This window comes from Podarcis vaucheri, assembly GCF_965113315.1.
Source record: "Podarcis vaucheri genome assembly, chromosome: 1".
NCBI lineage: Eukaryota > Metazoa > Chordata > Lepidosauria > Squamata > Lacertidae > Podarcis > Podarcis vaucheri.
This window is the reverse complement of record NC_138759.1, coordinates 123,927,173-124,215,530: the sequence shown is the minus strand read 5'-3', so window position 1 is coordinate 124,215,530 and position 288,358 is coordinate 123,927,173. Positions and strand designations below refer to the sequence as shown.

At 45.5% G+C, this 288,358-nt stretch overlaps 2 protein-coding genes and 1 long non-coding RNA gene across 5 annotated transcripts; 2 read left to right on the top strand and 1 right to left on the bottom strand.

The window, feature by feature from the left end:
* The first annotated feature begins 92,294 nt into the window (after nt 1-92,294).
* On the top strand, nt 92,295-107,801 carry LOC309525361. Of its 2 annotated transcripts, none has more exons than XR_014216170.1 (3): nt 92,295-92,713; nt 94,385-94,451; nt 107,284-107,801. It is a non-coding gene; the product is annotated as an uncharacterized lncRNA (long non-coding RNA). The 2 variants fall into 2 exon arrangements; XR_014216171.1 differs by lacking the exon at nt 107,284-107,801 and adding an exon at nt 96,796-96,910.
* A 26,845-nt stretch (nt 107,802-134,646) lies between these two features.
* On the bottom strand, nt 134,647-185,864 carry NAB1 (NGFI-A binding protein 1). Its single transcript, XM_082196571.1, has 8 exons — nt 185,703-185,864; nt 171,709-172,542; nt 157,109-157,242; nt 156,185-156,236; nt 146,383-146,499; nt 141,055-141,196; nt 139,439-139,588; nt 134,647-138,393 (listed from the first exon to the last, which is right to left on the bottom strand). The coding sequence occupies exons 2-8, from the start codon at nt 172,525-172,527 to the stop codon at nt 138,302-138,304; spliced, it is 1,506 nt and encodes a 501-aa protein (XP_082052697.1). The 5' UTR covers nt 172,528-172,542; nt 185,703-185,864; the 3' UTR covers nt 134,647-138,301.
* A 1,089-nt stretch (nt 185,865-186,953) lies between these two features.
* NEMP2 (nuclear envelope integral membrane protein 2) lies at nt 186,954-287,232 on the top strand (the record flags this gene model as incomplete). Of its 2 annotated transcripts, XM_082199390.1 has the most annotated exons (10): nt 186,954-187,175; nt 187,368-187,429; nt 271,590-271,705; nt 275,290-275,518; nt 275,651-275,723; nt 276,636-276,729; nt 279,308-279,422; nt 281,518-281,743; nt 283,161-283,337; nt 287,016-287,232. In XM_082199390.1, exons 1-10 carry the CDS (start codon nt 187,156-187,158, stop codon nt 287,230-287,232), a joined length of 1,329 nt encoding a protein of 442 aa, XP_082055516.1. In that variant the 5' UTR covers nt 186,954-187,155. The 2 variants fall into 2 exon arrangements, with proteins under 2 accessions (XP_082055516.1, XP_082055515.1); XM_082199389.1 differs by lacking the exons at nt 186,954-187,175; nt 187,368-187,429 and adding an exon at nt 267,583-267,965.
* Nucleotides 287,233-288,358: the final 1,126 nt, after the last annotated feature.

Here is a 288,358-nt window from a genome sequence, read left to right as displayed (position 1 = left end):
GCCTGTTTTGCCTGCTGTCTCTTATCAGTGCTTCCACAGCCATGGCAACAGTTCAGCTAACAACCATTGACTGAGCTATGGGCATTTGCTTCCTGCAAAGGAAGCGAATAGTGATTATACTACCCGACCATTTCCACCTGCTGATAGTGGTAGCTGCAACTAACCAGTGTTTATTGCCCTTGAGGAAACTAGGGTTGTTTGTCTAGAGAATAAAAGTAAAGTAGCAGCAGTGTGGCAAAGCTTCTGCTGTAACCTCAGACCCTCCAAGTGTCTCTGTTTTCCAGGGAGAATCCCGGATTTACAGAAGCTGTCCAGATTTCTGTTTTGATCCTGGAATGTCCCGTTTTTCCTTGGGACGTCCCTCTTTTCATTGGAGAAAGGTTGGAGGGTATGGAGTTATGCAACCCCCGAGCCAAGGAGATGAATAAATATACAACCTTTAGAAGGCATCTGAAGGCAGCCATGTATAGGGAAGTTTTTCAATGTTTAAAGTTTTATTATGTTTTTATATATGCTGGAAGCGGCCCAGAGTAGCTGGGGCAACCCAGACAGATAGGTGAGGTATAAATATTACTATTATTATTATTGACTAGGATGTTTTCACCGGAGAAATGTTGGCGGGTATAAATAAAATGAATAAAATATTGAATAAATTTTATTCAATAAATAAAATATTATTTGAATAATATTGAATAAAATATTAGGGAGTCCAGGCAAGCCCTGCCTTCATAATTGATCACAGATGTGGCACATGCACACCATTTGAATAGCAATATTTCAGGGGTGACCCCCTTGACTATGTTATTGGGGGGGATGATTTTTAAATGTTTAATGTTTTGTTATGTTTCTATATATGTTGGAAGCTGCCTAGAGTGGCTGGGACAACGCAATCAGATGAGTGGGGTATAAATATTATTATTATTATTATTATTATTATTATTATTATTATTATTATTATAGTCGTCCCTAGGAAGTCAAACAGAATCCGTTCCGGAAGTCCGTTCGACTTCTAAAATGTTCAGGAACCAAGGCACAGCCTGCAGCCAATCGAAGTTTGGGTTCCAAATAACGTTCGCAAACTGGAACAATCACTTCCCGATTTGCTGTGTTCAGGAGCCAAAATGTTCATCTCACAAGGCGTTCGACTTCCGAGGTACGACTGTATTATTATTATTATTATTATTATTATTATTATTATTATTAAACAGGATGTCCCTATTTTCATCGGAGAAATGTCGGAGGGTATATAACATTCAAATCTGAGTCATCCATTTCATTAAAAACCCAGTTAGAGTCTTACTGAAGGAGTCAAAGGACTGCATAGTGCCCAAAAGGCAATTAATTAATGCATCTTGGGGAAGGAGAAGGAAGGGGACGAGGCTAAAGTCTCAAAAGGGGTGGGGTATCAGTCATCTTTTACTTTGATGAGAGCTACATATACTACGTTCGTTAAATATTACTCACAAGACTCACACAAGAGTGATAGAGAGGTCTTGTGTGATACCTCTATGTTATTGTTTTTCATTTTTCACAAGCTGAAATTACAGGGTGGTATCCAGCCACCCTTCTCTAAGCAGACTTATTGAAAGACATGAATTTAAGTTATTTAAGTACGTGCTGTGTGGTGGTGTTGAGAGAACCTTTCCTCCACGCTGGGCTGTTGAAATTTGGACGCCGCCAAAAACAAAATGGCTAGTTTCTGCTCCGGCGAGGAACAAACTGAAGTAGGGGCATGGCAATGGAGACCACCCACCAAAATATCACCACATATGTGACAAACTACTCCAAAAATCATAGAGCTGGAAGGGACTCCAGGGGTCATCTAGTCCAACCCCCTGCAATGCAGGGATCTCAGCTAAAGTATCCAATACAGTGGTACCTCAGGTTACATACGCTTCAGGTTACAGACGCTTCAGGTTACAGACTCCGCTAACTCAGAAATAGTACCTCGGGTTAAGAACTTTGCTTCAGGATGAGAACAGACATCGTGCTCTGGCGGCAGCAGGAGGCCCCATTAACTAAAGTGGTGCTTCAGGTTAAGAACAGTTTCAGGTTAAGAACGGACCTCCGGAACGAATTAAGTACTTAATCCGAGGTAACACTGTAAAGATGGCCACCCAACCTCTGCTAATGGGTGTGTGTCTGTGTTTTGAGAGAGAGAGAGAGAGAGAGAGAGAGAGAGAGAGAGACTGGCGTCGTTTTGGTGATGTGGTTTCTGTAAAACCCTGTGTCCATGAATCGCCTCACCTTTTTCAATTTATGTTTTGCAGACATAAGATAAAGGCAATGGGAAATCAACGTGTTGCTCTCCAGAAACTGGAACTACAACTCCTATCATCCTTGAACATTGGCCATTCTGGTCAGGACTGAGAATGGCTGCTTGTTAGAGCAGACTGTTTTAGCTTTAATGGGCCAGTAGTTTGACAGGGATGCGGGTGGAGCTGTGGGTTAAACCACAGAGCCTAGGACTTGCCGATCAGAAGGTCAGCAGTTCAAATCCCTTCCTGCCAACCAGCAGTTCGAAAGCACCTCAAAGTGCAAGTAGATAGTAAATAGGTGCCGCTCTGACGGGAAGGTAAACGGCATTTCCGTGCGCTGCTCTGGTTCGCCAGAAGCGGCTTAGTCATGCTGGCCACATGACCCGGAAGCTGTACGCCGGCTCCCTCAGCCAATAAAGCGAGATGAGCGCTACAACCCTAGAGTCAGTCACGACTGGACCTAATGGTCAGGGGTCCCTTTACCTTTTAGTCTGACAGTATATGACAGTTCCTAATATCTAGCAGCAAGAGCTCTGTGGTATAAGGCTGGCAGGGAGCGGGTGCTTGTGAGCTTGATCTTTTGTTCTTGAATTTCTCGTTTCATCTGTTCAACAGAAGTCTTACAATTCCAGAATGCTGAGCTTTTAGAAATGTGTCGGGCATCAAGAGACGTGCAGCAAAATTGCTTGCACTGGCACTGCAGGAAAACATCTATGAAAATCAACAAAAATAATCCCTTTAACAAAAGCCATGTAACTTGGCTTTTCTTCTGGTATCCATTTTTGTTTGGAAAGCTCCCCCCCCCCCCAATACGTGAACCTCGTGTCTAATAAAGGATTTTGTTTCTTCTGTATAGGGGAAATTTTATCTCATGTTTCTAGTTTTTGACAGCATGCTTACCTGAAACATCACACAATGTTCCCTTGCAGTATAAGGTCATTCACCTGTGTTTGAACAAGATTCTAATCTTCCAAACCGTTCCTAAGCATGAAAATTCCGGTGATGACTGAAGGTTTATGACATTGACTGAGTTATAGGAAGGAGAAATAGTCAGGCCTGTCCCGATTAATAATTGACAATGCCACATAATTATTTTATTACAAAGGTACTACACACGCTCCATGCCGTGAGAGGGCATATGCTATAACAACAAGCAGAGGTAGAGATGCATGCTTTAACACTGATGGAAATAGTTTTCCTGCTGTAAAAGTAACTGCCCATCCTATAACAGATTCCCACCCCCCACCCCCATAATAACTTTGCTTTCTACAGAAATCAGCCAGTTTGAGCTTACTGATCATAAGGTCAGTGGTTCGAATCCCTGCAACGGGGTGAGCTCCTGTTGTTCTGTCCTAGCTCCTGCCAACCTAGCAGTTCAAAAGTACGCCAGTGCAAGTAGATAAATAGGTACTGCTGTGACGGGAAGGTAAACGGCGTTTCAGTGCACCCTGGTTTCTGTCACAGTGTCCCATTGTGCCAGAAGCGGTTTAGTCATGCTGGCCACATGACCCAGAAAGCTGTCTGTGGACAAATGCCGGCTCCCTTGGTCTTGAAAGCACCACACCCCATAGTCAAATTCAACTCGACTTAACCATCCAGGGGTCCTTTACGTTTACCCCATCTACAGAAATGAACAGGCAATGGGGACCTGTGGAAATCCTCACTGCTCCCTATAGGTAAAGGTTTAATAATTTTTCTTGTGTATTTGAATTAAGAAAAGCAATCACCTTGGAATGCTTCAAATGTGCCCAGGCCATTTGGTCTCAAATGTCACATGTCTCTCACTGTTTCCCTGGCAAGCAGACTTTTGTCAGGCTGTTGACATTCCTTCCTTTATCTCACTTCCCTTGCTTCTTCTTTCTTCCAGGATAGATGGTTTTACACTCTGGTCCTAACTCATGATGAACTTAGAATAACATCCTGGAGGGTCATTTGTGCCACACATGATCTATGCTACAAAGAGCATAATGGGTGTAGACATATAATAGACAGAGGTGTTGTTGTTTAGTCATTTAGTCGTGTCTGACTCTTCGTGACCCTATGGACCAGAGCACGCCAGGCACTTCTGTCCTCCACTGCCTCCCACAGTTTGGCCAAACTCATGCTGGTCGCTTCGAGAACACTGTCCAACCATCTCGTCCTCTGTCATCCCCTTCTTCTTGTGCCCTCAATCTTTCCCAACATCAGGGTCTTTTCCAGGGAGTCTTCTCTTCTCATGAGGTGGCCAAAGTACTGGAGCCTCAGCTTCAGGATCTGTCCTTCCAGTGAGCACTCAGGGCTGATTTCCTGATAAAAGACAGAGGTAGATGCATGCTATTTTCCTAAGGAAAAGCAGGACATTCTGGGATCAAATCAGAAACCGGGACGGCTCCTGTAAATCTGGGACTGTCCCTGGAAAATAGGGACACTTGGAGAGTCAGCATAAGTAATAATAATAATAATAATTTATTATTTGTACCCCGCCCATCTGGCTGGGTTTCCCCAGCCACTCTGGGCGGCTTCCATAGAAACCAAAAAACACTAAAATATCATACATTAAAAACTTCCCTTAAGATGTCTTCTGAATGTCAGGTAGTTGTTTATCGTTTTGACATCTGATGGGAGGGTGTTCCACAGGGCGGGCGCCACTACCCTAGAACTACCCTAAAAGCTGAAGATGGAGGGCAGTACAGTTGTACCTTGGATCCCGAACACCTTGCGAGTCAAACATTTTCGCTCCCGAACGCCTCAAACCCGGAAGTGTGTGTTCTGGTTTGCGAACGTTCTTTGGAACCCGAACATCCTCTTCGGCTTCCAATTGGCTGCAGGAGCTTCCTGCAGCCAATCAGCAGTCATGACTTGGTTTCCAAACATTTTGGAAGTCAAACAGACTTCCAGAACTGATTCCATTCGACTTCTGAGGCACCACTGTATATTAATTTCAACAACAACAACATAGACCATCTTGACTTGTAGCCATTCATAGCCCTATCCTCTCATAGAACAAGCCTATGCATATTTACTCTGAAGTAAGCCCTACTGAGTTCAATGAGATTTTACTCTTATGGTAAGTGGATTTTGGATTGCAGCCTTGTGTAAAGATAGATCAATATTATGGGGCCTGTGTAAAACAGCTCAGAGTGAATTACAAGCTCACTGGATTTTAAGTAGCAAATTGTCACCTTGAATTTTATACTACAGGGAAGTGGTCAAATATTAACAGTATCTGTTTGAGCTCCCTGGAACTTGAATTTAACAAGATGAAACTATTTCTCCAAATGTTCTTCGCCTTCCACCCAACCAAGCAGTTACGACGGATAACCTTTGTGTGCAGACTTCATTTATGAAACCAGCCTGCTTATTCCAGTTAGGATCAGCAGCTACTTAACCTTCAGGTCTTATCTCCAACTGAAGAGCAACGGCTCATAAATTTTTCAAAAAGGAAGATATAAGAACATTAAAACAAACTTCCTAGAAGGCTTGGTCAAAAGAAAATGTCACAAATCTAAATCTAAAAGAGATGTGGAGACCAGTGCCAAACAGTATATTGTGGGTGAACATGACTTAGCGATCATAAAATCTAATTTGGGCAGAGTTCACGAGCTGCTTACCATTAACATGTTGAGGAACATGTTCGTTTTCCTACGCAACTTTTAGAAGACATCCGAAGGCAGCCCCGTATCAGGAAGTTTTTAATGTTTGCCATTTTATTAGGTTTTTATATTTTACTGGAGTAGCTGGGGAAAGCCAGCCAGATTGGTGGGGTTTAAAGAATAACATCATATCATCATCAATTAGTTTTTGATGTATTTGGCATATTCCTGTTGATCTTGGTACACAATTTATTAATATAACTTTTAAAAAAATTAAAAAACAAACCTTTCATGTCCCGTACCCCCCCCCCGCAAAATGGAAGTGATTTGGCAACCGATTTAAATGACAGCTCAGGGGAGGGACATTTAAAAAAACTGTCAGCTAATCAGAACTTCTCTGATAGCAGTTTGGTATAGATCTGGTCCCCCCGAATCTATAACAATATCCACATACACAAGCACCTACTCCATAGTTTGAACCACAGCTGCTGAAAGGTTTGGTTTTACTTTCATTTTAATTGTTTATTTATAACTTGCCCTGGGGGAAAACCCGCAGTTTTCTTTTCTCCCAAGTCACTGAAGTGTAGTTTACTGTTGCTAGCCGCTCCGAGCCCGGCTTTGGCTGGGGAGGGCGGGATATAAATAAAATTTTATTTTATTATTATTATTATTATTATTATTATTAGTAGTAGTAGTAGTAGTAGTAGTAGTAGTAAAAGCTTGAGATTTCTCCTTTGTAGATGGAACTGCTGTCAGTGAACTGAATGACCTTAAGTGATATATTGGCTACATCAGGTGTAACCCATAAATGGAACACAAGATACAGAAAAGTCATGCATCGCGATGCCCAGAGATTGGCTCCAAGCGACAGCTCCATAGGTCATATAGCTCACATATCGTCCCGTGACTGTGCCTTGCAAGCTCTCCACATAACTCTGGCCAGTCCTGTCCTGGACAATAGACGGTCTTCCCCAGTGCCCTTTTATATTCAAGTTCACACTTTGAAACTATTGATGCAGTCACGTGCCCAAACATGCCTGCTTGATAAATGGCATAGTGATAGCTTTATGAGAGCAATATGGGTCAAAGCCCAAAATATGTTTGCTTTGCAAGAGATATGTAGCAGAGAGAGGAAGTCCCAGCAAGAGGGCAGCCAGCAGCTGTTTACCACTGAACCATAAAGGTCATGTGAGGAGAACAAAATTAATACTCTGACTAGCTGTGACCTAACTGGCGTTTGTGTGACACAGAGAGAAAGAAACTAGCTCACAAGTGCATGCACAGAGACCCACACAGGGAGAGAGAGCCTTGCTAACTCTCTCTCACAAAGGTCTAATGTTATGTCATATTGTTCTTTGTTGTTGTTGTTTAGTCGTTTAGTTGTGTCCGACTATTTGTGACCCCATGGACCAGAGCACGTCAGGCACTCCTGTCTTCCACTGCCTCCCGCAGTTTCGTCAAACTCATGCTGGTAGCTTCCTCAGTAGCATGTTGGATGCCTTCCAACCTGAGGGGCTCATCTTCCAGCGTCATAACTTTTATATGCCTGTTGTCTTTGTCCATGGAGTTTTCTTGGGAGGGATACTGGAGTGGCTTTCCGGTTCCTGCTCCAGGTGGATCACGTTTGGTCAAAACTCTCCACTATGACCTGTCCATCTTGGGTGCCCTGCACGGCATAGTTCATTGCTTCACTGAGTTATTCAAGCCCCTTCGCCACGGCAAGGCAGTGATCCATGAAGGGGCATATTGTTCTTACCCTAACGGAAAACTATAAGGGGGAGGAGTCCACTGCCATTAGCTGTGACAGGAAAGGCTGAAATGTGTCATAGGTGGAATGTAGACACATATATAGAAAATGCTGTGAAAATGCTTAATTTATTTATTTTTTGGAAAATATGTTGAATTTGCCATAAGCTCCCTTTGCCATCTAGTGCCACATTTGTATAATGTACTTAAAACATTATATTTGCATATGTGGTGGGAATGTGGTAGAGAAGTTAAAAAATTTGGGGAAATGATATATAATTAATTGGGAAAAAATATTTAAAATGACATTTGAAAAAAAAACCCCAGAAGCATATTTGTTAGGGATTGTAGGACAAGACCTGCCAAGAAAAGCAAAGAATTTATTTATGTATGCGATAACGGGCATGCGTATTTGTGGTATGACAAGGTAAAAACACATAAAATGTTCAAAAATCATATTGTCAGAAAAGCAATATTTATAGTCTGGACAAAATATAAAGACTTATTAGAAAGTAAGACCCCGAGATGGTTATCACCAGTGGAGGCCAAGGCTCGGAAAAAACCCAATATGGAGGCCGGCTGGCCGACATATGGGGAAATAATAGAAAAAATTGGAGACAATTGGAGGTTACAGAGTTATGAAAGACTAAAGGACAAGGTGCAAGATTGGTTTCATTATGCCCAAATTCATGAGGTGTTTAAGATGGATAAAAAAACAGGCTTCCAGGTGGAAAAATCGAAACTAGAGACAGAATTGTTAGAACCAAAGACTAAGTTGTTATCAAGAATGTATAACTTGCTGCTTAAATGGAATACTCAGGACGAGACAGTTAAATCAGCCATGATAAAATGGGCACAAGACATTGGGCACAACATTATGTTTGAAGACTGGGAAAAGTTATGGACCACCGGTATGAAATTTACGGCATGTAATGCCTTGAAAGAAAACATTATGAAAATGATATACAGGTGGTACATGACCCCAGTCAAGCTGGCAAAAATATATCACTTGACTGACAATAGATGTTGGAAATGTAAGGTGGTTGAAGGGACATTCTTTCACCTATGGTGGACTTGTCCTAAAGTGAAGGCCTTCTGGGAAATGATTTATAATGAGCTAAAAAAGGTGTTTAAGTACACCTTCCCTAAGAAACCAGAGGCCTTCCTTTTGGGCATAGTCGGCCAAAAGGTGCTAAAGAAGGATAGAACGTTTTTTATGTACGCAACTACAGCAGCAAGAATTCTCATCGCAAAACAAAGGGACTTCCGGGTTAGCGCCATCGCCGAATGGCGGACTCCCTCCGAGCTCCGGAGGGAGTCTGCTCGGCAGGGGCTGGGTCCTACCGCGCCGGCGACGCGGGGACCCTTAGAAACCACGGGAACGGATCCCGTGGACATGGTGACTCGGCTGGCACCGTTATCGCTCTCCCGGCTCGTGAAGGAGCCTTTTTAAAGGCTACGGATCGGGCGCCGGGGAGCAGCGTGGTGCTTTGAGTCCTCCGCTTCCCCTGCCGGGCGCAGCCGCATGCCATCCGGCGGAGAGCGCTGGCTTCTTCCAAAGGAAATTCGGACAATTGATCAACAACCCGTGAGTAATTGGGCAACCGGGTATAAAAGGAGGAAAAAAGAAATTTTTTTTCCGGATTTGGCACGAGCGGGAGGGGATCCAAAAAAGGAAGTCAGTCCCCTCCCTGATTGTAAACATGCTAAAACAAGGACTGAGAAACCAAGATCGATTCAGAAGCTTATTGATGACAAAAATTACCAACTCCACGATGTGAATTATAAGAACTGTGCTGGAGGAGAGGAGTCGAGGGTGAGGAGAAAAAAGCAACCCCCCCCCCGGGAACCGGGGCGATTCGGATAGCCTGGCGAAGAGAGATGGAGATTTTGACAGCTGTCAAAGGAGCTGTCAAAACTGGAAAATATAAAGAGGACTTTGCTACAAGTTCTTTGCTGGTTAATTTTGTTACAATTTGATATAAATATGGATATAAACTGTCGGGGAAAAGAAACAACAAATTGACTTTTGGATTGGAGGATACAAAGTTACTGTAATCCCTCTAGAGGGGATTTGGGACATTACAAGTGTCGTATGTGGAAAACTACTCTGGGATGTGCAAAGGTCTTATCTCCTGGGAAAGCTGCAGAACTGAAATATTATTTTGTCTACAGAGGTGACCATAATACAATAGAATCTTCTATTGAAGCAAGAAAGGAACTGGACGTAAGTCTGTGTCCCTGAATAACAAACCTCTGTAGAGACTTTAAATTTTGGAACAAGAAATGTTTTGACAGCTGAACAAGACAGAAACCTGAGAAACCAAGAAATAAAAGAGTAAATGACTGAATACGACACGGAACGAACAATGGGAGGAGCAACAAAAGATTAAAGAAAATTAAAGGCCTCTATTAGATTGGATTTTTGAAGTTAAACATCATTAAAACAACCAAATCCGAAGAAACCAGCAAGATGGACTGAGACAAATTTGGCTGTGGACTTAAGATCTCCAGGCCGACAACATATAGACAAATGGACATGGGGAATCAAAACCGGGGAAGGGAGGGGGAACCTTAGAATCCAAAGGCTTTGTAACCAACTTTTTGAAATTCTCTATACTTTCTATCTTATATTTTCTATAACTTTGATATTATATGTTTTTGTTTTTTCTTTTTTTTTAGAAAGGGGGAACTCGTGGAAGGAATGAGAGCTGATCTTAGGGGGAAAATTTTGTTCTATTATAAGACGAGGAGTGACGTTAAGATTGTGTAAATTTAAATTGGCTTATGAGTAAAATATATTAGGTTTAATGAGAACTTGTGGAACCAACTTAGAGAAAGGGGAATACAATCGGGAGGGGAAGGAGGAAGTCCCAGAAAGAAGGTTATGAAAAGAAGGGTCTAAATTAGTTTCTCTTTTTCTTTCTTTACTTTATCTTTCTTATTTTTCTATTCTGTTATTATTGGAAATTTTAATAAATATGATTATAAAAAAAAAAAGAATTCTCATCGCAAAACATTGGAAGACTCAAGATTTGCCCACATTGGAAGAGTGGCAAACGCAGTTGATGGACTATATGGAATTGGCCGAGATGACTGCCAGGATCCGAGATTTGGGAGAAGAAGCAATGGAGGAGGACTGGAAAAAATTTAAGGACTATTTGCAAAAGCTTTATAAATTATATGAATTATAAGAATTCGCACGACTCGGAAGGATTAGCTCCAGCAATGAGAGTAGAGGACATTGAAACTAAATATTAAATTAATGAAAGGATTAAGGTTTAAATGTTTGAAATGTTATTATATTGGCTTTTTAGAGTAAATTGGCAATAAGTAATTTAAACTAAAACGTAAGTTTTGAAAGTAGAAAAGAAACGCATGAAACAAGGTTATAATTTGCTGATATTTTTATTGTTAAGAATGCATTGTGAGGGAGATGTGGGGAAGTCCGATAGTAGACTGAAACAAGCTTTGAAATGATCAATTCTTTTTTCTTTTTTTTTTCTTTATAGCTGATGTTTCTTTGTGTAATTGATTGAATATTTCTATCTGGAAAAAAAGCAATAAAAATATTAAAAAAAAATAAAAAATATGTATGCGATAACAGCGGCAAGAGTCTTGATAGCACAAGGATGGAAGAATGAGGAAATCCCAAAGAAAGAACAGTAGCAAGAAAAATTGATGAGCTATGCAGAGTTGGCTAAATTGACATACAAACTGCGTGATAACGACAACTGTGACTTTAAGGAAGAATGGGAACTTTTTACAATTTACCTAAAAAAGAATAAAATGAACTGGACTCCTTGGCAGGTTTTGAATAAACATACACAAATTTAGATAAGGTAAGGATATGTATAATGTTATAAAATGCAGAGAATAATATGTGTAGAGAAATCAGAGAGAGGAGCTGAGGGAAGTCCTTGGTGGGGGGGATTGAAGGGGGAACGGGGAAGGGGGGGAATAACGTATCTGATTATATGGTTTGATAATTTGTTATGTTGAAATTGCTTAATAATATATTTTTTTTAAAAAACACCATTATATTTGCAGCTGTATAGCGGAGTATAGGGATGTGGGTGGCGCTGTGGTCTAAACCACGGAGCCTCTTGGGCTTGATGATCGGAAGGTCGGTGGTTTGAATCCCCATGATGGAGTGAGCTCCTGTTGCTCTGTCCCAGCTCCTGCCAACCTAGCAGTTCAAAAGCACACCAGTGCAAGTAGATAAGTAGGTACTTCTTCTTCTCCTCTGGCTGACAGATTGCTCTGGGCCAAAGTGCACATGACGATGGAGATCTCTCTCTCTCTTCTTTTTCTCCAAGCAGAAACCACCGGACGGTTAGGAGAATCTGGATCAGGACCACTGGGGTTTAAGACCATCCATTCAAACACTTGGGGACAAGTGTTTGTTATGTTGAAATTGCTTAATAAAAATATTTTTTTTAAAAAAATTATATTTGCAGCTTTATAGTGGAGTATAGGGATGCGGGTGGTGCTGTGGTCTAAACCACAGAGCCTCTTGGGCTTGATGATTGGAAGGTCGCTAGTTTGAATCCCCACGATGGAGTGAGCTCCTGTTGCTCTGTCCCAGCTCCTGCCAACCTAGCAGTTCGAAAGCACACCAGTGCCAGTAGATAAATAGGTACTGCTGCGGCGGGAACGTAAACAGCGTTTCCATGCACTCTGGCTTCTGTCACAGTGTCCCGTTGTGCCAGAAGCGGTCCTTAACGTTGTGCCAGAAACGGTCCTTAATGTTCACGTCAGCCTATTGCCAAGTGAATTGTTTGGGGCACAAAACACCTAGAGAGGTGGGAGTGAAAGGGGGGGAGGTAGGACGAAAACTCACGGGAGAAGAGAGTTTCATACCTCCGCAGTATAAGGCCTTCAGGGACGTGTTCTGCGAGAAGAAGGCAGATAGGTTACTCCCACACCGACCTTATGACTGCAAAATAGACCTGGTTCCAGGGGCCCAAATACCCACCAGTCGTCTCTACTTCATGTTGGAGGCGGAGTTAGCCGAGCTGAGGGAGTGCTTGTGGAAGAATTTGGCAAGGGGTTTTATCCGGCCAACGAAGGTGCCAGGAGGAGCCCCAGTCGTTTGGGTAAATAAGAAGGACACCCCTGTAGTCATCATGGACTCCAGAAAGACCAACCAACTCATGATTCTCAGTGGGTATCCCTTGCCACATATTGGGGATCTGCTAGAGAGGTTGAGATCAGTGAAAATTTTCATTAAGCTGGACCTGAGTGGGGCCTACAATCCGATACATGTGAGGCAAGGCGATGAGTGGAAGACGGCCTTTAATACCAGATATGTGACTTTTGAGTGTCTAGTGATGCTGCTTGGGTTGCAGTCGGGCACTGCCACCTTCCAGGCCTTCATAAACCATGTCTTGGCAGGCTTGCTGGACAGGAATGTGCTAGCTTACCTCGACGATACTTTGATCAACTTGGAGAGCCTTGATGAGCACATGCAAGATGTAAAGGAGGTGTTGCGACGACTGCGGGTGCACAGGCTCCACACCAAGTTGGGGAAGTGCCAGTTGCAAGTGAGAGAAGTGGATTTTTTGGGATAGTGTGGCCTGACGGCGTATACATGGATCCTGCGAAGGTGAAGGCGGTGTTGGGAGTGGCAGAAGCCCAAGATGAAGAAGGATCTGCAGAGGTTCTTGGTCTTCGCTAACTATTACCGGAAGTTCATGCCCAGCTACTCCAACTCACTGCACCCCTCACGGACTGCTTCAAGGGCAAGAAGCTGTTTGCCTGGACAGAGGAGGCACAGCGCACATTCGGCAAGCTCAAGGGGATGTTCACAGCAGAGGAGCACCTGCACCACGCAGATCCATCTCGACCGGTGGTGGTGGAGACGGATGCTTCTGAAAGGGCAGTAGGAGCAGTGCTGCTTCAGGAAGACAGCCACGGCGACTTGAAGCCATGCGCATCCCACTCTCAGAAGCTGAACGCATCAGAACAGAACTACACCATTTGGGAGAGAGAACTGCTGGCTATAAAGGAAGCCTTTGGAACATGGAGGCACTTCCTAGAAGGAGCACAACACCAAGTGGAGGTGAGTATGGATCACAAGAACTTGGAATATTGGTAGACCGTGAGACAACTAAACTAGAGACAAATCAGATGGGCACAGTTTTTTGCCCATTTCAATTTTCACATACGATATGTGCGGGGCATTTGAACCAGAGGGCAGATGCCTTGTCCAGGAAACCAGAATACATGCAGGGAGAACAGAAACAAGAGTTGAAACACATTCTGAAGCCAGAACAGTTGCGATTGGCAGCGGCGACTGTAGTCGGAGTAGAGGAGTTTAAGCAGCAAACAGAAGGAGATGCATTCATGCAGAAGAAACTGGCGGTGATACGGAGTGTTGAGAACAACGTTGAAGGATTTGCTGAAAGGGAAGGCCTCCTGTTTAAGGCAGAGGTGCTCTATGTGCCAGAAGGGGACTTGCAGGCACAAGTAATGCGGCAGTGTCATTACAACCCAACAGCAGGTCACTTTGGGCAGTATAAGACTGTGGATCAACTAAGGAGGCCGTTTTGATGGCCCAGGGTGACAGAAGAGGCTAACGAGTATGTCAGGGCATTTGTCAACGAGCACAAACGCCTAGGGCAGTGCCGGCAGGACTGCTGCAGCCACTTCAAACTCCACAAGGACCTTGGGAGTTGGTCACGATAGACTTTATCACGGACTTGCCACCCCCTCGGAAACAGACAGTGGTCTGGGTGGTGGTGGACTTGTTTATGAAAATGTCACACTTTGTGCCATGTCCAAAGCTGCCGTTAGCACAGGAAAGGGCGCAGTTGTTTGTCAACCACATGTTCAAACTGCATGAGTTGCCATTGCGAGTGATTTCGGACAGAGGAATACAATTTACCTCACAATTCTGGAGGAAGCTGATTCAGCTGTTGGAAGTGGAAGTGTGTCTGACCTCAGCGAGGCACCCTCAAACCAACAGGGAATCAGAGAGGACCAACGTGACGCTGCAACAATACCTGCATTCCTACATGAACTACCAACAAGAAGAATGGGTGGACAAATTGGGTCTAGGAGAGCTTGCAAATAACAATGCGGTGCATGCATCTACCCAACAAACACTGTTCCTAGCCAACAACGGAAGACATCCAAGAGTGTTTCCGGAACCGTGGAGCACCTTGTTGGTGCCTGCCGCAGAGCAGCTCGTGGGGGAGATGCAAACCTTGCAAGAACTACTGAGGGGAAAACCGAACAAGAAATGCGTGGATGAACGCAGATGACAGGGGGAGGGGATCACAGTGGGGGATAAGGTGTGGTTGTCAACAAAGGACCTGCCGATGAAAGGAAGGTGCAGGAAGTTGGAGGCAAGGTGGATGGGCCCCTTTGAGGTGGCAGAACAGATAAATCCAGTGTCGTTCAAAGTTAGCTGACAACCTCAATGAAGTTATACCTGGTATTCCACAAGGCTCTCTTCTCACTCTACATTCCTGCACACCAGTACTAGGAACCTAAGCAGGCACCTCCTCCCCCAGTTATGGTAGGAGATCAGGAGAAATTTGATGTCTAAAATATTTTAGAATTCAGGTGGTGTAGAAGACAGTTGCAGTATTTAGTGTCCTGGAAAGGTTATGGAACAGAAGAAAACTCTGGGGTACGCAGCCAGGATTTGCACGCCTCAGACTTACAGAGGCAGATCCAATATAGGTACCCCCACATGCCCAAGCGCAGAGGGTGGGGGTGGGGAGATGAGGACCTTAGTGAGGAATGAGATGAGGAGAGTGATAATGGGTGGGCGCCAGAACCGAGAGAACCCTCCGTAGCAGGCAGCGAGGCTGAGGAGGAGGAGGAAGAGGAAGGGGGGCTTGGAGGAGGGGGTGATGTCAGCTGCATCCCATTGCTGACATAGGGTTTTTATCATAGGCCAAGAAATCAGCCGTCGACTACTTCACCTGCGGAAGAAAATTTTTGTGAAGAAATCCCTAACCCAGCCGTTTTCCACTTCACTAAAAAATGGTACCAAACTGTTGAAAATGCTTCCCTGAAAGGTTTGGCAGTGGAAATGGAAGGGTTTTGATCAATGGCCAAGAAATGAGCCCTCGACAACTTCACCTGCGGAGAAATATTTTTCTAAAAAAATCCCTAAGGCGCGCGGTCACAATTTCATCAAAAATTGGTCCTTTTCCACTTCACTGAAAAATGGTGCCAAACTGACCCACGGGGTCAGAATATCACAAAAAATCTGATGTTCTGCAATTCACTCAAAAATGGTGCCAAACTGTTGCAAATGCTCCCCTGAAAGGTTTGGCGGTGAAAACAGAAGGCTTTTTATCCTAGGCTAAGAAATCAGGCCTCAACGCCGTACGCTGCGGAAAATCTTTTTTTTGAAAAAATCCCTAACACGCGGGGTCAGAATTTCACAAAAAATCTGATGTTCTGCAATTCAATGAAAAATGGTGCCAAACTGCTGTAAATGCTCCCCTGAAAGGTTTGATGGTGAAAACTTTTTATCCTAGGATAGGCTTTTTATCCTAGGCTAAGAAATCAGGCCTCAATGCCGTAAGCTGCGGAATTATTTTTTTTTTGGAAAAAATCCCTAACCCGCAGGGTCAGAATTTCACAAAAAATCTGATGTTATGCAACTCAATGAAAAATGGTACCAAACTGTGGCAAATGCTCCCCTGAAAGGTTTGGCGGTGAAAACAGAAGGCTTTTTATCCTAGGCTAAGAAATCCCAGCAGCCTCGACGCCATAAGCTGCGGAAAATATTTTTTTTAAAAAAAATCCCTAACCCGTGGGGTCAGAATTTCACAAAAAATCTGACGTTATGCGATTCAATGAAAAATGGTGCCAAACTGCTGTAAATGCTCCCCTGAAAGGTTTGGCGGTGAAAACAGAAGGCTTTTTATCCTAGGCTAAGAAATCAGGCCTCGACGCCATAAGCTGCGGAAAATCTTTTTTTGAAAAAATCCCTAACCCTGAGCGCAGGCCAGGCCATGCTGTTTTATACCTGCTGCTGAGATTGACAAAGCTGCCTCTGATTGGTTGACAAGGCTGCTGGGATTGACAAAGCTGCCTCTGGTTGGTTGACAAGGCATTCTTTGATTGACAAGGCATCTGACCCTCCCCTTCACCTCATAGCTCACCAATTAACCCATTAACTAACGCATAGCCAAACCAATCAACCCACTTGAAGGATTACTGTTAATCTCTTTTCCTTAGGGTGTCCCTATTTTCAATGGAGAAATGTTGGGGGGTATGGAGTTCTCCGACTCCCGAGCCGTCTGAAGGCAATCCTGTACAGTGAAGGGTTTTGTTTAAAACGTCTAGTGTTTTATTATGTTTTCATACATGATGGATGCCGCCCAGAGTGGCTGGGGCAACCCAGTCCGTTGTGTGGGGTATAAAGAATAAAATTATCATTATGGAATGGGGTGTCCCTGTGTGTGTGTGTGTGTGTGTGTGTGATGCACTTGGAGGGAAGAGCTGGCTGGAACTCTAAACAGAAGCAGCAGAACACACTGCAACATTTGGTTGCAGGTCCCATTTGTGACATACCACAGATGAAGTCCCTACTTTGAAGAATTTACCATATAGAAATCCTCCTCCTCCTTTTGGGCTGACCAGTGTAAAAGCATGAGACAAAAGGAGCTGGAATGAAAGAGGAAACTTTGCACAATCTGGAAGAGAGTGAAAGAAGGAAAGAGTGGTAAAGGAAATAAAGAAAACAAAAAACCTTAGATTAGGTGGGGGGGGAGAGAAGAAGAAAAGTCAAATCCAGAGGGAAAAGAGAGAGAGAAATTGGGCGGCCAGAGAAGAAAAGTCAAATCCAGAGGGAAAAGAGAGAGAGAAATTGGGGAGCCTGAGCGCAGGCCAATCGCCTGAGCGCAGGCCAGGCCAGGCTGTTTTATACCTACTGCTGGGAGTGACAAAGCTGCCTCCGATTGGTTGACAAGGCTGCTGGGATTGACAAACGGCCTCTGGTTGGTTGACAAGGCTGCTGGGATTTACAAAGCTGCCTCTGGTTGGTTGACAAGGCATTCTTTGATTGACAAGGCATCTGACCCTCCCCTTCACCTCATAGCTCACCAATTAACCCATTAAAGCAGGAGTAAAGCAGGAGTAAAGTAGGAGGGACTAAGAGGGACTAGGTGGAGGAACTAGGAGGGACTAGGTGGAGGAAATAGGAGGGAGGAGGGAGTAAGGTAGGAGTAAGGTAGGAGTAAGGTAGGAGTAAGGTATGCGTAAAGTGGAGTAAAGCAGGAGTAAGGAAGGAGCAAAGTAGGAGCAAAGTAGGGGTAAAGTAGGAGTAAGGTAGGAGTAAAGTGGGAGTGAAGTGGGGGTAAGGTGGGAGTAAGGTTGGAGTAAAGTGGGAGTAAGGTAGGACTAGGAGGGACTAGGTGGAGGAACTAGGAGGAACTAGGAGGGACTAGGTGGAGGAACTAGGAGTGACTAGGAGGGACTAGGTGGAGGAAATAGGTGGAGGAACTAGGAGGAACTAGATGGAGGAACTAGGAGGGACTAGGTGGAGGAACTAGGTGGAGGAACTAGGAGGGACTAGGTGGAGGAACTATGAGGAAGAACTAGGTGGAGGAACTAGGATGAACTAGGAGGGACAAGGTGGAGGAACTAGGAGGGACTAGGTGGAGGAACTAGGAGGGACTAGGTGGGACTAGGTGGAGGAACTAGGAGGGACTAGGTGGAGGAACTAGGAGGAGGAACTAGGAGGAGGAACTAGGAGGAACTAGATGGAGGAACTAGGAGGGAATAGGTGGAGGAACTAGGAGGGACTAGGTGGAGGAACTAGTAGGGACTAGGAGGAACTAGGTGGAGGAACTAGGAGGAGGAAGTAGGAGGAACTAGGGGGGAGTAGGTGGAGGAACTAGGAGGGACAAGGTGGAGGAACAAGTAGGGACTAGAAGGGACTAGGTGGAGGAACTAGGAGGGACTAGGAGGGACTAGGTGGAGGAACTATATGGAGGAACTAGGTGGAGGAACTAGGATGAACTAGGAGGGACAAGGTGGAGGAACTAGGAGGGACTAGGAGGGACTAGGTGGAGGAACTAGGAGGGACTAGGTGGGACTAGGTGAAGGAACTAGGTGGGACTGGCTGGAGGAACTAGGAGGAGGAACTAGGAGGAACTAGATGGAGGAACTAGGAGTGTGGAGGAACTAGGTGGAGGAACTAGAGGGACTAGGTGGAGGAACTAGGAGGGACGAGGTGGAGGAACTAGGAGGGACTAGGTGGAGGGACGAGGAGGAACTAGGTGGAGGAACTAGGAGGGACTAGGTGGAGGAACTAGGAGGGACTAGGTGGAGGAACTAGGAGGAGGAACTAGGTGAAGGAACTACGAGGAACTAGGAGGGACTAAGTAGAGGAACTAGGAGGAACTAGAAGGAACTAGGTGGAGGAACTAGGAGGGACTAGGAGGGACTAGGTGGAGGAACTAGGAGGGACTAGGAGGGAATAGGTGGAGGAACTAGGTGGAGGAACTAGGAGGGACTAGGTGGGACTAGGTGGAGGAACTAGGAGGGACTAGGTGGAGGGACTAGGAGGGACTAGGAGGGACTAGGTGGAGGAACTAGGAGGAGGAACTTGGAGGAACCAGATGGAGGAACTAGGAGGGACTAGGTGGAGGGACTAGTTGGCGGAACTAGGAGCGACTAGGTGGAGGAACTAGGAGGACCTAGGAAGGACTAGGTGGAGGAACTAGGAGGAACTAGGTGGTGGAACTAGGACGAACTTGGTGGAGGAACTAGCAGGAACTAGGAGTGACTAGGTGGAGGAACTAGGAGGGACTAGGTCGTGGAACTAGGAGGAGGAACTAGGTGCTGGAACTAGGAGGGACTAGGAGGGACAAGGTGCAGGAACTAGGAGGGACTAGGTGGAGGGACTAGGAGGGACTAGGAGGGAGTAGGTGGAGGAAATAGGAGGGAGTAGGGAGTAAGGTAGGAGTAAAGTAAGAGTAAAGCAGGAGCAAAGTAGGAGTAAAGTAGGGGTAAAGTAGGAGTAAGGAAGGAGTAAAGTAGGAGTGAAGTGGTGGTAAGGTGGGAGTAAGATAGGACTAGGAGGAACTAGGAGGGACTAGGTGGAGGGACTAGGTGGAGGAACTATGAGGAGGAACTAGGTGGAGGAACTAGCAGGAACTAGGAGGGACTAGGTGGAGGAACTAGCAGAAACTAGGAGGGACTAGGTGGTGGAACTAGGACGAACTAGATGGAGGAATTAGCAGGAACTAGGAGTGACTAGGTGGTGGAACTAGCAGGAACTAGGAGGGACTAGGTGGGGGAACTAGGAGAAGGAACTAGGTGCTGGAACTAGGAGGGACTAGGAGGGACTAGGTGGAGGAACTAGGAGGGACTAGGTGGGACTAGGTGGAGGAACTAGGAGGGACTAGGTGGAGGGACTAGGAGGGACTAGGTGGAGGAACTAGGAGGAGGAACTTGGAGGAACTAGATGGAGGAACTAGGAGGGACTAGGTGGAGGGACTAGTTGGCGGAACTAGGAGCGACTAGGTGGAGGAACTATGAGGACCTAGGAGGGATTAGGTGGAGGAACTAGCAGGAACTAGGAGGAACTAGGTGGTGGAACTAGGAAGAACTACGTGGAGGAACTAGCAGGAACTAGGAGTGACTAGGTGGAGGAACTAGGAGGGACTAGGTGGTGGAACTAGGAGGAGGGACTAGGTGCTGGAACTAAGAGGGACTAGGAGGGACTAGGTGGAGGAACTAGGAGGAGGAACTTGGAGGAACTAGATGGAGGAACTAGGAGGGACTAGGTGGAGGGACTAGTTGGCGGAACTAGGAGCGACTAGGTGGAGGAACTAGGAGGACCTAGGAGGGATTAGGTGGAGGAACTAGGGGTAAGTAGGGGTAAAGTAGGAGTAAGGTAGGAGTAAAGTAGGAGTGAAGTGGTGGTAAGGTGGGAGTAAGATAGGACTAGGAGGAACTAGGAGGCACTATGTGGAGGGACTAGGTGGAGGAACTATGAGGAGGAACTAGGTGGAGGAACTAGCAGGAACTAGGAGGGACTAGTTGGAGGAACTAGCAGGAACTAGGAGGAACTAGGTGGTGCAACTAGGACGAACTAGGTGGAGGAACTAACAGGAACTAGGAGTGACTAGGTGGTGGAAGTAGCAGGAACTAGGAGGGATTAGGTGGGGGAACTAGGAGGAGGAACTAGGTGCTGGAACTAGGAGGGACTAGGAGGGACTAGGTGGAGGAACTAGGTGGGACTAGGTGGAGGAACTAGGAGGGACTAGGTGGAGGAACTAGGAGGGACTAGGTCGGACTAGTTGGAGGAACTAGGAGGGACTAGGTGGAGGAACTAGGAGGAGGAACTTGGAGGAACTAGATGGAGGAAGTAGGAGGGACTAGTTGGAGGAACTAGGAGGGACTAGGTGGAGGAACTAGGAGGAGGAACTTGGAGGAACTAGATGGAGGAAGTAGGAGGGACTAGGTGGAGGGACTAGTTGGAGGAACTAGGAGCGACTAGGTGGAGGAACTAGGAGGACCTAGGAGGGACTAGGTGGAGGAACTAGCAGGAACTAGGAGGATCTAGGTGGTGGAACTAGGACGAACTAGGTGCAGGAACTAGCAGGAACTAGGAGTGACTAGGTGGAGGAACTAGTAGGGACTAGGAGGGACTAGGTGGTGGAACTAGGAGGAGGAACTAGGTGCTGGAACTAGGAGGGACTAGGAGGGACTAGGTGCAGGAACTAGGAGGGACTAGGTGGAGGGACTAGGAGGGACTAGGAGGGACTAGGTGGAGGAAATAGGAGGGAGTACTGAGTAAGGTAGGAGTAAAGTAAGAGTAAAGTAGGAGTAAAGTAGATGTAAAGTGGGAGTAAGGTATGAGTAAGGTAGGAGTAAAATAGGAGTAAGGTATGCATAAAGTGGAGTAAAGCAGGAGCAAAGTCGGAGTAAAGTAGGGGTAAAGTAGGAGTAAGGTAGGAGTAAAGTAGGAGTGAAGTAGTGGTAAGGTGGGAGTAAGATAGGTCTAGGAGGAACTAGGAGGCACTATGCGGAGGGACTAGGTGGAGGAACTATGAGGAGGAACCAGCAGGAACTAGGAGGGACTAGGTGGAGGAACTAGCAGGAACTAGGAGGAACTAGGTGGTGGTACTAGGATGAACTAGGTGGAGGAACTAGCAGGAACTAGGAGTGACTAGGTGGGGGAACTAGCAGGAACTAGGAGGGACTAGGTGGGGGAACTAGGTGCTGGAACTAGGAGGGACTAGGAGGGACTAGGTGGAGGAACTAGGCGGGACTAGGGACTAACTCCCAGGTGCAGCCGCACCTCTGCCATGGCGATCTTTGTTAGAGATGACCTGTGAGCAGAGAAAGCAAGGGCACCTGATTCCTTTCCTTCTTTGTCATTTCTGAGTCCCAATCTGGCACTGCGCTACGCAAGCGTCCAGTAGGGAACTCTCAGGTTAGATTGTAAGAGGCAGGAGGTTGCTGTGGGCTCCCTGGCTGAGTAATGACCAAAGGGGGGGTTTGAGATCGCTGTCCGCACTGTTAGCTTAGTAGCCAGGAAAGGCCAACAGCTGTACCAGCCTAGTAAGTCAGGCCAGACGAACGGTGGTGTGTCACAGTACTAATTCTCGGAGTTGTCCAAATTGAGTGTACTGTGGGTTATTTATTGTGTTTCCTGAAAAGTGGGGATAAAACCCCGACTGCAGTATAAAAGTAAAAGCTAGCGCTATTAAAAATTCTTAAAATGGGTGCACCTCAATCAAAAGAAATGAACCCACAGACTCCTGATGGGAAAGAAGCCCAGTTGGTGCTTACTTCCCACCTGGACTCTGACAGTCCCCTTCAATTTGTGTTTAAGAAACGTTTTTCCAGTGTTTAAATTGTACTTAGGTAACATCCAGCAGCTGCTTATCTTAAATGTGCCATCTAAAATAAAAATGCAAGCTTGCTCCAAGTTCTAAATCTAAGGAAACCATGTTGAACCTTAACAATTTTAAACAAGACAAAATGGAGAATGAAGTGTGCAAATGTTTGTTATTTGAGAGAGGCTCTAAAAGAGTTTTTCTCCCAAGTGGTAAAATCCTGTATACCTGCTACTTGTGTTCTGAAAGGAGGATTACCCCACCTCCTTCCTCTAGTTTAAGTGAGGAGGGTGATTTTAAGTCTAATGGTAAATGATGTTGTGTTGTAACTTTTGAGTTTGTGAGTACACCTGTGTTCCAGTCTATTTTGGAATGTGAAATTAACCTAATGTTTTTGCTGCAAAAGCCTAGTTGAGCCAACTGCTCTCTCAAGCTAAAATGCAGTGTATGTATTTCATTAAGCATATGCCTATGGAAGTATGGTGTTCCTTCTAAGAAAAATATGTGAGTCCAGTTTTAACTTTGATTTGGTTGGACAGAAGAATTATTGTAAGGCTCCTGATATCAGTCTCTATAAGACATCCTGGCCTCTTTTCTTAGAAAATGCCCCCCCCTTGTTTCATTCTGTCTCTTTCAGGTTTTTTTTTCCTTCTTCTTATTCTGTGCCAGGTAAATTTACTCCCGAGTAAGCTTCCTTTAAAGGAAACTGCAAAGGGGGGGCGGGGGCATAGATTAGGCTTACTATTCTTCTGCAAGTTCAGGAAAAATTGTTCACTTTTGTATTCCTTTAAAATCAAATCTATGGCTTTTTTAATTATTTGTGAGTGGTTATATCAATTGAATTAACTTTGCTTTATAAAAGATCCGCTCCCTATCTTAGGAAAAATGTTCACTTCAATCTTCCTTTAAAGATCATTTCTATAGGAACTTGCACTCTCTAGTCTAAGGAAGTAAACTCTCACTCAAACTAGCTTCAAGATCTGCTAAAAGGGTTCTGTGTAAAGTTGGGTACCTTTATTTTCCTATTCCTTAGTACATGTGCATGCTTGCATGATAGGAGCATAGATGTTTCCTTTCCCAGTTGTGCATCTGTACTTAAATGTGTGTGTCTCTTTGGTAGTACTAATCTTGCTGTGAAATCTTGCTGTGAACCCTATATTTTGGAGGGTTGGACTAGATGACCCCAGGGTCCCTTTCAACTCTCCCAATTTGTGGCTGTGTGGAAGGCCATGTGTCTGCAAGCATTGGAGGGTACCGTATTTTTTGCACCATAACACTCACTTTTTTCCTCCTAAAAAGTAAGGGGAAATGTCTGTGCGTGTTATGGAAGGAATGCCTACGGGTGGCATGCCTACGGATTTTCCTCCTCTAAAAACTACGTGTGTGTTATGGTCGGGTGCGTGTTATAGAGCGAAAAATACGGTAATTCTTAAATTCTGGTGAGGTGATGAGTTGAAATTCAGCCTAGCTTTGCTCTTTGGTTTTAAGAGGAGAGAGGTGAAAGCCATGATGTTTTTGAAGCACAACTGGTAATATCAAGCATTTGAGTGATTACAGTATTTATCATTTTGTCTACTATTTAAAAAAAATCAAACTTAAAAGTCTATTAAAAGTTTAAGTACATAAAAATTCATATAGTCAAGTAGAATGAGCCTTGACCATCCATCCTGTAAATAAAGGGCAGTAAAATTTGTCTGCAAATGGTAAGGCTGAAATGACTGAGAATGTTTAAAAAAAGCCTATGAATTCTGAGACTCTGGCCATTTTTACTCATAAATAAGAGAGCGGTTGATTGTTCCGTGAATGACCAGATAAAATGACCAATAATATGACCAATAATGATAGCCCTTTCCTGTACATAAAGGAAGCACTCCTTTGCTTGGGCTGCAATTGCTAGCTTTGGTGAATACTTGAATTGCTGAGTTTCTTTTTTTTGTTTTAAAATATAACCCTATTTTTAAAATCTACTCCTTACCTTTCCCTTCCTTATTCTAATTGAGCCAAAAGATGCAACATTTTCAATAGTACAGTGGTACCCCGCAAGACGAACGCCTCGCGAGACGAAAAACTCGCAAAACGAAAGGTTTTTTCGTTTTCGAGTTGCCTCACAAGACGAATTTCCCTATGGGCTTGCTTCGCAAAACGAAGCTTGCCCCGGGGACAGCGGGTCTTCTCTTTTGAAGCAAGGGGCGGCGGGGAGAAGCGATCTTCTCCCCGTAGCCCCAGGTCCGGGGACAGCGGGAAGCGCTTCCCGCTGCCCCCGGACCTCTTTTGAAGCAAGGGGCTGCGGGGAGATCGCTTCTCCCCATCGCCCCTTGCTTCAAAAGAGGTCCAGGGGCAGCGCGAAGCGCAGCGCTTCTTCCCCGCTGCCCCCGGACCTCTTTTGAAGCAAGGGGCTGCGGGGAGATCGCTTCTCCCGGTGCTCCGAAGCGGGGCGGGGGGGGCGGGAACACCTTCCCCCACCGCCCCGCTTCGGAACGCTGCTCTGAAGTGGGGTGGGGGGTGGGAACACCTTCCCCCACCGCCCCGCTTCGGAACGGTGCTCCGAAGCGGGGTGGGGGGGTGGGAACACCTTCCCCCACCGCCCCGCTTCGGAACGGTGCTCCGAAGCAGGGCGGGGGTGGGAACACCTTCCCCCACCGCCCCGCTTCGGAACGGTGCTCCGAAGCGGGGCGGGGGGTGGGAACACCTTCCCCCACCGCCCCACTTCGGAACGGTGCTCCGAAGCGGGGCGGGGGGGCAGGAACACCTTCTGAAGGCTGGCGGGGGGCAAAAGTCTTTGTCCCCCCTGCCTGCCTTCCCAGGGGCGATTTTAAAATGCCGTCCGCCAGCATTTTAAGATTGCCCGGACAGCGGAGAAGTCCTCCGCTGTCCCGGGGTTTTTTAAAATGCTGGGGGTGGGAAGAAAAGCCCTTATCCCCCCCCCCAGCCTTCAGAAGAGGTCCGGGGACAGACTGTCCCCGGACCTGGTCTGAAAGCGGCTTCCCTAGGAACGCATTAATTGATTTTCAATGCATTCCTATGGGAAACCGTGCATCGCAAGACGAAAAACCCGCAAGACGAAGAGACTTGCGGAACGAATTAATTTCGTCTTGTGAGGCACCACTGTATAAAAGGTTTGCTGAGACATGAACTCTGCACATGCACAGAGGCTAGATCAGCTTACAAAAAAGAGAGAGAGAGAAAGGAGGGGGGGAAGAGAAGGTTTGGAGAGCGTGGACTGCAGGGAGAAACCCATCCAAATTTCCTTATGTAAAACTTGGAACCATTGAGGTAAATCACCCTTAATGTGTCTTTTGCTCCAGGGGCTACATAAGACAAAAGGGTTCGCCTCCCCAATGGAATTTAAATTTTATAAGTTGTTTTGTGGTTTTTTTGGTGTGTGTGTGTATATGCCTATACAATTTAGGAACAGCATTTTCTGACAGACCTCTCACATGAAATAATTTTCCCTTTTAACAGAGTGTCCTTTCTTTTCTCCCACAGCACAAATGATAATGAGAGGATGCAAACAGTGATTTAAATGCTCTATAAAAAGTAAATTGCATTTGTTTTTCTTTTTGTCTTTCTTCCCTTAAAGCCAAACAGTCACTTTCTTTCTGTTCAGCAAAACAAGTCTGAATCCCTGCTATATCAGTTGATTTCCCTCTATCTCTTTGTGGCTTTGACATTTTTTTTAGGTTACAAATAATCTGTTTTCGTTTATTAAAAATCAGTTCTTCTGTTATATATATGAAATTAATCGAAGCACAACCAAACACTGTTTGTGGAATGGTATTTGTTTACCCTTTTGCCTGAACATTTCTTATTAATTCTGTCATTTTGGCTGGTGCAAGGTACTTGCACAACTTTAAATTGCCATTCATTTTTTCTTGGTATTAACTTATTTCCCAGTATTCCGCTATTAACATTACAGCCGATGTTGTCACATCAAGAAACACTCTTTTATTTTAATTTGGGATGTTAGAATGCCAAAACAGATTACTTCAGGTTTCTTATTAATTGTGTGTCTTAGCATTTATTTATTTTTGGTTCCTCATAGGTCATTTTGTGTGTGTGTGTTTTACTTTGGGGACATGTTCATCACATGCTGAAAGTCAGTTTCATGAAGTCCTTTTATCAGATAGCACATGGTGAATTTTAAGCTTTCCCCCCATTGTTTTCCCATTTTTTTCAGTCCAGTAGTAATCTGTGTGGTTTTGATAATATCTTTGTATTATTTAATAATAATTCTTTTCTAAATCTGATGTCTTTGTGTCAAGTTTGTTTTCATCTGACTGGTAATCTAATTTTTTGCTTTCTTTTGTATTTTTAACCTTTGTATTTTTTACAGTTCTCTTTCTATACATGTGGAGTAATTTTTTATTTTATAATATGAAAAACAACAACAACAACAAAAACTAAGTGAAGGAAAGCAAACAAACTTAGCAGATAATAACAGTAATTATGTGGAAATGTGATAATAATATTGAAATGAATAAAATGCTTAATGTGCTAAGATTTTTAATTATCTGCAGCTTCCCACAGAAAACTCAAGGACATCCTTTTTGCCTTTTGCCCCTTCCTTGTCTAACTGGGTGTTTAAGTCCCCAAACCCTGCCCCCTTACAGGATATCACTTATACAGATGTGCAATGATGAAAAGCAGCAACAACCCCTCAACTCAGTTCTTCGCCATCACAAGACCTGCAACAACAGACACCAGAGTTTTCAAAGTGCCCACAGCTATCTCTTTCAAAGGATATAGACTGACGGGGGAGTGGGGCTGACAAAGGGGGGAGGAGTTGAATTGCAAGGACATTTTTTCACTTGAACCTCAAGCCTCTGTGCTCCAGGATTCAAAAGATACATGCGTAAAAGATCACAATTGTGTCAAGATATGCAACTGATATTTAATTAGTTTGTTTTGTATTATGTGTTATTATGTAAGAATGTTGAAATGTGTCTGACAGTGTGATTTCCACAAAGGGGGGCAATTTTTTGTGTGTAATTGTTTTTATGTTTAATGTCTTATTGCTTACACACCAATGGAGAATTCTCATGCATTTTATACTTTCTAATAGCTCACACTATTGTGTAGTCCAATGTTTAGATAATCACATTTCGTTGTCCCACCTGGCACTCTGCCAACCTTCCCTACCCATTTTAAAATGTGCTAAAACTCGCTTTACCAAGGAGAAACTTCTAAGATACATGAAGGTGGATATGTTTTGGTTTAGCAGGAATGATCCCTTATAGACTTAAATTGACTTATTTGGACAACTGCCCTTGTTAAGAATGGTTTTCTTTTAACAGATTGGTTTGAAGAGTTGAGAACCATGGGGCAAGATAAATTCAAATTGGACTCAGTTTGAATTGGGCAAGTGTATCCAGGCTGCAATTAGCTTTTTGGTCCTTTAAGTGCAAGTGAGCAACTTCCCATGAGTGCAAGACCACAGCCTATAATAAAATCCCATAGCTAAAGGCCAAGGCAAAGGCATCTCCCTCACGAGATGTCCAAACCTGTGCCAGCTATGGTGAATGCCAGGCGACATGGTTAAATGAAAGCCCCGAGGGGATTCAACAGGATGTGTTGCTGTAGCACTATGTTGGTGTGAGACCACAGAAGAGCTAGCTTGACACCTGAGAAACGCACAAAAATGGTGAAGGACAAAACACCAACTGCATTTTTCAGTCATTAGTGGACCTTCCTGCTAGGTGTAAAGCATAGAACACTATTGAGTAAATGGTCTCTCCCAAAGCATTAGAATGCCACAAGTAATTTAGTAGCAAAACGCAACATGTGTTATTTTTATATGATATATTTATACAAAGACATCCATTTACAACATACGACGTTATTATTTGTGGGGCAAAATTTTTTAAGAAAAATTCTAGCCCCAAAGGGGGGATAATGTGATAGGAATTTTAGGGTCTTAGATATATGGTAATGTTCATAACTGCACATACATAGATCAACACAGGAAGACCAACCTGGAACCATTTTGATTCCTAAACCAGTGTTTCCCAACCGGTGTTCCACGGCACACTAGTGTGCCGCGAGACGTTGCCTGGTGTGCCGTGGGAGGGAGTCGGGCGAGTCGGGCGGCGAGAGGCGGGGCGGCGGCGGCGAGGAGAGGCTGCCCAGCGTGGGGCTCTCGCCGTCTGCCTGCCTGGCTGCCTGCGTGGCGCTGACGTCACGGGGCTGTAACGTGCCCCACATAGGCACACGCGGGGCGGCGAGCGAGCGAGCTCCCACATCCCATCGCCGCTCGCTTCGGCCGGCCTACTGGGCTGTTGCAGGCGGAAGGCCTGCGCATGCGCAAGGTTTTCGCGCCTTCGGGATTCCCTTCACGCCTTCCTCCTCCCGGGTCCTTGAGAGCGCGGGAAGCGGCAGCGCGAGACCGGCGTTGAGCCTGGTAGGTATTGCGCTTGCCAAGGCAGTCATTTGGGAAATGAAAACTTGCAAAGCAAGCAACCAGTTCAATCTGAAGTACGTGTATGCTTAATATCCTGTATCTGAAACCTGTTCTGCCCCCTCCCCCACACTTGGTGCCATTTTCATCTACACATGCAGCAGAGTAAGTTGACCCAGAATAGTACCAATTCAGATGGCAGATGGGAGAATGACAGTGCTGAATGCTTTCCCATGTAGAACAGTCCCTGCAAATAAAAACCTAGCATATTTGGAAGAGGGATGCTAGCCTAACCATTACCTTCTATGCTGTTACTATTTTTTTATTTTTTTTTACATAAGTAAAAAGTGACCTTTCCCCATCTGGCATGGTGGTGTGCCTCGAGATTTTTTTCATGAAACAAGTGTGCCTTTGCCCAAAAAAGGTTGGGAAACACTGCCCTAAAAAATCAACCTCCAAGTCTGCAAGCAGGATGTGAGCACTACAGCACTCATCCTCACATGCGATCTCCAGCAACTGGCATTCAGCCGTAAAACAGTAAGGTATAAGGTATGAGTAAAGTAGTAGTAAAGTATGAGTAACATAGTAGTAAAGTACAAGTAAAGTATGTGTAAAATGTGAGCAAAGTATGTGTAAAGTGTGAGTAAAGTAGTAGTAAAGTAGTAGTAAAGTATGAGTAAAACGATAGTAACGTAGTAGTACAATATGAGTTAAGTGGTAGTAAAGTATGATTAAAGTAGTAGTAAGGTAGGAGAAAAGTATGAGCAAAAAAGGAGTAAAGTATGAGTAAGGTAGGAGTAAAGCAGGTGCAAGGTAGGAGTAAAGTAGCGTAAAGTAGGAGCAAAGGAACTAGGAGGGACTCGGTTTAGGAACTAGGAGGAAGAACTAGCTGGAGGAACTAGGAGGGAATAGGAGGGACTAGGAGGGACTAGGTGGAGGAACTAGCAGGAATTAGGAGGGACTAGGTGGTGGAACTAGGAGGGACTAGGTGGAGGAACTAGGAGGAGGCACTTGGAGGAACTAGATGGAGGAACTAGGAGGGACTATGTGGAGGGACTACTTGGAGGAACTAGGAGCGACTAGGTGGAGGAAGTAGGAGGACCTAGGAGGGACTAGGTGGAGGAACTAGCAGGAACTAGGAGGAACTAGGTAGTGGAACTAGGACAAACTAGGTGGAGGAACTAGGAGGGACTAGGTGGTGGAACTAGGAGGAGGAACTAGGTGCTGGAACTAGGACGGACTAGGAGGGACTAGGTGCAGGAACTAGGAGGGACTAGGTGGGGGAACTAGGAGGAGGAACTAGGTGCTGGAACTAGGAGGGACTAGGAGGCACTAGGTGCAGGAACTAGGAGGGACTAGGTGGAGGAACTAGGTGGAGGAACTAGATGGAGGAACTAGGAGGGACTAGGTGCAGGAACTAGGAGGGACTAGTTGGAGGGACTAGGAGGGACTAGGAGGGACTAGGTGGAGGAACTAGATGGAGGAACTAGGAGGCACTAGGAGGGACTAGGTGGAGGGAGTAGGAGGGACTAGGAGGGACTGGGTGGTGGAACTAGGAGGCACTAGGAGGGACTAGGTGGAGGAACTAGGAGGCACTAGGAGGGAATAGGTGGAGGGAGTAGGAGGGACTGGGTGGAGGAACTACGAGGGAGTAGGAGGGACTGGGTGGAGGAACTACGAGGAACTAGGAGGGACTAGGTGGAGGAACTACGAGGGACTAGGAGGGACTAGGTGGAGGAACTAGGAGGACCTAGGAGGGACTAGGTGGAGGAATTAGCAGGAACTAGGAGGAACTAGGTAGTGGAACTAGGACGAACTAGGTGGAGGAACTAGCAGGAACTAGGAGGGACTAGGAGGGACTAGGTGGTGGAATTAGGAGGAGGAACTAGGTGCTGGAACTAGGACGGACTAGGAGGGACTAGGTGCAGGAACTAGGAGGGACTAGGAGGGACTAGGTGGGGGAACTAGGAGGAGGAACTAGGTGCTGGAACTAGGAGGGACTAGGAGGGACTAGGTGCAGGAACTAGGAGGGACTAGGAGGGACTAGGAGGGACTAGGTGGAGGAACTAAGTGGAGGAACTAGGAGGGACTAGGTGGAGGGACTACTTGGAGGAACTAGGAGCGACTAGGTGGAGGAAGTAGGAGGATCTAGGAGGGACTAGGTGGAGGAACTAGCAGGAACTAGGAGGAACTAGGTAGTGGAACTAGGACAAACTAGGTGGAGGAACTAGGAGGGACTAGGAGGGACTAGGTGGTGGAACTAGGAGGAGGAACTAGGTGCAGGAACTAGGACGGACTAGGAGGGACTAGGTGCAGGAACTAGGAGGGACTAGGAGGGACTAGGTAGGGGAACTAGGAGGAGGAACTAGGTGCTGGAACTAGGAGGGACTAGGAGGGACTAGGTGCAGGAACTAGGAGGGACTAGTTGGAGGGACTAGGAGGGACTAGGAGGGACTAGGTGCAGGAACTAGGAGGGACTAGTTGGAGGGACTAGGAGGGACTAGGAGGGACTAGGTGGAGGAACTAGGTGGAGGAACTAGGAGGCACTAGGAGGGACTAGATGGAGGGAGTAGGAGGGACTAGGAGGGACTGGGTGGAGGAACTAGGAGGCACTAGGAGGGACTAGGTGGAGGAACTAGGAGGCACTAGGAGGGAATAGGTGGAGGGAGTAGGAGGGACTGGGTGGAGGAACTACGAGGGAGTAGGAGGGACTGGGTGGAGGAACTACGAGGAACAAGGAGGGACTAGGTGGAGGAACTAGGAGGGACTAGGAGGGACTAGGTGGAGGAACTAGGAGGACCTAGGAGGGACTAGGTGGCGGAACTAGCAGGAACTAGGAGGAACTAGGTAGTGGAACTAGGACGAACTAGGTGGAGGAACTAGAGGGAACTAGGAGGGACTAGGAGGGACTAGGTGGTGGAACTAGGTGGAGGAACTAGGTGCTGGAACTAGGACGGACTAGGAGGGACTAGGTGCAGGAACTAGGAGGGACTAGGAGGGACTAGGTGGGGGAACTAGGAGGAGGAACTAGGTGCTGGAACTAGGAGGGACTAGGAGGGACTAGGTGCAGGAACTAGGAGGGACTAGGTGGAGGAACTAGGTGGAGGAACTAGATGGAGGAACTAGGAGGGACAAGGTGCAGGAACTAGGAGGGACTAGTTGGAGGGACTAGGAGGGACTAGGTGGAGGAACTAGATGGAGGAACTAGGAGGCACTAGGAGGGACTAGGTGGAGGGAGTAGGAGGGACTAGGAGGGACTGGGTGGAGGAACTAGGAGGCACTAGGAGGGACTAGATGGAGGAACTAGGAGGCACTAGGAGGGAATAGGTGGAGGGAGTAGGAGGGACTGGGTGGAGGAACTACGAGGGAGTAGGAGGGACTGGGTGGAGGAACTACGAGGAACTAGGAGGGACTAGGTGGAGGAACTAGGAGGGACTAGGTGGAGGAACTAGGAGGACCTAGGAGGGACTAGGTGGAGGAACTAGCAGGAACTAGGAGGAACTAGGTAGTGGAACTAGGACGAACTAGGTGGAGGAACTAGCAGGAACTAGGAGGGACTAGGAGGGACTAGGTGGTGGAATTAGGAGGAGGAACTAGGTGCTGGAACTAGGACGGACTAGGAGGGACTAGGTGCAGGAACTAGGAGGGACTAGGAGGGACTAGGTGGGGGAACTAGGAGGAGGAACTAGGTGCTTGAACTAGGAGGGACTAGGAGGGACTCGGTTTAGGAACTAGGAGGAAGAACTAGCTGGAGGAACTAGGAGGGAATAGGAGGGACTAGGAGGGACTAGGTGGAGGAACTAGCAGGAATTAGGAGGGACTAGGTGGTGGAACTAGGAGGGACTAGGTGGAGGAACTAGGAGGAGGCACTTGGAGGAACTAGATGGAGGAACTAGGAGGGACTATGTGGAGGGACTACTTGGAGGAACTAGGAGCGACTAGGTGGAGGAAGTAGGAGGACCTAGGAGGGACTAGGTGGCTAGGAACTAGGAGGAACTAGGTAGTGGAACTAGGACGAACTAGGTGGAGGAACTAGCAGGAACTAGGAGGGACTAGGAGGGACTAGGTGGTGGAATTAGGAGGAGGAACTAGGTGCTGGAACTAGGACGGACTAGGAGGGACTAGGTGCAGCAACTAGGAGGGACTAGGAGGGACTAGGTGGGGGAACTAGGAGGAGGAACTAGGTGCTTGAACTAGGAGGGACTAGGAGGGACTAGGTGCAGGAACTAGGAGGGACTAGGAGGGACTAGGAGGGACTAGGTGGAGGAACTAAGTGGAGGAACTAGGAGGCACTAGGAGGAGGCACTTGGAGGAACTAGATGGAGGAACTAGGAGGGACTAGGTGGAGGGACTACTTGGAGGAACTAGGAGCGACTAGGTGGAGGAACTAGGAGGACCTAGGAGGGACTAGGTGGAGGAACTAGCAGGAACTAGGAGGAACTAGGTAGTGGAACTAGGACGAACTAGGTGGAGGAACTAGCAGGAACTAGGAGGGACTAGGAGGGACTAGGTGGTGGAACTAGGAGGAGGAACTAGGTGCTGGAACTAGGACGGACTAGGAGGGACTAGGTGCAGGAACTAGGAGGGACTAGGTGGAGGGACTAGGAGGGACTAGGTGGAGGAAATAGGAGGGAGTAGGGAGTAAGGTAGGAGTAAAGTAAGAGTAAAGCAGGAGTAAAGTAGATGTAATGTGGGAGTAAGGTATGAGTAAGGTAGGAGTAAAATAAGAGTAAGGTATGCGTAAAGGGTAAGATAGGACTAGGAGGAACTAGGAGGTACTAGGTGGAGGGACTAGGAGGAACTAGGAGCGACTAGGTGGAGGAACTAGGAGGACCTAGGAGGGACTAGGTGGAGGAACTAGCAGGAACTAGGAGGAACTAGTTGCTGGAACTAGGACGGACTAGGAGGGACGAGGTGTAGGAATTAGGAGGGACTAGGAGGGACTAGGTGGAGGAAATAGGAGTGAGTTGGGAGTAAGGTAGGAGTAAAGTAAGAGTAAAGCAGGAGTAAAGTAGATGTAAAGTGGGAGTAAGGTATGAGTAAGGTAGGAGTAAAATAGGAGTAAGGTATGCATAAAGTGGAGTAAAGCAGGAGAAAAGTAGGATTAAAGTAGGGGTAAAAGGTGGATTAAAGTAGGGGTAAAAGGAGTAAGGTAGGAGTAAAGTAGGAGTGAAGTGGTGGTAAGGTGGGAGTAAGATAGGACTAGGAGGAACTAGGTTGGACTAGGTGGAGGAACTAGGAGGAACTAGGATGGACTAGATGGAGGAACTAGGTGGAGGAACTAGGAGGCACTAGGAGGGACTAGGTGGAGGGAGTAGGAGGAACTAGGAGGCACTAGGAGGGACTAGGTGGAGGGAGTAGGAGGGACTAGGAAGGACTGAGGGAGGAACTAGGAGGAACTAGGAGGGACTGGGTGGAGGAACAAGGAGTAGGAACTAGGTGGAGGAATTACGAGGGACTAGGAGGGACTAGGTGGAGGAACTAGGGGGGACTAGGAGGGATTAGGTGGAGGAACTAGGAGGGACTAGATGGAGGATCTAGCAGGAACTAGGAGGAACTAGGTGGTGGAACTAGGACGAACTAGGTGGAGGAAATAGCAGGAACTAGGAGTGACTAGGTGGAGGAACTAGGAGGGACTAGGAGGGACTAGGTGGTGGAACTAGGAGGAGGAACTAGGTGCTGGAACTAGGAGGGACTAGGAGGGACTAGGAGCAGGAACTAGGAGGGACTAGTTGGAGGGACTAGGAGGGACTAGGAGGGACTAGGTGGAGGAACTAGGTGGAGGAACTAGGAGGCACTAGGAGGGACTAGGTGGAGGAACGTGGAGGAACTAGGATGGACTAGGTAGAGGGACTAGGAGGGACTAGGTGCAGGAACTAAGAGGAGGAACATGGAGGTACTAGATGGAGGAACTAGGAGCGATTAGGTGGAGGGGTTAGTTGGAGGAAATAGGAGGAACTAGGAGGGACTAGGTGGAGGGACTAGTTGGAGGAACTAGGAGGGACTAGTTGGAGGAACTAGGAGGACCTAGGAGGGACTAGGTGGAGGAACTAGCAGGAACTAGGAGGAACTAGTTGCTGGAACTAGGACGGACTAGGAGGGACGAGGTGCAGGAACTAGGAGGCACTAGGTGGAGGAAATAGGAGTGAGTAGGGAGTAAGGTAGGAGTAAAGTAAGAGTAAAGCAGGAGTAAAGTAGATGTAAAGTGGGAGTAAGGTATGAGTAAGGTAGGAGTAAAATAGGAGTAAGGTATGCATAAAGTGGAGTAAAGCAGGAGAAAAGTAGGATTAAAGTAGGGGTAAAATAGGAGTAAGGTAGGAGTAAAGTAGGAGTGAAGTGGTGGAGGAACTAGGAGGCACTAGGAGGGACTAGGTGGAGGAACTAGGAGGCACTAGGAGGGAATAGGTGGAGGGAGTAGGAGGGACTGGGTGGAGGAACTACGAGGGAGTAGGACGAACTAGGTGGAGGAACTAGCAGGAACTAGGAGGGACTAGGTGGTGGAATTAGGAGGAGGAACTAGGTGCTGGAACTAGGACGGACTAGGAGGGACTAGGTGCAGGAACTAGGAGGGACTAGGAGGGACTAGGTGGGGGAACTAGGAGGAGGAACTAGGTGCTTGAACTAGGAGGGACTAGGAGGGACTCGGTTTAGGAACTAGGAGGAAGAACTAGCTGGAGGAACTAGGAGGGAATAGGAGGGACTAGGAGGGACTAGGTGGAGGAACTAGCAGGAATTAGGAGGGACTAGGTGGTGGAACTAGGAGGGACTAGGTGGAGGAACTAGGAGGAGGCACTTGGAGGAACTAGATGGAGGAACTAGGAGGGACTATGTGGAGGGACTACTTGGAGGAACTAGGAGCGACTAGGTGGAGGAAGTAGGAGGACCTAGGAGGGACTAGGTGGAGGAACTAGCAGGAACTAGGAGGAACTAGGTAGTGGAACTAGGACAAACTAGGTGGAGGAACTAGGAGGGACTAGGTGGTGGAACTAGGAGGAGGAACTAGGTGCTGGAACTAGGACGGACTAGGAGGGACTAGGTGCAGGAACTAGGAGGGACTAGGAGGGACTAGGTGGGGGAACTAGGAGGAGGAACTAGGTGCTGGAACTAGGAGGGACTAGGAGGGACTAGGTGCAGGAACTAGGAGGGACTAGGTGGAGGAACTAGGTGGAGGAACTAGATGGAGGAACTAGGAGGGACTAGGTGCAGGAACTAGGAGGGACTAGTTGGAGGGACTAGGAGGGACTAGGAGGTACTAGGTGGAGGAACTAGATGGAGGAACTAGGAGGCACTAGGAGGGACTAGGTGGAGGGAGTAGGAGGGACTAGGAGGGACTGGGTGGAGGAACTAGGAGGCACTAGGAGGGACTAGGTGGAGGAACTAGGAGGCACTAGGAGGGAATAGGTGGAGGGAGTAGGAGGGACTGGGTGGAGGAACTACGAGGGAGTAGGAGGGACTGGGTGGAGGAACTACGAGGAACTAGGAGGGACTAGGTGGAGGAACTACGAGGGACTAGGAGGGACTAGGTGGAGGAACTAGGAGGACCTAGGAGGGACTAGGTGGAGGAACTAGCAGGAACTAGGAGGAACTAGGTAGTGGAACTAGGACGAACTAGGTGGAGGAACTAGCAGGAACTAGGAGGGACTAGGAGGGACTAGGTGGTGGAATTAGGAGGAGGAACTAGGTGCTGGAACTAGGACGGACTAGGAGGGACTAGGTGCAGGAACTAGGAGGGACTAGGAGGGACTAGGTGGGGGAACTAGGAGGAGGAACTAGGTGCTGGAACTAGGAGGGACTAGGAGGGACTAGGTGCAGGAACTAGGAGGGACTAGGAGGGACTAGGAGGGACTAGGTGGAGGAACTAAGTGGAGGAACTAGGAGGCACTAGGAGGAGGCACTTGGAGGAACTAGATGGAGGAACTAGGAGGGACTAGGTGGAGGGACTACTTGGAGGAACTAGGAGCGACTAGGTGGAGGAAGTAGGAGGATCTAGGAGGGACTAGGTGGAGGAACTAGCAGGAACTAGGAGGAACTAGGTAGTGGAACTAGGACAAACTAGGTGGAGGAACTAGGAGGGACTAGGAGGGACTAGGTGGTGGAACTAGGAGGAGGAACTAGGTGCAGGAACTAGGACGGACTAGGAGGGACTAGGTGCAGGAACTAGGAGGGACTAGGAGGGACTAGGTAGGGGAACTAGGAGGAGGAACTAGGTGCTGGAACTAGGAGGGACTAGGAGGGACTAGGTGCAGGAACTAGGAGGGACTAGTTGGAGGGACTAGGAGGGACTAGGAGGGACTAGGTGCAGGAACTAGGAGGGACTAGTTGGAGGGACTAGGAGGGACTAGGAGGGACTAGGTGGAGGAACTAGGTGGAGGAACTAGGAGGCACTAGGAGGGACTAGATGGAGGGAGTAGGAGGGACTAGGAGGGACTGGGTGGAGGAACTAGGATGCACTAGGAGGGACTAGGTGGAGGAACTAGGAGGCACTAGGAGGGAATAGGTGGAGGGAGTAGGAGGGACTGGGTGGAGGAACTACGAGGGAGTAGGAGGGACTGGGTGGAGGAACTACGAGGAACAAGGAGGGACTAGGTGGAGGAACTAGGAGGGACTAGGAGGGACTAGGTGGAGGAACTAGGAGGACCTAGGAGGGACTAGGTGGCAGAACTAGCAGGAACTAGGAGGAACTAGGTAGTGGAACTAGGACGAACTAGGTGGAGGAACTAGAGGGAACTAGGAGGGACTAGGAGGGACTAGGTGGTGGAACTAGGTGGAGGAACTAGGTGCTGGAACTAGGACGGACTAGGAGGGACTAGGTGCAGGAACTAGGAGGGACTAGGAGGGACTAGGTGGGGGAACTAGGAGGAGGAACTAGGTGCTGGAACTAGGAGGGACTAGGAGGGACTAGGTGCAGGAACTAGGAGGGACTAGGTGGAGGAACTAGGTGGAGGAACTAGATGGAGGAACTAGGAGGGACTAGGTGCAGGAACTAGGAGGGACTAGTTGGAGGGACTAGGAGGGACTAGGTGGAGGAACTAGATGGAGGAACTAGGAGGCACTAGGAGGGACTAGGTGGAGGGAGTAGGAGGGACTAGGAGGGACTGGGTGGAGGAACTAGGAGGCACTAGGAGGGACTAGGTGGAGGAACTAGGAGGCACTAGGAGGGAATAGGTGGAGGGAGTAGGAGGGACTGGGTGGAGGAACTACGAGGGAGTAGGAGGGACTGGGTGGAGGAACTACGAGGAACTAGGAGGGACTAGGTGGAGGAACTACGAGGGACTAGGAGGGACTAGGTGGAGGAACTAGGAGGACCTAGGAGGGACTAGGTGGAGGAACTAGCAGGAACTAGGAGGAACTAGGTAGTGGAACTAGGACGAACTAGGTGGAGGAACTAGCAGGAACTAGGAGGGACTAGGAGGGACTAGGTGGTGGAACTAGGTGGAGGAACTAGGTGCTGGAACTAGGACGGACTAGGAGGGACTAGGTGCAGGAACTAGGAGGGACTAGGTGGGGGAACTAGGAGGAGGAACTAGGTGCTGGAACTAGGAGGGACTAGGAGGGACTAGGTGCAGGAACTAGGAGGGACTAGGTGGAGGAACTAAGTGGAGGAACTAGGAGGCACTAGGAGGAGGCACTTGGAGGAACTAGATGGAGGAACTAGGAGGGACTAGGTGGAGGGACTACTTGGAGGAACTAGGAGCGACTAGGTGGAGGAAGTAGGAGGATCTAGGAGGGACTAGGTGGAGGAACTAGCAGGAACTAGGAGGAACTAGGTAGTGGAACTAGGACAAACTAGGTGGAGGAACTAGGAGGGACTAGGAGGGACTAGGTGGTGGAACTAGGAGGAGGAACTAGGTGCAGGAACTAGGACGGACTAGGAGGGACTAGGTGCAGGAACTAGGAGGGACTAGGAGGGACTAGGTAGGGGAACTAGGAGGAGGAACTAGGTGCTGGAACTAGGAGGGACTAGGAGGGACTAGGTGCAGGAACTAGGAGGGACTAGTTGGAGGGACTAGGAGGGACTAGGAGGGATTAGGTGCAGGAACTAGGAGGGACTAGTTGGAGGGATTAGGAGGGACTAGGAGGGACTAGGTGGAGGAACTAGGTGGAGGAACTAGGAGGCACTAGGAGGGACTAGATGGAGGGAGTAGGAGGGACTAGGAGGGACTGGGTGGAGGAACTAGGAGGCACTAGGAGGGACTAGGTGGAGGAACTAGGAGGCACTAGGAGGGAATAGGTGGAGGGAGTAGGAGGGACTGGGTGGAGGAACTACGAGGGAGTAGGAGGGACTGGGTGGAGGAACTACGAGGAACAAGGAGGGACTAGGTGGAGGAACTAGGAGGGACTAGGAGGGACTAGGTGGAGGACCTAGGAGGACCTAGGAGGGACTAGGTGGCGGAACTAGCAGGAACTAGGAGGAACTAGGTAGTGGAACTAGGACGAACTAGGTGGAGGAACTAGAGGGAACTAGGAGGGACTAGGAGGGACTAGGTGGTGGAACTAGGTGGAGGAACTAGGTGCTGGAACTAGGACGGACTAGGAGGGACTAGGTGCAGGAACTAGGAGGGACTAGGAGGGACTAGGTGGGGGAACTAGGAGGAGGAACTAGGTGCTGGAACTAGGAGGGACTAGGAGGGACTAGGTGCAGGAACTAGGAGGGACTAGGTGGAGGAACTAGGTGGAGGAACTAGATGGAGGAACTAGGAGGGACAAGGTGCAGGAACTAGGAGGGACTAGTTGGAGGGACTAGGAGGGACTAGGTGGAGGAACTAGATGGAGGAACTAGGAGGCACTAGGAGGGACTAGGTGGAGGGAGTAGGAGGGACTTGGAGGGACTGGGTGGAGGACCTAGGAGGCACTAGGAGGGACTAGGTGGAGGAACTAGGAGGCACTAGGAGGGAATAGGTGGAGGGAGTAGGAGGGACTGGGTGGAGGAACTACGAGGGAGTAGGAGGGACTGGGTGGAGGAACTACGAGGAACTAGGAGGGACTAGGTGGAGGAACTAGGAGGGACTAGGAGGGACTAGGTGGAGGAACTAGGAGGACCTAGGAGGGACTAGGTGGAGGAACTAGCAGGAACTAGGAGGAACTAGGTAGTGGAACTAGGACGAACTAGGTGGAGGAACTAGCAGGAACTAGGAGGGACTAGGAGGGACTAGGTGGTGGAATTAGGAGGAGGAACTAGGTGCTGGAACTAGGACGGACTAGGAGGGACTAGGTGCAGGAACTAGGAGGGACTAGGAGGGACTAGGTGGGGGAACTAGGAGGAGGAACTAGGTGCTTGAACTAGGAGGGACTAGGAGGGACTCGGTTTAGGAACTAGGAGGAAGAACTAGCTGGAGGAACTAGGAGGGAATAGGAGGGACTAGGAGGGACTAGGTGGAGGAACTAGCAGGAATTAGGAGGGACTAGGTGGTGGAACTAGGAGGGACTAGGTGGAGGAACTAGGAGGAGGCACTTGGAGGAACTAGATGGAGGAACTAGGAGGGACTATGTGGAGGGACTACTTGGAGGAACTAGGAGCGACTAGGTGGAGGAAGTAGGAGGACCTAGGAGGGACTAGGTGGAGGAACTAGCAGGAACTAGGAGGAACTAGGTAGTGGAACTAGGACAAACTAGGTGGAGGAACTAGGAGGGACTAGGTGGTGGAACTAGGAGGAGGAACTAGGTGCTGGAACTAGGACGGACTAGGAGGGACTAGGTGCAGGAACTAGGAGGGACTAGGTGGGGGAACTAGGAGGAGGAACTAGGTGCTGGAACTAGGAGGGACTAGGAGGGACTAGGTGCAGGAACTAGGAGGGACTAGGTGGAGGAACTAGGTGGAGGAACTAGATGGAGGAACTAGGAGGGACTAGGTGCAGGAACTAGGAGGGACTAGTTGGAGGGACTAGGAGGGACTAGGAGGGACTAGGTGGAGGAACTAGATGGAGGAACTAGGAGGCACTAGGAGGGACTAGGTGGAGGGAGTAGGAGGGACTAGGAGGGACTGGGTGGAGGAACTAGGAGGCACTAGGAGGGACTAGGTGGAGGAACTAGGAGGCACTAGGAGGGAATAGGTGGAGGGAGTAAGAGGGACTGGGTGGAGGAACTACGAGGGAGTAGGAGGGACTGGGTGGAGGAACTACGAGGAACTAGGAGGGACTAGGTGGAGGAACTACGAGGGACTAGGAGGGACTAGGTGGAGGAACTAGGAGGACCTAGGAGGGACTAGGTGGAGGAACTAGCAGGAACTAGGAGGAACTAGGTAGTGGAACTAGGACGAACTAGGTTGAGGAACTAGCAGGAACTAGGAGGGACTAGGAGGGACTAGGTGGTGGAATTAGGAGGAGGAACTAGGTGCTGGAACTAGGACGGACTAGGAGGGACTAGGTGCAGGAACTAGGAGGGACTAGGAGGGACTAGGTGGGGGAACTAGGAGGAGGAACTAGGTGCTGGAACTAGGAGGGACTAGGAGGGACTAGGTGCAGGAACTAGGAGGGACTAGGAGGGACTAGGAGGGACTAGGTGGAGGAACTAAGTGGAGGAACTAGGAGGCACTAGGAGGAGGCACTTGGAGGAACTAGATGGAGGAACTAGGAGGGACTAGGTGGAGGGACTACTTGGAGGAACTAGGAGCGACTAGGTGGAGGAAGTAGGAGGATCTAGGAGGGACTAGGTGGAGGAACTAGCAGGAACTAGGAGGAACTAGGTAGTGGAACTAGGACAAACTAGGTGGAGGAACTAGGAGGGACTAGGAGGGACTAGGTGGTGGAACTAGGAGGAGGAACTAGGTGCTGGAACTAGGACGGACTAGGAGGGACTAGGTGCAGGAACTAGGAGGGACTAGGAGGGACTAGGTAGGGGAACTAGGAGGAGGAACTAGGTGCTGGAACTAGGAGGGACTAGGAGGGACTAGGTGCAGGAACTAGGAGGGACTAGTTGGAGGGACTAGGAGGGACTAGGAGGGACTAGGTGCAGGAACTAGGAGGGACTAGTTGGAGGGACTAGGAGGGACTAGGAGGGACTAGGTGGAGGAACTAGGTGGAGGAACTAGGAGGCACTAGGAGGGACTAGATGGAGGGAGTAGGAGGGACTAGGAGGGACTGGGTGGAGGAACTAGGAGGCACTAGGAGGGACTAGGTGGAGGAACTAGGAGGCACTAGGAGGGAATAGGTGGAGGGAGTAGGAGGGACTGGGTGGAGGAACTACGAGGGAGTAGGAGGGACTGGGTGGAGGAACTACGAGGAACTAGGAGGGACTAGGTGGAGGAACTAGGAGGGACTAGGAGGGACTAGGTGGAGGAACTAGGAGGACCTAGGAGGGACTAGGTGGAGGAACTAGCAGGAACTAGGAGGAACTAGGTAGTGGAACTAGGACGAACTAGGTGGAGGAACTAGCAGGAACTAGGAGGGACTAGGAGGGACTAGGTGGTGGAATTAGGAGGAGGAACTAGGTGCTGGAACTAGGACGGACTAGGAGGGACTAGGTGCAGGAACTAGGAGGGACTAGGAGGGACTAGGTGGGGGAACTAGGAGGAGGAACTAGGTGCTTGAACTAGGAGGGACTAGGAGGGACTAGGTGCAGGAACTAGGAGGGACTAGGAGGGACTAGGAGGGACTAGGTGGAGGAACTAAGTGGAGGAACTAGGAGGCACTAGGAGGAGGCACTTGGAGGAACTAGATGGAGGAACTAGGAGGGACTAGGTGGAGGGACTACTTGGAGGAACTAGGAGCGACTAGGTGGAGGAACTAGGAGGACCTAGGAGGGACTAGGTGGAGGAACTAGCAGGAACTAGGAGGAACTAGGTAGTGGAACTAGGACGAACTAGGTGGAGGAACTAGCAGGAACTAGGAGGGACTAGGAGGGACTAGGTGGTGGAACTAGGAGGAGGAACTAGGTGCTGGAACTAGGACGGACTAGGAGGGACTAGGTGCAGGAACTAGGAGGAACTAGGATGGACTAGGTAGAGGAACTAGGATGGACTAGGTAGAGGAACTAGGAGGAGGAACTTGGAGGAACTAGATGGAGGAACTAGGAGGGACTAGGTGGAGGGACTAGTTGGAGGAACTAGGAGCGATTAGGTGGAGGGGTTAGTTGGAGGAACTAGGAGGAACTAGGAGGGACTAGGTGGAGGGACTAGTTGGAGGAACTAGGAGCGACTAGGAGGAGGAACTAGGAGGACCTAGGAGGGACTACATGGAGGAACTAGCAGGAACAAGGAGGAACTAGCAGGAACTAGGAGGGACTAGGAGGGACTAGGTGGTGGAACTAGGAGGAGGAACTAGGTGCTGGAACTAGGACGGACTAGGAGGGACTAGGTGGAGGGACTAGGAGGGACTAGGAGGGACTAGGTGGAGGAAATAGGAGGGAGTAGGGAGTAAGGTAGGAGTAAAGTAAGAGTAAAGCAGGAGTAAAGTAGATGTAATGTGGGAGTAAGGTATGAGTAAGGTAGGAGTAAAATAAGAGTAAGGTATGCGTAAAGGGTAAGATAGGACTAGGAGGAACTAGGAGGTACTAGGTGGAGGAACTAGGAGGAACTAGGATGGACTAGGTAGAGGAACTAGGATGGACTAGGTAGAGGAACTAGGAGGAGGAACTTGGAGGAACTAGATGGAGGAACTAGGAGGGACTAGGTGGAGGGACTAGTTGGAGGAACTAGGAGCGATTAGGTGGAGGGGTTAGTTGGAGGAAATAGGAGGAACTAGGAGGGACTAGGTGGAGGGACTAGTTGGAGGAACTAGGAGCGACTAGGAGGAGGAACTAGGAGGACCTAGGAGGGACTACATGGAGGAACTAGCAGGAACAAGGAGGAACTAGCAGGAACTAGGAGGGACTAGGAGGGACTAGGTGGTGGAACTAGGAGGAGGAACTAGGTGCTGGAACTAGGACGGACTAGGAGGGACTAGGTGGAGGGACTAGGAGGGACTAGGAGGGACTAGGTGGAGGAAATAGGAGGGAGTAGGGAGTAAGGTAGGAGTAAAGTAAGACTAAAGCAGGAGTAAAGTAGATGTAATGTGGGAGTAAGGTATGAGTAAGGTAGGAGTAAAATAAGAGTAAGGTATGCGTAAAGTGGAGTAAAGCAGGATCAAAGTAGGAGTAAAGTAGGGGTAAAGTAGGAGTAAGGTAGGAGTAAAGTAGGAGTGAAGTGGTGGTAAGGTGGGAGTAAGATAGGACTAGGAGGAACTAGGTTGGACTAGGTGGAGGAACTAGGAGGAACTAGGATGGACTAGATGGAGGAACTAGGTGGAGGAACTAGGAGGCACTAGGAGGGACTAGGAGGGACTAGGAGGGACTAGGTGGTGGAACTAGGAGGAGGAACTAGGTGCTGGAACTAGGACGGACTAGGAGGGACTAGGTGGAGGGACTAGGAGGGACTAGGAGGGACTAGGTGGAGGAAATAGGAGGGAGTAGGGAGTAAGGTAGGAGTAAAGTAAGAGTAAAGCAGGAGTAAAGTAGATGTAATGTGGGAGTAAGGTATGAGTAAGGTAGGAGTAAAATAAGAGTAAGGTATGCGTAAAGGGTAAGATAGGACTAGGAGGAACTAGGAGGTACTAGGTGGAGGAACTAGGAGGAACTAGGATGGACTAGGTAGAGGAACTAGGATGGACTAGGTAGAGGAACTAGGAGGAGGAACTTGGAGGAACTAGATGGAGGAACTAGGAGGGACTAGGTGGAGGGACTAGTTGGAGGAACTAGGAGCGATTAGGTGGAGGGGTTAGTTGGAGGAAATAGGAGGAACTAGGAGGGACTAGGTGGAGGGACTAGTTGGAGGAACTAGGAGCGACTAGGAGGAGGAACTAGGAGGACCTAGGAGGGACTACATGGAGGAACTAGCAGGAACAAGGAGGAACTAGCAGGAACTAGGAGGGACTAGGAGGGACTAGGTGGTGGAACTAGGAGGAGGAACTAGGTGCTGGAACTAGGACGGACTAGGAGGGACTAGGTGGAGGGACTAGGAGGGACTAGGAGGGACTAGGTGGAGGAAATAGGAGGGAGTAGGGAGTAAGGTAGGAGTAAAGTAAGACTAAAGCAGGAGTAAAGTAGATGTAATGTGGGAGTAAGGTATGAGTAAGGTAGGAGTAAAATAAGAGTAAGGTATGCGTAAAGTGGAGTAAAGCAGGATCAAAGTAGGAGTAAAGTAGGGGTAAAGTAGGAGTAAGGTAGGAGTAAAGTAGGAGTGAAGTGGTGGTAAGGTGGGAGTAAGATAGGACTAGGAGGAACTAGGAGGTACTAGGTGGGGGAACTAGGAGGAACTAGGATGGACTAGGTAGAGGAACTAGGATGGACTAGGTAGAGGAACTAGGAGGAGGAACTTGGAGGAACTAGATGGAGGAACTAGGAGGGACTAGGTGGAGGGACTAGTTGGAGGAACTAGGAGCGATTAGGTGGAGGGGTTAGTTGGAGGAAATAGGAGGAACTAGGAGGGACTAGGTGGAGGGACTAGGAGGAACTAGGAGCGACTAGGTGGAGGAACTAGGAGGACCTAGGAGGGACTAGGTGGAGGAACTAGCAGGAACTAGGAGGAACTAGTTGCTGGAACTAGGACGGACTAGGAGGGACGAGGTGTAGGAACTAGGAGGGACTAGGAGGGACTAGGTGGAGGAAATAGGAGTGAGTTGGGAGTAAGGTAGGAGTAAAGTAAGAGTAAAGCAGGAGTAAAGTAGATGTAAAGTGGGAGTAAGGTATGAGTAAGGTAGGAGTAAAATAGGAGTAAGGTATGCATAAAGTGGAGTAAAGCAGGAGAAAAGTAGGATTAAAGTAGGGGTAAAATAGGAGTAAGGTAGGAGTAAAGTAGGAGTGAAGTGGTGGTAAGGTGGGAGTAAGATAGGACTAGGAGGAACTAGGTTGGACTAGGTGGAGGAACTAGGAGGAACTAGGATGGACTAGATGGAGGAACTAGGTGGAGGAACTAGGAGGCACTAGGAGGGACTAGGTGGAGGGAGTAGGAGGGACTAGGAAGGACTGAGGGAGGAACTAGGAGGAACTAGGAGGGACTGGGTGGAGGAACAAGGAGTAGGAACTAGGTGGAGGAATTACGAGGGACTAGGAGGGACTAGGTGGAGGAACTAGGGGGGACTAGGAGGGATTAGGTGGAGGAACTAGGAGGGACTAGATGGAGGATCTAGCAGGAACTAGGAGGAACTAGGTGGTGGAACTAGGACGAACTAGGTGGAGGAACTAGCAGGAACTAGGAGTGACTAGGTGGAGGAACTAGGAGGGACTAGGAGGGACTAGGTGGTGGAACTAGGAGGAGGAACTAGGTGCTGGAACTAGGAGGGACTAGGAGGGACTAGGAGCAGGAACTAGGAGGGACTAGTTGGAGGGACTAGGAGGGACTAGGAGGGACTAGGTGGAGGAACTAGGTGGAGGAACTAGGAGGCACTAGGAGGGACTAGGTGGAGGAACTAGGAGGAACTAGGATGGACTAGGTAGAGGGACTAGGAGGGACTAGGTGCAGGAACTAAGAGGAGGAACATGGAGGTACTAGATGGAGGAACTAGGAGCGATTAGGTGGAGGGGTTAGTTGGAGGAAATAGGAGGAACTAGGAGGGACTAGGTGGAGGGACTAGTTGGAGGAACTAGGAGCGACTAGTTGGAGGAACTAGGAGGACCTAGGAGGGACTAGGTGGAGGAACTAGCAGGAACTAGGAGGAACTAGTTGCTGGAACTAGGACGGACTAGGAGGGACGAGGTGCAGGAACTAGGAGGCATTAGGTGGAGGGACTAGGAGGGACTAGGTGGAGGAAATAGGAGTGAGTAGGGAGTAAGGTAGGAGTAAAGTAAGAGTAAAGCAGGAGTAAAGTAGATGTAAAGTGGGTGTAAGGTATGAGTAAGGTAGGAGTAAAATAGGAGTAAGGTATGCGTAAAGTGGAGTAAAGCAGGAGAAAAGTAGGATTAAAGTAGGGGTAAAATAGGAGTAAGGTAGGAGTAAAGTAGGAGTGAAGTGGTGGTAAGGTGGGAGTAAGATAGGACTAGGAGGAACTAGGAGGGACTAGGTGGAGGGACTAGGTGGAGGGACTAGGAGGGACTAGGAGGGACTAGGTGGAGGCAGTAGGAGGGACTAGGAGGGACTGGGTGGCGGAACAAGGAGGGACTAGGAGGGTCTAGGTGGAGGGAGTAGGAGGGACTAGGAAAGACTGAGGGAGGAACTAGGAGGAACTAGGAGGGACTGGGTGGAGGAACAAGGAGGAGGAACTAGGTGGAGGAATTACGAGGGACTAGGAGGGACTAGGTGGAGGAACTCGGGGGGACTAGGTGGGACTAGGTGGAGGAACTAGGAGGGGCTAGGTGGAGGAACTAGGAGGAGGAACTTGGAGGAACTAGATGGAGGATCTAGGAGGGACTAGGTGGAGGGGCTAATTGGAGGAAAGAGAAGGAACTAGGATGGACTGGGTGGAGGGACTAGGAGGGACTAGGAGGGACTAGGTGGAGGGAGTAGGAGGGAGTAGGAGGGACTTGGTGGAGGAACTAGGAGGGACTAGGGGGGACTAGGTGGAGGAACAAGGAGGAGGAACTAGTCATGTAAAAAGACATTGATTCCTGGACCATCCGTTGGCTGGATTGAGAAGGCTATTGGGCCACATCTAGGCCCTGGGCCCTAGGTTGCCAGCCCTTCCCCTAAAAAATCAACCTCCAAGTCTGCAAGCAGGATGTGAGCACCACAGCACTCATCCTCACATGCAATCTCCAGCAACTGGCATTCAGCCGCAAAATAGTAAGGAATGAGTAAAGTAGTAGTAAAGTAGTAGTAAAGTAGTAGTAAAGTATGAGTAAAGTAGTAGTAAAGTAGTAGTAAAGTATGTGCAATGTATGTGTAAAGTGGTAGCAAAGTAGTAGTAAAATATAAGTACAGTGGTAGTAAAGTATGAGTAAAGTAGTAGTAAAGTAGGAGAAAAGTATGAGCAACAAAGGAGTAAAGTATGAGTACGGTAGCAGTAAAGCAGGCGCAAGGTAGGAGTAAAGTAGCGTAAAGTAGGAGCAAAGGAACTAGGAGGGACTCAGTTTAGGAACTAGGAGGGACTAGGAGGGATTAGGTGGAGGAACTAGGTGGAGGAACTAGGTGGAAGAACTAGGAGTAGGAACTAGGAGGAACTAGGTGGAGGAACTAGGAGGGAGTAGGTGGAGCGCAAGCCAGGCCAGGCTGTTTTATACCTACTGCTGGGAGTGACAAAGCTGCCTCTGATTGGTTGACAAGGCTGCTGGGATTGACAAACAGCCTCTGGTTGGTTGACAAGGCTGCTGGGTTTGCAAAGCTGCCTCTGGTTGGTTGACAAGGCTGCTGGGATTTCCAAAGCTGCCTCTGGTTGGTTGACAAGGCATTCTTTGATTGACAAGGCATCTGACGCTCCCCTTCACCTCATAGCTCACCAATTAACCCATTAAGCAACGCATAGCCAAACCAATCAACCCACTTGAAGGATTACTGTTAATCTCTTTTCCTTAGGGTGTCCCTATTTTCAATGGAGAAATGTTGGGGGGTATGGAGTTCTCCGACTCCCGAGCCGTCTGAAGGCAATCCTGTACAGTGAAGGGTTTTTCTAAGAACGTCTAGTGTTTTATTATGTTTTTATACATGATGGATGCCGCCCAGAGTAGCTGGGGCAACCCAGTCAGTTGTGCAGGGTATAAAGAATAAAATTATCATTATGGAATGGGGCGTCCCTGTGTGTGTGTGTGTGTGTGTGTGTGTGTGTGTGTAATGCACTTGGAGGGAAGAGCTGGCTGGAACTCTAAACAGAAGCAGCAGAACGCACTGCAACATTTGGTTGCAGGTCCCATTTGTGACATACCACAGATGAAGTCCCTACTTTGAAGCATTTACCATATAAAAATCCTCCTCCTCCTTTTGGGCTGACCAGTGTAAAAGCATGAGACCAAAGGAGCTGGAAGGAAAGAGGAAACTTTGCACAATCTGGAAGAGAGTGAAAGAAGGAAAGAGTGGTAAAGGAAATAAAGAAAACAAAAAACCTGAGATTAGGTGGGGGGGAGAAGAAGAAAAGTCAAATCAAGAGGGAAAAGAAAGAGAGAAATTGGGTGGCCTGAGCGCAGGCCAATGGCCATGCTGTTTTATACCTGCTGCTGGGAGTGACAAAGCTGCCTCTGATTGGTTGACAAGGCTGCTGGGATTGAAAAAGCTGCCTCTGGTTGGTTGGCAAGGCTGCTGGGATTGACAAAGCTGCCTCTGGTTGGTTGACAAGGCTGCTGGGATTGACAAAGCTGCCTCTGGTTGGTTGACAAGTCATTCTTTGATTGACAAGGCATCTGACCCTCCCCTTCACCTCATAGCTCACCAATTAACCCATTAACCAACCCATAGCCAAACCAATCAACACACTTGAAGGATTACTGTTAATCTCTTTTCCTACTGGAACTAGCTCCCATGTTTTGTTCCTCTCTAAGGAATCAAGCTCAGCCTTCATAGCATTTAACCATGGCTCAGCATCCTTTGAATCCAAATCCTGGATTTCTTGGAAACTTGAAGGTTCAAATACCTTCTTGGAGCTTTTAACAGCTGCCACTGCTGTTGTAGCAAATTCATCAGCAAATCTCTTTGGAGGTCTACCCTTTGTGGCTCTCAGAGACCTGCGAATTAGCCTTAGGTCTTCAACACTCTCCTCTTCCTTCTTAGGAGAAAAGTGACCTATGGTGAACAAAGGTTCCTCCAATTCTTGATCAGAGCCTTCAGAGGGTCGCACAGAGACTTTTGCACTCTTGAAATCCTATGAATCATCTGATTCAGTCTCAGACTCAGGATCAGGACCTTCATCAGTGGGTTTGGGTTGTTGCGGCAGCTGTGCCTGTTGTTGTTGCTGCTGCTGCTGCTGTGGCTGTTGCCTATCCTCAGTCTCATCACTGTCATCAGGATAACATTGCGAAATTCCCACATTCTCCCCCCACTTGGCATTGTACTCAACACTTCTTGTGAGCCTAATTGTCTTAGAGTCAGTCATCATTATTCTGTAAGAATTTTTCTGATAACCAAGAAAGATTCCATGCAAACCACGCTTGCCTAACTTGGAGCTTTGTGGTGTGTGAACCCATATGTCAGAACCAAAAATTCTCATGTGTTTGATGTATGGTTTCTTGCTAAACATCTTCTCATAGGGGGTACAACCAATTGCTGATGATAATCTTTGATTGTAACTGTAAACAAAATATGAGAGAGTTTCGGCCCAGTAACTCTCTGGAAGATTGGCATCATGCAGCAAGGTTTTTAACCCTTCAAGCAATGTTTGATTTGCCCTCTCACAAAGTCCATTCTGCCATGGCGAGCGAGGATCAGACAAATCTAACGTTCTGCAATTCACTCAAAAATGGTGCCAAATTGTGGCCAATGCTCCCATGAAAGGTTTGGCAGTGAAAACAGACCGGTTTTTTCCCCTAGGCTAAGAAATCAGGCCTCGACGCCGTAAGCTGCGGAAAATCTTTTTTTGAAAAAAATCCCTAACCCGCGGGGTCAAAAATCTGACGTCCTGCAATTCTGCAAGCAGGTTGGAACTGGTTCAGACGGGTAGTAACCGGTCCAAGCCAGTTGGAACTGATGGAAACCAGTTGGAACTGGTCCAGATGGGCTTGAACCGGTCGAAGCTGGTTGGAACCAGTCGAAGCTGGTTAGAACTGGTTTAGACTGGTAGGGACTGGACCAAGCCCGTTTGAACAGGTCCAGGCTGGACAGAACTGGTCCAGACCAGTTGGTACTGGTCATAGACAGTTTGGACCAGTCCAAGCAGGTTGGAACAGGTTCAGACTGGTAGAAACTGGTCTAAGCCGGATGCAACAGGTCCAGACCACTACGAACCAGTCAAATATGGTTTGAACTGTTCCAAGCTGCTCGGAACTGGTTCAGACTGGTAGTAACCGGTCCAAGCTGGTCAGAACTGGTGCAGACCAGTTGGAACCGGTCGAAGCCAGTTTAAACTGGTTTGAGCCGGTCAGATCTGGTCAAGACCGGTTTGAACCAATCCAAGCCGGTTTGAACCAGTCCAAGCCAGTCGGATCGGGTCTAGACCAGTTTGAACCGGTCGAAGCCGCTTGGAACCGCTCGAAGCCGGTTGGAACTGGTTCAGACTTATCGTTATCATTATCGTTATAGATATCCATAACCATAACAATAGTGATAGCGATAGCGATATGCATAACGATATCGATAACGATAAGTTAGCTATAAGTTCACTATTGATATTGATATTGATTTCGATATCATTATCGTTATCGTTTTTTATATCGTTATCATTATCTTTATCTTTAAACGGTCAAAGCCGGTTGGAACCAGTCGAAGTATGTTAGAACTGGTTCAGACTGGTAGGAACCGAACCAAGCCGGTTTGAACCTCTCCAAGCTGGTTCAGACTTATCGCTATCGATTTCAGTATTGATATCGTTATCGATAAAGTTATCGATATTCATAACGATCTCAATATCCATAACGATAACGATATCAATATCGATATCGATAATGATAAGTTAGGTATAAGTTCATTATCAATGTCAATGTCAATATCATTATCGTTCTCGATTATCGTTATTGATAATGATAACGATAACTGGTCCAGACCAGCTTGGACCAGTCGAAGCCGATTGGAACCAGCCAAAGCCAGTTAGAACTGGTTCAGACTGGTAGGAACCGGTCCAAGCCGGTTTGAAGCCAGTTGAAACCGGCCAAAGCTGGTTGGAACTGGTTCAGACGGGTAGGAATCGGACCAAGCCGGTTGGAACCGATCCAAGCTGGTCAGAACTGGTGAAGACCAGTTGGAACTTGACGAAGCTAGTTGGAACCAGTCCAAGCCGGTTGGAACTGGTTCAGACTTATCGTTATCACTATCATTATTGATATCGATATTGATAACGTTATCTATATTATTACCGTATTTTTCGCTCCATAGGGCGCACCTAGTTTTAAAAAAGGGAAACATTGACAGCTATGGGTGTAATGTGTCCAGAGCCCTTACCACATTCTAAAAATCCATCAATATATGGCAATGACAATATTGTAGAAACTATAATGCTGCGGCTAAAGAATGCATTACACACAAAACTGCAGCCAAGCTGATGCATTAGAAAACACCATTAAAATATGGACTATCTCCATGTTTCACAATCTGAAAACATTCCAGTGTGGTGTAGTGGTTAAGAGCGGTAGTCACGTAATCTGGGTAACCGGGTTCGAGTCTCCGCTCCTCCACATGCAGCTGCTGGGTGACCTTGGGCCAGTCACACTTCTGTGAAGTCTCTCAGCCCCACTCACCTCACAGAGTGTTTGTTGTGGGGGAGGAAGGGAAAGGAGAATGTTAGCCGCTTTGAGACTCATGAAGGGGAGTGAAAGGCGGGGTATCAAATCCAAACTCTTCTTCTTCTTCTTCTTCTTCTTCTTCTTCTTCTTCTTCTTCTTCTTCTTCTTTCCTGTATTATTATTATTATTATGCCTAAGCACTCACAGGATACTAAAAACTGAGAACAATGATCACTTTAAACAACAGAACAAAGGAGGAGCTGTTTAGGTTTCAACTACACTGATCCACAAAGAAAACTTTTTTTAAAAAAGATATTTATTAAAGTTTCCAAAGTATTACAAAAAGAAAAAAAGAAAAAGAGAAAATACAAAATAAAAACAGTTAAAAACAATTCAATATTTCCGTATCTTATCTTTCATTTGCTTGTTTCCCAGACCTCCTCACACCTCCCTTTTTTGTATTCCAGTTCAATTTATTGGTTCAGCAAATCCTTTCCCTCTTTGTTTTTATCCTGATCTTTAATCTTAATATATTATAACTTTAGAATATCACCTGTTAACAATCCATTTTTACATATTCCTAACATTACTGCTAAAAACCACTTAACTTCAATCCAACATCATTCTAACATTCATTAATTTTGCAATATTTCTGTAAATAGTCTTTAAATTTCTTCCAATCTTCTTCCACCGACTCTTCTCCCTGGTCTCGGATTCTGCTGGTAATTTCCGCCAGTTCCATATAGTCCATCACCTTCATCTGCCATTCTTCCAGGGTGGGTAAATCTTGTGTCTTCCAATACTTTGCAATAAGTATTCTTGCTGCTGTTGTGGCATACATAAAGAAAGTTCTATCCTTCTTTGGCACCAATTGGCCGACCATGCCCAGGAGAAAGGCCTCTGGTTTCTTCAGGAAGGTATATTTAAATACCTTTTTCATTTCATTATATATCATCTCCCAGAAAGCCTTAATCCTTGGGCACGTCCACCAAAGGTGAAAGAATGTACCTTCAGTTTCTTTACATTTCCAACATTTGTTATCGGGCAAATGATAGATTTTTGCAAGCTTGACTGGTGTCATGTACCACCTGTAGATCATTTTCATAATATTCTCTCTTAAGGCATTACATGCCGTAAACTTCATACCTGTGGTCCATAACTGTTCCCAGTCAGCCATCATAAGGTTATGTCCAACGTCTTGTGCCCATTTAATCATAGCAGATTTCACCATTTCATCCTGAGTATTCCATTTCAGCAGCAAAGTCTTAGTTTTGGGATCTAACAGTTCTATTTCCAATTTTGATTTTTCCACCTGGAATCCAATTTTTTTGTCCAAATTGTATGCCTCCATTATTTGATAATAATGAAGTCAGTCTTGCACTTTGTTTTTTAATTTTTCAAAACTCTGCAATTTCAATTTATCTCCCTCTTGTTCCAAAATTTCCCAATATTTCGGCCATTTGGCCTCCATATTGAGTTTTTTCTGAGCCTTCGCTTCCATCGGTGACAACCACCTTGGGGTTTTATTTTCAAGTAGGTCCTTATATCTTATCCAGACATTAAACAATGCTTTCCTGACAATATGGTTTCTAAATGCTTTATGTGCTTTGACCTTATCATACCATAAATATGCATGCCATCCAAATACATTATTAAAACCTTCTAAATCCAAGATGTCTGTGTTTTCAAGAAGCAGCCATTCTTTCAACCAGCAAAAAGTTGCTGATTCATAATAAAGTTTAAGGTCTGGCAGGGCAAATCCACCTCTTTCCTTTGCATCCGTTAGTATTTTAAATTTTATTCTAGGCTTCTTGCCCTGCCAGACAAATCTAGAAATGTCTCTCTGCCACTTCTTGAAACAATCCATTTTATCCAAAATTTGCAATGTTTGAAACAAAAATAACATTCTAGGCAATACATTCATTTTTATCGCAGCAATACGGCCTAGCAGTGAAAGCTTCAAATTTGACCAAATTTCTAAATCTTTTTTCCCTTCCGTCCAGCATTTTTCATAATTGTCTTTAAACAAGTTCCCATTTTTAGCTGTCATGTTAATCCCCAGGTATTTCACTTTCTTAACCACTGTTAAGCCTGTCTCGTTCTGAAACCTCTCTCTCTCAATCGCTGTTAAATTTTTCTCTAAAACCTTTGTTTTTGACTTATTCAGTTTAAATCCTGCAACCTGACCAAATTCTTGAATCAGTTCCAAAACTCTTTTAGTACTAGATTCTGGCTCCTGTAATGTCAATACTAAGTTATCTGCAAATGCTCTCAGTTTGTACTGTTTAGCTCCGACTTGTATACCTTTAACCAACTGGTTCCTTCTAATCATATTCAACAGGACCTCCAGGACCGATATAAAAAGCAATGGGGAAATTGGGCAACCTTGTCGTGTCCCTTTTTCTATCTTAAATTCCTCCGCCACCACATTGTTAACAATTAATTTGGCCTTTTGTTCAGAATAAATTGCACTTATACCATTTCCAAAACCTTCACCTACCCCCATCCCCTGTAAGTTCTTCTTCATAAAACTCCAAGAAATATTGTCAAAAGCTTTCTCCGCATCCACAAATATCAAAACTGCCTTGGTATTAATATTCACTTGTAGTTTTTCTAAAATATTAATTATGTTTCTCAAATTGTCAGACAAGTGTCTACCCGGGAGAAAGCCTGCTTGGTCTTTATGAATCTCCTCCACCAGCACTTTTTTCAATCTTTTGGCCAAAATATCTGCAAAAATTTTATAATCCACATTAAGCAGTGATATGGGGTGTTAGTTCTTAAGCTGAGTCTTTTCAGTCTCTGTTTTCGGTATAAGTGTGATATACGCTTCCTTCAACGACTCTGGTGCCCTTTTCCCTTCCAATATTTCATTACAGACTTCCTTTAAAGGTTGTACTAACCATTCTTTTAAGGATCTGTAATATCTAGAAGTCAGTTCATCTGGTCCTGGAGATTTGCCTAATTGCATATTCTGAATGGCACCTTCTACCTCCTGTTCAGTTATTTTATAATTCAACGTTAATTTACTTTCTTGGGAGATTTTTTGTAATGCATTTATCTTCAAAAATCGATCTATATCAATTTCTTTCTGTGGCCCTTGTGCATATAATTGTTTAAAGTACCTCTGGAAACAGTTTCTAATCTCGGCTGGGTTCTGTATGTTCTTTCCTTCCACTTCTAAATTTATAATAGTGTTTAATTTTTGTCTTTTTTTCATTTGCCAGGCCAACAATTTCCCACATTTGTTAGCTGACTCAAATGTTTTTTGTCTCATTTGTTTAATTTTCCATTCTATTTCCTGATTCATCATTTTCATATATTGTACTTGATATAACTTTATTTCTCTCAAGATCTCTTGCGATTTTGGTTTTGCTCTCAATTTCTTCTCACTTTCCTTTATTTTCTCCAAAATTTTGTCTTTCTTCTCATTTTGGCTTCTCTTCTTTATTGCATTCTGTTGTATCAAGAACCCTCTCATAACCGCTTTGCTTGCGTCCCAGATTACTCTTTTTTCAACATTAGTATTCATGTTTATCTCGAAATAATCTCTCAGGGTTTTTTGGGCCTTCTTAGTCACTTCTTCATCTCTAAATAAGGTGTCATTCATCCTCCATCTGAAAGAGCCAGTTGGTGTTATTTTCATCTCCATCTTCACAGCATTATGGTTGGAGCAGGTTCTTGGACAAATTTCCACTTTCCTTGTCTTTGGTGCCATTCCTCTAGTTACCCATATTTGGTCAATTCTTGCCCATGTCATTTTGGCTTCAGAAAAGAAGGTTCCCTCTCTTCCCAAGGGATTCTTTGTTCTCCAGATATCAACTAAGTCCAAGTTGTCTGTCATCTCAAAGAATGTTTTCGGTAATCTACCATCCTTGGTGACTACCTGTATTTGTGCCTTGTCCATATTTGTAGATACCACTCCGTTCATATCCCCCATCAAAATCAGATTATAATCCAAATAGTCCATCAAGGTCTCATGCAACTTTTTAAAGAATTCAGATTTCCCCTCATTAGGTGCATAAACTCCTACTATCAGAAATTTCTCTCCTTGTCTTTCAATCTCAATTGCCACAAATCTTCCTTGGTCATCTTTAAAGATAAATTTCGGTAATAAACTCTCCTTTGCATAAATCACTTGTTGTTGTTGTTTAGTCGTGTCCGACTCTTCGTGACCCCATGGACCAGAGCACGCCAGGCATCTCTGTCCTCCACTACCTCCCGCAGTTTGGTCAAACTCATGCTGGTAACCTCGAAAACACTATCCAACCATCTCGTCCTCTGTCGTCCCCTTCTCCTTGTGCCCTCCATCTTTCCCAGCATCAGTGTCTTCTCCAGGGAGTCTTCTCTTCTCATGAGGTGGCCAAAGTACTGGAGCCTCAGCTTCACGATTTGTCCTTCCAGTGAGCGCATAAATCACTACTCCTATTTTTTTAACTTTATCCGATGAGATAAACTCCTGACCCAGTCTTTTATTAATCAATACTTTTCTATGTAGCCTTATCACATGTGTTTTCTGTAGACAAATCAAGTCCAATTGTTCCTTTTTTAATAAATAAAAAATTCTTTTCCTTTTCTGGGGGGAGTTAAGACCATTACAATTCCAGCTTAATAGTTGCAGAGCCATGATGTGGTTGCTTTGCTTTTCCTCCAACTGCACCAAGTGTTTGTTCTTGTTCTGTCGGTGGTGTCACTTTCTCTGAACTATGCAGTCCAAAAGATAATTTTTCTATGTCTAGTATTCCTCTTTCCAGTGCTCTTAGCTCTTCTCCAGATTCTTTCTGCAGGTCTTCTCCGTGATCTTTCAAAAATCTTTCTTTGTCGTCCACTGATCTTATCTTTATCTTCCTTCCTTTGAAGCTAAAAGATAGGCCTTGGGGAAATTCCCACCTAAAAACAATTCTGTTACTTCTCAACAGGGCGACCAGATCTCCGTAGTTGGACCTTAGTTCCAAAAGATGTTTCGGAATGTCTTTAAATATCTCCACTCTTGACTGATGTATTTCCAAGGTCTTCTGGAAATGCAGACTCAAGATTTTGTCTCTCTCCTCTTTTGTTCGGGGGGTAATCAAGCAGTCTCTCACCTTGTTCTTCTTCCCCCCCCTCTTCCAAGCCTCACTATCTTGAATTCTTCCTTCTCCAAATCTGGTTTCCAGAAGTCTGCAAATTCCTGCATAAGAAAGTCAATCAAATTGTCTTTCTCAAGTTCAGGTACAGCCCTGATCCTCAAATTCATTTGTTTCTCCTTCAATTCAATCATAGACAACATTGACCTGTGGTCCTCAAGTTGCCTATATATCGGTGGTATCTTCTCTTCAGCAGCAGCTGCTATCTCCTTTGCTTCTTCAGCTGTCTTTCGGGTCAAAGTAGATTCCTGTAGCAGTTTCTCAATAGTTTCTGTATTAGTGTTCACCTTCTGTCCCAAATTATTAATGCTTGTAGTGTTTTGATCAATTTTAACTGATGCTTCAGCTACTTGTTTATTTGTTTCAGCCACTTGTTTACTTAGATTTTCCAAAGATTCATTAATTTTAGCTAGTGCCAAAGCTAAAACATCTTCAGATGCCATTCCTTTTGGTTTAGATTGTACATGTGCAGCCCCTGATGGTACAGAGGGCCAGATGTTGATGCTCTTCACTGCAACCCGGTGTCTGTGCGGAAAGATCTACCAGACCTCGTTGTTTTTTCTTGAAGCAACTCTATCTTTTCTTTTCCATCCATCTGCCATAACACTCTAGTTAAAACCCAAGGTCAGTCCCACAGCCAGAGTTTGTTTCAAAGTGGAAAATTCCCCTGGCCCAGTTGTTATTGTAACAGTTTCAAACTTCCTCTAGGGGGACACAGTAGCAGTCAGAACTTGTTACCTTAAAGAAAATAACTTTTTTAAATCTCCCAATTCAGAAAATAGACGACAGTTTCAATTTCACTTAATTCCCAGTTACTTTAAAACCAGGAGAAGCCAGCCAGAAACACTGTATCTCTCTTGCAGAGTTAGCTGTCAAAAAGTACTCTATTTACCAACAGCGCTTTTCACAGTACGGCATTCCTATTGTCCATTGGCAGTCCGTTCCCAGGTTTTAAGCGATGGATTTCAGCTTCCTTTCCTCTCTTTTTTGCAGGAAAATACAGTTCAAACCTTTTCCTCCTCCTCTCCTGCAACTGGGGGGGGGGATCGCTTGTTTGACGTTAGGATTATAATCCTTTTCAAACATCTTTCAAGGTTTTATCTTACAGTCTCTTCGCTTTGATCTATTTACAAGAAACGGAAGGCAGACTTCCTGTTTATACCTCCCCACTTCGGTACCGAATCAAGCCTTTTTTTCTTCCTTTATTTCCAATTTTATCCTACTCACGGGTAGTTGCTTTTTATAGCCGAATTGTCACAGGAAAAAGTCAGTGCTCTCCGGTAACGGCTGTGCGGCTTCGCTCCGCGGAAGAAGCAGTTGACTCACAGCACCGCGCCGCTCGCCCCGCTTCGCTCCGGAGCCCGTAGTTGGGTTCCTTTGCAAATTGGGGGGGGGCACAAAAGGTGCCCGCCGAGTCCCACGCTCACAGGATTCACCCGCCTGTGATTTTTGAAGGGTCCCCGCTTCACCGCAGCGGTGCAGACCCGATTCCCGCAGAGCTGGTCCCTCAGAGTCAGAGGGAATCCGCCATTACCGAAAGGGGGTATGGTGCTTTAAGTGGTGGATTGGGCCCTCAACTCAGCCATGAAGCTCCCTCTCAGCCTAACCCAGGCTTCCTCAACCTCGGCCCTCCAGATGTTTTGAGACTACAATTCCTATCCTCCCTGACCACTGGTCCTGATAGCTAGGGATCATGGGAGTTGTAGGCCAAAAACATCAGGAGGGCCGAGGGTGAGGAAGCCTAACCCTACCTCACAGGGGTGTTGCGAGGATGAAATTGAGAGGAGAACCATTTACATCACCTTGAGAGGAAAGGTGGGATATAAATAATAAATAGTATGGGTGGATCTACACACGGGGGGGGGGGACGTGCTATAAAAAAGTCAGAAATTAAACCGTTATAACGAAAGGAAAAAAACGCTATGGGAAATTGCGTATAATTTTCTTTTATTCTCTGGCGCCATCTGGTGTTGCATGTTTATAATGCATTCAAAACTGTGTTTCCTTACTAATGTAATGAAGCAGACTGTTCACTAATGGTAGGGTTGCCATATTCCAAGAAGCAAAAATCTGGACACAAAAAGTTGTTGTTATGTACTGAGTTGAATAGGATCCAAAATCAGCAGTCGGATTGGTCCTAGGACAAGAGGATTCAGACTGCAGCAGTCTGATTGGTCCTAGAACAATAGGATTCAGAATGCAGCAGTCTGATTGGTCCTAGAACAACAGGATCCAGAATGCAGCAGTCTGATTGGTCCACATGAGCCACACAATCCAGCTCCAGGTGGAAGTGAATCCGCAACCTGATTGGCCTACAGGAGAATCCCGGAATTAGCCAATCACGTGGGGCCCATTGTGTAAATAATGTGTATAAGGCAGACATTCTGGGGGAACTGGCATTCCTCCTCACCGCTATGAGCTGAATAAAGAGCATGAAATCCACTCTACACTACGAGTATATTTCAGCTGTTGAGATTTTTTTCTCTTTTGGAAAGTCGTTAAGCTTTTTTGTGCAAAGTTTCAAAAACCCGGACATTTTGCCGATTTCCTGAAATCCCCCCCGGGCGCTATTTCTGTCATTGGCAATCCTCGCTAATGGGGATTTCTGCCTTTAGAAAAGATGGAATTGGTTGTGAATTGGATGGAATTTGGAGGTCTACCCTTTGTGGCTCTTTGTGACCTGTGAATTAGGCGTAGGTCTTCAAAACTCTCCTCTTCTTTCTTAGGAGAAAAGTGACCTATGGTGAACAATGGCTCCTCCAATTCTTCTCGATCAGAGCATTCAGAGGGTCGCAAAGAGGCTTTTGCACTCTTGAAATCCTCTTAATCATCTGATTCAGGACCAGGACCTTCATCAGTGGGTGTGGGTTGTTGCGGCAGCTGTGGCTGTTGCTGCTGCTGTGGCTGTTGCCTATCCTCAGTCTCATCACTGTCATCAGGATAACATTGGAAAATTCCCACATTCTCCCCCCACTTGGCATTGAACTCAACACTTCTTGTGAGCCTAATTGTCTTAGAGTCAGTCATCATCATTCTGTAAGAACCTTTTTGATAACCTAGAAAGATACCATGCAATCCACGCTTGCCTAACTTGGAGCTTTGTGGTGTGTGAACCCACATGTCAGAACCAAAAATTCTCATGTGTTTGATGTAAGGCTTCTTGCCAAACATCTTCTCATAGGAGGTACAACCAATCGCTGAAGATAACCTGCGATTATAACTGTAAACAAAACAAGAGAGAGATTCGGCCCAATAACTCTCTGGAAGATTTGCATCATGCAGCAAGGTTTTTAACCCTTGAAGCAATGTTTTATTGCCCTCTCGCAAAGTCCATTCTGCCATGGCGAGCGAGGACTAGACAATCGTGTTGAATTCCTTTCTCAGTCAGAAAAGCTTCAAACTGCTGAGAAGTGAATTCCACCCCGCGATCAGTGAAAAGATTTTTTATCTTCTTACCATGCACATTTTCCAACCAAGCACAGAATTCCTTGAACCTTGGGAAAAGCCTCTGATTTCTGCTCGAGATTGTACACATAAATATACCTGGAAAATGCATCAATGAGAACCATGAAGTACCTGTTTCCACCCAAAGAGGGCGATAGTGGACCAACCAAATCAGCATGAACAATCTGGTATGGTTCTGTAGCTTGCCTACTAGACACCTTACCTTTCGCAGCCATTTTCACCTTGTTTGCTGAGCATGCCTTACACTTCATGTGGTACCTGCAGGGTTTTATAGTCATACCTTCAACCAAGGCAGGCATTTTAGATACTGCCTCAAAATGCAAATGACCAAATTTCCTGTGAAAATCATGAATACATCCTGCATGCAAACTTTTGTTAGAACCTGCAATGCAACAAGTTTCTTTTTTTTATTTTAAATGATATTTATTAGAGGTTTAATAGTTACAGAAAAAAGAAAAAAGAGACAATAAAAAATTACAATACATCAAAAACAAAAACAAAAAACAATACAACAAAACAATAAGAAAAACAAAAACACTTAAAAACACATCCAATATTTCCATATCTTTGCTTTTCATTTACTTGTTTCATCGACCTCCTCACACCTCCCTTTTTTGTATTCTAGTTCAGTTAGCTATTTCAGCAAATCCTTTCCATCTTTCTCAATTTTTGTTCTATAATTTATCTTAGCACAATCTAACCTTAAGTTTTCCACTTTGGCCAATTAACAGTCTATTTTTACTTAATTCTTTATAACATTTCTGCTAATGCCATATAACTTCATTCCAACATCCTTCTAACATTCATTAATTTTGCAATATTTCTGTAAATATACTTTAATTTTTTTCCAATCTTCTTCCACCAACTCTTCTCCCTGGTCTTGGATTCTGCCTGTCATTTCCGCCAATTCCATGTAGTCCATCAGCTTCATCTGCCATTCTTCCCGGGTGGGTAGATCTTGTGTCTTCCAATGCTTTGCAATAAGTATTCTTGCTGCTGTTGTAGCATACATAAAGTTCTATCCTTCTTTGGCACCAATTGGCCGACCATGCCCAGGAGAAAGGCCTCTGGTTTCTTCAGAAAGGTATATTTAAATACCTTTTTTATTTCATTATAGATCATCTCCCAGAAGTTCTTAATCCTTGGGTATGTCCACCAAAGGTGAAAGAATGTACCTTCAGTCTCATTACATTTCCAGCATTTATTGTCGGGCAAATGGTAGATTTTTGCAAGCTTGACTGGTGTTATGTACCACCTATAAATCATTTTCATTAGATTCTCTTTTAAGGCATTACATGCCGTAAACCTCATACCTGTGGTCCATAACAGTTCCCAGTCAGCCATCTTAATGTTATGTCCAACATCTTGTGCCCATTTAATCATGGCAGATTTCACCGTTTCATCCTGAGTATTCCATTTCAACAGCAAGTTATACATTCTTGACAAATTCTTAACTTTGGGGTCTAACAATTCTGTTTCCAATTTTGATTTTTCCACCTGGAAACCTAGTTTTTTGTCCAAATTACATGCCTCCATTATTTGATAATAATGGAGCCAGTCTCGCACTCTGTTTTTTAATTTTTCAAAACTCTGCAGTTTTAATGCAACAAGTTTCATGCTGCACAACATCATCATAATACAAAACAAACAAACGATCAACATATTCAGCATGCAATACATAATTGTTTTTCTTTGTGATGGTGCACTTCTTGTTCTTGAAGGAAACGTCAATTTTCCGTTCATTCAGCTGTGCAACACTGAGTAGATTGTGTGCAGCACCTGGAACGTAGAGAACATCTTGTATCGATAAGTCCAAACTGTGAAGAACAACAGTTCCGTAGCCTTGACTGGGGATCGTGTGGTCATCTGCCTGGTGAATCGCACCTTCCTGCGGTGTAAAAGACATGAACAGTCGCTTGTCATTGCATAAGTGGTGCGTTGCGCCCGAATCCACCACGAAGAAAGATCTAGACGTCTTCTGGACCTTTGCAACCTTTGGAGTGAAGCGTGAGACCATTGCCTTGTGCTGCGTTGTCCTGGACACCGGAACTTTGCCTTTGCCTTTTCCACGTGTTGAGCTTTCGCTGTGCTGCTCTGTCTTGGCCTTGGGAAATCTGCATTCCCTCTTCATATGGCCTAGACGTTCACACGAGTAGCATTTCACTGCCTTCAAAGCTTTGGCACCATCTGGTGGTTCCACTGCATTCTGGGATGACGTCTGTGAAGACTCCCCCTTACCCATGCAGCTAGCACCTCACCTGTCTGCTTCATTCAGAACAACGGCAGTAAATGGGCTACCGTGAGCTGAGCAGTTGGCTGAACAGCAATCTGAGTGGCAACGGATTCCCAACTTGAACCCAAAGAATGTAGTATCATGAAGGAATACACAGCCTCTGGAAAGGTGAGTCCTCTCTGTTGCAGCTCATGTCTCAGATTCTGCATCTCCATCAGATGTGTACAAACATCTGCACCTTCAGCAAGTGCCATATCATGCAGCTTGGCATAGTATAACAAAGAAGCACCAGCTTCTGTTCTCAAATGAGAATCTCTTAAAGCGTCCCAAATCTCTCTGGCTGAGGTCTTATTACGCAACAGACAGAGCTCTTATGGGGAGACTATCAATGTAAGAGTTCCCCTTGCTTTTGAATCCTTAGCTCTCCATTCATCTGTCAATGGAGCTGGGGGGGGGCATCTGTAATAACAGTAAACAGACCCTCTTTTCGTGGAAGAGCCTCTGTGTACAGCACCCTGTTCACGTAATTCTTCTTATTGAGCTTTGGAATCCCAAAAGCATCAGCCGGTCTTGCATTAGCCACCATTGCTGCTTTAAACAAGCTGCGTCTGTATACAGCTGCTTCATTCCAAAAGCACTTTTAAAAGTACTTTCGGTTTTCAAGCCTTTTAGCCTGTGCCACTGCAAACGGCTTTAAAGGTTCAAAGTCCAGCCATAAAGCCATTAATTAGGAGCTGGCAGGCTGCCCGGAGCAATGAGCACATACCTCTCATCAATCTTCTTGACGCGCAGAGCAGATAAGACCATTCCATCTCTCTGTTCCTCTGCTGGCATTCCGATTCCATTTATCTGGGCCCATAACCAAAAATCTGAAGCTGATACAGGCTTATCTTATCTTGAGCCCAAGCAGAGTAGCCCGCACAGCAGAAGGATAAGCAGTATGTGCCACATTCTTAACTTTATTTCCACTCTATGCTGAGAGAATACAAACATGCATCTTGCCTCTGTGAGAGCAGAGAAGCAACCTGTCTCTCTAACAAAGAAACTGAGAGAACACTGAAAAACAGGAAACCAGTGTACGTCACATCCAGTCTCCCATTCCCGTGGGAATCCAACAGCAACTCTGTGGAATGCAAAACAATGTCTTGTGACTGCAGTTGCTGCTCAGTGAGGGAAATAGAAACCAACATCGGTCAGGTTCAACAAACCACACTTTCTCATCATATAGTCTCCTGACCAGTTCCCTACCTCTCTCCCCCTCCCTCTGCAAAAGTTCCATCAGGCAGTCTTCTGACAGGATTGCTTTAAAAAAAAAATGAAGTGCCACCTTGGTGACTATGAACTTGATCAGAAACACACAGGAGAGAGGTGCTTAACCTGTTCCCCTCTGACTATTTTTTAAAATTATTATTAGCTCAGAAGCTATCTCTCAGCATCTTTTCCTCATGGGGCTAGAGACAGTAACTAGTAATAGCTCAGGCACACTCCCCCCTGCAATTCCTCAGCTCAAATTCACACCACACTCAGTTATTTCCATTTTTTTAAATGACACAGCGTTGGTTTGCCACGCAACATCTACTTTAGGGAAAAGAGCGAGTGAGAAGCAGAGCACAAGGATTTTCGGTCCATGTCCTGCTTTGACCTTCTAGTTAATCTGCCTAGTGTTCTCTAATAACATGTTTTCATATTATACAGTAGTAAATAGATCATCTGGGATTAAATTCAATTTTTGAGAAAATAGTAAAGATTCCCACCCCCCGGACCTGAGATCAGCTGTAGTGACCTACATAGGACCGGGAAGAACACACACACACACACACACACACACACACACATACACAATATTGCATGCACATCTTAAAGGGTACCATGTATTCCTCCCCGCCCCAATACCAGATTTTTCCTGGATAGAGCCTTAACTTTGAAATCTGGTTCTGGCACTGAGCTTTCAAGAGCTGCAACTCAAATTAAGTGCCAACTCTCACACCAGTGATGCCTTCTAAGAACTGATATTATTTATTATTTAGTCATTAAAAAATATTTATATACTGCTATATCATAAAACTATATCACAGTGGTTTACAACGATATAAAAACGTAAAACCAAAGAATGAAACCATAAAAAGTTTAAGAAGAAGTTAAAAGCAAAATAAATTAAAAGCAAATATCAACAGACCTTTGTGGGGAAATGTACTCTTAATTGCCTGCATGGGCCTGGCAGAATAAAAAAAAAAGTTTTCAGCTGCCATTTAAAAGTCAGCACAGAAAGTGCCCTGAAATGCTCCCACTCTTTAAGAAAAAAATATTTTCAAGGTGGCTTACACATCAAAGAATAAATACAGATTAAGACAACAATGACAGTTTTGGATAGCAGAACAAAGCCACACAGGTAAAACTCAGCAAGCGCATGTTGTTTGTGCAAAAAAAGAAAAAAAGAAAAAGAAAAGAAATAATTCCTGGATGCCAAAATCCAAGTTTGGGGAAAGTACTCTTTGGTGAGAGATCCCCAACAGAGATTTAAAAACGGAAAATATGCAGCAAAGTAAAGCATGGAACTATAGGCTGTGAAACCTTTAAAATGTGAGTGAGTTCCAAAATGCCCCCTTAAAAAAATTCTTTTCAGAGTTTCCCTCTTCCTCCAGCATAGGAAAAGATGGCACATTTGGTAAGTTTAAAAAATGGTTTACTTACAAACTCTTCAAAGGTCAGATTCATGTGCTTCAGGATAATTGCACAGGCAGTAAAATTTAGCTGGAGCAACCATTTCAAACCTCTTCATACAACCTCTTCATACACTGAGCATCTCAAACGGGGGGGGGGGACGGGGGGGACAGGACGGGACAAAAGCTTGATTACCTAGTTCCTTCACAGAGGAGGGGAAGTGGACATAGCCAAGCCTGGCAGGACTGCTTACTCTATAGTATTAACACCTTCATGCATTAATTAGCCTTAAGCATGTTGGTTATATGAAGCTGGTTATCCCACACACATTAGAAAAGATGGACCATAGGCCATTTAGACCTACGTAAGTATCAAAGTCTAAAGTATCAAAGTATCGAAGTATCAAAATAGGGACACGGGTGGTGCTGTGGGTTAAACCACAGAGCCTAGGACTTCAAATCCCCGCAATGGGGTGAGCTCCCGTTGCTTAGTCCCTGCTCCTGCCCACCTAGCAGTTCGAAAGCATGAAGTGCAAGTAAATAAATAGGTACCGCTCTGGCGGGAAGGTAAACGTCGTTTCCATGCGCTGCTCTGGTTCTTCAGAAGCGGCTTAGTCATGCTGGCCACATGACCCAGATGCTGTACGCCGGCTCCCTCGGCCAATAAAGCGAGATGAGTGCCGCAACCCCAGAGTTGGTCATGACTGGACCTAATGGTCAGGGGTCCCTTTACCTAATGGTCAAGGGTCCCTTCGTACTTTTATCAAAGTACGAAGCATGCTTTGGCATGCCAAGGGCATGGGTTCCATCTTGGAATGGAACAAAGCTTCCCCAGGCAAATTAGTACAGAGACCAAAAGCACATGCCAAATTACTTATTTTAAAGTTGAGTTTTAGATACAGGGCTGGGGGTAGGAATATGGGGAAACCAATGAGTTGGGTTCCTGTGTTTTTCCAGTTACTAAGAAGCACACAGGGGCACTGTGACAATCCTTAACACGAGGTTTAGCTCATGGAAGTGGCCTCTAAAGACATGCTTAAGGACAGGAAAATAACCACCCCATTTTGAGGGGATGTTTCATCTGCAACAGAAAGAAGGTGATGTGTTCTGTATTCTCTTTAAACATTTTCCCACACCCATAGCTCCCTAATGCAAGTTGTGGATAGGAAACAATGCAATGGAGTTTCATGTGGGGGGGGGGACACACACACAAGGAGACAAGAGTTTCATTATTCCTCCACTGTATGGCAGCAGAGCACCACAGAAAATCAACAGAGAATACCGTAATTCAGCTAGCAGTGCTTAAGTGACTTCTTGAAGATGAGAAGTCATACAGGCATTGAATAGACTCCCATAACTTCTGTTCCTGCGTTGTTTGTAACACATACGCAACACACCTTCGGTTTTCTGGCATGGGACCTGAAGTCAGATTACACCCACAGCCCCCTTTCAAGTCAGATATTCGAGGCTGTTTATGTTCACAATGATAAAGAAAGAAGATGAACCATTCTGCCTGAAACCTACTGCTGCTCGGAGTGCGGTGGTGAAGTCAAACACCACCAAAGTGAATTCTCCAAGGCGCAAGCCCGGGAAGTGTGATCTGGTCTGCCCAGATAACGAGACCTCCCTCTCAGCCTCACTGATGTGGTCCAAAGGAAAGCAGGGCAAAACGTTCTGGCTTCAGGGACAGCCTTCATCCCACTGCCCTCCGGAGGCTTTGCACTAGAACAGCGAGATGGAGCACTGTGCAGCACTCCGTCTCCCTGTTCTGGCTTTGGGCTTAGCTGCGCAGCCTGCATTCACTCTATAGGATGCACACACATTTCCCCTTAATTTTTGGAGGGGGAAAAGTGAGTCCTATAGAGTGAAAAATACGGTATATACAACGGAAAAATACGGTATATACAACGGACGTTCCCAGCAGACTGTGCTGGAAGTAAACAGACATGTGACATGCAACAACTCCACATGCCTGTTCTAAAGGTGGAACGGAAACTCAATATCCTAACACTGGGAAGGTAAGCGCAACGGATGGGGCTTTGGCTGGGGGGTGGGGAGGAGGACTACTTGCCCCCCTCACCTCTTCTTCCAGCTCCACCACCCCCCGGTGCCACTTCCCCGGCCCACCACAAGGTCTGAGGGACAGTAGACCGGCCCGCTGCTAAAACAATTTGCTGACCCCTGCTCTACAGCATGTGCAGAAAACACCTTCTTGACCGTTGGACCCACTATTGATCTCGTCTGCTCAATCCACCAGAGCCTGTCTTTCCATTCAGGTGAAGTCCCTGACTTGCTGAGGGTTTGAGTCCCATTGGATTGGTGGTGGACTCTCCTTCCATGGAGGTTTTTAAGCAGAGGCTGGATGGCCAGCTGTCACGTACAATTTACTTGAGATTCCTGCATCGCAGGGGGTTGGACTAGATGACCCTCGGGGTCCCTTCCACCTCTACGATTCTATTATTCTATAATTCACTCTGCACCCTCAGACATGAATTAAGGTGGGTGGTGATGAACAGCTTGTCACCAGGCAACCCCCCCACCCCTTTAAAACAGCCACTACAGTGCAGTTTAATGTTTAGCCACCTTCCATCAGTATCATGGAATAGTAGTCTCATGCAAAGTAGGTATGCTGTTCACAGATGCCACCCAATGGCATGCAGGGGTATTGCAGCACCCTTCTTTAGAGTACAGTCGAGCCTTGAAAGTCAAACGGAATCCGTTCCAGAAGTCTGTTTGACTTTCAAAACGTTCAGAAACCAAAGCACGGCTTCTGATTGGCTGCAGGAAGTGCCTGCAGCCAATCGGAAGCTGCGGAAGCCCCGTCGGATGTTTGGCTTCCAAAAATAGTTCGCAAACCGGAACAGTTACTTCCAGGTTTGCGGCGTTCAGGAACCAAAACATCTGAACCAAGGCATTCGAGATCCAAGGTATGACTGTATAAGAGTTTCCTGCATGAGAACATTTTCTCCACAAAGCATGCTCAGTGTTGCATTCCTCCCTAATAGCAGGGCTTTTTCCCCCCAGCCAGCATTTTATTGCTCATATCTCCTAATACAATTTTCACATGCAATTTTGCCTAAACATATAAATATTTTCTATGTTTCCCCCCAACATATGGTGGTTTTGTTTTTGGCACATTTTTGGTTAGAGGACTGCACCACAAAATTCAAAGAAGCATCGATTTCGAAGGCTAGCTCTGTTTCAGTTCACATTTCGTTTCAAGACGTTTCGGGAATTAGGTAGGTTTGATGCAAAACTTGGCCTAAGCCAAGCTGAATTTCTGCCCCGTTCCTTTCTAGGATGTAATAATTGTTTTTCCTCTGTCTTTTACATTCTGCCTCTTCTCTTCTCTATTCGATATCTCCGTCCTCCTAGCCAAACGCAGAGAGGAGCCCTGGAGATGTGCAGAGAGATCCAGCAGAGAGGAAGGAACAAGAGACACAGGACTCAAAGCCAGCAATTGAATGTTAATAGATTTTGTGGTTTGGCATGTATTATTCAGATTTGCAATGACAGAATGTCAAGGATGGACTTATGAACAGGTAAGGCCTCTTTCTTGTCTTCTCTTACCATTGTTTCTTGTCTTCTCTTACATTACACCTAGGAAAAAGCGAAAGGCAACCAAAATCCGAATTAGGAATGGGGAAAAAATATTTATAGTGCTGTTGGATGGGAAGGGTTAGGGTAGTACATGTCGACCCCCACCATAAATTTCTCCCTATATTTGGGATCCTGCTCCTGCCTGCACAGGGTGATATACACATTGAGTCTCTGCTCACATGATCGGTACTTTTTATTTTTGCAGCCACAGATCGTGCCATCAGAGCCCGTGTGCAGTGACTCAGTGGCGTAGCATGGGGGTGCGGGGGGGGGGGCCGGCCGCACCAGGCGCAACATCTGGGGGTTAGGGATAGGGGGCGCAAATCCACGGGTTAGGGGGCGCAAATTACTTGCCTTGCCCCGGGTGCTGACAACCCACGCTACGCCACTGCAGTGACTCGCTGTAGTAAACAGTCACAGAGGGAAGGGCCTGACGCAGAGGGCTAGAGAGTGAAGCAGGGGCCGCACAACAGTTTGAGCATCTGCGTTCACTCGATGGGTTTTCCTTTAGGAGCCTCCTTGTAATTTTGGCTTTCTTTGCTGAATAAAGAAGCTTCACTGCAAGATAGCCTGGCTTCTCTCTCTGTCTCCCTGACCTGTGAAAGACCTGTCTGCTCCGTGACACTGGCAAGCTGAGATGTTTGTGCCGATGCAACGATAGAAGAGCACACTAAGTAGAAGAACTGAAGATTGCCACCCCACTTGCCATTCCCCGCTCCCCCTCTTTCCCCCGCTTTTCTTCCTAACCTAACACTGTATCCAACATAAAAAAATTCCTTCCAGTAGCACCTTAAAGACCAACTAAGTTAGTTCTTGGTATGAGCTTTCGTGTGCATGCACACTTCTTCAGATACACTGTATCCAACACTTTTTAAAATAATAATAATAATAATATTTATTAAGTTTCATTTTTAATAGATAAATACAACCCCCCACACACACACATAAATTCTTCCTCACATGAGCTGGACGACTTCCCTCCCTTCCCGCCTCATGGTTACCTTAAATTCTTACTAAATCATCGCATTTATACTTTTTCCTATTTACCTTACAGTGGTACCTCAAGTTAAGTACTTAATTCGTTCCGGAGGTCCATACTTAACCTGAAACTGTTCTTAACCTGAAGACCATTTTAGCTAATGGGGCCTCCCGCTGCCGCCACGCAATTTCTGTTCTCATCCTGAAGCAAAGTTCTTAACCCGAGGTACTATTTCTGGGTTAGCGGAGTCTGTAACCTGAAGCCTATGCAACCTGAAGCATATGTAACCCAAGGTACCACCGTACTTCCATTCCATTTGTCACATTTTAAATAAATCTAAAAAGGTAGATTCTTCAACCTTAAAAGGTAAAGGTAAAGGACCCCTGATAATAATAATAATAATAATAATAATAATAATAATAATAATAATAATAATAATAATTTATTATTTGTACCCCACCCATCTGGCTGTGTTTCCCCAGCCACTCTGGGCGGCTTCCACAGAAACCAAAAAACACTAAAATATCATACATTAAAAGCTTCCCTGAATAGGGCCGCCTTAAGATGTCTTCTGAATGTCAGGTAGTTGTCCATCACCTTGACATCCAATGGGAGGGCATTCCACAGGGCGGGCGCCACCACCAAAAAGGCCCTCTGCCTGGTTCCCTGTAGCTTCGCTTCTCATAATGAGGGAACCGCCAGAAGGCCCTCGGCGCTGGACCTCAGTGTCCGGGCAGAACGATGGGGGTGGAGACGCTCCTTCAGGTATAGTTAAGTCCAGTCACGAACGACTCTGGGGTTGCAGTGCACATCTCGCTTTACTGGCCACGAGAGCCGACGTTTGTCCGCAGACAGTTTTTCTGGGTCATGTGGCCAGCATGACTAAGCCGCTTCTGGCAAACCAGAGCAGCGCACGGAAACGCCGTTTACCTTCCCACCGGAGTGGTACCTATTTATGAACTTGCACTTTGACGTGCTTTCAAACTGCTAGGTTGGCAGGAGCAGGGACCGAGCAATGGGAGCTTACCCCGTCGCGGGGATTCAAACTGCCGAACTTCCGATCAGCAAGCCCAAGGCTCAGAGGTTTACACCACAGCGCCACCCGCGTCTTCAATCTTACAAGCTCTTAAATAAGTCCTGCTAGTGTTGTTAGTTGTTTACAATTGCCCTTCAGATATTGTATAAATTTACCTCAGTCTTTTTGGAAAGCTTGATTTTGCTGGTTTCGGATTTTCCCGGTCAGCTTCACCAGTTCTGCATATTCTATCATCTTCGTCTGCTACTCTTCAATAGTTGATAATCCCTGTTGCTTCCATTTTTGGGCTATCAAAGTCCTTGCTGCAGTAGTTGCATACATCAATGATTTTTGGTCTCTCCTAGGTATTTCTTCCCCTACTATATCCAGTAAAAATGCTTCTGGTTTTTTAACGAATGTACTTTGGTACATTTTCTTTAACTCATTATATATCAAATCCCAGAAGATTTTTACTTTACTGCAAGTCCACCACATATGGTAGAAGTTTCCTTCTTTTTCTTTAACCGTATGTGTCAGGGAACTGCCATCGGAGCCAAGAGTGGAGGTAAGGCTCTCCGACGATGCGGGAGAAGGGACCAGCAGAGGGAGAGAAAACACTTCCCTTGGGGAAGGAAATCAGCATGACACCTGGGAGGAAGGGGAGCAGGGAAGGACTTCGGAGGGAGGGCTCCAGGACTCTTCCACAGAGACCAGCGGGGAGAGTCCAGGACCTCCGCTGGCCACGCCCACTCTGCGCAGGAGACTTCTGCGCAGGGAGTCTAGGCGGAGACTTGGTGTCAAGGAGTTTTTATGTTGGAAGAAGTTCAGGAAACGCCCACTGATGGATTCTGCCAGTGACTGACACAGCCACGGAGTAAAGGCTGTCCAGCCAGGGAAAGGTTTAGCCAGGGAACGTTGCCTAGAACTTCAGCATCCTTTACGCACGAGCAACCCCAATTCCCTTTACAGTATGCAACACTAGCGTCTCACAACAAATGAAACTGATCTGTAGAATTCACAGTTTGAAAAAAGAGACAAGGCACGTATTTTTGTAAACTAAGAAATCTTTAAGAAAAATATATTTAAAAAGAAGAAAATAAGAAAAGGACACTGCCGGATTTCCAACTCCTTTGACTTCCCATCCACCCTTCCGTGGATCCACCCTTCCGCCTTTGACTGGACTTAACTGTCCAGTAGTCCTTTACCTTTTTTTAGCTGCTTAAGCACAATGTGGCATGATTTTCTCCTTGCTACACCTGCTTTATAAGAGGATGGTTTTGTACTAGTAGCTTCAATGTACTATAGCAATCAAGAAATGCAATGATCTGCAACCCACCGTGGATGTTTTCATTACATTAGTGACTATCAGTTTGATGAGAACCCCTCTTTAATGAATACCTGACAAGGAAATCATTCAAAAGCAACGGTTTGACTTGACAGAAGCGAATTTCATATACTGTTTATGAGGTAAAAATATTCAGCAATTAGACTTAAAAAAAAAACCCAAAAAACCCCCAGTGAGGTGTCACTATGAACCAATCATTCGAAATTATGAAGATCTCAAATTTTCTTTTAGCATGGTTCACTAATTTAAAATGTTGGGGGTCAAGGTGGGCCGTATAATAAACTTTCCCCAGCAATATGTTATGAAAATCGTGAGCTCTAGGCTGAGAAAGGCCTACTGCTCAATAAATGAGATATACTGTATTTTTTGCACCATAACACTCACTTTTTTCCTCCTAGAAAGTAAGGGGATATGTCTGTGCGTGTTATGGAGGAAATGCCTATGGGTGGCATGCCTACGGATTTTCCTCCTCTAAAAACTACATGCGTGTTATGGTCGGGTGCGTGTTATAGAGCGAAAAATACGGTATTTAGAAGGAAGTTAGTAGACTGAATCAGTCTTTTTTTGTTTTTTGTTTATATTTTCAAATTTATATATTTCATTAGTTTTACAATCAATTTAACATTTCAAAATTTGACTTGCTTCCCCCTCTTTCTGTGCTTCCTTAAATTCATCCCCCCCAATTTTCTGCATATCCCAATTCATTTAACTTGCTCATTTCTTTATCTACTGTAAATATATACTCTTATAAAACTGCAAATTACATTAATCCCACTAATGTTTTTATCTGTTTCCAATTTATCTGTAAATATTCAATAAACTATTTCCATTTGTTTATAAAAGTTGGTTATCTTGATTTTTTATTCTTCTGGTAAGTTTCTTCATTTCTGCATATTCCATAAGTTTTTGTATCCATTCTTCCTTTACTGGGATTTCTGGTTCTTTCCAATTTTTGGACAAGCATCATTCTTGCTGCTATAGTAGTATACATAAATAAATTTCTATACAGTTTTAGGCAGTTATGTCCCTATAATTCCCAAAAGATTGAATTAGCCTTAATGCGTATCTCTGCTAACACACCACAGTTTAGCACAGAATATATTTTACTAAACCTCAGATATGCAGATGACACAACCTTGATGGCAGAAAGTGAGGAGGAATTAAAGAACTTTTTTATGAGGGTGAAAGAAATATGGTCTGAAGCTAAACATCAAAAAAACGAAGATCATGGCCACTGGTCCCATCACCTCCTGGCAAATAGAAGGGGAAGAAATGGAGGCAGTGAGAGATTTTACTTTCTTGGGCTCCATGATCACTGCAGATGGTGACAGCAGTCACAAAATTAAAAGACGCCTGCTCCTTGGGAGAAAGGCGATGACAAACCTAGACAGCATCTTAAAAAGCAGAGATATCGCCTTGCCAACAAAGGTCCATATAGTTAAAGCCATGGCTTTCCCAGTAGTGATGTATGGAAGTGAGAGCTGGACCATAAAGAAGGCTGATCGCCGAAGAATTGATGCTTTTGAATTCTGGTGCTGGAGGAGACTCTTGAGAGTCCCATGGACTGCAAGAAGATCAAACCTATCCATTCTGAAAGAAATCAGCCCTGAGTGCTCACTGGAAGGACAGATCGTGAAGCTGAGGCTCCAATACTTTGGCCACCTCATGAGAAGAGAAGACTCCCTGGAAAAAAACCCTGATGCTGGGAAAGATGGAGGGCACAAGGAGAAGGGGACGACAGAGGACGAGATGGTTGGACAGTGTTCTCGAAGCTACCAGCATGAGTTTGACCAAACTGCGGGAGGCAGTGGAAGACAGTGCCTGGCATGCTCTGGTCCATGGGGTCACGAAGAGTCGGACACGACTAAACACCTAAACAACAACATCAACAACATATTTTACTAAATGAATGGGCAGTTTTTCCTATTCAAGTAGTGGGAGAATGCTTTTAAACAGGTGTTTCTGTGAAAAGTCTATAGCACTGTTTGCTTGATCAATACTAAGCTCCTGTTTTATTTATGGAAAGAAAGGCCAATGCGATGGGACACCTAACCGTGCATTTGAGTCGTGTTCCGTAAATGCTGCTTGTTGAAAGGATCAAGTGTCCTTGTTACAGCAAATCCTTCTAAAATCTGCTTCTCTCTGAGCGGAGCTTGTGCACACAGACTGGGAGTGGGGTGGGTGGGGAGTCACAAGCATTGGGAATCCAAATTAAAACTGGATATTAAAGGATGACTCTGTCAGGTCCGAGCATGGCTGATGTCACAGGAGCGATAGGCAAGCTCACCGACCAAATAATCAGAGGTCATCACCGCTATCAGCATGGATTGCCCCCCTGGTTTTGATAGGCTGGGCACCATTCAATAATAAACAAGGGACAAAGGGACGAATAGAGAACAGGGAAGTTCAGCAAGCTCAAAGAAAAAGCTCTGCAGCACTCAGGACAATTCCTGGGCAATGGGCAGCACACTCCAACAATTTCAACAGCCTTCTCCCCATCAACAACATGGTCCATTATATCTCCTGGCCACCTTTTACTCAACCTGCAAGAAGTTGGTACTGAGTTCCTCCTGAAAATGGCCCAAGGTCCACCTGTGGGTTTGGGAAACACCAAACTCAGTCCTCATAATCTGGGTTTAGATACCTCCATGCAACTACTAACTATGCCTTCCATGGATGCTTAATAATAATAAGGTAAAGGTACCCCTGACCATTAGGTCCGGTCGCGGACGACTCTGGGGTTGCGCGCTCATCTCGCTCTATAGGTCAAGGGAGCCGGAGTTTGTCTGCAGACAGCTTCCGGGTCATTTGGCCAGCATGACTAAGCTGCTTCTGGCAAACCAGAGCAGCGCACGGAAACGCCGTTTACCTTCCCGCCGGAGCAGTACCTATTTATCTACTTGCACTTTTTGACGTGCTTTCGAACTGCTAGGTGGGCAGGAGCTGGGACCAAGCAACGGGAGCTCACCCCATTGCGGGGGTTCGAACAGCTAACCTTCTGATCAGCAAGCCCAAAACTAAGTGGTTTAGACCCTGCCCATCTGACTGGGTTTCCCCAGCCACTCTGGGCGGCTCCCAACAGAATATTAAACAGAATAAAACATCAAGCATTAAAAACAACCCTAAACAGGGCTGCCTTCAGATGTCTTCTAAAAGTGAAATAGTTGTTTATTTCCATGATCTCTGGTGGGAGGCATTCCACAGGGCAGGTGCCACTACTGAGAAGGCCCTCTGCCTGGTTCCCTGTAACTTCACTTCTCGCAGTGAGGGAACCGCCAGAAGGCTTTCAGAGCTGGACCTCAGTGTCCGGGCTGAACGATGGGGGAGGAGACGCTCCTTCAGGTATACTGGGCCAAGGCCATTTAGGGCTTTAAAGTCAGCACCAACACTTTGAATTGTGCTCAGAAACGTACTGGGAGCCAGCCAATGTAGATCCTTTAAGATCATTGTTATATGGTCCCAAAGGCCACAACCCAGTCTAGCAGTCACATTCTAGATTAGTTGTAGTTTCTGGGTCACCTTTAAAGGTAGCCTCACATAGAACACATTGCAGTAGTTCAAGAGGGAGATAACCAGAGCATGCACCACTCTGGAAAGACAGTCTGTGGGCAGGTAGGGTCTCAGCCAGCAAACCACCAGAAGGCCCTCGGAGCTGGACCTCAGTGTCTGGGCTGAACGATGGGGGAGGAGACGCTCCTTCAGGTATACTGGGCCGAGGCCATTTAGGGCTTTAAAGGTCAGCACCAACACTTTGAATTGTGCTCGGAAACGTACAGGGAGCCAATGTAGGTCTTTCAGGACTGATGTTACATGGTCCAGGAGGCTACTCCCAGTCACCAGTCTAGCTGCCACATTCTGGTTTAATTGTAGTTTCCGAGTCACCTTCAAAGGTAGCCCCATGTAGAGCACATTGCAGTGGCCTAAGTTGAGATTCCTTACTAAGTCTTGGGAGAAAGTGCTGGGCTATACAAACAAGACACTACAGGAAAATGTAAGATTTTCAGAGGTGAATATGCTCTTGAACTACATACCCATTGTATGGAAGTTGACAACAGGACAGCAGAAATGGATTCTATGAGCCCTAATGGTGGCCAAGAGATTGATACCGATGAATTGGAAGAATAGAGATACAATTCCCCTTGATCAATTAGCTCGTTTCCCCGAAATTTAAAAACCAAATATTGTTGGCAGGATCCCTTAGGGAGTTTGCAAAACAATTGTACATGTATTTCATACACTTACATATTTTTCAAGTAAGTGTACAGGAACAGCCAGACGCTGGCAGGAACATGAGTGAGTTTTCCACCATTCTCAACAGGTGGTCTAATGCTATGTGTTCACAGTTGCTGGCACATGACAGTGGTGTTGTCTCTGCCTAGGAGCTCATAGAAAGGGAACTATTTTCATTTCATTCTCTATATGGTAGTGAGATTGAAGTAAGTCGATTTTGCCAGGATTATATTTCTCAGGCAGAACAAAACAGGGCCATTCAGTTTGCCATCCTGTGCTACTCCAGACATGTGGTTTATATATTTATGTACGTGTTTGCTTGGTACATTTATGAACAGTTATTACATATATAAGATCTTAAAATTCTTATAACAATATACAATTTATCTTCCGGATACATTGCCCATACAGGTGCCAGCTCTCACATCATATGGAACAAAGGCAACATAAACATCAGTGCAAGACATAGTTCTGGGAGAGGAGAGGCTAATTTTGGTCTTTCAAATTTCAGCGGCGCCTTTTGTGCGGCCAAAATTTGTGTGGCCCACCTCTTCTCCTTCTGTTCTGCTCAATTCACTATGTCAGGGACGTCCAACAACCAATAGACTGTGATCTACTTACAAGATTAAAAAACTGGCAGTGATCTACCCATTGTCGTAAAAAGACTGGCAGTGATCTGCTTTTTTGTAAGAAGATTGCTGAGGGACCGGAGATCAACCAGGATCTACCAGGAACACCCCCCACGATCTACCAGTAGACTGTGATCTACCTGTTGGACATGCCTGCACTATGTCATAGTTGGCGCCCATTGCGGCAGAACCTGTTGTGCTGCCCTAAATTCACCTCTGAGCTAATTGGTTGTTGGGCTTAGCCAGGGCAATGGAGAGGTGGGACTTCACATATTCACCTCTCCCTCTGCAGCAGCCAAGTAGAATGGCTCTTTATGGAGTTTGGGGAGAGGAGGAGCCAAATGGCACCTGATCCAACCAGGGAGTTGGTCTGTGCTGCCTCAGGTGCCTCTCAAATGCAGCCAGAGGCATCCGACTGAGCAATGTGGAGCACAGAAGGCTGGTCTGAACGGGCCTTTGGTTCGTAACTGTGTGAACAGCCGTCTCCTCTGGAATTTCTTTGCTACTAGACAAGAAAACGAGCACAAGTCCTTGCTCATCCGGAAAAGAATCTTCTACATTTCTCTCTTTTTAAAAAAAAGATATTTATTAAAGTTTCACAAATTATATAAACACAACAATACAAACAAACACAAACAAGAAAAAAACAAGTATAATTTCAAATCCTTATTTTCTTAAAACTTACTTCACCGACCTCCTCATACCTTCCCTTTCTGCATTCCAATTTCAAATATTCAGTTCAGGAAATCCTCACCCTTAATTTTATGTAATTATTAACCTTTCTTTTCTTTTAACTTAATCTTTACAGCTGTAATCCACTTAATTTCTAAAACCGCATCATTCTAACACTCATTAATTTTACAATGTTTCTTAAGATAATTCTTAAATTTCTTCCAATCTTCTTCCGCCTTCTCTTTTCCCTGGTCTCGGATTCTGCCAGTCATTTCTGCCAGTCCCATATAGTCTATCACCTTCATCTGCCATTCTTCCAAGGTGGGTAACAAATTTGACAGCCCTCTGTCGGCTTCCCTGTCAAGGCAGTCCGTTCCCAGGGTTTAAGACAGCAGGTAGATTTTCATTCTTTCTTTTTCAAGCAGGTATATAAAATAAATCTTCCTCCCCCTCCGTTCCTGCAAGCAGGAGGGGGGTTGCCTTTTTTTGATGTTGAGTTTACTTGTTTTCAAAGGGTAACCCTTCCAAAGTTACAGCTTTACAGTCTCTTTGCTTTGATCTGTCTGCAAACTGGAAAAGGCAGACTTCCTTTTATACCTTTCCCGTTTCAGTGCCCGATTTCTTTTAAATTTGTTCCAAGTCCAATTAAGTCATTAAACCCTACTCACGGGTAGTTGCTTTTAAATCCAATTCTCAGGAAGAAATCAGCACTCTCCAATAATGGCGACGTGGCTTCGCTCCACGGACCGGGTGATGACTCTCAGCACCGCGCCACTCACCCGGTGCCAATCGGAAGCCTTTAAAAAGGCTCCTTCCCGGTTTTGGGGGGGGCGTAAAGGTGCCCATCGAGTCTCCTCGCTCACAGGCTTCACCGCCTGTGATTTTTTGGGGTCCCCGCTTTGCTGTAGCGGCAAGACCCGAACTCGCGGAGCAGATTCCCTCCAGAGCTCGGAGGGAAATCCGCCATTAATTGTTGGCGCTGACCGGAAGTTCCAGGAACTACATTTCTCTTGCTAAGCATTTATCTTGCCAGCAGCAACCGGCGAGGAAACAGATTCAGACTTGCCAGGGATGGCTCTCGGCAGCATCTGAGAAGTGTGGAGTAGCCAAGGAGAGCCCTTAACTCCTACCTACCAGTAAAGCGAGATGAGCTCCACAACCCCAGAGTCGTTCATGACTGGACTTAACTGTCAGGGGTTATTTACCTTTTCCTTCACCAGGATCCTGAGTCAGCATCTGCAGAAAAATTCAATTTACCTGCCTTCACCCACTACCTTTTATAATAAGACAGTGGTACCTCAGGTTACAGACGCTTCAGGTTACAAACGCTTCAGGTTACAGACTCCGCTAACCCAGAAATAGTACCTCGGGTTAAGAACTTTGCTTCAGGTTGAGAGCAGAAATCACACGGTGGCGGGGTGGGAGCCCTCATTAGCTAAAGTGGTCTTCAGATTAAGAACAGTTTCAGGTTAAGAATGGACCTCCAGAACAAATTAAGTTCTTAACTCGAGGTACCACTGTAATGATGATCAGGGCCTTGCAGAGCCAGGTAGAGGCCTGGGCCAGGTAGATAATGTGCCCCCCTTTTTTACCTTGGGGGTAACTGAAGTCTTATAAATACAGTGGTGCCCCGCAAGACGAATGCCTCGCAAGACGGAAAACTCGCTAGACGAAAGAGTTTTCCGTTTTGGAGGTGCTTCGCAAAACTAATTTCCTATGGGCTTGCTTCGCAAGACGACAATGTCTTACGAGTTCCTGCTGGTTCCCCCCCCCTTTTTCTAAGCCGCTAAGCCACTTATCAGCTGATCCGATCAGCAGATATGCCGCTAAAAGCCACTAATAGCGCTAATAGCGCTATTCCGCTAATCCGTCAATGGGCTTGCTTCGCAAGACGAAAAAACCGCTAGACGAAGAGAATCACAGAACGGATTCTTTTCGTCTTGCGAGGCACCACTGTAAGTAAGCATATAAATAATTTTACAAAAGTTATGCTGACAAATAATTTTCAAGGCTTGAACCCCCGCTTTTGCGCCTCCGCGTTTGCCCCAGTGCATCCCATGTGATTTTGAATATGCTGACCAAGGCCCCCTTTGGAACTGGAGGCCTGTGCCAAATGGCCCATATGGCCCCCCATCTGTCTGGGCCTCATGATGATTATATTTTTTGTATGCTACCCATCTGACTGCTTGGTTTCCCCAGCCACTCTGGAGAGCTCCCAGCAGAATATAAAAAACACAATAAAGCATTCTTATTATTATATCCCACCCATCTGGCTGGGTTTCCCCAGCCACTCTGGGCAGCTTACAGCATACAGTGGTGCTCTGCAAGACGAATGCCTCGCAAGACGGAAAACTCGCTAGACGAAAGAGTTTTCCGTTTTGGAGGTGCTTCGCAAAACGAATCTCCTATGGGCTTTCTTCGCAAGAAGACAATGTCTTGCGAGTTCCTGCTGGTTTTTTTTCCCTCCCCCCCCTTTTCTAAGCCGCTAAACCGCTTATCAGCTGATCCGATCAGCAGATAAGCCGCTAAAAGCAGCTAAAAGCCGCTAATAGCGCTAAGCCGCTTATCAGATGATCCGATCAGCAGATAAGCCGCTAAAAGCCGCTAATAGCGCTAATAGCGCTAATCCGCTAATCCTTCAATGGGCTTGCTTCGCAAGATGAAAAAAACCGCTAGACAAAGAGAATCACAGAATGGATTCTTTTCGTCTTGCGAGGCACCACTGTATATTAAAACATATCAAAACATCAAACATTAAAAACATCCCTAAACTTCTAAATCTTTTAAAAGTCAGATAGTTGCTTATTTCCTTTATATCTGAAGGGAGGGTGTTCCACAGGGTGGGTGCCACTACCAAGAAGGTCGTCTGCCTGGTTCCCTGTAACCTCACTTCTCGCAGTGAGGGAACCATCAGAAGGCCCTCGGACATGGACCTCAGTGTCTGGGCTGAACGATTGGGGTGGAGATGCTCCTTCATGTATACAGGGCCAAAGCCGTTTAGGGCTTTAAAGGTCAGCACCAACTCTTTGAATTGTGCTCAGAAACGCATTGAGAGCCAATGTAGATCCTTCAATGTCAGTGTTATATGGTCCTGAAGGCCACTCCCAGTCCCCAGTCTAGCAGCCGCATTCTGGATTGGTTGTAGTTTCTGGGTCACCCTCAAAGGTAGCCCCATGTAGAGCGCATTGCAGTAGTCCAAGCGGGAGATAACCAGAGCATGCACCACTCTGGCGAGACAGTCTGTGGGCAGGTAGGGTCTCAGCCAGCGTACCAGATGGAGCTGGTAGACAGCTGCCCTGGACACAATTGACCTGCACCTCCATGGACAGCCGTGAGTCCAAAATGACTTCTAGGCTGCACACCTGATCCTTCAGGGGCACAGTTACCCCATTCAGGACCAATCATATATCTCAATCATCTAAGATCTGTGGGTAGTCAAGTGTTTGGAGAACTGTATAAATCTTAAAACCTTTTGGGTACACCTAGGTCTTGGCTGGAGGGGAGGTTGTAGTTTTTGCCTGCCCCTCCTTGGTGAAGGCTATCTTGTTAAAAGCATCCAGGAAAAGTGGCTTCTGTCCGACACCCAGGTGGGGGCTAGGGCCATAGCACTCCTGCAACAGGAACCTACCAGGGGTACCCCTATTTGATGTAGGTCATAGGCCCCCCTCAAGATGTAGTTTACCCTTAGATGCACTGTCGGCAGATGAGCTGGAGTGGAATAATTTGTGTTTTTTTGGTTTTTAAAATATTTTTTATTTATACTTTTAAGATATATACATTTCACTGATTTTACCACAATTTTGACATTTTAAAACTTGACTTTCCCCTCTTTCTGCGCTTCCTTAAATTTATTTTTAATATCTTCTGCATATCCAAATTTACTTAACTTGCTCATTTCTTTATCTTCTTTAAATATATACTCTTATGTAATTGCAGGTTATTACAATAATCCTGCCAGTGTTTTTATCTGTATACAATTTATCTGTACATATTCAATAAAGCATTTCCACTCTTTTATAAAAAGTTTGTTATCTTGATTTCTTATTCTTCCGGTAAGTTTTGCCATTTCTGCATATTCCGTAAGTTTTTGTATCCATTCTTCCTTTGCTGAGACTTCTTCTTCTTTCCATTTTTGGGCAAATAACAATCTTGCCACTGTAGTAGCATACATGGATAAGTTTCTATACAATTTAGGTAGTTCTGTCCCTATAATTCCCAAGAGAAAGGCTTCTGGGGTTTTTTTTACAAATGTTATTTTGAACATCTTTTTCATTTCATTGTAAATCATTTCCCAGGAAGCCTTAACCTTACTGCAAGACCACCACGTATGATAAAAGGAACCTTCTTTCTCTTTACATTTCCAACACTTATTTGATTTAGCAGAATGGAATAATTTGGCTTCACCCAGTATCTGCGCCAAACCATTCATATCAGTAACCATTTAAGGTGTGGCCTATTTGAACCCATAAATCTATATGCTGTTGTCTTGTCTGGTTATTCACTCCCTAGGGAACTGTGTGGTCACGGGGTCTTCACATGTCCCTATGTTCACCAGAGAAATGTTGGATGGTATGTTCTTGTGTGTTTGTGAAAGGTGACATCATCATCATCACCATATTTCAGAGGCTGGCTCTCATAAGTTGACTGCTGTCATCTGAGGAAGAAGAACTCTATTACTACTAATAATACATTTCCTGAAATTCTTGAAATACATGAAGAATGCCAAAATGCAAACTCCTGAACCTCCCTAAAGCCACCCAAATAATATTCTAGCTTAGACTGAGAAGCATCCTTTTCTAGCCGGATAAGGTCATGTCTAATTAAAGTCGCGAGAAATCTCTGAGGACGTTTGCCTTTTCACGACTTGCAAAACCTATCTATACTTAGCTTCCAACAAAGACTGCTTACCTGCAGACCGTAAGAGGACTAGATATCTAATTATAATTTCAAAATAAATGGTATTCCCCCTAGTGCAAGAATCAATCCGGCAGCAATTAAGATTTTGCTGGGGAAATAAAGAAGCGGAAGAATGGACCTGATGAGAAGACAGGCAGGCACAGGAAGAAACCTCTTGACAGGAGAGGAGATTCCCCTCTGAGCAGACGCCTCAAAGTCCTGAAGAATAATCACGACTCAGGAGGAGCAATACTGCCCCAGTGTCAAGGTAGGTGGGTTGCCAAGGTAACAGCATCCCACCTTCCTTAGTGACATCTCTTGCTTCTGGCTTAAAAACCACCAACCACAGATATCCAGTGTGGGTTAGCCAGAGGGAGTCAGGAGGTGATGGAGTGGAGGAGAGATTAGAGAGTTCTATTTGGGTCTACTTTTTACTTCTTCTTTTTTTTACTTCTGTATTTATTTCATTCTTTATTTTCTGCTTCTGTATTTATTTTAGTCTTTCTTTTATTTTATTTTATTTGTTTTTTTCCAATGCAAACCTTCATTGTGTACGCTTTTCTTTTTATATACTTTGTGTGTCTATTTTGTGTATGGTTGTTTTAGACAAGAGATTTAGGATTAGGGGGTAGAGGTAGGATTAGGGGTTGGGGTGAAGGTTAAGTGGGCATTCTAGGTAGATTTAGATACCGCAAAGCGGTCATCCAGGAGAAACTTCCAGCATGTTCAAAATGTAAGTAGGATTTCTACTGCTTCTCTTCATATCCTGGAGTGATGACCTGGGACCCCGCTCCCTTGGGAGTGACTAACTCAGTCACCTGACTCATTTGCTGAGTCCAGAAAAGACTGAGTGAATAAAAATGAGTGGCAGGCAGTGGCACCGTCTTGTACCCAATACTGAGGGGGCCCAACGTTACACACATGCAACGTCACACGTGCAACGTGTGGGTCATGCCATCATCATCATTATTATTATTTATTGAATTTATATACCTCCCTATACCCGGAATTGGGACGTGGGTGGCACTGTGGATTAAACCACAGAGCCTAGGATTTGCGATTCAAATCCCCGCGGCGGGGTGAGCTCCTGTTGCTCGGTCCCTGCTCCTGCCAACCTAGCAGTTTGAAAGCACGTCAAAGTGCAAGTAGATAAATAGGGAAGGTAAACGGTGTTTCTGTGCGCTGCTCTGGTTCGCCAGAAGCAGCTTAGTCATGCTGGCCACATGACCCGGAAGCTGTACGCCGGCTCCCTCGGCCAATAAAGCGAGATGAGCGCCGCAACCCCAGAGTCGGCCACGACTGGACCTAATGGTCAGGGGTCCCTTTAGCTTTACCTATACCCAGAAGTCTCAGGGCGGTTTACAGAATAAAATCAAGATATAAAAGATATAAAACCACAAAATGCATAATAAAAATAAAAACAACAACCCAATAGCCCCCGCCAATAAAAACACATTTTAAAAGGGCATAGGATGTCAATCAGATCAACCAAAGACCTGGTTTTTGCCTGGCGCCTAAAGGTGTGTAATGAACGGGCCAAAGGCTTTCACATCTGGCTTCCTCACTAGCCTGATAGGGAATTCTAACAGGCTCACCTCACCCCCACACCTTAATGCATTTGTCATTTTGCTTAATATACTAAGAAAGATCACGATAACCCCTTGGGGAGCTGGAGGGTTAGGGATTGGGAACCGAGTTGTCCTTATTTGGCAAGGCCGCTAAATCTCCAAACCAAGCCTCTAGTCCTTATTACTCCTCAGAGGAGGTTGGACACAGATCGAATACCTGACTAAATTCTATTTTCTGAACAGTCGCTTTCCTTGTGAGAGGTGAACCCCAACCTATACCATTTCCAGGCTGATGAGTGCACAGCTTAATGAATGCGACAAATCCTTATGATTGAATGAAATGCTTCTGATTATTTACATGTTTACTTTAATAAATATGGCTCTGATTAAACAACAGCTCCTGATTGTGAAGCCGAGATGGTTCATCATTGGCATGCTGCTTTTGAGAAAAATCTGTGCAGCTGCTTGTCGGTACTATTTTCGGCTGTACTGTGTGTGGGGAGCAGAGTAGCTGATCTGGCTATCTGCCTAGAAGGGGCCTTGCAGGTAAAGGAGTGGCTTGGAGGCCTTTAAGGAGTATGAATCACGGCGTGATAATAGAATCTCTTTCTGAATTTATTTTTTAAAAAGCTTACAAGAGCACCACTTGCAAAAGAAACTAGAGCTACTGATAGAATTCATGCATAATATAAAACCAAATGAAATTTGTCAAACTGGGAGCCCCTTTTTTCTCTTCCCCAACGGAAAAACTTAAAATTAAGCTGGATATTAAAATGCATCTTATTGCCACAGGCAGTTGTAGATCGGCGTTTTGCATTCATAGCATTGCACAGACCAGCAAACCCAGCAAACCCTGGGTACTGGAATGACTCTACCAGTCCACGTTGGCCATTGGATCATTGAACCATGGTGGTGGTGTTTCTCAGAGAAAAATCTTGCTCCCTGCTAATTTGCATCTATGTAGGTCTTTGCCTGCATTCAAGTTTTGAAATAGCTCCTTGGGTATCACTGAGGGGATGGGGAGCTGTTACTGCGCTCCAACTATCAGGGAGCTGACAAGGAGAGCAGGTTGTTCACAGACCAAAGACAGTGAAACCACTTGGCTAACTTGCAGCTAGTTTCCTTATGAAAGAAACAGAACAAAGAACACATGGAGACTTCTCAGCGTTGCTCCTCTCTAGATGAAGCAGTTGCCCAGACTGCCCACTTCCCTCCCTAGTCCTCTGTGTCAGGTCCATCTCTCCGTCTACAGTGAGTCCCAAGGGACTCTCTCTGTGTCTGCCTGGCTCTCTGATAAGTGACGTCCAGTACAGTCATACCTCATGTTACGTTTGCTTCCGGTTGTGCATTTTCCGGTTGCGTCCCGTGGATACCTGGAAGTAACGGAATGGGTTACTTCCGGGTTTCGCCACTCACACACGTGCAAACGCACAAAATGAAGTAATGTGCATGCGCAGAAGTGGTGAATCACGACCCACGCGTGTGCAGATGCACAGGCGCAGGTTTCGTTCTTTTCAGGTTGCGAACGGGCCTCCGGAATGGATCCCGTTCGCAACCAGAGGTACCATCAGGAAGCTGTCAGAGTGGCTTTGCAGTAGCATAGCTGTCAACCGTCCCTTATTTGGTGGGAAACTCCCTTATCCCAGTGCCGTTTCCCGCTGCTGTCCCTTATTATGTCCCTTAAATTTCCCAGGTTTCAAAGGAAGCAGCTCCTCTCCCTCCCTCCCTGCCGGCTGGGAGGCTCCAACGGTGTTGCTTGGCTGCCCGGCCCACCCCCCTCTGGCCTCCTCTCACCAGCCTCGGCCCCTGGGAGCTCCTCCCTGCTGGGACTGGCGGGAGCCTCAGGCCCTACAGCCACCGAACTGAGCGTCTCCGCCTCTGCCCACCGCCGCTCCCGCAAGGCCGTACTGCAGCTGCGCTGCCAAAGGACCCGGATGAGATGGGCAGCCTGGCACAGCCTATGAATTGCTGAGGAGACTTGAGAGGAGGGCGAGGGCAACCATAGAGAAACCTGTTCAGAGAGAGGAGGAGGAGGCGGGGGCACGGGCAGGTGTTCCAAGGGCTAACCATAGAGGGGGAAAGAGGAGGAAGGACCGCAAGTGCTTCTCCCATAGATTTGAAGTGGTAGACTAGCATAGATGGTCTGATCTGCGGGTTTACTTCGGGCGCTATTCCCCCCCCTCTTCCTCCCGCCCCGCCTTATGGAACTGAGAGCTGCAGATGAAGCACAAGAGAAAAGATACAGAACTGCAGCAGCATCTTCGTAGCTTGGACTTCGTTTTGCGCAAAAAGTGGTTGCTGCTTGCAGTTATTGAATTGCAGTGTTTCATCAGCTGGTGTCTTGAGCAGCAACCTCTGGAAACGAAGGGCTAAAAACCGGCGCTGCTCTCCAAAATTATCTGGTCCCTTTTAACTTCATATTTCAGCTGGCTGACTAAAATCCCTTATTTTGGCTGCTGATCCCTTATTTTCGAGGCTGCTGGTCCCTTATTTTCAAATCTGTAAGTTGACATCTATGTGCAGTAGAGCTGCCTAGTCTGATTCCTGTCCCTGCCCTGTGCTGGGGCACTTGCCTGTTTCCTTCTCTTCATCATCCTTCAAGCTCCCTGCCTCCAGTAGTTCCCAGATCATCCCCTCCTTTGGGCTGTGGCTGATCCTGCGCCAGGAGCCAGGATCCAATTCCTCTCCCCCTGTGCTTCCCCTGGGGGGCTCTTGGTCAGGCGGCTTCCACCACCCCTCCTCAGCCAGCCAGCCCCTCACATCAACTCCCAGCAGCCCACATAATATGACCCTATGGTCAGGGTTGATGGGACCTGTAGTCCAACAACAGATACCCCATCATTGGGCTAACCTAAGAGCGCTAAAAGCAGTTTTGTGGTAGCAAAACAATTGGTTCACCTTCAAACTAAGTATGCAGCGGCACTGCCCATATTGAAATAGATCTGCACCAGCAAAGATTTGTTCAAAAGTCAGTGGTGTGTAGGAATACTTGCATGGTTTAACAAAAGCTGCTCGTTGGGCTTAGAATTTTAATTCTAAAGTCTCTCAGGTTTCCTTTACCGTTCAGCTAGTCAGCCTGAATATCTCTGTGACATCAGAGCAGCTAAGCCAATAACAGTTAAAAGGACAATGACAGTATTGTGTAAAAGCTGAGGAAACCAATGTTTATATATATATGAAGATTCACAGCATTTGGAAACACTGGACAAAGAGAATAGGGCCCCAAAGGAGAACTCAAATAAAGGTCAGTTTTGCTCTTTAACTAGGGGTGGGATGAAATTCTGTTCAGTTCACATCCTCCCCAAGCCACACTTCTCTGAGTTTTGCGATGCAATTCTCTAATAAAAAAAAGAAATGTGTTCATAAAATGCATACATTTAGGGAAGTGTGCTGAACATGTGTGCATTCTAAAAAATCGCATTCTGTTAGGGAGATGTTGCTTGCCAAGATGTGTATGTGAGGCACAATTGCGTACAGAAATATTCACATCAGGAGAATATCTGCATAAAGTGTTGACAATTTTTGTGAAGTCTTTCTTTTTTTAGTTAAAAACAAAACCAATGCAGAAAAGTAGCAAATGAAATTTAGCACTGAAAAACCAGGACTCAAAATAGATTCACCAATAATAATAATAATAATAACAATAATAATAATAATCCCCTCTGTGACAGGATTGATGGAGATAACTACTGCTAGCCCATAGTCTCAGACTTTTGCTGACATGGATATGTAGCTCTGTTAGAATCCCTGAGCAATTGTCTGGTACCCCCTCCAGGAGCAAAATTTTACCAAGAAAGTGGCATCCATGGGCAGGAAGAAAACAAGACCTTCCGAATTTCTGTTCAAGGTAAAGGGGAAAGGCCTGGTTTTTTTTAACGGCGGCAACTTGGTTTTAGCAGCTTACAGAGACGAGGAGAAGAGTGGGCATTTTCATTGCTCCAAATCCATGGGGCATTGGTAGAAAAGTTAGCAGTTGTGAAGCGGCAAACAGCTGCATGGATGGGTATTCAGGAAGGATGATTCAGTGTGACCAGGCAGGGGCGAGAGCTGTGTGAGTAGGACTGGGTACGCACAAGTGGTTGTGGGTGGTTATGACTGAGTATCACCACAGAGGAGCAAATTAGAAAGATGTGTCAGAGCAAAAGAAAAGAGACTGGGTGTTATTCGGCAGCAGTTGACTCCTGTGGAGATAGGTACTTGACCCGGCACAGAGACACAAAAGCAGATTTTTGAAATCAAAACCATCATCCAGATTTCTGATGATGTTATTTCCCCATATGTTCTAACCATCGCTCATTATCAAGTGCAGTCCCTATTTTCTGGTTCCTGTCCTTGCTGAATCACTTGCACATAAGAAAGGGACCCGTCAGGTAAGCTCAAAGGCCCGTCTAAGTCCAACTTCCAGTCCTCACAGATGCCTAGGGGAAGCCCACAAACAGATGTTCCTTTCTTCATCAGAGACAGTACTATTTAATTTTTTTAAAAAAAAGGTTTAGGGGTACTCTCATTTTGACTCAAGAAAATCACCATTTTATAGTTCAAATCGGGGGAAATAAATACAGTAATTGGACCAAAGTATAAAGAACATGCTGCAAAAGAGGCTTCTGGTGAGACCAGAAGGACATTGCTATGCCTGACAACAAATCCTAATTATTGGATTCTTTTGCCCCATCTTTTTGTGCCTGTCAAACAGCCGTGTCATGATAATATTTTATTCTCTTGTTAATTATGCTGTTTTAAATGTGCATTTTATAGTTTGACTTCACTTAGCAATGTTTTTTTTAAAAAATGTTTAAGATGTTTGTTGTTGTTGCTAACTTTCTTTGTGTTAAGTATGCATTCTGTAGCTGACCTCCTTTGTAATGTTTTATTTTGAAATCTTTAGGTTAATATTTTAGTTTTCTGTTAATTATATCACTTTGACTGTATACCCTATATTTGACTTTCTTCAGAAATGTTTGATTCAAGATTGCTTTACTGATGTTTTAATAAGTTGTAAACCGCTTTGAGATTTTTCTTAAAAATATAAAGCGGTATAGAAATGTAATAAATAAATAATAATAAATAAATAAGTTACCTCCACATTGCACACTGCTCCGCACATTAAACACTCACTTCCATCTGAGACTCAGGAAACACCGGGAAATGAAGCCACCATCAGAGATGGTAACAATGAAACTGACCAATCACTGTGCTAGATTCTAACTCCTACTTCACACATTAAATGCTCGCTTCCATCTGAGACTCAGGAAACACTGTGACAGGAAATGAGACCGCCATCGGGGGCAGCAACAGAACTGACAATTCACCACGCTATTCAACGGAACTGATGATTCACTGTGCTAGAGAAGAAACTTTTAAAAAAATAATAATAGTTGCTTTTCCCGTTAGAGTCACAAAATGCTTACGGGCACATGTACCCCTGCGTCCCCCCAGGAAAAGCACTGATCAGAGAAATGTTGGGGGGACACACCTCTATTTTCATTGAAGAAATGCTGGAGGGTATGGAATAGGGTGTGCCTATTTTCATTGGGAAAGTGTTGGAGTGTATGTTCTTCTTTGGTGGAGGCCTGGTGCCATTTTATTATTTCGCCTCAGGTTCCAAAATGCCTTGGGCCAGCCCTGCCTGTGGACCAGTTGTAGTCTCAAACATCTGGAGGGCATCAGGTTCCCAGACTACAACTCCCATCATCCCACAGGCCATACTTGACTGGGGCTGATGGGACTTGGAGTCCAAAGCTTCTGAAGGGCACCTGGTGAGGGATATTTGCTCTTATTATCAATATCTTTGTGACTTGAATGAGAACAAAAACACATTTGGCCTTGCAGAGGCTTTCTGGGGGAGAAGAACAACAATGCCACAGTGGGAGGCCTGGGCTGTGAGCGCCTCTGACAAAAACAACACCTAGGCTTACATCGGGAAATCAAAGCTTTTGTGAAAAGGATTTTTTAAAAAAAATTAAAAACCCACATCCGAGGCGAGCAGGCATCGCTTTGGCCCTAGTCCTGCTTACTCACAGGATACATCACAACTTGGAATGAGAACGGGGGCTGGAGACGCTCAGCCTCTGCCGCATTTTAAATAGCTTTGTTCCAGATTGAGCGATCATTGTAATTAAAGTGAAGCTGACTGTCACCCAAATTGAAGCTACCAAATTGCAGGTCTGAGAGGTGATGCAGAAGCAGGTATCCAACTGCCTGGCAATCCAAAGGCATAAATGAAACTTTCGAGTTTGCATCCACTGAGAGCGTCGTCAGGTTGGAATCCGCACAGGAAACGGAAGTGGAGAGGTTCCTGGTAAACTGGGCACAACCATTGTGAAAAAAGAAGCCCAAGAGGCTCAGTGGTTTAGACCACAGCGCCACCCGCGCCCTTTACCCACCGATCAGTATAGACAGTCAACAGGTAAACGGAGCTGTGATCTGATTCAGGATAAAATGGCTTCCTAAACTCAGAAGGCCTTTTCGTGTGTACCTAAATTAGTTGCATTTCCTAATGCAATTATCTCATTAATGCACATGACTAAATTAGGATGCGGGTGGCGCTGTGGATTAAACCACAGAGCCTAGGACTTGCTGATCAGAAGGTTGGTGGGTCGAATCCCCGTGACAGGGTGAGCTCCCGTTGCTCGGTCCCTGCTCCTGCCAACCTAGCAGTTCGAAAGCACAGCGAAGTGCAAGTAGATATGACAGAACAACTGAAAGAAGAGGATCTTGCTGAATCTTGGGCGCCAGGGATGGAGGGACTTTTGGCCCAGCAAGAAAATGAGTCTTTGGATTTGATAAATGAACTTGGAAAAAACCAGATTTGGAAAGACAGAGTTTGGCTGGAAATGGGGGGTTGGACTGACCCCCCTATGCAGGGATGTTTGGACCTTCAGAATCTGGAAATGGGCTGTCAGAGGTTTGGAGCTGTTGGGACTTATTTTGGAGGGAATTTGAAACGTGTTTACTGCTTGAAACATGTTTTAAAAGACCACATGGAGTTTAGTCTGGACTATGAGAAAGGGGCTGATTTGTCGAAAAGGGTCAAAAACACTACTAAGCTGGAGTTCCCACGAGTGAAAGGAAGATATGAAGAAGAACTGCGGAAGGGACATGGAAGAGATTTGATGGCCTCGGATATAAGATCACCAGGTTAAATGGGCCAGACTAATGGGACAAAAAGGACTGATAATCCCGGGACCGGGGGGAGGGGACGCTGGAAGAAGATTGGACTGTTTTTATTCTCTTTTTTTATCATCAGAAATGTTTTTATGAAAGTTGCAAAAATGTTGAAATGAAATTACTTGGCTCTTGTAACAATGTTTAAAGAATTAGGTAAAAAGGTAATGGTTATGAGAAGCTGGTAAAAATAAGATTTAAGTTTTAAGGATTTTTATAAGATAAGATGAAAATAGAGCAAGGTAATGTAATGACAGAATATTATGAATTATGGAAAGGATTTGCTGTGACAATTATTAATTAAGATACAGGAGATGGGAGGAGGAGGAGGTCATGGAAAGAAGGTAAAGAAAGTGGAGAATTTGAAAATGATGGTTTTATTTTTTTATTTTTTATTCCTGTTTTTGTCTTTTTTCTGTAATTTTGTCATTTTCTTTTCTTTGTGATTTTAAAAATTCTTTTTTCAATAAATATCATTTAAAAAACAAAAAAACAAAGTGCAAGTAGATAAATAGGTACCACTCTGGAGGGAAGGTAAACGGCGTTTCTATGCACTGCTCTGGTTCGCCAGAAGCAGCTTAGTCATGCTGGCCACATGACCCGGAAGCTGTACACCGGCTCCCTCAGCCAGTAAAGCGAGATGAGCGCCGCAACCCCAGAGTCGGCCACGATTGGACCTAACGGTCAAGGGTCCCTTTACCTTTACCTTAAATTAGGACCATGAATTTCAGTGGGTTTACTCTGAGTAAAACTGGGTTGAAAACTACCCATACTCTGCTCCTCATATACTCTTATACATATGTCTATTTCCACTGTTCTGGTTAGAATCTGATAGTTGTGAGCATTTCCCCCCTAAGAAGGCATTTTATATAGATTTCTATGGGGCAATCAGTTCCAAAATGAACACGGCGATTTATGACAACCATATCGTAAGCATTTCTTACCACCTACAGCTTTAATTTGTTTATTATACACGCTGTGCTTTTTCGTGTTAATAGGGAGAGTGAGCAGTGCTGCGGCTAATAGTCAACTCAGTTGGTAAGTGTTAACAGCATAGCAGCCAACATGAGACCAGTGAAAAACAAGGAGATGTTCGCATGCTCAGAGGAAGCTTAGTTTGCAGAAGTACAAGAGGTAGTTAAACATCTCAAAATTGTACAAAAAAGAGGAAACCCAGCCAGATGGGTGGGGTAATAATAATAATAATAATAATAATAATAATAATAATAATAATAATAAATTGTTGTTGTTGTTATCCAATGCTCAGTAGCCATGGGATGTTGAATGTGAATTGGAAAAGAAAATGTATGTTGTGTTGGGGAAAAGAAAACAACTGGAATGCCTTGCTTCAGCCCCTACGGGTTATATTATCCTGAAGGGTAAGGATGGGAAAATCTGTCAATTTTGGTTCTCTCAGTTTTTCTCCAACCTCAGATTCAGTTCTTTACTTTTCTGCAGCAATTTGCAATTTTTAAAAACAATCCTTATAAAATTCTTCAATGTTTTAGAGTGAATTTCTTCTCATAAACACACACACACACACACACACACACATATATATATATATATGAGACTAATGACATTTCTGCAAGCCGTTTCCCCTAACATAATGCTTTTCTGTATGTCATTTCCACAAATATATATTTGAGTTCTAGGCACACTTTCTCCTAAAACATGCATTTTTGCGAACACTGGCTGGAGAATTCTGCACCGGGAAATTCAGATAAGTGCAAATTTCGAAGCACGGCTGCGTTTTAGTTCGCATATCGTTTCGGAAAGCACAAATCTGATGGATTCAGCTTTAAATGCACACTGAATCACATCTCTCCCCCTAAGGAGGATATAATTGGCTAGCTTAAACCCAGAATGAGCACCCATGTTGTTGGGTGATGATAAACGCCATTATTTTGTTGCAGGTCCTGATTGCCAAAACTAAGTACTCACAATCACAAAACCTATGTACTTTTGTAGGTCTGATCCTGCCCAATAGAGGGTGTCCTTACACGTATTTTCTTTCCTTGGTGTATATAAGAAGAGCAGGCACACTGACTGCATTCTTGTTCCTAATCCTCATCCAGGATAAGATTCCTGGGAAACAGATTTTGCCAGTGTGCTGCAGGAGTTGTCTTGGTTGCCCGGTGCTGATTGGCTGGTAGCTGTGATGTCACAATCCCTATTGTTCCCATGAACAACCTGCAAGCTATTTTGAAGAAATTCATTCCTGTGTGTGCTTTAAAAAGAGAAAGAACGAACTTTCCCTTGCTTGAACGTACAAATATACTTTTGGCTTGCTTGAATTTAAGGACTATTTAAAGAAGTATTGCAAAATTAATGAGTGTTAAAATGATGTTGGATTAGAAAATAAGCAGTTACTAGCGGTAACGGATAAGCTAAGGAGAATAAGTAAGATTAAATTCAAGTTAAAATAAGGGAAGGATTTGCTGAATAATTGATTAGAAATTGGAATACAGAAAGGGGAAGTATGAGGAAGTCGGGGAAGTAAATTATAAGAAAATAAGATTTTGAAATTGTACCTGTTTTTTGTTTGTTGTGTTTATTGTATTGTCTTGTTTTGTTTTTGTTGTTATAAAAATTATGGAAACTCTAATAAAAAAATTATTAAAAAAAAACTTTTGGTTTGCTTGAAGCATTGGGGGGGGGGGAGCAAAGCACATTGTTGATGTTTGATGTTTTATTATTGTTTTTATGTGTGTTGGAAGCTGCCCAGAGTGGCTGAGGTAACCCAGCCAGATGGGTGGGGTGCAAATAAAAATATATTTTTAATATATATTATTATTATTTCAGAAAGGATTGTCTCCCAGCCCGACGTGGAAATGTCAAGGATTCGAATCTGGGACCATCTTCATGAAAAGTAGGCGCTCTTCAACCAAGCAGTGGCCCTTTCTCAAAGTCAGAAACCTTCCTAAGGGCAAACGCTCAATAATGTTGGGAGCTGGGAGATGCCAGACCCCTTTAATCCCTGGATCCAGCAAGTGTTAAAAGATAAGCCTGCTAATTATAGTCAAGCTAGACTTGGGGGGTGGAGGGTGTTAGTGGCTTGTTTTTTTGTTTTTGTTTTGATTATGTATTTTGTGTTTTTTACACTGTGATTTTATCCTGTGAATTGCCTTGAGATCTGCGGGTATAGCGTAATATACAAATGTTAATAATAATAATAATAATAATAATAATAATAATAATAATAATAATAATAGACTGAAGAAATGCACTTCTGCTTTCAAGAGGGTTTTTTTTTTTTTAGTTTTCCATTATGAAATTGTCAAAGTAAATGTTCTGTCAGTTAGTCAGCAAATGTTACCTCTGTATAAACTGTTACCTTCCATTATTACATTGATATACATTTTATTTTAAATATATACATTTTATTTTAAATATATACATTTTATTTAAAAAATATGAAGAGCCCAATCCAGGCCATGCGAAGCAATTCCCCAAGGCGTTATCCTAAGCATACCTGCCAGAAAAGTGGGTTAGGTTTGCATTTCAATGCAACCCTACCTAATTTGCACTTTGTCGGCAAAAGTTCGCAGTTTTTTTGCTTTAAGAAAAGAAGAAGCTATACAAGACCATTTTCAAGTTCTCTTGATTGTTAAATTTATATATATACTGTTAAGCATAAGAACATCTCTATTGTTTCTCTACCAATAGGGTTGTCTGTCACAAACATGTGTGCAATAATGATAAAAAGGTCTATTTTCTGTTCTGTTTGCACATGAACCTAAAAGATAGGACATATTATATTATATTAATGTTGCAATTTCCCCAGAAATCCCCCAAGTAGCCTGAAAAAAATAACCCTTCCAGCATTTCAACAATTTTTGCATTCTTAGCGGTGCCCCAGAAAATCTTAGAGCTACAATAAGAACATTTCTGCGTCATAGGGGCAGGGCCCAGGAACTGGCATAGTACCACATCTTTTTACAGTGAGTAATTTCAGGTGTTAATTCCAGGGTAGGTTTGTACAGACAAGTGGGTATAACATGTTGTTCCCCACCGGAAGCAATGGGTGATGGACTTTAATGGTGAGAAGGGAACAGATACGAACCATCAAGTACAATATTGATGGGGGAAAGAATCCAATCCATGCAAATTTCGCCTGGGGCTCTGCAGTGAAAATCTTGGCATTGGGCCCCCTTGGTAGAAATGAACTATTCCCATGACTTTGCTTATTGTGGACTGAGGCTTTCTACTGTTTTCTTTCGCAGCTTAGAACCAGATATGAATGATGTGGTAATGGAATTTTCTTAGATACAAAAATTATTCTACACTCATTTCAGGCACCAGCTCTCTCTCCTCCTGGTTCTCGGCTCTGAACAACTTGTTGCAAACAATGACTCTCCAGACAGGTGTAGTTTGACTCTTAAAAGCCAAATGCACCTAAACACCTGATTGTTTTCCTATTTATCGGCTGCTTTTATGGCTGCACTTTTCAAGAATTGCCGGTTTGTTTTCTGTATTCCGTTTATCTTCATTTTTGTTCTTATGAGTTCCCTCGAGCTTAGCGAGGAGGCAGGATATAAATGAATGGATGAATAATGCCGCAGTCCAACTGAAACAGAGTTTGGCTAGCCTGAGGCCTTCCTGGTGTGCTTGTATTCCTTGCCATCACCCCAGCCAGCAAAGCCAATGACTGGGAGAGCTGTAGCCCGGAAACATCTGAATGGCCACAGGTTCTCCACCTCTGAGCGAAATGATTTTTGCCCCATGGATTTCGGGATGGGAGAGTGCTTAACTTTCCTTCTGAAGTCAATGGGGGGCTGATGTTTTGATTTGATTGAGTGGAACAAACAAAGAAAGCAATTAAACGGGGGGGAACCCTGTCAACACACCCACGTACCTCATTTTTGTCGAGATCTTTCATTTCTTCTGAAGTCCCACATTGATCACATGGCTCGCTATTCAATGACGGCCTTTTTCCCCTGAAAAACAAATGGAGATCAGCTTGTTTTGAGCTGCATTTTCAAGCAAATGGAACTGCCTCCTCTTGTCGTGCTCGCCGCGCCTCAGAAGAGCATCGCACATAAATGCCGGGAGATTTCTTTTTAAATGAGCTTTTTTAAAACAAAAAAAAACCCCAGAAAACAAAAACAAAAAAACAAGTTCTCCATCTGAAAATCATTTGACTATTATAGCCATTTCACTAACTACTTAATTACAGCCATCTATCTACGTCTGTCTCACCCTGACACCCACAGATGCATCCGCCCACAGAGATCTACCCACGCAAACCTCCTCTCTGACTCATGTGACGAATGGTTGTCAAAAAGAAAAGGGAAAACAGAGGAAAGAAAGAAATCCCCCACTCCCTGCCAAACGCAAACACTTGCTTCAAACGTATGCTGTTTCCTTTTTATCTCTTTCCGTGTGTTTCTGTGAGTCATCCGATCGGTCTCTGATCCCAGGAGACGAGAACCTACATGTACGCGGCAATTGCGTGCATTTGGCTTAGATTATTGGTGGTTGTGCAGCCACCTTAGAAAACGCAAGCAGCTAATATTCTGAAATTCTCACTCCACCCCCATCGAAAGCATAGCCTTTAAGAAGTGCCGTTTTTACTCTGGAAGATTGTGAAGAAAATATCGGGGTGAGAACTGCCATGAAGCAAGAAAATCTGAAATATAGGTGCACTCTCTCTATACACACAGAGATCTCAGTAATTACTAGTATTTAAGAACATAAGAACACAATAAGAACTCGCTGGATGGAGTCCATGACTCAACTCGCCCAGCATTTTGTTCTCACAGTGGCTGACCAAGAACAGACTTAAAGGTAAAGGGACCCCTGACCATTAGGTCCAGTCGTGACCGACTCTGGGGTTGTGGCGATCATCTGGCTTTATTGGCCGAGGGAGCCAGCGTACAGTTTCTGGGTCATGTGGCCAGCATGACTAAGCTGCTTCTGGCAAACCAGAGCAGCGCACGGAAACGCTGTTTACCTTCCCACCGGAGCGGTACCTATTTATCTACTTGAACTTTGACATGCTTTCGAACTGCTAGGTTGGCAGGAGCAGGGACCGAGCAACGGGAGCTCACCCCATCGCGGGGATTCGAACTGCCAACCTTCTGATTGGCAAATCCTAGGCTCTGCGGTTTAACTCACAGCGCCACCGGCATCCCACAAGAACAGCCTTATGCTCCGTAAATTTGTCCAATTCTCTCTTAAAGCCATCTGAATTTGTGGTCCTAACCAACTAGAAGAAGAAAAAGAAGAAGAGTTTGGATTTGATATCCCGCCTTTCACTCAAATGTCTTGCTGGTCTGTAAATAGGCTTGGCATCTCCTGCCAAGTGTGGTGTACTGGTTAAGAGCGATACTCGTAATCTGGTGAACTGGGTTCGCTTCCCCGCTCCTCCACATGCAGCTGCTGCGTGACCTTGGGCCAGTCACACTTCTCTGAAGTCTCTCAGCCCCACTCACCTCACAGAGTGTTTGTTGTGGAGGAGGAAGGTAAAGGAGATTGTTAGCTGCTTTGAGACTCCTTCGGGTAGTGATAAAGCGAGATATCAAATCCAAACTCTTCTTCTGCTGCTGTTGCTGGATTCATGTATCAGATGTAGCACGCATGATTAAAGAAATTAAACAGGGCCAGATTAACTGCTAGGCTAATGACCACTACATTCACAAAGCGATTCCCAGCCCCTGCCCCATAAGATCAGATGCACTCATTTCAGTGCATGCAATCTCCACAAAGGCGCATGTTCACCCTAAACTCACTCTCACTATTTCCCCTTCTGCATGGCAGGTGACTGGTGCAGATGAGAGTCATCTGCAGAACCTACGTGATTCAGGCTCCATATACACTACGTATACACGGAAAGCACATTCAAAGCACGTTCTCTTCCATAAAGCATTCTGAGCATTGAAGTTTACGGTGCACAGAGTCGCAATTCCCAGCAACTCTGAAACAAACCAGAGAACAACGTCACCTAGCAAGGCCATTTCAGATTAAAGCTGGTTGGAGTGGGTGGGGGTTTTATTAATCAATTAAAAGATGGGTAACCAGCCTTCTAACTAAAACTTTCCAAGGTGACTAATAAGACATATTATAATGAGCATAAAAACATACTTCAAGGACTGCCTCTTTCCATGTTAACCTACCTGGACCCTGAGATCATTTTCTGAGGCCCTTTCTCGTGTGCCTCCTCCACGAGAGGTCCAGAGGGTGGCAGCACGAGAACGGGGCCTTCTCTGCAGTGGCTCCCCGTCTGTGGAATGCTCTCCCCAGGGCGGTTTGCCTGGCGCCTTCATTATACAACTTTAGGCGCCAGGCAAAAACATTCCTCTTTAAGCAGGCCTTTGGCTGATTGACATCCAATACCCTTTTAAAATGTGTGTGTGTGTGTAGGGTGTTATTGGGTTGTTTTTGTTTTAATTATGTATTTTGTGTTTGGATATTATGATTTTATCTTGTGACCCACCTTGAGGCCTGTAGGTATAGGGCAGTATACAAATTTGATGATGATGATGAAGAAGAAGAAGAAGAAGAAGAAGAAGAAGAAGAAGAAGAAGAAGAAGACTGGATTCTTAAAATGTCAGTCACACTGGTCATAGCACCAGAAGTAAGACAAGGCGCTGTTCCAAGCAACCCAAAAGCACCCAATGCCATAAAAGAAGGAGCCATATAAATGTCCCTAGGTGCCACCACCGAGAAGGTCCTGTTTTGTATGACCACCTAGTATAATTCAGACAGTGAAGCACAAGAAGCAGGGCCATGGAAGAAGATATCCATATATACCGTTGCACACCACCCCAGTTTCCGAGCGGTGCAAGATTCCAGGGGTTCCAGGCACGGTGGAGGGGTTCACAGCATTAACACCCCAAAGGGTCTTCTTTCTCCCATAGCCACAGCCTTGGATTCAAATATAGATCCAGCATGGCCCTATCTCCTGCTTGCTACTTTGATTCCAGCTCACATCACTGCAATTTTCAGCTCTAAAACTCTGGCTTTGTCTTACCTACAAGCTGAGTTGGGAAAGGGGGCCCCACCCATTTGCCGTCTCGCACAGAGCCACTTCCTTTGTTCCCCTTAATGGCTCATCGCCCAGCTAACCCCTCGCCAGGAGGCTAGCTTGGCTATTCCAAGAATCAGAAGCCTGGATTAAATTCTATCACTTGCCGGATCCAGGGATTAGAAGGGTCTCGGCATATAGGCTAACCCCCCCAAACCCCTAACAATACGTAGGTTCACATGGGCTCAGGCCATTTAGGGCTTAAAATGTCAAGCCCAGCACTTTCAATTGGGTCTGGAAACCAAGTGGGAGCCGGTGAAATAGTTGCAAAAGTGTTTCCGTACGCATCTGTCAACACCCCAGCGGCCACATGTTGTACCAGCTGCAATTTGTGGGTGCTTTTCAAAGGCAACCCCACACAGAGCGCATTGCAGTAGTCTAATCTTGATGTGACTAAGGCTTGATTCACCCCGCTCACTTCTCAGCACTCTCCCACAGCAGAGCAGGTCTGAGTAACGTATGTGGCAGTTGTTTGCAAGATGCGATGTGCTCTCTGAAACGATTCCTTGTGGCTGCTGTTTTGCGATGGACGTGGTTTTTCATTATTTTGTCTGGAGGCACATGTTAGATTTTTAAATGTGGTGTTAATGCTGCTTGATTTGTGGGGGCTGGGGATGTGAAACATGTCCACACACACACACACACACACACACACACACTTGTGTGGCTGGGCCAGAAAGCTGTTGGATAGGTACTAAAATCATTACAACCTTGAGAAGACCCCCAGCATGTACAGTGGTACCTCGGGTTACATACGCTTCAGGTTACATACGCTTCAGGTTACAGACTCCGCTAACCCAGAAATAGTGCTTCAGGTTAAGAACTTTGCTTCAGGATGAGAACAGAAATCGTGCTCCAGTGGCGCAGCAGCAGCAGGAGGCCCCATTAGCTAAAGTGGTGCTTCAGGTTAAGAACAGTTTCAGGTTAAGTACGGACTTCCGGAACGAATTAAGTACTTAACCTGAGGTACCACTGTATACTAAATCTAGCATTCTCCTTGTCCTGGGTTTATGTCAAACTCCCTGCAACTCGAAAATCCATCTTTTTATATAAGATACAGAAGCAGCCAGCATGTTCACAGTGAAAGGAAAATCTGGGATACTCTTGGCTTGGCGAGTGTACAGAGTGTGGAATACTCTCCTGGAGAAGACTCCAGAGTAACGAAGTCAGATGGAAAGGAATGAAAGCAAGCCTGTTGCTCACATTCGTGCGGAGACATGCTTGGTGCAAATAAATCTCTGGAGGAGAAATTGTTGGCTTAAAGGCCTGCGTGTCTGTGTCATACATTCTGCGATACAGTGCGAAGCCCTGCTGCCCTTTGGTCCAGCCCTGTCTATGTGTTCATTTTCTTAATTTTTGATTGTTTAAAATGACGCTCTTCACATCAGATTTTTTTAAAAAAAATAAAGAGGAAGCATTGTTGCAGACACGCTTGCCAAGGAAAACACAATCTGTTTCTGTTCAGGCAGGGTACTTACTGCATGATGCGTCACAGGAAAGGTTCTGTCAGGGTGGAGTGGGATGGTTTATTATTTTAAAACCTCTTTGTAGTCAATGAAGCTTGCGTTTCTAGCATGTACATAAATTGGCCATGGTATAATTAGCCAGGCTACCGCTGCTGATTAAAACGATAAATCCTTGCAGCGAAGAAGTGTTGAAAGCAAATGAGCGTGTCACATTCTTCTTCTTGGATACAGGGAAGTGGGGAGTTTGTAGAGGACTTAAGTGGACATGAGTTTTAGTTTTTAACTGGTCTGCTTTAACTTGCCACAAACCTTATGGGCAACTCCAGCAAAAGAAAAGGGGGAATGGGCTACACATGGACCACCAGGTAGAGGGCCTTCTCGGTGGTGGCGCCTGCTATGTCAGACGTCAAGGAAATAAACAACTCCCCGACTTTTAGAAGAAATCTGAAGGCGGCCCTGTTGAGGGAAGCTTTCAGTATTTGATGTTCTATTCTGTTTTTAATCTGTTGGGAGCCACCCAGAGTGGCTATTATTATTATTATTATCATCATCATCATCATCATCATCATCATCATCTGTCAGGGGATGATTAGCTGCTTGTGCTTAAAATTGTGCCCCTTCAGAGTTTGTGCGGCCCCACAAACCTCTGTGTGTGACAGAGCTCCTCAGACATGTCTGCTCTAGTCACTAGTAGAGTCTGACAGTGGCTGCCTGCGGAAGCGCTTCCAGCAAAGAAGTTCCTTAACGGAAACGCGTCTCCTGGACTCACGACGTGGCAGCTTCCGGCGAAGCATGGGTCTCCCTGCAGTTGCTTCTGACACCTCCCCGCTATTTTCGCTGGATGTGTCTCTCACCCCTTTCTCTCCCCTGCTGTTTCCTGCCTGGGCTGCTACGTCTCTCTCAGCATTACTGAGATCCTCCTCCAGAGACCCCTCGCTCCCCCTCCTTGTCCCTGCTTTGGCTGCTGACTCTCTCCCAGTCTCTGGGAGCCCTACCAACTCCCTTTCCTCTGATGTCAGTTCCCTGACATCCACCTCCCCTCCAGGGCCCCCTTCTCCCCCGCCCCTACTCTCTCCTCTGGGCGGTGAGGAGCTGAAACCCCGAAAAGAATCCTCTTCATCTTCAGACGTCTCGAACATTTCCCTCCATCGGTCTTCGTTCCGACTCGCTGAATCCTCCTCCACCTCGGAATCAGAGAACCCCTCCAACTCTTCTTCTTCGTCGGTGGTGGCGAAGTATTCCCTCCGGAACCTCGCCACTGGCTGGGGTTTACGAGGGAATCTCTGATGAAAAGTTTCTATCAAAACCTCGTCATCTACATCCTCTGCCCTGACCCAGGTGTTTTCCGACTCCGGCTCCCCTTCCCACATTACCAAATACTCTACTTGCTCTCCCTTCCACCTGGAATCGAGAATCTCCGCTACATGGTAGCTGTGTTCTTTTTCCTCCATAGCTGGTCCCCTATTGACCCTCCCCTCTCTGTCCCCTTTATACGGTGACAGCAACGACCTGTGGAACACTGGGTGCAACTTCATGTGGTTCGGTAACCGGAGTCTGAAAGCCACTGGGTTGACCTGTTGCGTGACTTCAAATGGGCCCAACCTTTTGGGTCTTAACTTCTTACAACCTCCTTTGAATGGTAACCCTTGGGTGGACAGCCACACCTGGTCCCCCACCCTAATGCTTTCCCCTTCCCTTCTGGTTTTGTCTGCCTGCCTCTTATATTCCTCCTTCGCCCTGTTTAAATTAAGTTGGAGCTGGCGATGGATCGCTTCCATTTCTTCAACGAACTGTTCTGCGGCTGGAACGCTCCAGTTCTCCCCTTCCCCCCCTGGGAAGGCTCGGGGATGACACCCGTGATTAGCCAAAAAGGGGCTCATCCCCGTGGACACGTTCTCTGCATTGTTGTAGGCAAATTCTGCCAACGCCAGCTTCTCCACCCAATCATTCTCTCTGTCATTCACATAACACCTCAAATATTGCTGGAGGACACCATTAGCTCTTTCCGCCTGCCCGTTGGTTTCTGGATGACGGGCAGTTGAGAAATTCACCTCTACATGCAATAAGCTCATGAGCTTCCTCCAGAACCTGGAAGTAAATTGTTTCCCTCGGTCAGAAACCACCCTCAAGGGGGCGCCATGCAGCCTAAACACATTTTCCACAAACAATTTAGCGGTTTCTTCCGCTGTGACCGCATGTGAGCAGGCTATAAAGTGGGCCATCTTGGTTAACAGGTCTACCACAACCATGATGGCTGTTTTCCCTTTGGACCTGGGCAGATCAGTCATGAAATCTATTGCCACTGCCTCCCATGGCCTTTCCGGCGTGGGTAGTGGTTCTAATAAACCTGCCGGTGCCCGCCTCTCCCCCTTGGCTCGTTGGCATTGGTCACACCCTCTCACATACTCCCGCACATCTTCCCTGACCTTGGGCCACCAGAATTCCCTGGTAACCAGCCACATGGTTTTGTGTTGCCCAAAATGCCCTGCTGTGGGGCTATCGTGCAGTTGCTTGAGTACCTTTTCCCTCAATTCCCCTTCAGGTATGTATAACGCTCCCTTGTAGTACAACGCCCCGTTTCTCTCCTCAAAACCCCCGGGTTTGTCTCCCTCCCTCCTGAGACCCCTGAGTTTGTCCTGGGCGTATTCATCCTGCACCGTTCCCTCTACCAGTTCCCTTTGCCCCACCAATGCCGCCCCACACACCCAGCGGTCCTCGGGAATGACATGGGTCTCTTCGGGGGCACCCTCTCCCTCCAAATATTCAGGTTTGCGTGAGAGAGCGTCCGCCCTAACGTTCTCTGGGCCTGGTACGTAACAAATCTCAAAGTTAAATTTGGAGAACTCCTGGGCCCATCTCAACTGCCGTTGGTTGAGCACTCGCGCAGTTCTCCAATACTCTAGATTCTTATGGTCCGTGCACACTTGCACCTTCTGTTGTGCACCAATTAGCAGGTGCCTCCATCTCCGGAAGGCCTCATGAATCGCAAGAAGTTCCCGGTCGTACACCGTGTAGTTCCTCTCAGATTTGTTCAGCTTTCGCGAAAAGAAGGCACACGGTCGCCACTCTGACCCCTCCTTCCCCGGCTGCAGAAGAAGCACCGCCCCTATGGCTCTGTCAGAAGCGTCTGTTTCGACCCTCAGCTTTTTTTGTAAATCCACATGTAGAAGTTGTTCATCAGAGGCGAAGGCCCTTTTCAGTTCCTCAAACGCTCGCTCCGCCTCCCCCGTCCAAACAAACTTCTTTTTACTGCTGAGACAGTCCGTGATGGGCGCCGTCAGGTGGGCGAAGTTTCGGATGAACTTACGATAAAAGTTTCCAAACCCTAGGAACCTCTGCACATCCTTCTTGGTCTTGGGTGTTTTCCATTCCAGCACCGCTTGAACCTTGCCGGGGTCCATGGCCAACCCCTTGTCTGACAAGCGGTACCCCAGGAATTCCACCTCCTTGGTATGAAACTGACACTTCTCCAGTTTCACCCACAGCCTGTTGGCTTGCAGCCTGCTCAACACTTCTCTGACGTCTCTCACATGTTGCTCCTCATTCTCCGAATACACCAACACGTCATCTAAGAAGGCCACGCAATTCTTGTAGAGCAAAGGCCCCAGTACGTGGTTCATGAAGGCTTGAAAACACGCGGAGCCTGTTTGTAATCCAAAAGGCATAACGAGGTATTCAAATGCCCCCAAAGGGGTGAACATGGTGGTCTTCCATTCATCCCCTTTCCTTATACGTATCAGGTTGTACGCCCCCCTTAGGTCCAGCTTTGTAAAAATCTTTCCTTTCCGCACCCTGGTCAAAATATCATCAATCCTGGGCATAGGAAAAGCCGCCGGCTCTGTCACTGCATTTAACCGCCTAAAGTCACATACCAGTCTCGGCTTGTCCGTGTTTTTTTTATCCACAAAAAACACTGGGCTACCCCCCGCTGCCTTGGACTCTCTGATGAAGCCTCTCTTCAGGTTCTTGTCAATGAATGCTCGCAACTCCTGCATTTCCCTGTCTGACATGGCATACAACTTGCCTACAGGAAGCTGTGCTCCAGGGAGTAAATTGATCTGGCAATCAAAGGGCCTATGCGGGGGTAGTTGGTCAGCTTCCTTCTCGCTGAATACGTCGCTGAGATCAGCATACTGTGGTGGCACCTTCCCCTTCCCCATTACTTCAGTCCCTGCCAGGGTGGCTTGGGCCCCTGCTGACCCCTTTTCCCCCCTGCAGTGTTCTAAGCAATGTGCTGAACCGAAGGAAACCACTCTTTGATGCCAGCCCACCAGCGGATCATGTAAGGCTAGCCAGCTCATTCCCAAAATAATGGGAGCGCCTCCCAAGGTGGCCACATTAAACGCTATCAGTTCTGTGTGCCTTGCCACCCTCATTATCATTGGGACGGTCTGCAAGCTAACTCCTCCTCCCAACAGTTCCCTGCCATCGATCGTGGTCACCTGCAGGGGGTTGCTTAAAGGGATAGTCTGTATCTGATGTTCAGCAGCAAACTCCTTGCTCATAAAATTGCAGGAGCTGCCTGAGTCCAACAGCGCCTTTATTTTTAGGGGGTGTCCATTTTGCAGCTCTAGCGACACTTCAATCACTAGAGCAGGTCGAGGAGCTTCTGGCACGGGCACTTTCACTGCTCTTTGGCCTGGCTGCAGTGCCCTGACGGTGGCAACCAGGCGTTGGCTTTTACCTGCTCCGTTTCTCCCTGCTCTCCCCCCTCAACTGCTCCCACCATCCCTTGCCATTCCTTCCTCTGGGGGCAGACTCTGGCAAAGTGGCCTGGCTGTTGGCAGAGATAGCATTTCCGGGCTCCCTTTCCCTCCTTCTTCGCCCCCTCACTGGGCTTTGAAACTGCGCGCGCGCGGGCTGTTCCGATTTCCATCGGCTCTGCCGGCGGGAAAGCTGGCTCAGGAATGTCTGGAATGCGTAACTCCTTCCAACGTTCCCCTCTCCCTTCCCGCCTCTCCAAAGCTCTTGCCTCCTGGCGCGCTCCAATGGTCAGCGCAGATTTGGTCAGCTGATCCATAGACACCGCCCTGGGGCTCCTGGACAGCTCGTCTTTCACAGCCGAAGAAAGACCTTCTTCAAATAGCATCTGAATGGGTGCTGCCGATAAATCCCACCCCAATCTGTGAATCAGCATGGTAAATTCAGTCCAGTACTCACGGACAGATCTGCTTCCCTGCTTGCAAGCCATTAGCTGTCTGCGCACCACCCCTTCCTCAATATCGCTGGAAAACATGATATCCATTGCACGAAAGAATTTCATAGTGTCCTTTAGGATATCGTTGTGCGTTGCCATCAGGGGTCGAACCCAGTCCCGCGCCCCCTTCTCAAGATGCCCAATTACGAAAGCAACTCGCGATTCCTCATCAGGGAACTCATCAAACTGCACATTCAGGGCATATTGCATCTCGGTCCTAAAGGCATGGTAATCCTTGGGGTCCCCCCCAAACTTCTGCACCAATCCTGGTACCTTTCTGGGGAACTGAGTGGTTCTCCCCTTTTTGTCAGCATCCTGAGCCCTTCTCTCCTCGAGCCTCGCCGTCTGCAGCGCAAGTTGGACCTCCAGAGCTTGATACCTTTCTTCCAAGCTTGGACCAGCTCCAACCCCTGCCTCTCCGGTTCCGACTGGGTTGCTCATGATGCTTTCTCCTGCACAGGCAGCGTACAGAGACTGTCAGACTGCTGTCAGGGGATGATTAGCTGCTTGTGCTTAAAATTGTGCCCCTTCAGAGTTTGTGCGGCCCCACAAACCTCTGTGTGTGACAGAGCTCCTCAGACATGTCTGCTCTAGTCACTAGTAGAGTCTGACAGTGGCTGCCTGCGGAAGCGCTTCCAGCAAAGAAGTTCCTTAACGGAAACGCGTCTCCTGGACTCACGACGTGGCAGCTTCCGGCGAAGCATGGGTCTCCCTGCAGTTGCTTCTGACACCTCCCCGCTATTTTCGCTGGATGTGTCTCTCACCCCTTTCTCTCCCCTGCTGTTTCCTGCCTGGGCTGCTACGTCTCTCTCAGCATTACTGAGATCCTCCTCCAGAGACCCCTCGCTCCCCCTCCTTGTCCCTGCTTTGGCTGCTGACTCTCTCCCAGTCTCTGGGAGCCCTACCAACTCCCTTTCCTCTGATGTCAGTTCCCTGACATCATCATTAAAATGTCATTCACAGAACACACTGGGTAAACTAAGAGTACCTGTTTTGGATTTTCATTGAGCAGGAGGAGAGTGAAGAGTTGTCATGGGCCAGGAGTCAGCTTCACCTGCTGAACAGCAGCCTGAAGGGGGAGAAGGAGTGACTCCACCTGCAGCTGATCAGCCTTCAAGGCCAGGAGGAGAAGACACTGATGAGAACCTTCTGGCTTCAGCCTTCTTAAGCAGAGCTCTCAGCAGCCGTCAGATGTTGTAAACAATGCCTGTGGTTCCGGACTCTACCTTTCTGCTCTCTGCTCATCATCTGGACCCTTAGCTCTGTGATCATCTGGATTCCCTGACTTCTGGACTGTATGCGGATTCTGCTCCTAGTCCCTGCATGCTCAGCAATGGGACTCAGAATAGCGCTAGGACAAGAGTGGGAAGGTTCATAGCAAGAAGCGGGCCCTTTGAAAAGGACAGACTGGGACTTAGGCATCTAACATTTTATTTTATTTATAAAAATGCATGCCTCACCTTTCATTGCAAGCAACATCAGGGTCCAATAAAACAACACAAGCACACACATTAAATTAAAATCAAACAAACAAACAAGATGAAACAATGCATTTTAGAACTCACAAGGCTGCGCATACACCATTTCAACCATCCCGTGCCCAGAGAACCCTGGGAATTTGTAGTTTAGCCTTACAGAGCAGCAATTCCCAGCACTCCTAACAAACCAGAGTTCCCAGGATTCCTTGCGGTGGGGTAGAAGCAAACATAAATAACAGCAGAGTTGCACCTTTCATTCACTAACGGTTAATATTTAGCTATTTAGAAAGTGTCAGTTTGCCTGCCATGCCACTCCATGAAACACAGAAGCGTCACACCCTGTGGTTTTGGCAGCCAACTTTTGAACCGGCCTCTGTAGGTGTGTAGAGTTTTCAATGAGCAGATATTAGCAGGTAATAATGTGAATCGCTATGCTGTGAAAAATGTCAGCTGTCTGTCATCAACAGAAGCCCAGTGTCCGGATCAATGGAATTATTAGAATCACTCTATTCTGCCTTGGTCGGACCACACCTGGAGTACTATGTCCAGTTTTCGGCGCCACAATTTAAGAAGGATGTTGACAAGCTGGAACGTGTGCAGAGGAAGGTGATCGAGATGATTGAGGGCCTAGAAGCCAAGTCTTATGAGGAGCGGTTGAAGCAGCTGGGTATGTTTAACCTGGAAAAGAGGAGACTGAGAAGGAAAGATGAGAGCCATCTTCAAATATCTGAAGGGCTGTCGCATGGAGCTGTGCACATGTAGTTCCACACCCCTTCTCTCAAAGATGTTCACCAGGGTCTCTTTATCTCTCTCGCTTTGACAGATTCTGGCACAGCAATCTGAACCTGACCAGGTATTTGCCCTGCGCTGGCTTCACATACCCTCCAACATTTCTCCAATGAAAATAGGGATGTCCCATTCCATAATGATAATTTTACTATTTATACCCCATATATTGAAGACAGGAGTGCCTGGCATGCTCTGGTCCATGGGGTCACGAAGAGTCGGACACGACTAAACGACTAAACAACAACAACACCCCATATATTGGACCATCAAGAAGGCTGATCACCGAAGAATTGATGCTTTTGAATTCTGGTGCTGGAGGAGACTCTTGAGAGTCCCATGGACTGCAAGAAGATCAAACCTCTCAATTCTGAAGGAAATCAGCCCTGAGTGCTCACTGGAAGGACAGATCCTGAAGCTGAGGCTCCAATAGTTTGGCCACCTCATGAGAAGAGAAGACTCCCTGGAAAAGACCCTGATGTTGGGGAAGATGGAGGGCACAAGGAGAAGGGGACGACAGAGGACGAGATGGTTGGACAGTGTTCTTGAAGCTACCAGCAGGAGCTTGACCAAACTGCGGGAGGCAGTGGAAGACAGGAGTGCCTGGCGTGCTCTGGTCTATGGGGTCACGGAGAGTCGGACACGACTAGACGACTAAACAACAACCCCATATATCTTGCTGTGTTGCCCCAGCTTCCAACATATATAAAAACATAATAAAACATTAAACTTTTTTTTTAAAAAAAAACCACAACAACAAACCCTTCCCTACAGAGGACTGCCTTCAGGCGGTACGGGGGTCAGATAACTCCATACTCTCCAACATTTCTCCAATGAAAACGACGACTTCCTAAGGAAAAGCAGGACATTCCGGGATCAAATCAGAAACCGGGATGGCTTCTCTAAATCAGGAACTGTCCCTGGAAAACAAGGGCACTTGGAGGGTCTGCCACCTTTACGAGGGACAAAGGAACCTTGATGGGTTGAAAAAGTCAACAGTGCTGCTCTCCTGTTTCATTTCCCTCTGCAGACTGTCCTGAATAGTGGCACTTAAAACTGCTGTTGCTTCTTCTCCTGCTGCCCACAAGCATCCATTCAATCTGATATAGCAAGATTCGCTTTGTTTTCTTTTAACCATCAGCATGGGAGATGCGAATTGCATCATGCTACAGGCCTGTGTGTGTGTGTGTGTGTGTGTGTGTTCTTTGAGATTAACCGCTTCCCACCACCAGAGCAGCTTCCCACATGAGATGGAACTAGCGTGGCATACGTGTGTGTGGGTGGCCTTATGGCTGTGAGCATGGGTGGGTGGGTGCGTGGGAGGCCTTGCAAAACGTGCCAACAGGCATGTGGGAGCAGAGGTTTGTAGCAAGAGGAGATGCCTCATAAACGCGCCTCGGAATCCAGAGCCTGTTCAAGCCCTTGCACAACAGGTTTTTTTTGCCTGAGATCTCTTGCCATCGCTTGCTTCACAGCCAAGGAGGGAGGCCAGGGCTGCAGGCTGCAGGGATATGTGGAAATTGAGACATTGCGCTGGGATGGATAAATGAAACGATACAGTCCAACATCCCCCCCCCCCCACCTCACAGGCACAATATCTGTCCCTTGCTACTCCTCTCTGGACAGTCCTGCAAGAAATTAGTTCAGCCAATCTCTCTAAGCAGCATGCTTTGCTGCTACAACAATTGCCTGTGCTTTCCCCACAATGGCAATATTTAGGAATCTGCCTTATACAAACCATCAGTCCATCCAGCTCAGTATTGGCCTTGATGCTGAGTGGTTGCAACTCTGCAAGGTTTCAGACAGGGAGACCTGGCCCAGACCTACCTGGAGATGCTGGAAGTTGCAATATACCTACTGTAATGAGTAAGTTGCCGCCTCTCCTGGCTATGTTGCCTGGTTAAACCTTTCTGTCTGGACAGCCCTTCACTTCGTGGCTGCCTCAGTCGCTAGCAGAATCCATCAGTGGGTGTTTCTTAAACCTTTTCCAACATAAAAGTTGTTTGACGCCAAGTCTCCTCCTACTCTCCCTGCGCGGAAGTCTTCTGCGCAGGGAGGGTGTGGGTAGCGGAGGACCCGTGCTCTCCCCGCTGGTGTCCAGCAAAGAGTCTTGGAGCCCTCTCACCGATTCCCCCATCTGCCCCCCTTTATCCCTGGTGTTGCGCTGATTTGCTTCCCCATCTGTTGAGTTGCCTCTCTCCCTGCTGGGCCCTTCTCCAGCATCATTTGAGAGCCTTCCCTCCACCTCTAGCTCCGATGTCAGTTCCCTGACACCTACCAACATTTCTCTGATGAAAATAGGGATGTCTTATTTCATAACAATAGGGATGCGGGTGGCGCTGTGTGTTAAACCACAGAGCCTAGGACTTGCCGATCAGAAGGTCGGCGGTTCGAATCCCCGCGACGGGGTGAGCTCCTGTTGCTCGGTCCCTGCTCCTGCCAACCTAGCAGTTCAAAAGCATGTCAAAGTGCAAGTAGATAAATAGGTACCACTCCGGTGGGAAGGTAAACGGCGTTCCCGTTCCCTGCTCTGCTTCGCCAGAAGGGGCTTAGTCATGCTGGCCACATGACCTGGAAGCTGTACGCCGGCTCCCTCGGCCAATAAAGCGAGATGAGCGCCACAACCCCAGAGTCGGCCACGACTGGACCTAATGGTCAGGGGTCCCTTTACCTTTATTTCATAACAACAACAACAACAACAACAACAACAGCAACTGTATGAAACTGTATGGATTTGGACAGAGTGACAGAGCTGGGGGCTTTAGTGAAAATTGTATGTACGTTGATCTGAATGTTTCCAGTTTGTACAGGAAGTCTTGTAATCATGGGAGGGGGGCAATTTGGAGCATCCTAATACGTTCAGGCTTGTAATTGGAGGCAGTGCAGAGGAAACTCTGATGCAGCCCCGGGGAAAACATGATGGCACTTACTGGCTTCAGATATTCTCCAATTTGTGCTTCTTTTCCTCAACCACACCCTTCAGCACCATGTGGTTTGTGCACATGAAGAGAAACTGAAATAAACGAATCTTTCTCTCTTAACAAAATCCTACCTGTGACCTTACAAAAGGAAACAAACAAAAACAGTTCAGTGCAAGGTTCATTTGCACGGAGCTATGTTGGGGGAAGGTGTGCAAGGAAGACAAAGTTCTTTTGCAGCGGAGGAATGACTACTCTTATTATCTTTTGGAGCAGTCAACACTTTAGGCATCCTGGTATCGCATTCCAAAGGACCGCTGTTTCATAATTGCCCCCCGGAGCTGCCTGCGTAAGTATTTATGAGTCAGGTTCAAATGGAGATGGCTCATGCAGCAAACAAGCAGGGGGGAGGTTTTTTTTTACTTCCGTTCTCACTTTGCCAGGTCTAGGCTGGCGTAGTTGAGGGGCTTGAGGACTGAGCCCCTTGGAGGGAGAGGTCAGGCATTGGATCCAGCAGATTCAAAGCCTCTGGCTCCCTGCCACCCAAACCCTCATTGTTCAGTTTTCTGATGCTGCCACCAGCGGGGGAATAGCCAGCGATAGCTTTCCACCTGTCTGAGCACAGCTGGGTTTCTTTTGGTCCAACAGAGGCATCAGTGTGTCATCCTGATTCCCTCTAGCCATCAGCAGCAGAGGGTTTAGGATCGTTCTCTTACGAGTATCATCCTTTAGGCTGGCAAAGCAATTTCTTGGAATGCTTGTTGCAATCGGCAAGAGTAGCTGAAACATATAAAAATGTTAACTTTGCATTTATCGCTCTGATTAGTCCTATAGTGTGCAAGGTATCACACAGCAGACAACACAGGTCAGCAAAGCGATCAAGGGTCTGGAAACTAAGCCTTATGAGGAACACTAGAAGGAGCTGGGTATGTTTAGCCTGGAAAAGAGGAGACTGAGAAGGAGATATGATAGCCATCTTCAAATATCTTAAGGGCTGTGTTATGTACTAAGCTTGGATCCTAGAACAATAGGCAAGTAGGATCCTAGAATGCAACAACTGATTGGCCTGCAGGAAAAAACCAATCAGGCTCCAGGAGGAAGTTAATCAGCCTATTAGGCTGGTAGGATCCTAGAATGCAACAACTGATTGGCCTGCAGGAAAAGACCAATCAGGCTCCAGGAGGGAAGCAGAATCAGCCAATCAGACGGGACTTATTGTGTAAATATTGTATACAAAAGCCTGAGGTTTGGGGGGCAATTCAATCACTGTTTTACAAGCTGCAATAAAGAGCCTGAAATCACTACAGGACTCTGAGTATATTTCAGGCTGTCACATGTGTTACAGTAAAATCTGGGTGCGGGGCTACTCTGCCACCCAGCTCGTCGGACTAGGTCCACGGGTCCCTGCGGAAGAAAATGAGCTCAGTCGGAGACAGGAGCAAACTGCAGAAGATCCAACTTTATTGCGCAACAGGTTCAAGACGAGATTGAACAGCGAGAAAGGGGTGACATGAACTTTTGAAATTTCCCTCCATGTCCCAGAATACAGTGCAAAATACATCCCAGTTACATCATGAATACATTAAGAAGAGGTTGGGTCACACAGGATTAACATATGGAGGAGGGAGGGGGGATATGCAGAGCTGGAGATATGCGCAGATAAGCACATCCTGAGTACCTAATGAGAAGACAATGGTCCCTGTATGCATGGTCTGCCACCTGGCCTTGCCCGGAGGAAAGGCTTGGCAGGATTAGGGTCTTGACACCTTGCTTGAGGGATTATGGAGGACAGGGGAGGTGTCATGGAGTCCTAGAGAAATTGAGCAAATTGGCACGTTGATTTACTATGAATTTTATAGATTTTAGTCCCTTTTGACATTGACAATTGGAAATAAATGGATATATTGTCGCGAAGAAGGAGGTGAAGAAGACATGCCCCCCCCTTCCGTATCACATGGAAGAGGGAGCATGCTTGTTTTCTCCTGCTCTTGAGGATAGGACTTGAGGCAATGGCTTCAAGTTACAAGAAAGGAGATTCCACCCAAACATCAAGAAAAGATTTCCAACAGTAAGAGCTGTTGGACATTGGAACAGTCTCCCTCTGGAGGTTGTGATCTCTCCTTCTTTGGAGGTTTTTAAGCAGAGGTTGGATAGCCATCTGTCTTGGATGCTTTAGCTGAGATCCCTGCATTGCTGGGGGTTAGACTAGATGACCCTTGGATCCCTTCCAACCCTACGATTCTATAATCCAGGCAGATCTATCTCCTTGCTCCTTTCAGTTTGTAGTGGCTCTCTACAAACAGCCAACAGTTAAAATAAACCACCAAGCTGAGTTGTAAACCACATTAGGAAACCACTTGCCCTTGGCAGTGATGGGGCTGGGTGTGGCCACAGATAGCAAAGGATTGCAAGGGAAGTTATGATTACAGAGTCTTACCCCGGCAGCCCTTTGGGAGAGGGGGGAAATAATTGCTCAGAGGGAGATGATTTATTCATTACCCAACTTGTTTATGAGAAATACAGATCAAACTAATGCAGGAAACCAAAATCTAAATTCAAAGCCTAGGGCAGCTATGTTCAATAGAAAATTGCCAAAGGCCAGCTCACATGTAAGATGTGTTTAATTGGGCCATAGAAGTAATTGACTGCGTTACTGCCAAAGATAAATACTTCCGTTCCTTGGAGACTTGCCAAATCTTCCAAGTATCATTTAGAATTGACTGCTGTTGTGCCTCTCGCTCTCTCAAGCTGAGCTGTCTTTCAATGGCTTGAGTAAAAGCAGGGGATAGTCAAACCTCTTCTTACATCCGCCTCCACTCGCGTCCATTTCACCCAACGTCCACGGCAAACCCGGAAGTAACTGGCAGGTTTGCTACCATTCGCGCATGTGCAGGAGCGGCCATCGCTGTTGGTGCATGCACAGAAACAACGATCGCCCTACCTACTTACCTACTTGCGGTACCTATTTATCTACTTGCACTTTGACGTGCTTTCAGACTGCTAAGTTAGCAGGAGCTGGGACCGAGCAACGGGAGCTCACCCCATCGCAGGGATTCGAACCGCCGACCTTCCAATCGGCAAGCCCTAGTCTCTGTGGTTTAGACCACAGTGCCATCCACATCCCTGCTGTCCTGTAGACAACGTTAAAAAAGAAGGGAAAGAGGCATATTATCTGAAGGGAGCCCTGTTTAGCGAAGTTTTTTAATGTTTGATGTTTTATCATGTTTTTAATATTCTGCTGGGAGCTGCCCAGAGTGCTAATAATAATAATAATAATAATAATAATAATAATAATAATAATATATGCTCAGATCCCTTGGACCACCCACAACAATACCTGTGATTGCCACCAAAGTTCACCAAAGCAAAAAGTGTGTGTGTGTGTGTGTGTGTGTGTGTGTGTGTGTAAAAGAAAGAGGGATGGAGGGTGAAATATTTTCACATAATCATCAAATCTTAGAGTTGGAAGGGATCCAAGGGTCATCTAGTCCAACCCCCTACAATGCAAGAATCTCAGCTAAAGCATCCATGGCAGATGGCCGTCCAACCTCTGCTTAAAAACCTCAAAGGAAGGGGATTTTTCTGGACTAGTGATATTTCCCAACGGAAGGGAATCCACACAATTCTAGTCCTTAATATGAATGCATTAGCTGCATACTATTACCCAGTCACGAGTTCCCAAGACAGTCAGCCTGTAAACCATATTCTGAATCAATTGCAGTTTCTGAGTAGATTCAAAGGCAGCCCCGTCTATTTTTATTATTTATTAAATTTCTATGCCACCCTCCATCTGAGGATCATGGGGTGGTTTACAATAGAATATACCACATTTCACCTACAGGGTATTCAGACGCAGATAACAGAGTCCTGGCTATTGGACTGACCCTTTGAAGGGCGCTTGCAAATGGACTGGCACTCACCTTTCCCCTGGTAGAAAGTGCTCTGCATGGGGACTCAGGATGGGCACCAAAAAGGGCGGGGGGTCAATGAGGGTCAGTTGGGGGTGTGATAACTATTTGGGGTGCAGCAGAAACGTAGGTGTCAAAGGGGCAGCACACGCTCCAACATTCCTCAGATGAAAACATCCCTATTTTCATCTGAGGATTGTTGGAGTGTATGCTAACATGGTCTGAAATATTTGAGGGAGGGCGGGTGAGGGGAACAGGGAAAGCTTATAAGGGCAGTACCTACAGTAAGTCTTCTTCTTCTTCTTCTTCTTCTTCTTCTTCTTCTTCTTCTTCTTCTTCTTCTTCCTTGGCGATCACTCGTAGCCGAGAAAGATTGTCTTCCATAAACACAGTTTTAACAATGAGTCCGTAAGTGACTGTGGAGGCCAGTTCTGGATCCACACATCCTTCCACAGTGGGGACATTGGTTTCTGGGTGGGAGTTGATCGTGGTGAGGGTTTGCCAAGCGTGCCTTCCTCTTAGCACGTTTCTCCCTTGCGTCCTGAGTTTGAGCGTCTTCAAAGCCCATGGCACCTTTGGTAAAGGCTGTTCTCCAACTGGAGCGCTCGCAGGCCAGTGTTTCCCAGTTGTCAATGTTTATATTACTTTTTTTTAGATTTGCCTTGAGAGAGTCTTTAAACCTCTTTTGTTGACCACCAGCATTATGCTTTCCATTTTTAAGTTCAGAATAGAGTACAGTGGCACCTCAGGTTAAGAACTTAATTCGTTCTGGAGGTCTATTCTTAACCTGAAACTGATCTTAACCTGAGGTACCACTTTAGCTAATGGGGCCTCCCGTTGCCACCGCACCACCACCACACCATTTCTGTTCTCATCCTGAAGCAAATTTCTCAACCCGAGGTACTATTTCTGGGTTAGCTGAGTCTGTAACCTGAAGCGTCTGTAACCCGAGGTACCACTGTAGTTGCTTTGGAATATGATAGCCAGGCACAACATGACCAGTCCAACGAAGTTGATGTTGAATAATCATTGCTTCAACACTGGCAATCTTTGCTTCTTTCAGTACACTGGCATTAGTTCGCCTGTCTTCCCAAGTGATGTGTAAATTTTTTCGGAGACACAGTTGATGGAGTTGGAGATGGCGCTTATAAGTGGTCCACATTTCACAAGCAGACAGTAAGGTTGGTAGTACAATAGCTTTGTAAACAAGCATTTTGGTTTCCCTGCAAATGTCCCAGGCCTCAAACACTACAGTAAATGGTCCCACATGGCTGCCCCACTGTAATCTAAGGCAGTGTTTCCCAACCTTTTTTGGGCAAAGGCACACTTGTTTCATGAAAAAAATCTCGAGGCACACCACCATTACAGCCCCGTGACGTCAGCGTGCAGCGTCACGCCGGGAGGGACATGAATTGCTAGCAAATTACATTATCACCTCCTTGAGGGCTGGCTCATCTTCTCCGAAGGCAGAACCCCATTAATTAACAGCACAGACTCACACCATAGCCAAGACGAGGGGGGGAAACCTCAGTCATGCACAGTCATGCACATGTGGGGGCTAAATGAGGACGAAGACCGGGCAGAGAGCAGGGTTCAAATCACCCCACCTGGCCAGGACAATCCCTGGGTGCTCCCTTGGGCCACTCGCCTGACCCACCTCGCAGGGCTGTTGTTGTGAGGATAACACGGGGAGAACTACGCGCGCCCCCGGGAGCTCCTTGGAGGAGAAAGCGGGCGATGAATGCAATGCACGAAATATATGAGAGGCGACCAGGTTTTGCAGGTGAGGGGCCCCCGCCAGCCTCTGCTTCCAACACCCGGCGCAACGACGCCGAAGTTTCCCCCCGGGCTCGGCTCGGGGAGCAGCGCTGCTCCCCCCGGCTCCCCTTCGCCCTCCCGGCTCTCTCTGCCGCCCACTGGGGACCCCCCTCACCTGCCAAGTCCGGAGCGCCGGTGGAAGTTGCATGCATGCATGCAGGGCGCCGCGTTGCCATTGCATTGCACTGCACTCCATGCAACGCCTGCACGCATGCATTGCCTTGCACGCCCGCCAAGGGGTCTCCCCGCGGTCCGATGCGTCCCCTCCGGCGTGGATGCAGCATTGCAAAAATAAACCACCCCCCCGACGCAGCCCTACCTGGGGGGCAGCCTCCGCCGCCGCTCCGCCTCCGCGGGGATCCCCGGGCTCCATCCTGCCGCCCGATCTCCACGGGGGCGCAGGCAGGCTGTGCGGGGTCTGCGCGGAAGAGCCCCTGCCCGCCCGGCCGCCACCGCTGCGCTCATTCCATGGCCGGGAGAAGAGCGCTTCAAACAAAACGCCCGGCCCGCCAGGCCACGTTGGGAAGCGTAGCTTGCGCACCCCGCGCGGGCGCGGAGCCCAAGGGCGAGGGGACTACGGATCCCGGCAGCCCCTGCGCCGGGGACGGAGGGGGAGAGGCCGGGTGCAGGGATGGAGGGACGGGTGGGCGAGCAAGTGAGTGAGTGGCAGCCGCCAAGCCTTGGCCGAGAGCCAGGAAGGGCCTCCCCGGAGGAGGAGGAGGAGGAGGGAGGCGCAGAGCGGGAGGGAGGGAACCCCAGGGGTCATCTAGTGACGGCGCCCCAATCGAAAATTTGACTTAAAAAAAAAATCTTTCGAATTTTTTGATTTTTCCCGCGGCACACCAGGCAACATCTCGCGGCACACTAGTGTGCCGCGGAACAGTGGTTGGGAAACACTGATCTAAGGCAGCTCCAAACACATTTCACAGGGCTGAGGCCTGCTTCACCATCTGCTTTGGGAAAATACATTGCCAGCTATTCATTTATGCAGCGCTCGCTAGCACCGTATGTGGTGCTAAAATTCAATGCTTTACCTTAAGGTTTCTTGTTGACTGTGTAAGAAGAAAACACAAATCTCTTTACATGTCAGAATACAAAAACAAAGTGTGCCCTGATGGTAGGGGAGCAGGAAGACTCGGCCACCTGTTGCAATCTTTTGTTGATTTAATCTTTGGTGCTAATTTAAAAGGCTTTGGGCTTGAATTCATGGCTTTTCTCTAGCCTTGACACTTCACACAGGTCCTCACCATCTGTTGAGCTGGAGCCATCCGTTTTATGGAATTAGTAGGTTTAAACATGAGATAGCAGGTATGCTGAGAAGGAGAATGGCTAAGCAGCAGAATGGCGCACAGTACCAAATTGCTCAGAACTTGGGTGCATCATTAAAATGCCATTCCTAGAGCACACAATGGGTAAACTAAGAGTACCCATTTTGACGAGTTCGTCAAAGCATCTCTGACACATTGGGCAATAGATATAGGACATAATATAGATTTTAATCCCTGGGGAAAATGTTGGAAGAGCGATCTGAAGTTTACAACATGTTATTTCTTGAAGGACAACTACTTGAAAATGATTTACAGATGGTATTTAACTCCGAGTTAAAGGCTTGCTAAAAAGTATAAGTCCAAATCAGGTGTGCTGGAAATGTAATCAGGTTGAGGGTACATTTTATCATATGTGATGGACTTGTAAAAGGGTAAAAGAGTATTGGGAAATGATGTATAATGAATTGAAAAAAAATGTTTAAAAGTACCTTTCCAAAAATCCCCACACCAGAGTCCTTTTTGTTGGGGATAATTCAGACAGAAATTCCCAGGTGCCAAAAAAGGCTATTTATGTATGCCACTTCTGCAGCCCATATTTTGTTAGCCCAAAAATGGAAAGCAAGCTAAGTCCCAACGAAAGAAGAATGGCAACTTAAACTGATGGAATATGCACAGCTTGCAGACCTAACATATAGAACAAGAGAACAAGAAGAACATACGTTTAAAGATGATTGGAAAATGTTTACTGAATATATACGTGAAAATTGTGCACATTTAAAAACACTGGTAGCATTAAGATAAATTCAACAGTGTAAATAAGTTTTGATGGATGTAACAATGGAATACTGAATGGTTTCGTTCATGTAAAATATGCAGGGATGTACAGTGCGCAAAATGAACCATGGAAAGAGAAGGAGGGAAGCCATCAGTACTTTAAGGTTGTTTAAATGAATGCTCTGACTTATAAAACAGAAAATTTAATTTAAAAGTATATATACTAAGAGTACCTGTTTTGGATTTTCAATGAGCAAGCGGAGAGTGAAGAGTTGTCATGGGCCAGGAGTCAGCTTCACCTGCTGAACAGCAGCTTGAAGAGGGAGAAGGGGGAGTGACTCCACCTGCAGCTGATCAGCCTTCAAGGCCAGGAGGAGAAAGAAGGCACCAATGAGAACCTTCTGGCTTCAGCCTTCTTAAGCAGAGCTCTCAGCAGCCGTCAGATGCTGGAAACAATGCCTGTGGTTCCGGACTCTACCTTTCTGCTCTCTGCTCATCATCTGGACCCTTGGCTCTGTGATCATCTGGATTCCCTGATGTCTGGACTGTATGTGGATTCTGCTCCTAGTCCCTGCATGCTCAGCAACGGGACTGGGGATGGAGCTAGGACAAGAGTGGAAAGGTTCATAGCAAGAAGCGGACCCTTTGAAAAGGACAGACTAGGACTGAGGCATTTAACATTTTATTTTATTTATAAAAATGCATGCCTCACCTTTCACCGCAAGCAATGTCAGGGTCCAATAAAAAACACAAGCACACACATTAAATTAAAATCAAACAAACAAGATGAAACAATGCATTTTCAAACTCACTAGGCTGCGTATGCACCATTTCAACCATCCCGTGCCCAGAGAACCCTGGGAAATGTAGTTTAGCCTTATAGAGCAACCATTCCCAGCACTCTTAACAAACCAGAGTTCCCAGGATTCCTTGAGGAGAGGTTTAACCACACCACGAAAATGTCGCAGAAGGCCTGTAAATGCCGTTTTGGTAGTCAATATAACCCCAGGACTAATTTTTATTTGCTGCAAGTACGGTTGCCATGTACCCTCTTTTTCTAGGACATGTCCTCTTTTTCAGGGGTAAGATTTCCATCCAGATGGATTTTTAAAATTTGCCAAAATGTCTCTGGCTATACTTTCTGGATGACACATAGACATAACTGGTGGTTGAAGACTTGCTTTCCTCTTCTCTTCCCCTGCCCCCCCCCCCCAGCAATATATCACAACTTCTACAGCCTACATATAGTAGGGGTATTTAAAACGAGAGTCATCACTGTTATGTACTGAAGTTCTCACCCTAGGCCAGCAGGGGGATACTGTAGATAGTTTTCACTCAGGTCCACATATGCAAATAGGGGATTGAAAGTGATGTTCAGTGATTGGATAGTTACAGAAAATGATTACTGTTGCATTCTAGTGGAGCTCTATATAAGCAGGCTGACTGAGCTCTTCAGTTCAGTTCTGTTCTGGCCTGTGAATAAACAAGAGCTGTTTGAAGAATTGCTGTGTCGTCTGATATGTTCAACTTAACTATCATAGTGCCCTCCTTTTTCTCTTCAAAATATGGTAACCCTAGAATGATCTCACATATGCTTATCTGCTTTGAAGCTTTAAGCTTTGGTTCAGTTCCATGGAAGAAGAGAGGCTTCTCATACTGTCTGCCTGTCAGTTACTCCCTTATCTAAGGAGTATACAAGAATCACAAAACAGAGAAACCAGTAGGAGAACACTTCAATCTCCCAGGACATTCTATACAAGATCTCAAAGTAGCTGTTTTACTACAAAGGAATTTCAGAAATAGACTGGAAAGAGAAGCTGCTGAATTGCAACTCATTACCAAACTTAAAACCATGGAGAGACCTGGTCTGAACAGAGACATTGGATTCTTATCTCATTATACATGACTAAGCCATTTCTCACCTTCTCACCCCTTGCCTTTTCCTGTAAGACCTATTGCAGTCGTTAAGAGTCGTCAACAGGCTCATCTCAGCTATCTGCCAATCTCCCATTCCCACCACCCTTCTGAGTAATACCCCTCCCCACCTTCTCACTATGTAGAAGGATCTGGCAACTTCTGTTTCAGTGTATCTGAAGAAGTGTGCATGCACACGAAAGCTCATACCAAGAACTAACTTAGTTGGTCTTTAAGGTGCTACTGGAAGGAATTTTTTTTATTTTCCCTTATCTAAGAGATGGATAAGAGTTATGAAGGGTCTCTAAGCCGGTTGAGTTAATGGGGCTATTGATGCTGACTTAGTAGCTTGTGTTTTGTATAAGTAACGCTTAACGTATTAGCACCTCACAGGCAAGTATGTGCAGAGCCCATAAAGGCAGCAGGGCTCTGCAGGCTGGGTTGCAAGTTGACACTTTTCTTTAATAAACTGGACGTTCTGGTGTTTTTGACATCCTTGTTTGATATTCCTGCACCAAGCCACTTGCAAATGCCTTCCTTTGGGCCTGTGGATCAGGGCGGCGGGTACTTTAAATGCATGGTGTATACAAAGGTGATATTATTTGGAAATATTTGCAATATTTATATTGGAAATATTTGGAAATATTTGCAAAAATAGAGCAGGCATCTGTGGGCAGGAAAAGGCTCCCTGTATGGATTTCTATTTGTCGCACAACTATTAAAGTCCAAGGAACCCTATTGGAGGAGGGCTACAGTGGGAGGGGCCAAGGAACTCCCAAAGTATCAGTAGAATTGCATTTGCTCTTCTCAGCTTACGAAAAATGTTGAGATACAGTGGTGCCTCGCAAGACGAAATTAATTCGTTCCGCAAGTCTCTTCGTCTTGCGGGTTTTTCGTCTTGCGATGTACGGTTTCCCATAGGAATGCATTGAAAATCAATTAATGCGTTCCTAGGGAAACCGCCTTCAGTCTGTCCCCGGACCTCTTCTGAAGGCTGGGGGGGGGGACAAGGGCTTTTCTTCCCACCCCCAGCATTTTAAAAAACCCCGGGACAGCGGAGGATTTCTCCGCTGTCCGGGCGATCTTAAAATGCTGGCGGGCGGCATTTTAAAATCGCCCCGGGACAGCGGAGGACTTCTCCGCTGTCCGGGGCGATTTAAAAGCCCCTGGGAAGGCAGGCAGGGGGGACAAAGACTTTTGCCCCCCGCCCGCCTTCAGAAGGTGTTCCCGCCCCGCCGCCCAGCTTCGGAGCAGCGTTCCGAAGCCCGGCGGCGGCGGGAGGAGGCGTTCCCACCCCACCGCCCGGCTTCGGAGGAGGTCCGAGGACAGTGGGGAAGACGCGCTGCGCTTCCCCGCTGTCCCGGATATTTCCCTATGGGCTGTCGTCTTGCGAAGCAAGCCCATAGGGAAATTCGTCTTGCGAAGCGCCTCCAAAACAGAAAACCCTTTCGTCTAGCGGGTTTTCCGTCTTGCGAGGCGTTCGTCTTGCGAGGTACCACTGTACCTGATTCCATGTCAGTGGAAGACTTGCATATTTTATGATTCTAGCAAGGCGCGTTATCACCCTCACCAACAAGGTAGAAAAAGATGTTCTACGGTACTTGACACATTTGTATTTTTTTTTTAGGAGGAAAAAAAATTACAACTGTTTTATGATCATACTAGAACACTGTGGGGAGATTCTACAGTTCTGGGCTCTCAGGCAATTCCTGACAGCATCAGAGACCTGTCAGTATCTGTCAAAACATGCAACATGTCAGGGCTCACAGCCGCTGCCTAATAAAGCAAGAAGCAAAAAAAGGAGAAAGATTTGATTCTAATATGTGCGTGGGCGGATGTATATGGCAAAGAAATGAATATGAAGTAAAGCATACTGCATCTTCAGGTGATAAATTCAGGTGTGTACACACACAGAGAGACATAATATACAGTGGTGCCTCGCAAGACGAAAATAATCCGTTCCACGAGTCTCTTCGTCTAGCGTTTTTTTCGTCTTGCGAATCAACCCTATTAGCAGCTTAGCGGATTAGCGCTATTAGCGGATTAGCGGATTAGCGGATTAGCGGCTATTAAAGGCTTAGCGGCTTAGCGGCTAAAAGGCTATTAGCGGCTTAGTGGCTTAGAAAAAGGGGGGGGAAGCGAAAAGAAATCGGAACACTCGCAAGACGTTTTCGTCTTGCGAAGCAAGCCCATAGGGAAATTTGTCTTGCGAAGCAGCTCAAAAACGGAAAACCCTTTCGTCTAGCGGGTTTTCCGTCTTGCGAGGCATTCGTCTTGCAGGGCACCACTGTAGGCAGTTGTGGCATAGACAGATATATAATTTCTCATAATATGGTGCCCTGTGTGAGGCCAAAATTTGGTGCCCGAAAATGGATCTTCTCAATTACGGATCGTCTCAGTTTTGCACCCCCTCAGCTTGGCGCTCTGTGTGTGGAGAATCTGTTGTTCGTTATGGATGCTGAGATTTGTTAGGAGACCTCTATTTCTCTCAAAGAGCTACAATTTCCAGAGCTGGTAAACCATGCTGGAAATTGTAGTTCTGCGAGCAGGATAGCAGAAGGGTAGGGGGTCCTTAGCCTATTCCCTGCCCACAGCCTTTCCAGTGCAAATCCTTCCTCACAAGCTGCCCTACTCTGCCATCCGAGACCGCATAACACCGGTCTTGAAAGACCTACATTGGCTCCCAGTATGTTTCTGAGCACAATTCAAAATATTGGTGCTGACCTTTAAAGCTGTGATGGCCTGGGAATCCGATTCAGAGGGTGAACCGGAGGAATCTCAGCCTGCACAGGAGTCCCCGCCTCCAGGGCCGGCTGAACTGGGGCAGCCAGTTGATTCTGAAGCGCCTGCACCTGTGCCGGATCCTCAGGAGCAGGCACCAGGTGAATCCACTCTGGCTCCGGAGGTGGTTGAGGACTCAGTGCCTACAGGTGAGTCTCCCCCTGGGGCCAGTAACCCTTCAGCCTCTCCTGAACTGCAGAGGCTCTGGGCAGAGAGGCGAAGGGAGCTGGTTTCTCCCAGGAGGAGTGCTCGCCTTAAGGCCAGGAGAGGCGGGTCTCCTGGGGGCCGGGAGCGCCCCTGGCCTCAGAGAAGATAAAGGCCAGTCAGCCCGGTACCAGGTTGCGGGAGCAACGTCGTTGATGAGCTGTCTCGGCCAGCATCCAGTCCTGTTCCCCCAGAGTTCCTGTCCTTGCCCGGCTCCTCGCTGTGGACCCTGTTTTGCCCGAGGAGGACTGTCTGCCGACCCTCGACTCAGGTCCTGGACCTCGCCCCACAGTAACCTCCCCCCTGGACCAGCACAAAAGCCCTCAATGACCTCGGCCCAGTATACCTGAAGGAGCGTCTCCACCCCCATCATTCAGCCTGGACGTTCAGTCTGATGCTGTATTGTTTTTAATATTCGATTGGAAGCCACCCAGAGTGGCTGGGGAAACCCAGCCAGATGGGCGGGGTATAAATAAGAAATTATTATTATTATTACCCGAGTTAAGCAGGATATCACAGGTTGACAGAAGTCACCCTGGCTTCTATCCCAATCCTGGACGTCCCATTTTGGCTCCTGTGGCGTGTTAGGCCATCCTGGGCCCCATGGCATCTCCTGACGCTGCGCAGGCTGGTGTGACCTCATGCCAGGCTGCAGTGGTCTGCACATTGTTCCCCTAACGCTCCTCCGTGGCTGTGGAGGGTGGCAGCAGACCAGGAGGGAGGAAGAGTAGGGAGGGGGTGAGCGGGCAGGTGAGGAAGGGGTCAGCAGGGTGAAGGCCCCAAATTGCCCTCCCCAAATGCTTGCAGGAGGCGTATGCAAGTGACGCAAATGGGACTAGAGCTGCTCGATTTCCAAAGCAGCTTGAATCATATTTTGACTGGGACGTGCAGTAAAGTTAATGAATACTGGGATATGATATACAATGTGTTAAGTTATGGGTGAACATATCAGACAACACAGCCAGCTCTTGTTTATTCACAGGCCAGAACAGAATTTAACTGAAGGGTTCAGCCAGCCTGCTTAGATAGAGCTTCACTACAACGCAACAGTAACAACTTTCTGTAACTATCCAATCATTGAATGTCACTTTCAATTCCTTATTTGCATATGTGGACCTGAGTGAAAACTATCTACAGTATCCCCCTGCTGGCCCAGGGTGAGAATTTCAGTACATAACACAATGAATTGAAAAAGATCTTTAAATATACTTTTATTTTAAAAAAACTGGAGGCTTTTCTTTTGGTTGTTGTGGGTGAAGAAATTCCCAAAGTAGACTTATATATGTTTATATATGCTACCATGGCTGCAAGGACACTTTTAGCCCAGAAATGGAAGCAGCGGGAACTTCCAACTTTGGAAGACAAAAATGACTGAATATGCAGAAAAGGCAAAGCCGACAGGGAAAATCCGAAACCAGTGTGACGAACTGTTTGAAAAGGACTGGAGTAAATTTATACAATACATGAAAGAACATTGTAAACATTTGAGTACGTTTGCAGGTTTGATTTAAAATATTTAGTAGTGATAATTTTTTTAACTGATTTACAAATACTAATGATTATTTTTGAAACTGATCTACAAATACTAAAGTAATTTTTTAAAAGTATAGTAAGAAGGGTGATATAGAAATGCCAAGTTGATTGTGATTACTTAAGAAAGCCAGGGAGTGGGAGGGGGGGAGTCGATGCTCGGTATGAGCAAAGTTGTATGTGATTATATAATTTGATATGAATGTGACAAAGGAAAAATATGAAAATTTAATAAAAATTATATATATGAATCATATTTTGACCAAGCATGGCTCAATGCTTCTGATAGGATGGTCTCTTTGGATAGGAGTCATCTTGCTTTAAAAAAATCCTGTGTGGTAATAATAATAATAATAATAATAATAATAATAATAATAATAATAATAATAATAATAATAATAATTTATTTATACCCCGCCCATGTGGCTGGGTTTCCCCAGCCACTCTGGGCAGCTTCCAGCAAAATATTAAAATGCAATAGTCTATTAAACATTAAAAGCTTCCCTAAACAGGGCTGCCTTCAGATGTCTTTTAAAAGTAAGATAATTGCTTATTGCCTTGACATCTGACGGGAGGGTGTTCCACAGGGCAGGTGCCACTACCGAGAAGGCCCTCTGCCTGGTTTCCTGTAACTTGGCTTCTCGCAGTGAGGGAACTGCCAGAAGGCCCTTGGCGCTGGACCTCAGTGTCCAGGCTGGATGATGGGGGTGGAAATGCTCCTTCAGGTATACTGGACCGAGGCCGTTTAGGCACTTTGAAATGTGCTCGGAAACGTACTGGGAGCCAATGAAGATCTTTCAGGACCGGTGTTATATGGTCTTGGCAGCCACTCCCAGTCACCAGTCTAATTGCAGTTTCCGAGTCACCTTCAAAGGTAGCCCTACGTAAAGCGCATTGCAGTAGTCCAAGCGGGAGATAACTAGAGTATGCACCACTCTGGCGAGACAGTCTGCAGCCTGCGTACCAGATGGAGCTGGTAAACAGCTGCCCTGGACACAGAATTGACCTGTGCCTCCATGGACAGCTGTGAGTCCAAAATGACTCCCAGGCTGCTCACCTGGTCCTTCAGGGGCACAGTTACCCCATTCAGGATCAGGGAGTCCTCCACACCAGCCTGCCCCCTGTCCCCCAAGAACAGTACTTCTGTCTTGTCAGGATTCAGGTAAGCAGTTGTTGTCTTGCTGCATTACATAATTTGAGATCTATATTGAGTAGCTAACCCTTCGCAACATACAAATCCATTCTCTCTGGGAGGGAAGAGTTCTCTTTTTATATAATTGTCATTAAAATTTCCGTTTTACATTTTAGCATATTCATTTAAACAACCTTAAAATATCGATGATTTCCCTTCTTCTCTTTCCATGGTTCATTTTGCGTAACATAAATCCCTGCATATTTTATATAAACTAAACAATTCAGTATTCCATTATTACAGCCATCAAAACTTATTTACACTGTTGAATTTATCTTAGTGCTGTCAACGTTTCCAAGTATACATAATTTCCAATCTTTCCAATTTCCAAACATCTTCCAATCTTCTCTAAACGTTTGTTCTTCTTGTTTTCTTGTTCTATATGTTAGATCTGCAAGCTGCGCATATTCCATCAGTTTAAGTTGCCATTCTTCTTTAGTTGGGACCTCAGTCATTTTCCATTTTGGGGCTAAGAAAACACGGGCCGCAGTAGTGGTATACATAAATAGCCTTTTTTGAGAGCCGGGAATTTCAGTCTGAATTATCTACAGCAAAAAAAGACTCTGGTTTTTTGGGGGGAAGTACTTTTGAACATTTATCTCAATTGATTGTAAATTATTTCCCAATACTCTTTTACCATATGTCTACCACATATGAAAAAACGTACCCTCTACCTCATGGCACCTACAGCACTTTTTTCAGTCTTACCATCTTAGCAAGTCTACTTGGAGTTAAATCTGTAAATCATTTCCAGGTAGTTCTCCTTCAAGGAACAACATGCTGTAAACTTCAGATCGCTCTTCCAAAGTTTTCCCCAGAACCTTGGGAGGGAATAGTTCTGTGCCCTCCTTTAAACACCCACCCCCAACTTTATTCACAGACCCTCCCTGTGTTCAGCAGCTATTTGTGTCCCTCGCAAATGCCCATCCGAAACGACTGTGGGGAGCAATGAGATTCCACCTACATGAACACCACTTGGCATCGTCCTACGCACTTGTTCCTGAGTGACCCTATCAGTCAGTGAACACAAAAAGTAATACAAGAACAGCCCTGCGTTCCCAGGATCCCGTGGGTGGGTAACACAGCACTTTTTGAAGCAGCTGAACTCGAAATGTATGAAGTGTAAACTTTTAATGGCAGATAAATGAGTCACTGCAGGATTTCAAAATGTGCAAATAGGATGCACCTCCTAATTCAGCTCCTCTCAAATAGCTTAATACTAATTTGTTGAGAAGCACTTTTGAATTATGACAAGAATCCTCCTTTTTCTTTCTTGCCTTAAAAAAACCCTCACAAGATTTTCCTGCCTTCTGAAAGTGGCATGTGAATAGTTAATAAATTTTCTATATTTTGGGTTCAGAAAGTAATCTGTTTACTTCTAAAACGGTGACTCGTCTTCTTCCGAGGACAAGAAGAAAATGGGGGGGGGGAGAGAATTAATGCGAGGATTTATTTGAATTCAGGTTCTGTCCCCTTCTCCCCCTGCCAAAGCAATTATCTCTAATTTTCTGCATAGCAAAGAGAATTAAGCCATTCTGGAATCCCAGAAGTAAGAAGAAGTTTAAATCACATATAATTTAGAGATACAATAGACTTAAGAAATAAATTTAAGATATTTAAGACAGCAAACACAATTCAATTAGCACCACTTATGTGTGACTAAAAGAGGAAAGACGCAAATGTTTGAATGTCTTCGTTGAGCTGAATGGAGAGGTGTCGATGTATATGTGACACTGTTTGGAAACTGGATTGTAGAAGATGGGCAAATCTCAACTTGACCCGTTGACTTCTTTATCCAAGCCACTATATTTATATGAGCCAGTTGAAAAGAGCTCAGGTTGTTTCAATACAGAAGTTAATAATGAGTGGGCACAGATGCCTAGCTATATGCTTCAGAAGAATATTGTGACATGCCACCCCAATCTCCACTGAGTGGCTTCGCAAGTTTCCTGGGGTTCCAGGCACTTATCTACAGTTGTGGGAACATTAAGGCACAGTGGAGGGAAGTGTCTTTAAGAAATATGGTTTATGAATACATATTTACACACTGAAATGTGCAGTGGAGGGGGTGCAGAACGTTATACCCCAGTAATGTTTTTCATTGCTACCCAAGATGCTCTTGGCCTGCCCAGCAACTACTGGCCTTTGTTCTCCTTTTTCTTCCCAGCATGCCTCTTGCCAAGAAGGCAAGCCCTGTATAGGGAAGATTTTCAATGTTTAATGTTTGTGTTTTTATATATGTTGGAAGCTGGCCAGAGTGACTGGGCCAACACATTCAGATGGGCGTGGTATAAATAAAATTATTATTATTATTATTATTATTATTATTATTATTATTATTATTAATTGAAAAGGTAAAATACACCTGGACGGTTAAGTCCAGTCAAAGGCAACTATGGGATTGTGACGCTCATTTCGCTTTCAGGCCGAGGGAGCCGGCGTTTGTCTGCAGACAGCTTTCCGGGTCATGTGGCCAGCATGACTAAACCGCTTCTGGTGCAACGGGACACCATGACGGAAACCAGAGTGCACGGAAACGCTGTTCACCTTCCTGCCACAGCGGTACCTATTTATCTACTTGGACTGGCGTGCTTTCAAATTGCTAGGTTGGCAGGAGCTGGGACAGAGCAACAGGAGTTCACTCCATCGTGGGGATTCGAACCGCCGACCTTCTGATCGGCAAGCCCAAGAGGCTCAGTGGTTTAGACCACAGCGCCACCCGTGTCCCAACACTATTATTATTATCATTAAGGACGTCCTTATATTTATCGGGAAAATGCTGGAGGGTATGCTGTTTTGCACAGGCCTGAGAACCTTATAAAATGTGTAAAATACCTGGCCATTGTTTCAAAATGGCTAGCCAGGCTGATTTATGTAAGCCGGCCCAGGGATTCCTTGTTTGGCACAGTTCTGTAGCTTTCATTTTCCCTTCCTAGCCCGCTCCAGTATTAGCTAGATTCTGACATTAATTTCTTGAGGGTTTTTTTTGGGGGGGGGAGTCTCCCCTGCCAACTTATAACCATATCCCCCTCCCATTTCCCCCCATTTCCAACACCTAGTGGGCCAGAATACTCCTATTCTTAGGTGTGCCATATTTTGCATGCTTGACACAGCAAGTAGGAGGAGTACATGGGGGAATGTATACTTTCTCCCCACTGATTCACTGCAGCACAAAAGGATCTAATGTTTCTCTATGTCTGCCCTCCTCCCCCTGTCTCAAGAATCATCTGCTTGACGAAACAGAAGACACTGCGGCAGTTGTGCTAAATTTGAAGCAGACTAGCATACATCAATTAATTTAACAGGGCTTCTCCTCTGTAGGCTGATTCATAAAATAGGATAAAGAAGGGGAGGGGAACCCTCTACACATGGGTGCAGCTATTTGCACACAGGTTTTTTTTTTTAATTTCAAGTATGAATTACTTCCCACAGAATGTCCCAAAGCCAGTGTGAGAGCTAGTAGTGGTCTGGATTAAACCTGGGAGACTAGGGTTCTGGTTGCGGTTTCTACTGAGCAATGAAAAAACCAGGTGACCTTGGTCCAGTCAGCATCTCTCAGGTAAAGGATCCCTGGACAGTTCAGTCCAGTCAAAGACAACTATGGGGTTGCGAGGCTCATCTTGCTTCAGACCAAGGGAGCCGGCATTTGTCCACAGACAGCTTTCCCGGTCATGTGGCCAGCTTCTGGCGCAACAGAACACCGTGACGGAAACCAGAGCGCACGAAAACGCTGTTTACCTTCCCGCCGCAGCGGTACCTATTTATCTACTTGCACTGGTGTGCTTTCAAACTGCTAGGTTGGCAGGAGCTGGGACAGAGCAACGGGAGCTCACCCTATTGCGGGGATTCGAACCGCCAACCTTCTGATCGGCAAGCCCAAGAGGCTTGGTGGTTTAGACCACAGCGCCACCTGCATCCCAAACCTACCATGTAATTTGTATGTGGATAAATGACAAGATATATATGATATAAATTTGGCAAAGGGCCTTCAGGAAGTCTCCTTTTGAATGCAGTGTGGAGAGTCAGAATCTCTTCTGATTTATTTTTTAAAAATTATATGCCACTCTTTGTCACAAGAGACTCTGGAATTCTAGGTTCTACTACACCGTGGTTTAAAACCACATAATAAAAGACATTCCAAAATCAGATATTGTGTGTGTGAGAGTACAGCATACCTATTTCTGCAAATAGGATGCTTTATGTTGTTACAGGGTCCCCCAAAATAACCCGGGTATTTATTTTATGATAAATTCCATTTCTTGCCTGCCCTTCGCCAGGCTTCGGCAATTCAAAAATACAACATCCAAGCCAACTACAGTGAGAATAGGGGTCAGTGTAAGTGTGTCAGAAACCTCACAATGAAGGTGCCAGAGACACTTTTGTGGGGAGGGGATTCCACAACTTAGGGGCTATGGAGAAAATGTCCTCTCTTGCGGGGGCCACCCTCTTCTCTGGGCATCGAAGGGCAATGGAGGTACAAAGAGGGCCCCCTTTCTTGATGTTAACACAGTAACAATTTCCCTACAGATTCTCAAGGATGCTTCCATTTGCAAAGGTCCACTTTCCCAGGTTTTATTTCCCACCTTTTATTAGGAGACAGATATAGATAATGGGTTGATGAGAGCATGCTTGTAAACCAAGCAATTACAACTGAAAGTGTAATTATAACTGAGCCACAGGGCCAAGAATTCCAATTATTCCAATTAAGTATTCTATGCGAGTTTTATTTAAGGATTAAGATGCCTGGTTGTGGGTTGTATCTTGGCGGTTGTGCGCATTTGTGTGTTGGAAATGTGTGCAACTGTCTTCACTCTTCTGCTTAATTACTAAATGATGAAACAATAGGCTATATTATGGTAAGTTCTGCTTCCTGATTAAAGTACACAAAAGGGTTACGTTCTGTGGGGCTCGGATGGGTGCAATCCTATGCATGTTTATTCCGAAAAATAAGTCCCACTGTGTTAATTGGAGATTATCCCTGGGAAAGTGTGCATAGGATTGCAGCCCTTTATCTTGCTAGAAATCTTGTTGATGGCAGCTTTTATAAGGAGTCAGCAGGAACTGGAAAGAGGATGTTATTCTCTCAGCTAATGAATGGTTAAGTAAATCCTTCTACAGAGGGAAGATGAATAAGATAACTTGCCTCTACTGCATGTTGTGAGGGAAAATAAATCCATTTACTGGCAGGTGGTGAGGATTGAAACCAGTTTTTAATCTGGAGTATGGAGTATTTTGCTATGTAACCTACAGTACAGGTGATGGCTTCTTGTTTCACCTGGCCTGTTCTTTTTCAGAAATCTGCAACCTTGCGAATGTTACAGGTTCCTAAACTCCCCACTCCCAACCCACAGAGCACTTGAAAATCACTAAGAGTCTTGGTGGACCCATTTAACGATTTCTCTGCATGCTGTAGCAATTGTCATTCTACAGAATCCAAATTGTAATACAGTCGTACCTCGGATGTCAAGCGGAATCTGTTCCAGAAGTTCGGACTTCCAAAACGTTCGAGAAGCAGGACGTGGCTTCCAATTGGCTGCAGGAAGCGCCTGCAACCAATCGGAAGCCGCGATGGACGTTCAGGTTACAAAGAACGTTCACAAACTGGAACAATCACTTCCGGGTTTGCGGCGATCGGGAGCCAAAACGTTCGTCTCACAAGGTGTTAGACTTCCCCAGTACAACTGTACAATAAAATACAATATAAGAAACAAAAGAAGCAACAAAAAGATGACTGAAAATCCTTATGAATATCCAGTGGGATGGAGGTGTTGTCTCTCATCTTCAGCTACAATTCCATAGATGTGTCGTGGACCACATGAATGAAGCTCACAGACCACTGGTGGTCCACAGACCACAGTTTGGGAGCCCCTGTTCTATCAACCACATTACCCCATACTGGTGAACTCCCTCTAGTTTGTTTACTCCTTTATAAATAATTTCAGAATAAGATTACCATTCATACAAGACGAACCACCTGGTTTCCTACCCTTCCATCTGCACCTCACCACAGGTAACCCTCCAGACCTGAGGATGGACAGGCAGTGGAATTTAATAGTGGGGAAAAGTTTTGGATAGATGCCAAAACTTACTATTTACCAGCAGTTTCTTTTTTCTTGTATTTTACCTTGGAAAACTCAAATATTAAGATAATAAGGAACAAGGCAACTGCTTACCCCATTTTTTGTTGCTAATGCCCAAGTACCAAATACCTTACATAGTGCATCGGACAAAGTGGACATTGACACATATGAATAATTGGTTTTCCCTTTATATGCATTTTTTTAAAATAAAAAAGTAATAAATCTCATATATTCCCTCACTGCAAGAAGTGAGGTTACAGGGAACCAGGCAGAGGGCCTTCTTGGTAGTGGCACCTGCCTTGTGGAACGCCCTCCCATCAGATGCCAAGACAATAAGCAACTATCTTACTTTTAAAAGACGTCTGAAGGCAGCCCTGTTTAGGGAAGTTTTTTAATGTTTAATGCTGTATTGTGTTTTTAATATTCGACTGGGAGCTGCCCAAAGTGGCTGGGGAAACCCAGCCAGATGGGCGGGGTATAAATAATAATAATAATTAAAGGGATTGAGTGGGGAAAGTGGGTCATACATTTTAAAGGAGAAAAGGGAGAGACAGGGTGATTTTGTAAAATGCAGGGGGGAAATGACAGCAAGATTAGAACTACCAATAACTTCTGGTGTTTGCAAATATGCAGTTCTTGGGGGGAGGGGACACAGTTCTTAAAAAATAATACTGCTAAACCAAATGACCCATATGTTGTACACAGATTTCCCCACAAATATACCTTTAAGAAATTATGCAGCATAAAAATTACATGCCTTGCATTTCTACTTGTTGTATTTATGTGCATAAATCCAAGTATAATTTATGCATCTAATGTTTTGTAGAATCAGAGTCTGACTACGTAAATAAAACTGAACTGTAATCCCAAGTCATGTGAGGTGTATTCATTGAATGGTACTGAAATTGGAAATATCAAAGCCTTAAACTGGTACCTACTTACAATTTTACCTGGCGGGTAATCAATTTTACTGGAACCATGCCCATTGTGGCTGACAAAGCCAATGTTCCAGGAAAATATGGTCCCTGAAAACCTAGTGCCATCCCCTGGGAAGTATAGTTTGTTAGACTTTTTAGGGAACCGCTATTCCCTTCAGAGAACTACAGTTAAAACACTTACGCATGTGCAGAGACAACTTGTGCCTGTGTTCAGTGTAACATGTGAAGTCATAAACTTCAAATTCACGCTCAGGTTAAGTTTCTCCCCCACCTTCTTTGCGCCAACACTGTATGGAAGTTACTTGCTCCTCAGTAACATCACAGAGCAAGGGACAACAGGAAAATTTGTGCTGACACCATAAATAGTTCAACTTCAGCTCGAGCCCAGAACTGAGTACCGTATTTTTCGCTTTATAAGACACACCAGACCACAAGACGCACCTAGTTTTTGGAGGAGGAAAACAAGAAAAAAAAATATTCTGAATCTCAGAAGCCAGAACAGCAAGAGGGATCGCTGCGCAGTGAAAGCAGCAATCCCTCTTGCTGTTCTGGCTTCTGGGATAGCTGCGCACCCTGCATTCGCTCCATAAGACGCACACACATTTCCCCTTACTTTTTAGGAGGGAAAAAGTGAGTCTTATAGAGCAAAAAATACGGTAGTTCCCGTAAATCGGTATGCAGACCAGAATTACCAGAAGAAACAAGGACAAATATGCAGTCTTTATTACTCCTGTAGCAGAATTACCTCTTTTCTCCTTCTGTTTAAAGTAAGACAAGGGGAGGGCATTCTTTGCCAATGAGACTTTTTTATTTTGTATCCAATGAGGCACACAAATGCAGACAGACAAGAACACAAATGCAGACAAACAAAGATCACACTTTGGTCAAAATAACCCTGCTGAAGCTAACAGCCAGGCTTCCTTAATATCCCCGCCCCCACATTCGAAAGTTATAGAGACAAGACTTTTTTCTGCCTGTATTGCTGACAATCGGTGAGTCTTAATTATTAGCATTCTAGAAGAAGCCTGTGTACTGACTGCAAGATAAGCGAGATCTGCATCTTGGAAACGTCGTGAGGTAAGTCAGAAGGGCGTGTGATGAAATCAAACGCATCTGTGCATGGCAGGAGAGGGCATTTTGCATGAATCTCTCTCCATGTGTAAAGTTCTATAATTCATGAAGCAGCCCAAGCTACAAGGATTGACTAGGCTTCTCCGGGTGAGATGAGTTTACCATGTGGGAGAAAGGGGTAAAGGTAAAGGGACCCCTGACCATTAGGTCCAGTCGTGGCCGACTCTGGGGTTGCGGTGCTCATCTCGCTTTATTGGCCGAGGGAGCCGGCGTACAGCTTCCGGGTCATGTGGCGAACCAGAGCAGTGCACAGAAACGCCGTTTACCTTCCCGCCGGAGTGGTACCTATTTATCTACTTGTACTTTGACGTGCTTTCGAACTGCTAGGTTGGCAGGAGCAGGGACCAACCTAGTCGCAGGGATTTGAACCGCCAACCTTCTGATCAGCAAGTCCTAGGCTCTGTGGTTTAACCCACAGCGGTACTTCCAGTTTCCCATGTGCTCTCTGAGGTGAATGTACTGTGTGCCCTTCTGTCCCCCTGAAATCAGCTCTTATTTCTACAGAAGAAGAGTGGCATGGAACTTCTGGCCTTCCAGAACTACAACTCCCATCAGTCCCTAGCAAGCTTGGTGAATAGCCAGGGATGATGGGATTTAGCGTACAGCAACATCTGGACTGTCAAAGGTAGGTAGGTAAGATGTTTAAGAGTGCCTTTCAGTGTTCCCCGAACTTGGGTCTCTGGCTGTTTTTGTACTTCAATTCCCATCATCCCTGACCACTGCTCCTGCTAGCCATGGATTATGAGAGTTGTAGTCCAAATGTAGCTGAAGACACACGTTTGGGGAACACCCCATAGCTGCTTCAGCTTACTTTGTTAGGATTTTTTTAAAAAAAGGTTGTTTAACACACAAAACAAAATGTAAAAGCCCTGCTTATTGGGACTGAAATGATTTGCAGGACTCTTTTTTTAAAAAAAGTAAAAGTACCTTCGTACTTACAACACAGCTGTCTCAGGTCATTTACAACCGAAAATAAAAAAATAGATCTGTACCACAGATTTAAATTTACATTACATTGGCCTTTATAAAACAAGATGCTATATACTATGGGTAAGTGGTATGTGCTTTCTTTTCTTGTAATTACTGTCAGAAATTATGAAACTGCTCCGATATCTGCTACTTGAAACCTTAGTTAACATGAAAACACACATTATTAATTCACAAAACAATAAAATGACCCAATTTTAAACTACACATTAATCCATCTGTTTTGATCCATTAAGCTGAAGATTCTACTCTGTTGAATACATTTCTTCGTCAGTAAAGTAGTACAACAAAATTCCAGAAACAGTATTTTCTCTCTCTTTTTTTTTAAAAAAAAAGATTTCCCCCCGTCTATAATATTAAAAACATGTGCACTGGTGTTTCTACTATAAAGCTTTGCTCCACAAATCAAGTGATAAACAGTTATTAAACACATTTTACAATGATACCAGATAGTTGTGTGGACATGTCACCTTACACTTTACACAGAGTTTCAATATGGCATATGGAATGACTCGGTAAATCACTATTACACGGAGCAAAATCCTCAGATATGAAGAGCAATATCCTATTATGGCAAATCGACAAGAACCGGTGGCGTATTCATCAACCCCCCTCCAAAAGTACTATAGGCAAATTCAGCATTTCAAAAAAATAAATAAATTATAGTTTTGAAAACCCCGTTTTTAAATGCAAACACACGATCTGAAGGAATGAAAGAGAGGTGGCTATTATTAGGTAGGTCCACATGTCACAATGATGTTGTGCATAACATGCAGACACCACACTGAAATACCCCGGAAATGTCTCTGTATTAGCCAGTTGTTACATTGCGGACAAAATGGCACCCTTAAGAATCGAATCATCCTGCACAGCAAAAAAATCCTCCAGAAAATAAATAAAGAGTACAGTGCTACCTCGGGTTACATACGCTTCAGGTTACACACTCCGCTAACCCAGAAATAGTGCTTCAGGTTAATAACTTCAGGATAAGAACAGAAATCGTGCTCCGGTGGCACGGCGGCAGCAGGAGGCCCCATTAGCTAAAGTGGTGCTTCAGGTTAAGCAGTTTCAGGTTAAGAACGGACCTCCGGAACGAATTAAGTACTTAACCCGAGGTACCACTGTACAGTTGTTCATACATACATTCCCATGAGACTGTAGCCAATATGCTGCCTTCTAGTTTTTGCTGGACTAATCCCTGAGAGCTGCAGACCAGCATCTTCCGAAGCATCAGACTGGCTACACCTGCTGTATGTGGTTTATATTATATTATATAGGAGTAAGCTACTTCTGTAACAGTAACGTATTCCTCCTCTTATTTCTCCTGTGTGTATTGGTTGTTTCAGACAATACAAATTTCTTGCAGTGCTTTCCCAACTCTTCTGTTACCTGGAACATTCCGGCTTGAGAAAATCAGAACGACTCTAAGGATCATTCCAAAATGTTGCCAGCATTGCAGCAGTTGCCCTGGCAGGCTTAACCAGAGTGTCTTAATAAATGCAGACGCATTTGTTACCCTGTTTGAAGTGTACAATATGAAGCAACAGTGTGCTGCTGCTGCTTCTACCCATAATTCCCTAATAGCGGACAGGAACACAACGTAGATAAATACAGAAATGTCTCCAGGAAGTGCTTGAGAATGACCTTACACCAATAAGCATAAAAACGCCAGTTATCATACAGTCAGCTCTTGCGAGTGCTATATTTCCCTATAAAATCGTATGTAATTGGTTTTTGTTTTTTGCTTCTAAAACCTAAAACATTGAAAACCTGCTGTTAAAATGCTTTCTTAAGTTGCTGTTCTCCCCTCCTTAAGTCTTCTGTCCAACTTCTTCAAAGTAAGGATATTTCTTCTTTAAACCCATCTCAGTTATTGTTATATCTCTACATTTAAAGTAGACATTGAAAACTTCAAGTAAAAATAATGGCAGCCACATCTACTGGACGTAATACAAATCTATGACACCTATTAGTTGTTGGGGTTGTGGGTCTGTGTGTTTCAAAACTTTTAAGTTATACAAATACACAATACATTCTTAAATAACAAGGGCCCACGGTATTATTAGTTTGTGAGCCTTTACCAAATCACAAAGCCGCTTTTTTCATTTCATAAACGTTTGCACCCACTTCTCGTGGCAGCTGCAGTTTTCAACTGGTTATTTCGTACGTCAGTTCCACAACATGACAGTCCCAGTCCTTAGGCTTTGGCTATGAAACCGCTTATTTCAATGAGGCAACGCTGGTTATTAAGGCATGTTTCCGTTTCTCATTCAAAGCTTTATTTTAACATTTTTTTAAAAAAAAAACCAAAAAGGGAGCATGGCTATCTTGTATCTTCTGGCTCTGTCTTTATCACCTTCCTTTCAAGGCTGTTGAAAGCAGAGTGAGGGAAATCTTTTAAGATACCAAGGCCTTCTGCAACGACAAAATGGATTCCTTTTAGAAAAATATCGACCCAAACAACAGTGTTCTTTTCGACCAGTTGTAGTCAATAGACAGCATATAAAATCTTACACAAATGTACCCTTGTAGTACCAAACAGCAATAAATTCAGTTTAACCACTAGGCGAAATCTGCTTTCCATCGTAATGTACTGCCAGCGGTTTAAAGGTAAAGGTAAAGGGACCCCTGACCAGTCATGGCCAACTCTGGGGTTGCGGCGCTCATCTCGCTTTATTGGCCGAGGGAGCCGGCGTACAGCTTCCAGGTCATGTGGCCAGCATGACTTAACCGCTTCTGGCGAACCAGAGCAGCGCACGGAAACGCCGTTTACCTTCCCGCTGGAGTGGTACCTATTAATCTACTTGCACTTTGACGTGCTTTTGAACTGCTAGGTTGGCAGGAGCTGGGACCGAGCAATGGGAGCTCACCCCGTCGCAGGGATTCGAACTGCTGACCTTCCGATCGGCAAGTCCTAGGCTCTGTGGTTTAACCCACAGTGCCACCCGTGTCCTGCCAGCGGTTTACGACAATGTAAAAACATAAAACCAAACAATAAGATTATAAAAAGTTATAAGCAAAAAACGAAATTATAAACAATACTGATGTGGCACGCAGTTCTAGCACCCCATGTGGTTGGCCTTGCAGATATTTCTGCTGTGAACCCTGAGGCATGCTGGAGAAATGGAGAAATGACATTTGAATGAGGCCCGAAATATCACTAAGCACTTAAAAGGCTATACAAGATGCCTGAGACTCCTTTTCCCTCTCCTGAGAGAAAGAGCCCCGACAAATTTCACACGATAGGGTTGGCCCCAAGACATTTTGGCACCTGAGGTAAACCACAAAATGGTGTCCCCTCACCAGCAGGAAAGAAGGGATGAGGGAAGATCTACATCTGGAAAATCTCCATTGGGATCTGCTGCCCCTGTGAAACCTGCTGCCTGAGGCGGTCACCTCACCTTGCCTCATGGGTGGGCCGGCCCTGGTCATAGTTGTTATGAGCAGGAAAAAAATTTACCTGAAGGCTGTGACTTTGCTTCAGCACTGGCGTACAATCTGCTCAAGTCACTGCAGAGAGGCTTCACGACGTGAGGCTCATCGTCTAATGAAATGTGAGGCATATGCCTATTTGGTAGACTCGACATGCGTAGATTTAAAGGCCTTTCCCCTAAAATATATTGACAAAGAGATATCCATTCAATACTATAACCGAGAGGTAGTCCACGCACAGTGCTGCTAATGGTAGCCCCAACAGCCCAGGTCACCATGATATGATCATATCATGATATGATATGAGAGTACGAATCTCTATTTTATTCATTTGTATATGCTTTCGTGTGTGTGTTTTTATGTTGCCGTTCTCCTGATTTAGCGGAACCTCGGTTTCCGAGCGCCTCGGAAGCCAAACGATTCGGAACCCGAACACCAAAAACCCAGAAGTGAATGCTTCCGTTTTCGAACGTTCCTCAGAAGTCAATCGGCTTCCAAGGCGAGTTTCTCCATTTTCTCCATTGACTTTGCTGACCGCCCATTGCGCCTTGGTTGTTGAACATTTTTGAAGTTGAACCGTCTTCCCAACGGATTACGTTCGACAACCGAGGTTCCATTGTATTTGTTTTCAATTTAATGATCTATTGCTGTCTTTCAGGCTCTACACCACTTACAAGATTTCTGAAATATTTGCACTCAGGTGCCTCAAAGTGACTTACATAGTAAAAACAAAACATTGTAAAAGGTAGAAAGGTAAAGGACCCCTGGACAGTTAGGTCCAAAGGAAACTATCGGGTGTGGCGCTCATCTCGCTTCAGGCGTTTGTACACAGAAAGCTTTCTGGATCATGTAGCTGGCATAACTAAACTGCTATTGGCACACGGAGGACTGTGACGAGTGCCAGAGCGCATGGAAACGCCCTTTACCTTCCCGCAACAGCGGTACCTATTTATCTACTTGCACTGGTGTGTGCTTTTGAACTGCTAGGTTGGCAGGAACTGGGACAGGGCAACTGTAAATAAATAAATGTAAGTCCAATCCGTTCCAATTAACTTTATTGTACTAGCCACTAGCCATGACAAATCTGAATCAAAAATAAATATAAACAAAAGGCTTGTTGTGCCAGAAATTATGGCCTCTTTTTAGATCTCCGCGTCTCCCTTACAGTTCATTGTCCAGGGTCTTCTTTTGGGGAAATGCAAGTCAATAAACAATATCTCAGAGGTGTGGTAGCCCCGGCTCCTCTCGCAATCCTAAGGGCAACTTAAAAGTCTTCCACCCATGTGGCCTGACTGCTTCCATATGGCATGGAAACATGAAGCTCTTTTCATAGCGGCCATTGTAGGCATGGTCTGGAACTAGCAAAATGCTTGTGAGATCATGTGGATGACCCAAGCCAGGTGGGAACAACCGCAGGAGAGGCAACCACGAAGGAATCTAGGTCTCAGAGGGTTTATTTCTCCTAACACAGTATGTACACAGACTACATTTCTGCCCCCACAGTATTCTCCCAAGAAATCATTAACCACAGGAAATTTCATTTCGTCATAATTTAGCAATCGTCGCTGTTGCACCAGTCTCACAAACGCTGGCAATTCTAAAACAGATGTGTGATGGCAAATACATGCCTGGAAGCTACTGTACCTTGCCCAACACCATAATCCGATGTCAAGCCATTGGCACAATGCTCTTCTGAATTTTGTCTGTAGAGGCCTGTGGAAAGGCGTCTCTCCAAGCCAGCTTGGCTGCAGAGAAACTCCATCTGCTTGGCCATCATCTTCTCCGGCTGCAATTGAGACAAAGGCAGATTTAGGGACTTGCCACAATTACTGTTAAGTTGTGGGTGAACATATCAGACGATACAGTGATTCTTCAAACAGCTCTTGATATTCCGAGGCCAGAGCAGAACTGAACTGAAGAGCTCAGTCAGCCTGCTTATATAGAGCTCCAGTACAACGTAACTGTAACAACTTTCTGTAACTACCCAATCACTGAACGTCACTTTCGATCCCTTATTTGCATATGTGGACCTGAACTATCTACAGTATCCCCCTGCTGGCCCAGGGTGAGAACTTCAGTACATAACAATTACAATTACTAAGTACAGTCGTTTTACACCAACCAGATGCCAAGTGAAGTACTGTACACTGAAATGGCATAGTCTTAGCCAGGAATCCTACGAAGGCTGAATTATGGAGGGAGGAGACTGAATTATCTACGAAAGGCTGAATCATGGAAGGAGGAGACGAACAACCAGCAGTGGAGCTGGTGCTCTCCAAGCAAAAGGAAATCAGGGAGCCAGCAAAAGGTAAGGATGACAGAATCTGAGAGTCATTGCCTGGTTATTAATCCCTCTCAATGCTGACTGATAAAACACTCCAAAAAAGCAATCGTAATGCGATAGTCAGGATTGTTTTCTTTTGGTGTTGTACCAGCCCTCGGGAAAACAGGTAAAACACAACACAAGAAGAACCTCAGTACACTTGTACATCTGGTCACATCATGGTTGTTGTTTTTGCAGACTTGAGAGAAAATAACAATTAGCTGAAATCTACAGCAAGCTTCTTCCATTCAGAATTTGACTGGGGGAAATTCTCAAAGTTAATCAGAATTCTCTACTCTGTTCCAAATTTCCCCCTCCCATCCTACTGGGGTACCAAAATCAAACAAAAAACGGAAAGGAAAACAAATCTACAGCTATTTTCAACCCACTTAAACATTTTGGCATCTTTATGACCCTTCAGAATGAGCCCCTGCCCATTTTGGGTGCCTATTTGTAATCAATCAATCAATTAATATTTCAACAGCAACTTTTTTTTCCTTCTTTGAAAAATTGCAAATACAATTATGGCAAGATTTCCCTCAAGCTTTATTTTTGGAAATAGCACTATCCATTTTTTTTTAAATGCCAGCAATCTGCCATTCTGAAAAGTGTAGCATGGCAGTATGATTGTGGGGGGAAACAGTGTGAAAGTTTCGCCTGGAAAAAGATACACTACAGGAGAAAGATAATCAACAACCTGCTAAAAGAGAGTGCAAACTTATCAATGCCAAGAGAATTATAAACTCTGAATGTGATCTATTTCCATTACTGTGATGTAGATCATTTGGAAAAAGGCAGAATTGCAATTCTGAAAATGTGTAGGTTAAATGTTCCATAGTAGGGGTGTGCACGGGATTTAGATGAGTCCTTAATCAAAGTCAAAACAAGCTTTCAGATTTTGAAGTCATCACGTTTCCACAGGTGGTGGAAGTGCTTTAGCACTTTTGCTGCAGGACCATCTCATCCTCTATCACTGGATGTTCCCTTCCCAAGAGGTTAGTTACACTCCTACCCATGCCTATAGCATAACTGTTTCGCTTGGTGGCTGGTATTTTTTATTTATCTCTCCCTTCAGATCCACATCTCCAGTGCATACACCAATCTGGTTTAATCTGCAGCCACAGGTGCAATGGTCTTTGCGCAAGCTCTCTATGTATTTCCACACACCAGGCTTCAGATCCAGTAACAGCTGTCTCATTGCGCTCCCCAAGCTTTCTGAGGTCAGGTGGGCCGAGTTTTCCTTCTCACCTGTGAATACAATACAGTGGTACCTTGGTTCCTGAACAAATCAGCTCCCAGACAACGCAAACCCGGAAGTGAGTCTTCCGCTTTGCGAACGTTTTTTGGAAGCCGGATGTCTGACGCGGCTTCCAATTGAGTGCAGGAAGCTCCTGCAGCCAATTGGAAGCCGTGCCTCGGTTTTCGAACCATTTCGGGAGTCGAACGGAAACCTGGAACGGATTAAGTTCGAGAACCAAGGTTCCACTGTACTAGCTTCCTGACATTCTCTAGGCCTCTCCTTCAAGAAGTATGAATAGAAACTGGTATGCGGATTTCTTGCGTTCCTCCTTGATGAGGAAAAACTCTTCCTTGGGACTTTTCTAGCTGATGTAATTATGGTCTTCAGCAGGTACAGGAAGCAGCTACAAGGAGATGAGCTCGGCATCCTCCACGTGAAGAAGCTACACCAGTAAAAATTGAAGCTCTCAGCACTGAAAGAACGGCATTCGATTGGTGAGTGCGTCAGTGCTTTCAAGGATGAAGCCATTGCACAACCAGATAGAACTGTGATGGTAGAAGAAACTCAGATGAGCTCACAAACCCAAGGCAAGAAATACCATCAGTTGAAATTTCACCCCTCCCATATCCAAGAATCTCCTGAGGAGTCTGCTGATTCTCCAGAGAGGAGGAGGCGTGTTCTGCTCTCTACTTATTCTGCTCCAGCACCAAGTCAGTCAGTCAGTCAGTCAGTGTCGGAGAGAGAGAGAGACTGAGTGTTAGAGATTGTGTGTAGAGATAAGGTTGCTGCTAAGAGCAGCTGCAGACACTCAGTGCACTCGCCTAGCCCAGTCGGGGCTGAAGTGGATGAGTCCAGTTGGTGGCACTGGCTCAAGGGCGATGCTCACATCAGTATGAATCTGATAGGAGACACATTGGTGCTGTCTGTAATGAAGTGGCTGACTCACTTGATAACTTCTTAAATAATTTTGATGCCAATCTGTTGCTTGCCGTGAAGCCGCTTGCCACCTATTGGAAACCAGGTATAAGTTCACATGGTGCAAGGTGCAGGCTTCTTGATCTAGCACAACTTTCCCTTGTACAACGTCAGCGATGTTCACAAGGAGACACTGTCCTGGTTTGGTTTGTTTTCTTGCGTTATCCGGTGCACAGAGACATGTCACAACACTCATAGCACATCTTCTGGCAGGTGAGCCTCATAATACTGATGCTGAACATCTCAAGGGTGACCTTGGAAGTCCATCAACAGAAACAGACTCACCGCTGATTCAGAAAACGAATGCCTCATATAACTACCGCAATATGTTGCCATACTGTACCTATGGCACTGCCTCTCCTGGTATGTCCCACAGAGGAACTTACGGTCTTCAAACAAAAACATCTTGGAGGTCCCAGGCCACAGAGAGGTTAGGCTGGCCTCAACTAGAGCCAGGGCTTTTTTGGCTGTGGCTCCGATCTGGTGGAACACTCTGTCACAAGAGACTAGGGCCCTGCAGGACTTGACATCTTTCCGCAGGGCCTGCAAGACAGAGCTGTTCCAACAGGCCTTTGGCCAGGGCACAGCCTGACTCCCTCCTTTGGCAATCTTCACAGAACTCTAGCCCAATGGTTGCCATCAACTTGATCTGAATTAATTTTATAATGAAATGATTTTCGAATGTTGTATTATTTTATTGTTGTTAGCTGCCCTGAGCCCGGCTTCGGCTGGGGAGGGTGGGATATAAATAAAATTTATTATTATTATTATTATTATTATTCCTCGGAGGGGATCCGAGGACATCGGTGCTCCTATAGATTTTAAAAATGTAAGCGCAGAACCCACGGCATGGCTAAATCAAGAGAGCAGGTGTGGTTTCAGGGATTATTTTTTGCAGAGGCCTGAAAGTGAAACTGCTCCTGATGCCCAGTCCCAGATGGTGAGAATCTAACCAGCTCGAAAGTAAAATGAAATCGAACATGCTTAGCCCGGTGTGGAAGGAGGCAGCAATGCACAACAGAGTAATCTTCTGTTCTGTTTGTTGTGTACTGGTCTGTAATGAGTGTATACCTACATATACCATTTAAGTATAGTTCGATTTGAATCAATAAATGCCTTGGACTGGCCAAGTAATTGGTCCTCATAATATACTGCATTGACGGTGGGGGGGGGGGGCGTTGAGCAGGAATTCGAGGGAACTAAGTTCCCTTACCTTTTTAAAATTAAATAATATTTTTTGTCTGGGAGGTTGAAAGAGATATAGACCCAATGCCTGGGCCAAACATCCACCTATATCTGTAATCAATGAAGTCGTGGGCATTTTTTAATCCAGATCATTGTCTGCTTGGATTTATTAATCACACCTTACATTTAGCCACTGCCCGGGGCGTGTGGCACTGCAGCTGGGCCCGCAACAGACAAACAAACAAACTTTGTGGCGAGTTCTCCCACCTTTTTTCCAGAAAAAAGCACTGTGTAGTGATACAAGGTTATGAAGATTTGAAAGGAGCCAGTATTTATGTTCATTACCTATTTATTTCTATCTTTTCTCAGCTGTTCCTTTTTGAAGGGACTGCTTAGTTCCTTTTAAAATCCCACACAAAAATGTATCTCACACTGCACAATCGCAGCAGGCAGCATTTGACACTGGCAGGACTTCTGACGAGGGCTAGCTAGTCAGGTGTAGAGGCTGAAGTGGAGGAGATCTCAGAGAAGCATAATTGTAGAGGATATCACCATGTTCAGCAGCGCGGCGAGTTCCCTCTAGCAAGGCAGCAGCACTCTGGTAGGGATTATCCCCTCTGCTATCTGCGCTGCTCATCTTGCAATGGCCCAGAGAGCTGTTGGGTCTCCACTGAAGTATCAGCACAACACACTTTCGAGTCTGCACAAGATCTGCGCTATGTCACCTGCCTACACTTCACGAAGCAGGTGATAAGTTCTAGCACACCAGCCTTAGAAGAGGCAGAGTCTGAGCAGTCAGGGAGGAAGGACAATAGGGGTGAAGAATGAGAGCTCTCAGTCTCAAGTTTCCTCCATAAAGTCAAAGGCAGCACAGCTTAGACAGGTGATTATGGGGGATCTGGTGCGGTTATCTGCCCAGATGCCAAACTCTGTACTGACAAAGAGGCAGAAAACACTGAAAGACGCCCCTTGCTCCGGTCGGTTAAAATCTTCATCCCCTTACTATGAATGAAGATAAAGCTGTAGCCATTACGAGTGCGTGTTTGTTTGAGCATGCTATTTTCAAAAAAAAACCCACCAGTCGTGAGTCATACCAACTACACTAGAAGTGAAACGATCGCAGCCAGGTCAGAAGGACCCCTTGATCTGCAGAACGGGGACAGAGTGTCCTGTAAGGAAAGAACTGTGATTGTTCTGTAAGAAGCATTCATACGAGGAAGCCTTTTATTGCAGCCCCTAGGTTGTTTACCTGTGAGCCAAGCGCTGCCAGGTCTTCACACTTCCCTTTTGACAATGCCTGTTGTATTTTGACTGAATCCTGCTGGTAAAAACTCTGGACTGCGTCGTGGAAGTCAGGGAAGCCATCCTGCAAACATGAAAAAGCAGGGGAAGGAGCTGTTACTATTTCAGAATGTTTCGATTCACAAGATATTTTTCCAGTCTTAAATCATCACTACAGCCAATGGTGTGCGTGTAGAGCGAGAGAATAGTTCTTTAGCCGTTATTTTAAGGGCAAAAAATAAACGTTTCAAGGTTTTGAAGCTGAGCAAGTGTAGAACAAAAGTAGGTTCTTTTAAAGGCACAAAGAAATGCTTCGAGTGCAAGTTGTTCTACCTAAATGAAAGCTTGTGGCACAATAAATGTGCTGGCTTTTAAGGTAGCAAAAGACTCCTTGAAGTTTTATTTAGGAATTTCAATCAGGAATATCAAAAGGTCTGCTTTGTGCAAGTTAAGACATTAGGATGGAAGGGAAATAAATAAGTAACCTTATCAGCAAGCAGTTTCCAAACGCAGCCACGGTGCTTTCATTCTGTTGTGAAAGCACGAAAACGTACAGCAAAAAGGAAGCCCATGTTGCATAACGTCACATTACAACTCCTTTTTCTGAATGACAAACCAGCACCGCTAGTGAGCCATTGCTAAACCCCCACCCCACGCCAAAAGGCTTGGAACTGTAACGGGAAGCATAGTGGACCGAAATCAGCTGTCCCTCACAGAGCAAAAAGCTGCAAAGTTTGCTCCCTAGAAATTCCTGATTACCATAAACTCGCATTTAAGAAGACGTGCTTTGAATATGCTTATTGCTCATCAGCCTACAAGGGCAGCTTTCGCAAAACAGGCACCTGCCACAAGCCTCATTTGGGTGCTCAAGCAACAGGTGGGGATGGGATGGTGGATGCCCCGCCCCGCCCCACCCCACCCCAAAATCATGGGTGCTGCCCAAGCTTCTATTGCTGAATGAACTGATGTGGTTAGAAGCTCTCTTCAGATTTCCCCGCTCAATGGGGGAAGGCTTCGCTGGGAGCAGGCCTTGCACTAGTGACTCTACCGCAACCTTTACATGAATTTGCTATGAACTCCTCAAGAGCGCTGCGATCTTGCTCACAGCACTGTGAACGCAGTTGTCCTAAGTGGCAAGGCAAAGCTCCTCTGACTTTCCATCCCCACCATGGCTGCAGCGGCAGAGAGAGGAGAGGAGGAAGGTGGCTGCGACCAGGAGTATTTAAACCTTTAACCCAGAGCTTTTCAACCTTTTAAAGTCCACGGCTCCCTTGACCAACTGCATTCTTTCTGCAGCACCCCTGTGGGGCTGAGGAGCCCGGTTACGTCACCCCCTTGCCTGCAGAGTTGGCAGCCTCTCACCCTTTTTCGAAGGCACGCGGGTGGCGCTGTGGTCTAAACCACAGAGCCCAGGGCTTGCCGATCAGAAGGTCGGCGGTTCGAATCCCTACGACAGGGTGAGCTCCCGTTGCTTGATCCCAGCTCCTGCCAACCTAGCAGTTCGAAAGCACATAAAAGTGCAAGTAGATAAATAGGTACCGCTCCAGCAGGAAGGTAAACGGCGTTTCCGTGCGCTGCTCTGGTTCGCCAGAAGCGGCTTAGTCATGCTGGCCACATGACCTCCAGAAGCTGTCTGCGGACAAATGCCGGCTCCCTCGGCCTATAGAGATGAGCGCGCAACCACAGAGTTGTCTACGACTGGACCTAACGGTCAGGGGTACCTTTACCCGCTGCTGCCGCCCCTGGTTTCTGAGCTGCTCCTCAATGCCCCAAAGAGAGGTGCCTCCTCACACTGCCCCACAGGGGCCTGGGAAGCAACCCCTGGACAGCCCCAGAGGCACCATTCGCCTGGAGAGCTTGTAGCCAGGGCTGCTGCAACAAACAACCGTGCAAGTCTTTGGGAGGCAGAGACGCAAGAGGGCATCAGAGGAAGGAGGAAAAGAAAGAGGGAACAGAGGCCAGTGTTGCCCACGGCACCCCTGACCACCATTCAAGGCACCATTCAAACCACTGCTTCAACCACATGTTTCACTGATAATTGCACAACGATAACACTGCTTATTTGGAGGAAGAATGAAAACAAACACAGAGGTCCGGAGTGAACGTGACTGGAACTTCCTATACCCATTCCTACCCAGCTAGTCTCTTTTACCCTTGCTTTTTTGGAAGCTGCCCAGGGTTGTATATGACTCTTCCTTCCTAGCCCAGGTGGCTTGGAGCAAGCATTGCGGCTCATCACCCTGAAATACCACTACAAGCCCTAAGTCTGAGTGGCAACTACTTAACATGCTTCCGCGCTGCATCGCAACCACCCTGCAGAAAAAGAGAGAAAGAAGTAAAATCCGTAACCCGCCTACTTCTTCCTGGGATGTCACTTTGAAAGAAAAGTGTACAGTGGTGCCTTGCAAGACGAAAATAATTTGTTCCGCGAGTCTTTTCGTCTTGCAATGTTTTTCGTCTTGCGTAGCACGGTCCGTCGCAACTGCGCCTCTTCAAGCGGCTTTAAAAAAAAGTGCAAGACGTTTTCGTCTTGCGAAGCAAGCCCATAGGGAAATTCGTCTAGCGAAGCAACACAAAACCGAAAAACCCTTTCGTCTAGCGAGTTTTTCGTCTTGCGAGGCATTCATCTTGCAGGGCACCACTGTATGTTTTTTTTTTTAAAAAAAGAGAGAGTACCTATTTTTTTCTCTTTCTTATTAAGTTTTTGATAGGTTTTTAAAATTAATATTAAATAATATTTCTTATAAATATGATATGAAGATGATATGAAGATGAATTCAGAGAGAAGATGGATAGAAAATATCTGTGTGAGAGACAGAGTGGTTTTTCTCAGGCATGAGGCTGAGAAAGATGGGAGCAGGGAAGACGTGGATCTCATGTTTGTGAACTGAAGATAGGTTGATAGAATATACAATGTTGTGTTTGTTTGGGTGTGGTTTCTCACTCTCCCTTTTCTTTTCCTTTTTATTATTTTGATCTTTTAAGGTATTAGCTTTGCTTGTTGTTGTTTTTAATGTTGTACAGTCGTGCCTTGGAAGTCGAACAGAATCCGTTCCAGAAGTCTGTTTGACTTCCAAAATGTTCAGAAACCGAAGCGCGGCTTCCGATTGGCTGCAGGAAGCTCCTGCAGCCAATCGGAAGCCCCGCTGGACATTCAGTTTCCAAAGAACGTTCGTAAACTGGCTCACTTCTGGGTTTCGATTGTTTGGGAGCCGACCTGTTCAGGAGCCAAGGCGTTTGAGATCCAAGGCATGACTGTATTATATGTTGAAAACCTTTAATAAAATTGATTTTTTAAAAAAATATTTTAAAATCTATGAAAAGGAACCCTAACGGAAGAAGCAGGAGGTGAAGAGTGTCTTGATAGCCAAATGTTCCTTTCTCCCTGTTGCTCTCTGTGGCCTGCTCTATCAAACACACCCAGCGTGCTCCCTTCCAACTTGGCTGTTCTTAAAGCGATTTCTTTGAGCAGATGTTCCCAAGCCCCACAGGCGCTTTCTTCCCCTCCGCCAAACACTTCTCCTACACGAACACCAGATTGCACCGCTTCTGTTCTTTGTGATCTTCGGGGAGAGAAAGAAATCCCACACCCTCTTGCTTTTCAACCCTGCTTGGCAGTGGCGTGGGCATACCCTCGTTCTTTTCCCCTCGTTCTTTCTCTCCCACCTTATAACTCATGCTGACATGAACGCCGAACCTCTTCCCCCCTCCCTCCAGCCCTCCCAGCTACCCACCCACCCCTTCCATTTCCCTCTAGGTCTCTTACTCCCACTGAATCTTTCAAGTTTCGCCCTCTCATCCATCTTCCCGCCACCTCCGCTTACGGATGTGCTATTCGGCGGCAGGATGCCTTTGTACTGCTTAGTCCATAGGACTGTAATGACTCTGTTGTCTGTCTCACATGCCCTGCCAACTCTCAATCCTGTATTTTTTTGGGTGGGGGGAAACCCTTAGCCACACACCCTTTTCTGCACAAAATAACAGCGCTGAAGGGAGAAGAGCTTTCTTTCAACCGCCAGTGATTTTGCTGTGCTTCCTCTGGGAAAAAGACACAAAGCCTTGTGTGCTGTCGGTGTCATGGACTTGGGGGGGGAGTGAGGGGAAACCCACATCAAGTCCACACTTACACACACCCACACACCCACGGATCAAGGCAGCTGCTGAAGAGGGAGGGTGGGAACTTCATGTAACTAAAATATTGCTTTTGTTTCGTCGCACGTGAGAAGGCATTCAGGGACCTCGCCGCAACTCATTAATAGCTACTCCCAAATCCGAACCTAATTGCTGCATTCCTTCTCCCGCCCACTCGGCTCCCAGCGCTTGTCATTTTCCCGGGATTCCGCCCCCGCCTCTCCCTGCAAACTTACCCACCCACTCCATCGAGAAAAGGGAGAGGTCACATGAGGGAAGGAGGGGGGAGGCTTTCACAGGTAATCGGGTGTAATTTGTGATATGCTTTGCCTGAACACACACACACCCCTCCACCCTCTTTCTTTTGAGTTGCTTATGCAAAACTCCTTCCCCCTGCAGAGGTGATGTTTGCAACGCCGTCCGTAGGTTTGCTTGCCCACGCAGTCCTGCTCTCAGGCGCCTCCATCTCTGAGAGAGAGGGAGGAAAACCCTCCTCTTTATTATACTGGGGAAAAACCATTTCACATCACACCCCGAGGGTGTGCGTGTGTGTGCAATCATTTCCACCTGCGGAAAAGAGGCGTTAAACGCCTCCCGAGATCAAAATGGCAGTGTTTTACACGCACTGACGTCGGTGGAAAGGCAGAAGGGGAATCAACAGTACAGTCATACCTTGGAAGTCAAATGGAATCCGTTCCGGAAGTCCATTCGACTTCCAAAGCGTTGGGAAACCAAAGCGCAGCTTCCCATTGGCTGCAGGAAGACCCTGCAGCCAATCGGAAGCCGCGGAAGGCCGTGTCGGACGTTTGACTTCCAAAAGTAGTTCACAAACTGGAACAGTCACTTCTGGGTTTGCGGCGTTCGGGAGCCGAAACGTTCGAGAACTGGGCTGTTCAAAAAGCAAGGTATGACTGTAGTGACAATCTGGGCTCCTGTGTTTCTGTCCTTGTCTAAGCAGGAGAAATGAGGTGCCAAGAGAAAAAATAGTTTGACGTAAGTTTTCAAGGGTTAAGGAGCCATCTATAAAAGTTTTTGGCTCATGCTTCAGCAAGCTGTATAGCACTTCCAGAACTTAAGCTTTTTTTAAAAGCGGGGGGGGGGGGGACCACCACCTGCCGCTGTACAGGAGGTGTTTGCAAGAACAATGCCAGACAGGCTGAAATCTTGAAAAGTTACTATGCCTCAATGAGGAAAACCATATTTCCCCTTGTCTTTAGCAAACAAACGGCACAATATCACCAAGGCAACTATCTGTAAACAAACACTGAACATCCATAAAAATGGCAAAAAGTAGTTTCTTTCCCAAATAGGTTTTTTCTTAAACAATAGCAAGCGCAGTAAGTAAAGAGTTCGCTTGTAATATATCAGTGGTTCAGTGCTCATTCCTTCTCATTCCAAAATAGATATTATCTCGAACAATTGCAAATGGAGTAATAAAGAGTCCACTTGTGATATAAATCACTGGTTCAGTGCTTGGACGTCGTTCTGGTAATCCGATGTTTCGTTGCTAAAGAGCTTAGTCATCGAGCTTTGTAGTCAATAATACACAAGAGAAGGCGGTATGTAAACGACTTAAAGCAGAGTATATCTGTCCCCATCTGCATGTTTCCATCGGGAGGAACATAGAAAGAGGACGATGTCCAGGCAAGATCAATAGTTGGTCCAATGGTCAAGAAGGCAGTCTCTGTACATGCTGTAGAGGGAAGTGAGGGGCAAATGGGGCTCGTCAACCTGGGAAGGTGGCCCACCTAGTAAAGGTAAAGGGACCCCTGACAGTTAAGTCCAGCCTTGGATGACTCTGGGGTTGTGGCGCTCATCTCGCTTTATTGGTCAAGGGAGCCAGCGTACAGCTTCCGGGTCATGTGGCCAGCATGACTAAGCCGCTTCTGGCGAACCAGAGCAGCGCATGGAAACGCCGTTTACCTTCCCGCTGGAGCGGTACCTATTTATCTACTTGCACTTTGACGTGCTTTTGAACTGCTAGGTTGGCAGGAGCAGGGACTGAGCAACAGGAGCTCACCCCGTTGCGGGGATTTGAACCACCGACCTTCTGATCGGCAAGTCCTAGGCTCTGTGGTTTAACCCACAGCGCCACCCGCGTTCCTAGCCCATCTAGGAGAAGGAAAAAACTCTGGACCTAAACCTCTGCTACCTTGCAGGAGATCTTCAGGAGAAGAAAAGGCTAAGGAATAAATCCTACACAAATCCAGAGTAGAGTCCCTAAGACTGTTGGATGGTGCCTTGTACGCCTCCTGCCAGCAACTCCTGCAGCCAAGCTGTTGCCATACGTATTGCTCTGCTTTCCCTTGAAGCTTCCTGCAGCCCATCGGAAGCCGCGCCTTGGTTTCTGAACGTTTTGGAAGTCGAACGGACTCCCGGAACGGATTCCGTTTGACTTCCGAGGTACGACTGTACAATCAAGCCACAGGAAATAATGGGCTTAAGTTACTCCTAGCCATCAATTTCAATGGGCCTACTCTGAGTATGACTAACACCAGGTACAATCCAAGTATATATGAAACACGTAGATGTTTGGCATTTGGCAACCTAACTCTTTTACTAGGGTGTAGTTTTGGGACAGGCCTATGCGTACAGGAACGGATCGCAGCAATTACCTTCCTTTTCCTGCTGCACAAAAAGTAACGAGACTTTCAAAGTCCCCTTGCAAAATTCTCACCGGCTTTTATAGGAACATGTAAGTTGCTAATTATTCCCTCGCCCTTTCTCTTCACTTTTAGTCCACCCCAAAACAAGCAGTTACAGAATAAAAATGTGCCCTCAACATTTTCCCAGGGTAGCACACACACACAAAAATTGAATTGTACAAAGGAATTTTTGCATCCAAAGGGACCATTTCCTGAAACGTTCCTTTATAGGGAAATTAAAGGTAAAGGTAAAGTGACCCCTGACCATTAGGTCCAGTCGTGGCCGACTCTGGGGTTGCAGCGCTCATCTCGTTTTATTGGCCGAGGGAGCCGGCGTACAGCTTCCGGGTCATGTGGCCAGCATGACTAAGCCGCTTCTGGCGAACCAGAGCAGCGCACAGAAACACCGTCTGCCTTCCTGCTGGAGTGGTACCTATTTATCTACTTGTATGTGCTTTCTAACTGCTAGGTTGGTAGGAGCAGGGGCCGAGCGACGGGAGCTCACCCCGTCGCGGGGATTCGAACCGCCATCCTTCTGATCGGCAAGTCCTAGGCTCTTTGGTTTAACCCACAGCACCACCCCTTTACAGGGAAATATATGCATCCAAATAACTACTGGCCTGCTGCATCACATATCCCTCAACACAGAAGGGAAATTATGGTAAAATTGACAGCCTATTTACTTAGTCTGCAAGCTACATTATTTAAAACTGGATCTATTTTTTAAAAAATACCAAATGAAAAAATACTGAATATATTTCCATGTTTTTGCTAGGTTTAGTCATTACCTCCATAAGCCAAAGTGTGTGTATACATGTGTTCATTTTTCTGACTATCAGGAAATGGTTCCCTAATGGCAACAAGATCCATTAGACAGGACAAGAACCTTCCAGAGCAACTGGCAGGAGTGTCTCTCCGTGTTATTTCCTTCCATTAGGAAGATCCGAACAATGAAACACAGTTTATGGAGGTATCTGAAAACAGCCCAAAATAAAATAAAAATTCCACCTACTTAACAAAACTATTTGTGTTTAGGTCAAACGATGCTCTAGCGCACAAAAAGACCCAGAACGTTTAACTGAGCAAGACGTGCAGAAAATTGTTGCCAGTGCTCCTCAAATGGAGGTACAGAGGATCATGATGGAATGAAGGGCAACATCCAATGTCAGTCACACTTAAGTGAGGCTTAATTTATTTCAATAGGTTTACTATGAGCATAACGGGTCTTCTCTGTGGTGGCTCCTCGTCTGTTGAATGCTCTCCCCAGAGAGGCTCGCCTGGCGCCATCATTATATGTCTTTAAGCCCTAGGCAAAACATTCCTCTTTACTGAGGCCTTCAGCCATTAAATAATCTATGGTCTGTTAAAGAAAGGGGACTGTTATTATGATTATTTTTATTATTATCCTGCATACTACGCAAACTATATACTATACAAGAATACAGTCATACCTCGGGTTGAAGACGCTTCGGGTTAAATCTTTTGAGGTTGCGTCCCGCAGCAACCCAGAAGTACCAGAATGCGCTACTTCTGGGTTTCGCCGCTCAGGCATGCGCATAGCTGTCAACTTTCAGATTTGAAAATAAGGGATCAGCAGCCTTGCCTGTCCCAGGGACAGTCTACGGGATATCTAACAATCCGGGATAGCAGCGGGAAACGGTGCTGGAATAAGGCAATTTCCCACCAAAAAAGGGAAGGTTGACAGCTATGCACATGCACTCAAAATGACATCACACACATGTGCAGAAGTGGCGAATCGCGACCCACGCAGACATGGGTTGCATTCTGCTCAGGTTGCGAACAGGGCTCCGGAACAGATCCCGTTCGCAACCAGAGGTACCACTGTACTGTAGACTTGAGTGTTCCAGTTTGCGAACGTTCTTTGGAACCCACACCTCCGACGCAGCTTCCAAACATTTGGGAAGTGTGAGCGCACTTCCGGAATGGATTCTGTTCAACTTACGAGGTACCACTGTACTACTATGCTTTTTAATTATGTTTTTATTATTATGCTCCATAAAATACATTTTTAATGTTGTACACCACTCTTGAGATCTTTAATAAAGGGCAGTATAGAAATCAATTTTTAATAACAACAACAACCTAGCCTGATACATGCCGTGTTTATCTAGCATGGCACTGAGGCTGTATTCAGCAATCCCCATTTAACACAAGGGAATAAGCAAACATGCACAAGATTGTGCTTCAATTAACTGATCTACAGCTGAAGCTAGACAGGAGCCTTATGATGAGGCTGTAACATCAGTGAAATTCCACTCCTAAAAATATTCTCCAGTAAAATGAGCCCGATATTTATAAAGTGAAATATTTAAATACAGATCGTGTTTTCTCCCCCCGGTATTCTGCTGAAATAATACATGCTGATCTTCTCAATGAAAAAAAAATTAAGTAGAGACATCCTGGTTTCGTAAGCTTTTTGGGGAGAAGCTCCCCCCCCCATCCTCATGGGCTGGTTTTTTCCTTTTACTTATTTCAGAGAAGAACATGTGTAACTGTGCAAAAGGCCAGCTGTGTGTGTGTTACTGCTACTATAACTAAATGTAAAAGAAAATCTATATATGCAGGAATTTCTTGAGCCTGTTCCACTGTAGAAATGCTGTGAAAAGGGTGAACACCAATTTCAAACTGCCCATTAAAAGCAATAAATAAATAAAACTGGGGCAGTGCAGGGGGAGATGAAACAGAAATATTTTATCCTGATTACTGGCCAAGTTCTCCTCTCACAACTCACAACTTCACAAGCTCCACTATATTGTTTCAACTGCCCTCATATTTTAAGTGACTACTACAGAACCTTTGATAAACCGGACCATATTTATTCAGAACGCATTGTATTTTAAGGGATTTTTTTTCAGATGGGAGAGTGAGGCAGAACATAGCCGTTCACCAAATGAAGCCTTAGTGGTTCTTTCCTCTCTTATGCAAGTCGGTTTTAGCAATTACAACTAAACAGAAGAAGTTAAAATACAGTACCTCTATTTTAATTCTCTTTGGTGACAGTTCATCCCTTTCTCCACATTTAGACCTAGGAGATGAAAACACATTTTGTTTGGTTTTTACTAGGTAGCGCACACTTATCTTCAGAAAAAGAAACACCATGGAAAAATCCTTGCCTGCAACAGAGAGATAGAAAACTGAAATTTCTCATTTAAGCCTCGATTTCCAGATAGGTTCACAAAGCATGTCCTGTAGTTTAAGAACCTGACGTAAGGTTCAATCTTGCTGGACTACCATTAGAGATCATGGGCAGTGAAGAAGGATTTGAATGTTTAAATGCTTCTTTGTATAAAAAAAACCTCCCTGTACAAAGGAAGCTAGCGTGTCGGGGTTGGGGTCAGATTTTTAACTTCAACCCTGTTGAAGCCACCTGATCTACGAAAAGTACAAATTTTCTGCAACAACTAGGAAAAATGTGGTGTGGAAATGCCAAGACTCATGGGCTCCCAATAGGTGGGGTGTGCACAATTCAGGGTCAGCAAACTTTTTCAGCAGGGGGCCAGTCCACTGTCCCTCAGACATGGTGGGGGGGCCGGACTATTTTTTTGGGGGGGCATGAACGAATTCCTATGCCCCACAAATAACCCAGAGATGCATTTTAAATAAAAGCACACATTCTACTCATGTAAAAACACGCTGATTCCCGGACTGTCTGCAGGCCGGATTTAGAAGGCAATTGGGCCAGATCAGGACTATGAGTTAGGGAGGGAATGGGACTCTTGATTTCAGGGTCTTGGGGGTTGGACTAGATGACAGAGTCCCTTCCAACTTTAGATTTCTATGATTCTATGACCCTGACTGCAGAACAAGAAAAATAAAAACAGGTTTTCTGATACAATAAACCTCATTAAAGCAATTAGGATCTCCCCCTCCCTTTCCCCCCCCAAAAAAGCAGCTTACTTGGTAGTCCGGTAAGTGTATTTGTAGGTAACTTCTCGGGATATTTGTCGCGCCAGTGCAAAGAGTTCGTCCCTCCGGGTCAGCAGTGCGTTATCCTTCACACACAATTGAGCAGCGGCTTCGTTAACTGTGAGCTGGAAAACAAAAGACAAGGGATGCTTCGTTGCCTTAGCTGTATCACTCTTTTGAGGAACATGAAACCCTACGTATCTCCCATTACTGCTGCAATGTACATAAACAACATTATAGAGTTTCACAGAGAAATCTGGAGGGCTTTCTTCAGATTTCTGGCATCACGCTCAACACAGTTGCCACAGTTTTATAAAGATACGCACACACCCCGCAAAAGAAAAACAACCAAGTTTTTAAATGCTGCTAGGTACCTTTGATTCCCCCCCCCCAAATTTGAAGTTACCTAAATTCCCTTGGAAGTAAGTTGGTACTTTTAAAAAACAGTTATTAGATCAGGGACAAACTATTTTGTTTAAAACCAATGCGTGCTTTTAAAATGAACTCAGGCAGACCTCAGGGATTCTGCTTGAATAATAATAATAATAATAATAATAATAATAATAATAATAATAATAATGGTCCTGAGGTCGACTCAGGGGGCTGGCTGTGTAGCCAATCCCTTACTGCGCCCTGTGAGCACCCACTGGGATGAACTGCTATGACAAACTCCTACATTTTGGTGTGATCTACAGTGGTACCTCGCAAGACGAATGCCTCACAAGATGGAAAACTCGCAAAACGAAAGGGTTTTTTGTTTTTTGAGCTGCTTCGCAAGACGATTTTCCCTATGGGCTTGCTTCGCAAGACGGAAACGTCTTGCAAGTTTCTTTCCTTTTTCTTAATACTGTTAATACAGTTGCGACTTGACTTCGAGGAGCAACTCATAGCACGGGGTGTGGTAGCCTTTTTTGAGGTTTTTGAAGACTTTGGTGATTTTTGAAGCTTTTCCAAAACTTTTCCGACACCGTGCTTCGCAAGACGAAAAAAATCGCAAGGCGACAAAACTCGCGGAACGAATTAATTTCGTCTTGCGAGGCACCACTGTAATGTAATCCCCCAGAGTGTCTGGAGATTTGGCTTCCTCTGCAGCGAAGCTTTAATAGGCTGCTACCTTGGGTTTTATTTCTGAGCGAACCATCTCAAGTTAATAGTGTTTGCACAAAATGGCCAAGTGGCCTAAACCAGAGGTTTTCAACCTTGGTGAATCCACGGCTCCCTTAACCAACTACATTCGTTCTGCTGCACCCCTGTGGGGCTCAGGAGCCCAGTTACGTCACCCCTTGCCTGCAGAGCTGCCAGCCTCTCACCCCTTTTTTGGGACACCCTTGTGGAGGGTTCCCTCAGCCTTCTCTCGTTTGGGAGTCCTTTGGGCAGCAGCTGCTGCCATCTCTACGATAATCTTTATTGTCACTGTCCCATACAGAACAACGAAACTGAAAATCTACAGCAGACATTCAGAAACCAACAAGCCTGCTATCCCAGCCTGTTTAGCCCCCTAAAAAACTCTGATACCCCATAATTAAATACAATATACGCCCATAGAGGCTACCTTACACTGCATTTAAAACCAAAATCGCATTTGAATAGAAACTTTCTCAGGCGGCTAGTCCTAGTCTTTATAACCCTGTACCTTCTTCCAGAAGGCAGAAGCAGAAAGAGATCATTTCCGGGGTGCGCACTATCCTGCACTATCTCTGCAGCTCTGAAGCTTATGGCACCTGGAAGCATAGATTTGATCCAAGGTAGGGACGCGGGTGGCGCTGTGGGTTAAACCACAGAGCCTAGGACTTGCTGATGAGAAGGTCGGCGGTTCGAATCCCCGCAACGAGGTGAGGTCCCGTCGCTCGGTCCCTGCTCCTGCCAACCTAGCAGTTCGAAAGCACCTCAAAGTGCAAGTAGATAAATAGGTACCGCTTCAGCGGGAAGGTAAGCGGCATTTCCATGCGCTGCTCTGGTTCACCAGAAGCGGCTTAGTCATGCTGGCCACATGACCCGGAAGCTGTACACCGGCTCCCTTGGCCAATAAAGCGAGATGAGTGCCGCAACCCCAGAGTCGGCCACGACTGGACCTAATGGTCAGGGGTCCCTTTATCTTTAGGGAGAGTGCAGCCAATTATTCTCTCTGCAGTCTTTACAACCCTGGACAACATTGTTTTCCCCCTGACCATGCAGCTCCCAAACCAAACACACTGGTCTCTGGTCTGCCCCACCCCTGCCCCAAAGACAGATGCCTCCCAGAGGCACCGTTCGCTTGCGGAGCTTGTAGCCAGGGCTGCTGCAATAAACAGCTGTGCAAGCCTTTGGGAGGCAGAGGCGCAAAAGAGCATCAGAGGAAGGAGGGAAGGAAAGAGGGACAGAGGCCAGTGTTGCCCATGGCACCCCTGACCATCATTCAAGGCATCCCAGGGTGCCACGGCACACTGGTTGAAAACCACTGGCCTAAACAGACTAATGGGAGCTCAGAATCATTAAGCAGGTGGAACAAACCTCTAAATAAGTTTCTGATGGGTTGCCCGGACCATTTATATCAGAGATGGAGCTACTGTTCCAAAAACCAATCCGTATCCATCAAGAGGCAGGTTTTTACTGGTCTGAGATTCCCATAGAAATGGGAGACTTCACCCTCAGCCTTCATCGTCTCCTCAGAAGACAGTGATGGATGGATGGATGGATGGATGATTATGATAAAACGAGAAGGAAGAGGAGCAGCTTGAGTCTAAAGATGCCCAGTTATCATACTCCCTGTTCTGCTTATGAGAGGGCTGTTTGTGAGCTGGAATAGGAATGTTGCGTGAGAAAAACGCTCCAAATTCAGATTAAGTTTCCATTTGCACAAGGTGTTGTGCAAGATTTTATACGGGCTGCTAGAGTTCATATGCTATGGCCTATATATTCCTTATCTGCCATATTTTTCATTCTTTTAACACAACGCCCATTGCACTGTGTGCATATAACTTTTGGATCCAAGCCAATATAACCTGTATTATTAAAAATGGAGAAGTGAAAGTTGCCAGATGTACACTTTCTGTTATGACATTCCCAACTGGGGAATATATATATATATATATCTCCCCCACCTTTCCCCATCTAACCACTTCTTTGTGAATGAAAAACAGAATATAATGTCACAGACTGGCTCCTGACATATTATCTGCATTCACTCGCTGGATTAAGACTGACACTATAGCTGCCAGTTCCAAGTCACAACATGCTCTACATTTGCCTGATGTTATGTAACCTCATGCATGAGAGAGAACTGGGTGTCAACTAGGGTTGCCATCAAAATTTCACCTGAAGTAATTCAAAACAGATTTGGGGTTCCCTGGTTAGGTAAAACACCTGAGGAATTTTGAGGGAAGTCCAAAGTATCTCCATAAGGCGAGCAAAATTCCTCAAGGCTATTCAGGCCAACATCTCCTAGGCCTAGGTTATAACTGAACTTCCACAGATAGGCAACTCTCAAGCAAAATAAATGAGTATTTTTTAAAAAACAAATCCCAATGGAAGACTGCCGATTTTTCCTCTGGGGTCTCATATATCAGGGATGTCCAACACGTCGATCGCGATCTACTGGTTGATCTCTACGAGGTTTTTGTAGATCGCGGTCGATCGCTGGCCCCTTTCCGGCCCTGCCCTATCTCCCTGCGCTGGCCTCTAATGTCACAGAAGGAAAGCCTGAGTTTAGAAAAGGATGCTGTTATCTGGCCAGCAATCGTAAAGTTAGCGGCTGCTTCTGTTCCTCCTCCCTCAGAAGAGCTGCCGAAAATTCCCTGACCCCCTAAGAAACGGGGCATTTCCCCTCCCCTAAAAAAAAAAGGTCAACAACTTTGAATCACTGCCAGATTTTAACTTTGAAAGTAGATCGCAGTCTCTCAGGAGTTGGCCACGCCTGTCAGATATGATAGATGCTGAGGTTTATTTCATTGCTGGCTATTAAAATGATATGGCCCTTTCATTTCAACAGTATACCAAGGTGGTTGACAGAAGAGAACAACAATGTACAGTGGTACCTCTGGTTGCGCACAGGATCCGTTCCAGAGCTCTGGTTGGATCCTGAGGTGTGCATATCTGGAGGTGCTGCTTCTGTGCATGCACGTGGCATGGTTTAGCACTTCTGCGCAAGCGCACAGCGTGTGGAGCACTTCTGCGCATGTGCACGGCGCGTAGAGTGCTTCTGCGCATGCGGCGAAACCCGGAAAAATACTTCTGAGTTTGCCACGTGCGTATCCTGAAGGATACAGAACCAGAGGTGAACGTAAGTAGAGGTACCTCTGTACAGTCGTACCTTGGATCTTGAACGCCTTGGCTCCCAAACAAATCGGCTCCCAGAAGTGAGTGTTCCTGTTTCCGAACATTCTTTTGGAAGCAGAATGTACGACGGGGCTTTTGCGGCTTCTGATTGAAGCCGCGATTTGGTTCTCAAATGTTTTGGAAGTCGAACGGACTTCCGGAACGTATTCTGTTTGACTTCCAAGGTACAACTGTATACCAAAATATAACAAGAAAAGTCTTATCAATAAAACAGTGAGGTTTTAGTAGCCAGAGATGGCAGGAGCAGGGATTAATAACCGGGAAAAGCTTAGGGTAAAGAGGAATGCTTTTAATGGCTGGCAGAAGCACCCAGCTGCTGGTGCCCACCTGATCTCTAGGGGGAGATGATTTCCCAAGGTGGGTGACCCCAGAAAGACAGCAGTTCTCCATACCACTGTAAAGTGGAGACCTCCAGGCACCAGGCGAAATTTTGCACTTGGCTTATGACCACTTGCGACTAAGTGAAGATACCTGGGCGTCCGGATGGCGCCTGACACCTCCACCATCTGGGGATCATTGGATCGGGACTGTTTTCACACGCTAATGCCCCATCTGTAGAATTAACTATCAGTTCTATTTCATTTGCACAATCGGAAACCTTCATCTGGTTGTAAATATTAATAATGAGTCTTTCTGTAAAAAACCACACGATTTAAATAAAGTCTTACTGATTAGATTGGATCAATTGGATTTAAATCAAATCCCCCTGCCCTGTGACAAAGTCATCCGCCCCTCTTTACACTTTATAATATTCAACACGTCAAATGCCTATGTACATGCAGCAATGCACAGAGCTAGAGGATTCTAAATTTTACGGACCCAGAAGCCCGAAACCTTGTCCCACTGCAACATAAAGAAATTACATTAGCCAAGGCTGAGCCCAATATTCTTTCCCCTCTTCACAATTTCCAAAGTGCCACACTCAAGACCAACAGCCATGAATTCCTCTCAGGGACTACAAAGACCTTGGAATGAATCTTCGCATCAGGAACAAAAGCTAAATGAAGTGAGAATGTGGTGGCTTATGCTGACATTCGCTACATATTGTTCTGTCAGTCTACAAGAAGATAAGATTTGGAGAATCAAGCAGGTATTATAAAAGTCTCTGAACACTGAGAACTTCAGAAAGAATGGATTTCATATGAATTAACACTATGGCAAAACTCTTGCTTACCCAGCAGAAGCTGTCTTAGAACACTGCAAAAGGATCTTTGAAGTAGCTCACACAAGAGAGCTGCTTCAAAAGGTGCTTTTGCACAGCTTCAATTCCCTCAAAGCTGACAAGCGGGGACTAAATTCTGCTGCCTTGGGCAGATCTTATTTCTGCATATCCTCCATTGCCTGCAATCATAAAACAACATTTAAATCAGTGGGATTCACCTCCAAATGAAGGTATTGTCTCAATATGAAAAAGTGGATATAAGATTTAGTCCTATTCACTGACATACATCCTTTTTAGGTCAGACTAATTACATATCTCCTTTCTCCGTGGATGCAACGCATCTTAAACACACACACACATTATGGTTGTTGATTTAAAATCACATACTTTTATTTCAGTATGTCAGGGCATTTCGTATCCTATCTTTTAAAAATCTCTCATCAGAACACAAATCCATACAAAAACAAAGAATCTGTTTAGGTCAGATAGATTTTATTGCTTCCTTGAGTAAGGAAGATTTGGTTTTCACATGCTGCCATGAAAGGACGAAACTAGTACCACAAATAATCAAACCATAGATCTGACTCATTCTATTAAGAGCCACAACATTCAAATATATAACAAGAATGTGATCTAGTTTCATTTACATTAGATCTTATACCAGAGTAATGCATACAGTTACTAGGGCCCTGCGGGACTTGACATCTTTCCGCAGGGCCTGCAAGACAGAGCTGTTCCACCAGGCTTTTGGCCAGGGCACAGCCTGACTCCCTCCTTTGGCAATCTTCGCGGAGCTGTGGCCCAATGGTTGCCATTGGTTTGATTTGAATTAATTTTATAATGAATGATTTTAGAGTGTTGTGTTATACTGTTGTACTGTTTTATTGTTTTATTGTTGTTAGCCGCCCTGAGCCCGGCTTCGGCTGGGGAGGGCGGGATATAAATAAATTTATTATTATTATTATTATTATTATTATTATTATTATTATTATTATTATTAATGCAAAACTCTTGTAGGTTGATTGGTGCCTCAAAAAAAGGAAAGGAGATGGAAATTGAACTACCACCAGCTTAGACTTACAATGCCATAAATAGATGGTAGAGAATCCTTTCCGGCTCCGCAAGGCAAATCTGACAGGTGGTTAGGTGCACCCATCTGGTGGAATCGCACACGTTTTGCATGTCTCACAGAAGCCATCTTAGAACATTGCAAAAGCATCTTTGAAGTAGCTCACACAAGAGAGCTGCTTCAAAAGGTGCTTTTGCACAGCTTCAATCCCCCCACAGCTGATGAGCGGGGACTAAATCCTGCTGCCTTGGCTACGTGATCTTGTTCTCTACTGGCCAATGCAGGATTAAACCTTAACCTCCCACACATCAGATGATATCACCAGTGATGTCAGCTGAGGAGTGGGTGGACACAGCTTGAGGGAAACGGCATTGGGGGCCAAACTGTTCCCCCTGACGGACCAAGTGTGGCTTGCGGCCCAGAGGTTTGTCACTCCTGCCATAAGCCCACAAGTAATCCAGTCATGTGACAAACTAAATGCTATAATATGGAGGGTACTTTTTTCAAATAAAACACGAGCCGGTTAAACGCATTTCACTGCTCTTACCAGTGAAATTCTGCACCTCACAACTGGCTGATAAGATGTTGGTGGTGGGGTTGTTTTATAAATAACCGTAGCATTTATAGTTTTAAAAATGGAGTGCAAGTGATGTCTGTGGGGCTCTAGAGTGCTATACACAGGACACACAAAAAACAAGCTCCACTACCTCCAAAAATAGTTAAGAATAAAAAAAATACAAGGTTGTTGATACTGAATTCTTACCAGCTGGGGTGACGGTCTTTTGGATTTCTCTTTCTTCTTATCACTGATATATTATTGGTGTATGTTTTAATTATGGTTTGTAATCCGGCAAACTGTTATGAAATTGTCACACCCTTCGGCTAGTACAATAAACTTACTGATGATGGTGATGATTTATCTTGTTACTGCAGTCCTTGATCAGCCCAAAGGCGATCATTATGAGTGATGGCACTCATGAGTGAAGCAGTGGGTGAAACACTCACAATAGCCTTTAGACCAGGACTGGGGAACCTGTGGCCCTTCAGACTACCATCAGCCCTAGTCAGCATGGCCAATAATCAGGAGTTATGGGAGTTGTAGTTTAGTAACATCTGGAGGGCCACAGTCCTGTTTTAGACAGTCAGTCAGTCACCAAGGAACATCTCTATAGGAATCAAATGATTGCAGACACCCAATATCCAGAGCAGAGGTGGGGAATCTGGATCTGGCTGGCAGATCCACCTGGGCAAAGCCTGATTGATGTGTGGGGCCACCCTCCTGCCACATACTTGATGTCACAAGGACTTAAGTACCGTATTTTTCGCTCTATAACACGCACCCGACCATAACACGCATGTAGTTTGTAGAGGAGGAAAATCCGTAGGCATGCCACCCGTAGGCATTCCCTCCATAACACGCACAGACATTTCCCCTTACTTTTTAGGAGGAAAAAAGTGAGTGTTATGGTGCAAAAAATACGGTAACTAATTTTGCCCACCCAATTCTCAATCAGCCAAATGCTCCTCCTTTTATCGGTATTTGCATTTTTTGCCTAGATATTCTTGGAATTGAAGAGCCCCAAAGGCATTTTCTAAACAAAGATTTAATTTTGCGAAAATATTTGCTCGGTATGTGAACTGGAATTCCTCTTAAGATATAAGAGGGATAAAATATAAACTAGTCTAGGTATCACATTCATTTTAAGAGCATTGGCTTTTCCCCACATGGTCAGGTTCAATGACTCCCATCTGTCAATCTATTGATACCTCATGATATATTTTGTTGACGTTTCATGACACTAATTTAGATAAGTCTCGTGGCATTAACACGCCTAGATATTTAATGTTGCCACTGCAAATATAAACCTGGTATTGTTTAAATGTTTGAACCAAAAAGTTGTTTCCTATTAACATCAACTCCCGATTTGGACCAGTTTATAGTGTATCCAGAGATATTGCCAAAAACTTCTATTTTGCCCACACAATTTTCAATCAACCAGTTCACTCAAAGGCATAGCCCGCAAACCTCAGAACTTGCCACGTCAGGCACAGCACTCCACAAGACCAGACAAACAGTTGTTTGCTGGGCCTTGGGTATATGGCCTCGGCCCAGTATACCTGAAGGAGCATCTCCACCCCCATCGTTCTGTCCAAACACTGAGGTCCAGCGCCAAGGGCCTTCTGGCGGTTCCCTTACTGTGAGAAGTGAGGTTACAGGGAACCAGGCAGAGGGCCTTCTTGGTAGTGGCGCCCGCCCTGTGGAACGCCCTCCCATCAGATGTCAAGGAGTTAAACAACTAACTGATTTTTAGAAGGCATCTGAAGCCCTGTTTAGGGACGTTTTTAATGACTGATGTTTTAATGTATTTTTATCTCTTGTTGGAAGCCACCCAGAGTGGCTGGGGAAATATTATTATTATTACGCACAGGGCTTGGCAATTGTGGGCACAGCGCTTCCCAAGCACTGCGAGTCAGCTGACTGCCTTCCATGCAAGCCCCACTATTGCCTGTCCCATCATATATGACATCAGCTGGCAGACCTTATTATGTTGGAGGTTCTGCATTCCCACTCGAGGGACAGAAGACCTTACAACAGTCAAGCGTTAGAAACTGAGATAGAAAAGCTATTCACCACATGGCTCCTGACGTTTTGCAGGCGCCAAAACAAAATATCTAGTCACTTTTTTAAAAAAACAGCAAGACTTTTTTATTCTTCTTCTTGAAAAGCATGAACCACTCTAGTGCTATGTGAGCCAGGTGATCTGAGGCATGTTGCATGGGTCAGTGCCAGCTTAAGTCCTCATCTTTTGCCATTGGCGTTATTACAGAGGGCCTTCTTGGTAGCGGCGCCCGCCCTGTGGAACACTCTCTCATCAGATGTCAAGGAAATAAACAACTACAGTGGTACATTGGGTTAAGTACTTGATTCGTTCCGGAGGTCCGTTCTTAACCTGAAACTGTTCTTAACCTGAAGCACCACTTTAGCTAATGGGGCCTCCTGCTGCCGCCGTGCGATTTCTGTTCTCATCCTGAAGCAAAGTTTCTGTTCTCATCCTGAAGCAAACCCAAGGTACTATTTCTGGGTTAGCGGAGTCTGTAACCTGAAGCGTATGTAACCTGAAGCATATGTAACCCAAGGTACCACTGTATCTGACTTTTAGAAGGCAGCCCCGTTTAGGGAGGTTTTTAATGTCTGGTGTTTGGTCGTGTTTTTAATATTCTGTTGGGAGCCGCCCAGAGTGGATGGGGAAACCCAGCCAAATGGGCGGGGGTATAAATAATAAATTATTATTTAGTGGGTCCAATGGCCAAGAAGGCGGTTTTCTGCACATGTCAAAGAGGGAAGGGAGGGGCAGATGGGGCTCACTAACCTGGGAAGGTAGCCCAACTCTGATATTTTGGTGCCACGCTGCCCTGCAGACCAGCTGACTGGCGAGGCATTGCAACCATGTCATCCAGATGATGTTAGGCCCCAAACATCTCCACTTTCTCACAAAAGGCGGGTTGCCTGTCGCAAAATGCACCAGGCACCCGGATAATTTTGAACGCTGGCTTACAACAAACCAAAGCAGCCTGTATGCCCTTTGAATAACACTGGCTACTTTCTTATAGGTCTTAGCGATACAACGACACACAAGATTCCTACACCTGCAACTCAACATGATGTTTTATGCAACACTGAGTACTATCAGCAGTTGCCAACATCTGCCAGACATAACCTGCTTAAGGGAGAGGAAGATCTGGCTGAGGTTTGGCATTTTACAAGACAATAAAGATTTTAGTCTCTTTTGAAATATTGCCCAGGAACTCTAAGTCGGAAGTTCCACCAAGGTCAAGGAAACAGTCCCAAGCAAAAGCATATAGGATTGCATCTTAAAGCGTTAATTTTATTAGAAGAAAAAAAGTTGGTCATCCACAACTTGGGTGGTTATGTTAACTTATAAAAACAAGTTAAGAAACCATGAAACAATCAGACAAACTTTCTATATCATTCATTACAATGCATCAAAAGTTTTTACGGTGCTAAGAAGGTTTCTATAAATATGAACAATTCCCAGAACAGTTCTTCTCTTTGGCTTTTTTCCATTGAACACCAGTTAAGTCTACAGTTAGAATTAAGGAAAAAATAGATTGAAAAGCAGAAATGAAGAAAATACCGCCAACTATTAAAAACGTGTGTCGGCTCTTGAAGGTAGCTGTTCTAATTAGTTAGCAAGCCAAATTTAAGCAGCGTCTGAGTCAACTTTCACTGGTTTTTCACCTAGGCTGCCCTAGGGAGAGACCTTTCACACCAGTGACAGCTTTGCATTCCAACTTGGGAGGTATAGGCAATCATTGCAGGTAGGCGATGGAAGAAATTTGGTGTTGCTGTCATTGTTGCCCTTGTTAGTCATTTGCACCATCGTGAAGGGGGAGGGGTAAGTAAGATCCACATAAACATTGGCATTCTTTGCTTAATTGAGTATTTGACTGCAATTAAGTAATAGGCAGTCAACTGATTTATCTTTGGCCAGTCGATTACAGTGGTACTTTGGTTCCCGAACGGCTTAGTTGTCAAATAAATCGGCTTCCGAACGCCGCAAACCCGGAAGTAAGTGTTCCGGTTTGCGAAAATTTTCCGGAAGCCAAACATCCAAGGCAGCGTGAGTGTAGGAAACTCCTGCAGCCAATCAGAAGCCGCGTCTTGGTTTTCAAACGGTTTCGGGAGTTGAAGGGATTAAGTTTGAGAACCAAGGTAGCACTGTATAACCTAAATCTGACCAAAAGAATAAGTAAAGGTAAAGGGACCACTGACCATTAGGTCCAGTTGTGGCCGACTCTGGGGTTGCGGCGCCCGTCTCGCTTTATTGACCGAGGGAGCCGGCGTACAGCATGACTAAGCCACTTCTGGCAAACCAGAGCAGCGCACAGAAATGCCGTTTACCTTCCCGCTGGAGTGGTACCTATTTATCTACTTGCACTTTGACGTGCTTTTGAACTGCTAGGTTGGCAGGAGCAGGGACCGAGCAACGGAAGCTCACCCCATCGTGGGGATTCGAACCACCGACCTTCTGACTGGCAAGTCCTAGGCTCTGTAGTTTAACCCACAACGCCACCAAATCCACAGATGAACACTTTAACCTTCCTGGCCATGCTACTGGTAGATCCCCACGAGGTTTTGGTAGATTGCGGGTCGATCTCTGGCTCCCTTTCCTCAGCGTCGTTGAAAGTGACTCCTGCTCTGCCCTCCATTGTTGTCTGATCAGTAGAAGGGAAGATGGAGCTTTCTCTCTGTGGCTATTTTCATTCAAAGCTATATTATTGAGAGTGACACTTTTCCTTTGACCCTTGCCTTTAACCCCCACCAAAAACAGAACATCCCTCCTAAGAAAGTATTTGTATAAAAACGGGGCTATCCTTCTATCTAAGAAAAGCTCAACAACTTAGACCTGAACCCCTCAAAAACGGGGCTTTTCTTCTCCCTAAAAAAAAAAGCGGAGGTAGATCATTGCCAGATTTTAATTCTGAAAGTAGATCACAGTCTCTCGGGAGCTGGCCACCCCTGTCCTAACCAAATCAATTTAGGTGGGAAATTGAAACAAAATAGAAAAACCTACGTGCAAAGCCTACTTGTTTCAACTATGGATTTCACTCTCATTTAAAAACTTGATGGAAGAACGAAAACACATCACCAGATGAAGATTCCACCTCAAAGTTTTCTTCTACAATCCAAGCAACCACAACTCAAAATATGCTTCCTTCTGTTCAATCCATTTCAGCATCTGACTAAAGCTCATGCTCTCAAATAAAAAAGTGCTAAATTTTTAGGTGGTGCACAAATCAAAACCTTTTTTTTTATCTTAAGGAAACCATGGCTTTGAACCCAACTTTTGTACCTTCCTTATAAGGGAAGCAAAATCTTTTAATGGCATTGGATTAGTGTTTCACATCACAGTGCAATTTGTCTGCATCCCTGAAATGGCCACACTGCTATTCAGACATTTGTTTTATCTGAAGGTAAAAGAGAGGATCTCTTTCGTTTTAGACTATAGTACACACATTGACACGATAAATTTATATCCATCATGTGGTACAGGAGAAAATGTGTTTGTCTAAACGAGTTTTTTTTTTTAAATCCACAAAACTGCTCAGGAGGTTTTTCGTCGAGAAGAAAAGAGTTTTGCAGCTTTAAAGTCAGAGGACCATTGATTTCCACAGAGCTCCAGCCAGTAAATTTAACTCTGGTGGATGGAAGTACTATTACAACGCCCTTCTTTTTTCATCTTGCATTTTCTGAAAGGAAATGCTTCGCTAGTTTTCCCCAAATTGTGAGGGGGTAAATGTTGCATCAACTGTAAAATGAAGAAATGCTGACACAATATTTGCTTTGTGTTGCATGTACTGTAACTGTGCATCAATAGTACCCAAACAAACAAGGATGCAACATAGAAACATGCAATTTGGTAAAGAGATACTCCTGAAGCGAATGACTAGATTCATTCCTTTGTGAACTGAGGGACTTTATAATTTAGAGAATTCGGCCTACAGTCCGCTAGACCCTTCCTTGGAAATGCAACTGTTCTTTGCTTGGACAATGATCAAAATTAATTTTAAGACTCATGTATTAGGCCTTTCCTTAAGTGCACACAGTTCCTTTGGTTAAACTCAGAGTTTCCTAAACTTGGGTCTCCAGCTGTTTTTGGACTACAGGTCCCATGAGCCGTAACCACTGGTTCTGCTAGCTAGGGATGATGGGATTTGTAGTCTAAAAATTAAACAGTTGGAGGCTCAAGTTTGGGAAACTCTGGTCTAGCTTAACGGGACAGGCTACTTGCACTGCCAATCTTTACCAACCAACCAGAGCAGGAAACAAAATGTTTAGTCTAGGCAATATCACTTTAGTTAAGATGTCAGACTCTGCAAGATCTCACAGCAACCTTCAACAATTTTGGGCCAGGATATCTGAAAGACTGCCTTATCCCAAATAAAGCTGATTTAAGATCTAGCTGTTATGCCCCACCAAGAGTTTCTGTTGGTGAAAACAGGGGCAGAGTCTTTTTTGTGTTGGCACCCTGCTTATGGATCTCCCTTCCTAGGAAATTTAGACTGACTTCATCTTTGTTTAGCTTTAGGAAGGCCACTGAAACTTTCCTACAACATCCAGTTTTGGGTCAGTTTTTAAAGGCATCCAGCAGAACGCAGGAGACAAATTGACTTAAGCCATGCCTATATTTAAGGCCACTGATATTGCTGGTCTTATAGTTATATAATCCATTAATTCCAGACTCTTTTTAAAGGTGATCCACACCTGCCCCAATTTTTAATCTGTTTCTCACATTGTTATTTTTAAGCTAAAGTGGGGACCTTCTTTGGGTTAAAAGGCAACACATAAATAATTGCACAGAATAAAAACAGCAGCTTTCCATTTAAAGTGCCATTTTAGCTATGCAGCCTGTTCTTCAGAAAGACCCCTGACAACTTTCAGGTTAGATGATGCATCTTTTACAATGTGCCCAAGTATTATTATTATTATTATTATTATTATTATTATTATTATTATTACTATATCGCCCTATACTCGCAGGTCTCACAAGATAAAATCAAAATATAAAAACACAAAATACATAATCAATATTTTTTTTAAAAAACAACTAACCCAATAAGACCCAACCCATTTTAAAAGGGTATTGGATGTGAATCAGCCAAAGGCCTGGTTAAAGAGTTCATTCTTGCCTGGCACCTAAAGGTGTATAATGAAGGTGCCAGGCGAACCTCCCTGGGGAGAGCATTCCACAGACGGGGAGCCACTGCAGAAAAGGCCCCGTTCTCATGTTACCACCCTCTGGAACTCTTGTGAAGGAGGCACACAAAGAAGTACAAATATTATGTTATAAGGTCTTGCTTGCTGCCTTAACAATTATTACTGGCATGACAAGATTTGGATTTTCTGTGCTTCCCCTAAGAAAAATGTAGTATCTGGGCTGGTGCGGCCTGAGGACGAGAGAACCTCTGAGAAGAAGACTGGAAAAGAACAGGGAAAACTGATTCTTGCTCACACCATTTTACCTCGTGGAGGGTGAGATGCTTGCCATCTTTCCTTTTCGAGTCAAACCTGCCGTATATTGCACTGAACTTCCTGATCTCCTCCTCTTTGTGAGGGTCCTCGTCGCTCATCTCAAAGATGTGGCCCACCATCTTGGCCAGCTTTTTGTTGATTTTCAGCAGTTCCTTCACTTCGTTCAAGTCACTTTTGGGGAGGGTGGGAACCATGCGCTCGACGCACTCGGTGACCGACAGGGCCGCCGCCGCGTCCAGGGTTTCCGTGTTTTCCTTTGGTGAGGCCGGAGAGCCGACGTCGGCTGGGGAAAGGCTGTGTTCGCTCTCTGTAGTGTGGTGGCCTTGCCACAGTCTCGTTTCGCTGCCGCTCTGCAGCGTCAAGTTCCCCACCCCGTCGGACTTGCCCGCACCGACGCTCTGGACGCAGGTGGTGGCGGCACATTTTGGAATCTTCAAGTGAGGCTCCCGGGTATTACTATTCCTTTCGTAACTATTGCATGAGATTCCCAACCAAGCAGGAGATCCTTCCGGTAACTTATATATTGGGATGCTACTGACCGGTAAGGAAGTAAGAGGCTGGTTAAAAAGGCCTGGGTTTGTCACCCAGTCTCTCAAAGCCTTCTGCAGTCTTCGGACGTGAAGAGGTTTGCTGGCCATGCCGACGAGCGCCATGATCTCCAGGAACTCCTCTTCCCCGGCTTCACACAACTGCTGGACGTCATCCCCTCCCTGCTGAATGAAGGCATCGAAGTAGAACAAGAGGTTCGCTTTCTGCAAGATTCGGTACAGCTGCAATTCTCCAAGGGTTCTGGGTAACGCTGTGGCCATGGTGGGTGGAGAGCCCTGCAAAAGAAGAAGAAGTAGAAGAAGAATAAGGGTAACAAAATGAATATCCACTTTCAGATGCGTTTTCCGACCCTCGTTGGTTCTTTCAAAACGTCTGTGCTTTGGGTGGCAAGGGAGGTTTGCTGGTGAACAAACTTATTAGTTACAGGATCTTGCATGGTACAACAAAGAGAGTACAGTGGTACCTCAGGTTAAGTACTTAATTCGTTCTGGAGGTCTGTTCTTAACCTGAAACTGTTCTTAACCTGAAGCACCACTTTAGCTAATGGGGCCTCCTGCTGCCGCCGCGCCGCCGGAGCATGATTTCTGTTCTCATCCTGAAGCAAAGTTCTTAACCTGAAGCACTATTTCTGGGTTAGCAGAGTCTGTAACCTGAAGCGTATGTAACCTGAGGTACTACTGTAGTTACAGGATCTTGCATGGTACAACAAAGAGAGTACTGGACCGGGACCTGGTTCAATGTTAAAAAAATCCAAAAAAACCCTAATCATCTTCAGTGTTTGAAATTAGCCAGGAGCCAGGCGCATTTTGCACCTGGCTATTGACCACATGCGACCAAGCAAAGATGCCTAGGTGCGAGGATGGCGTCTGGCATCACCATATGGAGGTTCATGCCTATTCGCATAATCGGAATGAATTTCAGGAAGCAAAATGACTTTCCTGTGCAATTCTGAGCAGTCACCGTTAAGAAAAAGTGGTCAGAATAGGCCAATATGTATGTAGTATCTGCCCAAGTCAAATCGTAACAGGTGGCTTTCTGTGAAACATTAACCTTTATTAATATTTACAATTTTAGATCCAGGGAGGAACAACAGACTTTTTATACCATAAAAGGCATAAATCCCCCCCCAAAAAAATAGATACCCCTTTTGCAAACTAGTGTTAAAAACAGGGAGCTGGGGACTAATCACTGCTACATAAAATTATTAGGAAGTGTATTTGTATACAGAAAGTAAAATTGAGCTGCATATTGTGAGGGCCTTCGATTACTTCTGAACTCCTGTTTCTGCGTGTGTGTGTGTGCGCGCACGCGCGCACACACAGGAAACCAAATGACACGTAGCAACAGTTCTCTTACTGTCCCTGAATCAAGTGACTTTTCCTCTTTAAGCTCTCCAAGTTCTTAACCTAGTTCAAGGTTGTCATCTGCTCAGACTGCACAGAAAAAGCATCTTCGGTTCCAGAAATTCATTCTAACTATGCAGATAAAATATAACTGATAGAATTCTACAGGATGTGGTGTTAGTGTGTGAAAACAAGTGAGATCCAATGATTCCCCGAGCCATGTCCCTCCAGATTTTGGAGATGTCAGGGACCATCCTGGAGCCAGGTTGTAAGTGGTCGATAGCCAGGTGAAAAACGTGCCTAGCTGATTTCAAAACACTGATCAACAGTTACTTTGAACCACTTCAATTTAACTTAAGATACTGAAGGGCTAGGGACGCGGGTGGCGCTGTGGGTTAAACCACAGAGCCTAAGACTTGCTGATCACAAGGTTGGCGGTTCGAATCCCCGCAATGGGGTGAGCTCCTGTTACTCGGTCCCTGCTCCTGCCAACCTAGCAGTTCGAAAGCATGTCAAAGTGCAAGTAGATAAACAGGTACCGCTCCAGCGGGAAGGTAAACGGCGTTTCCGTGCGCTGCTCTGGTTCGCCAGAAGCTGCTTAGTCATGCTGGTCACATGACCCAGAGGCTGTACGCCGGCTCCCTCGGCCAATAAAGCGAGATGAGTGCCGCAACCCCAGAGTCGGCCACGACTGGACCTAATGGTCAGGGGTCCCTTTACCTTTACTGAAGGGCTATTCCTTTAACTTTTTGACCATTTAAACTAAGGGTAGAGAATCTTATGCCCAAGTGATGAACGTGGCCCCGCTATCTGACTCGAGAACTCCCCAGAAACCGTATCCCTCATTAGCCCTGCTGCTTCACATCTCAAGTGTTTTTGCCTGGCTGAAATGTGTCCTTGGACTCAGGATAATGCTCCTTGCCTGTCCGGATGGAGAGAAGATGGGCGTTTGAGAGAGTTTGTGTACAAGTAGCCCACTGTGCAAAGGTAAAATTAAAGATTTGTTGCTTCGCCCACGTGCAAAAGCACGAAGAGCTCTGGCTGATTCCCACACACAAAAGTAGTTTTGCTGCCTGTGAACTTTTGAGTCAACAGAAAACTTTCTGAAGCAAGCACAGAATGTAAGTCGAATGGTTAAACCTAAATTTTTTTAACACAAGGATGTATCTGCTAAGCTTTAAAAAGTCTCCGGCTCCTACAGATCTCCAAAAATCACACAAGAAAACTAATGAAACTAAATACATTAAATAAAAAAGACATGAATAAGTTAAATTAAGCCCATTTTCAGCTCATCACTGATACATTATCTGCCAACTTGTAAATGCTACACCAGGAGTGTCTAAACCTTTTTCAAAGAGGGCCAGATTTGATGAAGTGAACATGAGTGAGGGCCAACCGAAGTGTTGAGGTGTTGTGTTTTTTTTTGGGGGGGGGATTGAAGTGGTTCAGCTTTTTAAAAAATAATTTTACCCCAATAAATAAACTACCACAGGGGCCGGATTAAATCTACCGGTGGGCCAGATTAGGCCCCCAGGCCAGACTTTGGATTTGGACATGTATCTGGCCAAGTCGAATCGTACCAGGCCGCTTTCAGTGAAACGTTAACATTGATTAATATTTACAATTTTAGATCAAGGTGGCAACAGAGTGGTTTTGCCATAAAAGGCATAACCCCCTCCCAAGAGATGCCCTTTTGCAAACTAAAGTTAAAAATGGGGAGCTGGGGACTATCCACTGCTACATAAAATTATTACTAACTATATTTGCATATAGAAAGTAAGTAAAATCAAGCTGGATATTGTGGGGGCCTTGGATTACTTCTGAACTCTTGTTTCTGCCTGTGTGTGTGTGTGCACATAGGAAACCAAATGACATGTAGCAACAGTTCTCTTAGGTGCTATGCAGATTCCACGTTTGGTCTTGGGTTCTAGGTATAACCTGAAGCCCGCATAGCACCTAAATGAGTCCTGTTTGGAGGTCTGCTACCTCTTCCCATAAGAACAGAAGAAAAGCTAGCTGATGTGGAAGACACAAGATCTACCCACCTTGGAAGATTGGCAGATGCAACTAATGGACTACATGGAAATGGCGGAAATGACTGGCAGAATCCGAGATCAGGGAGAGGAGACGGTGGAGGAAGATTGGAAGAAATTCAAAATTTATTTGCAGAAATATTGCAAAATTTATGAATGTTAAGGACATTGAAATGAATTGCAGGGGCTTTAGCAACAAAGTAAAATGTAAGATTGGATTAACAACAGATAAATTAACAAGATATTAATTTGCTGAATTAAACTTTAAAAAGGGATACAAGAATGGGAGACGTGAGGAAGTCGGGAAAATAAGTTAATTGAAGATGAGAAATTAAGAAAGAGGGAATTTTTGTTTTTTGTTCTCTTTTTTTGATGTGTTTAATGTTTGTATTTTTGTATTGTATGGTTTTTCTGTGTGTGTGATTTTGTATTTTCTTTGTCTTTGTATGCTTCTTTATTGTGGAAACTTAATAAAATATTTTATAAAAAAGAAAAAAGAAAAGCTAGCTGATGGCCCATATAGTCCTGTAATCCCTTTCCCACAGTGGCCAACTAGAGATTGATGGGAAGCCAAGAAGGGCAACAGCGCTCTCCGCACTTATGAGTCCCCCACTGCTTCCAGAAGTGGAGGCAGAGCCCAGCTGTTTTGGTTTCTACCTATTGATAACTTCACCCTCCTTGAATTTGTCCAACAGTTTTTTAGAGCCATCAAAGATGGCGGCCGCCACAACACACACATTTCACCTTAAGACTGTAACCAGAGGCAGACTCCAGGGATTCAATAACATCCAACCTTTTCTCCAAACACTCACCATCCCTGAATATGGGTTGGGTCCAGAAATACATGATCTGTATGGGACTAGCAGAAGGTGACTTTCCCAACCCACCTGCCCAACACTTAGAAGAAATATGGGAAGGTGACTGGGGGTCGGATATAAGAAAGTCTGCTTCTATCAGCCAGCTTTGCATGCTCATCTCTGAACTTTTCAACTTTAATTTTTTTTTTGGTACACTGCCTCAGGTGTCCGGAAAGGCAAAGTAGATCTGTTTTAAATAAAAATTGACTCCCGTGGGAAAGTCTTAAAGCTTGTGCATAGCTTCCCTACTGCAAACAACGAAAATGTGAACGGTGCAATTCTATAGACGTCTGCTCAGAAGTTGGCCGCGCTGTGCCTAGGCCTGACTCCATCATGACCCAAATTATTAATGTGCTAAACCTGAACCTGTTCACAAGCCAAAAGATCTCCACCTGTTGTTTTGGTCTCGCAAAGCATTAAGTCAGAATGGCGTTTCTCAAAGTGTGTGGCACGCCACACTGGCGTGGCAAGAGCAGACGGCAAGTGTGGCGGGAAAGTTCAAGAAGAATCAAAGAAACATTTAAACATATCAGTGCAGTAAAGTATAGTGTACAGTGGTGCCTCGCAAGACGAAAAGAATCCGTTCTGTGATTCTCTTCGTCTAGCGGTTTTTTCGTCTTGCGAAGCAAGCCCATTGACAGATTAGAGGATTAGCGCTATTAGCGGCTTATCTGCTGATCGGATCAGCTGATAAGCGGCTTAACGGCTTAGAAAAAGGGGGGGAGGGGGAAAACCAGCAGGAACTCGCAAGACATTGTCGTCTTGCGAAGCAAGCCCATAGGAAATTCGTTTTGCGAAGCACCTCCAAAACAGAAAACTCTTTCGTCTAGCGAGTTTTCCGTCTTGCAAGGCATTCGTCTTGCGGGGCACCACTGTATGTTTGTGTTTGTGTGTACACACACACACACACAAAAGCTAGAAACAGTATCCATGCTTCTCTTCAAGAGAGCATTGGCTATTATTCTACAGTTCTCCATGGCACAATATATTGTGAATGGAGATTTTCAACTCTTGACAAGTATGAAATATGAAAAAAGAGAGAGAAAGGCTTCCTTGTGTTGATGAGATGAGATTCTGCTTGCCTCAAGTGCAAATGCAAATGAGATTAGCCAGCAGAAGCAAGCTCACACCTCTCATTGAGTTTGTAGACACACTTAAACGTATTTATGCAAGCGGCTCGCTTATAATTATACGGTGGGAATGGTTCATGGCCTTATGTAGCTGCATTGTTTTATACTTTGTGGACGTCCCATGATCATATTATAAAGTAGCTGTGTTCTATGTGGGGACTCTGGGGTGTCAAGGCCATGCCACGGCACAGCTGACATTATTATGGGAACCAAATGCATGCCAGTGAGTATCTCACAGTAGCTAGAACTCCCAACACACTAAGGAAAAATCAGTGCCAAGTTTCCAAGATATGTGTCCCTGGATTCAATCGCACTTTTAAGCAAACCTAGGGAGGACGGCATTGTAAGTCTGCAAACTTCAGAATAGCTACTTTCAGGGTGGGGGAGCCCAGCTGCAATCAGTAAGCCTTACCTCTGAGTAAACACCGGTAGGATTGTCCAGTTTACATCCCTTAAGGAGCCTGGCACAACGCAATACTCTGAGCAACTTTAAACAACACTACTACCCTACCGGGCCTGAGCTTCCCCAGATTTTTGGGCCCGGGTTTCATTTCATTACCACTCCATGCCCTCTCGGAGGCTGATTGCTAGTCTTCCACTCAGTGTTAGAAACTCAGATATATAAAGCTAGGTGCCAAATGGCTCCTTAAACCAGGGTTACAGGTGCCAAAATGGAATGTCTAGTTGCCATTTAGGGGCCAGGCAGCTCAACGGTTGTGATTTTCGATAGGACGTTTTGGTTCCTGAAACTGGCCCCATTGTGCAGATTAAAATATCGCTGATCGAATTCTAAATGATGTGTTGCTAGTACAGTGGTGCCTTGGTTCTCAAATGCCCTGGTACTCAAACAACTTGGAACCCAAACACTGCAAACCTGGAAGTGTTCCGGTTTGCAAACTTTTTTCGGAAGCCAAACATGCTCCGTTTTAAGTTTTACGCTTATGATTTGAGGGCCACACTTCCGTTTTGAGTGTTACGCTGAGGTCTGTCTGTTTTTGCGGCTCTTTGTGTTTTTGTTTTTGTGACTGTGTGGAACCCAGTTTAGCTACTGATTGATTGTGTGTCTGCAGTACATTGTTTATTGCTTTCATTTTATGGATCAATGGTCTCGTTAGATAGTAAAATTCATGTTAAATTGCTGTTTTAAGGGCTGTTTTTAAAAGTCTGGAACGGATTAATCCGTTTTGCATTACTTTCCATGGGAAAGAGTGCCTTGGTTTTGGAACGCTTTGGTTTTGGAACGGACTTCCAAAATGGACTAACTTTGAGAACCAAGGTACCACTGTATGTGAAAACCGGCAAGACCTGAGGATCCCAAGGCATGCAAGTGGCCTATAGCCAGGTGCAAAATGCGCCTGGCAAATTTCAAACTCTGATTCCACTCATAACAAACACCTTTCCAATGTAAAGTGCAGCACAAGACAGGAGGCGGCAAAGAACAGGGGAGCAATTCCACCTGAGTACATACTTATAGTCTGCCTCCCACTTTTCCCCCTCGCCAATCCAACAAGATTCTCCTTTGCACACAACATATTAATTAGGGTTGTACATGTATGGCCTTGCATGTTTCTGAGAGCACCAAGGCCTCTTGTGCTCCCATAACCACTAACATATCTGATCAAGGCCCAACAACAGCCGCACAGCGGCTAATCCAAATTCCAAGCGAGAGGGCGTGCCGCTCACGTGAAACCACGCACCAAGTGGAAATCCAAGATTTCACCCTGCCACGTGGGACTTAACAGGAAGGGAGGGAAGCAGATACTCCGGATGGAGCGTGGCCTGTCTGCAAATGGCTCCCGTGCAGTGGTGTAGCGTGGGGGGTGCAGGGGGGGCTGGCAGCACCGGGTGCAACATCTGGGGGTTAGGGTTAGGGGGTGCAAATCCACGGGTTAGGGGGTGCAAATCCACGGGTTAGGGGGCGCAAATCCATGGGTTAGGGGGCGCAAATTACTTGCCTTGCCCCGGGTGCTGACAACCCACGCTACGCCACTGCTCCCGTGCACTAAGAATGGTTCATACAATCATGGTACGAAATTAGCAGGCCACCAGGTGCGTTTCGGACCTATGGATTCTCCATTTGCAAGCACCTCAAAAGGTCTGGGTGCCATTTTTTTTTCACGTGGACGACACTCGAGGATTACTGAAAGGTATGTGCTTTGAAACCTCAAAGTATATGTTGAGGATAAACAGTATGCGAAGGAGTCTAACAAGAAAGACTAGAGTGTTTTGAAATTTGAAGTACGGTGCCAATATTTTTATTGTAAACACCAAATTAAACATGTATAATAATAATAATAATAATAATAATAATAATAATAATAATAATAATAATTTATTATTTATACCCCGCCCATCTAGCTGGGTCCCCCCAGCCACTCTGGGCGGCTTCCAACAAAACACTAAAATACAATAACCTATTAAACATTAAAAGCTTCCCTAAACAGGGCTGCCTTCAGATGTCTTCTAAAAGTCTGGTAGTTATTGTTCTCTTTGACATCTGGTGGGAGGGTGTTCCACAGGGAGGGCGCCACCACCGAGAAGGCCCTCTGCCTGGTTCCCTGTAACTTGGCTTCTTGCAGTGAGGGAACCGCCAGAAGGCCCTCGGTGCTGGACCTCAGTGTCCGGGTAGAACGATGGAGGTGGAGACCATTAACCATTTCTGCTAAAAATGTGATCCTAACAATGTGTCACTTATGTGAATTGTGTACAGCGGTACCTCAGGTTAAGTACTTAATTCGTTCCGGAGGTCCGTACTTAACCTGAAACTGTTCTTAACCTGAAGCACCACTTTAGCTAATGGGGCTTCCTGCTGCTGCCGCGCTGCCGGAGCCTGATTTCTGTTCTTATCCTGAAGCAAAGTTCTTAACCTGAAGCACTATTTCTGGGTTAGCGGAGTCTGTAACCTGAAGCACCTGTAACCTGAAGCGTATGTAACCTGAGGTACCACTGTACTAGTTCATGCCTATCAAAATAATAAATAAAAAATTTTGCCGGCCCCCTCCCCATGGCAACTAGACATTCTGTTTTGTCACCCACAAACCAGGTCGCAGGAGCTATTTGGCTCTTAGCTTTTCTATCTCACTTTCAAACACTACATACAATGCATTTTTTGTTGTTCTTCAACAGCCACAGCTTCACAGATCAAAAGGCACGGGTCGAATTCTGGGTATCAGCTCTGGGGCAATGCCGGTCAATAGAAGCTAAAGACATATTTAGCTGTGAGTCGTCCACCATCAAATTATTAACTGGCACATGTGAATAAGCGGCTGTTCAGATATTTCCCTTTCAGCACCTACAGGTTTGCACGTATGAACATGCAACCAGCCCCAAGAGGCTTTTAAAATTCCCTCAACAAGCTTTAAGCTGCCTGAGGAGTTGAAGCCAGATCTGATGACAGGGAAACTGAATGATAAACTACATATGTTGAATCCTCTCACTGAATCATCAGGGTGAGTGCAGCCTTAACTTTGAAAGTTGTGAAAACCTTCTGGTAGAAGCAGTGATACCAGGGGGGAAGTGTGTAAGAGAGAAAATTTTCAATACATTTTCAATATTTTGATTTTTCAAGTAGGGTCTGGAGTGATGGGGGGGAACACCAGACACCTTTTATATCCAGGGATTATTCACTATTTCCCCCCCTAAGTATACATCTTCCGTTTCCTGCTTCTGTCTTGTGCTGTTTCTTAAATAATTGTTGCTGTATTTGTATTGGTTTATGCTGGTAGTCTGGGAAGTAAATGGCAGGCTGAACCTAACAGCAGGGTTTAAATCCCCTAAATAAAAAATAAGTTACTAAGGCCAGTTACTAAGAATTAGGGGGGGGGACATTTTTCTAAATGGGATTGGAAGGAGAGTAGCAAGAAAGAAAGACTTTGTTTTCCACAGCACCAGATGAGTTTGCATCCTTAATAACAAAAGCACAATGCTGCTAAGACTGCAATCCTAACACCAATTACCTTGGAGTAAGCCCCACTGAACTAAATAGGATTTACTGGCAAGGAGACACAGTTATGGTCACGCTGTAAAGCCAATTGTTTTAACTTACAATTACAAGATGTGATATGTGGCAGGCATTAGAAGAACAGCCTGGGAGAATGCTACAGAAATGCTAAGAAGTGTGGAATTACTGTACAGTAGTTGTTTTAACTATCAAACAAACGACGGGCCAGAAATCTTCAACATCTCCCTATCCAAGTCAATATCTCGGGATGACCAACTTTTAAAATAGAAATTCCTGCCCAGAGCAGAAGATGGAAATTGCAGGTTTTCTGTGAAGGTTACAGAGAGGAGGCGTTTCTGCTGCTGCTGCAAATGTTGTTCATGTAGGCGAAGCAGGATAAGAGGAGAAGTCAAGAAAGTGTGGGCTGCGAGGGTGGGCTTAGTATGCATTAACCAGCTCCTTCCCAGGCTGTCTGCAGGCTGCCTTGGTAGCAAAGGCAACTGGGAACGAATGTTCGCCTGGAGAGATGCTGTATGGAACCAAGCAATCAAAATTTCACAGTCAATCTCTGGGCACGCTGCGCAGAGGGGAACCAGCAAAGACCCAAATTGTCGCCTTTTAAGGCACACTCTGTGCCCTCGCAAAACACCCCTCCTTGCCCCAATTAAGGCTGAATTGAAACAGCAACCCTTGCTGTATTTTTTTCAGCAGCGATACTCTGGCATTATGGGGTGTTTTCACACGAGACTCCCACCCGCATCTGTAAGACAAATGACTAGCAGGGGATACCTTGGGAAAAGAAGGGGAAGGAAGAGGAAGAGAACTGTTTTACATTTCCCCCTATATTTGCACAGATGTCACTTGGTTTTCTAATGCCCCTCCCTTCCATTTTAAGTTCTCTTTCTGTCTCTCTTCACCTGGCTAAGGAGCGCTCCCATTCAGCGAAAGTTAAATGGCAAGGAATGAAAAGCAAAAATAAATATAAAAAATGAACAGGGGAGCCAGCTTCTTGTGCACATCTTCTGATACAGTTAAAGTGGGCTGTATGCAACAGAAGGTTACTGTATTTTTCGCTCTATAAGATGCACCAGACCACAAGACGCACCTAATTTTTGGAGGAGGAAAACAAGAAAAAAAATATTCTGAATCTCAGAAGCCAGAACAGCAAGAGGGATCGCTGCGCAGTGAAAGCAGCAATCCCTCTTGCTGTTCTGGCTTCTGGGATAGCTGCACAGCCTGCATTCGCTCCATAAGACGCACACACATTTCCCCTTACTTTTTAGGAGGGAAAAGGTGAGTCTTATAGAGCAAAAAATACGGCAATTCAGGAGTTGGTGCGGGGCTTCTTTTTAGGTTTCGAGTGTCAGCAATTGCTTCCTGGCCCCTGCCACAAAAGAGAGAAAGGAAATCCCAGGCTTGAGGACTGGGTTGCAGTAGCACAGAGCTCAAAAGCCAGCAATAGTGAGAATTCTATAGGTACAGAGGACTGCCTATATTAAGACAGAATGGGATGGGGTGAGGGGTAACAACTCTTGCCATTCCCACTGCCATTGGGCACATGTTTAGATCTCTCACTTGCAGGAAAAGCAATAGAATACATTCTAAAACAATCTCTTCTGACATTCCAGAGGTGAGCAGAAGTTCAGACTGGGATCTGCTAGCGGACCTCTGGGTTATTTTATGTAGGTCAGCAAGGGATTTATGGCTTCCAGTCATTAACAAAATGGAAGCAACCCAAATGAGAGTGTGTTTATGACCCGCCTCCCTACTCATTATAATGCTGAAATCATGAAACCTAAGGGACTGGGAGACACCAGGAGCGGATTTGGTGTGGAAGGAATGTGAGCTCAAGTTCCTGGGCTTGTTAATTCTTTCATTCTAAATGTACGGATCTCAGGGGTTTCTAGAAAAAACAACGTACATCCTGAAAGCCTGCCCACCCACTAGACTTTCCAAAAGATTTCTTCAGAAACAACTGAACGAAGATTTGTGCAGCTCACTGTATTTTCCGCAACACTCGATTTATTTTGAAAGGCTCTGCATTTTTCTGAAGCCTAGCATTCCGGTACGAAACATTAGTAGATGGCTATTTCTTTTTTAGCAAGCAAGGCTTAAATAAACAACTTTATCAGTGGCATCTTGATGCTAAACTCTGTTTGCTCTGATGTAAGTCCATTCTAATTTGATGCAGATTATATATATGGTACACTGCCTTCCTTGATGTACCGGGAAGAAATGTTAAAATCAACAGGGCTTCTTTCCAAATTCAGGATGAGGGTGCTAACAATACAATCCCAATATTTTCCCAAACAACCAGCTATTTAGAACTTTTTTTTTTTTTTTGCTAACTAAACAACAAGGATGGTGTTTGTTTGTTTTCTTTCCCAAACTAGCATTTCTTTCAAAATATGCAATCAATTCTGCTCCCCTACCAAAATGGCATTTAAGATCTACTGATGATTTATTAAGGATCTCTACCTTAAATTTATTATGTTCTGTTTTGACAACCCACCAGCTTTTCAGTACAGTATTATGTTTTGGTAGTAGAATATCTTCAGCACTCTGCCCCACCACCACCACCTTGGAGGCGGCTGAATTATTAAGTTACCAAGACAAACAGTCTCTCATCAAAGTTGGTAAATAAACCTAAGTCCTTTATTAAAACAAATTGTTGCTTTCAGTAAAATAATTTGGATCACCTACCTACGCTTTCAAAACCCTACAAAGTGCATCATTCTTTTGAGGGGGCGGCAGAAAGAAACAGGAATCCTCCCATTCAAAAATATTAAGCTGACTTTAGTTTACAACTTGGGTGTGTCTGTGCAAAAAAACACACATCCAAAACCACACATCATGTACAGTATTTCCACACACATCGGAGTATGCCTGCAGCCAAATGAAGGGAAGCTGTTAAAATATATTTGCTGGAGGGCAAATATCGCGAGGACAAGTGTCTAAGAGGGACAACCAGCAACCGCTAAAAAAAAAAGTCTCAAAAATCTGTAGCATAATAAATTTCCCCAGCACTTAAAGAAAGTTCACAGACGTTAACTGTAGAGAAAACATAGTAGGAAAAAATCCTACCCAATGTAGTGTTTGGATTTGCACTCCATCCCCCAAACTTTTAAGCGAAGACAATACATGGACGTTTCAGTACTTTCCTCCCACGCCCTCACCCTTTTCTGCTCTGGATTTCTCTGGGAATCATCCACACTCCGCCTACATATACACGAATCCGCCCTCTCCTTCCGGCAATCTGCAGCAGCAGAATGAATTGTACCAAGCAGTAGCTAAGAAAACACCCTGCGGGACAGGGCAGAAACTTCTCCTATTTTCCCTTTATCCCATCGGCCTCAAGGCAGCATGGCCAAAGGTCAAGTAGTGTGATGTGATGCTGGGGAACTTGGATACCTCCAGATGTGGTTGGGGACTCCACCCCTGCCTCAGTTTCTCCCAGTTACACCCCCCCCCCACTTTACCACCATCGCAGCCTCAGAGCGCCAGCGAGGCTGAACCAGAACTTGCAGTAGAAGCCTCGCGCGCAGCTAGCATTCTTAAGATACTCGCCTACCGCACCAACACGCGGAGGCCATACACTCGCATTCACACGTGCGTTTTTGACACGCGAGATTGTCCGAAGCACGCAGGCAAGTTTCAGCCGCTGAAAAGCCAAGCGGGGGGAAATGCCTCCCGAATCGCGAGCAAGAGAAACAAAATCCATTACGGTCTCTCCAAAAAGGCTTTTGTGTGTGTGTTAGAAGGGGCGCGGGGAGAAAACTTAGGTCCTGCACTGCAGAGGGGGTCGGACTGGATGACCCTCGGGGATCCCTTTCCAACTCTGCAAAAGCTGCAGCCTTAGATCCCGAAGAGCGGATCCCGCGCCGAAGATCTCGCTTTGCCGGGAAGCAAACGCGCGCCCCTCTTTTAAAGATAACTCGACGGGGAGGGCGACCGCAACCTGTTCGCCAGGCGCCAACGTTTCCAAGCCCCGTCTCTCCATACGCTTCCTCGGGAGCCAGGCAAAAGAGGATCCCCGCGATCGCACCCGCACAGCCCCTTGCGCGTCTCTCCCCCCCCCCACGGTCCTGCCTGCGCGCGATCCAGTGCCCACGAGGGTCTCCGACTTACTTACTTCTTCCCCGCAGGACGCCGCAGCCGCTGCCTGCCCGGCTCTTCCCTTCTCCCGGCGGGCGCGAAGTTATGGCCAGGGTCGCCTGCGGCCGGCCTCCTTCTTCTTCTGCTGCCGCTGCTGCCGCCTTCCCATGGGTGGGCGAGCTGCCTCCCGCCCCCTCGGCCCAGCTCTGCCCGGCAGCCCCGCGACAACCCAGCACTGGCGGCGGCGGCGGCAGGGCTGCAGGGAGGCACCGGCGGCGGCGGCGGCGGCGGCAGCAGCCTCGCCTTGCCTCCACCTCCTCCTCCTCCTCCACCGCCGCCTCCTCCTGGCCTTCCCGCCCGCGCGCACATCCAGGGCCCCCCTCCCGCGCCGCCGCCGTCACGTGGGGAGATTCCGCGCGCCCGCCCGCCCGCCGACGAGCCTGCGCCGGGCCCACCTCCCACGCGAGGCCGCGTGACGCAGAGCAGGGAGGGGGGGGGCGGAACGGCAAGCCGGCGGGGAGTGCGCGCGGCGGCGAAGGAGGGAGGGAGGAAGGAAGGAAGGAAGGAATGGGACGGAGGAGCGCCCGGCCCGGCGGCGGGGAAAGGGAGGCAAGGAGCGCGGAAGCGGGAAGGAGGCGCCTCCTCGCTCGCGCCCGCTGCGCTGCTCGCGGGGCTAAGCGCGCCTGGGGCCACCGCTTTAGTCGTCGGGAGGGAAAGGGAGGCTCGTTGGGAGGTTGGGAAGCTCTCCTTTTCTTTCTTTCTTTCCCTCTTCCCCCCACCCTTTCTCTTTCTCTCCCTCCCCTTTCTCTTTCTTTCCCTCTCCCCCCTCTTTCTCTCCCTCTTTCCATTTCTTTCTTTCTCTCTCTCTTTCTCTTTTCCTCTTTCTCTTTCTCCCGTTCTTTCTCATTTTCTAACTCTCTTTCTCTCTTTCTTTTTCCTCTTTCTTTTTCTCTCTTTCCCTTTCTCTCTCTCCTTCTTTCCCTTTCTTTCTTTCTCTCTTTCTCTTTTCCTCTTTCTCTTTCTCCCGTTCTTTCTCATTTTCTAACTCTCTTTCTTTTTCCTCTTTCTTTTTCTCTCTTTCTTTCCCTTTCTCTCTCTCTTTCTTTCCCTTTCTTTCTTTCTTTCTCTTTTCCTCTTTCTCCCGTTCTTTCTCTAACACTCTCCCCTTTCTTTCTCTTTTCCTCTCTTCCTTTCTCTTTCTTTTCTTTTTCTCCCTTTCTTTCTCTCTTTTCTGTCCCTTTCTTTCTCTCTCTCTCCCTCCCTCCCTTTCTTTCTCTCTATTTCCTCTCTTTCTTTCTTTCTTTCTTTCTTTCTCTCCTTTCTTTCTTTCTTTCTTTCTGCTTCTTCTCTTTCTCTCTCTAGCTTTCTTTTTCTTTCTCTTTCTTTCCGGGGCACAGAATGTTACATGAAGTGATCCCATCCGTCTTTGCCTGTGCTTTAAAGGCAAGCTTATCAGGAGCCCGTTCTGTGAACCACCCTGACATCTATGGATGAGGAGCTGTATAAAAATGTAATTATCTGCTGCTGCTACTACTGTTATTATCAGAAGTTTTCTTCTGTGTACCCTTGAGTACCCCCAGAAAAAAAGCACTGATTATTATTATTATTATTCTGTGCTCCTCATTCCCACAGGTTTTCCAAATGGACTTCATTAAAGTTGTTTATTATTATTATTATTATTATGCATTCTGCGCTCCCACAGGTTTTCCAGATGGACTTCATTGGGCTTTTTCCCAGCCAGAGCTGAGCTCCAGCACTTCTCAGGTGGGCATCATTGCCATTCTAAGGGAATAAGGGAGAAGTTCGTGGTGAGCTGCAGCCCCTCTTTTGGTAGAAAAATAGCTCTTCTTGTTGTTGTTATTTGGCACTTATCAAAGTGAGTTGTCCGTCACAGCTTCCCTGCTATTCTCCCATCCCCACCCCTACGTAAAAGGCTTGCGCCTGCTTTTCAACCAGGAGCTCAGTGTGGTTTCTGCCATAGAACTGCTTATATCCTGGAGCTCATCTAGTCCAACTCGCTGCAATACAAGAATGGCAACGAAAGCACCCCTGGCCTTCCAACCTCAAAGGGTAGCTTCATTGACTCGGAACCCCAAAATCTGGGATCCCCTCCCAACCTGTGCCAAAGTTTTGCAGCCGTTTTTGCAGCCATCTTCCGCCTTTGTCGGGTCCCTGGAGCACTTCTTCGGAGCTCTGGAGGCATGTGGGGTGGTGGGCAGCTGAGGGGTCTGCTGCTCTACATGTGGCCCGATCCTCTGAATGCAAGGCTGAACTGTGCTCAGAGGGACTTGCACTGAAGCAAGTCAGTGACTCAAGCCCTTTGCTAACTGCACAGTACCAAAACCATACCCGACCCAGCAAAACACACTCAAACATTTCCAGTGTGTGTGTTATCCCTGGTGTCTGCTTTGGAATCACTATTGTGGTTAGGAGCGTGCCCTGATGCCCCCCACCTCCCGGATTTATTATTTGTTTGGGGACTGTGTTGTAGACTGAGCTTTACATCCTTATTCCACTTTGATTCTGATTTGATTTTAGGATGTATTTTAATTGATTGCTTGATTTTATGGTAATATGTTATATATTTGATATTAGCCGCTCTGAGCCCGGTTTTGGCCGGGGAGGGCGGGGTATAAATAAAATGTATTATTGTTATTGTTGTTGTCAAGATTTTGATTACTTAGGCACCTTGAGTTTATTTTGCAATTTAAGAAGATAAGTTTTTTAAATGAATAAAGGACTGTTCCTTTATTACGCTACCTGTTAGCTTCAACAGTTCTGTGCATTTTAATTCTTTCCTTGTGTCAGCTTGCCCTTTTCATGTACTTAGAGCCTCTTATTTCCTTCTCCTTTTCAATGTTGTCTCTTATAATATGCCATTGTATGAAATGCATCCTCCTCCAATTAAACTTTCTTGGGGGGGAAACCCCAGAAACTACATACATATTTGCCCTTTTCGAGTGGAGAGACACTCCAGCTCAATAGACTTCTAGTGGGGAAAGCTGTTAAAGGAACTTATCTCTCATTCTGAACAAGCGACGGGGGCTCCAGTTTGTAGCATGCCTTGTGTGACAATGGTTTCCTGGAAACTTTCTTTCCAAAACACATAGCCTCCCCAAGCATTGAAAGAACCAGAAGTATTCCATTGTTCCTGTAAATGATTATTACTGCATTAAAAACACATTATTCAAGCTGATCTCATTGAGACTAGCAGTGGGAACCAGAAAAATGCTCTCCACCCATCGCGGATCTCAATCCCAAAAACATTTTAATCCCAAGTGATTTCAATGGGGCTTACTCTCAGATAAGTGTACTTATCTGTACTGGGGCTTTACCAGCCTTGAATGACTTCTACCTAAGTCCTCAGGAGGTTGAACTGAAATTGGTGGGTGTTCCGGGTACAAGTTGTTTATAGTAACATGAGGTTCTGAAGGCAATAACCTGCTTTGTCAGAAGCTTGAAGTGGGCGGCGGAGGTGTTGGGCACCATCTGTATAAACCCCCCAAAACCATATTTGGACCTTTTATTAGGACCAGTCTAAATGGAAACATAAAGTAGGTGTGGTGAACCTGAGGACCTCCATATATTTCTGGACTACAACTCCCATCATTCCTGACCACTGGCTGCTGGGAGTTGTAGTCCAACGACACACCCATGCAGATGCAAGTTGCAAATCCTGTGCCCTTTGCGCAAGCTCGTCTTCTGCAGTGTAGCAAACCCACTGTCCTGCAAATCCACCATTTTTATTTTGCCCCAGTTCCTTCCCCCCGTTTTCAGCGAAGCTTCCACGAAATTAGTATGGATGCTAGCGGCAAATCTTGCCTCTGCCATGCAGGGGGTTAAACTAGATGACCGTTGGGATCCCTTCTACAATTCTATGATTCCATGACATCTGGAAAGCCACAGGTTCCGCATCCTTGAAATAAAGCAGTGCTCAGATCTGAGTAGAAGGCAGGCTCTATCCTTTCAAAAGGGGGGCAGGGGAAGGCATTGCTCCTTTTCTCCCAAAATCCTAAGTGTGTAACCTGATATCTATGGCACCTGACAGATTCTAACAATTCCATCTTGGAATTGACTGCGAAAGCTGATCTCACGGCTGCAACATCCAGTCTTCATATTTGCATTTGTTTCCTCCCACCGCTCATCCCTCCCCCCCCAACTTTGTGTAACATCTGAAGAACTTGACAGCTTGCTGGTATTTTGGTTGATCCTAACAAACACAGCGGGTGGCTAGGGCTTGCTGATCAGAAGGTCGGCGGTTTGAATCCCCGCGACGGGGTGAGCTCTCATTGCTCGGTCCCTGTTCCTGCCAAGTTAGCAGTCCGAAAGCATGTTAAGTGCAAGTAGATAAGTAGGTACTGCTTTGGCGGGAAGGTAAACGGCGTTTCCGTGCGCTGCTCTGGTTCACCAGAAGCGGATTAGTCATGCTGGCCACATGACCCGGAAGCTGTACGCCGGCTCCCTTGGCCAGTAAAGCGAGATGAGCGCTGCAACCCCAGAGTCATCCATGACTGGTCAGGGGTCCCTCTACCTTTACTAACAAATGTATTGCCCAATTATTGATTGTCCGTCCTGTTGTACACATTGAAAAGCACATGACTTCCCCCCCCCAAAGAATCGTGGGAACTGATTTGTTAAGGGTGCTGGGAATTGCAGTTCTGTGAAGGGGTAAACTATAGTTCCCATGATTGTGGGGAATGCCTATGGGCTTTAGATGTATGGTGTGTATTCAGCAGTTGGATGGCAGCAGTTGCCTAGGATCTCGGACAGAGAGAGACTTTTTCCCAGCATTCTTCTGCGAGTTCTCTTTCACTACAAAGGTGCTGGCAGACTGATCTATATTTGCTAGCTCTATATAGAACAGGAATCACAGAATTGTAGCACTGGAAGGGACCCTGAGGATCATCTAGTCCAAGCCTCTGCAATGCCAGAATATGGGGATTGGACCTACAACCTTAGCATTTTATCAGCACCATGCTCTAGCTAACTGACCTATCTAGGCCGCCATACATGATCTGGGTGTCTTAAAAAAAAAGAGAGATTATAGAGGCTTGGCTTTGCTTTTAATAAATCAATATGCAGTACCAATGTGCAAATAAAATACAGAATAACAATAATATTAGCATTTTAAATAAATAATAATAAGCCGCAAATTAGCCTCTCTCCCCAACATCCCAAAGCACTCTCACTAGCTTCTCACATAAAATCTTGCTGAAATAAGAAAGACCTCGTGGCCTTTTGGTTTGAGAGAGATGGGAGTTGCCGCTTGATAAACTAGAGAGATACAGTGCACGTGATTTTTAATTATGTGTCCCTTTTCCTTTAGAAAATTCTTCCGCCACCTCACTGTTCTTCCAGACACTTGGCATCTTTTCAGTCCATAAATCCAATGCAAAATAAGACTCTTGCCTAGGCTTATTCTGCAATAAGCCAGAAGGAACCAAACTGCACATTCAGAAATATCATATGGTAACAGTCCTCCTTTTTTTGGACTGTGTCACTCCAGAGTCAGGGTGGGGAGATTCACGGTTGCATGGTCTCTCACACCAAGACCTCCTAGTCTATGGAAAGCTCACATGGCAGAAAGGTGGTTTCTGGCTTTTTAAAAAAATGGAGTGGAAGTGCAGATTTTCATGAAATGTATGACAGATGCTGCAATAATTTCTCTGCCCGAAAGGACAGAAGTAGTTTTAAAAAATCATGGAAACACCATCTGTCAAGGCAATTTACACAGTTTGGGCTAAATATAATTTCAAATCGGCTCTGGCTGTATCTGCATGTACATCTTGTTACTATAATGAACAAACTCATAATTAAGATGTTTTAAGGGATATTTCATACTGGGGAAAGGAGAATCTTAAGTGTTTTGGAGGAGTTTATCTCAGGATAAACTCTCTTAACATTTGAACAAGTGGCGCAGAAAATGAATCCCTATAGTCCTAAATTGCTGGTTTTTTCTTCTTGAAATTAGCCATGCCATTATTGGAGAAATGGCCTAATTAGAGAGTGCAAGTGGAAAATTTATTGCTTTCCCTAACCAATAAAACACCGGCAGACAAGACAGATGGAATACTCTCAAGTATTCGATCTGATGGCATTTTCAGAATAAATAGGGAAGAGATAAACCCGGAACACCACTACCAAACACTGATAGTTGCTATATGGTGTACATGGAGGGGAGAATTCATTGTGATGAACTTAAAACACACCTTTTAAACTTGTTACATCAGTGGTACGCAACTCCTTTGAATTAAAATTGACTTACGGTTTTTGTCTCACGATTATTGCTGGTGTTAACAGCCAACTACATAGAATTATATGAAAATACGTTGGAGATGCTAGGAAATCAGAAGTTTGGGCTGCTTTGCACCATTTGATATTTAACAAATTGCTGGGTATTAACTTCCAGTTGATCCTTTCAAGAAGGCAAAGGCAATATGGACAGAAATGGTGCAGAGATTATAATTAATCTTATTTCTGTGAAAATACAGCACCACAGTGGAACAGAACTATGCCCTCCCCAGCTGATTGTGTACTTCTTACACAACAGCAAGAGAGAATGATAAATATAACAAATTTGTCAAAGAAAATGCCTTTTATCATTTGTGGGTTTTGCTGATATGCCTACTGTAAAAAAAATATTGAAGGTACGGCAATCACTATCAGTGTGATCTGGGGCAGGAGGACTGCCTGTTATCTGGGCCTCCTCTAGTGAGACTTCCCCATTTCCTGACCTGCTGCTCCCCATTTTGCATGTTTATATCATTTCTCTAAATTTGCAAATCCCCTTGGGTGTGTTGGCAGAAAGGCAATTTATGAATGCATTGGAGAAATAATAGTAAATACAGACTCCAAGAGTACCCAGTCCTTCTTTGTATGTTATGCACATTGAAGTTCTTAGTAGTAGTAGTAGTAGTAGTAGTAGTAGTAGTAGTATCTCCATCTGACTGGGTTGCCCCAGCCACTCTGGGCAGCTTCCAACAGAATATGAGAACACAGTAAAACATCAAACAATTAAGTCCAGTCAAAGGCGACTATGGGGTTGCGGCGCTCATCTCACTTTTCAGGCTGAGGGAGCCGGCATTTGTCCACAGACAGCTTTCTGGGTCATGTGGCCAGCATGACTAAACCGCTTCTGGCGCAGCGGGACACCATGACGGAAGCCAGAGCACACGGAAACGCTGTTTACTTTCCCGCCGCCGTGGTACCTATTTATCTACTTGCACTGGTGTGCTTTCGAACTGCTAGGTTGGCAGGAGCTGGAGCAGAGCAACGGGAGCTCACCCCGTCGTGAGGATTCGAACCGCCAACCTTCTGATCGGCAAGCCCAAGAGGCTCAGTGGTTTAGACCACAGCGCCACCCGTGTCCCTGGACTGGACAATGGAGATGGAGACACTCCTTTAGCTACACAGGGCCGAGGCCGATTGGGGCTTTAAAGGTCAACACCAACACTTTGAATTGTGCTCGAAAACGTACTGGGAACCAGTGTAGATCCCTTAGCTCTTACCAGTGGCCCATAAAAGTACTGACTATCCATTCAGAGATCTGATATGGAAGCAAGGAATACACACAAGAGCATTCTTTTCATGACCCGTTTCCAGGGCGCCAAATGAGTAACCTTGAAGGTTTAGGCAGCATTCCCCCCCGCAACATTTTCCCATGAGAAAATGTGGCAATGTGCTACCCTACAAAGCCATAGAAATCTTCGCAAAGCTGCCATCTCGCCTCCCACTCATTTCCCCCCACTCCATACCCTCAGGCAGTACAGTAATGATAATTAGAGCTGCAAAATACCATTATGGTCTACGGCCCTTTCATCCTCAAGATATACAGCATGCATTACCCAAGGCTAGGGGAATCTAGCAAAAAGGGGAAGGGGGTCTACAAATTGAGATTGCAAAGCACCAAGGCAAAACACCCTATGAAGCCTCAATGTACTTTTAAATTTTTATTTAAAACCCAAAACCAAGCACTTTCCATTAAGTCATGCTGCTGTATTTAAACTGCAAATGCAGGCAGCTTCTGCTTGTGAAATGGGGGGAATGAACCATTTCGTCCTTTGCCTCCGGTGGCAAAGTGTGTCAGCGTGGCTCTGCAGAGTCCCATAGTCCTGTCTAATGATGGATGGAACCCTCGGGAAGACTAATTTCTGGAGCATTAGACAAACACTTTGCTCTAACGTTCCAGCTTTTGCTTCCTTTTTATTTATCTTAGCAAACTGGAGGCCTGGAATCATGCAGATGCCCAGCCAAATTCTAATCAGCAGGGCAATTGGTTTTAGAGTCGTAATGGGTGGAATGACTGCTATCCTGCAGGTATTTACCGGATTTTTTGCTCTATAAGACTCACTTTTTCCCTCCCAAAAAGTAAGGGGAAATGTGTGTGCGTCTTACGGAGCAAATACAGGCTGCGCTGCTATCCCAGAAGCCAGAACAGCAAGAGGGATCGCTGCGCAGCGATCCCTCTTGCTGTTCTGGCTTCTGAGATTCAGAATATTATTTTTTCTTGTTTTCCTCCTCCAAAAACTAGGTGTGTCTTATGGTCTGATGCGTCTTATAGAGCGAAAAATACATAGATATCTGCCCTTTTGGAAATGTTTAGAGGAGCTTTGTACCTGTAACTAGCAATGACAAAAAGTTAAGGATTATTGGGAAATGCTTTATAATGAAATGAAAAAATTGTTTAAAAGAACGTTCCCCCCCAGAGGCATTTATTTTGAGTATGGTACATATAGAGGTACCCAGGGGGCAGAAAAAGCTATTTTTGTGTGCAACAACAGCAGCTAAGATTTTGTTAGTTCAGAAATGGAAGGGGGGAGAGGTTTCAAATAAGGAGGGATAGCCGCTGAAAACGATGGAATACACAGAGCTAGCAGGCCTAACCAGCAAGAACGGGTCTATTAAGAGGAGTGGAAATTATTGCAAATTTGACAGTATAATGTAGATTAAGACATAATAGAAAAGGGAAAACTAGAATGAGGAAATAAAATTTGCAGCCAATTTTGGAAGTACAGCCGTACCTCAGAAGTTGAACGGAATCCATTCCAGAAGTCCGTTCCACTTCCAAAATGTTCGGAAACCAAAGCACAGCTTCTGATTGGCTATTTATACCCCATATATTGGACCATCAAGAAGGCTGATCACCGAAGAATTGATGCTTTTGAATTCTGGTGCTGGAGGAGACTCTTGAGAGTCCCATGGACTACAAGAAGATCAAACCTCTCCATTCTGAAGGAAATCAGCCCTGAGTGCTCACTGGAAGGACAGATCCTGAAGCTGAGGCTCCAATACTTTGGCCACCTCATGAGAAGAGAAGACTCCCTGGAAAAGACCCTGATGTTGGGAAAGATGGAGGGCACAAGGAGAAGGGGACGACAGAGGACGAGATGGTTGGACAGTGTTCTCGAAGCTACCAACATGAGTTTGACCAAACTGCGGGAGGCAGTGGAAGACAGGAGTGCCTGGCGTGCTCTGGTCCATGGGGTCACGAAGAGTCGGACACGACTAAACAACAACAACAAGGAAAAGTGGGACATTCCGGGATCAAATCAGAAACCGGGACGGCTTCTGTAAATACGGGACTGTCCTTGGAAAATGGGGACATTTGGAGGATCTGCATAGAAGAGCCTTGAAATTAAAGAAAAGTCGACAGCAAGCAATTGTCTGAAAGGCGAAAGCTGCAAGAAGGATCCAGAGGCAGTACCATGCGTGCCAACAGAACAGCTGATGTCGCTCCCTGCGGAGGAGATTCTTGAAGCACACGTCTCCCACGTCTTGCTCCTTAGAGGAGGACGAAGAGGAGGAGGAATCAAGCACTAAACAAGCATGCAGTTGCCTCACCCCCTCAGTACAGTCTGTTTAGTTCTGCAGGCTAGGAAAGGTCACAACACAAACAGAATTATTACATTAAAAGTGTATGCTTAACCATATTTCCTGAAGACGCTATCGACGCCTGTGAAGAAAACACTCCCAAACTGTTTGCTTCTTAACATTGAAGGTTGATGAGACTTTACATATGCATCTTGGTGTACTCAAAAGTAGCATTTTAAAAATAGCGCCCAGGATGTTTTGGCATTGGTACAATGTGCTGAACAAATAACGGGTTCCGACGAAGAGTTTACGGTTAGTTGAATGCTAAACTGCAGATTTATGTGGGAATGAAGCCCATGCAACTCAACGGGCAAGCAGCCACGTATTTAGGTGCCAAAGCAGTTCTGTACAACAATTTGACAATCCACCTGCTTTTGGAACATATCTAGGGTTGCAGAAGCCAAAGGTTCTGCATGTGAAACACCTCACAGGCCATAATGCATGACTGGCAGATGGTATGCCTGACATTAGCATCCATCCTGGTGGCCAAATGCCGGGGACCATGAGTTTTGAAGCATGCACTGGGGCCGACACTGTCAACCCTTTAAATATATATATATATATATATATATATATATATATATATATATATATATATATATGCAGGTTTTGGTGTCTTCGGGTGTCTTCCCGTGTAAGAGTCGGGGTGTCTGTGCGACGTTTCGACGAGGTCTCACTCGTCATCTTCAGGCTGGTGCTTTCGGCTTCTTGTTACTGGAACAGAGCAGAATCTGGTGTTTGAGTTCCTATAAATACTGTTGAGGGGTGTGGTGTATAGCCTCCAACGTTCTGGGCAGAGAGGAACGAATAAATGCACGTATCGCAGAACACAAGAATGCCGTCAAAAAAGAAGAAAAAACTTCCTCTCTTTTCCAACACATGAAAGAAACAGGACACGAAATTAATTTTGCAGATTCCAAATTGCTCTTTAACATGGAACATCACCACAAGAGAATAATCATGGAAGCCATCGAGATAGAGAAACACCCTCACAACATGAACAAGCGTGACGACACGTCCCGCCTGCCAGACATCTGGAAATTAGCCCTCCCCACAAAAACCGACACCAGAACCAGAGGCACACAGAACGCCGTCACCAATCAACCACACCAGACCCAAACCCAGACCCTCTCCACAGACATATTACAGACTCCATCCAGTAGCCAAACTATAGTGGCACCTCCGGATGCTGCACCCCCCTGCAATCCCTACACAGATCTGGCTGGCACAAGGCACAAAACCACAGCTCGCCCCTATACACGAAGCCAAGCCAGAGCACAACTAAATGCAGCACAGCCATCTTCTCAGAAAAACTCTTCACAAGCTCAAGAGGTCAAGACACAAAAGCTTTAGCAACTAATCTACACTTAATGACCCACCCAGTGGTATTCAGAATATCACTCATGAAATCACTCAAGATATCCCTCAAGTAATTAAGGAACAAAAGAAGAAGAGGCACACTAATCTAGGAACTTCCTCTCTGCCCAGAACGTTGGAGGCTATACACCACACCCCTCAACAGTATTTATAGGAACTCAAACACCAGATTCTGCTCTGTTCCAGTAACAAGAAGCCGAAAGCACCAGCCTGAAGATGACGAGTGAGACCTCGTCGAAACGTCGCACAGACACCCCGACTCTTACACGGGAAGACACCCGAAGACACCAAAACCTGCATTCCTGTACCCGTGAAAATCTACGAAAGCAAATATATATATAAACCACCAAATCCAAAATAAAAGCCTCTCCTATCAGTGAAGAAATCCAGCTAAGAATCATCCCCAGAGAAAAATCATCCAGATGCCCCAAACTCTACGGTCTCCCCAAGATACACAAAGAAGGAACACCACTCAGACCAATAGTCAGCTCCATAGGCTCACCTCTACAAAATCTCGCTAAATTTCTCGCTAAGCAACTTCAGCCCTATGCAGAATCCATCGCTTCACACGTTACTAACTCCTTCCAGTTCATAGAAACAATAAAGAAGCAATACCTACATCCCGATGACCTACTTGTGAGCTTCGATGTTGTATCTCTCTTCACTCAAGTGCCCATTAATGAAGCCTTGACAGCCATTCAAAACAAATACAACCCCCCCAAATACATCCTGGACCTGACCAACCACTGCCTAACCAACACGTACTTCATCCACAATGGACAAAGATACAAACAGATAGAAGGAGCACCTATGGGATCACCCCTCTCACCGGTCATCGCAAATTTGTACATGGAACACTTTGAAACCAATGCTTTAGACAAGTCAGAACACAAACCCAAACTTTGGCTCAGATATGTTGACGACACCTTTGTAATTTGGCCACACGGGAAAGAAAAACTAGATAGCTTCCTCACACATCTCAACAGCCTACACCCCAAAATACAATTCACTATGGAAATAGAAGACAACAACCAACTCCCCTTTCTTGACGTCCTAATCTACAAAAAACCTGATGGCTCCCTAGGACACACTATCTACCGGAAAAAAACACACACCAACCGCTACTTACATGCACAATCACACCACCACCCTGCACAAATAAACTCCGTAGCCAAGACTCTCATCTCCAGAACCAAACGCCTGGCTGACAAAGACCACTTGACAACTGAGTTACAGAATCTCTCAAATGTGTTAATCGCCAATGGATACCAGAAAAACAGGGTTACGAAGCTAATCCAAAAAGAAACACCCCCCAAAAACCAAGACACAGAAGAAAACAATGGCATGGCCCTCCTTCCTTATATCAAGGGCACTACAGACAAAATCAGCAAAATCCTCCATAAACACAATATCAAAACAGCCTTCTGCACCAACCAAAAAATAGCCAATATCCTCAGAAACCCAAAAGACAAAATCCAGCTGGAAAACCAAGGGGTCTATGAAATACCCTGCAAAGTCTGCCCAGCCACGTACATTGGACAAACAAACAGACGAATAAATGCACGTATCGCAGAACACAAGAATGCCGTCAAAAAAGAAGAAAAAACTTCCTCTCTTTTCCAACACATGAAAGAAACAGGACACGAAATTAATTTTGCAGATTCCAAATTGCTCTTTAACATGGAACATCACCACAAGAGAATAATCATGGAAGCCATCGAGATAGAGAAACACCCTCACAACATGAACAAGCGTGACGACACGTCCCGCCTGCCAGACATCTGGAAATTAGCCCTCCCCACAAAAACCGACACCAGAACCAGAGGCACACAGAACGCCGTCACCAATCAACCACACCAGACCCAAACCCAGACCCTCTCCACAGACATATTACAGACTCCATCCAGTAGCCAAACTATAGTGGCACCTCCGGATGCTGCACCCCCCTGCAATCCCTACACAGATCTGGCGGGCACAAGGCACAAAATCACAGCTCGCCCCTATACACGAAGCCAAGCCAGAGCACAACTAAATGCAGCACAGCCATCTTCTCAGAAAAACTCTTCACAAGCTCAAGAGGTCAAGACACGAAAGCTTTAGCAACTAATCTACACTTAATGACCCACCCAGTGGTATTCAGAATATCACTCATGAAATCACCCAAGATATCCCTCAAGTAATTAAGGAACAAAAGAAGAAAAGGCACACTAATCTAGGAACTTCCTCTCTGCCCAGAACGTTGGAGGCTATACACCACACCCCTCAACAGTATTTATAGGAACTCAAACACCAGATTCTGCTCTGTTCCAGTAACAAGAAGCCGAAAGCACCAGCCTGAAGATGACGAGTGAGACCTCGTCGAAACGTCGCACAGACACCCCGACTCTTACACGGGAAGACACCCGAAGACACCAAAACCTGCATATATATATATATATATATATATATATATATATATATATATATATATATATTGTTACGAGAGTTGGGTGCCTCCCCCTCTCTCTGCTGTGTGGTGGCAAGAGGCCTTAAGCATTAAGAAATATAGTTTATTCACCTATTTGTACCTTCAGTCTGCATGGAGGGAATCCAGATCTTACAGCATGGTCGTTTCAAGAGGGGCTTGTACCTCACAGCAGAGCAGCCAGCCTTCAGCCTGCCTTCCCAAGATGGATCCCAGTCTTTCTACCTCCATTTTCTTCCCAGAACACCCTGCTAAAAACTCCCTTTTCCTATCCCCTCACAGCCAGTTACCATGGCAACCTTCCAAACCCTTGTCTCTGTTCTCACCTCAGAGCAGGGAGAAAGGACAGTTCTCATCGCCCATGACCCTCAATGGCCTTCTTTTGTTCGAATTCCTCTGCAGCTTGTATTTCTCCCTTGACAATCCAAATAATCAAAATCCTACCATTTATTAATTTCAAGGTTGGGGGAGGGGTCCACCTGCCATATCTATCACAATTAAGGTAAAGGGACCCCTGACCATTAGGTCCAGTCGTGGCCGACTCTGGGATTGCAGCGCTCATCTCGCTTTATTGGCCAAGGGAGCCTGCGTACAGCTTCCGGGTCATGTGGCCAGCATGACTGAGCCGCTTCTGGCGAACCAGAGCAGCGCACGGAAACGCCGTTTACCTTCCCGCTGGAGCGGTACCTATTTATCTACTTGCACTTTGATGCGCTTTCGAAATGCTAGGTTGGCAGGAGCTGGGACCGAGCAACGGGAGCTCACCCCATCGCGGGGATGCGAACTGCCGACCTTCTGATCGACAAGCCCTACGCTCTGTGGTTTAACCCACAGCGCCACCCAGTCCCCTAATCTATCACAATATTTTACCTTTATTTCATTTATATCTCACCTTCTCCCCAAGGAGCTCAAGATGGCACATATGTTTTCTTTCTCCCGCATTTTATCCTCATATTTTACAGCAACCATGACTGATAGCCAGTCAGAATTCCTTCCGCAGAGTTATAGTTTGAGTCTACGTACGCAGTGAACTTAAATGGCACAATCTATTCTGGTTACAGCGTTTGGAGGGGGGCCCTTTGTTTTTAATAAAACCTGGAGTTCTCTAATGACAAAAACCTGGTCTTCTGCCCTGGTTTCCATGTCTACAACCTAATGACTTAAGGCTGATTCATATGACCAAAATTGGCTTTCTCACGCAGCAGTCCAGAGCATGGTACACATTCCTGCCCGGCTGTAGAAGACGATCTTTGTTGTTGGTCCATTCACCTCATCAGTGAAGATGTTTTTTCTTCCTGACCATCTGCGACATGCAAATATGCGCAGAAGGTCGCTCTGGGGTCATGCAAATTGCCCCAAGGACTCTTCCAGTTTCTGGAAGTGTCTGTAACACTTCCTGCCATAGCTTTCAGATGCAAAAGAGAAGGATGCAAAAAAATTAAAAGGGGGTTGTCACAATGTCTCACCTTACCGTGATGAGCTGCCCCTGCCCCAGATCTTTTTGCACTGGCCTTCCATCAGCCCTTTGTAGCTGGCCATAGTAACATCAGGAAAGGGACGCGGGTGGCGCTGTGGTCTAAACCATGGAGCCTCTGGGGCTCGCTGATCAGAATGTCAGTGGTTCAAATCCCTGGGGTGAGCTCCAGTTGCTCTGTCCCAGCTCCTGCCAACCTAGCAGTTCGAAAGCACACTGGCGCAAGTAGATAAATAGGTACCACTGTGGCGGGAAGGTAAACGCCGTTTCCATGCGCTCTGGCTTCCATCATGGTGTCCCATTGCGCCAGAAGTGGTTAGTCATGCTGGCCACATGACCCAGAAAGCCGTCTGTGGACAAACGCCGGCTCCCTCAGCCTGAAAGCGAGATGAGCGCTGCACCCCATAGTCGCCTTTGACTGGTCTTACTGTCCAGAGGTCCTTTACCTTTTACCTTTACCTTTCACATCAGGAAACGGTCCAGATCTCACCTTTCAAATCCTTATTTGGTGGCCATTTTCAGAAGAAAACCTAAAAAAAGAACGGTTTTGTTTTTCCCCATTAAAGCTGCTAATTTAATGCCAATGGCATGAATAATGAACAGGACTGGTTTCAGCTAAATGAAGTGGAGCACAGACTCCTACGCAGTTCTGCCAACACACTTCAGCTCTGACCCCTAGCCACCTTTCCACAGCCTTCCTCCTGAGACTCTTGCATGGAAACAGGAGTAGCTCTATGAGTCGATGAGAGCAACTAAAGAGAAATGGCAAAGAGGGATTGCAGCAAGAAAAGCCAGGAGCGGAATTCTGCCTGTATAGACACCATACATTTAAAGTACATTCCCCTGCTCAAGAACCGTGGGAACTGTAGTTTGTTAAGGGTGTTGGGAATTATAGCTCTTTGATGGATAAAGGACAGCTTCCAGGATTAGGGTGGGAGAGAATGTGCTTTATCTGTATTTTGTGTACACCGTGCCACGTTTTGAGGAGGTAAAACTGTGTGTCCCCCTCCCTGTTAAGCCTAAACACAATATACCTTCCTTATTTTTACTGGTGTTATAGATTGGGGAGGACCCCTTAAACCATAGAAATTAATAAATGGTGGAATTTTGATTAATTGAGATGTGGATGAAAGCAGAAGCTGTAGAACAGGCATAGGCTAACTCGGCCCGCCAGATGTTTTGGGACTACAACTCCCATCATCCCTGACCACTGGTCCTATTAGCTAGGGATGATGGGAATTGTAGTCCGAAAACATCCGGAGGGCCGAGTTTGCCTATGCCTGCTGTAGAACTCTGCTAGGCAAGGCTAGTTTATGCAAACCAGCCTAGGGAAGAGCAATTCTGTTAAGATGACAAAATGGATTGATGGGCCATCTGCGATGAATCCTTTGGGCTTGGAAGACAGGGTTTTGTGTTGGAAGTGACAGGAAGGGAGAGTTGTTACCAAGGTGTGCTGGCAAGAAGAAGGTGGGGAAAAGGCTGAGATCCATCTTGGGGAGGCTGGAAGAGCCCCTCTTGAAATGACCATACTGTAAGATCTGGACTTCCTCCATGCAGACTGAAGGTGTAAATAGGTAAACAAACCATATTTTTTAAGGCTACAACAGTCTCTGCCATGTCTCAATTTTCCAAAGGAGTACAGGCTCTGGGTGAGCGTCTGGAATTCCCTGGAATATTGCAGAGAGTGGGGGTTGTCCCCAAACATTTGCAAGACTATTATTAATTTCTAAGCTGCCTTTCAGCCCTGGAGGTGACCAAGATGCTTACAACCTGGTTAAGGCACAACCATCTTATAAAAACAGCAGCAAAAATTCTCCTTGCCTTCAGAATTGTAGAGAAGCTTCCTACGATCGTCTTTGCTGCCCACTTAAAAACAAGCATTGATGGGCCCATCCCCAAGGAGCCCATTCAAAATCCTGGCCGCCTCTGAAACATCATGAAGGTCTCCCTTCCAATGGCTGGCAAGGGGAATGAAGGACTCTGGTCCTCGGCAGTTGTAGATCTTTAAAGGCCAAAGACAACAGATTGGACTGAGCCCAGGAGCAAACTGGTAGCAAGAGAAGCCAACAGACGATCTGCACAGGCAGTTCCATTGCAGCTGAATTCTGGATCAACCACTCGGATTGCCTTCAAGCCCCTTACGATAATCTAATCTTTGGGGTTTTTTAAGTGTCCCTCTCAGTGCTAGAAGTATTTGTTTTCTGTAAAAATGCTTGATCTGTTTAAAAAAATAAAAATGCTGGAGGTGGCAACAGAGGAGGACAGGAAAACTGGTTTGACTGACGGCGAGTGTGGCTGTGAACCCGAGAAGTGGGTGTTTGGCTTAGCAGCCAGTCACTTAGATCTCCTCAGTTCCCCAGGAGCCTTTTTAGTTTGTAAGGCTAATCTTATAATTCTCCCCCTCCCCTTGCGTGTGGGAGAGCAGTGCACACTGGTGTGAAAGTTCTGCAGCCCCTGCCTTCCTATGTATCGTGTGCATGCGCAGAGTGCACAGTCCTTGTGTTAACTACAAAGTAACTGAGACATAGACAACAATCTTCTCTTCTGTATACCAGGGGTCAGCAAACTTTTTCAGCAGGGGGCCAGTCCACTGTCCCTCAGACCTTGTGGGGGGCTGGACTATATGTTGCCTTGATTATGACCCGCATTTTTGGCAAAAAAAAACCTTATTGGGACCAACCCCAACGTTGCCCAAATGTGATTTTTTTTGGGGGGGGGTTGTTCCCTCATACACCCACGCTGCATCCTTTGCGTTTTACGCGCTGACAGTTATTGTTTCTCTCATAAGGCGGGCTGGGGAGCTGAGGTAAGCACGCCATTCCTGTTCATAGCTGTCAACCGTCCCTTATTTGGCGGGAAACTCCCTTATCCCAGTGCTGTGTCCCGCTGCTGTCCCTTATTGATGATGTCCCTTAAATTTCCCGGGTTTCAAAGGAAGCAGCTCCTCTCCCTCCCTTCCTCCCGGCCAGGGAGGAGGGAGGCTCCAACTCTGTTGCTTGGCTGCGTTGCTCACCCAATAAGGAGTCTAAGAATGACTGGGGGGTGGAGCTTGCATGCTTTGTGCCGATCAAATCGGCCACGTTGCCTGGGGACTCGCCTTTGCTCAGCGCTTCCCAGCGGAGACGTGACAGTGGTTTTCCTTGCTGCATCCCCTTTGCCGGGTTATTGCACTGTGGGAACCACCACTTGAGGCTTCGTTTGGCTGCTGGCTGGGCTTTCTGCCTTTGGCTTGGAGGGGCTCAGAAGCTGAACATACCTGTGCCCAGAAAATCTCTATTTTGGCTGCTGATCCCTTATTTTCGAGGCTGCTGGTCCCTTATGTTCAAATCTGTAAGTTGACAGCTATGTTCCTGTCAGACCTGGAGAGCATGTGCGCATGCGTGGGAGGGAAAAGCCGTTAGCCACGCTAAGTCAGGCCGGCACTGCTCAAGCAAAAATGTTCTTTTCCCTGCGTGAGGGAAGACGAGGCAGCGGCTATTTACCTTTCCATGGCTCACACTGTGTAGCTAACAAACGTCCTCCCCAGCAGAGCGCAGAATGGCTTCAGAGTGCAACCGCCCAGGCGCTCTCTGCTTCCTCTGGCGGGGAGCACTGCCACCACAGACACCTGTGGGTGTCGCTCCCGAGGCGCCTCCGAGCCCCTGCCCCACAACTGCCCTTCTTCCCCATCCTGGAAGAAAAGATTGCTGCGCATGTGCGATGGATGAAGAAGAGGCTTGTCTCAAGCAGCCCCCTGCCTCACTTTTGACCCCCAAGCCTGGCTGAGTCGCAAAAACCATTGTGCGCGTGCGCTACGGTGGCTGCCTGGATTCCCAGACCGTCCGCAGGCCGGATCTAGAAGGCAATTGGGCCTGATCCGGCCTGCGGACCTTAGTTTGTCACACCTATGCTGTATACTAAGATGGGTGTGAGCTGTGACGTGTGTGTGTGTGTGTGTGTGTGTGTGTATGCATCTGTGGCTTCCTCTATTCCTTTTTAATAAATCCTCACTCCAAGTAAAGATTTTTTTGGCCTCTTTCAAGATGCCTCTTGTGTGAATCTTGACTGTAACACTCCTCTGCGTTGGTGTTGTCAAAATCCCAATTCTAAGGAATTTCTCCCACTCTACGTGGGCTTCTAAATGTCATGGAACATGACTCTAAGCAGGAAAGCATGTCCCGCATGCACATACTGTACAAAGAGAATCATAGGTAGGTTGGTAGGTTTCTGGATGAAACATCGGCTCTGGATCCATTCCAGTCCGGCTTCCGCGCTGGTCATGGGACTGAGACGGCTCTGGCCGCCCTAACAGATGATCTCCGCAGGCAGCTGGATCGAGGCGGGTCGGGGCTGCTGATTCTTCTAGACCTGTCAGCAGCCTTCGACATGGTCGATCACGAACTCCTGGACCGCCGCCTTGCCGACGTGGGGATCCAGGGCACAGTCCGTCAATGGCTGCGCTCGTTTCTCTCTGGTCGGGGACAGAGGGTGGCGCTTGGGGGGGAATTGTCATCGCGCCACTCCTTGGTGTGTGGAGTGCCTCAGGGTGCGATACTCTCCCCGATGCTTTTTAACATCTTTATGCGCCCCCTCGCCCAGCTTGTCTGGAGTTTTGGGCTGGGTTGCCATCAGTATGCCGATGACACCCAACTCTATCTGTTGATGGATGGCCATCCTAACTCGGCCCCAGACACACTGACCAGATGTCTGGAAGCTGTGGCTGGATGGTTACGTGGAAGCCGGTTGAAGTTAAATCCTTTGAAGACAGAGGTCTTCTGGCTGGGACTGGATGATATGGGATTGGGGGGGGGCAACTCCCATCTCTTGCGGGGGTGCAATTAGTGCCAGCACCGTCCGTTAAGAGTTTGGGTGTAATCTTCGATACCTCCCTCTCTATGGAGGCGCAGATTACAGCTATAACAAAGGCGGCATTTTTCCATCTCCGCCAAGCTAAGCAGTTGGCCCCTTATCTCTCTCGCCCTGACCTAGCCACTGTGATCCACGCGACGGTCACCTCCAGACTGGATTATTGTAACTCGCTCTACGTGGGGCTGCCCTTGAGACTGACCCAGAAACTCCAGCGGGTGCAGAATGCCGCGGCGAGACGCCTTATGGGGTCTTCGCTGCGAGATCACATTCATCCGGTACTATACAAGCTGCACTGGCTCCCGGTGGAGTACAGGATCAGGTTTAAGGTGCTGGTTTTAACCTTTAAAGACCCTCGTACCTACAGGACCGCCTCTCCTGGTATGTCCCACAGAGGAACTAACGGTCTGCAAATAATAACATCCTCAAGGTCCCAGGCCTCAGAGAGGTTAGGCTGGCCTCAACTAGAGCCAGGGCTTTCTCAGCTGCGGCTCCAATCTGGTGGAACGCTCTGTCACAAGAGACTAGGGCCCTGCGGGACCTGACATCTTTCCGCAAGGCCTGCAAGACAGAGCTGTTCTGCCAGGCCTTTGGTTAGGGCGCAGCCTGACTCCCTCCTCTGGCAACCTGCACAGAATTTTGCTTAACGGTTGCCATCAATTTGATTTTAATTAATTTTTATAATGAAATTTTTTTAGAATGTTGGATTATTTGATTGTTTGATTATTTGATTGTTGTTAGCCGCCCTGAGCCCGGCTTCGGCTGGGGAGGGCGGGATATAAATAAAATTTATTATTATTATTGTAGAATTGTAGAGTTGGAAGGGACCCTGAGGATCATCTAGTCCAACCCCCTGCAATGAAGGAATATGCAGCTGTCCCGTTCAGGGATCGAACCTGCAACCTTGGCGTTATCAGCACAGGTCTTTTACAGCGATGTATGCTTTCCTTGCAAATTATACGGTAATCGCATACCACTGCTTTTTAATTTTCCTTTTCAAAAAGCCCTGCCCTACAAACCATGTTTTATAAAATATCATTTGCATTTTGCAAATGCCATAGCACTTTGCGCAGCATGGTTATTGCAGTCCTATCCATGTCTACTCAGATATAAATTCTACCAAATTCATTGGGGCTTACTTCCAAGAAAGTGGGGATAGGATCGCAGCCTAAATATTTGAGAACCTGAGGAGTCTCCACTGTGCAAATTTATCCCATCCCTGCTTCCCAGGGAGTTGCAAAAGATAATATACCTCAAAGACCTTGAAATCTCCAAGAGTTGCAGTTGTTAGGATATTTAATATGTACCAGGGGGCCTTTTCTAAGTCAGGAAAAGGCATTTCACATTCCGGCACCTTCCTTCTTTTGCATCATTTTCAGCGTAGGCATTGGTCATTATCAGGAAGCAACTCCCCCAGTTTACAGCTGGCAACACCACCTGTGCCAATCTGATTCCAGCCAAGACAGCCAGCCGATCATGCCCAGAAGGACACAAGGAAAATGGACTTTGACTACAATCCTATGCTAGGGTTGCCATACTCCCGGGAAGATCAGGGCATGTGGCAACCCATATCAGAAGTCTGTATTTTGCCAAATCTCCTTTAAAATAGCTCAAAAAAAAACTATCCTATGTAGACTTAGCTAGGAGTAAGTCCCATTGAACTCTATGGGGCTGACTTCTCAGTAAAGATATCTAAGACTGCCCTGTTACTTGCTTGCACGTTTTCCTGGAATTTTATTTCTTTTCCAAAGTGGCATTTTGACAAGTTTTGCAAAGCAGTTTGCCAATAAATTTCAGAGCTTATAAAGGAGAACTAGCTTGCCTACCCACCTGTTTTATAACGCTGTTCCATGTTAATAAATGGCTGTCCGAACCAAATTGCCTGGGTAAATAAATGATCTAAACCTAGAAGACTGAAATACATAGCGAAGAACTGGGAGATAAATGTGGTGAATTGCTGCCAGAGTAACATGAACAGAAAGGAGGAATGCTTGCTCATATCCAAATGCACATTCAAACTTCTTGAATGGTACTTGTATCCCCATGTTAAACTATGTACCGTATTTTTTGCTCTATAAGACTCACTTTTTCCCTCCTAAAAAGTAAGGGGAAATGTGTGTGCGTCTTATGGAGCGAATGCAGGCTGCGCAGCTATCCCAGAAGCCAGAACAGCAAGAGGGATCGCTACGCAGCAAAAGCAGCGATCCTTCTTGTTGTTCTGGCTTCTGAGATTCAGAATATTTTTTTTCTTGTTTTCCTCTTCCAAAAACTAGGTGCGTCTTATGGTCTGGTGCGTCTTATAGAGCAAAAAATACAGTATATGTTCCATTCATTATGAATGGTGTATGCAATCTTCTTCTTTTTCCAATTTGTTATACTTGAAATCTATCATCTACAGCAAAAAGACCTTTTTGACTCGCATACCCTCCAACAGGGACACGGGTGGCGCTGTGGTCTAAACCACGGAGCCTTGGGCTTGCTGATCAGAAGGTTGGCGGTTCGAATCCCCACGACGGGGTGAGCTCCCGTTGCTCAGTCCCTGCTCCTGCCCACCTAGCAGTTTGAAAGCATGTCAAAGTGCAAGTAGATAAATAGGTACCGCTCCAGCGGGAAGGTAAATGGTGTTTCCGTGTGCTGCTCTGGTCTGCCAGAAGCGGCTTAGTCATGCTGGCCACATGACCCGGAAGCTGTCTGCAGACAAACGCCGGCTCCCTCAGCATGTGAAGTGAGATGAACGCCGCAACCCCAGAGTCGTCCACAACTGGACCTAACAGTCAGGGGTCCCTTTACCTTTATTCCATTATGATTATGATTATTTCCTGCCCATCCAATTGGGTTGCCCCAGCCACTCTGGGCAGCTTCCAACATATATATAAACATAATAAAACATTAAACATTAAAAAAAACTTACCTGTAGAGGGCTGCCTTTGGACGTCTTCTAAAGGTTGTATAGTTACTGATCTGCTTGGCTTGGGAGTCACATAGCTCTATAACTGTCCAACATTTCTCTGCTGAAAATAGGGACATCCTAAGGTAAAGCACGACATTCCAGGATCAAATCAGAAACTGGGATGGCTTCTGGAGCTGTCCCTGGAAAATAGCGATACTTGGGAGTGTCTGTGAAAAGTCTCTTGAGGTGGGTGGCCTCTCAAAATTCTCAACTTGCAAATGGCACGGCAAATTTGGAGAAGCCATTTTGGCTCAGGACTAGGAAGTCCTGTTGGGCTAAACAGTCCTGGGATTGTGCTTGAAATCACGAGTTTGGATCCAAAGGCGGCTCACATACCATAAAGCACGTTTAAAGCAAATGACTTGCCTCAAAGGACCCTGGGGGGTGTAGTTTGTTAAGGGTGCTGAGAATTACAGCTCTGTAAGTTGCCGATCAGAAGGTCAGTGGTTCGAATCCCCGCGACGGGGTGAGCTCCCGTTGCTCAGTCCCAGCTCCTGCCATCCTAGCAGTTCGAAAGCATGTCCAAGTGCAAGTAGATAAATGGGTACCGCTCTGGCAGGAAGGTAAACGGCGTTTCCATGCGTGCTCTGGTTCGCCAGATGTAGACATGTTATTTCTATGTGCCTAGTATAGTAAAATATTCCTTTCCTCCTGCATTTTTGGGAATTATTTCTATCTTCCCTTTGCTTCTAAAACAGACTATAAGACCTGTTTATAATCAATCACGCTTCTCTCCCTCTCTTTCACGCACAAGGCTAAAGGTCTGTGCCTGGCACAGATCCTTTTGTATATCATTCCTTACATACCACACTTGTCTCTTTTAGTTCACCTTTAGTTCACAATGATGTGTAAATCACAATGATGTGTTAATCCTCAATGTATAATTAATTGTGTGAGTTTATATAACAATCTAAACATTAGTAAACACCTTAGTCATAACATTATCAATCTTAAGTCATAGGTGGATTAAGAGTTTATATGCCTGTCTAAATACAGCTCTAACATTCTGTCTTTCATGTGCCAAAGATCTATGGAGCTATGTAAGCCCGCCTTACATACAAATGAGCCAATAGGATTTCAGTTTCTTTGTCTTGTATTGAGCCAATCAGCCACTGGCACATTCGTGGCCATGCTTGTTGTAACTTTGAATAAAAGGAGATGCTGTGAGGCTGGAGGGGAGAAATCTCTCTCTCTCACTTTCATCTGGCACACACGCAAGCTCTCTGAAAGAAAACATCTCGTTGTCTGTTTTTATTCATCTCTACAAACCCCCAAAATCCACATCTGGTGACCCCGACGTGATCCTGAAGAAGGGTAAGTAATCAGATCCCAATAGAGATCCCAATAGAGATCCCTTTAGAGCCAAAAGCATTCCTCATACTAATCCGACTGGGAAAAAGTCTAAAGCGCTTAATTCGTTAGTATGGGAGGGGATTTAAGTAAGGTGCAAAAGGCTCATGCGAAAGAGCTTCTTTCGTTAGTAAGACAGACAATAGACAAAGTCCAAATTTCTCTAAAAGAGATTGAACAGCTGCTGCAGGAGATAAATCATCAATGTCCTTTTTATAAAGCAGAAGGCACATTGCAAATTAGCACATGGGAGAAAATCGGCAAAATTTTATTTTCTGAGCCACGTGCCCAAATCAGCTGCCTACTCACGTGGCAAAAGTGTGCTACCGCCATAGCGAAATTAGAACAATCTTCTCTTTCAATTTCTTCACTGCTGGTAACTGAAGAAATCACTTCCCCCCCCGCCATATCCCCTGATTTTGCCCCCTTTGTCCCCTTCATCACCTAGCCAAAATCCCCCTCCCTTTTCTCCTTCCCTTGCTCCAGTTTCGTCTCAGTTTTCTGAGACCCCTCCCCCTCTCCCTGCTGTAAAAGTTGTGGCTCAGCCTGCTGTTTTTTCTGCTGCTGCTCCTTCTCAGTTTACAAATTCCCCCCCCATCCCCCTCGGCCCCCCTTCTCTGCCTGAACAAGCAAATCAGCATGCCTTTGTCCCTTCCTCTTTGTCTCTAGACCATGCTGCTTTGCCAAAACAATATGGAGCCGTCCGTGCTGGGCTTTTACAGGCTAAGCAGGATGGGCTTTTTTCATTGGAAGAAACAGCTGCATGGGCTGGTGAAATGCCATTAATTTTTCCTCTCACTTATCAAAATGCTCCTGGAGGTCAGCAATTACAAGTTTATCATGAAAAATTGCCTTATGCTGTCATGAAAGATCTCAGGAAAGCCATTAGTGATTCAGGTCTTAAATCTTCTTATGTAATGGGAATTTTAGAGGGCATATCTACCTCTTTTACAATGATTCCGATTGACTGGAAAGATTTAATGAGGATGATGTTATCTCCAGCGCAATTTTTAGTTTTTGAAAATGAATTTAAACATGCAGCCATCGCTCTGGCTGATCCAACGCATACAGCAAGCCAGCTTTTCGGCGCTCCTCCTTTTGAGACCCTGGCTGCCCAAGCCGTGTTGTCACCTTCACACCTTCAGCGCACTGCAACTTGCGTGCAGCGTGCATTTCGTAAAATTCCTGTCTCAGGACAGCCACTGAGTTCTTTTGTAAATGTTAAACAGCAGAATACAGAGCCATACCATCAATTTGTGGACAGATTGAAGGAATCTATCTGTAGACAGATTGATAATGAAACGGCTCAAAGTGAGTTGCTAAAAAAATTGGCATATGAGAACTCGAACACAGATTGCAGAAAAATGCTGCAATCAATCGTAAGCCGTTCAACATATTCCCTTGCAGATTTGATAAAAGCGTGTTCGGAAGTAGGGAGTCAATCTCACACAATGTCTTTGTTTGCCAATGCACTTCACGCTTCCGTGATACAAACAGGAAACTGTTATAATTGTCACCGGCCTGGTCATTTTGCAAAACAGTGCAAGGCCCAAGGTGGGACTGCACAGAAGAATAATAATGCAAATACCACGACCAGACCTTCCAAAAAATGTCCAAAGTGTGGGAAAGGCTATCATTGGGCGAATCAATGTAGGTCACAGGGAAACTTCAGTGGGCCCAGACTCTCGGGCCCCAAAGAATAGAGAGTTGTCAGCCTTTGGTTTCTGCTGCTGCAAAAGTTACTAAAAATATGCCTTCTGAATTTGCCATTGATTTGATTAATCAAGAGACCAAAAACACTGCATTGCCTGGTGAAATCATAATCATGGCCAGCCAAATGGCAGGTCCACTTCCTTCTAATATCACAGGTTTAATTTTACCTAAATTTTCTGCTGCAAAACAAGGCATTCATGTCATCCCAGGTGCCTTGCCTCCTGACTATGTGGGCACAATCATGGTTCAATTTTGGAGCCATATGCCCATGCAGTTAACAAAGGGTGAATCCTTTGCTCATTTGGTGATGCTGCCTTCACCACCTGATGTTGTTTGTGCTATTGACACTAATCTGCACAAGCTCTCTTTATCTTTTTCCCCTCAGCTTCTAGCTGTGACCCAACGTATTGGAAGAGAGAAACTCCTTCGTAAGTATAAAATCAATGGAAAAATATTAGAGGGTCTGATAGACACTGGTGCGGATGTTTCGGTCATTTCGAATAATTTTTGGGAACAAAATTGGCCGCTTGAAACTTCTCCTGAAGTGTGGGGCGTGGGAGGTAATCAGACTTCTTGCAAAAGCGCACAATGGCTGCCTGTCTCTTTGCCTGATAGCTCTGAAGTTATTGCATATATTCAGCCCTGTGTGCTCAAAATTCATCTTAATTTGTGGGGAAGAGATTTGTTGCAACAATTACAAGCATCCATTCAAATAAATGAATAAGTTTGTGCTTGCACTTACTTGGAAGTCCACTGATCCTATATGGATTCCGCAATGGCCTCTTACTACAGAGAAATTGATTGCTTTGAGACAATTGGTCGATCAGCAATTATTAGCTGACCATATAGAACCTTCTGTCAGCCCTTTCAATAGCCCAGTCTTCGTAATTAAGAAGAAAAATGGGAAATATAGATTTTTGCACGATCTGAGGTCCATAAATAGCATCATTGAACCCATGGGGCCTTTGCAATGTGGTATGCCTAATCCAAATATGATTCCACATTCATATCAATTGGCTATAATAGATCTGCAGGATTGCTTCTTCTCTATTCCCCTGCATGAAAAGGATCGCAAATTTTTTGCTTTTACAATTCCAGAATTAAATAATTGTACACCATCTAAAAGATATCACTGGAAGGTTCTGCCTCAAGGCATGATAAATTCCCCCACTATGTGCCAATATTTTGTGGATAAGGCACTTCAATCCTTTCGTCTTAAGTACCCACATCTTAAGATTCAGCATTATACGGACGATATTCTTTTTTATTCTCCAGTCCTTCCCCCTAATTGGAAACATGATTTAATAACCAGTTTGTCTTTGTATGGTTTAAAAATTGCTCCAGAGAAGGTTCAGGAATCTCCCCCCTTTCAGTATCTAGGACATAAAATGATAGCTAGTTATTCTATTCCAATAATCCCTGAACTTCATATTTCAAAAACAATGAAATATGTACAACTGCAACAATTGCTGGGAAATATTAACTGGATAAGGCCTTATTTTAAAATCCCTCTTGAAGTGCTAAGGCCACTGTTTTCAGCCTTAAAAGGCCATCAATCTCCAGGTGAGCAAATCACCTTGAACTCTGATCAACTCAAAACTGTTGCAGAGTTGAAAGCACTCATGCGTATTCATTGGGTGGATCGAGCGATTCCTAATGTTATGCCTGATTTGGTCATAATGACGGATTCTGTACAACCTTTTGCTGCAATTATTCAGAAAGGTCCATCAAAAGTTCATATACTAGAATGGCTTTATTTACATCATGCACCAAGAAACACAGTAAACCCTTTAGTGGATCTCCTTGCTCAGCTCATTAGCAAGGGACGACGACGTTGTAAGCATCTTTTTGGTGTTGATTGTAATCAAATTATTCTCCCTATGCCTTTAGAACAATGGGAAACAGCTCTTTCCGCTAGCATGGATTTACGGTGTGCGTTCGCTGATTTTGTGGGTCAGGTGGATTGTCATATTCCACCCGATACGCGCCTGCAAATGAGCAAGCAATTCCCTATGTCTTTCTCTTCTATCATTTCCCCTGTTCCTTTGAATGCCCTGACTGTTTTCACTGACGGGGCTCCTTCTGGAGGAGTTGTTGCTTGGCAACAGAATGAGGAGTGGCATAGCCTGTACACTCTCCCACAAAAGTCTGCTCAGCGTTCTGAACTTGCAGCTGCTATAAAAGCTCTGCATTATTTTTCCTCACAACCAATTAACTTGATTGTTGACAGCTTATATGTTTCAAACGTCATATGTAGAATGCAAGGCAGTTATGTAAGTCCTTTATTAGATGATAACTTGTTGAGTCTCTTCCTGTCTTTGCAACTGCTTCTTTCTAATCGTTCTCACCCACTCTTTGTAGTGCACATTCGCTCTCACCAACCTTTTCCAGGTTTCATTTCAGATGGAAATGCAAAAGCAGATTCTTTGCTAAAGATTTTGCCTGTCTCTCCTATAGAAAGTCATGCTTTTCATCATCAAAATGCAAAAGCCCTTAGCCGCCAATTTCAAATTTCATTGGAAGAGGCGCGTGCAATTATTCAGCAGTGTCCTCAATGCTCCAATCAGATTGGCCATCCCAGCCCTGGGGTTAATCCCCGTGGACTGGAAGCAAATCAGTTGTGGCAAATGGATGTAACTCATTTTGCCCCTTTTTCACCCTGGAAGTTTCTACATGTCTCTGTCGACACATACTCTGGCTACCTTTGGGTTACGCCTCAAAGAGGAGAGCAAGTAAAACATGTTTGCAATCATCTTGTTCGTGCAATGTCAGTTATGGGCAAGCCTCATTCTATAAAAACTGACAATGCCCCAGCGTATTGTGCAAAAGGCTTTGCAAAATTTTGTGAAACTTGGGATATTCATCATCTGTTTGGCATCCCTTATAATTCTCAAGGTCAAGCTATAGTTGAACGCTCTCATCGTACCCTGAAAACTGCATTGAACAGGCAGGAAAAGAAAGCAGGCATTCCAAACTCACTTTCAGAAAAGGAAAGTTGGTTGTCAAGTGTGCTTTTCACTCTTAATCATTTGAATATCTCCATACAGGATCACCAATCTTACACACGTCTTCAAAAGCATTTCCAGCAAAAGGAAATTCTTCCAGCTCCACTGGTGCGCTATAAAATTCTACCCTCCAATGAGTGGAGTGAACCAGTGAAATTAATTACATGGGGTAAGGGTTACGCTGCAGTTTCTACTCCACAGGGTGCTCGGTGGGTTCCTGCACGTTGGATTCGGCTGCACCATGGCGTGGCGACAGGTTCTTCCGGATCCATTGCCTCAATTCAACCACCAACTCCAGATCACCCACGATGTGACGTCCAGCCCCCCCAGGATTCGTAAGCGGGGACATCGCAATCCCCCAGTGACGTGGGGCCAAATAAAATCGCTCTCTCTTCAAGCTGAACAGTATAGGAGAGAACAGCAACTGGAAGCAAGCCCTACTAACCAGCTTCTATCCCTCATTGCTTGTCTTAATATGAATTCCATGATAATTCTCATTTTCAGTATTTTAATTTTGCCTCTCTCTACTTCAGCTCTTCCTACTGGTGATTCCACATCGTTAAATGTATGGGAATCGTTTGCAAGGACGCTCAATGTCTCATCATTTTGCCTTACTCAGCAAGTAGCCATTGGTGATATCCTTGGCTCTTGTCTCATTCCAGTTTGCCATGATCCTCATGACATACAGAATGATACTTGGTTTTTCTCATTCCTACCTCAAAATGATTCACTTCGTACCCTTGGGTATAAAGGTTATCACAATTGGGGAACGCAAATGCGTGAACGCCCACCTTTAGCTATTGATTTGACAACCCCATATGTGGCCTCTTATAACGCTATTTGTGCACGTATGGTCAACTGTACGAGACCGAACTGCGTAAAAATGGGCAAAAATAACTTTAATTGCTCTGATTATGTGAATATTTCTTATATATATAAGTACACAGAACTGCCAGCAGGCTGGTTTTGGTCCTGCCCAGGTTACACTTTCAATTACATTCCGGCAAACATTAGTCACGGCACACCTTGTTGTTTAAGCCGTCTGTCTATCATATTGCCTGAAAAACATCATTTCTCTTACTCTAGACATCAGCGTAGTGTTGAATTGTCTGATGACTGTGATGATCTTGTCTCTCTCCCTAGCAGGTCTGAATACATCTCTTTAGCTGTCTCTCTCTTAGGTGTTCCAGGTTTGGCTGTGCGTAATAGCGCAAATATTAATTCTTTAGCTTGCTCTGCAGCAAAATCCCTGAATATTACGTCTAAGGCGCTCCATCTTCTCAACACAGAGCAAGCTGAACTTCGCAATGGTTTATTAAGGTCGAAATCTACTTTGGACTACCTACTCATGGTACATCATTATGGTTGTGAACAATTCAAGGAAATGTGCTGTTTTAACATCACTGACAATTCTAAGGCCGTTCAAAGGCAAATTTCTCATTTGCAAAATCTCACTCACCACATCAAAGAGGATATCGGATTTTCCGGACTCTGGGATTCCTTTTCCTTGTGGTCGACGGCGTGGCTACCTAATCTCAATTGGCTACGCAATGCCTTTTCTTATACCATTATTATTGTATGTATATTAATTTTGTTTTGTTGCTTTCTCCAATGCATTCCTAGCCTTACAAATCTTTTTTCTCGCCTTCTCTCTCCTCCACCACCACCTAGCGCGCTCCTTGCAGCCTATTATGCGAAATGGCAACGCCACCAGTAAGTAAAAAACAAAAATAAAAGGGGAGATGTGGGTAGGATTATTTTGAGATTTGTTGGCACACCACTAATCTTGAAGTACTTTTGCCCCATCAAGCCTAGCAGTATTATTTCCGGCATTTGATGGCAAACCACTGATCCGGAAGTATTGTTGCTTTATTCACCGAGTTGCCTTACCTCGCAAAGAAGAAAAAAAAGGAGGAGATGTAGACATGTTATTTCTATGTGCCTAGTATAGTAAAATATTCCTTTCCTCCTGCATTTTTGGGAATTATTTCTATCTTCCCTTTGCTTCTAAAACAGACTATAAGACCTGTTTATAATCAATCACGCTTCTCTCCCTCTCTTTCACGCACAAGGCTAAAGGTCTGTGCCTGGCACAGATCCTTTTGTATATCATTCCTTACATACCACACTTGTCTCTTTTAGTTCACCTTTAGTTCACAATGATGTGTAAATCACAATGATGTGTTAATCCTCAATGTATAATTAATTGTGTGAGTTTATATAACAATCTAAACATTAGTAAACACCTTAGTCATAACATTATCAATCTTAAGTCATAGGTGGATTAAGAGTTTATATGCCTGTCTAAATACAGCTCTAACATTCTGTCTTTCATGTGCCAAAGATCTATGGAGCTATGTAAGCCCGCCTTACATACAAATGAGCCAATAGGATTTCAGTTTCTTTGTCTTGTATTGAGCCAATCAGCCACTGGCACATTCGTGGCCATGCTTGTTGTAACTTTGAATAAAAGGAGATGCTGTGAGGCTGGAGGGGAGAAATCTCTCTCTCTCACTTTCATCTGGCACACACGCAAGCTCTCTGAAAGAAAACATCTCGTTGTCTGTTTTTATTCATCTCTACAAACCCCCAAAATCCACAGCCAGAAGCGGCTTAGTCATGCTGGCCACATGACCCGGAAGCTGTACGCTGGCTCCCTCGGCCAATAAAGCGAGATGAGCGCCGCAACCCCAGAGTCGGCCACGACTGGACCTAATGGTCAGGGGTCCCTTTACCCTTTACCTTTAAGGGGTAAACTACAGTTTCCAGAATTCTTTGCGGGAAGCCCTGTGCTTTCAGCGTATTGTGTATATGCAGCCTATAACCCATTGGTAGAAACTGTTGCGCAAGTGCTAGTGGAAGATCATGGGAGAAAGTATCTGCAACTTGCATCGCTGTGTGCCTGCTGCAACAAGCCCACAAATCATCCGCTGGAAAACAAGCTCATTGCAAAGGAATCCTTCATGTCTGGGGGTGCAAAGCGTTCCCGATAGGAAGGTGCTTGCAGTAGTGACTGCCAAACCCTAAGCACAACACGTGCCTTCCATTCTTTCAGAGAGCTGCTTTTAGTGTATTTTTGGTCTCTGTGGAAGCCGCCCAGAGTGGCTGGGGAAACCCAGCCAGATGGGCGGGGTACAAATAAATTATTATTATTATTATTATTATTATTATTATTATTATTCCTAACTCTACAAGTTGATGGTTCTCTTATTCTTTGATCACCAGTTTTTGCCACTCCCTGTTTCTAACTGCAGTGAAGTTGAGGCTGTCAGCAGGGATGCTACCAAGGGGGACAACACTTTGGGGATGGAACAAGGGCATGGGCCAGCTCCCTTGTGCTAAAATTATGGTTTTAATGGGGGTGGAGTTTTAACTTGGGTAAGGGACGCGGGAGGCGCTGTGGTCAAAACCACTGAGCCTCTTGGGCTTGCTGATCAGAAGGTCAGCGGTTCGAATCCTTAAGATGGAGTGAGTTCCCATTGCTGGACTTAACTGTCCAGAGGTCCTTTACCTTTTTCTTTTCTTTTTTTACCTTTTAAACTTGGGTGGCTGTTATTTGTTTAGGGAGGGTTGTTTTTTAAACTGTTCTTAAGTGTTATGTGTTAATTTGTATTTTGTATTTTTTTGGTTTTATACGACTGATTAATATTCTACAGACTTTCAAATGTGTTTGTGGGATGGGAAGGTTGTTCTGTGTTTTGTTTTGTTTTGTTTTGTTTTGTTTTGTTTTAACTATTTACTTGTGTTTTTAGCTTGTATTTTTAGCCAGTGAACTGTGCTGAGATCTTGTGAAAAGGGTGGTAGAAGAAGAAGAAGAAGAAGAAGAAGAAGAAGAAGAAGAAGAGTAGTTTTTTTCTAAAAGAATGTTTAGGAGTACTCTTATTTTGACTCAAGAAAATCACTATTTTGTAGTTCAAATTGGGGAAAATAGATACAGTAAATGGACAAAAGTACAAAGATTCACAAAATGTTTAGGAGTATGCGTACCTCTGTGTATCCTCAGAAAAAAGCACTGATGATGATGATGATGATGCAATGTTTTCTCCACCACCACCCCCAATGCCCACCCTACCCTACCCTCAGGAGCTGGGAGCTAATACACCCCAGGTTATGGAATCCAGAGAAAAATTAGCAACCTATTCCATGCAAACAGTTATGCAAAGGGCAGGAGCAAAAGGAAGAACTCTGGATTTCTGTTGATGGTTTTCCCACAACACTCCGAAAGTCCGAAACAGCCCTTATATGAGTAGATGAGGCTTTCTATTTCTAGAAGAGCACTTTTGGACCGAAGCCAGAATGTCTGTCTGTTCAAAACCAGCTAAGTATACGAAGAAAGGGAGAGGAGGTGTGAAAAGCATTGGTGTCACTGTTAGATTGTGATTGTCTAAGGGCAAATATATATGTTATAATTAGGGGAGATTGTGGGAAGATTATTATTTTTATAAGTTATTGAAATCCCAAATGTCAGCAAAGGAAAAGGTGAAAAATGGCAAATACCAGAAATGGCTGTTTCTGGGTACCATTTCCAATTGAGTCAATGACACTCCTACAGTTCCCTGTTTCAAATGGTGATACTTTGAATTTTGATGATTATTCCCCACTCTTTCCTCAAAACTGCAATTGTGCTCCTCTAGAAAGAGGACCTTGCCGACAAAGGTCCGTATAGTTAAAGCTATGGTTTTCCCAGTAGTGAGAAGTGAGAGCTGGACATAAAGAAGGCTGATCGCTGAAGAATTGATGCTTTTGAATTATGGTGCTGGAGGAGACTCTTGAGAGTCCCATGGACTGCAAGAAGATCAAACCTCTCCATTCTTAAGGAAATCAGCCCTGAGTGCTCACTGGAAGGACAGATCCTGAAGCTGAGGCTCTAATACTTTGGCCACCTCATGAGAAGAGAAGACTCCCTTGAAAAGACCCTGATGTTGGGAATGATTGAGGGTGCAAGGAGAAGGGGACGACAGAGGACGAGATGGTTGGACAGTGTTTTCAAAGCTACTAACATGAGTTTGACCAAACTGCAGGAGGCAGTGGAAGACAGGAGTGCCTGACGTGCTCTGGTCCATGGGGTCACGACTAAATAACTAAACAAAAAGAAAGAGGTAGAATATATGCCGTATTTTTCCGTGTATAAGACATGGTTGTTGTTTTTTTACCAAAAAATTAGGTTTAAAATTGGGACTCATCTTATACAAGGGTAGTGCAGAGGGATGTTTTCTTAATTTGGAGTCCCAAAAAATAGGGGGCGTCTTATACATGGGTGTCTCATAGATGGAAAAATACAGTAACTTTGGTTTTGACCATAAGTATTAAACTAGGAATCCACAAAAGGGAAAAGTACTGAATGGGGATATTTTTTTGTGGGGGTGGCTTGTCTGTTAATATATGGAAGTGTTTTGTATTCTGTCATTCCTCTGCATGTTTGACAGTGTTAGATTCAATGAAAACTTTATTATTATCATGCAAAATTATTTTTCCCCCCAGGTCTGTGAGATGAATCGTTTCCTCATATTGATATACAGATTAAATAACTCTAAACTGACCGAGGACAGGTTGCCCTCTGTAGATTCATACACCAATAATAAGAGGATAATAGGAATATAATTCCCCTCCCGACTTGGACTAGCAAGTCCTGCTGTGGCCAAATGGGCCTTTTCATCAAATTTGTGGCAACTGGAAAAAGGTTACCCAATAAAACAGCTTTGAGGTTACGCTGGGTGGGCAAAATGATATAGCTGAGGCATTAGAGACCTTGACTAAACACGACTGCTTTACTCCTTCTCACAAAGTACCATTTCTTCTTCTTCTTCTTCTTCTTCTTCTTCTTCTTCTTCTTCTTCCTTAGTTTCCACCCCACTATTTGCTATTCAGAAAATGAAAATAACTCGTCAAATACTTTCAAGCAGGGTTATTGTTTGGATAGCACTATTCTAACACTACGTCCGTTTTTTTTATGTAAAGTAATGTATTTCTCATGGCCTTGTGAAAATCGTAACTGTAATTTTGCCGGTGAATCTTTTGTGTCTGGGTAGGATTGGAATTCTAGTCGATAACTCTTTGGTTTCTTTTCCCCCCAGTAACGATCAAATGTTGGTGGTGAATCGACATGCGTTTTCAAAGTTGGCCAAGTAAAACTCAATGAAAACACGGCATGTGTCCTAACGTTTATGGATTTATTCAGATTTCATTCTTTGAGGTATAATAAGATGAAAACATGACAGCTCTTTATATTGACGGAAGCTAAGCCTTAAAAACCCCATCTGAAGTCTTGCATTTATTTATTTTTACAAGTTTTAATAGGTTTGTAAAACTTATCTTTTCTCATGTTAGATGAAAGTTTGTTATGTTAATATGTCTAAACACCAGGAAGAACTTTCTGATTCTCACAAGAGGTGGCAGACTCTCCTTCCTTGGATGTTTTGAAGCAGAAGTTGGTCATCTGTCATGTATGATCTAGTTGAGATTCCTGCATTGCAGGGGGTTAGACTAGATGACCCTGGGGGTCCCTTCCAAATTATGATTCTATGAAGAGACATTGAACTATTATTCAAATGAATAATGGGCAACTTTAGGCCCTCCAGACATTGGACTACAAACTCCCATCATTTCTGACCATTGGCCATGCTAGCTGAAGCTGATGGAAAGGGTCCATAGAATCATAGAATCATAGAGTTGGAATAGACCACAAGGGCCATCGAGTCCAACCCCCTGCCAAGCAGGAAACACCATCAGAGCACTCCTGACATATGGTTGTCAAGCCTCTGCTTAAAGACCTCCAAAGAAGGAGACTCCACCACACTCCTTGGCAGCAAATTCCACTGTCGAACAGCTCTTACTGTCAGGAACATCCTTCTTACTGTCCAGCAACATCCTTCTTCTAACCGCCAGTGCTAGTTCTTAAAGATAAAACTGGATAAACCTGAATATTTCTAGGGCATCAGATATAGCCTTCGCTGGAGGCTGGATGGCAGGCCGGATGGATGGATTAAAGGGATTTCATTGCTGCTGTTGACATTAACAGGGAAAACATAAGCAGGCAATATCTGTGATGATTTGAATGAGGAAGAAATATACCATTGAACAGATTGTTTTGTAATCCTGATGGGTTCACCAGCAGGTAATAGAGGGCCAGTGTGGTCCACAGTGCTGTGTTGGATTGGAGAGGCTTGTGTTCAAATTCTCATTTCAGCAATGAAGCTTCCAGGGTGGTTTCTGGGTCCGTTGTCCTCTTTCCTGGCCCAGCAGACCTCACAGAGTTGTTGAGAAGATGAAATCAGACATGTTTCTTTTTCAGTGCCTTCAGCTCTTTCAAGGAAAGGCGGAGTTCAAGCGTAGCAAATAACTGTTGGGAGCAAAACAGACCGTAACGTTATCACCTGCACACTGGAATTGATTTGCTTTTTGCCATGTTATAAGAATTTTAATGTCTTATATATATAAAGACAAATATATAAATGTTCATAAATGTACCAAGCAAGCAAATACATAAATGTATAGACCACACGTCTGAGACCCACAGAAAAGGTCCCGAGACCATTTGTCTCTTCCAAATTGACCTCAAATATTCGGTGGCGCTGTGGGTTAAACCATAGAGCCTAGGACTTGCCAATCAGAAGGTTGGCGGTTCGAATCCCCGCGACGGGGTGAGCTCCCGTTGCTCAGTCCCTGCTCCTGCCAACCTAGCAGTTTGAAAGCACGTCAAAGTGCAAGTAGATAAATAGGTACCACTCTGGCGGGAAGGTAAACGGCGTTTCCGTGCACTGCTCTGGCTCGCCAGAACCGGCTTAGTCATGCTGGCCACATGACCCGGAAGCTGTACGCCGGCTCCCTCGGCCAATAAAGCGAGATGAGTGCCGCAACCCCAGAGTGTCTGCGACTGGACCTAATGGTCAGGGGTCCCTTTACCCTTTACCTTTATACTGCCATCCACCTTTATTCCTCTGCAAGGTTGAAGGAAATGGGAAGCCTCCCCGTTGTTTCTTTGCTCACAAATCCTGTCTCATGGGCACATTTAAGGTATGAATAGGGTGAGCCTGTGACCTGGATTCAGGAACTGAGTAGTCATCATAACAAAAGAGTGGCCAGGATGCCCAGGTAATCCAATCAGGTAACCGGGCAGACAGGATAAAAACAACGCACTCAGATTTCTGTTGTAGTCCGCCCCTTCTCTGAAGTAAGTATGATGTTTTTGGGGGTGGTCTTGGACTCCAGGGCGGGCAATTTAAAGGGCAGGCACACCTTTTTTCTGGGTCTTCCTCCTTCCTGCGTGTGAGGGGAGCACACTGTTGCAACAGCTTTAATGAAGATCAGGCTTACTAGCTGCTTTGCGTCTCAATACAGTGGTACCTCGGGTTACATTCGCTTCAAGTTACATACGCTTCAGATTACATACTCCGCTAACCCAGAAATAGTGCTTCACGTTAAGAACTTTGCTTCAGGATGAGAACAGAAATCGTGCTCTGGCAGCGCGGCAGCAGCAGGAGGCCCCATTAGCTAAAGTGGTGCTTCAGATTAAGAACAGTTTCAGGTTAAGAACGGACCTCCAGAACGAATTAAGTACTTAACCCGAGGCACCACCGTATTCTCTGGTTGGCCTCTGTTATTTTCCCCTACTGATGGAAAACCTACATAGGACTCTATAAGGGCTCTTGTGTACACCATAAGAGAAAGGGAGCAGTTTTTGTTGACAGCAGCTATGGGGGAGGAATCCAAAGTATACTTTTATGGAGTGATTTCTGACATTTATATTGTCTTTCGGGGGTAGGAGGACTTTTTATGTGTGTCTGAGCGCTGTGTTTCTTTCCATACCTTCTGGAATGCCCCTATTTCCCTTGCCAGCGCCAGCGCTGCCGAGCTCAGGAAAGAGGATGAACCGGCGCTTCTCCCGAGTTACGACTGTGGCGGTGGTTGCGGCATCTCTATGGCCGCCAGCGGTGGCGGCCTCCTCCTTTGTACAGAACAACAAACCCCTGTGTTGCAAACTTAACACAACAAACAATACAAGCAACACGCAGACCAGTATTCTGGATAGCACTGTAATTCTTATTGCATGACATACATGATTTCATAACAAAAACAAAATGTGTGCACCTGTAAATTCTCTAATTTATTTGAAATCAATTGAACACACGTCTGTCAATCTTTGAAAGTCCGTAGAAGTATAATAAGTCTATGGTTGAAACAAAGTAATAGAAGTACCGTATTTTTCGCTCTATAGGACGCACTTTTCCCCCTCCAAAAATGAAGGGGAAATGTGTGTGCGTCCTATGGAGCAAATGCAGGCTTTCGCTGAAGCCTGGAGAGCGAGAAGGGTCGGTGCGCTCCCCAGGCTTTGGGCAACTATCCGCAAACCTTCGGAGCCTGGCAGGAGTTCCCACCGGGCTCAGAAGTCTTGTGGATAGCAGCAAGCTCCGGGAGCGAAGGCGAGGTTGCGCACAACCTCGCCATCACTCCCGGACCCGTTCTGGGGTCAGGGGAAGTTCCAGCTTCCCCCGCCCTCAGCCCGGCAAGCTCCATCTGCCTTTAGCAGATGCTGGAGAGCGGGTGAGGAGAAGAAAGAGAAGCTGCAGCGGCCAAAGCCCAGCCCTGTGTGACGCACCAGCTCTGAGGGGCAGGCAGAGGATAGGGCCACCCTAGGCAAGAAAAAAGGGGGAGTGAAAGGGGATGTTGGAGGGTATGCAGCCGCATAGGTAGTAGCACCATTGAAAAGTGTTTGGTGAAAAATGGTGCATGCGTCCAGCGTTGTTATGTACTGAGTTGAATAGGATCCAAAATGCAGCAGTCTGATTGGTCCTAGAACAATAGGACCCAGAATGCAGCAGTCTGATTGGTCCACAGGAGCCACCCAATCCAGCTCCAGGTGGAAGGGAATCCGCAACCTGATTGGCCTACAGGAGAATCCCGGAATTAGCCAATCATGTAGAGCCCATTGTGTAAATAATGTATATAAGGCAGACATTCTGGGGGAACTTCCATTCCTCCTCACCACTATGAGCTGAATAAAGAGCATGAAATCCACTCTCGACTCCGAGTATATTTCAATTTCTATACAAGTAATCTTAATCTATGAGTAGAAAGAAAGAGACCACCATGACACTGGTCATCATTATTATCTTGCTTTTCCAAATTAACTCGGTTGCCTTCGTTATGCAGATCATTGCTACCAGTTCAGCATTCAACTAGCCTAACCAAATATCAGAATGAGCCCATGTGAAGCGGCTCCTCAGTGCTCCCCAGTGTCAGGGACTAGAAAGTGAGTCTGTTTAGCAACAAAAATCCTTCTATTTTTCTTCTGCAGGCTTACTACAGTCTCCAAATAGCTTCAGCTCAGGCCCAAACACCACAATCTAACCCTTGAGGGGGTGTTAAAGAGAACACAATGTGTCATGCTGCTATATTTACCCTTGGTTAATTGTTAGATTTGCATTGGTGACTGGAGAGGAAGAGAAGGGCCCAAATGGGTCATTGTTAAAAATGTCATGAGGAAAATATCCCACGAGGATTTCAGGGATAAACAAGAGTCATATAAGGAGCACAGTGTTTTTAAAACTAACAAGATCGTCTACTGGTAGAATGAGGTATCTGTAGAATGCATATTGGCTTCACAAACACGTATTTCTTTAAAGCACGATGAAAGCACATTCTTCTCCATAAAGAATTCTGAGCATTGTAATTTACCCTTCGTAGAGTTGCAATGCCTAGAAGATTTGAACAAACTACAGTGCTCAGAATTCTTTACGGAATTTCCCCCATCCCAGAATGTATTTCTTTTTTTCCTCCCCCCCCCCCATAAATATTTTAAATTAATTTTCCACAGTTACGTTTTCACAATTAAAAACAAAAATCAATTCACATTTCTACCAGATTAGATTTATACAAATACATTTTCACGAAACTTCTCTTTGAGATTCTTTGAATCTCTGGACTTCCCTCCATACCCTCTTTTGGTTCCTTATTTATATCAACCAAATTCTTGTGCATTTCCATACTTACACTTTTCCAATTATTATCTCCCTTATGGTATTTTTTTTTTCTAATTTTCTGCTAGTTGCAAGCGTTTACTTAAAATCCTGCCAATGTGTCATTCTGTTTACAGTATTTTTGCACATAAACAATGAACGATTCCCACTCTTTTTTAAACTTCTCGTTATCATAGTCTCTGACCTTTGCCATTAGTTTTGCCATCTCTGAATAATCCATTAGCTTGATTTGCCATTCTTCTTTCGTCGTCTCCTTTCTTCCTTCCATCTTTGGGCTAACAGTATTTGTGTTCTTTAGGGAGTTCAGTTCCTATCAATCCAAGTAAAAAAGCTTCCGGTTTTCTAAACAAAAGTTATTTTAAACATTTCCTTCAGTTCATTATAAATCATTTCCCAGAAGCTTTTAATAATCTTACATTCCCACCACATATGATGGAATGTACCACCCTTTTCTCTATATTTTCAACACTTTTTATAACTTGTTCTATACATTTTAGCAAACACATACCTCTTTAAAGCACAATCAAAGCACATTCTTCTCTGTAAAAAATGCTGAGCACCGTAGTTTACCCTTCATAAAGTTGCAATGCCTAACAGCTTTGAACAAACTACAGTGCCCACAATTCTTTACAAAAATTTCCCGCACCCCAGAATGGATTATAAATGCAAATTGCAAGACATGATCGTGGCACTAGCTCATCCAGGAAAAGTACAGTACTACTGACACTTTCCCAAGCTCTTGTCTCTTTTGTGACAAGTTTCTCACTTGCGGTACCTCTCCTATGTTTTGATGTAAGGATAAACATAAAAACTCAGATGGAATAAATCAATTAAAGCTTAGCCTGCCCATCGCCACACTGCTCTACTGGGAACAGCAACTGTCGCTAGAACAATTAAGAGAAAATATTCAATGAATAAATTATAGACGAATCTCTTTTATTAAAGGGATAAAGAGGGATCTGTAGAAACAGGCAAGCAACTACAAACAGGAAACTTTTAATTAACTGCCGAGCCATTTGGAAATCATAGTAACAAAGTGTTCAGAACGCAAGATGTTCTGAACTTAAACTAAAGGAGAGGAAGGGGCTTTGGAGCCTTGAAAGTTCAATCAGCCCCCATATCTACTGTTACGGCTAAAATCTGGGTGCGGGGTTACTCTGCCACCCAGCTCATCGGACTAAGTCCGTGGGTCCCTACGGAAGAAAATGAGCTCAGCCGGACGCAGGAGCAAACTGCAGAAGATCCAAGTTTATTGCGCAACAGGTTCAAGGCGAGATTGAACAGCGAGAAAGGGGTGACATGAACTTTTGAAATTTCCCTCCATATCCCAGAATACAGTGCAAAATACATCCCAGTTACATCATGAATACATTAAGAGGTTGGGTTACACAGATTAACATATGGAGGAGGGAGGGGGGAATATGCAGAGAGCTGGAGATATGCGCAGATAAGCACATCCTGAGAAGACAATGGCCCATGTTTGCATAGTCTGTCACCTGGCATCGCCCGGAGGAAGGGCTTGGCAGATGGAAATAAATGGATATATTGTAGCGAAGAAGAAGGTGGAGAAGACATGCCCCCCGTTCCGTATCATCTACAGTTTTGTAACCCTAACCCTACCCCCCCAACTAATGTTTGGGTGTTAGGCTGTTGGAACGAGATCTCTGTATAAATACAGCTTCTTTAAAAAATACTCTAGAATTGCTCACACCAACCACTCATGACCCACCTAACAGATGCAGCACTTTTTACTGAGTGAATGCAAGGAATCAGACAGATAGCAGGGAGGGCAAATGAATGGCTTAACCCTAGACATTTCTCACTCACCAATCTCAATTCTTTCCCCCCTGTCCAAGTAACATAGTCATTGCTGGCCTATATGGCTTTCTGATCCCTAGAGCAGTGTTTCCCAACCACTGTTCCGTGGCACACTAGTGTGCCGCGAGATGTTGCCTGGTGTGCCGCGGGAAAAATTAAAAAATTCGAAAGATTTTTTTTTTTAAGTCAAATTTTCGATTGGGGCGCCGTCACTAGATGACCCCTGGGGTTCCCTCCCTCCCTCCCTCTCTGCGCCTCCCTCCTCCTCCTCCAGGGAGGCCCTTCCTGGCTCTCAGCCAAGGCTTGGCGGCTGCCACTCACTCACTCGCTCGCCCACCCGTCCCTCCATCCCTGCACCCGGCCTCTCCCCCTCCGTCCCCGGCGCAGGGGCTGCCGGGATCCGTAGTCCCCTCGCCCTTGGGCTCCACGCCCGTGCGGGGTGCGCAAACTACGTTTCCCAGCGTGGCCTGGCGGGCCGGGCGTTTTGTTTGAAGCGCTCCTCTCCCGGCCATGGAATGAGTGTAGCGGCGGCGGCCGGGCGGGCAGGGGCTCTTCCGCGCAGACCCCGCGCAGCCTGCCTGCGCCCCCGCGGAGATCGGGCGGCAGGATGGAGCCCGGGGATCCCCGCGGAGGCAGAGCGGCGGAGGCGGAGGCTGCCCCCCAGGTAGGTCTGCGTCGGGGTTTTTTTATTTTTGCAATGCTGCATCCGCGCCGGAGGGGACGCATCGGACCGTGGGGAGACCCCTTGGCGGGCGTGCAAGGCAATGCATGCGTGCAGGCGTTGCATGGAGTGCAGTGCAATGCAATGGCAACGCGGCGCCCTGCATGCATGCATGCAACTTCCACCGGCGCTCCAGACTTGGCAGGTGAGGGGGGTCCCCAGTGGGCGGCAGAGAGAGCTGGGAGGGCGAAGGGGAGCCGGGGGGGAGCAGCGCTGCTCCCCGAGCCGAGCCCGGGGGGAAACTTCGGCATCGTTGCGCCGGGTGTTGGAAGCGGAGGCTGGCGGGGTCCCCTCACCTGCAAAACTTGGTCGCCTCTCATATATTTCGTGCATTGCATTCATCGCCCGCTTTCTCCTCCAAGGAGCTCCCGGGGGCGCGCGTGGTTCTCCCCGTGTTATCCTCGCAACAACAGCCCTGCGAGGTGGGTCAGGCGAGTGGCCCAAGGGAGCACCCAGGAATTGTCCTGGCCAGGTGGGGTGATTTGAACCCTGCTCTCTGCCCGGTCTTCGTCCTCATTTAGCCCCCACATGTGCATGACTGCATGACTGAGGTTTTCCCCCCTCGTCTTGGCTATGGTGTGAGTCTGTGCTGTTAATTAATGGGGTTCTGCCTTCGGAGAAGATGAGCCAGCCCTCAAGGAGGTGATTATGTAATTTGCTAGCAATTCATGTCCCTCCCGGCGTGACGCTGCGCGCTGACGTCACAGGGCTGTAATGGTGGTGTGCCTCGAGATTTTTTTCATGAAACAAGTGTGCCTTTGCCCAAAAAAGGTTGGGAAACACTGCCCTAGAGGACAGAGCAAGGAGACTCTAATGGTTTCCCCAAACTCTTGGTATACTGCTATTGACCCACACAAGCTGCTGCCACACACACAAAAAGTCATCCACAATATCTCCACCCAATACCCCCTTTCCCCAAAATAAAGGCAAAAGTATTAAGTAAAGAATAAATGTTTATTACAGAAAGAGACACAGAGTGTTCACTGTTGCGCTTTCTCTGTAGCAGAGTCACAAAGCAAAGGGGAAAGCTGTTCAAAGCAGCAAACACACCCTCCCGCCTGCCTGCGTATCATATGAACTGGGCTATGAACTGTTTGTAGGTGTGACCTTCAAGGAAACAGCTCTGAGCATGCTCAGAACTCAAGTATGAAATGGGCAGGACAATTCATCCGCCAATCATCTGTTGAATACCCCTGCTGTACATAGAGCCTTATGCAAAGCTTAACACATCAGCAGATAGGTGTTGTAATAGTGATGTTCCCTCAAAAAGGTTTTAGTAAAAACACAGACCTCTTCTCAAAAACAGAGCCTGATAAAACCTCCGTCAAAAGTTCTGCATATACTTATTCTAACCAGTTGATCATGATTAGCAATTTTGTGTGTGTGACTAAAATGGCTGTTGTTTACCACACAGCTAGCTCCACGCAGGGATTCAGCAGTTTCCTCATTTCTCATGATCTTCATGTTCTCCACCCACAGAATGCCCATTTGAAGATGTTCTTCAGCATCACTTAATAAAAAACAAAAAAGGAATAAGAAGAGCTACACTTCAAGCAGGCTTTATTCCAAAACAGCAGAATACTGAATATGACAGTGCATGCAAACAGCTTATAAAAGAGTCTGTGCTAACTTATTATACCAAACAGATTGGGCCATTTGCAAAATCTCAATTTTCCCATACCCAAGACAACACTTATCTCTTTATCTAGCTGATTTGTCTTTATCCAGGTGATTCATGCTTCCTGTTACACAATCAGCCATACCCTGCAAACATATAATAGAAATATCAGCAGTTGCTAAACAACATATTTAATGTCTGAGCCATCTGCAATCATCTGCATGGACTCTAATCACTTCTTCAACGCTCAGAAAGACAAAGAACACTTGCAAAAGCTGGTGGAAAGTTTCAATGATGACAAGGCATCCAATATTGGAATTCGCGCTGAATCGTGCCATTACTGTTTCCCCCCCCCCCTGTCTGCCCATAACTGTATCTTACTTAGGGCTCAGCTACATTAGTACTGAAATAGCGATCTGAATGCACTATAAACATGCAACACCAGATGGCACCAGAGAGCAGTCAAATTTTAAAAGTGATTTTTCATAGAGGTTTTTTCTTTTGTTCTAACAATCTAATTTCTAACTTAATTATAGCATGTGCTTTTCCTGTGTTTAGCTCTGCCCTTACTGCATGTGATTTTCTGGGTGCAGATGTTTTATGTATATATGTATGTATATGCAGTGTATGTATATGTATGCATATGCTGTGCTTTTTTGGGGGGGACGCAGGGGGACGCGTACCCCTAAACATTTTGTGAATCTAAGTTTGGCCTCATTGAGGATCAGTATTTCAATATGAGTAGGAAAATGAGAGTACCCCTAAACATTTTTTTTAAAAAAGCACTGTATATATGTATGTACTTAACACTTTTGGGCCCAGAGACTCTCAAAGCAATGAACAAAGCAGAAATTTTAAATCCTTATAGCAAAACGTTTCAGCTTCCACCTTCATCAGTTGCTCTGATAAAAAAATGGTGCTGTTTCCAAGGTGGATGGAATGCTCAGAAGGGCTTAGAATGATAGAACTGCAGAGTTGTAAGGGACCCTCAGGGTCATCTAGTCGAACCCCCTGCAATGCAGGAATCCCACCCACTTAGGGACTAGAAACTTGAACAGGCAATGAGAAATACTAAAAAACCCCAAAGAGAATAGATTGTGGCTGCTGCAGTCTCCCTCAGTCCTTTTGCTTCCAGGCCTAAACCATAGTTTGGTTTAGTGTTATTATGTCCAGATTTGAGCTCATGCCTTGTCTTTCTCCAGACAAGCCACAAGTGGCAGACCAAGAACGAACATTTTTTACAGGTTCTGGTTTTATTCTGGAACTAGACAAACCATCAGTCTGGGTTTGGACAGAGCACATTCAACCAAACCATGACTTAGAGCCAGTGTGGTGTAGTGGTTAAGAGCGGTAGACTCGTAATCTGGGGGAACTGGGTTCGCGTCTCCGCTCCTCCACATGCAGCTGCTGGGTGACCTTGGGCCAGTCACACTTCTCGGAGTCTCTCAGCCCCACTCACCTCACAGAGTGTTTGTTATGGGGGAGGAAGGGAAAGGAGAATGTTAGCCGCTTTGAGACTCCTTCGGGTAGTGATAAAGCGGGATATCAAATCCAAACTCTTCTTCTTCTTAGCCACAAGTAGCGTGGCAACAGTAGGAGCAGAGAAGGAAAGCGTCCGTTGCCACCCTCTACTCTGAGAATCTGCCTGTTTGTTCATTCTTGCTAAAGTCTGGCTTAGCATTTAAAGGCAACTTGGGTCATAGTAAATTACGGAACAGCTCACTGGTTTTCAGAAGAAGAAAAACACTCGTAATTAGTACCGCCACTCCCTCCTTCAGGAGTAAAGCACTAGGTGTTAAATAAAATGGTTCCTAAAACATTGCAAGGACAAAACTGCAAATTTCCCAAACGTGATTTCACTACCAAGAAGCTGATACACGACTGAGAGTGGGTGGAAGCAGAGGGGTGGACAATCAGTATTGTGTTTTCTTAGTGACTATGAAAGAACAGCCAGCTAGGGTGATGTAGTGGATAAGGGAATGAGCTGTAAATCAGAAAGTTCTTGTTTCAAACTTTATCCGAGCTATGAATTTAGTGGGCGGCCTTTGGCAAGTCTCGGTCGCTCAGAGCCGCTCTTCTCCCCTGTAATCAGCAGTATGGAAATGCGAATATTGACCTATCTTAAAGGGTAGTGGTAAGGATTAGTGATAGATTAAGCGCTTTGAAATCCTGTACTGTACACATCTGTGTAAAAGTCACAGGGAGCTCTGTGGGGCTGACTCCCAGGAAAGCGATGATAGGGTCAGTGGCATAACATGGTGGGGGGGCCACAGGGATGGTTGCCCCAGGCGCAAAATTGTTGTTGTTGTTTAGTTGTTTAGGCGTGCTCTGGTCCATGGGGTCATGAAGAGTCGGACACGACTAAACAACAACAACTAGCAAACTGCCAGCATATTTCACGTGTGACTTAAAAGGGAAACTCTTCGTGACCCCATGGACCAGAGCACGCCAGGCACTCCTGTCTTCCACTGCCTCACGCAGTTTAGTCAAACTCATGCTGGTAGCTTCGAGAACACTATCCAACCATCTCATCCTCTGTCGTCCCCTTCTCCTTGTGCCCTTCATCTTTCCCAACATCAGGGTTTTTTCCTGGAAGTCTTCTCTTCTCATAAGGTGGCCAAAGTATTGGAGCCTCAGCTTCAGGATCTGTCCTTCCAGTGAGCACTTAGGGTTGATTTCCTTAAGAATGGATTGGTTTGCAGTCCATGGGACTCTCAAGAGTCTCCTCCAGCACCATAATTCAAAAGCATCAATTTGTTGGCGATCAGCCTTCTTTATGGTCCAGCGAAATTGTTAGGGGCACAAAATTTCAACACCTGGTGCTGCCTCAATATAGCTGCTCCTTTCTGTCGCTGAACTCCGTTAAAAGCGCCTTCTCCATGTGAACCAGGAAGTGACCTCTCCAGATGACAGAAAAACTCTTCTTATCTCTGTGGCTGCAATCTCCTGGGTGACACGGGTGCCATTAGGCAGTTGAATGCACATGCGTACTCCAGCTGTTTCCCTCCCTTCCCAGCTCTGTGTGGCCCCGGGCACTAGCAAGCTATGCTATGCCACTGGATAGGTTTGAAGCAAACCTGGAATGAACCCCTTTAGCACCACGGGGCTAACTTCCAGTTGTGCAGTGATGGAATTAAAATAGCACACAGAGCTTTGCTTTAGTATTGCTAAGTCTGGCCAGAATGTGCTGCAGAACTGTGAAGATGCTTCTCCGTCGCTTGGATGCAGGATGGAAACATGTATGTGTGTAGAAACCTTTGATTTATATGTGGCTAGAACGGAAGGAAGAATAGCATCAATCGGTTCATCCACTTTTGTCTCTGGCCCTGACCAGCACTTCCATGTGACCCCCAGAATGTTCCCAGGATGGAATGTGGACTGGCAAAAATTCCACCCCTGTTGCTGACCCATTTGTAACATCAACAGAAACATTACATTCAGCACAGATGCTTGGATATGGAAGCCTCACTTGTGAAAATTCCCTTAGGTCTTGTCTAAAAGGTAAAGGGACCCCTGACCATTAGGTCCAGTCGTGACCAACTCTGGGGGTGCAGCACTCATCTCGCTTTATTGGCTGAGGGAGCTGGCGTACAGCTTCCGGGTCATGTGGCCAGCATGACTAAGCCACTTCTGGCGAACCAGAGGAGCACACGGAAACACCGTTTACCTTCCCGTCGGAGCGGTACCTATTTATCTACTTGCACTTTGGCGTGCTTTCAAACTGCTAGGTTGGCAGGAGCAGGGACCGAGCAACGGGAGCCCACCCCGTCATGGGGATTCGAACCGCTGACCTTCTGATCGGCAAGTCCTAGGCTCTGTGGTTTAACCCACAGCACCACCCGCATCCCATGGTCTTGTCTAGATAACAATAAAATATCATGATTAGAACAGAAAGTGGTAGCATAATAATAATAATAATAATGGAAGCTTCCAAAAGAATATTAAAACACGATAAAACATCAAACATTAAAAACTTCCCTAAACAGGGTTGCCTTCAGATGTCTTCTAAAAGTCAGGTGTTTATTTCTTTGACATCTGGTGGGAGGGTGTTTCACAGGGCGGGTGCCACTGCCGAGAAGGCCCTCTGTCTGGTTCCCTGTAACCTCACTTCTCACAGTGAGAGAGCCGCCAGAAGGCCCTCGAAGCTGGACCTCAATGTCCGGGCTGAGCGAAGGAGGTGGAGATGCTCCTTCAGATATACTGGACTGAGGCCATTTAGGGCTTCAAAGGTCAGCATCAACACTTTGAATGGTGCTCAGATATGCCATACCCAGCTATAACATGAAACCATGGTTTGTCTTAGCACATTGACCTGACCATGGTTTCTTTGGTGCCAGCAAACCAGGATCTTGAAGTCAGAGTTTGAAGCTGGTTTTTGAAGCTCAGCTGCTGCTAAGCATGGTTAGCTGCTGTTATGACTGAATTTCTGGACCATTGGCAAGCCATATGTGGGGCCATTGCTCTGCATTCGAGAGGTTGCCACACCAAGGAGCTGGGAAGGAACATATGAACTTAGAAAGTGGAATCCTGAGCAGATCTTAGAGAAACCAAAGCAGACAAACAACTGAGAACGAGAAGCTGTGGTTTTGTATCAACTGACTAGTCATTAACTAGTCCAGTCTTGTAGATACGCCCACAACATTTACCTGCCCTGGGAGTGGGGTGGGGGACTAGCCTAAGTGCCCACAGTGTCTGTACTGATTGCAGCCAGCATGTAAACCAAGCCGGTTAGCATAGGAGCAATGGTTATATTTCCAAGCTGGGTGTGACATAAGAAACACCCTCTCTTCTGTGGCAGTAGGATGGCAGGACAAGGATGGAGAACTCTACCCCTCCTTTCCCAGGCAGCCTGCTCACCTGCATAGAATTTCCTGTTGCCTATGGGAACCCGGTGAGACAAGGATTTATATTGTTTGATTGTCTTCTGAAAATATCCGATGCATTGTTGAATCGTGACACTAGCTGCTTTGGGCTTCCTTAGGGAGGGAAATCAGCCCTGAGTGCTCACTGGAAGGACAGATCCTGAAGCTGAGGCTCCAATACTTTGGCCACCTCATGAGAAGAGAAGACTCCCTGGAAAAGACCCTGATGTTGGGAAAGATGGAGGGCACAAGGAGAAGGGGACGACAGAGGATGAGATGGTTGGACAGTGTTCTCGAAGCTACCAGCATGAATTTGACCATACTGCGGGCAGCAGTGGAAGACAGGAGTGCCTGGCGTGCTCTGGCCCATGGGGTCATGAAGTGTCGGACACGACTAAACGACTAAACAACAACAACAAAGGGAGGGGAAAGTGAGATAAAAACATTGGGAGGCATTGAGTGGTTCCCAATCTCCCCACCCCCCACTGCAGTGGACAGCCAATTGATGTGGGTTCTTTCACGAGGGGACAGACGATGGGTGGTTTTGGCGACGCGTGCAAGTGACAGCGTAGGTCAGGCAAGTGAGTATTTTTTTGGCAATCCCCTATAAAAAAAGGCTTTACAACTCTGGGCAATCTACCCCCATTTTTTAATTTGGAGCCCCCCCCCCAAAAAAATAGGGGGTTCTTATACACAGGGATGTCAGTGAGAGTGTAGTGGAGAGCCAGTGTGGTGTAGTGGTTAAGAGCGGTAGTCACGTAATCTGGGTAACCGGGTTCGCATCTCCACTCCTCCACATGCAGCTGCTGGGTGACCTTGGGCTAGTCACACTTCTCTGAAGTCTCTCAGCCCCACTCACCTCACAGAGTGTTTGTTGTGGGGGAGGAAGGGAAAGGAGATTGTTAGCCGCTTTGAGACTCCTGAAGGGGAGTGAAAGGCGGGATATCAAATCCAAACTCTTCTTCTTCTCTTCTTCTTATACACAGGGGGCATCTTAAACACGGAAAAATACAGTAAACGAAGACTCTGAATGTTGCAAACAATCAAATGCCAAAGGACAACCAAAGACTTGCCACGGCTGAAAATGAAACTCAGCATTTCTTCCAGCTTCAATTGGAAGGCGTCCAAGCACGCGATGATGTGGGAACCTCACGAACGCCAACCTGATTCCTACGCTCGGCTTGAGAAGGAACCCAGCTTTGCAGCGGCTTTGCAATAAGTCTTGTTTTATTCCACTTATAAAAAGATGATGCTCTGATAATTACAGGCGGGATAAAGATCAAACAACGTCACGGGCGCTATTCCAGCAGCCTCACATTTTACCCAGCATAGAGTAGGAGGCAGAAGCAAAACAGAATCTTCCTCGATAACCAATGCCAACGTGTTCTGCATGTACCTACTTCACCAGGAAGGGCGAGGGTGCCACTGGGGTGTGAAGCTTCATCCAAGAAGGTGTGAAATGGTATCTCTTGTGATCATGGTTTCCCAGGGAGACCATGGCTGTGCTGGGATTTGAGCTTTCACTTCCCGGACCTAGGTCTAACACAATCCGTACCATACATCTGAAGAACTCTACAATAGTCCTGGCTTCCAATGATGTGCAGTGAACTTTTTCATAGCGAAACAGTTATGGCCAGAGGTGCCAGCTTGCGAGACGTTGTGACGTCCTGATGTCGCATGTACAAGTATCGTGCCTTCCTCCTTAAGCCGGGCAGAAGCTTCCTGGGCTTTGGGAAGGAGGCGTCAGGGCTCTGGCAGGATGCTAGAGCCCTCCTGCCTCCTTCCAAGGCCAGGTAGGCTTTGGGTAAGTGGCAGGAGGGTTCTTGGACCCATCAGAGCTTCATGCCTCCCTCCCTAAGCTGGGCAGAAGCTTCCCAGGCTTTGGGAAGGAGGCACCAGGGGAACATTAAAGGGACTAGCATAGGCTGGATCTGTACACGGGGGGGGGGGGGGACAACCCACTGTGAATAAGTCATAAATTAGATTGTTATAACAAAAGGAAAGAAAAAACCCTATGTAAAGTCGCATAGACAATGTTTTGTGCTCTACAGTGCCCTCTGGTGCCGCATCTTTACAATGGAGTTACAACGATATAACTGAGACTCCCTTGTACACCGACCGCACACCATTGTTGGCTTCCACCAAGGAATTCTGGGAACTGTAGTTGGTTAAGGGTGCTTGTCATTGTGAGGGAACTGCTGACCGCTCTCAGCATCTTTGACCACCCCCTTGACACCCGGGGGGCGGGCGGAATTAATGATTAGTACTTCAAAGTATCAAAATAACTGACCATTCGAATGCAAACGAATAAAGGAGGCTTAGTTTTTTAGAACAGAAAAATGGTACCCAGAATCAGAGAAGCAAACATCTTTGTATCTGGCAGAGCAAAAAGGATGCTGGTGATGCTGCTGTAAAGATAAGCTAGCGCGTTTGGAGAGGGGCTGCTGTGCACCCCTCCACTGAAGACTCAAGGTTGTATGTAGGTGTCAAATAAACCACATATTATTGAGACATATTAGCCCCCATTGTGCCTAATTTCTCCAAAGGAACATAGACCCTGCGTGAGAGCCCAGAACAGCCCCCCCCCCTGGATTTTGCTACCATTCGGCAGAATGTGAGGACAGCGCCCAACTTTTGTAGCAATATTAACAACAGGGAGGGACACAACAGAGGGAATGCCGCAACTACGCCCTTCCCAACTCACTTGGTGGTTTTGGAGAGTGGATATGAGCCATGTTTTTAATATCCTAGTGTTCTGATCACTCCACGGCGCTGTGGGAAATTTGAAATGGCAGATCTGTCTCCCATGGGGCTTGCCAATTGCCGAAGGGTGACGAGGGCTGGGGAGGCAGAGTTGATGAAATATCTCATCCCCGGTGGCAAAGCGTCAAGGTGTCAAATGAGTTAGGGGCCTGTCTGAAGAGAAGGTAAGTGAGAAGCCCAAAAGAGGGCATATTATACTACAAAGTTCTGTCAGTTTTGTTTCAGTTCCCAGTACAGTGGTACCTCAGGTTACATACGCTTCAGGTTACAGACTCCGCTAACCCAGAAATATTACCTCAGGTTAAGAACTTTGCTTCAGGATGAGAACAGAAATTGTGCTCCGGCGGCGCAGCAGCACCAGGAGGCCCCATTAAGCTAAAGTGGTGCTTCAGGTTAATAACAGTTTCAGGTTAAGAACGGACCTCTGGAACGAATTAAGTACTTTACCCGAGGTACTTGGGGGGGGGGGAGTGCCGTACCAGCTAAGTAGTATAAGCCACAGCTTCCCCCAAATAATAATCTAGATAAGTATGACAGGGTTTTCCGAATTCTGTTAGGTTTCCTTGCCCCATTCTCATAAAATTACAGTCCCCAGCGGGCTCCTTGGGAAGAAGGAATGATGATTAAACCTGTTTATAGCCTTTGGCAGTGAAAAATTGCCAGATTATCTCTCCCCTTCCTTTGCTGCCCCCCCCCCCCGCCCCCGTAAATTGTGCAAGCAGAAATGAAGGATGTGCTTGCAATTGTATAAATGAAGTATGGTAATGCCATGACTCTGATTTGCATAAAGTTTACATCTAATTTGCATGGTGTGTGAAGGAAGTTCCCAGACTGGGGGTTCTGAATATGGTGATGCTGTGCTGAGACCCATTCAAAATTGGCAGGAAGAAACCACATGCAGATCATTAAAAGGAAACTGAGTTTAAATTTGCAGGTTGCGGTGGGTGGCTGGGAAGGGATACACAGAGAGACTCCAACAGCAGTCGAGTCCAGCTCTCTTCATGCATTATAAATTTGTATCTGCGGGGAAAGCCCTGCTCTTTCTTGCAAAAAGCAAGAAACTGTAAGCACATTTGGCTAGGCACAATAGAATTTCCTCTGCGATTGGAAACTGATTGTTTGGCTTGGATGAGAAATTTGACTCTGTTCACAGCAAAAGCAAAAGGCCGACCCACCTAATTTGCACTTTCGGATACAATATATAAAACAAAAGATTGTTAGCCTCCAGATTCTCCAAATTTTACATTGCAGTTCTCTAGCCAGGTAGGCCACTACATGTGCACAAACCAGCATATTAAGGTAAAAGTACACACTAAAAGGGACGCAGGTGGCGCTGTGGGTTAAACCACAGTGCCTAGGGCTTGCCGATCGGAAGGTCGGCGGTTCGAATCCCCGCAACGGGGTGAGCTCCTGTTGCTCGGTCCCTGCTCCTGCCAACCTAGCAGTTCGAAAGCACGTCAAAGTGCAAGTAGATAAATAGGTACCACTCTGCTGCTCTGGTTCACCAGAAGCGGCTTAGTCATGCTGGCCACATGACCCGGAAGCTGTACGCCGGCTCCCTCGGCCACTAAAGCGAGATGAGTGCCGCAACCCCAGTGAGCACTCAGGGCTGATTTCCTTAAGAATGGATAGGTTTGATCTTCTTGCAGTCCATGGGACTCTCAAGAGTCTCCTCCAGCACCAGAATTCAAAAGCATCAATTCTTCGGCGATCAGCCTTCTTTATGGTCCAGCTCTCATTTCCATACATCACTACTGGGAAAACCATGGCTTTAACTATACGGGTCTTTTTTGGCAAGGTAGTTTAAGATTAAAGCTGTAGTCAGAACGGTTCATGTTTGGGGAGGGCCTTGTGTGTTGTGGGAACCCCCTGAGAGTGGAATACATAATCAGAAACCATGTGTGCAACTGAACTGTTGGGAAAGAATGAATTCTATTGCGTTCTTGAGCTCCAAAAATATTCTTTGTCCCTGAACCTCTTCCATGAAATGATCTTACCATGGGGGAGATTGACTGAACAATTATTTAACTCTATATAAAAAGAGAGAGAGAGAGAGAGAGGAAGGAGATTTCCAGATAAGATCTGTAGGGAAGATTATCTTGTGTAGCTAATTGATCTCAGGGTTGGGTTTGTTTTTGAAAAAGAGACAAGTCACTGCTTGTCCGGCCTTTGGCTTGGAAGCCCTTATTGGTAACCATGGATAAGAGAAGGGAAGGCTGGCCGTGGTCATTCAGTAGCGAGGGAAAGGCACTCTGCACATGCTCAAAGGGCAAAGAGATCACACCAATAATAGCAGAGTCCTGACAATGAGTACCTTTTCCAAGGGCTAAGCAACTGTTGCTGAAAATAACGGCTTGCTCTCAGACCCCCAATATAGGGGGCAAGCCCCCACTTGTTCCTGCTGCTCCTATTAGTCGGTCTATCTGTGGAATAAGTTGCCGTGATTGTGCTAAGTTTCTGTTTGGGGCAGGAACCAAGGCATAAAGAACTCAGGACCATCGAGTCTTCTACTGTCTAGACCTTCTGGTAGATTACTGGGTGATTTAACATATCCCCCAACATCCTTTCTTGTTCCTAGAAAACCCCTGCTCTTCGCCATCTGCCTGCCTAGTTTTTAAAAGGAATGTTTTTTTCCTGCGAGCACAGTCTCCCCCTCTCCTGCTTTCAATCCTGAACCTTTTTCCGCCCACATGGCAACTCTGTTTTGCACAGATGCAAGGATTTCTTTGGGCCGGGCCACCAACACCTTTTGCCTTATCCCAGGTGAAGCTGTGGCTTGGAAAGGGAGCTTAGCCTGCATATTCCCACTGGCCTAGAATCTTCCCTTCAATGCTTCAAATGTTATCTAAACGCTACCGCTTATTAATTTCTATCATTTCACTAACAGATCCTGTTACAATAACAAGCTAAGGAGAGCCATTCTGAACCAGGACCCTCCAAATGTCCCAGTTTTCCAGGGACAGCTCCAGAATTATAGAAGCTGTCCTGGGTTCTGATGTGATCCCAGAATGCCCCCTTTTCCTCTGTCAATGCTGCTACTGCCAAGCTCAGGAGGGAGGATGAGCGAGTTTTTGTTTCATGTGGTGGCAGTGGCATAGCGTGGGGGGTGCAGGGGGGGCCGGCCGCAACATCTGGGGGTTAGGGTTAGGGGGCGCAAATCCACGGGTTAGGGGGCGCAAATCCACAGGTTAGGGGGCGCAAATTACTTGCCTTGCCCCGGGTGCTGACAACCCACGCTACGCCACCTCCACCCTTGGGCAGCTTTTAGTGGCTGGAGAACAGGAGAGGAGGAGGAGAGGTTGGCACCAGCAATTCCCAGCCCCTCGTGTTCTGCAGACCAGATTACCCTTAGATCTGAGCCCAAACCAAAAAACCCGGACATTTTGGATAATGAAAAGGATGGCCTATGCAGAAATGGCGAAGCTGACCGGGAAAATCAGGCACCCAGAGGTCAACAAATTTAGCAAAGAATGGCATAACTTTATAGAATATATTAAAGGTCACTGTAAACATTTAAAAACTGTCAGCAGGATTGATATAGCACTTGTAATTTAAAATGGTACTGGATAAAAAATGGAAATGTAATAATTTAGATAAATGCAATTAGATGCAGCAAAAAAAGAAGGAAAATTTTGGAAGCCATGGGACAGGTAGAGGGAAGTCTGGGGGTTCAGGGAACCCCATAAACGTATTGATATGTGCTATGGTGTTAATGTAAATGTGTGTGTGTGTGTGACTGTGTGTGTAGGAAATGGTTTGTTTTTTGAAAATTTGAAAATTATTTAAAAAAACACAAATGGACATTTTGCCAAATTTTAAAATTCCGCCTGGACAGGCAATGTAATACTGAAAATGTGCAGGAAAACGAGGACATGTGGTAACCTTAGTATAATGGCATTATGATGTCAACAGTCTTATTTTCAGAACTTTTCCCAATGACCCCTGGTATGGAATTTGCCTTTGTAGAGCTCCCTTTACGATCTTGGATGATTCTCAGATGTATACGGGTTATTGCTTTCTCCGTTCATCTGATGATCCATCATAAAAAAACCTTTATTTCCAAGGCCAATCTACAAATTACAGCTCTCACAGTGAAACTGCTTGAAAAAGCTTGAAAAAGCTTCCACGTGGCAACTGTTCCACATCTAATGAGCTGGGCTGTGAGCTGCCTCCTACCTAGATCACTACCATCATGAGAAGAGTTTTCACAACACCATCAACACCCATGGCCAGCCCAAGACAGGTTATTATTGCCTGCAGCAGAGCAGAAAATCAAGTACCAAAGACCAGCCAAGTTACATTGAGACCTGAAGCAGAAACTCCTCCTCCTTGGCAGTAAAAAATATGCAACATGATACACAAAATTAGACGCCTGAGGCAGCTTTCTCACTCTGCCTAAATGGTAGGGCTGGCTCTGTCAGAATCGAACCCAGAATTTTGGGTGGTGGAATGAAGACTCCATGGACTCAGCTACACAGCTGCAAATAAAAGGTTTTAAGTGTGTTGTAAAGTGCAATGTACAAACAGGACACTAGATGGCGACAGTGAGCTATGGCAAATCCAATATATATTTTTTTAAAAAAAATAAGGAATTTTCACGATGTTCTTCATATGTGTGTAGATTCCACAAATCTCATGTTGACAAGCCATGAAGGCAGATAAGACACAGTTTTCCCCTCCTAAAAAGTAAGGGGAAATGTGTGTGCGTCTTATGGAGCGAATACAGGCTGCGAGACTAAGCCAGAAGCCAGAACAGCACTCCCTCTCGGTGTGATGGCCTGGGAATCCGATTCAGAGGATGAACCGGAGGAATCTCAGCCTGCACAGGAGTCCCCGCCTCCAGGGCCGGCTGAGCTGGGGCAGTCAGTTGATTCTGAAGCGCCTGCACCTGTGCCGGATCCTCAGGAGCAGGCACCAGGTGAATCCATTCTGGCTCCAGAGGTGGTTGAGGACTCAGTGCCTACAGGTGAGCCTTCCCCGGGGCCCAGTAACCCTTCAGCCTCTCCTGAACTGCAGAGGCTCAGGGCAGAGAGGCGAAGGGAGCTGGTTTCTCCCAGGAGGAGTGCTCGCCTTAAGGCCAGGAGAGGCGGGTCACTTGGGGGCCGGGAGCGCCCCTGGCCTCAGAGAAGATAAAGGCCAGTCAGCCCGGTCCCAGGTTGCGGGAGCAACGTCGTCGTTGAGTACCTGCTCCTACTCAGACCTGACCTTCCAGTGTTCCTGTCCCCGCCTGGCTTCCTGCTTCGGACCTCACCTTGCTCCTTGTGAACTGTTTCCAGGCTAGTGACTCAGGACTGGACTTTGACTACGACAACGGTAACCTTCCTCCCGGGACTAGCACACTCGGTATGCACCGATCCCACTTGCTCTCCTGGCTTCAGGGATAGCCCCGCAAAGCCTCCTGAGCAAAGAAGGAGGAGCGCTCCCTCTTTGCCCAGGAGGCTTTGCGTTGCTTTCTTATTTCTTGTTTTCCTCCCCTAAAAACTAGGTGCGTCTTATGGTCTGGTGCGTCTAATAGAGTGAAAAATACGGTAACTGGAGCATGCACCACTCTGGTGAGACAGTCTGCAGGCCGATAGGGTCTCAGCCTGCGTACCAGGTGGAGCTGATAAACAGCTGCGCTGGACACAGAATTGACCTGGGCCTCCATGGACAGCTGTGAGTCCAAAATGACTCCCAGGCTGCGCACCTGGTCATTCAGGGGCACAGTTGCCCCATCCAGGACCAGGGAGTCCTCCACACCTGCCCGCCTCCTGTCCCCCAAAGACAGTACTTCTGTCTTGTCAGGATTCACCCTCAATCTGTTAGCTGCCATCCATCCTTCGACCGCCTCCAGAAGATCTATCACCAGGCAAATATATGGTAAAAGGTTAAGAAATGGAAATATTGTTAAAAAGGTGTAGTCGTAGGTATATCGGTACTCAAATCTGAAGTGTTAAATTGTGTTATTAGTGTTATTGCGGTTTTTGCTGTATGTGTTTTTTGTGGTTGTTCTTATTATTGAAAAAATGATTAAATAAATTAAAAAAAGAAAGAAATGGATCCCCGATTGCATGTTTAGGTTAAAAGCGGTATAGGAATTTGTGATTTGCTTGCGTTGTTTTCTGGTTTTGTGCAAAAAGTGGGAGTGGGGGATAGATACATTTTATTTATTTATACCCCCACCTTCCATTCAAAGGGGATTCTTAGGATGTATCCCATGTGTGCTTAAGCTGTGATCTACCTCAGAAATTACGGAAAGATGGGGAACGTGAAGTGTGATCTACCGGTATTTTGTCCCAAAGAAATAAATGCAGCCCTAGCTTGTTTATCTTAGCCTTGACAACTGTTCACATTTGTGTGTTTTTTTGACAGCTTGCATCTCAACTGATGCATTCTGTATTCATTTACGGAATAAACCAAAATAATTAGCTTGTCTAATCAACAACACACAGGATTTGGTTTGCTACCAGGCTTGTTTTCTTTGCTAATTTGCTCTCTTGTCTGCTGCTCTCCCTCTCCTGCCGCTGTCACTCAGACACTTTATTTTTACTACGAATTTCCACAGGAAAAGGGAAAAAAAAAAACCTGTGAGAGATAGATTACCTCAGCTACCTCTTTTGGTCCTCTTAACAGTAAACTTCTCATGGGGGGCTTACATTCTCTCAAGATACTTAAGTGGTGGATACACCATTCATAAAAAAATCTAATATCTTCCTCTCCTACTTTCTTTCAAATCTGTTTTAATTTTAATAGGCATCTTATTTCCAGTTTTAGTTCTGCATCTATTGATTTCTGAACCATGAAAAATTGGTGGGAGTGTGTGAATCAAAGGGGGGAGAGAGAGAATAAGAATGGATCGTACACAGAATTAGAAAGCTAGAAATGCAAAATATGTGGTACCCGTCACTATCTTTGTCTTGATTTTTGTGGATATGGAAACAAATTCTCTCCTGCTGGGATTCCTAATTCGAGGAGTGTGGTGGACACACTTTGCTGAGGCCAAACTCATATTTGAGGCGATAAAACTGCAGGACTACCTTTTATGAGAGACAACTGACCTTTCCCCTCTGCATCCTCCCAAATTTAGTTGACTAGAAGGCATTCCACGCCAAGGAATGCCTTTGTATATTTTGTGTCCTTTGTATATTTCGCTTCTCCCCCCTCCCCCCCATAATTTTTATTAAATTTTCTGTTTTGCATTTTAGAATATTCATTCAAACCACCTTAAAATATCAGTGACTTCCCTTCTTCTCTTTCCATGGTTCATTTTGCATAACATAAATCCCTGCATATTTTATATAAACTAACCATTGAGTATTCCATTATTATATCCATCAAAACTCATTTACACTGTTGAATTTATCCTAATACTGCCCACATTTTCAAATATACATAATTCCCCCCCATATATTCAATAAACATTTCCCAATCTTCTTTAAACGTATGTTCTTCTTGTTCTCTTATTCTATATGTTAGCTCCACAAGCTGCTCATATTCCACCAGTTTAAGTGGCCATTCTTCTTTAGTCAGGACTTAGCTCGTTTTCCATTCGTCTGAATTATCTCCAATGAAAAGGACTTTTTAACCTGAGGCTCTTCTGAGCCTCCATTGAAACGAGTTTCTCTTCCTCCCTTTGTTGGTAAGATGTGCTACTGGTTATTTCTTTCCTAAAAATAGAGGGTACAGTCCCTCAAACGTTAGCCCTAATTTTAGCAATTCAGTATGCCATTTGTTGGCGATAAGCTATACTCAACTCAAATGGGATTTCCTTCCATGTAAACACATGTAATCCCAGGAGTTCTCCAAACTCACAACAATATCTATCTATCTATCTATCCAGTGCTTTTTTTCTGGGGGGGACGGGGGGGCGCATATCCCTAAATATCTTTGTACTTTTGTCCATTTACTGTATTTATTTTTTCCAAATCGAACTATAAAATGGTGATTTTATTGAGTCAAAATGAGAGTACCCCTAAACATTTTTTTAGAAAAAAGCACTCTATCTATCTATCTATCTATCTATCTATCTATCTATCTATCTATCTGTGTTTGTATGTGTACACATACATACACACATAAATACAACACACTCTGAGGTCAGCTATACACTTTCTGTTCAAACAGCAAATGAAATGATAAATCTGCTTTTCAATTGTGCCACTTCAGGCTACACCAAATTCAAGGATGGAGGAGAATATCCCGAAGTGAGAAAACCTATCCATTAATCCATTTCGGTTGGGGGCCAAAGGGGAGCCCTGTCTTCTAAAGCAGGAACATTCTGGAACAGCTGCAAATATAGGAGGAGAGAGAGAAGTTATTGGTACCTGCAAACACGTCTGTGGCTTTTTCATAATTCCTTTCATGGCTTCTACTGTTCATAACATCGTTGCCATGACTCCCCTGTGGCTCCCCCCCCCAAAAAAAGTGTTCTGATGAACCAACAACCCCAGCGGTAATTATAAAGTATTATTTCAAAATAATGGAAAGTCATTATTGGCACTTCGTGAGCACAAAAAAGAGGCCTACTCTCATCTCAGAGAGGTTGACAGCTTCCTTTGAGCATGTAGAGCTTAATCGTTAGGCTACCTCAACACTTTGGGGCTAAACTATAATTCTAAAAAAAAAAAAAGGACATTTTCAAACTGCAATTATCTTTCCCCATCTTTAACAGTGTTAGAAATGGAATTTCCAAGCACATGCCCTCAAATTATCAACAGCAACTACTGACACAGACATGACAATAATAAGCAGCTACAATTTATTAAAATGCAAATGTGGAAGTGCGATGCAGAGAAAAGAGCAGATATGTGTTGAAGGAAGACCAACGTTGTGTTGAAGAAAGACACAACACATGGCAAATCCCAAGAAGTGGGCAATGTTGATTTGGATTTGCTTGTCAGATGCTCCATTAAAAAAGAAAAGAAAAGAAGGGATACATATGATAAAAATCCAGCATGTATTCTTGGGACACCGGATTATTTTTGTCACTGCTTTCAATGGAGGCTGGATTTTATTTCATCAGTGCTCCCTGGAAGGGATGATTGGCAAAGACGTTCCGTCTTGGTCATTAACTAAGGTGCCAGTCTACAGGTTCAAGAAAATGCGTGCATAAATGCAATGGCCGCCGCTAGGTTATTGGTTGCTAAAAATTGGAAATCAGAAGAAGTACCATCTGTGGCAGATTGGCAACATAATTTTTTGGAAATGACTGAATTAGCAAAAATGACGGCAACAATTAGGAGGCAAACTAACCAAAATCTCAAACAGGAATGGAAGTGTGTGGACTAATACATGATTAAAAGATGCTCCAACAAAAATTGATTGATATGTACAGACTGATCTCACAAAGTGAAATTAAATAGATATACAAGAATGTATGTTTAATGATTAAGATACAAGAATACAATCACAATAATCAAGTTATTAAAAAAAAAATTAGGAAGTCACGCACGGGTGGAGGGAAGACATAGGGTAAGACAAGAAGTAAGTAAAAGGTAAAGGTAAAGGGACCCCTGACCATTAGGTCCAGTCGTGACCAACTCTGGGGTTGCAGCGCTCATCTCGCTTTATTGGCCGAGGGAGCCGGCGTACAGCTTCCGGATCACGTGGCCAGCATGACTAAGCCGCTTCTGGCAAACCAGAGCAGCACACGGACATGCCGTTTACCTTTCCGCTGAAGTGGTACCTATTTATCTACTTGCACTTTGACGTGCTTTCGAACTGCTAGGACCGAGCAACGGGAGCTCACCCCGTTGCGGGGATTCGAACCACCGACCTTCTGATCAGCAACTCCTAGGCTCTGTGGTTTAACCCACAGCACCACCGGCGTCCAAGAAGTAAGTAAGAAATGACTAAATGTTGGTACTTAATGAAATGAAAAATGTGAATTTGCAGGTATGATGTATATGTAATATTATGTAAACATTTTGTATATGGATTGAGATATCAATAAATAAACAAGAAAGAAAGAAAGAGCATAAATACCTGCGCTGCACCTGCTAGTACAATGGGTGGGGCTTCCCTCCATCTTTTCCTCCTGTGCTCCCAGTGCTGCCCCCAGCTTCACTCTGGAGGCTCAAGAGACCCCCACCCCCCTGAACATTACCGGGGGGGGGAGGGGATCATTCCATAGGGCAAGCAAAAATGCATGCACTTACGGAACAAGCAGAACCCCCCCCCCCAATTGAATCCCTCTCTAAATTAATTCCAGGACATCTCTCCCTGTCCATCATATTTTCCCATCTCTCATATAGTACTGTTTACAGAGAGCATGTTACAACTTCTGGGCTAAAGATGTGATGACAGATTTCTACCCCGCATACAAAAGAATAATTCTGTCACTTTCTATTTTCACCCGACTGCATCCGGAGGGGACAGACATCAGGGCTCACAGCACCATGTCAAGATAGACGGACCAGTTGCCATTTGCCTCCTCTGCTCTCAGATCTGTCTCTGCAGTGGAGAGTCCAGCGCCCACTCTTATTTCTTTTCTTTTTTTTGAGGTACCTGATTTAGCTTGCTTTCCTCTTCCCTCCCTAGTCGCTTTTCTTTTTATATCGTGCCCATTAAATTGAAAGCCTTTAAAAAAGTCTGTGTACAGTACTTTCCCGGCCCGTTACCAAGATGAGTGGAACGTTCAGACGAAATGCCAATAAAACATAACCGTAAACCCAAAGACAACTTTCGAATAATCGTTTTGGCATAAGACATACATTGTTTTGGGACAAATGACTGTGCATGAGTCTAATAATAATAATAATAATACAACCTCACTTCTCACAGTGAGCAAATTCTATTTTGCTGCTCGAGGTGGAACAGGAAGTGCTGCCTTGCCATTGCCACTAACCGCCTGCTCTGCCACTGCTACACACCCTGCCACATCTCTTTCTTCCTTTTCTGCATTTTAATCTTTATTATTTTACATATTAAGTCCCTTCACCACAAACAGAATGAAAGAAAAAACAGATCACATCAAATACAAAGAAAATGTAACTTATGAAATATTTTTTTCCATATGTTAAGACTTCCGTCATCCTCAGTACGAGTCCTGCGTTTCCTTGTTGACTGCATATTTATATATCCTTTAACTTATCATAAATTCATCATAATCTTTGTAGCATATAACATTGCAGAAGTTAATCAAAGCATGTCAGAGATTTCAAATGAGAACAATGTTCTCTTAAATATAATCTGAATAATTCCCATTCTTTGTTGAACTTTTGGTTTGTCTGATTCCTGATTTTTCCTGTCATCTTTGCCAATTCTACATATTCAAATAATTTCACCTGCCACTCCATTTTAGTTGGTATTTTCTCTCCCTTCCACCCTTCAGCTTTTAACATTCTTGCTGCAGTATTTGCATACATGAATACCTTTCTCTGTTCCTTCAAAATGTCTGCAGCTACGATGCCTAAAAGGAAGGCTTCTAGTTTTTTTGATAAAAGTTAGTTTGAACATTTTTTTAAGCTCATTATAAATAATTTCCCAAAAGTTTTTTATCTTATTACATTTCCACCACATGTGTTACTTTGTTCCTCAGATTCTTTATGTTCGCCAGCTTGCTTGGTGTAATGTACCATCAATAAAACAACCATGTTATTTTCTTTTAAAGTATAGCAAGCTGTGAACTTCAAGCCCTTTCTCCAAAGTCTTTCCCAAGATGCCATTTGTATCTTATAACCAAAATCTTTAGATCACTGGATCATTACTGATTTAACCTCCTTCATCACCTCCCAATCCAACAGGAGCCTATACTTCTTGGAAAGTAGTTTATCCTTGCTTTGTAGTAAGTCTTTCTCAAGTTTCGGTATTTCAGTGGTGAACCCTTTTCTTTTATCTAATTTAAATATATCATTCAACTGATGGAATTGTAACCGATCAGTTAAGTATTTTCTAATTTCCTCAGACTTTTTCAATTTTAATCTTTCAGTGGTCTGGTTGTGCTGATTTCAGGCAAGATCTTGCCCAAAATGGGTGCCATCTTCTGCAAAATCAGCTCAGATAGTCGCGGTGTTTCTCTGCTGCTGGCGGAAGCGGTGGGGTACCTGTGAGCATGTTGTTTGGGGGGCGGGGCTTCTGCTGCTTGAGGCAGTGGCCTCATCCTGCCTCATGTACATTGGAGGAACAGCGACCCATCACCAATGTCAAAACAAGATTCTTCACTGCCAGTCTAATCTGGTTCTATATGTGGTAATTGGGGTAGGTGCGTGCCATCTTGTTGTTGGCCTCAGGCAGCAAAATGTCTTGAGCCACCTCTGCCTATGACGGATTGGACTTGGAGAGCTTGAGGGTCCCTAACACTGACTTAGATGAAAGGCAACTAAGGTGATTTCACAGTGGCTGCATGTCTGTAGCCAGGAGCTGAAATTTCTGCAAACTACAGCAGGGCATAAGGAACTAATGGCTGCTAGAAATCAGCACACACATATATCCTGGAATTTTCTTCTTCCAGTAAATAGTTCCTCTGCATTATAGGACAATGCTAAAATGCATGTCTAAATGTCTAGAATGCATCTCCCTTTTCCTTTCACATAGCCAGGCAAGCTGTTAAAAGTCCTCACAGCATCACAAGCAAATTATAGATGGCAGAATTTAGACTCAACATCAGTCTGTTGATTCCTTAGAATAATGTTTTAAACCTTCAGTGATCTGTTTGCAGGTTAATGTGCACTGATAGTAAGAAGGCCCAAGTTGCTAATTAAGAAACCCCTTTGTTTTGTTCTGCTCCTCGTGTTTGGAAGCAGCCATGAATCTCTGAAACAGACACACGTTATTTCTGGGAGGCAATAAACAATTTCGGAAGGAATTCTTCCTGACAGATCTGGAGCTGCCCTGGGGGCTTTCGCACAAAGTCAGCAGCAGTCTGTCACAACTGTCTGGCACCCAAGGGCTCTGTTTCTGAGGAATGAGCAACCGACCCCTTTTATAATTTAACTGAGTATCAAGACCCTGGCCTCTGTTAACTGCAGGACTGCAGCGTAACCCTCATATTCACAATGGGAAGATATTCTATGGCACCGAGGCTGTGAAATCAGGGGCTCTGGCAGCGGGGAGCCACGTATATGATGTAGCACCTCCATGTGAACAGTATATATAATCCCCTGGGATTTATGGTGACTGCACTCTTCAGAGCTGTCAGTCAACATGTATTTATCTATATCCCACCTTTTGCCCTGACAGGGACTCAAGGTGGCTTAGGGATTAAAGAAGGGCAGCTGAAAACAAAGTTGGACAAAGCCCAATAAGTAAAAAAACAAAACAATTTAACATAAATAGAATTAAAACTCACTCTCTCTCTCTCTCTCTCTCTCTCTCTCTCTCTCTGTGTGTGTGTCTGTGTCTGTGTGTAAAATCAGTTTAAAAAGTAAGGTAAAGGACCCCTGGATGGTTAAATCCAGTCAAAGGCGACTATGGGGTTGCAACACTCATCTCGCTTTCGGGCTGAGGGAGCTGGCGTTTGTCCACAGACAGCTTTCCCGGTCATGTGGCCAGCAGGACTAAACCGCTTCTGGCGCAACGGGACACCGTGATGGAAGTCAGTGTGCACAGAAACACTGTTTACCTTCCCACCACAGCAGTACCTATTTATCTACTTGCACTGGTGTGCTTTCAAACTGCTAGATTGGCAGGAGCTGGGACAGAGTGACGGGAGCTCACCCCGTTGTGGGGATTCGAACCGCCAACCTTCTGATCGGCAAGCCCAAGAGGCTCAGTGGTTTAGAGCACAGTGCCCATCGCGCCCCCCAAATCAATTACAATCAAACAGATAATACAATGAAAATAGCATGGCACCAGCCCTTTCATTAAAAGCAGTTAGTTCCCCAAAGCCTGTTGGAACAAGAAAGCTTTACCTGGTGGTGGAAAGACAACAAGGAAGAGGATTCTCCAGGGAGGGAGGTCCAAGGTCTGGGAGCAGCTGCTGAGAAGGCCCCGTCCCACATCCCTACCAACCAAGCGTATCTGTGAGGGTGGATGAACCAAGCAAGGGGCCTCCCTTGAAGATCTCAGAACCTGAGCAGGTGTGCTGGTGCGAGGCAATTCCTAGGGTCCAACACTTACGCAGCCATTCTGAGGTGTTGCTTTTCAAATGCAGCATTGGCCTAGCTACCCAGGCACTATAATGGACTACATCATCGGGGGTTAACCAAAGGAAAGAAACAGAAAGAAGTGAAGAGAGAACTGAGTGCCACCTGCAAAACGCTGCATTTGCATACAGTGGTGCCCCACAAGACGAATGCCTCGCAAGACGGAAAACTCGCTAGACGAAAGAGTTTTCCGTTTTGGAGGTGCTTCGCAAAACGAATTTCCTATGGACTTGCTTCGCAAGACGACAATGTCTTGCGAGTTCCTGCTGGTTTTTTCCCCTCCCCCCCTTTTCTAAGCCACTAAGCCACTTATCAGCTGATCCGATCAGCAGATAAGCCGCTAAAAGCCGCTAAAAGCCGCTAATAGTGCTAATAGCGCTAATCCGCTAATCCTTCAATGGGCTTGCTTCGCAAGATGAAAAAACCACTAGACGAAGAGAATCACAGAACGGATTCTTTTCGTCTTGCGAGGCACCACTGTACAAATCTTTAGCGGAATGAATAGAAGCTGCCTAGGCCCAGGGCTTCATGGCTTCTATTCTCACAAAACATTTTACAACCCATTTCAAAACTGCTGCTGCATCGCTCAGCTTTCAAATAACCTCTCATTGTTCCGCTCCAGCATTTCTCAAGGGGAGGGCAGCACCAGCCCACCTGAGTTATTACAGTAGATTAGGATAAGTGTTCCCAACAACAGAAGAGTCTTCATCCTGGTATCTATTAATGTCAAAGAAAACATAAAGTTTAGCATAAGAATACTATAAGGGTAAGCACAGCTGCCTATTTTCTTGCAAATCACCCTGTGGGTTTCCCCACCCCCACCCCCAGCAAAAGGAACATAAAAAGCAAGCCCTGCGTTATTTTATCGGCAAAATATTTCCCTCTAATGTGCTTCTCAGCAAGAAATGAACATGTTGTGAAATTACTTGGCCTAATTTTAACTCTGTCGTTCAACGCAAATCGTTTAACATTCCACATAAAAGGATTTGATGTATATATATACCCATAGATGCAGATACACACACACACAAATACAAATATATACAGTGGTACCTTGGGTTACAAACGCTTCAGGTTACAGACTCCGCTAACCCAGAAATAGTACCTCGGGTTAAGAACTTTGCTTCAGGATGAGAACAGAAATCGTGCGGCGGCGACAGGAAGCCCCATTAGCTAAAGTGGTACTTAAGGTTAAGAACAGTTTCAGGTTAAGAACGGTCCTCTGGAAGGAATTAAGTTCTTTACCTGAGGTATCACTGTACAAGGACTCTCTTTTGTATTGCTTAATGATACTTATTTTGAGAGTTTCATTCTTAGAATCAGGATACGACAGAATGAACCCTCTCCCTGAAGTTGGAGGGGGATCTGGAAGGTGGTTAATTACCAGCGGTTGGTAAATTAAAGCAAAACAACAGCAAAAACAGCAGCAACAGCAGCAAGAAACTTGATTAGGTAAGTGCTGATTCCAGTGCCCAGTTTTGTCATATAGGGCAGGCAAAAAAAAGACATAACCAGCAAGGCCTTCTTAGTTGTCCTTTACTCTTTCGTTTTCAGGAAACCAAATATTAAGTACCTGGGTTACAAAACTGCTCCGAAAAGTCAAGCCCACTTCCTTTGACGTTCGCCTCCTACGAATGACACACAATCTAACACCCACCTACCAACCTGAGAAACATCTACAAAACCTGCATCCACTTTCCTTCCAGCCAAAGATAAAACGCCCCGCAGCTCACAAAGCAAATATAACGAGCGCTTACGTAAAAAGGAAAGGGGGGGGGGAGAAATCAAGAGAGAAAGTCCTTAGTCATCAGGAGGCTATGCAGCAATTTCGCTTGCTTTTGTATTTATCTGTTATTATTTGCTTTCAAACGCTAAACAATGGGCAATATTTCTTTTGGTGGGAGAGCCAGGCTGAAACCATAATGGGAACACGGTTATTTGAAATGGAAGGGAAAGCCCAACGGTGACATAAATCACTTCACTTCGTTCCAGAACACACCACCCATTTAGCTGTGGCAAGAATCGACTGGCTAGGCTTTGGGTTCAACAACACATTAAGAAAAGAGGGAGATGGCAGCTCTCTTATGGCCAAAATGGACCAGGGTTAGCTTAGTCGTCATGGCGATTCAAGTTCCCCAACAGCCAACCAAGTGTAGCATCCCGTTGCCCACAGTGGCGAATCAGATGCTTTTTGTGGAGCCCACTAGGAGATCATGAGGGCAATAGCCATCTCCCAGTGTTGCTTCCCAGCACCCGGCATTTAGAGGCCTATTGCCTTCAAACCTGGAGCTTACATACAGCAACCCCACAAAACAAAGGGAGGCTGGTGACTGCAGGGTCTTTTCAGTAGTGGCTCCTGAGTCGCATCTGGTGTCATGGAATCATAGAATTGTAGGGACCCAAGGGTGATCAAGCCTCCTGCAATGCAGGAAGATCAGCTAAAGCATCCATTGTCATCCCACCTCTGCTTATAAACCTCCAAGGAAGGAGCGCCCACAACCTCCTGTGGGTGACTGTTCCACTGTCAAACAGCTCTTCCTGTCAGAAAGTTGTTTTCCTGAATGTTTAGTCTAAGGTTACCAGATTTTTTTCAAAGAATCCGGGGACACTTTTTGGGGGGGGGGGAGAGAGAAAAAAAGTTATTTTAAAAAAGTTATTTAAAATAATAATAATTAAGAAGTAATATCTTCTCTTCTGTGGTCTCCTCTGTCACGCAGCCTTCCTCTGGGCCCCGGCCTGCTATCTTCGAGCGATGACTGCCATGGAGTAGGCTTGGGTCGGGCCTGGGCTCTGCCACGTGTCCTTGCCCTCCAGGTTCTCTCCAGCTCTCCTCCTCAGCAGTGGCGTAGTATGGGGGGGTGCAGGGGGGGCCGGCCACACCGGGCGCAACATCTGGGGGTTAAGGTTAGGGGGCGCAAATCCACAGGTTAGGGGGCGCAAATCCACGGGTTAGGGGGCGCAAATTACTTGCCTTGCCCCGGGTGCTGACAACCCACGCTATGCCACTGCTCCTCAGTGGCAGTGGCAGCAGCGGTGCAGCAAGGTCAGGGCTCCCCTCTTTTTTCTCCTTCCTCTTTCTCTCTCTTCCTTTTCCTTCTCCTCTCCGTCTTCTCCCTGCGTCGGCTCTGGGATTTTCCTGGCCCCTGAGCACCACTGGGCAGTCGGCTGGGTGGCCAGGCACTCTTGTTTCCAGCTTGATTTGGGTCCCGGGGGGTCAGCAGTTCCCCCAGTTGACACGCTGGGCGTTCCTGGTTCCCCCTTGGCAGTGGCAGCAGCAGTCTCAGCAGTCCGGAGCCAGCCTGGTAGTGCAGTTGGCTCTGGCTGGCTTCAGGAGCTGCTCGCTGCCGTGGCGCCCGCCTTTTTGCCTCGCCGGAAGTCCGCATATGATGTGTCTTGTGCCGTTGAACCAACCACACAACATTCATTTCCTACTAATAAATCTACAACACTTAAAATATAAATCTGGGGACATTAACTGAAATTAACGGGGACGGATTTTGTCCGGGGACAGATTTGTAAATCCAGGGACTGTCCCCAGGAAACGAGGGCATCTGGTAACCGTAGCTTAGTTGGAATCTCCTTTCTTGTAACTTGAAGCCACTGGTTCAAGTCCTACCCTCCAGACCAAGAGAAAGTCAGCATGTTCCCTCCTCCATGTGACAGCCCTTAAGATATTTGAAGATGGCTATTATATCTCCTCTCAGTCTCTTCTTTTGCAGGCTAAACATACCCAACTCCTTCAACTGTTCCTCATAAGGCTTGGTTTCCAGACCCTTGATCATCTTGGTTGCCCTCCTTTACACATGTTCTAGCCTGTCAACATCCTTATTAAATTGTGGTGCCCAGAATTGGACACAGTACTCCAGATGTGCTCTGCCCAAGGCACAATAGAGTGGTACTATTATTTCCCTTGATATGGACAGTAAACTTCTATTGATGCAGCCTAGAATAGTTAGCCTCTTTTCAGTGGCGTAGCGTGGGGGGTGCAGGAGGGGCCGGCCGCAACATCTGGGGGTTAGGGTTAGGAGGCGCAAATCCACGGGTTAGGGGGCGCAAATTACTTGCCTTGCCCCGGGTGCTGACAACCCACGCTACGCCACTGCCTTTTTTTGGCGTCATACTTATGGACCTTCTAGCTTCTGGTTAAGATGCTTCTGTTCAGCCAAGCTCTTACTTTACAGGTCTTTAAGAAGAAATTTTTGTTTCAATGGCTCTTGTATGTATTTTAGGCATATTTTCTAGGAAATATGCCCCGTTGAAGACTGTGGACCATGCATAGGATTGCATTGTTAATTGTTTTACTGCATTGTTTCTGTTTAACTGGAAATGTGTTGTTTAATATTTCATTTTATTAAATTGTCTTTAAGGTGCTCTGAGCGCCTTTAAATAAAAAATAAATCAGAAAAGTGGAGCGGGAGGAGGGTACATAATTCAGTTTGCAACTGTGGCAGATTAAGCCCGGTGTGAGAATTTCCTTATTTATATTCCTGTACTTTGAAGTCTTCATTTTGAATACTTGGAACAGACTTTGTTTTACTTCAGTGTATCAGCTTCCTAGGCAGCTGCCTTCTTTAGATAAGTGTGTGTCTTACCTAAGAAACAGGATACACAGGGATATTGATAAAAAAAAATATTATTCCAAACCAAGTTATTTTATTTTACTAAGCAGGAATATTATTACTATTATTATTATTATTATTATTATTATTATTATTATTATTGTTATTATTATTATTATTATTATTATAGTATTTATACCCTAAAGTACAAAATATAAAGGGAATTGGTACAGTCACATAGCATCATGGCACTGTTTACATTTTGATAGCAAGCCTTGTCTTTAATATAGGTCACAGAAATAATAAGAGGTCTTTCCAGGTATGGCTCCCCACCTGTGGAATGCCAACTTCTTTTCTGCGCCAGGTAAAGAATTACCTTTTTCTCCAAGCCTTAGATGAGCTGTGCTGATTCTGTTGTATTGTTAATGTGCTGCACACCTTCCTATGACTGTTCTTGGGATAGAATTCCATTATTATTATTATTATTATTATTATTATTATTACCCATCCTTGTCCCTGGATGAGTTACAGCAATTTAAAAATGCTGTTTATGTAATGTAAGTCATTTGGGGACCTTCTAGCTAGCAAGCAACTAATAAGTTTAATTATTAATAATAGTAATAATAGCAACACGTAAAAAAATATATGATGGCATACCAGACCCACAACCACAGAGAATTTTTCCATAAAGATAAAACGGTAAGTTGCAATGCATTTTCCAAATGTTATCACATTTCCTTTTTCATGTCCCAGCCTGATTACAATTAATGCAGCAATTTTCTTTGACTTTGATTAAGCCCCTATTTTTACCATTAAAGCGGGGTAAGTTTGGCAACATTTAGTGGAGACAGATAAAATACAAACAATTGCTACTTTAGAAACCATATGTGGCTAGACGTTACAAAGACGTGCTATCAAAAATCTCAAGTGCTAATTAATTATACTTTCTGATATGTGTGTTGGAATAAAGTAGGATTTCACATTTCTCTTGCTTTGAAAAACTGGCTGGTGAGTTTGAAAATAGCCGAGGAGCTTCGAGTTGCTTATCTGAGAAGAAGGAATCTTGGCAGAAGCAAGAACTCGCTGGTCTGTCGTGCTAACTGTTTCTCTTTAACAAGGTCAGAATAAGTATTTCAAAGCTTTCATTATTTGTGCAAGAATAGACGTTGTGTCTGGTTTGGGTTTAGGGGATTTGGGCGTCTGAGTTAATCTGACACCTGCTTTGAGACAATCTACCATTTTCCTGCCAAACAAGCTGGAAAAACCTGTCACACAGCATACAGAACAGCTTACAAAAACAAAGCCTCACCCTGAATATTTTATTTTTATTTTTTTCAACTTTGTATATTTGATTTTCCATAGAAAAATTTACACTCACACCACAACATATTATATAAAAACAGGATTCTCACGAATCCTCTGGACTTCCCTCCTCCCCTTTGTGGTTCTTTTTGTTAAACCTTTCCTACTGCATCTTTTAATAGTCCAAAATTTTATATCTCCATTATATCCATAGTTCTTGTCAGTGCTTTTTTTCTAGGGGGACGCATACCTCTAAACACTTGTGCATCTTTGTACTTTTGTCCATCTACTGTATTTGTTTTGCTCGATTTGAACTATAAAATGGTGATTTTCTTAAGTCAAAATGAGAGTACCCCTAAACATTTTTTTTAGAAAAAAAAGCACAGGTTCTTGTTACAAGTGTTATTGCAATCCCGCTAACAATTTTAACTGTTTACAATGGTCTTTAAGGTAAGTTATAAATTTCCCCCATTCCTTATTAAAGTTTTGGTCTTCCTGATTTCTGATTTTTCCAGTCATTTTTGCCATCTCGTCATAGTCCATCAACTTGATCTGCCATTCTTCTCTGGTAGGGACTTTGTCTTCTTTCCATCTCTCTCTTTCTCTCTCTCTCTTTTACTGAATACTTATATTTTAACTTATAAGAGCCTCTTTCTTCCAAAATGGTTATTATTTATTGACAATAGCTTCCTGGCTTTGTCTTAACCTGCATAACCTAGTTGGATTGTTATTCTACAGATTAAAGTTTTCCACAGAGATGAGGGACCTGCAGGCACTTGCAGAGGTTGATAAACTATGATTCTTTATCACCCTTCACTATCAGCCAAGCTGGCTGGGCGCTAATGGGAATTACAATGAAATTCTTATAAGAAAAACTGCTCCCTTTCCCTTATGGGGTATTGCAGAGCCTGTATAGAGTCTTTAAGTGGGTTCCCTATCGGTAGGAGAAAACAAAGGCCAACCAGAGTATATTGAGAAGCAAAGCGGCTAGTAAGCCTGATCTTTATTAAAGGAACTGTTGCAACAGGATCCCCACTCACCATGCGCAGTAGGGAGGAGAACCCTGAACAATGGTGCGCAAGCCCTTATATAGACTTTTGAAATTGCCCACCCTGTAGCCCAAGACCCCCCTCCCTGAAACATCATACATACATCACAGAAGGAGGCGGTCTATAGCAGAAATCTTTTCTGCCAGGATACCTGATCATGGTCACTGATTGCATTACCTGGGCAGCCTGGCCATTCTTTTGTGATGGTTAATACTTTAGTTCCTGAATCCAGGTCACAGGCTCACCCTATTCATGCACAAATACACCCTTAAGACAGGATTTGCGAGCTAAAGGAGAATGGGAAGGCTTTCCCCATTTGCCTCCCATACTGCAGAGCAATATTTGTGGTCATTGGGAGAGTCAAAATGGCTTCAGGATTTCTCTCCCATACCATTTCAGACACATGGTTCATATATTTAGATATGTGTGCATTTGTGAATATTCTATATTTGAGACCTTAAAATTCTTATAACAAAATCTAGACGTCCACAGTTCCACCACCTATGTCAATATAGGGATGATATAATAAAGTCCCCCCCCCTTAAATGTGTCCCTTACTTTCAATATACCTGAAACCACTCTGCCTTTGGAGAGAATGGAGTAAAATATTGAGAAGTAAATAAAAGAAATTTGTCAGGAACAACTAATTAACTGCAAGTCAGAAGGAGACTTCTGGTTTGTTAACTAGGCTGAAGTGACCTAATCATTTGGTCTTTATGTCCACCTCCTCAGATACACTTTATCATGATTCCCCCCTCGGCATTTGCTGACACGAAGAGGGAAGTGTTATTTTCCGACACCCATACAAGTACTGTGGGACAGATTGCCAAAAGTTCAATATGTGGGGGATATTTTTGTATCTCAAAGCCTCATTCCACCCATGCAATTCAGCGACGTTGGAAATGTTTTGTGCCCAATTCAATGCTTCCTTCGTGCTTGCTTGCTCTGTTTTTACAGTTTGTGACTCCTGACATGGTGGCACTTCTGTCGAGTGGCGCTGAACTTCCTGCCTCGCCATTTTTCTTGCCTAAATGTTTGCACTTTGCTATCAATGCAATCTGCAGTAACTGTCAGAGAGCTCTCAATTAAGAGGAAAATGTAGCTCTAGGGGACGGTGGCCTATCAAGAACGATTAGAAGGCTTTGCCTGAATTCTAAGGAGGGAGCCCCATCAAGCAGTTTATAATAGCTGTAGGGAACTGGCTTGTGTCTGTACAGAGTTCCTTGATAAACAGGCTTCTAAAAGTAGCAGGAGAGCCTTAAGAGTTGATTCTTCTCCAACAGGAACGGAAAACATTACAGCAGGGATGAGGAATTTGAGGGCTCTCAGAAGTTGTGGGACTACAACATCCATCATCCCTGATGATTGGCCATGCTACAACTAATTTTGGACTCACAGCTGTCCATGGAGGCGCAAGTCAATTCTGTGTCCAGGGCAGCTGTATACCAGCTCCATCTGGTACACCGCCTGAGGCCTTACCTGCCTGTGGACTGTCTCACCAAAGTTTTCTCTAGTTATCTACCACTTGGACTACTGAAATGTGCTCTACGTGGGGCTACCTTTGAAGGTGACCCAGAAACTACAACTAATCCAGAATTCAGCAGCTAGGCTGGTGCCTGGGAGTGGCCACCGAGACAATATAACACCGGTCCTGAAAGACCTACATTGGCTCCCAGTACGTTTCCGAGCACGATTCAAAGTGTTGGTGCTGACCTTTAAAGCTCTAAACAGCCTTGGCCCAGTATACCTGAAGGAGCGTCTCCACCCCCGTCGCCAAGCCCAGACACTGAGGTCCAGCTCCGAGGGCCTTCTGGCGGTTTCCTCCCTGCAAGAAGTAAAGCTACAGGGAACCAGGCAGAGGGACTTCTTGTTAGTGGCACCCATCTTGTGGAATGCCCTCCCATCAGATGTCAAGGAAATAAATAACTATACAACTTTTAGAAGACATCTGAAGGCAGCGCTGTATAGGAAATGTGTAATGCTTTGTTATGTTTTTATATATGTTGGAAGCTCAGTCAGCTGGGTGAGGTACAAATAATGATGATGATGATGATGATGATGGATGGGGACTGAGGCAACATCTGCTTCAGATTTCCCAGATCAGCATGAGGGCTTCAATAGCAGTACTCTCTATTTTTCCATGTAATATGGACTTCGGAACACTGTTCCATATTGGGTTAGTTACTTCCACATCTCAGACAAACTCTTGTGTGCAAGAAATGAACAATTGTTTCTTCTTATAGGTTCTGAACTGGCCATGCCCGAAGCAGATTTTCATGATTTCTATAGAAATCAGGTTTTAATTGATCATGCCCTCAAATAAATGCAATTTTTTTTGAATGTGTAAAAAACCACAAGTTTTCCAACCACCCTTTGTTTGGAAGCTTTTAACACATGTTGCTTGTATGAGAGGAGTACAGTCGTACCTTGGTTCCCAAACGCCTTGGTTCCCAAACGCCAAAAACCCAGAAGTAAGTGTTCTGGTTTTTTAATGTTTTTCGGAAGCAGAACATCTGATGCAGCTGTCGGCTATTGTTTCCTGGGCACCTGTACCAATCAGAAACTGTGCCTTGGTTTTAAAACATTTCAGAAGTCAAACGGACTTCCGGAACGGATTAAGTTTGGCGCTTTTGTTTTTGCTATTTATTTTGCGTTTTTGTTTTTGAGGCTTTTTCAGTTAATTTGTTTTTGTGACTGTGTGGAGCTCAGTTCAGCTACTGATTGATTGATTGATTGATTGATTGATTGAGTGACTGTGGAAATGGATAAAAGCCACACACACTCCCCTCCAAACAATGACTATCATCAGTGCAGGTAAGGGGGGGGAATACTTTTAATTTTTATAATCTACAATACTGTCTTATTTATTTTATAGTACAGTGCATTGATTATTGCTTTCCTTTTATGGATCAATGGTCTCGTTACATAGTAAAATTCATGTCAAATTGCTGTTTTAGGGATTGTTTTTAAAAGGCTGGAATGGATTTATCCATTTTGCATTACTTTCTATGGGAAAGAGCGCCTTGGTTTTGGAATGGACTTCCGGAATGAATTAAGTTTGAGAACCAAGGTGCCGCTGTACGTTTCTTGTCCATTGTAACTATTCTGAGTTTTCGAACACCTGGCAAAAAAGCTCTTTATCGCCCTCACCTGGTAGTTAATGGAAGAGAAGCTTGGGCATCTTCACTGCACATTGCACAGCAATGAGTGACTCACACACTCTTTGTTTAAAGTGCATATATGCTTCCCTCTGTGACCCACATGGGTGGAAATAATCCTGGCACTGATAAACGCCCATGGCTTGTAGGACAACCTGTGGGGGTTTGTGAAAGTGATATTTACCAAGCTGGCAAGTTATTTTGATCCTAATGAGCAGGAACAAGCCACAAACCACAAACCTTTTCAAGGCAGATTTGGACATGATGAGAAAGTGGAACAATGTCCAAAAAGAAAGGAAGTGCTAAGAATCATACGTACCACAGGCAGGTTACATCTGGAGGGCCATATCTGACCCATCTCAGTTTTAAAATTGATTTTGAAGTTAGGATTTCCAGCTTTTCAGCCAACCACTATAGATGTGCCCTTCACAGTGGGTTGCAAACATATTGCAGATGATATTTTATCTCCATGCAGTGAGTGAAAAGATTTAGCTGCTGATTTGTTAAGATCGAACTACTGCTAAATGGTAACATTACTCGAATCTATTCATTTGGAAAGCTTCTCTTGGCCCTGGCAAATCATAATTACAGATAATATCCCATACTCTCAAAAGACACGAAAACATTAAAGACAGCATGTGCTAGGCTGCGTTTGTTTAATTTAAACTTAGGTAAAGGTAAAGGGACCCCTGACCATTAGGTCCAGTCGTGGCCGACTTTGGGGTTGCGGCACTCATCTCGATTTATTGGCTGAGGGAGCTGGCATACAGCTTCTGGGTCATGTGGCCAGCATGACTAAGCCGCTTCTGGCGAACCAGAGCAGGGCACGGAAACGCCGTTTACCTTCCCGCCAGAGCGGTACCTATTTATCTATTTGCACTGGTGTGCTTTCGAACTGCTAGATTGGCAGGAGCAGGGACCGAGCAACGGGAGCTCACCCCATCGCGGGGTTTCGAACCGCCGACCTTGTGATCGGCAAGTCCCAGGCTCTGTGGTTTAACCCACAGCGCCACCCGTGTCCCTAATCTAAACTTACCTCACATGAATTAGCAATGATGTTTGGAAGTGTATAAGCTGCTTTGGGATTTATGTGAACCACGTAGAGGTTTTTGGGGGGATTAAGCAGCATAGAAAAAGCTGTTTAAAAATAAAACCTTGTATTTCAAAGTTATACAATTAATCAGCTAAATATCAGATTGTTAACTTCAGAGTTTAAGTTCAGAACCTGCGGAATCACGGTTTCGCCAAAATCCCGACGCCATCCGATTCACTCAGAAATGGTGCCAAACACCCTGTAACACTTGGTGGTGCAAACGTCGTGTTTCAGGCACGCCAAAAAAATGAGCCCTCAGCACCCTGACCCACGGATCACGGTTTGACCAACCAAACGTTTTGCCCAACAAACCTTGGAGGGAGCTTGTTCCAGTGTTTAGATCCACTTTCGTGTGAATCGGACGATGTTGGGTTTTAAATCTTGATGCCATAGATTAGGGCGCCGCGGGGATCATTTTGTAGGGCGCTGTGAAACGTGTTGTTTTAACCGCTAAGCGTTGCAGTGGGACTCGTGCCAACATTTGCAGCCGCTTTGGAGAGAATCGAATGACGTCAGAGTTAAGTGAAAACTCACCAGAGACAGTTACAGTTGCAAATGGCAACAAAATATCTGTGCAAGGAAAAGGAGCAGGTTCGCTCAAGTGCGTGCAAGTAGAAAAACAACCCTGACCAAATGTGCTTTTAATGCAAATTTGAATCACAACAAACGTGCAGTTGCCAAAGATGGTGTTTTATATGGACAAAATTTTGAAAACAATGGATCTATTGGAGGGCGGCTTGTGTGCTTTGCTCCGGAATCAGGATTATAGCAGACCTGCAAAAAAGTGGGGCATATAATATTAATTCTTGCAGGCGGGGGTGTGGGGATCTAAGTGGATGAACTACTTGTCCTCAATCACTTATATTTCTAGGAGTTTATGGGTGGTGTGTTTTATGTTAAGTTGTGGGTGAACATATCAGACGACACAGCGATTCTTCAAACAGCTCTTGTTTATTCACAGGCCAGAACAGAACTGAACTGAAGGGTTCAGTCAGCCTGCTTATATAGAGCTCCAGTACGACGTAACTGTAACAATTTTCTAAAACTATCCAATCACTGAACGTCACTTTCGATCCCTTATTTGCATAACTATCTACAGTATCCCACTGCTGGCCCAGGGTGAGAACTTCAGTACATAGCATTTTAGCTGGCTATAAATTATAAAAAAGAAAAAAAAAAGAAGAAAGAAAAAGAAGAAAAGGTTTGGTGAGAGGAATAGATATGAAACCTTGTAAAATTGACCTGAATAGTGAAATATCCCAGGTGGAGCTTGGTAGCTTGGGAAGCAGGTGTGTGATGCCTCAGCTGGGGAAAGCTCAGGTGAGGGTCAGATGCCTCGTAAAGCCCAGAGGATATAACAGGAAGACCGGCATCCTGGCCAGGCCTGAGTCCCATAGTAGGACATAAAATAAGCCCTCAGTGCCCTAACGCGCGAGGTCACAATTTCACCTAAATTCCGACATCATCCGATTCACTTGAAAACGGTGCCAAACACCTGCAAATATGAGCTCTCAGAGCCTTAACTCCACTGTAAACCAGCCCAGATTCATGTGTGCAGCTGGAACCTGCAGTTTCAATCAGTTCAGCTCCATGTATTCCCCAAAGGGCAAAATTTGGCCACTTGACGCTCAGTTCTATGTATAAACACGGACCGATCCTGCCTGTGGTCACAAACACAACATACCTAATGCTGAAAGCACTTTATTAATTGCATCATCCATGTGTCACATATTAATTGCAGGCAAATTAAAGAGGAGAAACAACCTGTGCACTAACGGTCCCTGGAGATCTGCCTTCTAGCTTTCCGAGTGTTTAGCCTGCAAGAGTAACAGCACAATCCTACGCTTATTTACGCAGAAGCAGGTCCCACTGGGCGCAATGATACGTATTCCCAGATAAGTGAATGTAGGCTTGCTGACTTGGGGGGGGGGGGGTAGAGAAGCAGCCATTTGTGGTGAGGGCAACAGCAAGTGAAATGAAGATGAATCAATGGGGAGGAGGGCAGGGCTCCTGCCCCTTTCATCCCCCAGAGGTAGCTGTATTGATCTGTTGCAGTGAAAACAAACAACAGGGTGCGGTGGTCACACTTGTTGGCATCTGTTTATCTTCGGAGACAATGAAGGAGTGTGCCATTGGGGGTGAAGTCAAGCGGTTGGAGAGTTACAGTGTCTGCTGTGGCAGCAGAGACTGATACAGGAGAGACATATTTTGTTGCAGCTGGGGCAGATGAAGGCGTCTGGTTGTGCTGCCACAGATGCAGATTCTATTATGGCATTTCTCCCCTCTGTGCTCCTCTCAGAGGTCATTTCTCCTCAGGTCACTGCTATGGATGCATTTCCCTTCTGTTTCCAGGGCACTGCAGCTGTATGCAAGAGTTTCCCACCTGGTCGTTTGCAGACATCTTTGTAACACAAAACAAACAGGCTCTGCAGTGCAGGATTTAAATAAACATTCACATTGTTAGTACAGTGGTACCTCGGGTTAAGTACTTAATTCGTTCCGGAGGTCCGTTCTTAACCTGAAACTGTTCTTAACCTGAAGACCATTTTAGCTAATGGAGCCTCCCACTGCCGCTGCGCCGCCGGAGCACGATTTCTGTTCTCATCCTGAAGCAAAGTTCTTAACCCAAGGTAATATTTCTGGGTTAGCGGAGTCTGTAACCTGAAGCGTATGTAACCTGAAGCATATGTAACCCGAGGTACCACTGTATTAGAAAATGTGTAGAAGATAGAGAAATAATATGGTGTACTCATTGTTATTTTTCTGTTTTTAGGTTTAATGTTATTGTATAAATATGTTATTAGTAGCTTTTTTCTTTTAGGAGGCAGCAAAGTGGGTGAAAGGAGAAACAAACCAGAAGCGGAAGTTGGGGGAAGCCCAGGAGGGGAGGAAGGGATGCATAGTAAATGTTATGAATATGAGATGTGTGTAATGAATGAAGAAGAAAAATGAATAATTAAAAAAAAATCTACAATAATTTTGCAAATTTTTTGCAGATAAAGTCACTCAGATTCGGAAAGAGGTAAGTTCCACCATGGGAGCAGGGCCGGGCCGGGCCAGGAGAGTGCTAGGGTCTTGTCTAGTCAAGTTGTGTGGGATCAATTCCAATCTGTTATCTCTGAGGATGTGGACAGGCTGCTTGGACGAGTGAAACCGATCACCGGTCTCCTTGATTCTTGCCCATCCTGGCTCTTAAAAGCAAGCCGGGAAGGGCTAGGCGATGGGCTCCGCGGGGTGGTGAATGCTTCCCTCTGTGAGGGAGCCTTCCCAGACCCACTGAAAGAGGCGGGTATCAAACCGCATCTCAAAAAAACATCTTTAGATGCGGCCAATATGGCCAACTATCGTCCAGTCTCACATCTTCCATTCTTGGGAAAGGTGATTGAGCGGGTGGTTGCTGAACAACTCCAGGGACGCGTGGAGGATGCAGACCACTTGGATTCCTTCCAATCGGGATTCAGGCCTCATCATGGGACTGAAACTGCCTTGGTTGTGCTGGTTGATGATCTCTGGTGGGCTAGGGACAAAGGTGAAAGCTGTTACTTGGTCTGCTGGATATCTCAGCAGCCTTTGACACCATTGATCATGACATCCTTCTGGACCGTCTGGAGGAGCTGGGAGCACTGTTATACACTGGTTCTGCTCCTTCCTCTTGGGCCATGTCCAGAAAGTGGTGTTGGAGGATGAGTTTTCAGACCCCTGGGCTCTCACTTGTGGGGTGCCTCAGGGCTCCATCCTCTCCCCCATGCTTTTTAACACCTATATGAAGGAAGAGATCATCGGGGGTTGGGGCTGGGTGTTCATCAGTATGTAGATGATACCCAACTCTACCGCTCTTTTAAATCAGAGCCAGTGAAAGCAGTGAATATCCTGTGTGAGTGTCTGGAGGTGGTTTGAGGAGGGATGGTGCCTAACAGATTGAGGTTGAATCCCGACAAGACAGAAGTACTGTTTTTGGGGGACAGGAGGTGGGCGGGTGTGGAGGACTCCTTAGTCCTGAATGGAGTAACTGTGCCCCTGAGGGACCAGGTGCGCAACCTGGGAGTCATTTTGGACTCACAGCTGTCCATGGAGGTGCAGATCAATTGTGTCCAGGGCAGCTGTCTACCAGCTCCACGTTGGCTGAGACCCTACCTGCATGCAGACTGTCTCGTCGGACTGGTACATGCTCTGGTTATCTCCTGCTTGGACTACTGCAATGCACTCTACGTGGGGCTACCTTTGAAGGTGACCCGGAAACTACAACTAATCCAGAATGCGGCCGCTAGACTGGTGACTGGGAGTGGCCACCGAGACTATATAAAACCGGTCCTGAAAGACCTACATTCGCTCCCAGTACATTTCCGAGCACAATTCAAAGTGTTGGTGCTGACCTTTAAAGCCTAAACGGCCTCCGCCCAATATACCTGAAGGAGCGTCTCCACCCCCATCATTCATTCCGGACGCAAAGGTCCAGCTCCGAGGGCCTTCTAGCAGTCCCCTCACTGCGAGAAGTGAGGTTACAGGCAAGCAGGCGAGAAGTGAGGTTACAGGCAAGCAGGCGGAGGTCTTTTAGGAGACATCTGAAGACAGCCCTGTTTTTTATGCTTGATGTTTTGTTGTGTTTTTAATATTCTGTTGGGAGCTGGGGTATAAATAATAATAATTATTATTAGGCAAAAAGTTACCTGCATTGCAAGGGGGTTGGACTAGATGATCCTTGGGGATCCCTTCCAACTGCATATTCTATGATGAGACGGGCCAAAGGTCACCCAGTGAGTTGTTAGTGGGGATTCCCCCAGGGCAGTCCCGGGGAGGCACTTTCCTCCCCGTTTTCCTGCCTCCCTCTCCACCGCCTCGGGGCGCGTTTAATTTCATAGCCTTGAACTGCTTTTCCCAAACTCCCACTGCGGTGTGAGATCTCCTCCTACCGCCCTCGAGGAAGCGACTTCCTCCCCCCGCGGCAGGGAGGAGCGCCTTGATCTCCTCCGCCCCCTCCAGCCCCGGCTAGCCGATCCCCCATCGCCGGGGCGCCTCCAATGCGCAATTGCGCGCACAACACAAGCGCTGGGCAAGTCGGTTCTCTGCATCCAGGCCTCGGCCGCCGCGGCTCTCGGCGTTTCCCGGCGCTTCCCGAGGCATCGCTTTGTTCAAACAGAGGCGGGCAATGCAGCTGGGATCCGGTGCGACCCGGCAGCGGCTGCCGCCGTATTTGGCGCTCCTGCCGCTGCTGTGCGCCCTAGTGGCGGTTCGGCCGGTCCGGTCCGGTGGCGCGCCGGCATTGCTCGCAGGTAAAGCGGCTGGAGGCTAACGCGCTGTTGGGCAGCGATCCCGAACTGCCTTTGGGTCCCTAGAGGTTGATGGACTACAGCTCGCATCGTCCCTCGCCACTGGTCCTGCTAGCCAGGGATGATGGGAGTTGTAGTCCAACCAAACCTCTTGGGGACCCAAGGTTGAGAAAGGTGGTCGGATTTACCTCTGAGTAAACATGCATCCTATTCCAGGGCTAAGCTGCAGTCCTAGGACCACAGGAGTCAACTCCGAGGGGGCAGAGGTCCCTTTGCCCCCCAAATATTTGTGGGGGGACCAGGGCCCCCCGAAAGTAGATGGGCCATGCCATTCAAATGGTCAAATGGTGTGCTTGTGCTGCGTCGTGTTCAAGGGGAGCAGGGCTTATCCCGACTTGCCCCCCCCTCCAATATTGTATCCAAGTTGCCACTCCTGCCTGTGACGTTGGGGACAGGATTAGTCCAGACGTTGTTGGACTAATGGGGGTTGGACTAGATGACCCCTGGGATACCTTCAAACAATATGATTCTTTGGTTCTGAAGGCCCACAGGTTCCCCATACCTGTTATTGCCATTCAGTAGAAATTTATGTAATTTGTGTAAACATGGGATAGACTTGTGTGTTTACTTTTTCTCTCTGGTTGTGCGTTCAGTACTTTGTCTTGGCAGTACTTTGCTGCCCATAAATATTCCAGTTGTGTGCAAATGTCAATCAACCCTTGGCCTGTGATCCGGTAACTAGAATATGGGAGACTAAATAGCTTCATGGTGGCGCTGTGGTCTAAACCACAGAGCCTAGGGCTTGCCAATCAGAAGGTCGGTGGTTTGAATCCACACAACGGGGTGAGCTCCCGTTGCTCGGTCCCTGCTCCTGCCCACCTAGCAGTTCGAAAGCACATCAGAGTGCAAGTAGATAAATAGGTACCGCTCCAGCGGGGAGGTAAACGGCGTTTCCGTGCGCTGCTCTGGTTCGCCAGAAGCGGCTTAGTCCTGCTGGCCACATGACCCGGAAGCTGTACGCCGGCTCCCTCGGCCAATAAAGCGAGATGAGCGCCGCAACCCCAGAGTCGGTCACAACTGGACCTAATGGTCAGGGGTCCCTTTACCTTTATGTACATGTTTGTGTGAGGCACCCTGTGATCTCCCATCCACACTACTGATCAGAAGCTCTGTTAACCGCAAGCCTGAACGGCTGGTATCCCCTCAAAGTCTCTCCCAAAGTTTTGTCCTGGTTTGTAACTTTGAGATTCAGTTCTGCACCATCAGGTGCTTCAAAACAATTCTCAGGGCACCGTGATCTTGATCTAAGATATATGTGTCAGCTTGCATTTCTTAGTACAGAAAGTATTGATCTGATGTGTAGAGATCTTTCCTATTCTAATTAATTCAAGAGGCTTCTGGAGAAGCTTCTCTGCGTGAAAGAAGCAAGCAGAAGGTTCATGATGTTTGAGTACAGCTGGTTTAAACTGGTTCTCTTCTTACCTTTTCTGTCAAGGTCATGCTGGCTATAAAAATAGGGCCAGAAGGAGCCAGGGTTTCACTTTCTATCTCTCTTCCTTCTGCTGAGGTGTTCCGTACATAATATGCTTAGTGTTAAGGTTTAGACTTATTATAAGTTATTGTAAACTTAAGTCTGCTGCAACTGGATTTCTTACGGACAGTGCCAATCCTGAATGTATTGGATTTGTGACCATTATGCTTATTTCCAGCAAAGCTCTGCTGGATGAAATACAATTGCCTCTGGTCTATTGGGGGGGGGTAATCCTGCAATGTGTTGTAAGTTTTTACTCTGCTAACTATACATTGGAATCTACTCTGGATCAATACTGGGTAGAATCCCATGACAATATGAACTTGTACCCGAGAAGGGTTGGCTGATGTTACGGAAGACTTAGAGCAGTGGTTCCCAAACGGTTTGGTATGATGACCCACAAATCCAAATTTACATAATATGCATCCACTTACAGTGGTACCTCGGGTTAAGTACTTAATTGATACGGGGGTCTGTTCTTAACCTGAAACTGTTCTGAACCTGAAGCTAATGGGGCCTCCTGCTGCCGCCGTGCCACCAGAGCACAATTTCTGTTCTCATCCTGAAGCAAAGTTCTTAACCCAAGGTACTGTTTCTGGGTTAGCGGAGTCTGTAACCTGAAGCGTATGTAACCCGAGGTACCACTGTATTGTCATTTGAAGTTAGACCTTAGGTCAGCAAACTTTTTCAACAGGTCCACTGTCCCTCAGACCTTGTGGGGGGCAGGACTATATTTTGAAAAAGAAAAAGAAAACAAAGAACAAATTCCTATGCCCCACAAATAACCCAGAGATGCATTTTAAATAAAGGCACACATTCTATTCTTGTTAAAACACCAGGCAGGCTCCACAAATAACCCAGAGATGTATTTCAAATAAAATGACACATTCTATTCATGTAAAAACACGCTGATTCCCAGACCGCCCGCGGGCTGGATTGAAAAGGTGATTGGGCCGGATCCGCCCCCAGGGCCTTAGTTTGCCTACCCATGCCTTAGGTCTTTGGCAGTTGCTGGGTTCATGCATTTTAACTGCAAGCTTCCCTGTTTTTAAGCAGCATGTGTGGCACCAAAGCAAAAAATATATTTAATGGCCCTATTAATGTGGAATTTGTCGAAATATTTACAGTACTTCCAGAGTCATTTACACTTTAGTTTGTGCGGTGGGTGCTGTGTTTAGGGATACTTATCAGCCAAGGAGAGCAATTTAAAAAGTAACAACCCCTTCGCTAACGAAATCAGTAAGATGAGATCCAAATATTTTAATCTGTTCAACTGCTGTTTCCAGTCATGTTGCAGTACTTTCTCCTAAGCCCAGATACAGTGGTACCTCGGGTTAAGTACTTAATTCGTTCCGGGGGTCCGTTCTTAACCTGAAACTGTTCTTAACCTGAAGCACCACTTTAGCTAATGGGGCCTCCCACTGCCGATGTGCCACGATTTCTGTTCTCATCCTGAAGCAAAGTTCTTAACCCGAGGTACTATTTCTGGGTTAGCGGAGTCTGTAACCTGAAGCGTCTGTAACCCGAGGTACCACTGTATAGGGGAAGCTGAATGTTATTCCACAGTAGCAAGAGCAATGCGTCTTCTCATCTTCAGAAACACTCTCCACACACAGATCTTACGGCCCCTGGGACCTTAGGATTGTAGCCTGAATAGTGTAGCATGATTTCAAGTTACGACATGAAAAGCCAATTCCAGGTTTACTCCCAGCCTTATAGTGGGGCTGCAGGCCAGGCAGTTGCACCAATGCAATTTTTCATGGGCTGCATGCCTGCAGCCTAACACAGTAAAGCGCATTCATCTATTTTTTGCTGGGAGGGAGAAGGGTGGTGGGAAACAGGCCACCTGTTGAGGATTGGACAGGAAGACTCACAACAGCTTCTCTGTTGCAGCAGTCTCAGCAGTAAGAATTTGGGGGTTTAACAGTGGATTTTGCAGTGCCAGCATATCACACCTATTAAAAATACGCTGCCAATCAAGGTTTGCAACTGGGAAAATTGGTGTATACTGCAGATTACATATAGCAGCAGGAAAATGTCCGAGCGACTTGCATGCATCTCCAGACTTTGTGACGCCTTCTTCTTTCTCCATCTAGAGAATAACTGTAGGCACTTGGAGGTGATGGACGTCAGCCATAGTTCAGAACCGGCTTGCTACTGCTACATTCCGCATGGAAAGATACAGCTGAAAAATATTTGGTCAACTATTCAGGTACGGCCCCAGTCCATGACTCATTCATCCCAAGGGAACGTAGTGACTGTTCTTCTCCTTAAAGAATACAGTTGTCACGATGGAAGACTAATGTACTGGAAGACAACTGCCACATGTTGGCGTTCGGAAATGCCATAAGGGGCGTTGTGTAGGAGAATTTGGGAGGTGTGACGTGCTTTCCTTTCTATTGTGGGTAGGGAACTTTTGTGACATATCAACACCTTTCTTTTGAGTGGGCCTCTTTGCAAGACAAGCGCAGGAACAAATGTAAAAATCAGCAACAGCATATGGTATCATAAATATTTCTCAGCAGCGAGTGTCTCTCTCTAACAGCAAAACAACGCATTGAGAGGAAAGGCGGCAGCAAGAATCTTAGTATTCTGTCCCAACCAAAGTGCACTGGCAGACAAAATTACTAGAATTTACAGAATTAGCAAAGATAACGGGAAGAATTAGAGATAATACGGACCAAACGTTTATTAGAGAGTGGGATATTTACAGAAAATATCTTAAAGAGCATTGTAAAACTGAATTCTCTGGCAGGCTTAGAAGGACCCCTGTAGAAACATAGAATATCTTATAGAATTAATGACATAGGATAAGACTGAAGTGATAACGAAAAGTGTGTTACATAAAAGTAACCCAGGACCCTTGATGGTGTGACTGGAAGTCATAATAGAAGCTGTGTTGTAAGAAATATAGTTACTTTTTGGAATTTGTATTACCTTTTGGTTTTTCGTTAGTTGACTGTTTTTTTTCTTTTTTAAAAAAACTAATAAAGCAATAAAAAGAAGAGGAAATGCAGATGTACAGCTAAATCTGCTTTTGGGAGTCTTTGTTGCAGGTCATCGAGCAGAAATTTTGGACAATGGGATTTAGGGCGTTGTGTTTAATGAGACTTAACTTCCCAATATGCATGTTCTGGTACACGTCTTAAGGCTGAAATCCCAAACTCTTTCCTGGGAGTCCCATTGCACTAAATAGGACTTACCTCAGACTAGCTATGTACAGGACTGCACGGCATGTTGACATCTCCACTGCAAGCCTAGGTTGATTTTGTACTCAGAATCTTGGGAATTTTAGTTTTGGTGAAGGAGATCTACCCCGTGGTGTAGATCTAAAGTTCCCAAGCTCCTCTGGAGAGACAGAATAACTGATAAATCAGGTTGTTGGATAGATCTGTCCCTCTGGGCTCAATCAGAGTGCCTTCAACACATAGACCTTCTGAAAAGAGCGGGAACATCTCCCACTTCTGGGTAATATAGCTATGTGGTTCTCCAGATATTGTTGGACTCTCAACTCCCATGAGCCTCTGGCAGGATGGCCAGCAATCAGGCATGATGGAAACTAGACTAGCAACAAGCGAAGGGTCGCAGCCTACCTATCCCTGCTGAAAAGGCGATAGCTCTCTACCTCCAAGGTATTTCGATCCAAGGTTCTCTTCTTCAGCTCTGCTATTTGCGTTAAGAGAGAATGGATGAAACAGAAGGCTGATAAGAGTGTGGCTTAGCATATTTTAGCTTGGAAATCAAACCAGCTTATCCTGGACCCTCACAGAAGCCTTATTGGGGCATGCCACTTGTACGTAGATCCTACACGTGAGCAAGGAGAAAGAAGCACCTTAAGTTGCTCCCCCTTTATGGGTATTCTCCTCCTGCTCCACAACTTGGAAGCTGAAGTAGGAGCCTCCACGACTTGTGGAGCAGAGACTCCATGCTTCAGATTTTCCCCTCCAACCCCAGGAGGTTGCTGGAAACAGTGGCCGGGGGGAGTGCTGTTGTGCTCAGGTCCACCTTGTGGTCGTGGGGCTTCCCAGAGGCTTCTTCTTTCTTCTTTGGTGATTACCCGTAGCCGAGTAAGATTGTCTTCCATGAAGACGGTTTCTAAAGTGAGCATGTAAGTGACTGTGGAGGCCAATTCTGGATCCTTCCACAGTGGGGACATAGGTTGATCACAGTGAGGGTTTGCCAAGCGTGCCTTCCTCTTAGCTCATTTCTGTCAGGATTCAAGCCATTATCAGGAGAAACTGGCCACTCTCCAGGCACCCGGCTTGATCTCCCGGTTGACCTCCCTGTCTGCATTCCCGGCAAGGTCGCGATCGGCGATCCTCCTCATGCGTGAGGAGAACACACCACTCTTTCCTGCCCCCCCCCCGGGAGGGGAAAGAGATAGACAGAAACGTATTTACATGCCTTTATTTCTGTCTTTGCAGCGTTACAGAAAAACACGTCTGCTCTCTTCAAACTCCAACAGCAGAGAGACAAACTCCACCTACTGTACTTCCTGTACAGCTCATATTACACTGTGAGCTAATTCCGGTGCTTTGCACTGTGAAAAGACTGTCCCTCTGTTTCCCACGGAAACAGTCCCAACATTCCCATTATGTTTTGCTTCCAAGCTGCCAGCTCGCGGCCGCATTGCTTCTATATCGTAACAGTTTCTCCCTTTCGTCCTGAGTTCCAGCGTCTTCAAAGCCCATGACACCTTTGGTAAAGGCTGTTCTCCAACTGGAGCGCTCGCAGGCCAGTGTTTCCCAGTTGCTGGTGTTTATACGACGTTTTTAAAGATTTGGCCTGAGAGAGTCTTTAAACCTCTTTTGTTGACCACCAGCATTACGCTTTTCATTTTTAAGTTCAGCCATGTGGTTGGCCGCTGTGAAAACAGGATGCTGTTCTCAATAGGCCACTGGCGAGATCTAGCAGGGCTCCTGTTTCTCTTTTATGTTCTGTTTCTTATTTTGCACCCTCCAGCTCATGGAGGGCGATGGAGACAGCAGCACAGGGGGAAATGGGGTTTTGGACATTCATCCCCATTCACTCTGCTCCTATGCAGTCAGATCTATCTATCTATATCTATCGCGGGTGGCGCTGTGGGTTAAACCACAGAGCCTAGGACTTGCTGATCAGAAGGTCGGTGGTTCGAATCCCCATGACGGGGTGAGCTCCCATTGCTCGGTCCCTGCTCCTGCCAACCTAGCAGTTCGAAAGCACGTCAAAGTGCAAGTAGATAAATAGGTACCACTCCGGCGGGAAGGTAAACGGTGTTTCCGTGCCCTGCTCTGGTTCACTAGAAACAGCTTAGTCATGCTGGCCACATGACCCAGAAAAAGTGTCTGCAGACAAACGTTGGCTCCCTCGGCCAGTAAAGCGAGATGAGCGTCGCAACTCCAGAGTCGGCCACGACTGGATCTAATGGTCAGGGGTCCCTTTACCTATATCTATCTATCTATCTATCTATCTATCTATCTATCTATTTATCTATCTACAACTCCCATCATCCCTTGTCATTTGCTGCCCTGGCAGGGAATGATGGGAGTTGGAGTACCAACAACATCTGGAAGGCCGCAAGTTCCCCGTCCCTGCTATAGGCAAAATCAAATTGGAAAGTTATCTCAGAGTTTCCCAAACTTGGGTCTCCATCTGTTGTTTTTTTTGGACTACAACTCCCATAATCCCTGACCACTGGTCCTGCCAGCTAGGGTTGTCAGGAGTTGTAGTCCAAAAAACAGATGGAGACCTGTTATTTCCTCTGTTATTTCCTCCTGTCCTTAGCTGAGAGGAATAATTCAGGTATCTTCTTTATAGGTGAAAATAAGCAGCGCCGAAACATTTGAGGTGATATCCATCCCAGAGGAACGGAATTGCCAAAGCTCTGAAAATCTGCTTGCCTTTTTCAAGTGCCTATTTAACAATATTTGGCAGTCGGGTGTGTCTAATGAAACCACAATATCAGTGAGCCTGTATGGAGAGAAAACCTGTTTCTGGGTGCAGCCTATGAACAAAGAACCCTTCACTGTACACACAAAACTAAACAGTGAGTCACTTTATTTAATCTGTTCGTAAAGTGCGCTTGTGTTTTTGGAAGGATGCACAACAAGGGAGTGACTAGTTTAAAAATGAAGCCATGTGGACTTTCCCCCATTTTTTCCATTCTGTTCTGTTTCAGTGTTGGATCGGACACTCTTTCTGCTGTTTCTCACCGGAATCCTTCTCTTTCATTTTGCACATAATCTGAGCAGGTGAGATTCAGCTCTGATTCACTGGGTGTGAATTTTATTTTAACTTGCTGTTCACACAAAAAGTGGTGCTCCGTTGGCTGGAAGAAAAGCACTTGGGTTGCGGTGGGGAAGAGGCTTTGGAGACATAAACCCTTGTTAGTAGGCATAGGGGAAGGTTGAGGTCTTCTCTCCCATGCACCACTTTTGCTCTGAAAAATCAATCACTCGTCTCTCCCTGTATATATATATATGATCAGGGGAGACCTGTGCCTTAAATATGTCGGCTTCTATTGCACAGAGTTTGATCCGGAGTTGCAGGAAATCTGTTTGCACACAGCTTCCCCCTTCCGTCACACAAAATTTGATCTAAGAAACATATCGTGGCCGTGGCAGTTTTTGAAACCTTTTTGCAAACAGTGCACCTGCTGGAGAGAGACAGGTAGTCAGCTCATCCATTGAGGAAGAGAGACAAAAAAAATAGCTTTCCAGCCTTCCCATGTTGAGCAGGGAATGTCTGAAGGGGGAGTGTTATACCTGTTTGCTTGAACATAGGGAGAAGGCTCCGTACGATTGGGATCCTTGCATGGGATGGTTGGAAATGGAGAGGGTGGGACTGGTGGATTGGAGTCAGAGGCACCCCACGCTTCTAACTTATGTAAATATTTCCCAAGCAGAGCTTAGGAGGAGGGGGGGAAATAAGGGTTGTGAGCTGAGACTATGCAGGGACCCAGAGAGAGAGAGAGAGAGAGAGAGAGATATTGAGGGTGGTCCCTATGGTATATTCAGGGAAGGTCAAATAATGTGCTATGTATAGGTATCCTCGCCCATAGGTCTCTAAAGTTTTAGTGAAATTGTGTTTTCTCATTTCTGCGTGTCTGAAACCACTTGCCCATCCACAAAAGTTCTAACAGCACCCCTCTGCTCTCAACACAGGAGTATCACATTCTATTATTCTGCTGGAGTCACATTCGGTGTCCTTGCCACTCTAGTCTTTCTCCTTTTGATGCTTAAAAGATTTATTCCCAAGGTGAGTGTACCGCTGATAACATAAAACAGGCTAGATAAGTATATTGATGCTTTTCAATGTCAGATTGCTTTCCATCCATTCCCGGGCTCCCGAAAGAAATGATGTTATCGACGTAGGATTCCTTTAAACAGCAACACGTCACAGCCGAATTTCTGACATTATTTGTGCAATTAATTATTCTGTCCTTCCAAGAAGCTCCTCTGAAATAATAGTTCTTCACTTTGTTCCAACCTCTTCTTGGAGGAACCGGTAGCCCTGCAGACGTTGGCGGACTTCAATTCTCATCAGCCCTGCCAAGATAGCAAGTCATGGAATCATAGAATTATAGAGTTGGAAGGGATTGAACCTGCAACCTTGGCGTTATCAGTGCCATTCTCTAACCAACCAAGCTAATCAACGATCAGGAATGATGGAAGTTGTAGTCCTTCAACGACTGGAGGGCTTGGCTTAGTGGGCGAGTCTAAGGCAGGAGCAAGTGGTAAATGAAGCCTTTGTATAATTCTTGACATAGTTTTGTTTTTCATCATGGGACAAACGATTCTGCAAACAATAGCCTGGTCACTCTAGCCTGCAATCCCAGCATGTGCTTTGCCCCTGAACCCCAAATCCCTAGCTTCATCTACTCCATTGGTAGGCAAACTAAGGCCCAGGGGCCGGATCTAGCCCAACGGCCTTCAAAATCCGGCCTGCGGACGGTCCGGGAATCAGCATGTTTTCACATGAGTAGAATGTGTCCTTTTATTTAAAATGCATCTCTGGGTTATTTGTGGGGCATAGGAATTCATTCATTTCTCCCCTCCCCAAACAAAAATATAGTTTGGCCCCCCACAAGGTCTTAGGGACAGTGGACCGGCCCCCTGCTGAGGAAGTTTGCTGACCCCTGGTCTACTCCATCCTTCAACTTCCTGTGTGGAGCAGGAAGTTCTCTTACAATCCCCCTTCAAAGCTTCCCACTCAGGGGGGATGCTCAGAGCAGGTTTTGTGAGTGCAGCTTCACCTCCTTATTCACACAACTCCCAGCAGCCCACAACCAGCATGGCCGATGGGGCAGAGATGATGGGAAGTTGCAATCCAGTAGCATCATCCTGGCATTAGATTGGGGAATAATATTAGCAAACTGACAAACCTAGACAGCATCTTAAAAAGCAGAGACATCGCCTTGCCAACAAAGGTCCGTATAGTTAAAGCTATGGTTTCCCCAGTAGTGATGTATGGAAGTGAGAGCTGGACCATAAAGAAGGCTGATCGCCGAAGAATTGATGCTTTTGAATTATGGTGCTGGAGGGGACTCTTGAGAGTCCCATGGACTGCAAGAAGATCAAACCTATCAATTCTGAAGGAAATCAGCCCTGAGTGCTCACTGGAAGGACAGATCCTGAAGCTGAGACTCCAATACTTTGGCCACCTCGTGAGAAGAGAAGACTCCCTGGAAAAGACCCTGATGTTGGGAAAGATTGAGGGCACAAGAAGAAGGGGATGACAGAGGACGAGATGGTTGGACAGTGTTCTCGAAGCTACCAGCATGAGTTTGACCAAACTGCGGGGGGCAGTGGAAGACAGGAGTGCCTGGAGTGCTCTGGTCCATGGGGTCACGAAGAGTCGGACACGACTAAACAACAACAACAATTAGCAAACTGCCAGCATATTTCACGTAAAAGGGAAACAGCAGCAGGAGGTTTGTGTTGCGTGAGAGACATTAGAGGAGTGTTGAGAAATTATAGGGGTGTTGAGTGGGTTTGTAAAAGAGTCCTCTTCCCTTACCTACTTTATAGGCTCAGCCTGGTACCTGGATGTAGGTAACACACCAATAAGAATTAAAAGTACAGTCGTACCTTGGAAGTCGAACAGAATCCGTTCCGGAAGTCCGTTTGACTTCCAAAATGTCCGGAAACCAAAGCGGGCTTCTGATTGGCTTCAGGAAGCTCCTGCAGCCAATCGGAAGCTGTGGAAGCCCCGGCGGACATTTGGCTTCCAAAAGAATGTTGAAAAACCGGAGCAGTCACTTCCGGGTTTGCGGCTTTCGGGAGCCAAATTTTTTGAGAACTAAGCTGTCTGAAAACCCAGGTACGACTGTGCATGAGACGGTGTCTTTATCTGATTGAGAATGCAGCCTATTTATCCGCTTTAGGCAAAGCTGTGCTTTTTGCATCCGGTTTCTCCACATTCCAGTCGGAAGATAATTTAATGAAGAATGTAATGCAACAAGGTTTGTTCAATTATCTGTATTCTATCAAAAGTTATAGCCAAATAACCATGAAAAGGAGTGTTTAGAGAGCCAATCAGGTGCCATCTTGTTTTGGCAATGATGGCTCATAACACTACTTTTTGGGGGAGTAATACCATAAAATTATTTATCAATGGAAAGATAATTTAATGAAGAATTATATATCTTTCCATTGATATATAATTTTATAGTATTACTAAAAAAAAAAAAAGTGGTGTTATGAGCCATCAAACCTCGGATATACACTTTCTCTAAAAGGTTTCCACAGTTTTGGCCACTAATGTATGTACAAACAAACAAATTGCCATTATTGTTCATCTGCCTCCCTTTTTTATCTTCTCTCACCATCGTTAGGTAAGCACTTTCTGGATTTTAATGAGCGGCTGTTGGTTCTCTTCCCTCTATTTTCTTTACACGTGGAAAGAGGATTTGAAATGGCTGTGGCATCACTGCACGCACTATGTACTAGGTAAGGGAATGAATAGAAATAGAAAACTGAAAGTGAACATTAGGCTGTGTCACACAGAAGGCATTGTCATTCATAAAACAGACAATTTCTAAAATGGCCTTTCCCCCTCTAAGGTTTTAAAGTTGCAGCCACTGGCTTTGTTCACAAGTCAATATCGCAATATCTAAGAAACGTAAGAGAAGTTCTCCTGGCTTGGATGCAAGCCAGGTTTGCTCACTGGAGCAAGACGGTTTGAGCATATTAGACCAATCCTGGTCCAACTGCACTGGCTACCAATTAGTTTCCGGGCCCGATTCAAAGTGCTTGTTTTGACCTATAAAGCCTTAAACGGCTCAGGACCACAATACCTCAAGGACCGCCTCTTTCCATATGAACCCACCCAGACCCTGAGATCATCTTCTGAGGCCCTCCTTCGTGTGCCTCCTCCACAAGAGGTCCAGCGGGTGGCAACACAAGAACAGGCCTTCTCTGCAGTGGCTCCCCGTCTGTCAAATGCTCTCCCCAGGGAAGTTCGCCTGGTGCCTTCATTATACACCTTTAGGCGCCAGGAAAAAGCATCGCTTTTTAACCAGGCGTTTGGTTGATCTGTTTGACATCCTATACCCTTTAAAATATGGCTCTTTTCTTGGGGGGGGGGTTATTGGGTTGTTGTTTTTATTCTGATTATATATGTTGTGATCTTTTTTGTGAACCGCCCTGAGGCCTCCGGGTATATTATTATTATTATTATTAATAATAATAATAATAACAACAAGAAGAAGTTCAGCATCAGCTTTTCACAATGGCCAAACAGAGATCTATGGGAAGGCTGTAAGCACGACATGAGCACAACTGTACAGTGGTACCTTGGGTTACATATGCTTCAGGTTACAGACGCTTCAGGTTACAGACTCCACTAACCCAGAAATAGTACCTCGTGTTAAGAACTTTGCTTTAGGATGAGAACAGAAATCGTGCTTCGGCGGTGCGGCGGCAGCAGGCAGCTCCATTAAGCTAAAGTGGTGCTTCAGGTTAAGAACAGTTTCAGGTTAAGAACAGACCTCCGGAACGAATTAAGTACTCAACCCGAGGTACCACTGTAATTTCCTCTAGCTTAGCACTACATCTAAACTGAGGGTCATGGTTTTGTTTCACCCCAAACCACGACCTGTCACCAAGGTTTGCACTTGTCTTACTGATTGTGGTTTGCTTGCATGTAACCGTAAGCCAGCGATCGTGGTTTGTTTCTCCCTGGCAATAGCAGGAAAGAGCAAAGGGGGTGAGACCAATAGGGTCACAGCAAACCATTGCCCACGGTTTACTGTGACGAGCAGGGTGCCCGATAAACAATGGCTCACTTCAGTTTCTTTTTAAAGTTTTGTCCAAATGAGATAGGGACGCGGGTGGTGCTGTGGGTTAAACCACAGAGCCTAGAGCTTGCCGATCAGAAGGTTGGCGGTTCGAATCCCACCGACGGGGTGAGCTCCTGTTGCTCGGTCCCTGCTCCTGCCAACCTAGCAGTTCGAAAGCACAGTGCAAGTAGATAAATAGGTACCGCTCTGGCGGGAAGGTAAACGGCATTTCCATGCACTGCTCTGGTTCACCAGAAGCGGCTTAGTCATGCTGGCCACATGACCCCAAAGCTGTATGCCGGCTCCCTCGGCCAATAAAGCGAGATGAGAGCCGCAACCCCAGAGTCGGTCACGACTGGACCTAATGGTCAGGGGTCCTTTACTAAATGAGATGCTAAAATCTTCCCTTAGGTTTTTTTTTGAAATGAATGTGCACCTCAGCCTTTTTATTCACATAAAGAGGTTACGCCGGAAACCGAATATGTGAACTTGACCACAGGGGTCTCTTTATTCCACAAGGTGGAACACAGACTTTGCAAATAAATTTATCAAAATGATTAGCTCGCCTGCCTTTCGTACGATCACGTGCGACATTGCAGCACCATGGAAGCTCCCTTCCAGTTGAAGTCATTTCGCCTGGTCTCCTAGAACTGATTCTTACCACAGATAATAGGGCAAGGGGCAATTTACTAGCTTGAAATAGGCTAAGGTAGTAGAGTTCCTTCCTTGTTGATTTTGTATGGTTTTGTCCTTTGCTTTTCCAGGGTATTGCCTGATAGTCGGATCCATCAGCTTTGGTTTTTGTCACAAGCATGGGCCGCTCAAGAGTGAACAGAGTATGAACCTTCTGATGTGGACGCTACAATTTATAGGCTTGGTTTTCATTTATGTTGGCATTTCCATTCCAGTGGTTGCCTATGCAGTCATTGTCGCCATGCTGTGTTCAAAAATCCTGCATTATCTTCTTAGAGTATTCGGCTACATTGGCAGGTTAGTATCCTTTTGGGCTGCTAAACCACTGGATGAACAACTCCCTTTAATGGACGTTTCCTCCCACCGTGTATGGAATGCAGGATCTGCCCACATGTGTTGGCTTGGATTCACGTCACTTAAGAAATATTACTTTTATTGGTTCTGGAGAAAGCATGGGTTGGAAGGGAATTGGGTGGGAGTTGGCCATTGTCTAATACAGGCCTCCATCTGTTATATTCTATGTATACCTTGGCAGTACGCTTCTCTTGTCGATAATACACAAGATTGCACAAACAACGCATTTTAAAATAAAGCACAAGTCCACCTTTTCCAGCACATCTTCCCTTTGATGGCATCCCTGTTAAGTGCAGCTGCTTTCACGACTCGCAAGAAGGGGCTGTTTGTTTTCCAATCTGCCTTTTAAAGAAAGGATGTCGTGAGTGGCTTAAAGGCAGGTGCTGTTTTAGGAGCACACATATAAAAATAGGAATACTGGCAGGAGACAGTGAATAAACTCCCTGCACAGAAGGAACTTGCAAGGACCTTGGCTTCCACAATGGGGCTTTCCCTCAAGCTCTCTGGCCCCTGTGCCTTCCCCAAATTGGCTCCAGAGGGGGGAATAATAATAATAATAATAATAATAATAATAATAATAAAATAAATTTTATTTATACTCCGCCCTCCCCAGCCAAGACCGGGCTCAGGGCGGCTAACAACCAATAATAAAAATACAACTTAAAAAACAAGATTAAAATACAACATTAAAACAATTAAAACATTAAAGAACATTAAAGAGGAGGACTTACCCCATTCAGATAGAACAGCCAACGTAGCACCATGCTGAATTCCTCCCCAAAAGTCAAGCAGTATTTTAATTTTAATTAATTTTAATTAGATTAGATTAAAATATAATTGAAAAGTTAATCGGTGTTTTAATTTGCAAATGCAGGGAGAAGGAGAAGGGGAAGCTTGGGAGTTTTTTGCCTTGTAGTATTTGTTATTTGAAAACATTGCTTCCTTCCCTGTTCCCTAGTGTTCTATATATGGTCTGCAACCTGATGGGCAGAGCACTGTCTTATTTAGGATCAATTACAGTGGTACCTCTGGTTATGTACTTAATTCGTTCCGGAGGTCCGTTCTTAACCTGAAACTGTTCTTAACCTGAAGCACCACTTTAGCTAATGGGGCCTCCCGCTGCCGCCACACCGCCGGAGCACAATTTCTGTTCTCATCCTGAAGCAAAGTTCTTAACCCGAGGTACTATTTCTGGGTTAGCAGAGTCTGTAACCTGAAGCGTATGTAACCTGAGGTACCACTGTACAGTGCAGCTACAAACAAGTTCTAATTCCCCATCGTCACACACTTTTTTTGTATTTCAAATCCACGGAGCAGCATTCGATCCGCCAGCTGTGGCCTTTTGTTTTCTCCTTTTCAGAAAAGCCAGCCAGCTCTTCACATCAGGGAAGGTGGAGGTTCGTTACCTGACTGAAGAAGAGTATCGGGAGCAGGGTGAACAGGAGACCCTCAAGGCCTTGGAGGACCTACGAACCTTCTGCCGTCGCCCCGATTTCCCCTCGTGGGTAGCAGTGGTGAAGCTGCAGTCGCCGCAAAGGTAGGAACTTTCTTCTTTAGGCCAATCAAAATTTCACAGAATAGCATGCCAGCTTTTGTGTTCCACAGAACTCTTCATCAGAGTTCCACAGAACCTTCTGCTGTCACCCTGATTTCCCTTCGTGGGTAGCAGTGGTGAAGCTGCAGTCACCACAAAGGTAGGAACTTTCACAGAATAGCACGCCAGCTTTTGAGTTTCACTGAACTGTTCATCAGAGTTTCACGGAACTCTTCATCAAAGCAGCAGGGGTGGTGTAAGTGTAGATCTTAGCTGATGGCAGTGCCACAGGCCTGCAGCTGGTGAGAGTCTTGAGGCAGAATTTATTCACAAAGTACCGTATTTTTCGCTCTATAAAACACACCAGACCACAAGACGCACCTAGTTTTTGGAGGAGGAAAACAAGAAAAAAAATATTCTGAATCTCAGAAGCCAGAACAGCAAGAGGGATCACTGCGCATCGAAAGCAGCAATCCCTCTTGCTGTTCTGGCTTCTGTGATAGCTGTGCAGCCTGCATTCGCTCCCTAAGACGCGCACACATTTCCCCTTACTTTTTAGGAGGGAAAAAGTGAGTCTTATAGATCAAAGAATATGGTAGCTTTCCAAAATTAAAGGGTGGCTTTCCCCCAAAGCGCGTCTGTATGAGAAGGACGTTAAGGAAGCATTCATTTGCTTTAGGCCAGGGGTGCAGGGAAGCTGTGGCCCTCCGGATGTTGTTGGACTACAATTCCCATCATCCCTATTGGCCATAGGGCTGGGGCTGATGGGAGGTGGAGTCTAACAGCATCTGGGGGCAAGGACATCGGTTCCCTATCCCTGGTGTAGGCTGAATCTAGGAGCCGTTTACTAAGCTGAGTTGTTGTTGAGTTTTAATCAAGTTATAAACTGCCCTTCTGCAACAGGATTATTATTATTTTGGGAGGGGGGTGTTGGGAGAAAGTTTTATTAACTTTTCTCATTGCAATAAAAAACAAACTAATAACGCACACAAAAAAGCAAAAGAATAAAAGAACAGAGAAAAGGTTGTAGAGACAGGTAAGTACAGAATCCTCTCTCACAGATATATCTTTTGTCCCATTCAGACAAGGGTGTGTCCTTCCCTTTCATCTCAGCCTCTCACCCATTTAGGGAAATTTTTAATGCTTGATTTTTTATCGTGTTTTTAATATTCTGTTGGGAGCTGCCCAGAGTGGCTGGGGAAACCTAGCCAGATGGGCAGGGTATAATTTATTATTATTATTATTATTATTATTATTATTATTATTATTATTATTATTACTACAGTGGTACCTCTGGATGTGAACTGGATCCGTTCTGGGGCCCCGTTCGCATCCTGAAGTGAATGCAACCCGCGTCTGCGCGGGTCGCGATTTGCCGCTTCCACGCATGACATCATTTTGAGCATCTGCACATGCGCAAGCGGTGAAACCCGGACGTAATGCGCTCCGTTACTTCCGGGTCGCCGTGGAGCGTAACCTGAAAACACTCAACCTGAAGCACATTTAACCCGAGGTATGACTGTATTATTATTACAGTGGTACCTGGAGTTACATACGCTTCAGGTTACAGACTCCGCTAACCCAGAAATCTTACCTTGGGTTAAGAACTTTGCCTCAGGATGAGAACAGAAATCGCGCTGCGGCAGCAAGAGGCCCCATTAGCTAAAGTGGTGCTTCAGGTTAAGAACTGTTTCAGGTTAAGAACGGACCTCCGGAACAAATTAAGTACGTAACCAGAGGTACCACTGCATTATTATTATTATTATTACTACTGCTACTGAGAGACTTCCCCTTCGCTGCCTCTCACACAGGGACCGTACATCACCTTCACCCGCGTGCAATTCTTACCCAAATTCAGTAAGATAAAATAATTAAGGGAAATAATAGTAAAATACTTAGAGAGGAGAAAATAAGAATGGTAACAAAACAGAAAGCGATGGAAAGAAGGTTGAGAGCAACTTCCTACCATCCATCTGTTAGTTGTGCCAGCAAGTATTCCTCATCATAGTCCAGGTATCATGTATAACTAGCGACCAGTGCTGGCTTATGCCATTCCCCCCCCCCCCCCTTGAAATGCAAAGACACAAACGTGTCTTGAAAGATGTGGGAGATATTGCCGGTGCTAAGAACGCAGTGGGTGTGGTGGGCGAGAGTTTCCGAGCGGCACTTTTATATATAGCGCTTTATGACATAGCTGTCAACCGTCCCTTATTTGGCGGGAAACTCCCTTATCCCAGCGCCGTGTCCCGCTGCTGTCCCTTATTAATGATGTCCCTTAAATTTCCTGGGTTTCAAAGGAAGCAGCTCCTCTCCCTCCCTCCCTGCCGGACACAGAGGAGGGAAGCTCCAACTGTGTTGCTTGGCTAACCGGCCCGCCCCCCTCCGGCCTCCTCTCACCAGCCTCGGCCCCCGGGAGCCCCTCCCTGCCGGGACTGAGGAGCCTTGAGAGGAGAGCGAGGGCAACCATAGAGAAAGCAGTTCAGAGAGAGGAGGAGGAGGCGGAGGCCCGGGCAGGTGTTCCAAGGGCTAACCATAGAGGGGGAAAGCGGAGGAAGGACCGCAAGCGCTTCTCCCATAGATTTGTAGTGGTAGACTAGCATAGATGGTCTGATCTGCGGGTTTACTTCGGGAACTATTCCCCCCACCCTCTTCCTCCCATCCCGCCTGAGGGAACTGAGAGCTGCAGATGGAGCACGAGAGAAAAGATACAGAACTGCAGCAGCATCTTCGTAGCTTGGACTTCGTTTTGCGCGAAAAGTGGTTGCTGCTTGTAGTTATTGAATCGCAGTGTTTCATCAGCTGGTGTCTTGAGCAGCAACCTCTGGAAACAAAGGGCTAAAAACCGGCGCTGCTCTCCCAAATTATCTGGTCCCTTTTAACTTTGTTTAACTTTCATCTCCAGGCTTGACTACTGTAATTCGCTCTACGCGGGGCTGCCCTTGAAGCTGTCCCAGAAACTCCAGCGGGTACAGAATGCTGCAGCGAGGCTCCTCACGGGGTCTCTGCCATGGGAGCATATTCACCCAGTGCTTTTCAAACTGCACTGGCTCCCGGTGGAGTACAGGGTCAGATTTAAGGTGCTGCTTTCGACCTTTAAAGCACTTCACGGCCTAGGACCCTCGTACCTACGGGACCGCCTCTCCCGGTATGCCCCACGGAGAGCCTCAAGGTCCATAAACAGCAACACCCTAGTGGTCCCGGGCCCTAAGGAAGTTAGATTAGCTTCAACCAAAGCCAGGGCCTTTTCAACACTGGCTCCAGCCTGGTGGAACGCTCTGCCTCATGAGACCAGGGCTCTGCAGGATCTGATATCTTTCCACAGGGCCTGTAAGACAGAGTTGTTCCGCCTGGCCTTTGGCTTGGAGCCAATTTGATTCCCTCCCTCTCTTTTTTCCTTTCCTTCTCCTCCTGCGATGAGGCTACATTTTAATGTTTCAATATTTTAATGTTGTATTTTAATTTTGTTTTTAAGTTGTAATCATCCAACTTGTTTTTATTATTGCTTGTAAGCCGCCCTGAGCCCGGCCTTGGCTGGGGAGGGCGGGGTATAAATAAAAATTATTATTATTATTAATAATATCAGCTGGTTGACTAAAATCCCTTATTTTGGCTGCTGGTCCCTTATTTTCAAATCTGCAAGTTGACAGCTATGCTTTATGCTCTCTCCTGCCCCATCCCTAGATTTGCAAAATTTGTCCTGGGCCTTCCGCACGTGTCGCCTGAGGAAGTGGCCGCCCACGACGAGCAGTACGGCTTGGGAGGGGCCGCCTTAGAAGAGCAACTTTTTAATCCAGAGGCCGAGGCCGAGCCAGACCGCCAAGCGGAGCCCTGCGAGGTGGAGGAAAACCCCAAGGAAGAGGAACAAATGCAAAACTTTTTCAGTAAAGATGTTCTCTGAGTCACACTGTCTGGAGGTAGCGAGGGAAACGCGTCACAGTTTTGCAAGTAGGTAAGAATTTGCAGAACGGACTTTGGAAGGTTCTGCTTTCTGAACTGCACTGCAGGGGGCAGCCAAGGTTTTCCGAACAATTCTGTCGCTTCAGGTCTCTTTTTGCAACCTTTTAGGGTCGCAGAGATTTATCGGAGAACACGTCTGCTCCCCAAAGGTACTGAGTTTAACTAGAAGTTCTACAAGTCTTTTGTTTTTTATTCCAAATCAGAGGCTTGCAGGGAAATCTCCTCCCTGCTGATAAACAAAAAACAAAAAACGAGGACCACTTTTATATGGTTTGTTTGCCCAATTGTCAAAAGACTCAACTTCTGAGGTGTTGAGCTCAGAAAACCAGCAAGAAGTTAAAGCCTAATAAAAAACTATTTTTAAAAAAAATTCGAAAGGTGAGGGTGAACCAAAGTTGTCAGTCTCTGGTTTTAACATGGTACTGATGTTTAAGAGGGTGTTTGTAGCTCTGCTGCAATTATCCTCTTCCCTATTTACATATCCTGGTTTGGAATAAGTATGTGTCCTGTGGTAGAGGGAGGGCAGCGTTTTCCACTATCGCATGGTGTGTATGGAAGTCCACAGCATCTTACGGGCCCCACATCCATACAGCTGTGGGTACAAGCGCTTGCCTCCCCAACTCTCTGCTGAATGTCTGGATGTCTAGGGCAGCCCTGGGCAGGCCAGCAAGTGGCGTCTTGTTCTTCCTTCCAAACATACACCGTGGGGACTCTTAGGGACACAGTCCCTACCAGAGAAGAATGGCAAACCAAGCCGACGGACTTATGCTGAAATGGCAAAGTTGACCGGAAAACTCAGGAACCAAGAGGACAAGAACTTTATACAGTGGTGCCCCGCAAGACGAATGCCTCGCAAGACGGAAAACCTGCTAGACGAAAGGGTTTTCCGTTTTGGAGGTGCTTCGCAAAACCATTTCCTATGGGCATGCTTCGCAAGACGAAAATGTCTTGCGAGTTCCTGCAGGGTTTTTTTCCTTTCCCCCCCTTTTCCCCAAGCCGCTAAGCCGCTTATCAGCAGATCCGCTAAGCCGCTTATCAGCTGATCCGCTAAGCCGCTTATCAGCAGA

Coding starts and splice junctions, on each gene's coding strand:
- NAB1 (XM_082196571.1), bottom strand. CDS start 172,527: ATGGCCACAGCGTTACCCAGAACCCTTGGAGAATTGCAGCTGTACCGA. Junction 157,243..171,708: donor AGCATCTCACCCTCCACGAG/GTAAAATGGTGT, acceptor TTTGTTTTCCAG/CTCACAGTTAACGAAGCCGC. Junction 139,589..141,054: donor GGATTATGGTGTTGGGCAAG/GTACAGTAGCTT, acceptor AATATATTTTAG/GGGAAAGGCCTTTAAATCTA.